At 38.7% G+C, this 215,798-nt stretch overlaps 7 protein-coding genes and 2 pseudogenes across 14 annotated transcripts; 2 read left to right on the forward strand and 7 right to left on the reverse strand.

The window, feature by feature from the left end:
* Positions 1–214: 214 nt before the first annotated feature.
* Positions 215–18,883, forward strand: LOC127448791 (uridylate-specific endoribonuclease A-like; annotated as a pseudogene).
* Positions 18,884–19,132: 249 nt separating this feature from the next.
* Positions 19,133–24,671, reverse strand: LOC127449131 (formylglycine-generating enzyme-like). 5 transcript variants are annotated; one of them, XR_007898667.1, is made up of 5 exons: positions 24,542–24,671; positions 20,723–22,119; positions 19,588–19,716; positions 19,435–19,494; positions 19,133–19,307 (listed from the first exon to the last, which is right to left on the reverse strand). XR_007898667.1 is itself a non-coding variant. In XM_051712326.1 (4 exons), exons 1-4 carry the CDS (start codon positions 20,832–20,834, stop codon positions 19,273–19,275), a joined length of 336 nt encoding a protein of 111 aa, XP_051568286.1. In that variant the 5' UTR covers positions 20,835–23,794; the 3' UTR covers positions 19,133–19,272. The 5 variants fall into 5 exon arrangements, 2 of the variants coding, with proteins under 2 accessions (XP_051568286.1, XP_051568287.1); XR_007898666.1 differs by lacking the exon at positions 24,542–24,671 and adding an exon at positions 22,327–23,794; XR_007898665.1 differs by lacking the exon at positions 24,542–24,671 and having other exon boundaries at positions 20,723–21,864; positions 21,946–23,794.
* Positions 24,672–26,196: 1,525 nt separating this feature from the next.
* LOC127448635 (inositol 1,4,5-trisphosphate receptor type 1-like) lies at positions 26,197–109,135 on the forward strand. Its single transcript, XM_051711313.1, has 60 exons — positions 26,197–26,318; positions 36,649–36,757; positions 37,319–37,389; positions 53,846–53,961; positions 54,474–54,560; positions 55,336–55,494; positions 55,825–55,923; positions 56,571–56,654; positions 57,471–57,617; positions 57,774–57,869; positions 58,737–58,891; positions 58,980–59,079; positions 59,213–59,373; positions 60,514–60,655; positions 60,794–60,952; positions 61,132–61,304; positions 61,608–61,727; positions 61,903–62,097; positions 62,447–62,698; positions 62,786–62,927; positions 68,027–68,174; positions 68,859–69,043; positions 69,558–69,684; positions 69,763–69,817; positions 69,905–70,070; positions 70,191–70,358; positions 70,470–70,547; positions 70,659–70,796; positions 74,221–74,346; positions 74,452–74,652; positions 74,798–74,913; positions 75,259–75,394; positions 75,568–75,693; positions 75,785–75,913; positions 75,996–76,116; positions 78,118–78,302; positions 78,493–78,641; positions 79,896–80,007; positions 80,518–80,553; positions 81,408–81,455; positions 81,722–81,845; positions 85,774–85,946; positions 86,162–86,345; positions 86,644–86,897; positions 87,125–87,325; positions 87,455–87,565; positions 87,839–87,934; positions 88,530–88,658; positions 88,831–88,926; positions 89,104–89,296; positions 90,107–90,229; positions 96,468–96,643; positions 96,719–96,883; positions 97,103–97,292; positions 97,400–97,489; positions 97,870–97,982; positions 99,734–99,899; positions 100,020–100,180; positions 100,882–101,043; positions 106,009–109,135. Exons 2-60 carry the CDS (start codon positions 36,666–36,668, stop codon positions 106,093–106,095), a joined length of 8,094 nt encoding a protein of 2,697 aa, XP_051567273.1. The 5' UTR covers positions 26,197–26,318; positions 36,649–36,665; the 3' UTR covers positions 106,096–109,135.
* Positions 108,397–135,557, reverse strand: LOC127448637 (6-phosphofructo-2-kinase/fructose-2,6-bisphosphatase 4). Of its 4 annotated transcripts, none has more exons than XM_051711316.1 (14): positions 135,332–135,557; positions 115,886–116,002; positions 115,699–115,795; positions 115,526–115,592; positions 115,212–115,286; positions 115,011–115,067; positions 114,502–114,623; positions 113,162–113,369; positions 112,851–112,997; positions 111,862–111,966; positions 111,631–111,760; positions 111,477–111,539; positions 109,967–110,031; positions 108,397–109,873 (listed from the first exon to the last, which is right to left on the reverse strand). In XM_051711316.1, exons 1-14 carry the CDS (start codon positions 135,381–135,383, stop codon positions 109,814–109,816), a joined length of 1,365 nt encoding a protein of 454 aa, XP_051567276.1. In that variant the 5' UTR covers positions 135,384–135,557; the 3' UTR covers positions 108,397–109,813. The 4 variants fall into 4 exon arrangements, with proteins under 4 accessions (XP_051567276.1, XP_051567275.1, XP_051567277.1 ...); XM_051711315.1 differs by lacking the exon at positions 135,332–135,557 and adding an exon at positions 121,297–122,147; XM_051711317.1 differs by lacking the exon at positions 135,332–135,557 and adding an exon at positions 120,730–120,753.
* Positions 135,558–139,589: 4,032 nt separating this feature from the next.
* LOC127448792 (zona pellucida sperm-binding protein 4-like) lies at positions 139,590–153,817 on the reverse strand (annotated as a pseudogene).
* Positions 153,818–161,610: 7,793 nt separating this feature from the next.
* Positions 161,611–171,137, reverse strand: uroc1 (urocanate hydratase 1). The gene is made up of 21 exons (XM_051711314.1): positions 170,853–171,137; positions 169,360–170,659; positions 169,139–169,269; positions 168,303–168,433; positions 168,073–168,166; positions 167,405–167,464; positions 167,179–167,307; positions 166,995–167,056; positions 166,789–166,855; positions 165,847–165,990; positions 165,539–165,627; positions 165,382–165,444; positions 165,123–165,302; positions 164,915–165,012; positions 164,264–164,336; positions 163,996–164,185; positions 163,427–163,525; positions 163,240–163,339; positions 162,688–162,769; positions 162,410–162,509; positions 161,611–162,321 (listed from the first exon to the last, which is right to left on the reverse strand). The coding sequence occupies exons 3-21, from the start codon at positions 169,262–169,264 to the stop codon at positions 162,181–162,183; spliced, it is 2,028 nt and encodes a 675-aa protein (XP_051567274.1). The 5' UTR covers positions 169,265–169,269; positions 169,360–170,659; positions 170,853–171,137; the 3' UTR covers positions 161,611–162,180.
* Positions 170,307–172,344, reverse strand: chchd4b (coiled-coil-helix-coiled-coil-helix domain containing 4b). The gene is made up of 3 exons (XM_051711632.1): positions 172,323–172,344; positions 170,853–170,951; positions 170,307–170,542 (listed from the first exon to the last, which is right to left on the reverse strand). Exons 1-3 carry the CDS (start codon positions 172,342–172,344, stop codon positions 170,307–170,309), a joined length of 357 nt encoding a protein of 118 aa, XP_051567592.1.
* Positions 172,345–173,012: 668 nt separating this feature from the next.
* LOC127448640 (protein transport protein Sec61 subunit alpha-like 1) lies at positions 173,013–184,934 on the reverse strand. The gene is made up of 12 exons (XM_051711320.1): positions 184,779–184,934; positions 183,724–183,791; positions 183,551–183,616; positions 183,348–183,426; positions 182,963–183,094; positions 175,883–175,992; positions 175,557–175,710; positions 175,274–175,434; positions 174,909–175,106; positions 174,585–174,776; positions 174,379–174,455; positions 173,013–174,289 (listed from the first exon to the last, which is right to left on the reverse strand). Exons 1-12 carry the CDS (start codon positions 184,783–184,785, stop codon positions 174,103–174,105), a joined length of 1,431 nt encoding a protein of 476 aa, XP_051567280.1. The 5' UTR covers positions 184,786–184,934; the 3' UTR covers positions 173,013–174,102.
* A 17,672-nt stretch (positions 184,935–202,606) lies between these two features.
* Positions 202,607–209,736, reverse strand: LOC127448641 (inositol hexakisphosphate kinase 2-like). The gene is made up of 5 exons (XM_051711321.1): positions 209,204–209,736; positions 205,710–205,923; positions 205,421–205,569; positions 204,883–205,058; positions 202,607–204,164 (listed from the first exon to the last, which is right to left on the reverse strand). Exons 1-5 carry the CDS (start codon positions 209,424–209,426, stop codon positions 203,628–203,630), a joined length of 1,299 nt encoding a protein of 432 aa, XP_051567281.1. The 5' UTR covers positions 209,427–209,736; the 3' UTR covers positions 202,607–203,627.
* Between the last annotated feature and the right edge of the window lie 6,062 nt (positions 209,737–215,798).

Raw genomic sequence — 215,798 nt, forward strand, 5'->3', positions numbered from 1 at the left:
CTTAACAACTTCCTCTACTTCACTACCCTCCCTTTTGCTCATGGTGAGACTGAGTCACCTGGTCTTTTATTGTCAAATATTGGGAATTGTTATTGTGACTGAATACTTTGGTGTATGGGAGGAGTTTTTATGGACTCACTGATCTGAGCAGGTATAAAAAAGCAAACTCGGTCAAAATCTGCAGCTTGTGCATCTAAATCATCTAACGTTTATGATGAAGGTCATATTCATTCTCTCTCTCACCATCTCCCTGATCTCTCAGGGCTACAGTGGTAAGTTCATATCTGCAATTTCTTTCATGAGTCCACATTCATTCATTATTAAAGTGATAGTTCAAACAAAATTGAACATTCTGTCATCATTTACCTTTAAGTTGTTCCAAACGCATATGACTTTCTTTCAATAGAGGTGTTAGGTAGAATCTTAAGGACTGACAGCCTCATTCACCATTTCATTTGCAAAGAAAGTGAATGGTGACTGGGGATGTCCCTATATTCTGCCAAACATCACCTTGACTTCCATGGAATAAAGAAATGCAGAAATGTGTGGAATAACATGAAAGTGTTATTTTCATGTATAGTTGAACAATCACTTTAATTGAAAGGAATATGACAAATGTTTATGTTTATGTATCTATTTTTATATAGCATGACAGTTATTACAATGCATACTGTCTTTCCTTCTCTCCCTCACTGTATCTTTTTCTCAGATTCTCAGGACAGTAAGTGTCATTGTGGAGAAGTGTAATACTGAATTTTACTGACTTTTGCTTTCTTAATTTTTTTGCCTTATGTCCAGACCCAGATTCTGCTGACTTTTTTCACATTTTCTGTGCTGAATTTTAGGAAAAATCTGCAGAATGCTGCGGAAGGGATTTAAACATAGCAAAATGTTTTAAATGGACCTGAGAGTACTACACACTTATTGGTAGCTAAAAGCATTATGAAATTAGCCAAAGTATTTAATAAACAAACATGTAAGTTATGAGGAATGTGTAGAACTTTTATGATTGAAATTCTGCGGTAATCTACAGAGTTTTGTGTGGAATTCTTAGTGCACAGATTCCGTCTGGGCCTGAAGTATTGACTCACAAAATCTTCTTAAGCCTTAAAGGTATAGTTCACCCAAAAATAAAATTCTGTCATCATTCACTCACCCTCAAGTTGTTCTAGACCCATTTGACAATCTCTTTTCCACCATGAGGCACAAAAGGAGACGTTAGTCGGAATGACAGTCTCAGTAACCATTCAGTTGTATGAAAAAAAAAAACACTTTTCCTTGTATGGAGGAAAGATGCTATGAAAGAGAATAGTGACTGAGGCTGTCCTCCTTTAACATTCTGTCTAACATCTCCTTTTGTGTTCCATGGAAGAAAGAAAATCCAAGAGATTTGGAACAACATGAGGGTGAATAAACGATGGCAGAGTTTTCATTTTTGTGTGAACAATCCCTTTATGCTGTGCCTTATGTATAATTGTTTTATATCCTAGTCAGTTCAGACTCATCCAAACACTAATACTAGTACATTAGTAATTTGATGTAGATGTAATAAAGTGTATTGGTTTAGTAGAGCTATTCCCTCACATGAAGTGTAGCCCAAAGAGTAGTCAAGTGAACAATTTCAGTGATGCCTTAGCTGTTTTTAGCATATGTAATATGTCTAATCTCCCTCAAGGGTCATTTTCCTGTAAAGGAAGATGTGGAAAACTCTACAGTTCCTCGAACCGTTGCCACTGTGACTTACAATGCCAGCAGTATGAGGACTGCTGCAATGACTATGAAAAGCAGTGTGGTCGTCGAGGTGAGCTTTAAAATCCATAACATTAAACATAGCAAATACTTTATGTAGTGGGTCAACATTTCAGATAAAACAAGAAAAAAATTGGACTGAAACTGGATTTAAAAAATAAGGTGTAACTTGTCAAAAGATACTCCTTGTTCAATTTAGCAAAAGGCACAAAGGAATCACAAATCAAACAAATCACTTTGCAAAGTACTGCAAACTGTAAACAAACACTGACTGTCATAGCCGTGGGAAGTATGGGTGCTGGGGGTGCTACAGAAGCCCTGTCTGTGTTACAGCACCCCCGTTAAGTGCTGTCAAACCATCATATTCTGTGATAATCTCGTTAACAAAAGTAATAACAAAAATGTTAAGAGGTATTTTTGTTATTTCTGCAGCAGTGGCCAACACTAACCCTAAACTGGTATTGGTAAGGAGCTCTGCTGTGTCCACCTGTATAGTTTCACACACCTTTTTACACATCTCAGAGTTACTCAGAATACTCTGTGTTGTGGGTTATGTAGTACAGTTAAAGGGAATTTGTAATGAAGGACTCAATATTCAGGCAAAAAAAAAAAAAACGTACGTATTTGTTTTCATAAAACAAAGTTGCAAAAAAAAAAAGGTCTGAGGTAAGTTAAATCCTTACTTTTTGGTAATTAACATTTTTTATTGATTCATATATACATCACAAATAAAAACCCAACACATATACAATGAATCAACATTTCACATTTAAACCCCACTAATATCCCTCCCCATTCACCAACCCCACCCTGACCCCCAACGAACACCCCTGTGGTCCCACATAATAACACACACACATAACATAATATATATATATATAATATAATATGATAAATATAATAAGAGGGCGCTCCATCCAACTTCTATCCCCTCAAAATTATTTACCTGCCAATCATGAGACTGGTCAGAATCCAATTTTTAATATGATTATCCCCACAATTTATGACCGACCCATCACCCAAAATACAGAGTCTGGGACAAAGTCAAATTTGAGTGTTCAAAATGTCACACATAAAACTCTGAACTTTCAACCAAAATTCTTGAATCTTAGCACACCCCCCAAAAAACATGGATTATGTCTCCATCTTCTGATTGGCATCGCCAGCAGGTGGGTGTGTCTTTAAGACCAAGCCTATATAATCTAGAGGGGGTCCAATAGAATCTATGTAAAATCTTAAATTGCATAAGGCGCCCCTTTGCATCTCTAGATGCAGACTTGACATTTTTTAGAATCCTAGCACACACTTCCTCCTCCAACACCAAGTTTAAATCTTTCTCCCATAATCTCTTGATAGAAGTTAAAGCTCCATCCACCAGACTCTGAATTAACAAGGAGTAATACACTGATGCCTCATGACATTTTCCAAAAGCAGTAATCACCACTCCCAGAGTATCTGCTGCTTTAGGGGGTGTGAGCTACTCCCAAAAATATTACAGAGCAGGTGGCACAACTGTAAATACCTATAGAACTGAGATCTGGGAATCTCAAAGTGTTGAACCAAATTTTCAAAAGATCTAAACACTCCACTCTCATATAGGTCACTGAGTGTAGCAACTCCCCTCACAATCCACTCTGACCAGCAGAAAGGGGACCTTTCAAAACATAATTTAGGGTTCAGCCATATGCTCAAGGCAAAATTTAAATAAATGTCTGAATTAAACACTCTGGACACTTTTGTCTATACTGCGTGCAAATGTGAGATAATGGGGTGTGACTTAACTACTCCAGTTAGTTTAATAGAAATGCTTTGTAATAGCAAAATAGGGGCAAGAACTTCCTGTTCAATACAAAACCAGGGAGGGGCTCTCTCAGGTGGAAGCAGGGTCAGAGTGGGATTCATATTCAGCCCTGGATGTCATGTCCAAGTCAGCCCACACCCAAAAGGGGGGTTGGAGGTGAAGATGATAACAATAAAACAAGATCACAGCAAAAATATACAATATATGCAATTACTTGAAAATTATTTAAGCTCTCCATGTCATTATACCACATACGGCATTCACTAAGATTTTTACTTTGTCATAAGACTTCACTGTATGTGTTGTAAAAATAAGTGAATGTTAAAGGGATATTTGATCATTTCCTCAACCTCATGCCATCCCAGATATGTATGACTTTCTTCTGCAGAACATGAATGAATATGTTTAGAAGAATATCTCAGCTCTGTTGGTCCAATCAATGCAAGTAAATTCACTTTTATAAGTGCTCTTCTCTCGAAAGAGTTCTTCTTCTGTTTTTGGTGATTTACATGCGCATATCACCCCCTACTGGGCAGGGAGGAGAAAAACTTAAATATTGATCTGTTTCACACCCACACCTATCATATCGCTTCTGAAGACATAGATTAAACCACTGAAGTTGTATGGATTATTTTTATGCTGCATTTATGTGATTTTTGTACACCTGATCACCATTCACTTGCATTGAAAGGACCAACAGAACTGAGAAATTCTTCTAAAAAACTTAATTTGTGTTCAGCAGAAGAAAGAAAGAAAGTCATACACATCTGAGATGGCATGAGGGTGAGTAAATGATGAGAGAAATTTAATTTTTGGGTAAACTAAGTTATTTTAAAGACTATCTAGACACATTATAACACTGTAGAACTGTAAATGTGTATAACTCTTTCAAGATGTACAGGCTCACACTTTAAATGGTCAGTGCTTTGAATTTTAGATCATTAAAATAGCAACAGATCCAGTGAAACATTGAAGGTTGAGTGATTGTTTTTACATTTTTACATGCCATTCAAAACGTGCCATTTTACAACGATAAGAGTGAAATAAAAGACAAAAATAACACATTTGTACTTTTCTTTTACTTGGAATGTAAATGTTCAGGACAAAGGCAAAATGGTTACTGTCCCTTTAAGAGGGTTTTATCGCATGATACAACATTGAAGGCACTCTGTGCAGTTTGTTTCGTTGAGTTTAGTCTTTTGAGAGCTGTAAAGTCCCATTATTTTCGTACCGTGTCGTGCTGTTGCATCTGTATTCATTTACTTTAAGTATTCTGTTATTTTATGATAAAAAATAACTTTGCTATTATCATTCTGCACTGCTAGGGAAGAGGATTTCAGATTAATTGATTGAGATTGTGAGACTGCAGTTAGTATTAAACCTGTGATGATCTTGTAGGCTACCTGAAGCACGTTCATCCATTCAGCTGTTAGTAGCCTATCTGTTCTCGATGGATCTTCCGTGATCCTTCCCGCGCTGTCAAGTGAAGCGGCGCCACATCAGCAACATCAGTTTCGTCTCTCACAGGCTACTCTCTTATTTGTTTGGGTGTGAGATGATAAAATACAGACTGCGTCCGCTATTTTATGCGCCAACCTTTGTCAATTGGCCTATGTAACTAATTAAAATGTAATCTGGGACGTTTACTATTCCAAATATAGGACTTCTATGCTATCAAATTGCTTGAAATAAGAGAGGGGGACATCTACAGGGAGAGACTGTAACAAGCAGTTATATTTTGGAATACAATTCATTTAATAACATTATCCTTCCCAATCATAGATAAATGTAATGAAGCCCACCTGCCCACATCGCTCGAAAACTTTTTAATTAAGGGGTCAAAATTAACTAACTAAATCAGACAAATTTGCTGGGAATAAAATGCCCAAATACTTAATGCCCTGTTTGGGCCATTGGAAGACGCCCGGCTGGAAAGCCGTTACTGGGCAGTATGCTGTCAGAGCCAAAGCTTCGGATTTAGACCAGCTGACTTTGTATCCTGAGAACTTGGAAAAGGAATTAATAATTCTGTGGAGGCAAGGCATAGATCTAGGGTCGGAGACAAATAACAAAATATCATCTGCGTAAAGCAGAAGCTTATGCGCCACACCTCCCGCCACCACCCCTGGAAAATCATCTTCCCTTCTTATTGTGGCTGCTAATGGTTCCAGAGCAAGACAGAACAATAATGGGTTAAATTCTTACTTAATTATTCATACTTGTGGCTGTCAACAAAAAAAAAACTACACAACACCCAGCACTGTTTGCAAGGCATGCACGTATTACTAAAACAACACAAACAATGTCCTCAAATCCAGTTAGATTAACCGTTATGGATGAAAATTACAAACAGGTTAAGACTTGAAATTGATATTGCATGTAGAGTCATGACAAAGAAATCATTGCAAAAATCATTGAAATGTTACATTTGGAAATTATATGTAGCATGACAACTAAAATGAGAGGGCACACCTCATAGTTTTTTTTTTTAACTGCCTCACAGTGCTGTTGAGTTTGTTACTGCCCCATCACTGTCACTCAATGCCTTGATAAAACAAGCATCACTTTTATTATTATCAAGCCAACATACTGATATTCCACAAACTTTGTTAGGATTTTTTTTAAATACCTAAACAAAGACCAAAATTTCAGACTGTAACTCTTCCTAGAGCTTTCAAGGTTCCTCCAGCAAACTTGGCACAGCTGATTTCGACTATTTTTGACTCGGTTGTCATATCTTTTCTAACTGATCGGACATACAGTTTTCACACAACAGACTATCAAAATAGGATGATTGATTTACTATGATGGAATGTTCTAATGGACCAAGAGAATGCTTGTTAATTTAAACTCCAACTGTCAAAAAAGAAAATGTAAATAAACCCACTAAATGCCTTTGATCTGTTTAAAGTTGCTCCAAAGTCTTTCTAGCAAGTCAGTCAACTTTCGGCCATCTTTGAAATGCTCTCGGAAGCTATTTCCAGTCATGCCAGTGCAGCTCCTATCTACTTGAATGGAGAAAGACCAAAATCTAAAAAACGGTTGGTCAAGATTACGATCAAAGAACATATTTCAAATCCGCAATAAAATATGGCAATACTAGTATCATAAATTGTGATTCTTTACCTCATATTACGCTAAAAAAAAAATTTCCCGGCTTGTATAGCTAATGCGTATGCGCATTCTAGAGTTGATTGACAGGTGATGTCTGTATCTAAAAGGTGATTAGCTCTTTTAACTGTAAGGCGGGACTTCCTTTCATTAAGTGTTCCAATTTCTCCCATTCATTTTAATAGAAGTGGCCCATCTCTGCTAAATAATATCTGGTTGCTCTCTCTCTCTCTCTCTCTCTCTCTCTCTCTCTCTCTCTCTCTCTCTCTCTCTCTCTATAATATAGTATATATATTTCTTACAGTTTATTTGATAATGTATCTAGCTAGCTGTTTATTATTCTGTAATGTCAATATAACCATCAAACTTAAAACTTTTAAAACTAGTTTAAACTTTTAGACAAGGCTTTGTCAAGCCAACATAAAAGCTTGTCTTGACAAACTTTGCCTATCTATTTACACATACTGTACTTAGGATTTGAACAAAACCTCTAACCTAAGAATTAATCTTCAACTCGTTACTCGTGCTTCACGTTTGTGCTATGGGCATGAAAGATACTCCAAATCATGCAGCTAATTGAGGAGAGATGTGCTATAGCTTTTCAAAGCAATCAGACAATTTTCACCTGGTGTCAATAAAATGGGCATAAAAGTAAATAAATAAATAAAAATCCCTTAGACTTACAGTACATTGAAGGAGAGACCTGAGCCATATCTTACCAGTATATAGAGACTTATTGGGCTAGACAACACCCACACAACCACCCAAAACACCCTAGCAACCACATAGCAATGTACTAAAACTATTCAGAACATTCAGAACCACCAAGAGCACCCTAGCATCATGAAGGCGACTTTTGCATTGGCAAGCACCACCTACATTTTCTTCAGAAAATATACAAATCTTGTAATTGTAGTAATTACTTGGTTAATTTGCTTACAATTACTAAAACAAACTTTTCCAATTCTGGAAACTCTTCCCTCCTTACTTCAATTCTATAATTTTACTGTATTCCAATCTTTCTCTCCGTCAAACACTGTTTGTGTATTTGTTCCCTAATTGCACTAATTCATTTTTTTTTTATTTTTTTTTTGCAGTGTCTCAGATTCTCTTGCGTCCTCAGTATCAGCCATTGTCACTGACAATGAGATCAATTCCCTGTCTGAGACACTGTTCAGGTTGGACTCTAACAGTGCCACAGACTCACAGCTGGTTATTGACCCTCAGGCACAGATCTCTTCCTCTGAGACCAACTCTCAGGATGACCTCTCATCACGCCCGTAAGACACACATTCTGTACATGTACTCACACACACATACATACAGATAATCACATATGCACATACTGTATATGAACACATACAGTAGCCCCAAAAATAATTTGTAAATGTAAACCACATTTAAAAATGTTTTAGTTTTATTCCATTAGAAACAGAAGAGTAAACCAGGTGACACTTCAAACAAACAAAGCTAGACCTTGTCTCCGAACCTACTTTTCTCTCTCTCTCTCTCTTTTTTTTTTTTTTTTTTTTTTACCATTTTTGCAGTTACTTTTAACCAACTGGTGGTCATTTTAGTTGTTGTATGAAGTCAGTTCCTTTAAAGTTCACACAGGTGTCCTTGATTTTGAACCAAATTATGTATATATTTTTTTCCATTTAGTATCTAATAAACTTCTTTTTGTGAGATATTGTGGTATCTTTATTTGAAAGAAATGCCACTTTGTTTGATGTTTTTTGTCTAATTCAATGCCTTTCAGGCATTTTTAAGTGTGACTTAAGTGTCCAAATACTGTTTGGGGCCACTGTACACATTCATACACTTGGGATGTTATATGCATTATAATGCTCTCTCTCTCTCTCTCTCTCTCTCTCTCTCTCTCTCTCTCTCTCTCTCTCTCTCTCTCTCTAGATTGTTCAAGTATGTGAGCGAGGATCCTTTGTTCTCCAAGCCCACGAATAAAGCTCTCCTGAGTCTGCTTGACAACTATAGAGAGGTGACAGGAGATGTTGAGGATGTCCCCTCTCAGGAGGTGCAAGAACAGGACGCTTTTCTAAGAGAGAGACAATGCTGAACACTGAGATTGGCAGGGAGCTCTACAATTTCCTCTATTCTAAAGGTACTACCTAAAAAGCTTGAAGACATTATTTAAACACAAAATGAAAATGCTGCTTTTACAATAACTCAGAATTTTCTTTTAGAAAAGAAAAAATTATGTAATACCATGAACAGAAGAATTTTGAACAAAAGGAATATCTAGAATCTGACAAGTCTGAAAACAGCTTGTTGGGCAAAGTGGAGTTATGGAGTCATTAAGTCAAGTCAAACTTTATTTATAGAGCACATTTAAAAACAACAGGAGTTGAACCAATTCAGTACAATTTAGAGACAGAGTGTTAAACTTAGCAAATAAAAGAGAAAGAAAATAATAGTAATAATAATAATAAAAATATAGAAAATAAAGCAAAATACATTATTGAATAGATGAAAACAATCAGAAGAGGCATAATCAGTTGACTTTGAGATACAGTAAAACTTCAGACAGTATCAAAAGCTAAAGAATAAAAATAGGCCTTTAAGCTAGTTTTAAAAATAGCTAACGATGACGAAGCCCTGATATGAAAAGGTAGACTGTTTCAGAGCTTCAGGGCGGCGACAGAAAAGGCTTGATCACCCTTGAACTTGCACTGTGAACGAGGGGACAGATAGATAGTTGATTACATTACCTAAGTGACCTGGGGGCAGAATAAGGCTGAAGAATATCACAGATATAATCTGGTGCCAGTCTGTGCAGGGCCTTGTGGTTGATGAGAATCTTAAAGTTAACTCTAAATTTAATTGGCAGCCAATGCACAGAGGCTAGTACAGGCAAAATGTGATCCCTTTTCTTTGTTCCTGTTACCATCTGGCTGCTGCATTTCAGACAATCTGCAAATGAGATTGAGTGGATTGAGGCAGGCTGACATACAGGGAGTTACAGTAGTCTAAATGCGATGAGTACATGAATCACAATTTCAAGGTCCTTGCGAGAAAGCAAGTGTTTTAATTTTGCAGCAGATCTTAGTTGGAAGAAACTACTTTTAATGACATTACTGTAGTGTTGTGTTCACAGTGCTATGTACAGTACACTGCAAACCCGTTTAAATTGACTCTACTCAACTGATTGAGTAAACTCGTTCCCTCAAGTGAACTGAGTATTGGCGTCTCCAAAAGTTTACTTACCTTGGTGTTCATATAGAATGGTGTTCACAGAGAATGAACTTAACTATTTAAGGTAACTAGATGCATCTGATTCTAGGTCATTCATAAAACAAACATATTTCTCCACAGAAATGCATTTATGCCTGAACTTAAGATGCACACATTAAAGGAGAAATTAAGTAGATTTAAAAGGGTCCAAACTGACCAAAGGTGATACAGATCACCCTAGTGGTGTCATCACACGAAAACTATTTGTAACAAAACAACATAAATAATAATACAAAAGAGCTAAACCCTCTATGAATTCTTTAAATGTCCCCATAATTCCCTTTGATCAAAGAAACGCAAGGCATTGTGGGTATTCCCGATAGCCTCAATTTTGTACTCAATCGTTTGTGTTATTGACACTTAAAATCTGAAGTCTATGGATTTTTAAGAAAAATAAGTTCAGGGAACTTAGATATTTGAGTTACAAGCCCAAAACTTGACATTTCAGGTAAAGTTTAATTAAAAGACAACTTAATATGGTTCAACATTTTGAGATTCCAAGGTCTCAATTTTTAGGTATTTATATCTGCGCCACCTGCTTTGAGTTCGGGAGGAAGAGTTTTAGTTTCATATAATTTGATTCCACATTTTCTGTTTTGTCTGTTTGGCTTGTTGTATGGAATCAATAAAAATTATTAATAAAAAATAAATAAATAAAAAAAAATAAAAAAAAATTAGACAACTTGATTTTTCCAGTAATGACAACATCAGGGTTTACAGTAAAGCTATTTCAAAAAGTGTGCTGCTGTATATTCAAACAAAAATAGATTATGAAGAGTAACTTGGATTTCTTTGCAATGAGACCAAATTTTGTTGTTTTTGTTGCTGTCGAAAGAAAATTAATTAAAGGATCAACCCAGTTGCATGGTGTTAGCACTGTTTCATGTGTTATGGGACAGGTATGTACTCATCACAGGAGGAGTTTATCCAGGATCTGAAGATGATGTAGTTTGGCCTTTACTCTCGATCTGATGGCAAGCTGGACTCCAGCGAGTTTGAGCACACCTTTGTAGGTCAGTCTGTGTGTGATCAAAAGTAAGGTGAGTCTGTGAGAGAGCATTCTGTACAATTTTTCTGTGTGTGTGTGTGTGTGTGTTGTAATATCTCTGAGAACAAGGTATTGTTCTCAGGTGGTAAAGTGTCTGATTTCCAAAACTGGCTGCAGTTCCATCTGAATGAGAAAGAAGGACTCCTGAATTACTACAGCCATAGTTTCAATGGCCCTGTGAGTATTTCATCTGTTAAACTACGGTAACTGTTGCAACATACATGTGTAACCAAATTGTAGAGTAATTACATAGAGTACACATTCAAGAAACAAGAGTCAGTGATGATGATTTCATGCTATACAGTAAGATTTGATCTACTAAATACTACATTTTCACTTCTCCCTCAGTGGACCACATATCCTGATGTATTGGGAATGCAGTTCAAATGGGATGGTTATTTTAAGGAGGCTGGCTCTTCCTTTATTGGCGCTAGTCCTGAATTTGACCTGGCTGTCTACAGTCTCTGCTACATCACCCGCCCTGGCAAGATGTGAGTTGTACTTATTAGTCTTACTAACCCTCAGCTTTTCATTTTAAATTCCATCTCTCCATCCATCCATCCATCCATCCATCCTATTATTTTGTTTACATCAGTAGATGTATCAGTTAATGTGACCATGTATGAGTTCATACACCCATTCAATTGTGTATACGATCCATCTATCCATCAAAATTACACAAAAAACCATTCTTCCTAAAATTAAACTTTCTTAGCAACTATTTTTCAAATAATGAACAAAACATATTATAATTTTTTGGTTACATCATCATAATGTTTTACAATAATTTATAATAATTTGATAATATAAAGTATATTAATATAATAATATTATGAAAAAATATTAGCCATATTTCTTTTCCTGATGAACATTTTTTTATGGATTCACATAGATAACAAAGAAAAGTAAAACAAATATACCCCCCATTACCCCTCCCAATCCCCAACCCCACCCTGACCCTCAACAACATCCCTGTGGTCACACATGATTATAGACACACACAAACAACAACAACAACAAAACATATAATAATCACACACATTTAAAACTAAACTTCTCCCTCCACTGCCCCTCCCCAAGAACCCTCCAAAAATGCCAAATAGCTGCCCCATTTCCCACCAAATGAATCCCAATTCCCCAGCCATCTACATGATGCTTCCTCGAAAGCCGCCACCCTCCCCATCTCCATGCACCATTATTGAAATGAGGGTGCTCCAGCTGACTTCCATCCCCTTAAAACAATTTGTTTGCCACTCATAACACTGGTTAGGACCTAATTTTTTATGTGTTTATCCCCTATATTGATGACCACTCTATCACCTAAAATACAGAGTCTGGGGCTAAATTAAATTTGAGTGCCCAATATATCATACATAAAACTCTGAACCTTCAACCAAAATTCTTGGATCTTAACACACATCCAAATCATGGGTTGTGTCTCCATCTTCTGATTGGCATCGCCAGCAGGTGGGTGTGTCTTTAAGACAAAGCCTATACAATCTAGAGGGGGTCCGACAGAATCGATGTAAAATCTTGAATTGCATAAGGCGCACCCTTGCATCTCTAGATGCAGACTTGATGTTTTTTAGAATCTTAGCCCACACTCCCTCCTCCATTACCAAGAATTCTCTTGACAGAATTTAAAGCTCCGTCCCCCAGACTCTGAATTAGCAGGGAATAATACACTGATGCCTCATGACATTTTCCAAAAGCAGTAATCACCACTCCCAGAGTATCTGACACTTTGGGTGGGGGGGGGTGCTACTCCCGAAAATAGTACAGAGCAGGTGGCGCAGCTGTAAATACCTAAAGAATTGAGACCTGGGAATCCCAAAATGTTGAACAAAATTTTCAAAGGATCTCAACACTCCATTCTCATATAAGTCACCGAGTGTAGTAACCTCCCTCACAATCCACTCTGACCAGCAGACAGAGGACTTATTAATACATAATTTTGGGTTCAGCCATATGCTCGAAGCAACATTTAAATAAGTGTCCAATTTAAACAATCTGGACACTTTAGTCCATACTGAGTGCAAATGCGAGATAACTGGGTGTAACTTAACTTCTCCGATTAGTTTTACAGAAAGGCTTTGCAATGGCAAAATAGGTGAAAGAACTTCCTGTTCAATATAAAACCAGGGAGGGGCTCTCTCAGTTGGAAGCAACCAATGAGCCAAATGTCTGAGCCCGAATGCATAGTAATAAAACAAAATCTTTGGTAGACCTAGCCCACCTTTGTCAATCGGCCTAACACTTACTGAAATGTAATCTGGGACATTTACCATTCTAAATGAAGGACTTTGCTATGCTATCAAATTGCTTGAAATAATAGAAGGGGACATCTATAGGAAGAGACTGTAGCAGGTAGTTGAATTTTGGAATACAATTCATTTTGATAACATTAACCTTCCCAATCATAGATAAATGTAATAAAGCCCACCTGCCCACATCGCTCGAAAACCTTTTTATTAAAGGGTCAAAATTAACTCTAAATAAATCACACAAATTTGCTGGGAATAAAATACCCAAATACTTAATGCCCTGTTTGGGCCATTGGAAGGCACCCGGCTGAAAAGCCGTTACCGGGCAGTACGCTGTCAGAGCCAAAGCTTCGGATTTAGACCAATTAACTCTGTATCCCAAGAACTTAGAAAAGGAATTAATAGTTCTGTGGAGGCAAGGCACAGATCTAGTAGGGTCAGAGACAAACAATAAAATATCCTTTGCGTAAAGGAAAAGCTTATGCGCTGCACCTCCCGCCACACCCCTGGAAAATCATTGTCCTTTTATCATGGCTGCTAATGGTTCCAGGGCAAGACAGAACAATAATGAGGAAAGAGGGCAACCCTGCCGGATGCCCCTATCCAGAGTAAAACAATCTGAAATTAATCCATTCGTTTGTACCGCTGCTACCGGGTGTCTATAAAGTAACTTAATCCAACCAATAAATGTACTCCCAAACCCATACATTTCTAAAATCTTAAAAAGATAATCCCATTCTACCATATCAAATGCCTTTTTGGCATCAAGTGAGATGGCAGTGACCGGAGTCTGATCATTCGCCACTGACCACATGATATGGATGAAACGCCTAATGTTATCAGAAGAGCTACGGCCTGAATAAACCCCACCTGATCTATATGTACAAGAGATGTCATAACTTTACTTAATCAGTTAGCCAAAATTTGTGACAATATTTTAACATCTAGCTGGATCAGGAAAATTGTATGATAACTCTTACACTCGCTTGGATCTTTGTCCCTTTTAAGAATCAGACTAATCCAGGCTTGCGTCATGGTTGGAGGAAGCTTTCCATTCTTTAATGATTCTGTATAATCTTCTAGCAAAAGTGGAGCCAATTCTGTAGCATAAGATCTAAAAAATTCAGTGGCAAAGCCTGGAGCCTCACCTGTAGGCAAGGCCTTAATTACCTCGCCAAGCTCCTCCAAGATTATCTCAGAATCAAGATAATTTTTTTGCTCAGCTGTCAGTTTAGGAATTTCTAATGATTCCACAAGGTTTCTAATATCCTCATCAGTAGATGAAGATGTGAAACTATAGAGATCAAGATAGAATTCTTTAAAAGCACTATTAATATAAATAGCTGAGGTAAATATTTCACCACAGGAAGATTTCACTGAGGGAATGCTATAAAAAGACTCTCGCTGTTTTATATATCTAGCCAGAAGTTTTCCTGCCTTGTCCCCTGACTCAAAGTGTAACTGTCTTGCCCTGAATAGCTAAAACTCCATCTTTCGTGACAAAATAGTATTATACCTGTATTTCAATCAGGTCAATTCTCTGAGGCCATCAGATGACATTTGGCGCTTCAGCTGTGCCTCGACACTTTTAATATTCCCTTTCAAATCCACGAGTTCTTGTGCTTTGGAATTTTTGGTGAATGAGGCATACTGTATGATCCGGCCCCTAAGAACCACCTTAAGTGCCTCCCACAGAGGATACTGAGAACCAGTTGGTCTCCATATAAACATTGATTTCAGCCTTTAACATTTGTTGGAATTCAGGATTTTGCAAAAGGGATACATTAAAGCACCAACTATATGATTTCCTTTTCTCCATATGTGGCAACACTTCTTAACTCACCAGGGTGTGATCTGAGACTAAAATGTTTCCATTTGAGCAATCAACAACAGATGAAATGAATAGACTAAAAAAAAATCTATTCTAGAATAAATCTTATGGACTGATGAAAAAAATGTATAGTCCCTACCAGATGGGTTCAAAAGTCTCCAAATATCTGTAAGACCAAGATAGATTTTTACACATCCTGTGAAGCATCAATGTTGCTCTAGGGGGCTTACACTTTTGCTTCACTATGATCAAGGACTGAGTCCATCAAAAGATTAAAATCTCCTCCCAATATTATATCATGAGGGGTGCCAGTGGCTTGCAACATCCCTTCAAGATCTATAAACAAGCCCTGATCATCAACATTAGGTGCATAAATATTAGCCAAAATAAGACTCTGCCCCTGAATTTCTGCTAAAACAATAATGACACTTCCTAATCGATCTTTAATCTGTTTGAGACATTTGAATTGTAAATGCTTACTTATCAGTGTAAGGACTCCCCTGCTCTTAATTGAGCCGGCACTAAAGAAAACATGTCCACCCCTTATCTTCCCAAATTTTTCAGCTTCCTGTGGGGAAAGATGCGTTTCTTAAAGAAACACTATATCATATTTCTTAGCTTAAGAAGATAAATAACCTTCCTTCTTTTTATGGGGTGCCCCAACCCATTCACATTCCACGTAGAGACACAATCCACTCATATTAACATTTGACATTTTGACATAATAGAAAAAATAGATTAGATAAAAAAAATAGATATATAAAGACCACATTCCAACATTAGTGCAACAATCAAACTTCCCCCCGAACCAAACAAACAGAAAAAAGAAAAACATGCTTATTAACCCCGCGCACGACAGCGCCAACTGGCGTCCATCCCTCTAAACTCAAACAGTCCATGTACGCCTATGAGAGCCCCCGTGACAACTTTGCTGTCGGATTGCTCAAGTCCGGTGTTTCTATACAAATTTTTTGAGACAGAATTACACAACAAAAGATAATCTATAAAACAAACTCCAGCCAACAGGCAGAATAAACACAAAGAACGTGTAGATTCATCCACATAACTGTCCCGAAGGTGTGTTCCTCCACAAAACAAACTCCAGCCCCTAGCAGAAACCAGCACAAAAAAAAAAAAAAAAGCTGCTCAGTTTCCTCAGACAGTTAAATGAATGTTCAGTGAGCCGGCCCATTTGGCTGCTATATGAGTGCAACAAATAACCTACTCACTCCAATTACTTGTAAGAAATACTTCACAAAACAAACTCCAGCAAAACCAGCACAAAAAGAAACGAAAATGGTGCTCAGTTTCCTCGGACAGTCAAGTGGATGTTCAGTGAGTTGGTCCATTCAGTGCAAAAGCGACCTTCTGTTGATGTAAGAGTTTCTTGCATTCCTTGAATCGATAACATTTCTCTCTTGTCGAATTCACAAAGTCTGGGAATAAGAAAATGCTGTGGTTCTTCCAAGAAAGCCTTCCTTTACTCCTCGCCTTGTGTAACACGAGATCTTTATCGGATGATCTCAGAAATTTGGGCAGAATTGATCGGGGCCTGTCTCCCTCAATGGATCGTCGAGCCGGAACCCTGTGAGCTCGCTCGATTTCCAGCTTATGGCCTGTTATGTCGAGCAGACTAGGAAAGAGCCCGTCCAGGAATTTCACCATATCCTGACCTTCTTTGGCATCAGGAATTCCAACAATACGGACATTATTTCGCAGGCTCCGGTTCTCCAAGTCCTACAACTTCTCCCAGAAAATATTAGCCATATTAGCCCTTAACCATTATTTAGTCATTTACCTTAAATGAAGTAGCGGGCCATGCATTTAAAGTCTAGGCCTTCAGTGTGATTCATGCCATTAAGAAAACACAGTTTCACAATGAATAAGACACCCTATGTCTTTGGGCATCATACATTGTGTCGCAGCTAACTAGTAATACCAACTGACACTTTAAAAACACGTCCACACACGAAAGCCAGAACTTGAAACAACACTTAATGCTCAAGCAAGCCTAATTTTAACTGCAGCATGACTGTTTTGTGAAATGAATGTCTCCCGAATAGACATTCAAAAATCATAATTTTTCATATGAATCTACCAAGGAGGTCTATAATACCTGGAAAAATTGATCTAATAATATTTGCGATTTAAATGTTGCTTGCAATAAATTTCATTTCGTCAGGGTACACAGTTATGCTGTGTTCCATTCAAGTTTGATGTGGGATATTCCTACTTGATATCTCTGACCATAAATGCATTCCATTCCCCAATATTCGGAACTGTAATGCTCCCGTTAGCTTAGTAGGGGTTTGAGATGTCTCCTATCATCCCAACTGATAAACAATGCTGCAGCGCTATCATTTGTGCTTCAGGTGTACGATTATCAAAAGAGATTACAATGTTTTATACACCTGTTTCTGCAAGCGTTTGTTAAACAAGCTTTAATATCACGTAATGTAGAAACAAACTTATTTATCGATATTACTTAATAAAGTGAATGTTTATCACTTACTTTGTATATCTCCCTGAGTGTCCCTGCATCTCGGCGAAATTGGAGTTGATAATTTCTGCACGAGCCTACAAGTTGTAATTCTGACTTAAAGATGCATTCCATCGCACTTTTCCTTGTAGGAAGTTGTAAAATTCGACTTTCCGAGTTGAATGGAATGCAGCACTACTTTTCAAAACTTGATACGACACTGAATGCTCCAGCAGCCTAATTTACTTTTAGAAAACTCCTGATGTTGCTATAACAATGCAAAAAGCACTTACGAATTTGCTTGAAGTGAAAATCAGTCCTATTTTCATGATTAATAAGTTAAGCAATCACACGGTCATGCAGAACATCTTAGGTTTGTAAATCCATAAGGATCTCTTTCTCAATGGCGATAGCGGCAGTAATGACTCATCTTGCACTATTCGCTTTTAAAATACGTCACTTAAAGCGTGATTGCATCACTCAAGGCCAGATAGAAGACCTCGACCGGGACATATCCTAAAGATCACACCCACCAAAAAAAATCAACAAATAAATCAATCTGATTGGCTGCTGAATCTGACAATCTGACTTTAGATGCACATTCATTTGCACTGTTGAGGGATTCTGTGGGAATTCTGAAGGCCTGAGGGGGTGGAGCTCAAACTCACACACTGCTTCGGCTAACGAGCTTGGCTTTGGGCATGTGATTTGTGAAACAGTTGTCACGCTTCGCTTGTAAGCATCAAGTAATAAATTCTGACTGGATAAACTTTTCGTTTTTCTCTATTTGTTTGTAGATTAATTAAGAGTGGAAAGTGATTAAAAATACATAGGCAAAAAGGTGATTGAGAATGAAAGGATGAAAAATATTTATTTATTTGGCATGTTAGGCCAGCAGGGAAGGCTTTGCTGGCTCTGAGAATTCGCCACTGCTTAAATGCTTGTCTGCATTCTCAGGTGTTATCTGAGTTTGGGAGGAAAGACCCAGGGCATTCAGACTTACACCTGGGATAAGAGCAGCTATGGGGACGGAAAGAAGTACATTGGCTCACCCTGATGCCATGTTATCAGACCATCACTATACGATCTATGGCTAACACACCAATCTTTAATATTCCTCAATTTGTCTTTTTGTTATTTTATAAGTCGCCGTTGGAACAAATAAATACAGGAGACCTCCCTGTCTTTGCTTTTATATGAATCTGTCTTATACACACTCAAACACTCTCACCAACTTGTATTGTCATAACTTCACATATGTTTAACTGTGTTGTTAAGCAATGACTCATAAGTTACGCAAGGAACTCAGGATGACTTGCAAGGTAAATGTTCCACATTTTTAAACAGTAGATTGAGAAACAGATTGATTATCCAATTGATAAACTATGAAAAATTATTCCACAAGTAAAGAATGCCAGTTCCATATCAGAACTGTTATCTTTACCTAAGCTACAGTAAGTAAACAAAATATATTGTCCCTTTGCTATCCCATCTACTAATTACAACAAAAAAAAAGACCCAATAAAAGAACAGTACAAATAAAACCAAATTCTTATAAGCTGTTTTATTTACATAAAAATACAGTATTTCTCTAGATTTAAAGTGATATTTCAGTCTATGGCACAACATCTTGGTCTATAACAATGAACTATGGAGGAAATAAAGATTTGAGGTTATGGTTCAGGGTCAGAGACGCATCAGAAGCCTAGGTTAGAGGCAGAACTGTCTGGGGTGTTCTGACTACGGGCCGCACACCTGTACCTGTAGCAGTATGACTACAGAGAGAAAACATTCAATAGAATAATAATTAAAAAAAATTTAAAAAAAAGCTTTAAAAACATGTTTTTTGCAGATAAAGGTTTGGTTAATATGTGAACACCCACTCCACTCGTCTGTGTGTACCTTGTGACACATATAAGAGCGTCCTTTCTTGACTCTGTCTGTTCCTGATTCTGGTCCTTTCTGTGGAAAAATTAGGACATATACTGTAGGATAAGGGCCTCATTTGAAAGAAAAATATAAAGACTGTTCTAGTATGCATGCTTGTGCATTCACCCAAATTAGCCTTAAAAGGTTGTTCTTGTTTTCTGTAGTGTGATGAACATTCCACCAGTCTGCCGTCCACTCCCACGCATTCCCTACCATGTCCTAGAGACCAAAGCCACTGGCGGGAAATTACATCACCTGTCCAAGACACCAAATACCTGACATAGATGTGATGAACATCTGTGGTCTATGTTCTTTAAAAGGATAATTGACCCAAAAATGATAATTCTCTCATCACTTACTCAGCCTCATGCTATCTCAGATGTGAATGACTTTCTTTTTCTGCAGAATGCAGACAAATATTTTTAGAAGAGCAACTCAGCTCTGCAGGTCCATACAATGCAAGTGAATGGTGGCCAGAACATGAAGGTCCAAAAAGCATATAAAGGCAGCATAAAAGTAATCCATATGACTTCAGTGGTTCAATTCCTATCTTCTGAAGCGATATGATAAGTGTGGATAAGAAACAGATCTATATTTAAGTCAGTTTTTATTATAAATATCCACTTTCACATTCTTCTTTTTCTGTTTTTGGCGATTTGCATTCTTTGTGCATATCGCCACCTACAGGGCAGGGAAGAGAATTTATGGTAAACAAGGACTTCAATATTTATCTGTTTCTCACCTACACCTATCATATCGCTTCAGAATACATGGATTAAACCACTGGAATCATATGGATTACTTTTATGCAGTCCTTTTTGGAGCATCAAAATTCTGACCACCATTCACTTGTACTGGATGGACCTACAGAGCTGAGATATTCTTCTAAAAATCTTCATTTGTGTTCTGCAGAAGAAAGAAAGTCATACACATCTAGGATGGCATGAGGATAAGTAAATGATAGAGAATTTTCATTTTTGGGTGAACTATCCCTTTAAGTTCTCCTCTTTAAACACATATACACAAACACACAGAAATCATTAACATATGACAATATACTTCCTAGTTTATCTTTCTCTCTCAACTAACTCTTTCTTTCTGTTATCGGTGATGTGTTAGCATAGCCATCCTCTGCTGTGTTGTGATTAGGGAAATCTCCTTGCCACAGATTAGCATAGTGCTGCCCCCTGGGCAGTAGTTTATTTCCTCATGGATACAGCCTAATGGACAAAAATATTGCACAACACTGACACACACATACCTATCCTGCGGGCCACCGCTACAGGCGAACTCCCACTCTGCCTCAGAGGGGAGTCTGTGCTTGGCCCAATGACAGTACGCCTGAGCGTCAGAGCAGGACACATAAAGCACATTCATCCTAGACACAGAGTGGGAATGAAGTAAATAATGTAACCTAAATGTGACCTAAAAGTGTGTTTTGTGACTTACAAGCAGAACCAAGTATCATCTGATTATATTATTTGTTTTGTATTGCAATGATAAGCTGCATTACATGAAGGTGCAGATTTAGTTTTACCTCACTGGTGACCACTAAGGTGCAGTAAGCCATCTACTGACCGTTATAATATAAAAAGAAACCTGCTATAGTGCACCATATAAATTGTTGCACAAGAAGACCATAATTATCACACTGAATGAAAAACACAACTCTGGACCATTCTTGACTCTATTTGGAGATTGCAGTCTCTAGCTCTTTGTCCTAAAACAGGAGTTTATACATGCACAGTCACACAGGCTCATTATTTAACTATATTTGCAGTTAATTTTTTACTTGTGTTTTATGATCTTAACCACTGATCTTCCTGTTCCACTCCTCCCCTCTTTTCAAGACGTGTTCTCAAGCCCCTCTTGAATTAATTTTACCGGTCATACATTTTTACACAGATATATTTGGGCAGTTAACAAATAACATAGACATTAATATTTTTTCAACCAAGATTTAAGGGTAATTTATATGACTGAATAAGGGAAAGTGTACATTTTAGATGATGTAACTGGTCATAATTTCTTTTCCACTTTAATCAGCTTTTAGATTTTTTTTGCAGTTCATTTAAATAAAAATATAAAATGTGTTTTTTGAATTAACAGGAAAACCTGAATGCATAACAAAAGCTGTACAAGAATTACAAAAATATGTTTAAAGTTTGCCATGACTGCTTGACATGTCAACTACCCATTTTTTCAGAACCGTTTTATTTTTTTTACATTATATATCATACAGTATATAGCCAACATTATAGTAAAAACCTAATTAATACAGAGATATACAATTCAAGAAAAACAGAGTATGTATAATCAAATGTTTGTGTAGATTTCTCTCGCTGCATTCACCTCCTCACTCAGAAGTCCCTCAAAAACAAAAGAGTCTCTGAAACGCTCTGCCTGCAGACACAGACAGCTGTTTTAGTCTGTGTTTGTGGCAATTATTTGAATTATGGTCCTGTAAGTGTGTGCGTGTGTTACCTCTGTAATGTAGCCTGTCTGGTTGGTGAAGTGTTGGAACTGCTGGTTTGTAACTTCATGATTTTCAGTGTAAAAAGGGTCCAGCCACACACTCCTCTGAGGTCCCTCTCCATCCTGCAGTATTCCAGGGTCATCTGAACCCATCATAAACCAAACTCCCTGCAGCAGCACCAGCTGATACAAACATATTTACTTGGCTATCTAAATTGAGCTTGACTGACTTTTGACAATGGTTTTAAATAAATGTATTTATATAAATTGTAATTACTAGACTAACCAAAAAACCACCCTTAAGAGATTTAGCTCACTATTGGGGACAGATTTGTCCCTAGTCTACGGCTAAGCATGTATGCAACTGCAAATATGTGACAATAAACTTACTTTGCTGTGTATATCATGTTTTGGCATGTGTGGATTTTATTAAGCTGTTCTGGAATACATGTTTGCACCATTGTGGTGTTTCAGTTTGTTTCCCTCACTTATGTCAACAGCAGCACCACTGCTTTTCAGTTCCTGACAACCACAATCTGTGGCCAGTGACTCCAAGGACACCGTATTCACATCAGGGTCACACTACACTGGAAAAAATAATGCTCAAGCAGAGAAACAAAACAGCAAAACTGTTAAATATTGCTGCCATAGCTATTAACTGTTTCCTTTGTGAACCACACTTCCGGAAATGATCATGTGATCGGTCAGCTGACATGTCTCTGATTCACTGCAGCTGCATTTTCTCTGGCTGTGTTTCGTTTGGAAGGCTTCGTCCTCCAGAGCTTGCCTTCTGCCACAATTTTTCCCCTCATAGGAGTATTATATGGAACAATCAGTATGTGCTGTGTGGAAAAAAATCTAGCTTTATTAAGAACTGGTTTGACAAAGGTGTAATTTTTGTTTTGGATTTGTAAAAAAATGATGGCAGCTTTTATTCCTATACTGAATTTACTGCCATTTTTGGAGTGGATACCTCACCTAGAGTTTATAACTGGGTTATTAACTGTATTTCACCTAAACTGTTGCATGTGGTCAGGTCATACTGTAGTTACAGAGTATCAGTCTGTGAAATACCCCAATTATCCATTGGAGGATTGGAGCTTTCCAATGTCAAATGTAACAATTTTTGGATTAGAAGAATCCTTATTAGGAAAATCAGCTGTCATCCCAAAGCTTTTTTCAAGTGGAAATTAAATTATCCTTCTCTTTCTAATATTAACATTTGGATTGGCATTAATAAGTTTCTGTTACCTAACAAGCTGAAAGAACTTCACTATAAAATTATTCATATTTACTATCCCTGTAACTATCCCTGTGTCTTCTTTCTAAGTTTAAGTTGGACATCTCTTCACAATATACATTCTGCAACTTTAATCTTGAAACTATACCACACTTGTGGTATGTGATTAAGCAATGGAGTTCTGGAAAGAAGTAGCCTGGCTTATTTTCTCTGCTTACAACAAACTTTTTATTTTTGAAATATTGAATGTACTCTTTTTGATTTGGGACTCCGGGTCAAAGGAGATGGATGACAGGTTAAAACAGCTAACTCTCTGTGGCCAGTTTCATCTCCATAAATGTAAAGTCACTGATTCTAAGCCCAATTTTAGGCTTTTCTGTGTCAATCTAAAGTTATTCTATGACTCTCTTTGTTCATCATTTAACAAGAAAGCCACTAAAACTGCTCTGTTGATTAAAACAATTATGGTTTCATTATAAGAGTTACCTCCTGATTTCCTGAAGGTGACAATTTTCTATTTTTGTTCTAATTTTTTATTTTTAGTAGACTATCTCTGTTTACTGTATCTTGTTTGAAAATGTACTTTATTGCCTTGCTCTACCTCAAGTTTCCTGTATTCTTAAGTGTTTTATTTATTTATTTATTTATTTATTTTTATATATGTATCCCCTGTAATCTTTGCTCAATTAAAAAAAAAAAAAAAAAAAAAAAAAAGGCTGCGTCCTCCTATTTTTTTTGGGGGGGGGGGGGGGGAATGCAAAAAAGGTTAACTATTGTATAAATGTAAGTGCATATACATAAAAGGCATTGACAATAGATCAAAAATAAGAAAAAGAAAGACAAATGCGACCTCCGGAGGACACAGCCTTCCAAACGAGACACAGCCTCTGAAGGGGCTGAGTTAAGAAGGTAACCGTCCGGATGTTAAATTCTCGCGAGAGTCTCATTTGCTGTTTTTAAGGTTAGGGTTAGAGTTAGATTTAGGGATAGTGTTAAGGTTTAGGTGTAGGGGTAGAGTTTCTGTTGGACGTCAACTAAACAAATAAAAACTGTGTATGAATGTCGCATGCAACTCTTACGAGACTTTTACCAGGCGGACGGTTACCTTGTACCCTTATGCGCCAGAGAAACTAGTGCGCAGTCATCTTGACCATTTTGTCTCGGAACTACGGTTGTAGCGGTTCTATATAGATATCTATGGTGTTGATGTCAAAATGTAATTAGCAAAGTGGATTTACAGGTTATAGAGTTGTCAAAAGCTATCATGAGTATTTTAAAGTGTTCAGGGGATATCATAACAAATAGAAGCAGAACATGGAGATTTTAAAACAAGAATACTTAATTCATAAATATACAAGATCCTACCTGTATACTGTGGACGTACTGATGTGCCTCTGTGCTCATTAAACTCCAAGAGACAACACAACGTCATAAAAATTATCTCCATATGACACCCATCCCGTTAGCAGATTTTTTTTTACCGTTAAACTAGGATGGGGGAGCAGTGCAACTATATTCACACACACACACAATATCATTGTGGGGACTCTCCATAGACTTCCATGCATTTTTTGGATTTTATACAGATCTAACGATAATTTCTATCCCCTAACCCTACCCCTAAACCTAACCCTCACAGAAACCTTTTTGCATTTTTACATTTTCAATAAAACATTGTTTAGTATGATTTTTAAGCGATTTGAATTATGGGGATACTAGAAATGTCCTCATAAATCACATTTATAGCATAATTCCCTCGTAATTACCAGTTTGTAACCTAAAAAAATGTCCTCCTAAACCACTTAAACCTGCCCCCCCCCCCCCCCCCCCCCAAAACACACGTTAAAGTGTATGTTTTATTTTATATTCCGTTTACAACAATTGTAATCACATTTAAGCCTCTAAAAAAATGTAGGGTGACAAATTAATTTTAAAAAGTACACCTGTAATTTTCTTTCATGTTGTTCTTTCATGTTGTTGCATGTGAAATAATACGATCTGTCACCGTTGGAAATTCATATCAACTACACATTTCAACACAAATTATTAACAAGTTGAAACCTAAAAATTAAGCAGAACAATTAAACGCTTGTATTATGAAAAAGTGCAGCTTATTATAGCTGTCGGAATTTAGAGTGACATTTTGACTTCTCACTACTTTTGTAACAGCATGACTGAGAGTCATCATTTCAGTTATCTCAGTTAGATGACTGAAAAGCGGAGCGCTGAATAGGGGAGGGGCTGAATAAGGTCAATAGACAAGACCCTCTTGAGTGTGCAAAATGAAGAAGACGTATGAAGTTTCCCAAACAGGCTTTATTCAGAGCAGTGCCATATTTAATTTTGACAAGAATGAAAACGAGGTTGTGAAGATATAATGTCTCTTCAGTGGTATACACTGCATAAAGCTGGATACATGTCCTATATAACATCTAATTTTCAAACCGGTGTTCTCTGTAGTTTTTGTCAACTGGAAAGTTGTTGGAAATATGGTTTTTTTTTTCCATTTTTTTTTTTCATTGTTTCGTGTGATGTCAAAACCAGTTTCAACAACGGTAGTTCTAAAACCCATTGAAGAGACCATCCCTCACAGCCATTTTTATTCCTGACAAAATACTATAGTATACCTTATAATGTCCATGAAGGATTTGTCTTGTTTGTCAATAATAGATATATATATATATATATATATATATATATATATATATATATATATATATATATATATATATATATATATATATATATATTATGTTTGATAAATCCAACTATTGTTAAATAATGAGTTTTGCGAAAATAAATTGTTGTATAGACTCAAACGAATGCAATATAATTAAATTCAGTTTCTTTACAGACTCTATTAATATTATTTTAGAAGTACAATAAAAGGGGAATTCTGGGGCTTGTAGTTCTCAAGTAGAGCAATTAACCGTAACGTGGCAAAGTTAAAACTCAATTTCCCAGCAGCCCAATATGACTGGCAGTCGACAGAGTCACTCGGCAAGCCGAAAAGAGACGAACATCGGGGTGATGGACCGCTGCTGGACTCTGTGAGGAGTCGGGATATAAACTTTCCCAAACTGAGGACGCAGCGTTTAGGAAAATACAGCGGACACTTTTCCTTCAACTTCACCCGAACGAGGTACAAACCAACATACATCGACATCTAGATGTTTTGCGAAGCAGTTGTATTTTATTAAATATTTATCTTATCTGCAGAGAGAGCATCGCGCGCCCTACGGAACCCGCCCCTAGGTTAGAAAAACTGCCATGAGAAACTTATAGAATGGAAAGATGAATAAAAGAAAAAATACAAACTTAGCGAGGAAGACTGAAGTGTGTTAGATGCCCCGTCTTGATATATTGTAACTATTTAGCACAGAACAATGTTATGATAATGTGAAGAAGTATTCATGGATCTGGTGCCGTTAGTTTAAGCGCGTTTAGGGCACGCACTGCTCTTCGTTTCATAAATGCGTTTGCTAGATACATGTGAGGATGCTTTATCAGGTTATGTCTTATTCACAATTCAGGAACAGTCTAATTTCTGTATGTCTTGGGATTGTATTTCTCTTTCACAGTGTTGATTTGGGTGGAAAACAGAATTGTTTGTTTCTGTTTTCAAAACGGACGATCTGATCATTAAACAGAGTTTTGTTTGTAAAACATAACGAGCAATTTTGTACGCTTTTGTGTACGCTCTCTCTCTCTCTCTCTCTCTCTCTTTTTTCTCTCTCTCTTTCTCTCTCTCTCTCTCTCTCTCTTTTTTCTCTCTCTCTCTTTCTCTCTCTCTCTCTCTCTCTTTGTCTCTCTCTCTCTCTCTCTCTCTCTCTCTGTCTCTCTCGCTCTCTCTCTTTCTTTCTCTCTCTCTCTTTCTCTCTCTCTCTTTGTCTCTCTCTCTCTCTTTCTCTCTCTCTTTCTCTTTCTCTCTCTCTCTTTGTCTCTCTCGCTCTCTCTCTCTTTCTCTCTCTCTCTCTCTCTCTCTCTCTCTCTCTTTCTCTCTCTCTCTCAATTCAATTCAATTCAAATGAGCTTTATTGGCATGACAAATTGTACATTGTATTGCCAAAGCATTTATATGAGCATGAAAATAAAATGAACAAAGTAGAACAAATTCTGTATTGAACAAGTGTGGAAAAACAGAAAAAATAAAATAAAGGATATATAGTTTCTGTGGTGTGTGTGTTTGCATATGTGTGTATGTGTGTGTGTACAAGAGTTTGTGAATTCACGTGTCTTTGTGTGTGTGGATGTGTGTTTGTGTGTGTGTGTCTTTGTGTGTGTGCCTGTCTGTGTGTGAATAAATGAGTGCATCACTGTTTGGTTGACTCTTCCCTCTTTTTGTGGCAGGAATTGATGTACTTTGCTACTAGTGAAATGCAGTCTCTTTGTTCACCAAGTAAATATTGAGCTTGTGCATCATTCTTCAACTTTATGAAGTTGGGACGAATAATTTCAAATTCTAATTTCATTGTAATTAGGGCAGGTGGTTAAGAAGTGCAGCTCTGTTTCTATTTCTCCTTGGCTACAGTACAGGCATAACCTGCTGTCTCTGGGCATCCAACTCTGTCTGTATCTGCCCTTCTCTATAGCCAGGCTGTGGTCGCTCAGTCTGTACCTCGTCATGTTTTTCCTCAGTTTGTGGTCTCTGAGTGTGCTCAGGTATTCTGCTGTCGTGTAATCTCTGTTTAGGGCCAAATAACATTGTAGTTTGCTTTGTTTTTGTGTTGTTTCATTCCAGTAAGTTAGGTAGTTTTCTTTTGTGCATTAATCATTTGGTTGGGCCGGATTCTGTGGATGAGGGTGTCAGTGTCCTGAGGCTGATTATTGTTTAGTTGATTAGATTCTGTTTGTGGAGCCTCAGTACCAGCTGAATGAGGGGACTCTTCTCAGCGTTCACTTCATGGATTTTAAGGGCTTTAAAATGATAAGAGTTGGGGTCACTCAATTTTAGAGGTTCCCAAAATGTAATGGCTCTTTTCTCAATGTGGATTAATAGAGGGTTTTGGCCTAATTCTGCCCTACATGCATTATTAGGTGTGTTTCTCTGTACCCTAAGAATGCTTTTACAAAACTCTGTATGCAGGGCTTCAATCGGATTTTTGTCCCATTTGTCAAATTCGTGATTTAGGAGAGGACCCCAAACTTTCCTGCCATATAGTGCAATAGGTTGTATGACTGACTGGAATATTTTGAGCCAGATTCTAATTGGTATTTCAAATTGGATAAATTCTTTAATGGCATAGAAAGCCCTTCTTGCTTTCTCTTTCAGTCATTCACGGCCAAGTTTAGGTTTCCGTTTGCACTGAATTTCAAACCAAGGTATGTGTAGTTTGTGGCATGATCAATTTTGATCATACCAAGGGTGAAACTGTATTTTTTTCCCTGACATCTGGGTCTTTTCTGGAATGTTAGAACTTTAGTTTTAGTTGGGTTAATCGTCAGGGCCCAGGTCTGATAGAACTGATACAGGATGTCCAGGTTCTGCTGTAGACCCTCTTCTGTTGGAGACAGCAGGACCAGATCATCTGCATACAGGAGGAACTTTATAGTGGAGTCATGTAGTGTGAGGCCAGGAGCTGCTGATTGTTCTAGTAGTTTCGCCAATTCATTAATGTATATATTGAAGAGGGTCAGTGATAATGGGCAGCCCTGTCTCACACCCCGCCCTTGAGTGAAGAACTCAGTTTGTTTATTGCCAATTTTGATTGCACATTTATTGTTTGAATACATCGTTACATACATCATGTTGTATGTTTTGCCCCCTATACCAATTTCTGAAAGTTTAGACAGTAGACCTTGTCTCTCTCTCTCTCTCTCTCTCTCTCTCTCTCTCTCTCAAAATTAAGTTTTAATTTTCATTAGCATGATTGTGTTTACATACAGTATTGCCAAAGCATTAATACACAAAACAGATAATGACAAGACAAATAATAATAATAAAACAGTAACAAATAAAAATAAAAATATAATTAAAATAAGGTGCCAGGTAATTAATAAAATAAAATAAAAACTATAATAACAATATACACTATACAATATAAAATAAAATAAGCATTTAACAAGACATTATGAACATAAGAAAAAAAAAATACTGTGACTGAAATACATTAAGGCAGTAATTGGTTTCTGAAGGTGTGCAGCTCAAAAATGAATTTTGCTGCAACTAATGCATGATTGTCCTCCCCCAGTAACACCTGCGTTTGATCTGTTTCTGCTGAACTGGAAAACTCTCTCTCTCTCTCTCTCTCTCTCTCTCTCTTCTCTCTCTCTCTGCATGCATATTTTCAGTTTGATTGGCTAATCATTTGTTTATCAAATCTAGTAGAGTAACAGGAAGAATCTGGGGTGGATGGTGATACTGTACAAGGTCTTAAAAACGTTATGTGTATGTGTGGGGGGGGGGTGGGGGGGGTCACGTGACGCCATGCAAGGAGCAGAAGGAGCAGTGAGCGACGAGCTCTGTGCACTTTGCTAAATTTTTAATTATTTTCATGTTATAATCTGGTGAATTTTGATACACCCAGTTACACATTTGCTCTTTGATGCAAAACATGGCAAAGAAGTCAAAATCCTCAGGCTCTGGAGACATTAAAAGACACTTACGTGTTCAGGATGAAAGCCCCGATAGGCCTACAGTCCAGGGACTCGATTTGGATGGCGTGGCGGGAGAGGTGATCCAGTAATACGTCAATCGATTACAGTGATGGAAATAAAATTCTCTGAACTAGTTAAAAGAGTGTCAGATATTGAGAGACGAATCGATTTTTTAGAATCTTCGGAGAGGGAATTAGCCGCTAATCCGGCCTGCGACAAAAGTTGATTTGGAACATCTCCTTGAAAAGCTTGAAGATCTTGAGAATACAAGCCACAGGAATAACGTTCGAATTGTTGGAATTCCTGAGCATGAGGAGGGCAGAGATATGGTGAAATTCCTAGATGAGTTTTTCCCGAGTCTGCTCGACATAACAGGCCACAAGCTGGAAATCGAGCGAGCTCACAGAATCCCAGCTCACAGATTTGCTGAGGGGGACAGGCCCCGATCGATTCTGGCCAGATTTCTGAGATCATCCGATAAAGATCTTGTGTTGCGCCAAGCGAGGAGCAAAGGGAAGCTTTCTTGGAAGAACCATAATATTTTCTTTTTCCCGGACTTTGCGAGTTCGACAAGAGAGAAACGTGATCGGTTCAAGAAATGTAAGAAACTCTTACATCGGCGAAAGATCACTTTTGCTCTGATGTTTCCAGCCAAACTGAGAATAGAAACGAAGGTCGGTTGCAAAGTATTTACATGTCCCAATCAGGCAATGTCTTTTATTGAATCAATGGCTGAGTAAACCATTGGGTGTTTCTCATGTGAGTGGGTCGACTCGCTCTACTTACTCTTGAGGAAGCTGGGTGTCATTTTGGTTTCTTTTTTCTTTTTGCGTTGGCTCTGCCGAGCGGCTGGAGCTTGTTTTGTGAATAACACTTTTCCTTAAAGAAACTTTTGCATTGACGAAAGATTACTTTTGCATTGAAGTTCCCGGCCAGTTTGAGAGTGGACACTACGGATGACCGCAAAATATCTACATGCTCACACAAAAGATGTCTTTTATAAAGTTGACGGATTGTGTAAGTCATGGTATATACTTTTATGTGGCCTCCGAGTTAATTGACTCGACCGTCCGGGGAACCGGGATGCTGGTTTTGTTCCTTTTTGCATTGGTTCCGCCTAGCGACTGGAGCTTGTTCTATTGAATAACACTCCTTTGGAACAGCTGTGGATTAATCTGTTCGTTCTTCGTGTTTATTCCTCCTGCTGGCTGTAGTTTGTTTTGTTGAGTTTTTTTTACGGGACATTGGAATGATTACGTTATCTGTTTAACTCATAACAGCTGGCTCACTGATCATTCGTTTATCTCTCCGAGGAATCTGAACGGTTTTATATCAGCTGGAATTTGTTTTGTGGAGGATCACACCTTTGAGGCAGTTCTGTGAATTAATCTGCACATTCTTTGTGTTCATTCTTCCTATTGGCGGGGTTTATTTGACAAAGTATTTTCTGTTATGTAATTTTGCCTCACAAATTTGTGAGGCAAAATTGAGCAATCCGATGGCAAAGTTGTTGTGGGGGCTCATGGGGGTTCATGGACCTTTTGAGTTTGGAGGGATTGTCGCCGGTTGACGCTTTCGTGCGCGGGGTTAATGCGTATGATTTTCTTTTTTCTGTTTGTTTTGTTCAGGGGAAAGTTCGGGGTTTGATTTTTTCACTAATGGGGAATGTGGTCTGTATAATTTTGTTTTTGACACACAATTTATTTTTTCTACTATATCAAAATGTCAAATGTTAATATGAGTGTACTATCTCTCTCCACATGGAATGTAAATGGGTTGGGACACCCCATAAAAAGAAGGAAGGTTATTACTTTTCTTAAACGTAAGAAATATGATAAAGTGTTTATTCAAGAAACACATCTCTCCCCGCAGGAAGCTGAAAAATTTGGGAAGATATGGGGTGGACATGTTTTTTTTAGTGCTGGCTCAAGTAAGAGCAAGGGAGTCATTATATTGGTAAATAAACATTTACAATTCAAATGTCTCAAACAGATTAAAGATAAATTAGGGAGAGTCATTATTGTTTTAGCAGAAATTCAAGGGCAAAGGTTGATTTTGGCTAATATTTATGCACCTAACGCTGATGATCAGCGCTTTTTTATAGATCTTGAAGGGATGTTGCAAACCGCTGGCACCCCTCATGATATAATATTGGGAGGAGACTTTAGTCTTTTGATGGACTCAGTCCTTGATCATAGTGAAGCAAAAGTGTGTAAACCCCCTAGAGCAACATTGACGCTTCACAAGATGTGTAAAAATCTTGGTCTTATGGATATTTGGAGACTTTTGAACCCATCTGGTAGGGACTATACATTTTTTTCATCAGTCCATAAGATTTATTCTAGAATAGATTTTTTTGTTGATATCCAAATCCCTCATTTCATCTGTTGTTGATTGCTCAATTGGAAATATCTTAGTCTCAGATCACGCCCTTGTGAGTTTAGAGGTGATGCCACATATAGAGAAAAAGAAATCATATAGTTGGTGCCTTAATGTGTCCCTTTTGCAAAATCCTGATTTCCAACAAATGTTAAAGACTGAAATCAATGTTTATATGGAGACCAACTGGTCCTCGGTATCCTCTGTGGGCGTGGCTTGGGAGGCACTTAAGGCGGTTCTTAGGGGTCGGATCATACAGTATGCATCATTCATCAAAACATCCAAGGCACGAGAACTCGTGGAGTTGGAAGGAAATATTAAAAGTGCAGAGGCAGAGCTGAAGTGCCGTATGTCAGCTGATGGCCCAAGAGAATTGACCCAATTGAAATATAGATATAATACTATTTTGTCGCGGAAAGTGGAGTTTTGGTTATTCAGGGCAAGACAGTCATACTTTGAGTCGGGTGACAAAGCAGGGAAGCTTTTGGCTATAAAGCAGAGAGAGTCTCTTTCTATCATTCCCTCAGTGAAATCTGCTGGTGGTGAAATTTTTACCTCAGCCATTGATATTAATAATGCCTTTAAAGAATTCTATATTGATCTTTATAGTTCCACGTCTTCGTCTACTGATGAAGATATTAGAAACTTTGTGGAACCATTAGATCTTCCTAAACTGACAACTGAGCAAAAAAGCACTCTTGATTCTGAGATAACCTTGGAGGAGCTTGATGAGGTAATTAAGTCCCTACCTACAGGCAAGGCTCTGGGGCCAGATGGTTTTGCCGCAGAATTTTTTAGATCCTATGCTACGGAACTGGCTCCACTTTTGTTAGAAGTTAATACAGAAGCATTAAAGAATGGAAAGCTTCCTCCAACCATGACACAAGCCCGGATCAGTCTGATTCTGTAAAAATATTGTCAAAAAGTTTGGCTAACCGATTAAGTAAGGTTATGACATCTCTTATACATATAGATCAGGTGGGATTTATTCGAGGCCGTAGCTCTTCTGATAACATCAGGCGTCTCATCAGTATCATGTGGTCAGTAGCGAGTGATCAGTCTCCGGTCGCTGCCATCTCACTTGACGCCGAAAATGCATTTGATATGGTAGAATGGGATTATCTTTTTAAGATTTTGGAAATGTATGGGTTCGGGAGAACATTTATTGGTTGGATTAAGTTACTTTATAGACACCCTGTAGCAGCGGTACAAACAAATGGATTAATTTCAGATTTTTACTCTGGATAGGGGTACTCGGCAGGGCTGCCCTCTTTCCCCTTTATTGTTCTGTCTTGCCCTGGAACCATTAGCAGCCGCGATAAGAAAGGGGATGATTTTCCAGGGGTGATGGCGGGCGGTATGACGCATAAGCTTCTGCTTTACGCAGATGATATTTTATTATTTGTCTCTGAACCTACTAGATCTATGCCTTGCCTCCACAGAATTATTAATTCCTTTTCCAAGTTCTCAGGATACAAAGTTAATTGGTCTAAATCCGAAGCTTTGGCTCTGACAGCGTACTGTCCAGTAACGGCTTTCCAGCCGGGCGCCTTCCAATGGCCCAAACAGGGCATTAAGTATTTGAGGATTTTATTCCCAGCAAAATTTTTTGATTTAGTTAGTGTTAATTTTGACCCTTTAATAAAAAGATTTTCGAACGATGTTGGCAGGTGGGCTTCATTACATTTATCGATGATTGGGAAGGTTAATGTTATTAAAATGAACTGTATTCCAAAATTTAACTACCTTCTACAATCTCTCCCTGTAGATGTTCCCCTCTCTTATTTCAAGCAATTTGATAACATAGCGAAGTCCTTTATTTGGAATGGTAAACATCCCAGATTACACTTCAGTAAGTTACATAGGCCGATGGACAAAGGTGGGCTAGGCCGACCCAAGATTCTTTTTTATCATGCATTCAGTCTCAGACATTTGGCTCATTGGTCACTTCCACCTGAAAGAGCCTCTCCCTGGTTCTGCATTGAACAAGAACTGCTTGCCCCTATTTTGCCATTGCAAAGCCTTTCCATCAAACTAACCAGAGAAGTTAAATCACACCCCATAATTTCACATTTGCACTCAGTATGGACAAAAGTGTCCAGAGTGTTTAACTCAGATAATTATCTAAATGTTGCCTCGAGCTTATGGCTAAAACCCAAACTATGCATTAATAAGTCCCCTTTTTGTTGGTCAGAGTGGATGGCGAGGGGGCTTTATACACTCTGTGATCTTTATGAGAGTGGTGTGATGAGATCCCCTTTTTGTTGGTCAGAGTGGATGGCGAGGGGGGTTTATACACTCTGTGATCTTTATGAGAGTGGTGTGATGAGATCCTTTGAAAATTTGGTTCAATATTTTGGAATCCCCAGATCTCAGTTTTTTAGGTATCTTCAGTTATGCCACTTGCTCTGTACTATTTTTGGGAGTAGCATACACCCCCCCAAAGCAGTAGATATTCTAGGAGAGGTGATTTCTGCTTTTGGAAAAGGTCATAAGGCATCAGTGTATTACTCCCTGTTAATTCAGAGTCTGGGGGATGGAACTTCGACTTCTCTCAAGAGATTGTGGGAGAAAGATTTGAACTTGGTATTGGAGGAGGGAGTGTGGAATAGGATTCTAAAAAACATTAAGTCTACATCTAGAGATGCAAGGGTCCGTCTGATGCAATTTAAGATTTTGCATCAATTATATTGGACCCCATCTAGAATGTATAGGCCGGGTTTAAAAGACACACCCACCTGTTGGCGTTGCCAGTTGGAAGATGGAGATTTATTACATGCCTTCTGGTCTTGTTCGAGGATTCAGGAGTTTTGGTTGAGAGTCCAGAATTTTGTTTCCGAGGTCTTGGGCACTCAGGTTCTGTTTTGTCCCAGACTTTGTGTGTTGGGCGATGGGGCGGTTATGGATATAGCTGATGGGTATTTAAAGAGGTGGGTCCTCACCGGCGTGATGATCGGGAGACAGATAATTGTGAGGGGATGGAAGTCGACGGGCGCTCTTTCTTTTTATGAATGGTGCACCGAATTGGGCAAGGTAGCGTCATTTGAAGAGATGTCATATAGACAGCTTGGCAATTCGGCTGCATATGATAAGAAATGGGGCAGGTTTTTGGCCTTTTTGGGGGGTGCTCGGTGATGGGCTGTGGAGAGAGACATTTTGTTTGGTTTGGATATATATTTGTTAAATTAGATTGTTTTTTATATATATATTTATTCTTAAGTGCTTCCTTCAAAAACATTTTTTTTTCTGTATATATATATATATATATATATATATATATATATATATATATATATATATATATATATATATATATGTTCAGAGGAAGGGACATATAATTTTATAGATTGATTCAGTGTGTGTATGCTCTGTTTGTGTTATCCTGTTTATTTTAATCAATAAAAATTGTAATAATAATAAAAAAAAAACATTATGAGGAACTGTTACAAAGGGATAGTGTTGCCTGCTCCCAAATCAGTTAAAGGTGCATCATGACCACTCACATGAGCTGAAGACTCCACTCATGTCCATAATTTTATAAAAGCTTTTTGAATCTACATGGAGAGGGTCCCCTTATGGGGGCTGCCATGTTATGATTACATGACCAGCTGAATACTACTTGCTTTATCTCAGTAACTGCTCTGTTATTGGACACTTTACTCATGAATTAAATGAATCACGGTTGACTGTGACTTATGCACTTCTATAATGGCATTGATAACTGAAAACTTTTGTGTTTGACTCTTAGTTTCAGAAGAGGCTTATTTTTTTAGTTTAAAAAAATAAGGCATTTATGTATTTTTTTCATCTATTTTTTATTCATTCACATAGTCATTCAATATTTTTGAATTTGAAATTGTGAATTTGACATGTGAATGTGTTCTTTTGCATTTTGAATAGAGGCCTTACCATCTTGTAATTTTCCATCTTTTGGTTATTGAAATTCAGATTTTAGGATGAACAGAATTTTTTTAGGATGAAGGATAACTGGGAACTATAGTTTATAAGTATCTATTTAGGAATCTTTCAGTTATTTGCTTTCTTTAAAATAAAAACAGAGAAGCTATCATTATAATATAATTATAATAGGATGAATGTCCTGCAATCAGTTTTGGAGTTTTCAAACAACAAACAAGCTTGTTTTTCTTGGTCCTACCACAGGTTTCCCATGATTTATTTTTTTTCTCAGATGACTTGTTTTTATCAGGCTCATGGAGAGAGCAACTTGTGGTTTTCTGCCAATGATGTTGTCTTTGAGGACATCACATTAGTTTTGATGTGAAAGTTCCTTCTTTGTCTGTGTGTGGAAACATTGCTTTTAAAGAGCTCTCTGATTTATTTGATCTTTTTATCATTTTGAGGCTTTGTGCTTCACACTTAATACTTAAAACATTTATTTTAAGGCTATTCAAAAATCTTTATTTATGATTAAGTCTCCTGTAAGGCTGTTACTTTTTGATAATAACCTCTAATTCTTTGACCTCTGACCTCTGCAGGTGGTGGAGTGGTTGCCATGGTGGACAAAATGTCAAGCTTCCTGCACACTGGGGACGTGTGCTCCCTGTATGCCGAAGGCTCAACCAGTGGCTTCCTAAGCACACTTGGGTGACTTCATTCACAATTATAAAATGCTTTGAAATCACTTGTTCAAAATATTTCTTGTTTTGTTGAATACTGTGCAGTGATATTTTATTCACAGAGGGTTCATGCATTTGTTTCAAAAGTAATTATAACAGGTAATAAATAATTAACTAGCTGAATAAATGACCCGCTCTTTCACTCTCTTGTTAGAACACATGTATGGGCCCCACTGATTGAACAAGACATTTTTAGGACTTTTTTCCATTACTACTTCAACATTAACCTCCCAGTGTTTTTGCTGACTAAGAGGACTGAAGGATAATATTTCGAGAAAACTGTAATTCTGCTAACTAGCTGTCAGCAGTTTAACCCTCTGTGTGTTTCTGTGTGTGTGTGTCCATATTTATGGCTGACTAGTTGTGGAATTTGGATTAGGTCCAATGAGCTCCTGCTTTGGTCTAAAAAAGGCTAAATCTAAGTGCACACATACAAATGCACACAATTATTTACTCACTCAAATACACTCAGACAAACACACATGGAGGGAGACTTTCTCACATTTACACTCTTGTTTGTTTTAAACAGGTTGGTTGATGACCGATGTGTTGTCCAACCAGACGCAGGGGATCTGAATAACCCACCAAAGAAGTTTAGGGGTAAGGAGTGTGTGCGTGTGTGTGTATGGTAAGCTGGTTTATTTTCAGTTAAGACAGGAAGTTTAGTTACTAATGCTGGAAGTCAAAGGTCATATGTACCCAAGAGAAAAGTGTTGTCATTTTCATGAAGACCATTTAATTTAGCAAGTCATTCTTTGAATTATTATACCATTGTAATGTAACGCTAGTTATTATTACTGTCAAACAAATCTTTGACCTTATAATTCCTTGGTTAGAACAGTCTGATCTAATTTATGTGGACATTTACTTTACTGCGGAAATTGTTACCAACACATATCCAGTTTAGTGTTGTCAAAAGTACCGGTAATTTGGTACCAAGTCTGTACTGAAATAAAAAAGATATAACGATACCAGTGTTTCTGCAGTACCAGTAGTACCGAGCACCGACTCAGTCCGGTACCGGCGCGCTGTATGACTGACACACGACTGCTTTAAAATGCTCATTTTGAGCACGTGCTCTGTTACTCCTTACACTGAAATGGACAGTTAATCAAATTAAAATCATGGCATGTCCTAGTGTGATTTATTTATCCCCAATTTGGAATGCCCAATTCCCAATGCACTCTAAGTCCTCGTGGTGGCATAGTGACTCGTCTCAATTCGGGTAGCGGAGGACGAATCTCAGTTGCCTCCACGTCTGAGACCGTCAATCCGCGCATCTTATCACATGGCTTGTTGAGCACATTACCGCGGAGATATAGCACACGTGGAGGCTTCACCCCATCCACCGCAGCATCCACGCACAATTCACCACGTGCCCCACCGAGAGCAAACCACATTATAGCAACCATGAGGAGGTTACCCCATGTGACTCTACCTTCCCTAGCAACTGGGCCAATTTGGTTGCTTAGGAGACCTGGCTGGAGTCACTCAGCACGCCCTGGGATTCGAACTCGCAAACTTCAGGGGTGGTAGTCAGCGTCTTTACTCGCTGAGCTACCCAGGCCCCCCTAGTGTGATTTATTAAACCACTAAAGGCTGCAATCTTAGTGTGGAAGAGATGCGTACTTTGAATAAATGCATAAGTCTGACTGCTCATACTCTGGAAACTCCACAGACATTGAGAATAATTCACGTTGTATCAGATGAGATTAGAGCAATAATCTACTGTGAATCACGCAGCACATGTAAACTAAAAAGGGATTTTCTCCCTTTTTCTCCCCAGTTTGGAATGCCCAATTCCCTATGTGCTCTAGGTCCTCGTGGTTGCGTAGTGACTCAGCTCAACTTTATTTATATTGCATTTAAAACAACAGAGTTGACCAAAGTGCTTCATAGTAATACAATTTAAAACATAACATTTAAAAATTACCACATACACAAACACCAGTAATCTACACTCCAAAACTGTGTCCTACATTTCATTTGTCAGACTCAAAGGCCAGTGTAAAGAGATAAGATTTCAGACGTGATTTAAAGTATAGCAAACTGTTTACAGGGGTCGACAATAAGACTGCCCGATGGCCCGGGGCCATTGTGAGAAAGATTCGGGCCAGTTGCTAGAACTGTCACTTGCACCGATCGGGCCAGTGCTGCATTTATAACATTAGTGCAAGCAAACAACAAGCAAGAGAGCACAAAAATTACACGGAGTGAACGAAGTCTTCTAACCGAGGAGCGAGTGTGAGTATATTTATCTCGCAAAGATGCATGAGAGCATAATATACTGGACGCACCAAGGCACAGTCACGTGCAGACACAGAGTGCACTCTCCTAGCACTGTCCTCGTTCTTTTCCAAGAGTCTTAGCAGTAGCTATTACCAATGTGTAGAAATTAGCAGGAAAAAAATGACTTAATGAATTTCGTAGCAGGATTGCACATCTTGCACCACATTTTAAGTATCCCCGCACATTCCGTGTTCACAGTGCGCGAAATCCCACATTTTTCGTTTTTACATGTTGGTGAAAATTAGTAATCCACACATTGGAACACAAGAAATCAACAGTTTCTTTCTATAGGACTGAAAATCCATCATCATCTCGTTTAACATGCATGTGCTCTCGTAAAGGGACAGAGCGCTAGTTTTATTCCCACTGTAAAAAAAACAAACACATTTTCTCATTAATTCGCCTTTAGAAATGAAGCGCCGAATGAGATGTAATAAAATTTGTTAAACCCCAGTTATACACTTGTCTGGAAATCACGAGCTGCTCAATATCCAAAATGTAAGTATACATTTAAGTAGATAATGTTTCAAAACGTAAACGTTAATACGACATGATAATGCCGTTTGATATGAAAAGAAGCAAGATCACTATGGCTATTAGGCTATTACTATCAGAGCTGTTCAGCTGCAGGGTGAAGATGAATATTTGAAACAGTCTACTTCATATCATCCTCATAAAACACCTGTTACATGTCTCATTTCTGGACCATACAGGTATATACACCATTTTGTTTTTGTTCTTTGTATATCAGTCAGTGTTGGTCTTGTTTGGGTTGTCTGATTTCATGTTATATACACATTGTTAATTCACAGATTAGGCCTAATATCTCCCTAATGTATATTACACATCACAACCGATTTAGTAGCAAGTCTGTTCTCTCAGCCAATAATCAAATCTTTAACTCAGTGAATAATCTTTGATCCTGCTTGTGAAAACACTACACATGGGCAAAAGTTGCATGGCAGCATGACTAAACAGGTGACCGAAAACCCATCATCTCCTCCACAGAACTCTTGGCTTAAAAGCACACGTGTAAATGGCAGGACGGCTGAGGTTAATATGATGTATTTATGAATTTATATCTGTAAAGCGCAAATATGGGATTACATAAAACATAAATCATATCTTGCAAATTATAAATGTGATTCAATTTTGGGGGACATTATATTTTTTTCCTCCCCTTTTCTCCCCAATTTGGAATGCCCAATTCCCAATGTGCTCTAAGTCCTCATGGTGGCATAGTGACGTGCCTCAATCTGGGTAGTGGAGGACAAATCTCAGTTGCCTCTGTGTCTGAGACCGTCAATCCACGCATCTTATCACGTGGCTTGTTGAGCACATTACTGCGGAGACGTAGCGCTTGTGGAGGCTTCATGCTATTCTCCGCGGCATCCACGCACAACTCACCATGTGCCCCACCGAGAGCGAGAACCACATTATAGCGACCATGAGGGGGTTATCCCATGTGACTCTACCCTCCCTAGCAACCGGGCCAATTTGGTTGCTTAGGAGACCTGACTGGAGTCACTCAGCACACCCTGGATTCGAACTCGCAACTCCAGGTGTGGTAGTCAGCGTCTTTACTCTCTGAGCTACACAGGCCCCTGGGGGGCATTGTATTAAAAACATAAGATATGTAAAAAAAATATATTTATCTTTGGACATATTTTTTAAAGCCATGCTGGTAAAAACAGCTATTTGTCATTTTTGTGTTGGGGCCAGTGAAAATTTTGGCATCTGATCTGCCAAAATCTGATCTGAATCACTGGCCCAACCGGTCCAGTAGAAAAAATCCTTAGCGTTGAGCCCTGTGTTTATCTGGAAAGTGAAGATTCAGGCAAAAATCACACGTCATAATAAAAGCACATTTCAAAATATAAGCTAGAGCCCTGAAATTGAAGAAATTGTGACAGAAATATATTACAACTGTATAGTAAAATGTAATATTCACTGTAATGATAATAATAATAAATGATAATAATAATAATTAAGCAATATATCAAAAAGCAAGACTGCTGTTGAATAAAAGTTTTGCAAAAAAATGCAATGACATGTTGAAAAGTTCTATTTTCAATTGTGGTTTATTTATTTATTTATTTTTCTCCACTTTTCTCCCCAATTTGGAATGCCCAATTCCCAATGCGCTCTAGGTTCCCGTGGTGGCGTAGTGACTCGCCTCAATCTGGGTGGCGGAGGACGAATCTCAGTTGCCTCTGCGTCTGAGACCGTTAATCCACGCTCTTATCAAGAGGCTTGTTGAGCGCATTACCGCGGAGACCTAGCACATGTGGAGGCTTCACCCTATTCTCCGCGGCATCCACTCACAACTCACAACGCGCCCCACTGAGAGTGAGAACCACATTATGGCGACCACAAGGAGGTTAACCCAATGTGACTCTACCCACCCTAGCAACCGGGGCAATTGGTTGCTTAGGAAGCACGCCCTGGATTGCGACTAATCTAGTGACTAGGTGTAGTAGTCAATGTCTTTACTTGCTGAGCTACCCAGGCCCCCCTTATTTTCACTTGTTAAATTTTTAAGAATTAATTGATTAGACACCATTTTGATGATTAAATAAATTAAACTCTAAAACATGGAGTTCTGGAAAATAATAATAATAATAAAAAGAAAAACATGATTTGGTAAAGAATAAAACAGATTTCAGTAGGGTGCTACTTAAAAACACTTTAATCCTTGATTGAAAAACACTTTTAATTTATTATTTACATTGAAATGTAACTTTTTAAATAGGCTAAACGGGTGTGTTCAAAAGCACATTGTCATATTAGCATATTTATGCTGTGGTACCGAAACTGATGTCGAGAACTGTGAAATTTTACTGGTATCGGTACCGACTACTGAAATTTTGGTACCGTGACAACACTAATTTAGTTAGTAAAGGAATTTGATTAAGGATCACACTTCAAAAACTGAACAAGATTTTGTATGGTTGAGGCTAACTGGCCTGTAAACTCCCCACATCACTCACAATGCATCTGCTGGTGACACTGAAAAGCTAGGTCAAGTGTAGGAGTGTGTGTGTCTGTATATGTGTATGTGTGTGTGAGAGAGAGAAAGAGAGTGAGAGAGTGTGTGAGTGCAGTCATACATCTATGCCTATGTTCAGACTGTCAGTCCAAATCTGATTTTTTTGTGTATCCGATTGGAATCCGATCTTCATGATTGACTGTTCACACTGTGTATCGCCACTGATCAGATCTGATTTGTGTGTCCTGTGGCTATCTTCATTTTCATTATCTGCATTGGTTGCTTTAGCAATGACGTAGGGCAGTATGTAAATATTGCGATATCCGATTACATCGTCAACCCCCTGCAGAGGGTCAGTGATTTTCTTTTACTTTATTGATTTCGCTTTAAAATTCATTAATTTACTGAAACACGAAAAATATAAACAAAAGACATTTCTAAATTCAAATTGCAATTTAAACTAAATGAAAAAAGCAATAAAACAACAAAATGATAAAAAATCTTATTTAACCACCTCCCCAAATCCAAACATTTACCGTCTCCAATGGCTCCATTTGCAACACGGAATCTGCAATATATGCCAACTGTGAGGAAATAAAGCGAATTAAACTCACAGCAACTCCCGAGATGATTGGAGATAATTTTCAACATTCTCATAGACAACATTATTCTTACAAACAGTTTTCTGATGAATGAAAACTGAGTGAAAACACTTAACATGAGCTTGTTCCACATGACAGGCTTGTGCTGCATACCTCTGAACAAACAGCGAATCAGACACAAGCATTGACGGCTTTTCTTTTGTCTGTTGTCAAAAATATAATAAATTGTGTTTCTTCAAGCGCATGTCTTTGTGACTAACAGCATTTCTTGTCACGTGTCACTCCGAGACAGGTTGCCCGCCTGTTGCGGGTAGATGAGCAAAATTACTTATACATGAAATACATTTGTAATGTGGGTGTCTTGGAGAGGAAGAGAGGAGACACAGGAGTATATTCCTTCATATAATTAATCTTTTAATTATAAATGTTGGAGTAGGACAATCGCAGGAGGGGAACAATCGCTGGAACAAACACTAAATCTTTAACATTCAAACTAAGCTCAACATAGCACCTCATAACGAAACACTTCAAAGACTGACAAAGACTTAACAAAACTAGAGGGTATTTATACACTGAGAAACTAATGAGGGAATAGAAGTCAGGTGCAGATGATGAAGAACTGATAGAAGGGGGGGGGACTTCAAAATAAGAGTCCTTGAAGAAGAATGAGGGAGACAGACTGTGACAACATTTGGATGAGGAGCTTGCGGACTGGATTCAACCTCGTCACATTTGGCGGGTGGCGGGTGCTAGGTTCACACCCGGGCCACTGTTTAATATATTTGGCAACTTCCTGGATCCATGGTTTTGCCATTTCCCGATATTGTCGATCATCATTTGTTCGCAGTTGGCATCGGGATCTTTGTAAGACATCGTCGATATCCGATTATATCGTCCTATCACCCAGCCCTACAATGACATTGCATCAGTACACAAAAAACAACACTGAGGGTAATGGAATAGAGATTTTAGCTTATAACATGGCAATGTGTAGCTGTGGTGCTGGACTACGCCTTATGAGGCAGTGGCAAAGATGGATGAGGCTGGCATGTGCCACTTTATTTTTCATGCTTCCATCTACTCCGGTATGATAGTTCAAAGCAGTGTGTGGTCCAGACAGTCTAGCGGTGACTGATGGACTCATGTCGTAGCCACCTTTGATGAAACAATGTGACTGTCGAACTTCAGAATATGCGCAGGAAGATTCCATTAATAAAATTCTAAGCTAGACCTACACTCCGCCACCACACAGCTTATTTCAGCCACCATTGCCAGCATGTTTCCTGGAACAATTTGTGACTTATAATGTGTCTTTACGTAACATGAAAAAGTGACATATGGCAAAAAGCCTCTTAAGATCTGATCAGAGCGGTCAGACTGAAACGGATTTCCAGAAATGTGATTTGAATAGGATTTCAAACCACATATGAATGTAGCTTGAAACAAGTCTGTACAAATCGTATTTCATGTGATTTGTTTGCCGTTCAGACTTGCTAAATATGATGGGATTCCAATCGGATATCTGAGGTGGTCACAAGAGTGGCGGATGTTGAAAAACGGATTGACTATCTGGAGTCATCGGAGAGGGAATTAGCTACTAATCTGCTAGCGACCAAGGTGCTCCAAGACTTGGTATAGATATAGAGAATCATAGCAGACGGAATAAGGTCTGAATTGTTGGAATTCCTGAGCGAGCAGAGGGTCTGAATATGGTGGAATTTCAGGACGGGCTCTTTCCGAGTTGGAAATTGAGCAAGCTCATAGAGTTCCGGCCCGGCGATCCGCTGAGAGAGCCAGGCCCCGATCCATTCTGGCCAAATTTCTGAGATCAACCAATAAAGATCTTGTGTTACGTGAAGCGAGGAGTAAAGGAAGGCTTTCTTGGAAGAACTACAACATTTCCTTGTTCCCAGACTTTGCAAATTCTACAAGAGAGAAATGTGATCAATTCAAGGAATGCAAGAAACTCTTACATCAGCGGAAGGTCGCTTTTGCACTGATGTTCCCGGCCAAATTGAAAATAGATGCTAAGGATGGCCGCAAAGTATTTACATGCCCACAACAAGCATTGTCCTTCATAAAGTCAATGGAGTAAGTCATTGTGTGATTCTCACATTGCAGCCGAGTAGGCCTGATTCACTGAACATTCACTTGACCGTCCGAGGAAACTGGATGTCTTTTTTGTTTCTTTTGGTGCTGGTTCTGCCTAGTGGCTGGAGTTTGTTTTTTGTAGTAACACTCTGTCCAATTGGGCTAATCAGCCGAGGAGAGGGATAAAGCCAAGCCAGATGCAGCAGTTCGAGAGAGAGAGAGCCACACGCAGCTGCTGTGTGTGTTTATGTGTGTGTCTTTTAAGTTTTCATTAAACATTATTTTGACTGTTCAGCCGGTTCCCGCCTCCTCCTTGCCCGTTTTAACCTTGTTACATTGAAGGAGGAGGGATACACTGTTGTGGAGTCCTCACCACTGCCGTCCGCCGAAAGGAGCAGCCGCAGCCATCCGCCGGGGGACGGAGGAGTCACTGCCTACCACCTAGACGCAGAGGAATGGCCGCCGTCCGTGAGGGGAGGAGGAGCTCGCTTCCGGCCTCCTGGATCCGTGGAGCCGCTGCCAGGGGTGGAGGGGCTCCCTACCGGCCGCCAGAATGCGGAGGGACATTCCATCCACCTGGGGAGGAGCGGCTGTCGTCCACCAGAAGTAGTAGTGGTCGAGGCGTGTGCCCCCCCCCTCGGAAAGCGGGGGGGGGGGGTATGTCATGCTCGCAAAATTGTGCAATCCGATGGCAAAGTTGTCATGGGTGCTCGTGGGTGTTCATGGACCTTTTGAGTTTAGAGGGATTGTCGTGCGTGGGATTAATGTGCACGTTTTTTTGTTTGTTTTTTTTTCTGTTTGTTTTGTTCGGGGAGAAGTTCGGGGTTTGATTGTTTCACTAATGGGGAATGTGGTCTGTATAATTTTGTTTTTGACACACAATTTATTTTTTCTCCACATGGAATGTAAACGGGTTGGGGCACCCCATAAAAAAAGGAAGGTTATTACTTTTCTTAAACGTAAGAAATATGATATAGTGTTTCTTCAAGAAACACATCTCTCCCCGCAGGAAGCTGAAAAATTTGGGAAGATATGGGGTGGACATGTTTTTTTTAGTGCTGCCTCAAGTAAGAGCAAGGGAGTCATTATATTGATTAATAAACATCTACAATTCAAACGTCTCAAACAAACTAAAGATAAATTAGGGAGAGTCATTATTGTTTTAGCAGAAATTCAAGGGCAAAGGTTGATTTTGGCTAATATTTACGCACCTAACGCTGATGATCAGGGCTTTTTTATAGATCTTAAAGGGATGTTGCAAACCGCTGGCACCTCTCATGATATAATATTGGGAGGAAACTTTAATCTTTTGATGGATTCCTTGATCACAGTGAATCAAAAGTGTGTAAGCCCCCTAGAGCAACATTGATGCTTCACAGAATGTGTACAAATTTTGGCCTTACAGATATTTAGAGATTTTGAACCCATCTGGTAGGGACTATACATTTTATTCATCAGTCCATAAGATTTATTCTAGAATAGATTTTTTTTTTTATTATATCCAAATCCCTCATTTCATCTGTTGTGGATTGCTCAATTGGAAACATTTTAGTCTCAGATCATGCCCTGGTGAGTTTAGAGGTGATGCCTCATATAGAGAAAAAGAAATCATATAGTTGGCACCTTAATGTATCCCTTTTGCAAAATCCTGATTTCCAACAAATGTTAAAGACTGAAATCAATGTTTATATGGAGACCAACTGGTCCTCGGTATCCTCTGTGGGCGTGGCTTGGGAGGCACTTAAGGCAGTTCTTAGGGGCCAGATCATACAGTATGCCTCGTTCATCAAAAAATCCAAAGCACGAGAACTCTTGGAGCTGGAAGGAAATATTAAAAGTGCAGAGGCAGAGCTGAAGCGCTGTATGTCAGCTGATGGCCTCAGAGAATTGACCCGGTTGAAACATAGATATAATACTATTTTGTCGCGGAAAGTGGAGTTTTGGTTATTCAGGGCAAGACAGTCATACTTTGAGTCGGGTGACAAAGCAGGGAAGCTTTTGGCTAGATATATAAAGCAGAGAGAGTCTCTTTCTATCATTCCCTCAGTGAAATCTGCTGGTGGTGAAATTTTTACCTCAGCCATTGATATTAATAATGCCTTTAAAAATTCTATATTGATCTTTATAGTTCCACGTCTTCGTCTACTGATGAAGATATTAGAAACTTTGTGGAACCATTAGATCTTCCTAAACTGACGATTGAGCAAAAAAACTCTCTTGATTCTGAGATAACCTTGGAGGAGCTTGATGAGGTAATTAAGTCCCTACCTACTGGCAAGGCTCTGGGGACAGCTAGACATAAAAATATTGTCAAAAATGTTGGCTAACCGATTAAGTGACATCTCTTATACATATAGATCAGGTGGGGTTTATTCGGGGTCACAGCTCTTCTGGTAACATTAGGTGTTTCATCAATATCATGTAGTCAGTGGTGAATGATCAAACTGCGGTCACTGCCATCTCACTTGATGCCGAAAAGGCATTTGGTATGGTAGAATGGGATTATCTTTTTAAGATTTTGGAAATATATGGGTTCGGGATTACTTTTATTGGATGGATTAAGTTACTTTATAGACACCCAGTAGCGGCAGTACTAACAAATGGATTAATTTCAGATTATTTGACTCTGGATAGGGGCACCCGGCAGGGTTGTCCTCTTTCCCCATCATTGTTCTGTCTTGCCCTGGAATCATTAGCAGCCGTGATAAGAAAGGAAGATGATTTTCCAGGGGTGGTGGCGGGAGGTATGGCGCATAAGCTTTTTCTTTACGCAGATGATATTTTATTATTCATCTCCGACCCCACTAGATCTATGCCTTGCCTCCACAAAATTATTAATTCCTTTTTTAAGTTCTCAGGATACAGAGTCAATTGGTCTAAATTGGTCGTCTTCCAGTGGCCCAAGCAGGGCATTAAGTATTTGGGCATTTTATTACCAGCAAATTTTTGTGATTTAGTTAGAGTTAATTTTGACCCATTAATAAAAAGGTTTTCGAGCGATGAGGGCAGGTGTGCTTTATTACATTTATCTATGATTGAGAAGGTTAATGATATTAAAATTAATTGTATTCCAAAATTCAACTACCTGCTACAGTCTCTCCCTGTAGATGTCCCCCTCTCTTATTTCAAGCAATTTGATAGCATTGCGAAGTCTTTCATTTGGAATGGTAAACGTCCCAGATTACATTTCAATAAGTTACATAGGCCGATTGACAAAGGTGGGCTAGGCCGACCCAAGATTTGTTTTATTATTATGCATTCGGTCTCAGACATTTGGCTCATTGGTTGCTTCCACCTGAGAGAACCCCTCCCTGGTTTTATATTGAACAGGAAGTTCTTGCCCCTATTTTGCCATTGCAAAGCCTTTCTATCAAACTAATTAGAGAAGTTAAGTTACACCCCGTTATCTCGCATTTGCACTCGGTATGGACAAAAGTGTCCAGAGTGTTTAATTCTGACATTTATTTAAATGTTGCCTTAAGCATATGGCTGAACCCAAAATTATGTATTAATAAGTCCCCTTTATGCTGGTCAGAGTGGATTGTGAGGGAGGTTAATACGCTCGGTGACCTATATGAGAGTGGAGTGTTGCAATCCTTTGAAAATTTGGTTCAACATTTTGGGATTCCCAGATCTCAGTTCTTTAGGTATTTACAGCTGCGCCATCTGCTCTGTACTATTTTTGGGAGTAACATACACCCCTTAAAATGGCAGATATTCTGGAAGTGGTGATTACTGCTTTTGGAAAAGGTCATGAAGCATCAGTGTTTTACTCCCTGCTAATTCAGAGTCTGGGGGATGGAGCTTTAACTTCTATCAAGAGATTATGGGGGAAAGATTTAAACTTGGTATTGGAGGAGGGAGTGTGGGCTAGGATTCTAAAAAACATCAAGTCTGTATCTAGAGATGCAAGGGTGCACCTTATGCAATTCAAGATTTTACATAGATGCAATTGGACCACCTCTAGATTGTATAGGCTTGGTCTTAAAGACACACCCACCTGCTGGTGATGCCAATTGGAGGATGGAGACATGGCCCATGTTTTTTGGTGGTGTGTTCAGATCCAGGTATTTTGGTTGAAGGTTCAGAGTTTTGTGTGTGACGTGCTGGGCACTCGGGTTTCGTTTTGCCCCAGAATCTGTGTTTTGGGCGATGGGGCGGTCATCGATGGGGGGGATAAACACATAAGTAGTCGGCTTTTGACCAGTGTTATGATAGGCAGACAGCTTACCTTAAGGGGATGGAGGTTGGCTGGGGCGCCCTCATTTCAGGAGTGGTGCGCGGAGATGGGGAGGGTGGCAGCTTTCGAGGAGGTGTTGTGTAGAAGGCTGTGGATCTGGGATTCATTTGATGGGAAATGGGGCAGTTATTTGGCGTTTTCAGGGGACTCTCAGGGAGGGGCTGTGGAGGGAGAGGAGTAGTTTTAGATATGTATGATTGTTACATGTTTTGTTGTTTTGTTTTTTATTTATTTTTATTTATTTATTTTTTATTTTTTGTGTGTGTGTACTTATGTGTTGCCAAGGGGATGTTTGTTGGGGGTCGGGGTGGGGTTGTTGATTGTGGAGGGGGAGGGGTAGTAGTGGGAGTTAAATGTTGATTCATTGTACATATGTTTTGTTTTTTGTCACCTTTATAAATCAATAAAAATGTTAATCGAAAAAAAAAAATACAAAATAAGTAAATACAGAAGTACTCTCACTGTGAAATAAAGCGGAGCCTGCACTGCCGTTCTGCTTAAGCAAAACTTGTGTATCTAGCGTCTTTAAAGGAAACACACCGGCGTTATATCTTTAATGCATCGTTTATTTAAGTGAAGTGTCCCGATCTAAAGGGGAGAGATTGAAACTGCATCCCGGCTGATGCACAATCTGTCGCGTGGTAGCTTGTCCCTCGTGCGCATGCTTGCTGCAGATAGAATATAATGTGATTGCTCGTGACTTATTGAATCATAATATATGTGTCACTGTACGTTTCTTTTCGTGAAGAAAATCGCCAATACGCAGCTTTATTAATAAGAGACAGTTTTTTGTGTGTGTGTGTATGTGAGTTAAAGATGGATTGAAGTGAAAAAAGGTAGATACGTTTTTTATTTGTTTTTGTTTTGGCTTGTTTTCCAATATAAATATCTAAAACTCCTTTAAAACAATGTACATTTAGTTTAGGAGCTATACTGCAGAAGAAAAAATTGTTATCTGAAAATGTTGAATATAATATTAAAAATTCTAATATTTTAAAATATCTAAAAATCCTTAAAAAAAAAAAGCAGCATATAAGATATTTAGACTTGCTTCTAGAGAATAGATCTTAAATATAAGTATATTTTGTTTTTACTGCACTCGCAGAAGTATAACCAAGTAAAAAAATCAACAACCCCACCCCGACCCCCAACGAACATCCCCTTGGCAACACATAAGTACACACCATGTCATTTAGAGGTATTTTAAAAGATGATTTTGTCCTCTTTATGGTTAGTAAGCACATTTAATACAACCTATTATCTAGGGGCACAAGCTTAATAATCGTTTAAATGTTAATGATTAATCGTTGCAATTATCGCCCAAATAGGCGAATAAATGTTCTAATAATCGTAAGATTAGACGATTAGCAAAATAATCATTAGTTGCAGCCCTAATATGCACAACAATCGGATTTGGTTTGACAGTTGTGTATGTTTCATCACTAGTCTCAGTCACTGAATGTTAAAGGGATAGTTATCCCAAAATATAAACTTCTGTCATCATTTGCTTACTCTCATGTTGATGCAAACATGTGGCACACAAAAGGAGTGATTTTAAAGAATGTTAACACTGCTCTTTTCCATGCAACGAAAGAACAAAAAAGGTAATAATGACAGAAGTTATTTTATTTATTTACATAGTCATTTTTTGAAATGACTATTCCTTTAATCTAATGTATTGTTATCTATCCTCTCTTTTTAAGCCATATTTATCTCCGTAATTCAATCCTTCAGTCAATAAACGTGCAGAAAAATGTTATTCCGCAAAGTGTGTCCGTGTGTATGTGATAAAGGGAATGAGGGAGGGAGAGATAATTGTCTGATGGTCAGTGGGGCCCAGTAGAGAGGAATGCGTACTATTTCCTTCAAATATAAACACACGCCATAGCAAAAGGGAAGGATGTAATTGTCCTTTTTCTGTTATTGTTTTTTTAATTTGTTTGTTTGTGTATGTGTGTATATGTCAAAAATATGTTCAACAATTCCTCCAAAAAAAAAAAAAAAAACTAATAGCCCTACTACTTGATTGTTACATGTATAATTTCTGAGGAGTGAAAGAACAAGAGAATATTAAAAAAATTAGTAGTGGGGGCCTGGGTAGCTCAGCGAGCATTGACGCTGACTACCACCCCTGGAGTCGCGAGTTCGAATCCAAGGTGTGCTGAGTGACTCCAGCCAGGTCTCCTAAGCAACAAAATTGGCCCAGTTGCTAGGGAGGGTAGAGTCACATGGGGTAACCTCCTCGTGATCACGATTAGTGGTTCTCGCTCTCAATGGGGTGCATGGTAAGTTCTTCATGGATCGCAGAGAGAAGCATGAGCCTCCACATGCAGAGTCTTCGCGGTGTCATGCACGACAAGCCATGTGAAAAGATGCGCGGATTGACGGTCTCAGAAGCGGATGCAACTGAGACTTGTCCTTCGCCACCCGGATTGAGGTGAGTAACTGCGCCACCACGAGGACCTACTAAGTAGTGGGAAATGGGTATTCCAAATTGGGAGAAAAGGGGATAAATAAAAATAATTATTAATTAATTATTAATTAATTAATTATTAATGGTACTTGTTATGACAAGCATCACTACAACTATTGCTCATACTTGAGAAATTTGAACAAATTCCTAACATGAATGACACCTCAAATCGTGCAACTTGTTGTAGAGAGGTGTGCTAACATGATGAGACTTAAAATATTCATCTGGCGGGTTATAAAATGGGGGAATCCCATATACTTTAATTGAAGGAGGGTCTCAAGAAATAGAGACCAGAATATCATAAAGACTTTGGGATGGGTTATCTTTTACTTGGGCCAGTAAACCACCCTGAACATCTTAGCAACCACCTACAGTAGCAATGCCCTAGCAAATACCCAGAACACTCTAACAACCAATTAACAACTTGCTTAAAACCACTCAGAACTGCATAGCAACACCCTGGCATCCACCCACAACACCTTAAAATTGTGGTGGCATCTTTGCACAGGCATACATGACTTGCATTTCTTCAGAAAATATAAAAATCTCATTCTATTTATAACCTATTTTATAATTGTAACACACGCTCTTAATTATAACACTCCTCTTAACTCTGATTTGTCCATCAGATAATCAGATGGCATGTGAAAGCATGTGTTTAAGTGTGTGTGTGTCCTACATTCCTCTAGTGACCCCAAAGCTTTTTGGTGTTTTAACAGCCCAATCTCCAGAAACTAGAAACAGAGAACAGACCACCCCCCCCACCCCCGTTTTTTTTTTTGTTGTCTGTTTCTCTCTTTTTTTGACTTCCCCTCTCTCCTTATTTGGTAAGGCTGGAGTTCTGCTGGAAAGAAGTACATTTTCACTTTCCTCTCTTAATGCTTTTATTATCAGTTTTGACTAGAAAATCTTTGTGTGTATGTCATTTGGTTGCATTTGATTTTACTCCCATATTTATATTTAGGCAGAGGCTATTTGCATTAAGTGTAAAAAGCACAAAAAAAAAAACAAAATAAAAAAACTTCTCTTTGCACTAAGTGCAAATAGCATTAGATACTATTTGCACTCTAGTGCAAATAGTGGCAGATACCATTACACCTCTGTTTAAATACTTACAGTATAGGGGCATCACTGCAGCATTTTGATAGTGTTTATTTGGAGACCCACAAACCCCTACCCTTAAACCTAACCATACCTTGGTATGGTACAAAAATTAACCATGGTTTACTACAGTAACCATAGGATCACCATGGTATTTTTCTAGTAAAATCCTAGTAACCACAAAATTAAAAAACATGGTTACTATATTAACAACATATTACTGTAGTAACACCATTGTTAACTGCATCAAAACTATAGTTTCCACAAAAAACATAGTTACTATAATATTACTACAGTAAAACAATGGTTAATTTTATTTGGATCAAACCTCTCTCAACTACCCAACCTTCACTGTAACCAAATCACTGCAAGGAATCACTTTTATTTATTATTATAATTAGTATTATAGGAAATATTAAGAGTGGAGACAAGGGAAAAAGGATGACAAAAGGCGGGATTCGAACCTGGATCGTCAGCATGAAAAAACACATTCACACCATAGTAACACCATGAGCCACTACAGTGGCCCTTTGTTTCCACCAGACTATTGGAGTGTAAATAGTCACTTAGTTCTTGGTTCTCTTAACCCACTAAACGTCTAAAACGTTAACCAATTCACCTGTAGCCTCTGCCAACAAGATGGGATATTTGCACTTAATATAAATAGACACTCCGTTATATTTATTGTGCATTTTTTTGGGATATTAAAATAATATTCGTATCGCAGCTTAATATGCAGAGACAACTTCAAGTAAACCATTTGTAGGTTGACACGCTATCCAAACATTGCTCTGTTTGTTTGAGCTTACCGCCGGGCCGACGCAATGGCTTGAGTTTGGGGCGGGACTATCTGTTTTGCCAAACAATGGAAAATGGGTAGGAAACCTGCTTGAAAACAATCATCATTTTAATGATGAGTTAATTATTTTAAGTGACAATATTGAGAGGCTTTTTTTTTAACAGAAAAAGTTTTATAATGGTTTTTATTGAATCTTATATGAGAGACTATGCCTAATCCCTTTTTTGTTACAGTTACTCACACTCACAGTTTACATACTGATTTTCATACTCATTTTCTTCCTTAACATTTATGATCACACTGTCATCTTGATCTTTAGCAGCTTTTGTGTGATTGTTAAACACTTGTGTGATTGTGTGTGTACGTGGTTGCAACAGTAATGATGAGTGATGCTTGTATTCTGTTTGTCTGTGCTTGGATGAAATGTCTGTTCTCTCTCTCTCGGTCTCTCTCACACTCTCTCTCTCTGTAGACTGTCTGTTCAGACTGTGTCCCATGAACAGATACTCGGCACAAAAACAGTTCTGGAAAGCTGCCAAACCTGGAGGAACCAGCACCACAGACACAGTTCTGCTCAACAAACTCCATGTAAGTGTGGGTTTGTGTGTTTGTATGTGTGTACACCACTGACTGCCCCTTACGTCCATGGATAACAGCATCTAAGCTGGTTGAAGCCGACAGGTGGTTGGACACAAACATGCACCTCGTATATACATAGAATGAAGAAAAGATACTGAAAACTCAAAAACAAACAGACATGCTCGTAAATTAAGCAGATTCTGGAGAATGCTTTGTGGGCCATCTGAACAACGTTAAAAACGTGTCATTAAGGAGAGCAAAATTTGTAGTTTGCTCATCAGATTCAGTTACCCAACAGCCTCTTGTTTGGAAGACAGTTCATTGCCTTGTATATTTATCAACCTCTTTATAGTTTGATGGGAGGCTAAAACTGTCTTTTCAAGACCTACTTTTGTGCAGCAGCCAGTGCACGTGCTCCTGCAATGTGGAGCCGTGGTGCTCACGTGGGTGATTTAGGTTCATGTCTGGTATGCAACGTGTCTTCATCCCTCTCCCTCTCTTTCTCTCATTGCTTTATTTAGCATGCTGCTGAATTAGAGAAAAAACAAAATGAATCAGAGAACAAAAAGCTTCTAGGAACAGTTATTCAGTACGGCAACGTCATCCAGGTAAATCTCTCTCAAACACATACCCAAATGTTATATTACGCATTTTAATTGTCTGTAGATATACAGAACAATTAGGTGCCCTTTAAAGGAATGTTCCAGGTTCTAAACAAGACAAGCTCAATTAATAGCATTTGTGGCATGATGTTTATTACCACTATTTATTTTTATTTTTTTAACTCATCCTTTGATTATTAAAAAAAAAGAAGCAAAAATTGCAATTGAAGTACGGCACTTACAATAGCAGTGAATGGGGCCTGTCCATAAACATTCAAATACGTACTCTTCCCAAAGTATAGCCACAAAACGTAAACATTACACATGTTATACATGATTTTAGTGTGAGAAAATCTCTTACTAATCTTATCTGTGTGAAGTTAAATCCAATATTACAGTTTAGTTGTCATGGCCAAGTAAAACACAGCAATGCCAATAAATCCCTGATTTTATCACACTAAAGTCATGTTAAGATTTACTATTTATAGCTTTTGACTTTTAAACCAGTGTGTATTTTAATGGATATGGGCCTCTTCCACTGTAAGTGCCTTACTGTAACTGTGATTTTTGCTTCTCCTTTTTTTTTTCTTTTTTTTTTTTTATCTAGGGAAATTATTTTTTGTGGTAATAAACATTATGGCAAAAATGCTTTTAATTGAGAATAAATTGTTTTGAACCTGGACATTAATTTAGAAATGCTGATTAATTAGCACTCGACTTGGGTTGAAATAAATAACACAAACTTAAAATGGTGTGTGTTTGTGTGCACACATACCTGCAGCTTCTTCATCTAAAGAGTAATAAGTATCTGACAGTGAATAAGCGTTTGCCGGCTCTTCTGGAGAAGAATGCCATGCGTGTGACTCTGGATGCTGCAGGGAATGAAGGCTCTTGGTTTTACATCCAACCTTTCTACAAGCTCCGCTCTATAGGTGACAATGTGAGTATTTCTATCACCACGCTGTGCTCTATTAAGAAGAGTGGAAATATTTACCTTTCAGTGTTCTATGACAAACAGAGTGTGGTGTGGTATAATGTGACAACATAGGACAATTTCTTCACAACATCTGATCCTTAGTTATGAACTTAATTTTATGATGTAAAGACTGTACTTAAATGCATAAAAGAGTGTTGTGGCACGTTTGGAGCTGTATTGTTTTGATTAATTTGCAGGCCTCTGCTGCTTATTTGATCCATATATCTAACCAGGATGCTGCTAGAGTTCTACTACTATGGTTTAAGTGTGTTCATGTTTGTTTGTATGTGTCAGGTGGTTATTGGAGATAAGGTTGTGTTAAACCCAGTAAACGCTGGACAGCCGCTTCACGCCAGTGGCCATCAGCTTGTGGATAATCCTGGATGCAATGAAGTAAAACGCACTCACACAAGCACAAACACAAATGCAGTGGCCTCAAAACTTACAGTATTTGGACACTTTTGCACACTTAAAAAATGTAATGTAAATGTAAAAAAAATGATTAGAGAACATAATAGCAAACTGAGCGGCATTCATTTTAAAGAAAGTTAGCACAGGCACACTTTTCAAGCTAAACATTTCACAAAAAGAAGAAATTCTAAAACAATTTATGTACTGTTAAAAATTAAGATAAAAATTATTTAACACTTTCTGGTTGTCGAAATTAGTGGAACATAGTTAATGTGAAGAAACTACACCTTGGTTACTCTGCTATGGCACCTGTATGCTGTAACTTGAGGGGAACTGACTTCATACATCCACAAAAAATAAACTTGAGACCAGTCCATTGAAGTCAGGTTAGTAAGAGTAAAGCTCTAACATCACTGGTTTACAGATTGCCATGTTTTGTTATCTATGCAATGAAATTCATGCGTTTTTAAGTGTAACTTAAGTGTCCAAATAGTTTTTGGGGTGACTAAGTATACAGTGGAAATATTGCCACATCTCTCTTTTGCTTGTCTGTTTTGGTCTCTCTCTCTCTCTCTCTCTCTCTCTCTCTCTCTCTCTCTCTGACTCTCTTTCTCTTCTGTAACTAACAGGTGAATTCAGTGAACTGCACCACCAGTTGGAAAATTGTTCTCTTCATGAAATGGAGCGACAACCAGGAGGTTGTCTTGAAAGGAGTATGTTTCATACACATAAATACACAAAGAACAGAATAAAAAAAGAATAAAATTGTTTGTGGTTACTTTTTTAAATCCCACCTCACAGCAAGGATTTTTTTTTGTGTTGAAGGAATTGTTCACTCAAAAATGAAAATTGTATTTCTCATTTACTCACCCTCATGCAATCCCAGATGTGTGTGACTTTCTTTCTTCTGCAGAACACAAAAAAAGATTTTCGAAGGAATATCTCAGCTCTGTAGGTCCGTACAATGCAAGTGAATGGTGACCAAAACTTTGAAGCTCCAAAAGCAAATAAAGGCAGCGGTCCTATCAAATGTAAATCTTGCATTGCAATCTCTAGGCACCATCATGATTTCAAGCTTGATTACACTTCCTAATGCGTGATGAATTTGCATGCACTAGATGGCGCTAGGAAGTGTTATTGAGCTTGAAATCACGATCGCCAAGGAGACGACTGATGTCAAGATTTATACTGAAAAAGAAGTTATATTTGGTCTGTTCTCCCCTAAAACCGATTGGATTGCTTCAGAAGACATGGATTAAAACAATAGAGACATATTAATTACCTTTATGCTGCCTTTATGTGCTTTTTGTAGCTTCAAAGGTTTGGTCACCATGAACTTGCATTGTGTGAACTTAAAAAGCTGAGATTTCCTTCTAAAAATCTTTGTGTTTGACAGGAGAAAGAAAGGCATTCACATCTGGGATGGCATGAGGGTGAGTAAATGATAAAAATTATTTTCATTTTTTGTATATCTAATCCTTTTGTCATAAATATTTGTGATCCTTAAACGAAAGTATGTGTGTTATCAGGGCGATGTAGTCAGACTGTTCCATGCCGAGCAAGAGAAGTTTTTAACGTGTGATGAACACAGAAAAAAGCAGTATGTGTTCTTGCGTACCACTGGGCGCCAGTCTGCAACATCTGCTACCAGCAGCAAAGCACTCTGGGAGGTAGAGGTAAGGGTAGGACTGTGATGTAATAACTTTGTGAAATTTAACAGAGGTTTGCTTATGAGAGCAAGAGAGACAGAAAATGTTGCTTTGAGAAACACGTGAAGGTGAGTCTGATTATATCAGTTTGGGAACCTAAACAGATGTTTGTGTGCTTTGCAGGTAGTTCAGCATGATCCGTGCAGAGGTGGGGCAGGCTATTGGAACAGCCTCTTTAGATTCAAACATTTGGCGACTGGCCATTACCTTGCTGCAGAGGTTAGACTGATATGTTACCCAGAATAAGAGTTTGCAAACTTACATAAACACACTTGCACATTTAAAAATAGTTGTATTGTATATCTATGTATTTAGAGAGTGTGATGTTAGCAAGAGTAGAAAACAGGCAACATTTTTATCTAATTTTTCTCACCTTATTGTGATCAGGTAAATCCAGACTATGAAAAAGAATGCCTGGAGTCACGTTCCTCTGTGAGTGTGTGCTTGAGAGACTGTGTGTGCCCAAAGTAAAGCAAAATCACCCAAATCTCTTCAAAACTCACTATTTTTCCATTTGGACAGCAATGAGATTCAATAATAGAGCAAATGGATGCTTTTGCAGAAGTATTATGCTTTTCAGGGTTTCTCCCAATAAAAAGACCCCAGCAATCTCTGATGTCTTCTCTAGAGTTTCAGAAGAGATCTCGATAGTTTCTCAACAATCACGACACCAAAGCCTGCAATCAAATGTCGGAGGTTTCAATATGAGCTCAACTATTTCTCATTTAACTATTACCATGTTATCTGGGCTATATCAGAAGCCTATATTTTTAATAGAAACATCTAAGGCATAGTTGATATTTAAATTAAACAACTGAGAACTAGACTAAGTCTCTAAGCTGAGCTATAAAAGAGCAACCTTTGAGTAGTAACAGTGTTCTTTGTGTGTGTGTGTGTGTGGGCTTGTTTGCATGTGTGTCTGTGTTTTTCCCTCATCCAAGCTTCTTAATTCATAGCGTGAGCAAATTTAGGGTCTCTTTTGAACTCACATCAGTTACACCAAAACAGGCTATTATACCTTTTTTAAAGAGATGGCAGACTGAGCAGTGTTGTCATTGGTGATTAATTGTTTTACTTGCACCTCAGCTGGACTCCGAGCATGAAGTGACGCGGGCACGTGCACGGAACCCTAAGGATAAGGTTATTTACACACTAGTGTCTGTTCCTGACGGCAATGACATCTCGTCTATTTTTGAGCTCGACCCCACCACACTGAGAGGGGGAGACTCACTTGTGCCTAGGTACAGCAAGATTACAACATATTTGCTCCATATAACATCTTCTATTTAAGTACACTAATTTTGAATTTGTGTTTTATTTTTACCTCAGGAACTCATATGTGAGGCTCAGACATCTCTGCACCAATACCTGGGTCCACAGCACCAACCAGCCAATAGACAAAGATGAAGAGAAACCAGTCATGCTAAGAGTGAGTTTTTGTTTGTGTGTGACTAATTGTGTGTGGGGTTTAGAGAAATAATAAAAAGCACATATTTATGGATTAATATATTAAGTTTATTTTCTCAGATCTTTGATTTCTCCTCACTATTTCTCTTTTTCAGATAGGAACATCTCCTCTAAAAGAAGATAAAGAGGCCTTTGCCATTGTGCCTGTGTCTCCAGCTGAGGTCAGGGATCTGGATTTTGCTAATGATGCCAGTAAAGTGTTAGCTTCCATTGCAGCTAAACTTGAAAAGGGCACCATTACGCAGAATGAGAGGAGGTAGAGAATGAATCCATCCATCCATCAATCCACATGTCAATAATTCTTGTCTGTCCACCTTTCCATCCAACTGTCCATCCACCATTCCTTCCATCCATCCATCCGTCCAGCTGTCAGTCATCCCTTCCATCCATCCACCTGCCAATCATCCATCCATTCTCCTTCCCATCCACCCATCATCCATCCATTCATCTGTCCTTCCATCTGTCTGTCCATCCATCCATCTGTCCTTCCATCCATCCACCTGTTAATCATCCATCCATCCATCATCCACCTGTCGATAATCTGTCTGTTCACCTTTCCATTTATCTGTCTGTTCATCATTCCGTCCATCCATCCTGCTATTCATCCATCCCTCCATCCACCTGTCAATCATCCACCCATCCACCTGCCAATCATCCATTCATCCATCCACCTACCAGTCATCCATCCATCTGTCCTTCTATCTGTCTGTCCATCCATCCATCCATCCACCTGTCAATCATCCATCATCCATCAATTCACATAATTCTTCTGTCTGTCCACCTTGCCATCCATCCACCATTCCTTCCATCCATCATCCATCCCTCCATCCAGCTGTCAATCATCCCTTCCATCCATCCACCTGCCAATCATCCATTCATTCTCCTTCCTATCATCCATCCATCCATCTATCTGTCCTTCCATCCATCTGTCCATCCATCCATTCACCCATCCACCTGTCACTCATCCATCCATCCATCCATCCCACTGTCAATCATCCATCCATCCATCCATCATCCACCTGTCGATAAAACATCTGTCTGTTCACTTTTCCCTCTATCTGTCTGTCCATCATTGCTTCCATCCATCCTGCCAGCCATCCATCCCTCTATCCACCTGTCAGTCATCCCCCCATCCACCTCCCAATCATCTATTCATCATCCACCTTCCAATCTGTCCATCCATCCGTCCTTCCATCTGTCTATCTCTCCATCCATCCATCCATCCATCCATCCAGTTTCAGATAAGATAATGTCTACAGTGTTAGTGCCTACGTATAATATTTGTGTTCTAGGACAGATATTGCAGATAGCTTTTTGTTTTAACCCTTTTTATGCAATTTATTTTTTACTTACACCTACATAAACACACTGTCTCCCCTTACTCTCACATACACAGATCAGTGACGAAGCTGCTGGAGGATCTGGTTTATTTTGTAGTGGACATTCCTAGCAGTGCTCAGGATGTGCTGGAGATCACAGTCAACAAACCCAACAGAGAGCGGCAGAAACTCATGAGAGAGCAGAACATCCTCAAACAGGCACATTTATTCTCACTTGCTCATCATTCACTCTTTCTCCCTTTCTAAAGTTTAATAGGTTCTAGTTTCAAAAACATCTCTCTGACATTTCTTCTGAATGAACCGTTAATCCATATTCCCTTTGCTTTGATTGGCCAGATCTTTAAGCTGTTGCAGGCCCCGTTCACTGACAGTGGAGACGGCCCTATGCTGCGATTGGAGGAGCTTGCAGATCAACGCCACGCCCCCTTTCGTCACATTTGTCGGCTCTGCTACAGAGTCCTGCGTCATTCACAGCAAGATTATAGGAAAAATCAGGTGTGGCTATGATAAATGCAAATTAAACTAGAGAACAGTCACACCACCTTAGACAACAAGTACATTGTACAATATTCAGACTCATTAAAAGGGTTTACATAACATCTCCCCTTTAAAACTCCCATCTTACGTGCATTGTCTCTTTTTCTGTCTTTCTTTTGCCCTCACTTTCTTTGTAGGAGTACATAGCAAAGCAGTTCCGCTTTATGCAGAAACAGATAGGATATGATGTTCTTGCTGAAGACACCATCACAGCTCTGCTGCACAACAACAGAAAGCTCTTAGAGAAACACATCACTGCTGCTGAGATAGACACATTCGTCAGTCTAGTGCGCAAGAACAGAGAGCCCAGGTGTGTCTGTGTTGTATGTGGAAATATCTGCATAAATAGTCTTCATTGTTCTTGGTAATTTACATTTAGATGTATTAATTTAGTCGATGCTTTAATCCATAGCGACTTTGTAGTTGCTTTTATCCAAAGCAACATACAAATAAGGAATGCTACAACACGAGTGATGCATCCTAAGGAGAGTATAACATATTAGGAAGTTACAATATTGCCTAGAAAAGAACAAGCTAGGACAGATATGTAGATTCAGTGAAGGTGAATTACCTAGTTTGTTTACTGACCACTCCTTCATCTGTGTTTCTCTAGATTTCTGGACTACTTGTCAGATCTATGTGTTTCGATGAATAAGTCCATTCCTGTCACTCAAGAGCTCATCTGTAATGCTGTGCTGGACCCAACCAATGCAGACATCCTCATCGAAACCAAGTACAGCCCCTGTTGCATAGACTAATTTTTTTATGCTTTTGCGTCCTTTTTAAAGCTTAAAAAGGTAAATTAGTCACTGTATTAAAAAGATGGACCATGACATTATTATATATTATACCAATATAGCATTATATAATAAACTGATTTATAGTGTGTGTGTGTGTTTTTGTGTCAGGCTTGTGTTGTCACGGTTCGAGGTGACAGGAACAGTGCTAGGAGAGAGCGCAGAGGAGGAAGAGGAGGATGAAGAAGAGGTGTGGTTGTTCTGGAAGGACAGTAGAGGAGAGGTGAAGAGCAAGAGCATCAGAGAACTTGCTCAGGATGCCAAAGAGGGACATACAGAGGACCAGGAAGTTATCAATTATTACAGGTATATACACACATACATCATCAGTTTTTTGTCTTGTTTTCTAGTAAAAAATATCTAAAAATCTTTAAAACAAAATACATTTACCTGAGGAAGCAAAATTACTAAAAAAAAAAAATAAATAAAAAATAAAAAATCAGTTTTGTGAGGTTTATGCTTAAAACAAAAACAATAATAAAACAAATTATCTTACCCAATGGGGTAAGGAAAATAAATGTAATACAAAGGGAAAATATTTTTTTCTTACCATGTTGGCAAATAGTTTTTCTTGTTTTATGCATAAACATGGCAAATACACAGATTTTTTGCACTGCAAAACATTATTTCATTAATTTTTATTTTTCTCTATCAGGTATCAACTGAATTTATTTGCACGAATGTGTCTGGATCGTCAGTACTTGGCCATTAACAAGATATCAGCACAACTGGATGTGGACCTGATTTTGCGCTGCATGTCAGATGAAGATTTGCCCTTTGATCTTAGGGCCTCATTCTGCCGCATGATGCTGCACATGCACGTGGACCGTGACCCTCAGGAGCAGGTCACGCCTGTCAAATATGCTCGACTGTGGTCTGAAATCCCTTCACAAATTGCCATTGACGAGTAAGTGTAACTCTAGTTAATAGTGAAATAAAGCCATGTTAGTGAGCGGCATGTTCATTAGCCAATCGGTTTTCTGTCTCTGAGCAGTTATGATAATGACGGGACATCACGTGATGAAGTGAAGGAGTGCTTCTCTCAGACAATGGAGTTTGTGGAGAATTACCTGCGGGATGTTGTGTGCCAGAATTTCCTGTTCTCTGACAAGGAGAAAAACAAGCTCACTTTTGAGGTGTGTCACCTCATTGTTGAATTTTGAAAAATGAAAGGTGAAGTGACTACATTATAAATAAGCTATTTGTAGGTTGAGGTCCCAGAAACAGTAAAAAACCATAACCCAAAACAGCAACATTCAGTGGCATCAATGGCAAAAGCTTGGGACATGGAGAAGAGGAATCCAGCAACACTTGCAGTGATAAACTTTATTGGACTTTAAAATAAATAACACAAATCAACGCATTTCAGCACGTAGGCCTTCATCAGGGTTGAGATTAAAAAAACAAAACAAGACATACACATTTAAAACAACTTTGTCCAGTGAAAGCACACTTAAACAACCAATCATATTGGGCTTGGAACTGAATCCAGCTGATGCATCCCTACTAATTTTAAAGGTTATTAGGGATGTGCATTATCTCAATCATTCAATCAGTCAGAGACTCAACTAATTAAAGTATCAGAATGGTGTTTCAAACCACACTTCATTAGCACACCTCACAAAGGACAATATTACAAATATACACTATATTGCCAAAAGTATTCACTGACCCATCCAAATAGTTGAATTCAGGTGTTCCAATCACTTCCATGGCCACAGGTGTATAAAACGAAGCACCTAGGCATGCAGACAGCTTCTACAAACATTTGTGAAAGAATGGGCCGCTCTCAGGAGCTCAGTGAATTCCAGCGTGGTACTGTGATAGGATGCCACCTGTGCAACAAGTCCAGTCGTGAAATTTCCTCGCTACTAAATATTCCACAGTCAACTGTCAGTGGTATTATAACAAAGTGGAAGCGATTGGGAATGACAGCAACTCAGCCACGAAGTGGTAGGCCACGTAAAATGACAGAGCGGGATCAGCGGATGCTGAGGCGCATAGTGCGCAGAGGTCGCCAACTTTCTGCAGAGTCAATCGCTACAGACCTCCAAAGTTCATGTGGCCTTCAGATTAGCTCAAGAACAGTGCGTAGAAAGCTTCATGGAATGGGTTTCCATGGCCAAGCAGCTGCATCCAAGCCATACATCACCAAGTGCAATGCAAAGCATCAGATGCAGTGGTGTAAAGCACGCCGCCACTGGACTCTAGAGCAGTGGAGACGCGTTCTCTGGAGTGACGAATCACGCTTCTCCATCTGGCAACCTGATGGACGAGTCTGGGTTTGGCAGTTGCCAGGAGAACGGTACTTGTCTGACTGCATTGTGCCAACTGTGAAGTTTGGTGGAGGGGGGATTATGGTGTGGGGTTGTTTTTCAGGAGCTGGGCTTGGCCCTTTAGTTCCAGTGAAAGGAACTCTGAATGCTTCAGCATACCAAGAGATTTTGGACAGTTCCATGCTCCCAACTTTGTGGGAACAGTTTGGGGATGGCCCCTTCCTGTTCCAACATGACTGCGCACCAGTGCACAAATCAAGGTCCATAAAGACATGGATGAGCGAGTTTGGTGTGGAAGAACTTGACTGGCCTGCACAGAGTCCTGACCTCAACCCGATAGAGCACCTTTGGGATGAATTAGAGCGAAGACTGCAAGCCAGGCCTTCTCGTCCAACATCAGTGTCTGACCTCACAAATGCGCTTCTGGAAGAATGGTCAAAAATTCCCATAAACACACTCCTAAACCTTGTGGAAAGCCTTCCCAGAAGAGTTGAAGCTGTTATAGCTGCAAAGGGTGGGCCAACGTCATATTAAACCCTATGGATTAAGAATGGGATGTCACTTAAGTTCATATGCGTCTAAAGGCAGATGAGCGAATACTTTTGGCAATATAGTGTATATATAAATCTTAACACAATTTTTCAACAAACATAAAATCCTAAAAATTCATCAACATAAGAACCATCATAATTACAAAAATTATTACAAAAACTCCTTCCAAGAAAAATCCTCATTTATCCCCCTTGGAAATACACTTTTAAAGTAAAAAATCCAAACAACTTTTCTCTTTGGGACATTAAAGGGATAGTTCACCCAAAAATGTAAATTCTCTCATTATTTACTCACCCTCTGATATCCCAGGTTTGTATGAATTTCTTTCTTCAGCAGAACAGATTTGAAGAAAAGTAGAAAAATATCTTAGCTCAGTAGGTTCTTAAAATACAAGTGGATGGTGATTTCACTTTTGAAGCTCCAAAAATCACAGACAGTCAGCATAAACGTCATCAAGACGACTCCAGCGGTTAAATTAATGTCCTCTATCACCTTTGGTGCGAAAAAAGATAAATATTTAAATACTTTTTAACTATAAACCATTGCTTCCTTTAAGGGCCGTTTCAGACAATTCTGGCACCTTAGGCAAGATCCCTAATGGCACCCCTATCGGGGGTGGGGTTGAGAGGGGTGTTTGGGGTTGCGTGGCGGCGGCCTCTTCTTTGGTGTCCCCCCAGTTGGTGGCGCCCTAGGCAATGCCTAGTTCGCCTATGCCTAGAAATGTCTCTGCTTCCGGTAAGCTTCACGAGAGGGTGGAGTTCAAGCGGTCTCTCGTGTGACGTATTCGTGTAGCCATGATAAAGACTTCTCCACTAGGTTGAGACATCCAGGACAAGTGCACAAATGCACCATTGTGAGTAAAGAAATAGATAAATAAAGATCTAAACCAAAACCAACCAAGCTACTGTACAGCGTTCCTCCTCACTTGTAAACAGCACTGCTCTTCCGGCTGTGACACGCTTGCCTCAGTTCTCGCATGTTTCAAGTGCCAATACGATTACATCACATGTGCTTACTGCTGCTGACCGGTAGCGGTAGCTGATTTAGAGTTTAAAAAAGTACTTACATTTGTATCTTTATTGCACCAAATGCGATCGTGTCACTTTAGAAGGCATTCATTTAACAGCTGGTGTCATATGGATGACGTTTATGCTGAATGTCTGTGATTTTTGGAGCTTCAAAAGTGAAATCACCATCCACTTGCATTTTAAGAACCTACTGAGCTAAGATATTTTTTAATTTTTCTTCAAATTTGTTCTGGTGAAGAAAGAAAGTCATACACACCTGGGATAGCATGAGGGTGAGTAAATAATGTGAGAATGTGAACTATCCCTCTACAACCCCAATTCCGAAAAAGTTGAGACAGTATGAAAAATGCTAATAAAACAAAAAGGATTGATTTGTAAATTATAGTCACCCTTTGCTATATTGAAAGCACTACAACTACATATTATATGATGTTTTTCCTTGTGAATTTAATTGTTTTTTGAAAATGTACAGTAATTTCAAATCAGATGATTGTAACACTCCAAAAAATGTTGAGACGGGGCAGTTTAAGACTAATAACAATTTGACAAGTTAAAATAACAAGGCAATGTGAAACAGGAGATGTTAAACTGGTGAGGCAATTGTGTCATAGTTTATAGGGAGCCTCCAAAAACAGCCTAGTCCTTCAAGAGCAAGGATCATTCAAGACTTGTCGATTTGCCAACAGATGCTTCAGCAAATAATCCAGCACTTTGAGAACAATGTTCCTCAAAAACAAATGGGAAGGATTTTGGGCATTTCACCCTCTACAGTGCACAATATTTAAAAGATTCAAGGAATCTGGTCAAATCTCTGTGCGTAAAGGGTAAGACGAAAACCATTTCTGAATGCGCATGATTTCTAATCCTCCGACGTCACTGTATTAAAAACGGCATTCATCTGTAATGGATATCATGAACATGGGCTTGGGATAACTTTAGTAAACCTTTGTTAGTCAACACCAGTCGCCGCTGCATCCACAGACTTAAGTTAAGACTTTACTAAAAGCAGAAGCCCTACATCAACACTGTCCAGAAGCGCTGCCGACTTCTCTGGGCTCGGTCTCATCTTAGATTGAAAGTAGAACAGTGGAGCTGTGTTTTGTGGTCTGAAGAGTCCACATTTCAAAAAGTTTTTGAAAAACAAAGCCGTCTTGTTATCCGGGCCAAAGAGGAAAAGGGCCATCCACGCTGTTATTAGCGTCAGGTCCAAAAGCCAGTGTCTGTATGGGCCAGGGGTGTGTCAGTACCCATGGCATGGGTAACTCGCACATCTGTGAGAACACCATGAATACAGACAGATATGTAAAATGTTTGGAGCAACATATACTGCCATCCAGCACCGTCTTTTCCAGTGACTTCCCTGCATTTTCCAGAAGGACAACTTCAAACAAAATACTGCCTGGATTACAAGTGCATGGCTGTGTAAGCAGAGAGTGTGGGAGCTAGATTGAACTTCCTGCAGTCCTGACCTGTCTCCAATTGAGAATGTGTGGCGCATTATGAAGCACACCATACGGTGACAAAGACCCCATACAGTTGTGCAGCTAAAGCACTGCACATAAATAAGTAATATTGGCATTATATTCATGATGTTAGCTAGAGGGGAACTGGCCTCCACAGTGAGCCTGGTTTCTCCCAAGGTTATTTTTCTCCATCAACCAACATCTTATGGAGCTTTGTGTTCCTTGCCTCAGTCGCCTTCGGCTTGCTTACTGAATACAATTCTAAATTCTAAATACAATTATTATTTAGTTACATATTTTTATACACACTTCATAATCGTACTTAATCAAACGACACAATGATGACTCTAAGACTTTATAGATATTACGGTTTAATTTTCTGTTAATGCATGATTTTCTGTAAAGCTGCTTTGAAACGATGTGCGTTGTGAAAGGTGCTATACAAATAAAAATGACTTGACCTACAGACCTGAAGACCTATATAATGGATGATTGGGGGAAAATTCCACTTTCTAAACTTAACAAACTTGTGTCTTCAGTGCCAAAATGCTTAATAAGTGTTATTAGAAGAAATGGTGATGTTTAATAGTGGTAAACACTCGATTGTCCCAAATGTTTTGGAGCATCTTGCAATCATCTGATTTGAAATTACTGTACATTTTCCATAACAATTAAATTCACAAGTAAAAACATCATATAATGTGTAGTTTTAGTGCTTTCAATATAGCAAAGGGTGAATATAATTTACAAATGACTCCTTTTTGTTTTTATTAGCATTTTTCATACTGTCCCAACTTTTTCGTAATTGATGTTGTAATTACACACTTCAGCTTTAAGATTTACTTTCATTTTTTTTCTTAATTTCAAGATTATACCACTTATTTTCCAATACGCTTTTCCACTGTCTCTGCTATAGGTGGTGAACCTGGCGAGAAACCTGATCTATTTTGGCTTCTACAACTTCAGTGACCTGTTGAGGTTGACCAAAATCTTGCTGGCCATCCTGGACTGTGTTCATATCATCACCCCCTTCACCATCAAGCCGGACAGAGAGCCTGGAAAAGGTCAGAAACTCCACACTCTTTTTTTTTTTTACCCAATTTGGAATGCCCAATTCCCAATGCGCTTTTAAGTCCTCGTGATGGCATAGCGAGTCGCCTCAATCCAGGTGGCGGAGGATGAATCCCAGTTGCCTCCGCGTCTGAGACCATCAACCCACACATCTTATTACGTGGCTTGTTGAGCAGGTTGCCACAGAGACATAGCGCGTGTGGAGGCTTCACGCTATCCACCGCAGCAACCACGCTCAACTCACCACGCGCCCCACCGAGAATGAACCACATTATAGCAATCACGAGGAGGTTACCCCATGTGACTCTACCCTCCCTAACAACCGGGCCAATTTGGTTACTTAGGAGACCTGGCTGGAGTCACTCAGCACACCCTGGGATTCAAACTAGCAAACTCCAGGGGTGGTAGACAGCATCTTTTACCACTGAGCAACCCAGGCCTGAAACTCCACACTCTTATGCTAAATGAGGCTCTCAGAGGTCGACTTAGTATATATTTAAATTTCTAGTTTTAAGTCATGAACACATGTTTGAGATTGAGATGATTGCTAAATTTGAACATAAATTTGAATTAGACCAAGCAAATGAAACTTTGTTGTCAAGTGGAAAACAAATGTCTCTACCAAAAGCTCTACTCTTAAAGCACCCTGACAGTCATTTTTGTGTTTGTATTTATAGGAAGTGTGATGCGGTCCATACATGGGGTGGGAGAGCTGATGACACAGGTGGTGTTTTCGGCTGGATTTCTGCCAGCTACAGCCCACAACCCACCTGACAGAGATGAAGTTAAAGCCCAAACTGAACCTCAGAAACAAGACATACTGGTGATGGACACCAAACTGAAGATCATTGAGATCCTACAGGTGTTAAAACAGTCCATATCTGAAATATGATGCCCCATAAAATTGAGTTCGAGTAATTTTTTCACAGTACACATCATTTCAAGCAGCTTTACAGAAAATTATGCTGTAACAGAAAATTAAGCTGTAATGTCTGTAATTTCTTAAGGTCATCATTGTGTGGTTTGATAAAAACGGAATTGTTGATTATGTCTTAAGAAATGTATTTTTACAGTATATACAGAACATATGTTATTTGTCTTTAGACCACCAGTGAGCAAGCCAAAGGCAACTGTGGCAAGGAACACAAAACTTCATAAGATGTAGATATATAACATTGGGGGAAACCAGGCTCAGCTGGGGGAGCCAGTTTGCCTCTGGCTAAATAGCATGAATATAATGCCAGTATTAGTTATGTGTAGTACAAGTCATGGTTTAAGTAAACTGAGTAGATGTTAGATGTTGGTTCTTCAGTAGTTAATGCTCTTAAAAAATGTAAGTATTACAAACATGCATTCTCTCTTTCGTCCTTGTGTAGTTCATTCTGAATGTGCGGTTGGACTACAGGATCTCCTGCCTGCTCTGTATCTTTAAGACAGAGTTTGATGAGAGCACTTCTCAGACAGAGCCATCTGTAAACCAGGACTCTCCTGCCAGTGTTCAAGGTGGGATGAGTGATTGTGTGTTTGTGTCATTATCAGCTGTTATGTGTAAAATGTGTGAATAACCCCTGTGTTTATTAGGTGCGCTGGATTTTGAGCACATTGAAGAGCAGGCAGAAGGGATTTTTGGAGGAAGGTAAAAGTAGAATGATGTGCTTATTAATAGTTTGTCTGACGTTTTTGTGTTTGTGTACATACATTATGTGTGTGTTTGCGTATGTAGTGAAGAGAACACTCCATTGGATCTTGATGATCATGGTGGCCGGACATTTTTGAGGGTTCTGTTGCACCTGACCATGCACGAGTATCCTCCGCTGGTGTCAAGAGCCCTACACCTGCTTTTCCGACACTTCAGCCAAAGGCAGGAGGTCTTACAGGCCTTCAAACAGGTATTTATACATCCGTTTATTTATCTGGAAATAAACACATTCATATTCACATAGCCCACCATGGCACGTTGCTTTAAATTACTGTTTTAAAAAAGTTAATTTTGTGTTTTATCTCTCCAGGTTCAGCTCTTGGTGACCAGTCAGGATGTGGAGAATTACAAACAGATCAAGTCAGATCTGGACCAGCTGAGGTCTATAGTAGAGAAATCAGAGCTGTGGGTGTATAAGAGACAGGGGTCAGACTCAGGGCTCAACACAGTAGAGGTCAATGCTGAAACTCACCACAAGGTCAAGACCATATAGAACAACATTAATGTGTGCACAAAATTAACCAAGACATATTTGTAATCTTTCAAACTAAAAGATATGATGGATAAACAACATCTTTTGCTCTGACAGGGAGACAAAAACTCAAATAGATCTTACAAACCTAAAGTGGAGAGCACCAGCAGCTCAAACTACAGAGTTGTGAAGGAGGTGGAGTGTGTTTTTCTATTATTAAGTTTGTTGGTTTTGACAAGCAAGTTGAATGTTCTGTGGAGTCAGGCCTATGTTTAAGTATGTGTATGTGTATGTTTGTGTACGTAGATCTTGCTAAGGCTGAGTAAATTGTGTGTTTTGGAGGGCATCTCTGGCAAGAAGAATAAGAAACAGCAACAACGGCTCCTCAGGAACATGGGAGCTCACAGTGTGGTGCTGGAACTCCTGCAGATCCCATATGAGAAGGTGTGTGTGAGCATATTTAACCTAAACTGAAGGGTTTTCTGCTCAGAACAAGGGATTCACTGATCCAATACCTTGATTGGATCTGCTCCAATACTTACATTTTTAGACGGATCGGGTATCGGTCCGACGTGCCAATCCAAATCCGATGCTGTGTGTTTTTTTTATGTTCGTTACTGTCAAGCTCCAAAACTGAGAGAAAAGAACCATAAAAGCCCCATTTAAGTAGCCCATATGACTTGTGCATTTTATTCAAAGCCACTTAAAGACATGCGATAGAATTGCAAAAGGCTGTGCTTAATAAGTAAATATACAGTATGCATGTACATTATTTTAGTTAGTGTATGGCTTGGCTCTGTTGACACACATACATAGCACATGCAGAGCCGCGCACATTATGTAAGCGATCCACACAAACAACATCTCAGACAGGGGCGGTTCAAGGCATAAGTGAATTAGGGAGGCCGCCGGCACGCAAATACACCCCAGCTCTCGGATGAGGGTGCCAATAGGGATCTCGCTTAGATCTCGCTTAGGGTGCCAAAATGGTCAGAAATGGCCCTGATCTTAGATGTAGATGCTCAATTGTTTGGTTGGCACAGAATGGCACTGGAGGACAATTTCTCCAGATTTTGAATAAGAGGCTAATTAGACTACTTTGAACTAGCCTAAAAACAGACACTTACAGGACTTCATGGAGTGTTCTGACTGTCAAAATAAAAGCCAGAAGGTTTTAAAGTTAAAGGTGCATGAAATATATTACTCTTGTATTATAAAATTCTAAAAGTCAGTAATTATAATAATGATAATAATCATTATCATTATTATTTGTTTACAAATTACAACAATATTTAAGTTGACTGGCTGCCAAAAAATAACTTCGAATGAAAAGTGGACTGATATCTTACAACTGAAGTGGACAAAAAAAAAAAAAGAGATCTGATTCTTTGAAGTCCAGATACAAGTTAAAAATTTTTTGCAAAAAACTGGCATCTTTTCTGCTCAAGACTTTCACTAGAATTACTGTTAATTTTGCTGCTACATTTTCCAGTAGGTTAGTTAACAAAGTTTTTCTTAATAGGCTGTACTTTTATATTGAAATAATGTGTAGTTAAAGGATTGAGTTTACATATAAATTCATACCCACAATTAGTATCACACAGTGAAGATTATGAAAAAACAACAACACAGGTATCGGGTCGGGATTGGTATCGGGTGAAACTGAGATTTTAGGTATCGGATTGGAAGAGAAAAAGTTTTATCGGTGCATCCCTATTCAGAACAGTAAAAAAACAAAACAAAAAAAACTCAGAACACTAAAGATCATGCTTTGTGTGTGTACATATTTAGCTTTTTTTGGGGGTCAAGATTATCCCCAAAAGGGAGCTAAATCTGAGAAAATATCCCTTTGGTGAAATTTGGTGATGTCTTTAATTCAGAAATAGATTTATAAATAAACTCAGCAAAAAAAGAAACGTCCTCTCACTTTCAACTACTTTTATTTTCAGCAAACTTAACTATTTGTATGAACATAAAAAGATTCAACAACTAAAACATAAACTAAACAAGTTTCACAGACATGTGACTAACAGAAATGGAATAATGTGTCCCTGAACAAAGGGGGGTCAAAATCAAAAGTAACAGACAGTATCTGGTGTGGCCACCAGCTGCATGAAGTACTTCAGTGCATCTCCTCCTTATGGACTGCACCAGATTTGCCAGTTCTTGCTGTGAGATGTTACCCCACTCTTCCACCAAGGCACTTGCAAGTTCCCGGACATTTCTGGGGGGGAATGGCCCTAGCCCTCACCCTCCAATCCAACAGGTCCCAGATGTGTTCAATGGGATTGAGATCCAGGCTCTTCGCTGGCCATGGCAGAACACTGACATTCCTATCTTGCAGGAAATCACACACAGAACGAGCAGTATGGCTGATGGCATTGTCATGCCGAAGGGTCATGTCAGGATGAGCCTGCAGGAAGGGTACCACATGAGGGAGGAGGATGTCTTCCGTGTAACACACAGCATTGAGATTGCCTGCAATGACAACAAGCTCAGTCCGATGATGCTGTGAAACTCCACCCCAGACCATGACGGACCCTCCGCCTCCAAATCGATCCTGCTCTAGAGTACAGGCCTCGGTGTAACGCTCATTCCTTTGACGATAAATGCGAGTCCGACCATCACCCCTGGTGAGACAAAACCACGACTCGTCAGTGAAGAGCACTTTTTGCCAGTCCTGTCTGGTCCAGCGAAGGTGGGTTTGTGCCCAAAGGTGATGTTGTTGCCGGTGATGTCTGGTAAGGACCTGCCTTACAACAGGACTACAAGCCCACAATCTCTCAGCCTATTGCGGATAGTCTGAGCACTGATGGAGAGATTGTGCGTTCCTGGTGTAACTCAGGGCAGTTGTTGTTTCCATCCTGTACCTGTCCCGCAGGTGTGATATTCGGATGTACCGATCCTGTGTAGGTGTTGTTACACGTGGTCTGCCACTGCAAGGATGATCAGCTGTCCTTCCTGTCTCCCTGTAGCGCTGTCTTAGGCATCTCACAGTATGGACATTGCAATTTATTGCCCTGGCCACATCGGCAGTCTTCATGCCTCCACATAGCATGCCAAAGGCATGTTCACACAGATGAGCAGGGACCCTAGGCACCCTTGGTGTTTTTCAGAGTCAGTAGAAAGGTCTCTTTAGTGTCCTAAGTATTTATATCCGTGACCTTAACAGCCTAAGCTGTTAGTGTCTTAACGACCGTTCCACAGGTGCATGTTCATTAATTGTTTATGGTTCATTGAACAAGCATGGAAAACATTGTTTAAACCCTTTAAAATAAAGATCTGTAAAGTTATTTGGATTTTTACAAAATTATCTTTAAAATACAGTGTCCTGAAAAAGGGATGTTTCTTTTTGCTGAGTTTTATATCAACTACTGTTTTTCAAAACAAAACAAAAAATGCAAAATGTTTTCTTTTAGGGTTAGGGTTAATCTATAGATGTTATAATTAGCTTTATATAGAACAAAAAAAGTATATGGAATGTCCTCATTTTGAAAGCTAAGTAAATGTGTATGTTAGTGTTTACAGATTAGGCTATACTTATGAGGTTCAAATTTTCAAAAATTTTCTAAAACCTACTTGTGAAGACATTTGAAGTGATCCTCACGATTTGAAATGCTCATAAATGTTTTAAGTTAAAAGGTAGAGAATAGTAAATATCATTGTCTTAGTATGAAAAAACCATTGTGTCTATGATATGACATCACTAATACAGCTTCAAAAGTCTGTGTGTGAGAATGTAGCAAGCTCCTAGGTTGCTCCTAGGATGATTGTTCCTGCAGTATATGTACTGTAAGTGATTTTGGTTCAAAGCATCTGCTAAATGACTACTGTCTTTTCTTACATATGTATTTTTTCGATGTTGTAGGGGGTGGATGTTCAGATGCAGGAGATAATGACTTTAGCCCATCAATTCCTGCAGAACTTCTGTGCTGGAAACCAACAGAACCAGGCACTCCTACACAAACACATTAACCTGTTCCACAACCCGGGGGTAAGACATTTGAAAACACCAAAAGGGCATAGTTCCACTTGTTGAATTCCAGGTGTTCCAACATCCATTGCTCATCTTTCCTTCTCTTTCTTTCTCTGTGTGTAGATTCTGGAGGCGGTGACCATGCAACATATCTTTATGAATAATTTCCAGTTGTGCAGTGAGATTAACGAGCGAGTTGTGCAGCACTTTATGCACTGCATCGAGACACATGGCCGCAGTGTGCACTACCTCAAATTCCTGCAGACGATCGTCAAGGCTGAGAACAAGTTTATCAAGAAATGCCAAGACATTGTCATGGCTGAGGTCTGTGCAAAAACTTATTGCAAAAAGTGTACCACTCATGTACTCTGGCCTGCTATTAGCAACAAATCTGCTATTTGTTGTGTTTGACTAGGCAGTCATGTTCTTAGCTAAATGAGTGTATGTTGGTTTGTGTGTATTTGTGTAGCTGGTGACAGCAGGTGAGGATGTGCTGGTGTTCTATAATGACAGAGCATCTTTTCAATCATTGGTCCAAATGATGCGTCTTGAGAGGGAACGGCAAGATGAGAACAGTGCACTCAGGTGCTTTTGTGCATGTTTAATTTTGTGTGTTCTGTACTTGCTCCAGCACTTGGAGCATGTGTATTGGTATTTTTGCAAAGGCAACCTGAGTTTGAATCAGGCTTGTGATATTTTCCGATAAATAAACAGTAAAAAGCTAAAAGCTTGAAAATAAAAAAAATAAAACAAAAGCAAATACTATGTAATACTACTCTATAGTCTCTCCATATATGTATATACAGCTATGTATATAATATGATGTACATATCGTGTTCAGTATTTGCCATCATAATATATTACATGATATTATATTTGTTTTACTCTGTGTGATGGTGTGTATGTGTGTTTGAAATCTGATTATTTCAGGTATCATGTCCACTTGGTGGAGTTGCTGGCTGTGTGCACTGAAGGGAAGAATGTCTACACTGAGATCAAGTGTAACTCACTGCTCCCCCTCGATGATATTGTACGTGTGGTCACGCATGAGGACTGCATCCCTGAGGTGTGTTGGTGAGGTGGGAGTCAAGGGCAGAGGTGTTTGGCTTTATGCATGTACTGAAAGAGTTGTGCATGTGTCGTTAAAAATGAAGCTGTTTTTTGTTTGATTTTAAATCATCCCATTACTTGTACGATCTGTGAAGATATTACTTCATATGTTGGTGTGTATAAATCCAGGTGAAGATAGCCTATGTGAACTTCCTGAATCACTGCTATGTGGACACAGAAGTTGAGATGAAGGAGATTTACACCAGTAATCACATGTGGAAACTGTTCGACGATTTCCTGGTGGACATCTGCAGAGTAAGACTCAAACACATACAGTATGCACACAAGGTACTCGCATATTCGCTTAAGGATATTAATGACCCCTTCCCCCCTTGGCGTCCTGCAGGTATGCAATAACACAAGTGACCGAAAGCATGCTGACACAGTTCTGGAACACTATGTCACAGACACCATCATGAGCATCATCACCACCTTTTTCAGCTCACCATTCTCAGACCAAAGCACTAGCCTGCAGGTAACACAGAGCACTAACCAGTAATCCATTACTTCTCCGCATCATCTGGACATCTCTCTAACTCTCTCTCTCTGTGTCTCAGACCCGACAGCCAGTGTTTGTGCAGCTGCTGCAGGGAGTTTTCCGTGTGTATCACTGCAACTGGCTGCTCCCAAGTCAGAAGGGCAATGTTGAGGCATGCATTAAAGTGCTGAGTGATGTGGGTAAGAACTGCATTTCCATCAGCTTACATTTACAGTCTTCACTGTGATCATGATTCAGAGATTTATTTCATTTCTAGAAAGTTGTTAAAAGGTGAAGTGTGTAATTTCTTCTCAAAACATAATTGCATAAATAAATAGCAACGGAAATGACCTGTTTCCAAACAAGTTTTCTAAACACTCATACCGCCCCTTCCGCTCTGCTCCCTTTCTTTCATTGTTCAGAAAACAGATAGTCCCACTCCAAACTCATGCCATAAGTCGAGCCAATGTGGCTGTGTCAGGCTGATTAGCATGCTAAAAAAAAAACAGAGCAATGTGTTTAAACTTTTTGGGAAATTAACCTAAGAATAGCTTACTTATAGTTTTCTCTTCACATTAAACTGAGATAGGAGTAAGTATTTTAATTTTTTCAGCAATTTAAAGGGATAGTTCACTCAAAAATGAAAGTTATCTCATCATTTACTCAACCTCATGCCATCCCAGATGTGTAAGACTTTCTTTCTTCAGCAGAACAAAAAAACAAAGATTTTTAAAAGAATATCTCAGCTCTGTAGATCCATAGAATGCAAGTGAATGGTGATCAGAACTTTGTAGCTCTTTATTATTATTATTATTATTATTGTCATTATTATTTGTTGTTTTTACTGTTGTTATATCTGTTATACATTTCTAGATGTTCTTTTGTTTATATGCTTCCACCCCAACACCCAGATACACTTACACACACACACACACACACACACACAAATATATATATATATATACATACAGGAGATAGACTTGTCATGTTGGCCATTGGTATGTATGTTTGTTTGCCTTGGTTATTTTGTATTTGTTACATGTAAATACTGTCACATTCTTTGTTTGCATAATAAAAAATAAAAAATATCTTTGTAGCTCTAAAAATCGCATAAAGGAAACAGAAGTAATCCATAAGACTCCAGTGGTTAAATCCATATCTTTAAAAGCAATATAATAGATGTGGGTGAGAAACAGATCAAAATTTAAGTCCTTTTTTTACTCTAAATCTTCACTTTCACTTTTACATCTGAAAGTCACATGTGGTGCCTGTTTAGTTTCACTTTCACATCTATAAGTGAAATTTAAGGGGGAGATTTAGAGTAAAAAAGGACTTAAATATTGTTCTGTTTCTCACCAACACCTATTATATCCCTTATTTAAAAAAAAAAAAAAATTATTATCCCCTTTTCTCCCCAATTTTGGAATGCCCAATTCCCACTACTTACTAGGTCCTCGTGGTGGCACGGTTACTCACCTCAACCTGGGTGGCAGAGGACAAGTCTCAGTTGCCTCCGCTTCTGAGACCGTCAGTCCATGCATCTTATCACGTGGCTTGCTGTGCTTGACACCACGGAGACTCACAGCATGTGGAGGCTCATGCTACTCTCCGCGATCCATGCACAACTTACCACTCGCCCCATTGAGAGTGAGAACCACTTAATCATGACCACGCGGAGATTACCCCATGTGACTCTACCCTCCCTAGCAACCGGGCCAATTTGGTTGCTTAGGAGACCTGGCTGGAGTCACTCAGCACACCCTGGATTCGAACTCGTGACTCCAGGGGTGGTTATCAGCGTCAGTACTTGCTGAGCTACCCAGGCCCCCATATTATATCCCTTCTGAAGATATGGATTTAACCACTAGTCATATGGATTACTTCTATGTTTTCTTTATGTGATTTTTGAAGCTACAAAGGTCTGGTCATCATTCACTTGCATTGTATGGACCTACAGAGCTGAGATACTTTTCTAAAAATCTTCATTTGTGTTCTGCTGAAGAAAGAAAGTCATACACATCTGGAAAGGCATGCAGGTGAGTAAATGATGAGAGAATTTAGATTTTTGGGTGAACTATCCCTTTAACATTGGAAAATTACCCATCACATTTAAATGTAACCAGAAACCAATGTTGTTTGTTTGGTCTGCATACTGCCAGTGTATAACCATGAAATATGTGCATCTGCTTTGTGTTGGACAGCTAAAGGCAGAGCCATAGCTATTCCAGTGGATCTGGACTGTCAAGTGAACAATCTATTCATGAAGTCCAACAGCATTGTTCAGAAAACAGCCCTCAGCTGGAGACTGTCCGTCCGCAACGCTACACTCAGAGATTCCGTTCTGACCACCTCCAGAGACTACCGCAACATCATTGAAAGGCTCCAGGTGAATGATTGTTTTTATGTGTCACTTTGTCTTGCCGAGAATAACGTATGTCTCTCCAATAATTCTATTTAAGAGCAGCTGAGTTTAACCTGCATTCAATGATTTTGCCTCAGTGCCTTACTTTCTTAAAGTGCGTGGTACAGTATGTTTATGTGTGAATGCGTGCATTTGTGTGCATGTGTGTCTGTAGGATATAGTGTCTGCTTTGGAGGAGCGGTTGAGGCCTTTGGTTCAGGCTGAGCTGTCTGTATTGGTGGATGTTCTGCATCGGCCAGAACTGCTATTCCCAGAACACACTGAAGCTCATCGCAAGTGTGAGAGTGGAGGATTCATCTGCAAGTATGATGAATTCCTATCTGAAAAATAATCCCTCAATATTGTTATTACAATACTATATTACTACATTACTTCTATATTAGATTACCTTGAAAAACACTATCCCCCTCAAGCACTTTTCATATGGAGCAAACTTCACTGGAAAATATGTAGGTAATGCATAACCACAATAAGTTCATCCACTTCTAGTCCCAATTCAACAGTACGATTTTACAGCTTGAATATCAAACATTTTTCCTCAAGAATTCTGCTAAATGCTTGAACAAAAATACAAGCTTCCCATTTCTGCTGTTAAACTACTCTCTAGTACTCTTGCCCCGTAGGCTTCCATTGTACAGTTACTGTACTGTGCATGAGTTTTCCCCTTGTTTTTACAAACAGTGTGACGTGTCATAATTTGTAGTGTAGTTGTTGACAGCATGTCACAGATGCTCTCATTAGAACTTAACTTGTATTTAACATGGAACATTACTTTAAAGAAATAGTTCACCCAAAATTAAAAATTCTCTCATCATTTACTCACATTTATCTCACCAGATGTGTATGACTTTCTTTCATCTGCTGAACTCAAATTGAGATTTTAGAAGAATTCTCAGTTCTTTTGATTCATACAATGCAAGTGAATGATGGCCAAAATTTTGAGGCTCCAAAAATCACATAAGTCAGCATAAAAGTCATCCATAAGACTCCATTGGATAAATCAATGTCTTCAGAAGTGATATGATAGGTGTGGGTGAGAAACAGATCAATATATAAGTCCTTTTTTTACTATAAATTCTCCTCCCTGCTCAGTCAATCTCCAATTTAACTTTCACTTTCACATTCTTCTTCTTGTGTTTTTGGTGATTCACATTCTTCCTGCATATCGTCCCCCCCCTACTGGGCTTGGAGAAGAATTTCTAGCAAATAATTACTTAAATATTGATCTGTTTCTCACCCATATCTGTCATATCACTTCTTATGATATGGAATAAAACACTGGAGTCGTAGGGATTAGTTTTATGACTGATTTTTGGAGCGTCAGCATTTTGGCACCCATTCACTTGCATTGTATGGACCTACAGAGCTGAATCTTAATTTGTGTTCTGCAGAAGAAAGAAAGTCATACACATCTGGGATGGCATGAGGGTGAGTAAAGGATGGGAGAATTTTAATTTTTGGGTGAACTGTTCTTTTAATGCCCTCATATGATCCTTCATAGTCATTGCTAATGTGCGTCAAATATGTTAATTATATTGGTTCACTCTTTCTGTACAGGTTAATAAAACATACCAAGCAACTTCTGGAGGAAAATGAGGAGAGGCTTTGTATCAAAGTCCTGCAGACACTCAGAGAGATGATGACCAAAGACAGAGGATATGGGGAGAAGGTATTTACCACAAAATAAGAACAGTCAAAAAGGACTATTAGAACTGTATATACCTATGCTACACTAAAAATATGCTTAATGTGGTAACGTCTAAATTAACTGGTTTGATTCAAGTCAAAAATATTATTTAACACCACTGAATCAACCTGAGTACTTCAGGTTAGACCAACAAATATAATTTCAAGGGTTAGATCAAGTAAAAATAGCTCTTTTAGAAAACAATTGCAAGTTACCACTTTTTACAGTGTATTTAGATAAAACAACATCTTAAAATGTTTTCCATACATCACAAGTGTTGGCAGAAGTTAATAATTGTCCTATACACATACTATGGCCTCTTGCATGCCTGAAAAAGCATGTTTACTTGCGTTTAAGATGATGAAGATCAAATGTTTGTTCACCCTTGTTATGCACTGGCTTTCTGTTAACCACCAGTTCACTAATAGCCTCTGGCTTCATTTGACATATGTCCACTCTTTCATTAAACTGTCCCTCACTCCTCTTTTTCAGCTCATGGGATTTGATGATGAGATGGATGCCACTGAGGTTGTCCTCTTTTTGTCATTCATCACATCTTTCATCTTTCCCTTGTTCATTTCTCTTCCTTATTTGATCTTTCTTCTTTCTTCGTTAAGAGCTTCAATAGGACATTTGTTCTAATTGCATACTGTATATACTTTTATGCTTGTATGGATGTGGATTTGTTGTGATTTTATGCAACTTACTGTTGTAGTGTTATAGTATTTAAGGCTTATTGTGCTGTGTTGTACAGTTCTTGGGTCACTTTTATTTAGCCTCTGTATATGTTGCAAATGTGACTGTATTATTGCTCTATATAATATAATTTTTAGGTCAATACATTAGGGTCTTAAAAAAAGAGTTTTGTGGCTCTCTGGACTAAATATTATTCCACCAAAAAGGATATCTTGTAGCAAAAATACACAGTTTAAATCTTCTGGGAAAATGAACCAAACATTTTGACCACTTATGGTCTTTGCTGGGGCATGTACTGTACATGTGATAGTATTGTTAAGAATATCTTTGTCAGCATAGTTTAATATGTAATTACTGCTTTAACCTGATCTTAACACTCTTATCTTACCTTGTACTCAATCTCTCTACTGGTGGCTGTATTTTGTATTTTGTTTCTATGATCATGTTCTGTTTAAGCCTAATTTAACTAATTTAACTTATAAACGGCTTACATAGCATTACTAACTAAGAAATGCATCCAAAATATAACTGTCTATACTAAAACTGCCACTGTCCAGATCCATTTGATAATTATGATCACTGATGTTATAAAGTCAAGCATGCTGCTAGGGTAGAGTTGGAGAGTGCTGCATGATGATACTAACTCTGTGTTAGTGTTGTTTTGTCCAATGTGCTCACTTACTCAGGTAGTGGATGTCAGTCTGCCACCCAAACAGCTGGAGGAACAGAGGAGGGTACGTCACAGTTGATTCCTGATCACTAACATCACCTAACCTGTTGCCTAACCAAACACCAATAATACTGTGTGTGTACTTCACAGAGGTTTGTTTCAGAATTACAATTGAAAACTAAAAAATGACAATGGAAAACTGCTAACAATGGATATCTACAAAGAAATGTGCCTTAGATCAAAGTGAGCAAACCAAAGGCAACAAGTGAAAAAAAAAAAAAGAAACTGCCTAAGATTTATTCGTAATGAAACACTCATCAATTATCATAGGGGGAGGCTCTGCGGCAGCTGCTTGTCAATAGGTACTATGGCTTCAGGAGTGGTGGGCGGAGAGAGAGTCTGACCTTCAGTAACTCCACCCTGACACCTGTTGGACCAATCAAGAGCCAGTCGGGTGGGTTCCATTTACATTCGATCTCATTTTTCTTCTTCTGGAAACAGCAGTTAAGTGTACAGTATAACTTAAAGGTGATGAGTGTAATTGTTCCGATGTTAAAATACTTTCTCCTATTCAAACTTAACCCATTTAATCCCACATTTTTTCCATTTGAGTGGGCACATTTATTTAACTCCATTGATAGCCCAAAAGAAAGAAACTGTATGCCTTGTCCTATTATGCCTTGACTCACTTTCTGTCTTCAAAAACGGCTAAAAACACATCTTTTCCATGAGCACTTAACCAGTCACAAAAAAAAATAAAAAATAAAAATCTTCTTGCACTTTTTCCCAGTTGCTCAATAGTACCGAATATAAAATTGCAAACAATAAAGTATATATAAATTTTTTTTTACTAAAAGGCAATTGTGGTGAACAAGGAAATTATAAACCAAGAATATTTGCATATTTAATTTATTGTAACAATACTCTGCTGTTTTCTAATGGGTGTGAATCAGTCGCCTATTCAAAAATGAGACTGTTTTCCCACTTAGCAATTCAGACATCTTACATTGCTTTAATTGTCCTGTCAACATGATTTATATGAGCCAGAGCAATCTTATGAATAAATCAATAAAAGATCCTTTAAACATTATATGTGCAAAATTTAGTAGTTTTATGTGTATTATGATGGTTTTTATTAAGTTTTGACAGAGACACAGGGCCCTATTTTAAGAGCACTAGCACTAAACGCAATGCTATGCTATAAGTGCAAAGTCACTGGGGCATGACCATGAAGTTTTGGTATTTTCGTGCAAGCTAGGTGCAAGTGGGTTTGGCAAAATCACGTGCACAACGCACTGATGGGCTGGGTCAAGTGCAATTTCATTCGGAGGTTCTTCTCCAGTCATTGCAGGGTCTGCGTCCTATTAAGTAGTCCATTTTCTCAAGCACCAGCGATATAAACAAAAACAGCACATTCATAAGGAGTTTGTAGTGTAAATGGACTGTATGCAATTAATTTAAATAATAGAAATATGGACACACTCCTTTTATATGCTTTGAAAATGTTACTGTCTTCAGGATTTGGATGTACGCTCCGTTAAATGATAGGGAATGTAAGTATTATTAATAATTTTCCTCTACTGACACACAAATCATGGCTACTATTATCAGTGATTGTATCGGCACGCACTTCACTTCTACATGTCGATTTTGATTTTGAACAAATAAATTAATTTATTGAAACATGAAAAAATTAAACCAAAAATGTTTCTAAATTCAAATTACACTTTGTGGGGGCGAGGGCATGGCCAAGCATTCGTCTGGGGAGAGAGAGGAAGCGGTGAGTGTTTTCACCTGAGATTAATTGCTGCTAATTGTGATTTCTATGTTCACAGTGAGAGGCGGGGAGATAAAAGGCTGCCCAAAACCCCAGAGAGAGAGAGAGAACCCAGCTGACAGCGTGTTGGTCGCTGTCGGCTGTTTTGTAAGCTTTACAGTCATGCTTGGGCGGACGTGTTTAATTTTTTTGAATAAAAGTGACATACCTGATTTGAATCGCCGTTTCCCGCTTCCTCATTTCATTGAACCATTACACACTTCAAACTAAATTAAAATATAATCAAATTAATGAACTTCTTCCACCGGCCCCTTTTGCAGTGACTTAAAAATCACTCTACGACAACAGGTGGAAATATCCCATTACAAATTAAATCATAATGACAGTTGTAAATATAAGCATAATAATAATAATTGAAAAAATAAACTATGACCTATAGATAGTTTAACACAAATCTCATAAATTTTTGTTTCATAAGATGGCTACAACTGTACAACAGGGACATAATTTGATTTTCCACTATATGTTCAGAACTTTATTACCACCTGCTGGTGGAATCTCCAAACTGCAATCGTAGGAACTGAATTTAGACTTTGCTCTGAAAACAGTACTGCTTTTGAATCGTCTTAGCTTTGAGCCACTTCATTTACATTACAATACACCCACAGTTTACGCGCATAAACCCACAGTTAGCTCAAACACTCCCAACCACGGCCACTTGCGCTTTGCACTGGCAAGAATATTGCACATAGAATAAGTGCTCTCTTGAAAATTGGAAAACTGTCGTTGCATGTAGCGCTGTGCTTTCTGCACTCATGAAAACAGAGCCCATCATCTTTCAGAGTGGCACAGTAGAATTAAATAGCTCTGATCATGTGACTGTTTGCACCACCCATGTAAAAATTTTCTCATGAAATCAAGGCAGTCTGCACTGTCATTTATAACTGACAACTCAGTTTACAATTCATCAACCCTTTAATTTTCAAACAAAATTTTTGTCACAGTTGTAAACAGTGGGATTAAACAGGCTAATATGCAGAGAAAATTATAGTTTTGGCAAGTCGTTTAGTATATCTACTTAGTGCATGACACAAGTAATTTTTCCAACAATTGTTTACAATTGTTTCACTTTTAATTGACTATATCACAATTCCAGTGGGTCAGAAGTTAAATGTGCCTTTAAGCAGCTTGGAAAATTCCAGAAAATTATGTCAAGCCTTTAGGCAATTAGCCAGTTAGCTTCTGATAAGAGGTGTACTGAATTGGAGATGTACCTGTGGATTTATTTTAAGGCCTACCTTCAAACTCAGTGCCTCTTTGCTTGACATTATGGGAAAATCAAAAGAAATCAGCCAAGACCTCAGAAAAAAGTCTGGTTCATCCTTGGGATCAACTTCCAAATGCCTGAAGGTACCATGTTCATCTGTACAAACAATAGTACGCAAGTATAAACACCATGGGACCACGCAGCTATCATACCACTCGGGAAGGAGATGCATTCTGTCTCCTAGAGATGAAAGTAGTTTGGTGCAAAAAGCAAAGGACCTTTTGAAGATGCTGGAGGAAACAGGTAGACAAGTATCTATATCCACAGTAAAACGAGTCCTATATCGACATAACCTGAAAGGTTGCTCAGCAAGGAAGAAGCCACTGCTCCAAAACCACCATATAAAAGCAAGACTACGGTTTGCAAGTGCACATGGGGACAAAGATCTTACTTTTTGGAGAAATGTCCTCTGGTCTAATGAAACAAAAATCATGTTGTGGGGGTGCTTTGCTGCAGGACGGACTGGTGCGCTTCACAAAATAGATGGCATCATGAGGAAGGAAAATTATGTGGATATATTAAAGCAACTTCTGAAGACATAAGCCAGGAAGTTGAAGCTTGGTCGCAAATGGGTCTTCCAAATGGACAGTGACTACAGGCATACCTCCAGAGTTGTGGCTAAATGGATTAAGGACAACAAAGTCAAGGTATTGGAGTGGCTATCACAAAGCCCTGACCTCAGTCCGATAGAAAATTTGTGGGCAGAACTGAAAAAGCATGTGCGAGCAAGGACGCCTACAAACCTGACTCAGTTACACCAGTTCTGTCTGGAGGAATGGGCCAAAATTCTAGCAGCTTATTGTGAGAAGCTTGTGGAAAGCTACCCAAAACATTTGACCTAAGTTAAACAATTTAAAGGCAATGCTACCAAATACTAACAAAGTGAATGTAAACTTCTGACCCATTGGGAATGTGATGAAAGTAGTAAAAGCTGAAATAAATAATTCTCTCTACTATTATTCTGATATTTCACATTCTTAAAATAAAGTAGTGATCCTAACTGACCTAAGACAGGGAATTTTTTCTACGATTAAATGTCAAGAAGTGTGAAAAACTTTTTAATGTTTAAATGTATTTGGCTAAGGTGTATTTAAACTTCTAACTTCAACTGTATCAACACTGTGGCAGGACTATCTGTTTATAGAACCAATGAAAGACTGGGGGAGTGTTCTTGAAACCTATTTAATAACAGTCATTATTTTTGCAATTCCTAGTGATGCAGAAAGTACACACCACCTTTGTTTGTGTCACAATTTGATTGTGTTTGTTTGGCTTCAGGGGGTTTGAGCAGAGCCGAGATGTCACTAATGGAGGTACAGTGTCATCTGGACCGTGAGGGGGCTTCTGACCTGGTCATCGATCTCATCATGAATACTACCAGCGACCATGTCTTCCATGAGAGCATTCTATTGGCCATTGCACTGCTGGAGGGCGGGAACACCATCATACAGGTCAGATAGGCCTGTCACTCTGATAAAGGGTGATGATGTCATAGAAATGGAGTGTTATGATATTAAGTTATCTGATATTAAGTTTTCTGATATGTAAATGTTCACATTTGTTTGTGTTCACTGGTAAGTTCTAGAAATAATTAGTTTTTGTCTACAATTCAAAGCACAAAACTTTTATTATATTTGATTATATTTGTATTTTTATCTTGTTGCAGCATTCCTTCTTCAAACGTTTAACAGAAGACAAGAATTCTGAAAAGTTTTTCCGAGTTTTTTATGATAGAATGAAGGCAGCACAGCTGGAGATCAAAGCCACAGTTTCCGTCAACACCAGCGACCTGGGAAACAAGCGGTGTGATGACAACGCTCCAGACAAAGATAGCCCACAACGGTGGCGAGGTCAGACTGCTTACACAATTGACCAAAACAAAGACTGGTTACACAATTTGTTCATCATTAGAACATGTACTAACCTTGCCATGTCATCAGAAGTTCAAATTATCTAATAATTTTAAAAGACTTACTGATTTGACTCACAGTAGTGACGGTCATAAATTAAAAACATGTTCCTCATCGAAGAGGTGTTTATATGGGGTCACTATATAGTCTATATGAATTGCATTTTTTATATATATATATAATTTGATAAATTGGTACACAAAAAAGTGACACATGTATGATGTCCTTTCATCTCTAGGAAAGGATTCAGGTATCATAGTGACAGATGATGCTCGTGAGCAGCTGTTAGAGGCATCTTCTGTGACCAAGAAAGCCTTTGGTTCATATCGGCGAGATGCTGATCCTGAAGAAGTTTACGGCACTGCAGATGGAGACAAGGGGGGCGGAGATAAAGGGACAGAGCAGGGAGAAATGAGCCCTGTCATTCTCATCATGCAACCAATCCTGCGCTTCTTACAGCTGCTATGTGAGAACCACAATCGAGACCTGCAGGTGTGTTTGTGATTGCCTACCTGTCCATCTGTCACATTTATCTCTTTTTTTTTATTTTCGGTCGGTCTTAAACTTTGACAGTACCAGTCAGGTCGGGTCACAGAACCTTGTTTATGCTCCTGGTATGAGCTGTAACTTAATGACCTCTAGGCAGTTGTATATTTGGACTAGTTTGGTCAGGTTAGACATACCATGTGTGATTCTTAACTTCCTTTTCTGTTCTACAGAATTTTCTGCGCTGTCAAAACAACAAGAACAACTATAACCTGGTGTGTGAGACCCTGCAGTTTCTGGACTGTATCTGTGGCAGCACAACAGGAGGTTTGGGGCTGTTGGGCCTCTATATCAATCAGCATAATGTGGCTCTAATTAATCAGACTGTAGAGAGCCTCACTGAATACTGTCAAGGACCCTGCCATGATAACCAGGCATGTAAACAAACATGAACACAATCATACTTGGCTCTCTCTTTTGCACACATAGCCTCGTCTTTATTCATATACATACATTCCTATATTGAATCCATGTTAACTGTGTTTGCATGTCTTTTTTTGCAGAATTGTATCGCCACTCATGAGTCAAATGGCATTGATATCATCATTGCTTTGATTTTGAATGATATTAATCCACTGGGCAGGAAGAGAATGGACCTAGTTCTGGAGCTAAAGGTACTGTACAGGGCTTTGCACTCAAATTCCAAGAAAGAAACATCTCTTGTTTTCAATTGGGCTTTTCAAGCTTGACATTGTCATTTTTAATCCTGGGTTAATGTAACACTTGGCTAGCATATTTCACATTGTTCATACTTTACATTAAATGTGGTGCTAACCTCGTTTCTTAATTACAAAAGTGATTTTTCTTTCTTTCTTCTAACTGGCAACAAGTGTGCAAGTAGTAGGTATTACTTTAGACAGTATGTAACATTTGTCCTCTACTTTCAGAATAATGCATCTAAGCTACTGCTGGCCATCATGGAGAGTCGTCATGACAGTGAGAATGCAGAAAGAATCCTCTACAACATGAGACCAAAAGAGCTGGTATGTTAAAGATATAGTTCACCCAAAAATTTAAATTCTCTCATCATATACTCACCCTCATGCCATCTCCAAATCTCCACTTTCACTTTTACATTTGAAAGTCACATGTGGTGCCTGTTTAGTTTCACTTTCACATCTGAAAGTGAAAGTTAAAGTGGAGATGTAGGGTAAAAAAAGGACTTAAATATTGTTCTGTTTCTCACCCACACCTATTATATCTCTTCTGAAGATATGGATTTAACCACTGGAGTCTTATGGATTACTTTTATGTTTCCTTCATGTGATTTTTGGAGCTACAAAGGTCTGATCACCATTCACTTGCATTGTATGGACCTACAGAGCTGAGATACTTTTCTAAAAATCTTTGTTTGTGTTCGGCTGAAGAAAGAAAGTCATACACATCTGGGATGAACATTTTTGGGGTGAACTATCCCTTTAATTCTTATTGTAGTTTATCCTAGGTCACTCATTCCTTGCATTCAGTTTTTCTTCTTCATGAAGTCTACATAGACAGACAATAAACTACAATCATTAACATTCTTCAGATACAACATGCATGACTTCAAGTGCCTTTGTGTGTGTGTTCTCGTTGTAGGTGGAGGTGATGAAAATGGCCTACCAACAGGGGGAGACAGAGTTTGAGGATGAGAAACAGGAGACCGGAGAGGACCATGCTGCCTCACCTTGCAATGTTGGACACAACATCTATATACTTGCACATCAGGTACATACATTTACACACCAAACACACAAACCTCCATGCACATGTAAACATTAAATACATTTAATCATCCTGTGACCATTTTTAACAGTAAACCATTACCATTTAGCATCTATCTTCATTTAAGCAAAGCGCAGTTCAGTATTGTGATTTGATTTAAACTCTGCCATTTCAGCTATCCCGTCACAATAAGGAGTTGCAAATACTACTGAAACCAGGTGGAGAGGACCAGGCCCTGGAGTATTACACTAAACACACCGCACAGATTGAGGTAACATACACAAACACACACAAATGTTACAAATATTTATACAGTTGCTGTTTCAAATCATGCACAATATTAGAGACACTGCGGAGTTAATCTTGATTTGTGTATGCTGTTTATTCTTTTTAAAGCAACTGTGCATTTTTGCATGCGTTTCGTGTGTGTGTGTGTGCATGCATACAGATAGTCCGTCAGGATCGCACTATGGAGCAGATTGTGTTTCCTGTACCAAACATCTGCTCTTTTCTGACAAACGAGTCCAAACTGCGTGTGTATTACGGCACAGAGAGAGACGAACAGGGCAGTAAGATAAATGACTTCTTCCTGCACGCAGACGACCTCATCACTGAGATGAGGTGGCAGAAAATACTAAGAGGTATATCATTGACTGTGTGATTTTTGTCAGCGCGTTCCCTCTCTAGTGTGTAAGACAGAAAGCATTGTTTAATTAAAATCTATGTTTCTTTATATGGGTAGATGTGACAAAAATATCCTACAGTGTGACATGCTGAACTTCATCTAAAACGAAAAAAAAAAAGTTTTTTTTTGTTTTTTTTTTTAAATTAAAAGCAATTTTAATCACCTTCTTTTACTTGATATATACTACATGGAATATTTGTATTTTTTTTTTTAAATCAGTGGTTACACTTTACAATAAGGTTCTATTCATTAACATTAGTAAGTTATGCATTAGGTATCATGACTATGAATTAACAATGACCAATAATCTTTTTACGGTATTTATAATCTTGGTTAATGTTAATGTCATCAGTATATTATTTGTCATTTTTAATGTTAGTTCAGATGACATTAACTAATGTTAAATTATATAAAACTTAATCAAAGCATCAAAAATGGATTAGTATACGTAAAAAGTTAAAAAATTGCCCAATAATAAATGCTGTAATGGTATTGTTCATTGTTAGTTCATGTTAATGTTAACAAATCCAACATTATTGTCACACTGCAGGACTATTTATATGAACTGGAAAAATTGTGAAAAGCTTAAAAGTAATGGTGACCCATTACAGCATATGTTACCTTCAGTTCCTTTACCTTAGATAAAAAAATGTATCCTAACATTGTGATGAAAAATCATAAAAAAAATAATGTACATGTTATTTGTCAGTTACCCAGATACCTATTTCTTATATTCATCTATCTCACTATCTATCTTTGTTTTTAGCACAGCCAGTTCTGTACTGGTGTAGTCGGAACATGTCTTTCTGGAGTAATGTATCTTTTAACCTGGCTGTTCTCATTAATCTGCTGGTAGCGTTCTTCTACCCTCTGGATGGAGTAAGCGACAGTGAGTGCCTCTCTTGAATGCCTTTACTGTTCAACTCTCATAAGCACAATATCACTGACCAGTGTATATACAGTATATATGTACGTATATCCTCATGTGACCCCACATACACATGCATGGATGTTGTGTTTTGCTTCGCTATACACAATGCATAATTTAAATTCATTTAAACCGACTGATCTCAGTTCTTAAGATTCTGGGGTGTCAGTAAAGGGTTAAACTTTTGACGTACTGAGTCATGTGACAAAACAACATGATGCCGAACACAGCAGAGTTTGTCTTTGGGAGAAACACCAACAAAACTACATCTGGTAAGAAACCTAATTAAGTTTTACATTGAAACCTGCTTGAGTCAAAAGATTAGAGTCTTTAGTTTCATCCGATATGCCAGTTTTTTAATTTGAGTAATTTATCGCAAAATGCAATGCTGCTAAACACAGTGTACACAATAGTGTACAATAGCGCTATTTTTCCTTAGAAATCCTATATTCACTGTGGATTATCACATTGCGAATCAATTGGTTCATACAAAAGCTGAAAAATGGTGCTTTCAGAGGCTTTATATGGAGTTAGGGAGAAAATAAGGTTCATTTTCGAACTGTTCTGAGACCAGTGCAGTAAGACAGCACACTGGAGGTTAAGTCATTCACTAAATAGGGAGCATCCTATAGCTTCCCTATGCATCTAAGTGCTTTCACTCCTGAAATCTGACCAAAAGTTCAGTTTTAGGCCACAGATGAAGTTTGGACCACTCAACATATTTGGCAGACATGGGACAATGATAATCAGTATATACATTTAGTATTTATAATGTATAATTTTATTTTAACATGGTTGGCATTTATTTGACGATGCTGGCCATTACTTGTATCAGAATTGTTAATTTCTGATTGGTAAAAAAGCTTCAGCACTGGCTATCACTTGTTTGTTTTACAGTGCAAAGAGAAAACATTTTGTTGCCAAAGTAGAAAAAAAAACATTGTAACATAAAAGTAAAAAACAAAATTTGTTTATATATATATATGTATATATATATATATATATATATATATATATATATATATATATACAGGTGCATCTCAATAAATTAGAATGTCGTGGAAAAGTGCATTTATTTCAGTAATTCAACTCAAATTGTGAAACTCGTGTATTAAATAAATTCAATGCACACAGACTGAAGTAGTTTAAGTCTTTGGTTCTTTTAATTGTGATGATTTTGGCTCACATTTAACAAAAACCCACCAATTCACTATCTCAAAAAATTAGAATATGGTGACATGCCAATCAGCTAATCAACTCAAAACACCTGCAAAGGTTTCCTGAGCCTTCAAAATGGTCTCTCAGTTTGGTTCACTAGGCTACAAAATCATGGGGAAGACTGAGGGTAAGCCACAAACATTCATTGCCAAAGAAGCTGGCTGTTCACAGAGTGCTGTATCCAAGCATGTTAACAGAAAGTTGAGTGGAAGGAAAAAGTGTTGAAGAAAAAGATGCACAACCAACCGAGAGAACCGCAGCCTTATGATTGTCCAGCAAAATCGATTCAAGAATTTGGGTGAACTTCACAAGGAATGGACTGAGGCTGGGGTCAAGGCATCAAGAGCCACCACACACAGACGTGTCAAGGAATTTGGCTACAGTTGTCGTATTCCTCTTGTTAAGCCACTCCTGAACCACAGACAACGTCAGAGGCGTCTTACCTGGGCTAAGGAGAAGAAGAACTGGACTGTTGCCCAGTGGTCCAAAGTCCTCTTTTCAGATGAGAGCAAGTTTTGTATTTCATTTGGAAACCAAGGTCCTAGAGTCTGGAGGAAGGGTGGAGAAGCTCATAGCCCAAGTTGCTGGAAGTCCAGTGTTAAGTTTCCACAGTCTGTGATGATTTGGGGTGCAATGTCATCTGCTGGTGTTGGTCCATTGTGTTTTTTGAAAACCAAAGTCACTGCACCCGTTTACCAAGAAATTTTAGAGCACTTAATGCTTCCTTCTGCTGACCAGCTTTTTAAAGATGCTGATTTCATTTTCCAGCAGGATTTGGCACCTGCCCACACTGCCAAAAGCACCAAAAGTTGGTTAAATGACCATGGTGTTGGTGTGCTTGACTGGCCAGCAAACTCACCAGACCTGAACCCCATAGAGAATCTATGGGGTATTGTCAAGAGGAAAATGAGAAACAAGAGACCAAAAAAGGCAGATGAGCTGAAGGCCACTGTCAAAGAAACCTGGGCTTCCATACCACCTCAGCAGTGCCACAAACTGATCACCTCCATGCCACGCCGAATTGAGGCAGTAATTAAAGCAAAAAGAGCCCCTACCAAGTATTGAGTACATATACAGTAAATGAACATACTTTCCAGAAGGCCAACAATTCACTAAAAATGTTTTTTTAATTGGTCTTATGATGTATTCTAATTTTTTGAGATAGTGAATTGGTGGGTTTTTGTTAAATGTGAGCCAAAATCATCACAATTAAAAGAACCAAAGACTTAAACTTCTTCAGTCTGTGTGCATTGAATTTATTTAATACACGAGTTTCACAATTTGAGTTGAATTACTGAAATAAATGCACTTTTCCACGACATTCTAATTTATTGAGATGCACCTGTATATATATATATATACACACACACACACACACACTGGTGCCCAAAAAATTTGGAATAATGTACAGATTTTGCTGTTTCGGAAGGAAATTGGTACTTTAATTCGCCAAAGTGGCATTCAACTGATCACAAAGTAAAATCAGGACATTACTGATGTAAAAAACAGCACCAACACTATTTGAAAAAAGTAATTTTTGATCAAATCTAGACAGGCCCCATTTCCAGCAGCCATCACTCCAACACGTTATCCTTGAGTAAACATGCTAAATTGCTAATTTGGTACTAGAAAATCACTTGCCATTATATCAAACACAGCTGAAATCTAAACTCGGCCAAAAAAAAAACATCACTTTTTCAGGACACTGTATTTTAAAGATCATTTTGTAAAAATCCAAATAACTTTACAGATCTTTATTGTAAAAGGTTTAAACAATGTTTTCCATGCTTGTTCAATGAACCATAAACAATTAATGAACATGCACCTGTGGAAAGGTCGTTAAGACACTAACAGCTTACAGACGGTAGGCAATTATGGTCACAGTTATAAAAACTTAGGACACTAAAGAGACCTTTCTACTGACTCTGAAAAACACCAAAAGAAAGATACCCAGGGTCCCTGCTCATCTGTGTGAACGTGCCTTAGGCATGCTGCATGGAGGCATGAGGACTGCAGATGTGGCCAGGGCAATAAATTGCAATGTCCGTACTGTGAGACGACTAAGACAGCACTACAGGGAGACAGGAAGGACAGCTGATCATCCTCGCAGTGGCAGACCACGTGTAGCAACACCTACACAGGATCGGTACGTCCAAATATCACACCTGAGGGACAGGGACAGGATGAATTACACCAGGAACACACAATCTCTCCATCAGTGCTCAGACTGCCACAATAGGCTGAGAGAGGCTGGACTGAGGGCTTGTAGGCCTGTTGTAAGGCAGGTCCTTACCAGACATCATCGGCAACAACGTCACCTATAGGCACAAACCCACCTTCGCTGGACCAGACAGGACTGATAAAAAGTGCTCTTCACTGACGAGTCGCAGTTTTGTCTCACCAGGGGTGATGGTTGGACTCGCATTTATCGTCAAAGTAATGAGCATTACACTGAAGCCTGTACTCTAGAGCAGGATCGATTTGGAGGTGGAGGGTCCATCATGGTCTGGGGCGGTGTGTCACAGCATCATCGGACTGAGCTTGTTGTCATTGCAGGCAATCTCAATGCTGTGCGTTACACGGAAGACATCCTCCTCCCTCATGTGGTACCCTTCCTGCAGGCTCACCCTGACATGACCCTCCAGCATGACAATGCCACCAGCCATACTGCTTGTTTTGTGCTTGATTTCCTGCAAGACAGGAATGTCAGTGTTCTGCCATGGCCAGAGAAGAGCCCGGATCTCAATCCCATTGAGCACGTCTGGGACCTGTTGGATCGGAGGGTGAGGGCTAGGGCCATTCCCCCCAGAAATGTCCGGGAACTTGCAAATGCCTTGGTGGAAGAGTGGGGTAACATCTCACAGCAAGAACTGGCAAATCTGGTGCAGTCCATAAGGAGGAGATGCACTGCAGTACTTAATGGAGCTGATGGCCACACCAGATACTGACTGTTACTTTTGATTTTGACCCCCTCTTTGTTCAGGGACACATTATTCCATTTCTGTTAGTCACATGTCTGTGAAACTTGTTCAGTTTATGTCTTAGTTGTTGAATCTTTTTATGTTCATACAAATATTTACACATGTTAAGTTTGCTGAAAATAAAAGCAGTTGAAAGTGAGAGGACGTTTCTTTTTTTGCTGAGTTTATTTGGTTCGTTAAATGAAGCTTAACATTGTCTTTATGTTTGTTTTTGAGTTGCCACAGTATGCATGTCTTAAGGTCAATATTAGGTCAAAAATGGCAAAAAAGAAACGGCTTTCTCTAGAAACTCGTCAGTAAATGATTGTTTTGAGGAATGAAGGCTACACAATGCTTGAAATTGCCAAAAAACTGAAGATTTCATGCAAAAGTGTACACTACAGTCTTCAAAGACAAAGGACAACTGGTTCTAACAAGGACAGAAAGAGATGTGGAAGGCCAGATGTACAACCAAAACAAGAGGATAAGTACATCAGAGTCTAGTTTGAGAAATAGACACCTCACATATCCTCAGCTGACAGCTTCATTGAATTCTACCCGCTCAACACTAGTTTCTTGTACAACATTAAAGAGAAGACTCAGGGGTGCAGGCCTTATGGGAAGAATTGCAAAGAAAAAGCCACTTTTGAAATAGAAAAAACAAAAAGAAAAGGTTAGAGTGGGCAAAGAAACACACAGTGTTCCACAGAACACTGGATAACAGATAATTGGAAAAGAGTGTTATGGATCTTAACCCCATTGAGCCTTTGTGGGATCAGCTAGACTGTAGGGTGCATATACACTACTGGTCAAAAGTTTTGAAACACTTATTTATTATAAATTTTTTTTCTTCACATTTTAGAATTATAGTAAAGTCATCAAAACTATGGAATAACATGCATGGAACAATGGGAAATATGTTGTCACTAAACAACATCCAAAATAAATCAAAACTGTGTTATATTTTAGCATCTTCAAAGTAGTCACCCTTCGCCTAGAATTTGCAGACATGTACTCTTGACATTTTCTCAACCAACTTCTTGAAGTATCACCCTGGGATGCTTTTTAAACAGTATTGAAGGAGTTCCCATCTATGTTGGGCACTTATTGGCTGCTTTTCTTTATTATTTGGTCCAAGTCATCAATTTAAAAAACTTTTTTTATAAAATTTTAGTTTTATAATTAAATAAATTAATATGGTGGCACAATTATATTTTTGTCTACAAAACTAATTTCAAACATTTAAGCATACGCCTTCAGATCAAAAGATTTCTAAGATCATGAGAAACATTTCAGTCAAGTGTTTCAAAAATTTTGACCGGTAGTGTATATATATATGTATAGTTTTTTATTTGTGCCTTTCCCAATACACATTGTTCCCAAGCAGATTTACCCAGTTTTAGTCCCACTGTACACATATGTGGACATCAGTTTTTAGGAAAACTCTGCTCTATTTATTTATTTATTTATTTGCATGTTTATTAGGTGCTACTAGTTAAAGATCAAAAAGGGAAATGGAAGGGGGCCTGGGTAGCTCAGCGAGTAAAGATGCTAACTACCACCCCTGGAGTTGCGAGTTCGAATCCAGGGCGTGCTGAGTGACTCCAGCCAGGTCTCCTAAGCAACCAAATTGGCCTGGTTGCTAGAGAGGGTAGAGTCACATGGGGTAACCTCCTCGTGGTCGCTATAATGTGGTTCACTCTCGGTGGGGCACGTGGTGAGTCGTGTGTGGATGCCGCGGAGAGTAACGTGAAGCCTCCACATGTGCTATGTCTCCGCGGTAACGCGCTCAACAAGCCATGTGATAAGATGCGTGGATTAACAGTCTCAGATGCAGAGGCAACTGAGATTCGTCCTCCGCCACCCGGATTGAGGCGAGCCACTACGCCACCATGAGGACTTAGAGAACTGGGCATTCCAAATTGAAAAAAAAAGAAAAAAGGAAATGGCAAATGCACACAACAGTCACGCTCGGGTCTCAGGAGGATGTATATACCTCACCTGTGGTGTGTGTGTTTCAGGTCCACTGGATCCCTCTCTTTCTCTCTTGCTTTGGGTGAGTCTGTTGGGCTCATTGGGGTTTGTGTTGATGTCACCGAGGCCGAACGCAGTTAGAGTTCTGGTCATCTCCACTGTTCTGCAGCTGGGCTTCTCAGTGGGGCTGCAACATATGCTTACACTGCTGGGAGCTTTTAATGTAAGAATACACATGCAGCACACACATATAGATGAAGGCTTGACTTGACTCTATCCCCATTCTATGTCTGTGCAGGTGTGCAATAAGATAGTGTTCATGCTGAGTTTTGTGGGTAACCGGGGGACATTCACTCGTGGTTACCGGGTGATGGTGTTGGACAGAGAGTTCCTGTTTCATCTGCTTTATCTTCTCATCTGCACTTTGGGCCTTTTTGGACACGTCTTCTTTTACAGTCTACTGGTCTGTCTGAAAATATGATATTAACCATTCACTATTAAAACAGTGTTACATTTACATATGTCAAAAATGAAGATAGAAATACACGCCAAAAATATGCATATGTGTTTTATATTAAATAGGGGTATAAATATACATTTACAATGAAACTTCAATGTTTCTATTGCTGAATTTTTGATTACAATTACAAGAGTCATTTTACTTCTGTCTGTGTGTGTGTAGTTGTTTGACCTGGTGAACAGGGAGGAGACTCTTTTGAATGTAATCAAGAGTGTGACACGAAACGGTCGCTCTATCGTGCTGACAGCTGTACTGGGTCTCATCCTGGTCTACCTCTTCTCCATTGTGGGATATATGTTCTTTAAAGATGATTTTATCCTGGAGGTGAACCACATCCACAACAACACTCTGGGTAACACACATACATATATCAAAACAATTCACAAGGTTCATTTTGTTTAACTTTGTCACTTCTTGGTTAAAATTATTTTCTGTGGTGTTTGTATATGTGTGCCATAGAGGAGGGAGTTAACCTGGCCTCAGGTTTCCTTTCTGAGGGGGTCAGCAGAGTGAAAAATGGGTCATGTCTGTCTGTGGATGATGAAGAGGGTGAGCAGTGCAACTCATCTAAGCATTTAGATATTATACTGTATGATCTATTATATGATCCCTGCAAAGATTCATTGCACTACTCTGTGTTTTTGTCTTGTTTTCCAGTATAAATATCTAAACATACTTAAAACAAGATATGGCAAAATATAACACAATTCATTGAGGTTTATGCTTACCTAAACATTATATTTAAACATTATCTAAACATTATTTCAGCATTTTTATATATTTTCCTGGAAAACAAGACAAAAATACTAAGAAAGTTTTTTTTCAGCATTACGCATCAGTCATACACTAGTCCTCAGACAGTTCTTGCATTAAATATTACAATGATAAATGACTGAAAATGTTCAGAGTGTATGTGTGTGTTTGTATAGATGATGTTGAGCGAGCATGTGATTCACTATGGATGTGTATGATTACTGTACTGAGCCACGGTCTCAGGAGTGGTGGTGGAGTTGGAGATGTTCTGCGCAAGCCGTCTAAAGAGGTACACACATTTTATTGGTCAGAAGTCATCAAGATATCTGGTCTATTTTGCCATTACAAAATATTATAGTGCGTCACATTTAGTACTGCAACAGCTTATCAATAAAATCGATAATATATTTTATAATGTATACATGTTATGAATGCATATTTCCATTTCGCAAAACTGTTTGTCTTTACCACAAGCGAGTCTCCGTTTAACTTCAGTGAGCAAGCGAGCCCATGCATCCACGTCAGTCAAACTGGTCGCAATGTGTAAAGGGAGCGCCATCATTTTGATTAAACAGTGCTTTGCGGTTTAGTAATCGTGCAACATTATATCTCGATTTCAGCTTCAGTGTAATCAATTGGGCAGCTCTCATGGATATTGCATCAATGTCTCAGAGGTCAAAGTGTGCCAGTTTTTAAAGTTTCCCCTCATCATGTAAGTGCATGTAATACAATGAGGATGTGATTTTTCAGCGCTAGAATGAATCTTCTGCAATGTGTTTACAGATTATTGTACTATATTAAACTCAATATGATGCTGAATATAATGTATAATAATGCTAGTCCTGAAAATGCCAAATGTAATATCTCATTTCACCAGTAGATTTATACGATGGCAAATATTATTTTACTGGATAAGCATACTCTACCATAAAAAAATTATTTTTGAAAAGAATAGTTTAGAGACATGTAATTAGTGACAATACTATTTTAAAACATACTATATTAATTTAAAATACTTAAAATGTATGTAATCAGTGACAGTGTACAAACATATGTATCTATTTATGTATTTTTCAACTGGGTAGAATTATTAATATTTCCATTCTGGTGTCTCCATTGCCCTCCGCTGGGCTGATTTTTACTCTCACTCCATCCCCGATGGATCATTTTACACTTAAATAAACAGTACTTTTTGTTAAGTTTTACAAGTAAAGAAAAGGAACAGTTTTGCATATGTCCTAAAAGTAATAATTATATTTAAAAAATTCCAACTTTTCATGATTCAGGCATTGTTTAAAGTTTTGTGAGAGTATCGAAGCATGAATTTAGTAACGTAAGTTGAACCAAATCCTCAAACCATCACATTTTAATAAAATACAGACATTATCTACCACCCCTGGAGTTCGCTAGCTCGCTAGTTCAAATCCCAGGGCGTGCTGAGTGACTCCAGCCAGGTCTCCTAAGCAACCAAATTGGCCCGGTTGCTAGGGATTGTAGAATCACATGGGGTAAACTCCTCGGGGTCGCTATAATGTGGTTCGTTTTCGGTGGGGCGCGTGGTGAGTTGAGCATGGTTGCCGCGGTGGGTGGCGTGAAGCCTCCACACGCGCTATGTCTCAGCGGCAACGCGCTCAACAAGCCACGTGATAAGATGCGTGGGTTGAGGGTCTCAGACGTGGAGGCAACTGGGATTCGTCCTCCGCCACCCGGACTGAGGTGAATCACTACGTGACCACGAGGACTTAAAAGCACATTGGGAATTGGGCATTCCAAATTGGGAGAAAAAGGGGAAAAATACCCCCCCAAAAAACTAAACAAAAAAATTGTTGTTTCTGATTAGTAGTAGCCCTAGTCGTTCAGTATTAGCTATGTTGCTGATATTAAATATTATAACTATATTGCTAACTAGGTTACTTTTGTCAACTTTGAGAAGTACTCTAGCATATAGATGGCCTCAATACCAATAGACAGTTTTAAAACCACAAAAAGTCAAGCAAAACCTGTGTGTGTGTGTGTGTGTGTGTGTGTGTGTGAACATAGGAGCATCTGTTTGCTGCACGGGTCGTTTATGACCTGCTGTTCTTCTTCCTGGTGATCATCATTGTGTTGAATCTAATCTTTGGTGTCATCATTGACACATTTGCTGACTTGAGAAGTGAGAAGCAGAGGAAAGAGGAGATCTTAAAGACCACATGCTTCATCTGCGGTAAGAAAGAGAGCACACTCTCTATGAAAATATGTTTCTCTGCAAATAAATGATCTGCAGGCAAATCAACTATAATACACATACACTTGTAATTTAGGTCATTTGTTTCTGTTTACCCAGGTCTGGAGAGAGATAAATTTGATAATAAAACAGTAACGTTTGAGGAGCACATTAAAGAAGAGCACAACTTGTGGCACTATCTGTTCTTTATTGTACTGGTGCGGGTCAAAGACTCCACTGAATACACGGGCCCTGAGAGCTACGTTGCTCAGATGATCAAGGTGAGGATCTATGGTGCCCACTGTCTACATTATATTTCTCATGAGCCTTTAACAGGAGCAGATTTAGGTTATTTGTTACTTTTATGGTGCAGTCTGTTTGTCATCGAGCCAAAACTCACTGCAGTTTGTGTTTTTACATCTTGGCAGATATTAAATGGTTAGAAAGAATATAGTGGATGAATTTCACAAAGCCTGACAAGAACATGTCTGAGAGAAATTATATCTGTAAACATTACAATACTCACTATTTCAAAAGTAAATCTACAAGTCAGAATACAATATGCGTGCTAACTTGATTTTAGTGTGATGTAATCGCTTAACCTTTTCTGTGTAATGTCACATTTTACAACTTTGTTGCCATGATGACATAAGCTGTAAACACCATAACTCTAAAATGACTGTAAAACCGATGATATAAACAACTTTACAGCTCAGTTAATACACAATTTTTATAAGAAGAATTTATGTTAGTGCTTTTCTAAAATTATAAGCTTCAAATTTCTGCCTTTAAACCCTCCACAAATTGGCCCCATTCACTTCCATTGTAAGTGTCTCACTGTAACCTCGATCTTTGCTTTTTAAAGAAAAGGAGGGACAAGTGGAAATAATTTTTTTAACATTATGCCACAAATGTTGTCAATTGAGCTTAACTTGTTTTGAACCTGGAATATTCCTTTTAGACATATCTCACCCCTATTTAGGAGCACAATCTAGACTGGTTTCCACGTATGAGGGCCATGTCACTGGTCAGCAGTGATGGAGAGGGTGAGCAGAATGAACTGCGCAGTCTGCAGGAGAAACTAGAGTCCACAATGAGGCTGGTCTCCAACCTGACCAATCAGCTCACAGAGCTCAAAGAGCAGGTGCGTGTTTATTTGTGACACAATTAAAGAGACAATGAGAGAACAAGAATGTCATGAGACAGTGTTTGCTGGACATGTTTGGAAAAGTCTGAGGACAGTGACTAAGAATTTTTAAAAGCAAAAAAAAAGTCTGTACTACATCAAAATTCTGATACGTCATAACTATGTGAGTCAAGTACATCAAATTACATTGTGTAGTTGAGATGGTATTTTTAAACTCCCTGGGCCTCATTCATGAAAATGTCGTAAATATAAAAAAAAATTGGGAGTAATTTATGCATAAAATGGAGCTTCCCGAAAACTTTCCGCCGGATTCACGAACGCTTCCTATTCCACAGATGTTTAGTAAAACGTGTGTATGTTAGTGAATTCCATATGTTCTAAATAGAGCGCGCATGCACGTTCATTCACAATTATCATAATCCACGCCCATGAAAATGTCATATAAGGAAGGCTTCTGTCTAGGGATGGGCGATACCACTTATTTTCTTTTCGATCTGATAGCAAGTACTTTTTGGTCAATATCGTCGATATAGATACCAATACCTCTAATAAATTTAATTTTTACGAATTCTCATAAAATGAGTAACTTAAATTATTACTTAATTTTCTTATATATTTATAGGCCTAAACAGAAAATTATTAGGCTGCTTTGTTTACCCTTTAAAAATTTGCAAGTATAAGCCACATACAGAACTGTGCAAAAGTTTTAGGCACTTCTGAAAAACTTTCAAAGTGAGGATTTCTTAAAAAAATTATGACATAAATAGTTTTCATTAATCAGTTAACGTCATATATAACATCTTTGCAAAAGGAATGTTTGGGAGTATAACATTTATATTTCCGATTGACACACTAAAGTAGTAGATATAAATAATGATCTAAAGACAAATGTTTTTGTGAAATATCTTATGTGCCTAAGACTTTTGCACAGTACTGTATAAAACCACAAAACTAACCATAGATATTATTATATGGTTACTATTACTAAAACCAAGTTACCATATGGATACTACAGTAATGCTGTAGTAAAACATCTTCGGTTACTGTTGTAACCTTAGTTCCCTGAAATTAAAGGAAAGAGACATTGCTGAATGCTTTGGGGAATTCCTTTTCCACGACCTAGTTGAAGCCTTTGTATCATAACGCCAGTCTTATTATTGGCAATGGTGTTTGAGCCCCACCCTTTTAGGTGGGCATTTGCCCTATATAAACAGGCTCACACACCATTTCTTCATAATTTTCTGACTAAGGACAAGAACGCATCACTCGCACCTCAAAACTCTGAAGTAGTAGTGAGGCTCAGGGAACTGAGGTTACAAGAGTAACCGGAGACGTTCCCTATTGATTCAGTTCACGAGACATTGCTGAACGCTTTGGGGAACGGAGTCCCATCACGCTGCTCTAAGTAATGTAACACCCTTGGATGCACCAGGGTATAGAACAGGGTATACAAGAATATGTATATAAGGTCACAGGCCCGTCAGGCAGTGACTTAGTATATCTCTTTAGTGTGCATGAAAATGTATAACCCCACATGGTGAAAACCAGGAAAGTTAATCATAGTCTGAGGATGTGTATGAGTCATATAATACACACAGTATAATTTAACCCCTTCGTACCAGAGATAGGAGGAAGGTTTTATTATTTCTATTGGAAGTGCTTTTGACTTCTAAGTGAGAGTAAATTGGGTAGCGGCCTACAGGCGACTGTATAAAAATATAACAGGTAGCCCACCCGTGATAAGGGGCTCGGGCTCACCCGCCGGGTGTTGGAATAGTAAGTTCTCTAGACAGATTGGACTCGTGAAGCGATGGACTCCACGTCTAGGTTATAAAACCTCACGAGCATGTTTTGCTTAGACCATCCTGCTGCAAAGCATATATCCTGCAGGGATATACCATTTGTCCATGCCCATGAAGAGGCCATGCCTCTAGTTGAATGCATGTTCACGCCAATAGGGCATTTCTCGCCCTGCGATTCATAAGCGAGGGCAATCGCATCAACAATCCAGTGAGATAGCCTTTGTTTGGAGACGGACATGCCTTTTGTGCGTCCTCCATAACAAACAAAGAGCTGAACTGACAGTCTAAACTGGCCAGTGCACTCCACATGCGTGTGCAATGCCTGCAAAGGGCATAATATATGTGCTTACTGCTCCTCATCCGAATTAAGACAGTGGAGAAGAGAAAGCATGTAGGTGCACTATCTGAGCTCTAAAGGGTGTGGAAAGCACCTTAGGCACATAGACTTTTTTGGGTTTGATTGTGGCTTTTGAAAGCCCGGGACCGAATTCCAGACATGAACTGTCAACAGACAGCACCTGTATATCGCCAACCTGTTTCACTGAGGCCAGAGCCAACAGCAGTGCCGTCTTTTAAGAGAGTACACGTAACTCAGCGGATTCCAAAGGTTCGAACAGGGGCTCGTGAGCGCCCTAAGCACCAGATTCAAGTCCCATGTCAGAACCGTAGCAGGGCGAGGGGGTTTCAAGCACCTCGCTCCCCTAAGGAACTTTATGATTAGGTGCCTGTCTATAGAGGAGCCAGCCTCTGGGGCGTGATATGCCGAGATGGTCACTACAAAAACCTTAAGTGTTGAAGGAATAAGACCTGCGTCCAACTGCTTTTGAAGGAATGTAAGGATCTCCATTATGGGGCAATTCAGCACCAATCCGCAAACACAAGCCATTTTAGTGCATAGAGGTGTCACGTAGACGGCACTCTTGCATGCAAAATGGTGTTTATTACAGACTGAGCCAATTCTGGCTTGTTTGTTGTGCTCCATTCAGGGGCCATACGTGTAGGTTCCACAGCTCCGGCTGGGGATGCCAAATCGTGCCCAAATCGTGCCTTGATAGAGCAGATCCCTCCTTAGCGGTATTTCCCATGGAGGGCCGCCTAATATCTCCATTTCCAGAAGCCATGGTTGGTTGGGCCATTTCGGCGCAACCAACAGAACTGTTTCCTTGTCCTCTCAGACTTTGCTGATGAGCGTGGAGGAGACGTATTGGGGGAAATGCATATTTGTGTGTCATCAGCCACTTGTGGTCCAAGGCGTCCACTCCCAGCAGGGATTGGGACATGGAGTACCAAAGAGGGCAGTGGGCTGTCTCTGCGGAGGCAAATAGGTCGACTTCCGCTTTGCCAAACCCAAATCCTCATAACCATTTGAGGATGAAGTCTCCATTCCCCTGCCATTAGCCCCTGGCATGACAGCATGTCCATTCCGGAGTTCAAAAAGAGGAGATGGTGCGCCCTCCACACGAGGAGGCGTTGCGCCAGGCTCAACATTGGTAGCGATCGAGTGCCGCTCTGGCAGTTTATGTGCGCTACCACTGACATACTGTCTGAACGAATCAGAACATGATTATTCACTATGTCAGAATGGAAAGCTTACAGCGCTAAGAAGACGGCTAGCATTTCCAAGCAGTTGAAGTGCCACACATTTTGCACCTGTCCAAGTGCCGAAAGCCAGGCGTCCATCGCACAGTGCGCCCCAACCCATATTGGACACATCTGTGGTCACCACTTTTCATCTGAAAACCTGACCCTGCTGATAAAGGTTTGGAGCTGTCCATGGTGCTAGAGCAGCCAGGCAGCGGCGAGTCACGGTGACACGCATGCTCCCCTGACGCCAGGCGTGACTTGGTACATGGTGTTTGAGCCAGCACTGGAGAGTTCTCATGTGTAAAAGACCTAATAGAACGATGGCGGATACTGCCACCAGAAAACCCAGCATTTTCTGAAAAGTCTTTAGTGCAAATGTTTTTTCCAGTTTGAACTGAGACAGAAACTGGTGAATGGTCTGGACGCACTCACTCTTGATGTGCGCACGCATGCTCATGGAGTCGAGTCGAACCCCCAAAAAGGAGATTTGTTGGCTGGGGGAAGGGTGCTTTTCACCCAGTTGACATTGATACCCAGGCTGTTTAAATGGTGAAGTATAATGTCCCTGTGCTCACATAGCAGAGCCTCTGATCGGGCCAGTAATAGCCAATCAGACTAACAGCGCTATTTGTGTCACAATACAAAGAAGCTGAAATATGCCTAAGGACGGCAGCCCTCCGATCTGGGCACGCGCCAGGTCTCAGTAAGCTCCGTGTGAACCTCAGGGAAGAACAACACTGCTTTCCGAACCATGGTCTTTTGACGGCGTGCAGGAATCATTCATTCAGACGAGAATTTTCCAGCTCGACAGGAGGCAACCACTCAAGGCTGAGCTCCTCAACCGCCCACGCAATGACGCAGAGTAACGGCGGAGGGGCTGCAGCATCTTCCATGGATCATTCTTCTGATGCTGTGAGGGACACGCATCATAATCATCGTCAGACCCGCCAAATACGACAACACCATGCTCATTCATAAAGGGCCAGGAGTTCGATATGTGCATACTGCACTGGCGAAGATGCTGCGTGGGAATATATATATGTATGTATGAAAGCATACAGCTCCTGCTTGGATGCTGCGGGTAGATGTCTCGCTAAGTGAAGAACCCGATCCAGCGGCGAGGCGGAGAGACTTCTTCACCGGAACACTAGAGGGGGCGGGTGATCCTCGCTGCAGGTGCTGAGAGTCAGGCGAAGAACGTCCTGATGCGTCTGCAGGGAATCCCGTCCACGGCGAAGAGAGGGCTGATCCAGGTGCGTAGTCAAGACGAGATGATGTCGGTCTTAAAGGAAAAAGTTAATTTCACACATTTAATTATTAGTTATTTTTTAATTACTTGTTTAACTTCTATCAAAATGTAGTTATAGCAGTTTTTCTAAAAGAACACAACACGTTTGGATGTCGATTTACACATGGTCGGGAGCAGATGTACATTTATTTCGTACCGACTAACGTTTTGAAAATACGAAAACTTTCATGAATCCGAAAATTTACGTCAGACCGGCTTTACGAACGATTTACACAGAAATTCGTTCTGCTCGTGTTTCATGAATGAGGGCCATTATGTGTTTTCCAGATGACTGAACAGAGAAAACACAAGCAGCGGATTGGTCTGCTGGGAAACCCCGCCCACCTCAACATGAACCCACAGCAGCCGGCATGAGAGGTGGAACCAGAGGACAGACTGGGGCATCATTAAAGCAAGCATTTGCTCATGGACGGCAGCACATTCAGTGTATAATTTACGGCAGTGGTTCTCAAACTTTTTGACTCCAAGGCCCCACATTGTCAGAGGAAATATTTGAAGGCACCCCCCACCCCCCATGTAGGCTATTAGATATTTATATTATAAGATATATCTTGTAAGATATTTCCTTAAAACTTGTGATTCCAGAGTTATTACATTTTTAGCATTTTCAGTAAGTTGAATTATAATAATTATATAATAATAATAACCTATCATATTTTAAATAATATTAAGAGATCTTGGAGGCCCCCCTGGAAGTGTGCTGAGGCCCCCAGTGGGTCCCGACTCCCTGGTTGAGAACCACTGATTTACGGTACGCATAAACACAAGTTACTTACCCATCAGTGTGCACTCACTTGAGGACAATTGAAAATAAAATTTTAAGTGCAAAATTATTTTTTTTTTAGCACTGACATTATCACTTCAAAAGAACCTTTTAACTGTATGAAAAATTATTATAGGATGCTTTCACATCTGTGTAATAATGTTGAGTATTTCTCAGAAATACAGTTGAAGTCAGAAGTTTACATACACTTAGGTTGAAGTCATTGAAACTCATTTTTTAACCACTCCACAGGTTTCATATTAGCAAACTATAGTTTTGGCAAGCCGTTTAGGACATCTACTTTGTGCATGACACAAGTAATTTTTCCAACAATTGTTTACAAACAGATTGTTTCACTTTTAATTGACTATCACAATTCCAGTGGGTCAGTTTACATACACTAAGATGACTGTGCCTTTAAGCAGCTTGGAAAATTCCAGAAAATGATGTCAAGCCTTCAGACAATTAGCTTCTGATAGGAGGTGTACTGAATTGGAGGTGTACCTGTGGATGTATTTTAAGTCCAACCTTCAAACTCAGTGCCTCTTTGCTTGGCATGGGAAAATCAAAAGAAATCAGCCAAGACCTCGGAAAAAAAATTGTGGACCTCCACAAGTCTGGTTCATGCTTGGGAGCAATTTCCAAAAGCCTTAAGGTACTGTGTTCATCTGTACAAACAATAGTACGCAAGTATATACACCATGGGACCACGCAGCCATCATACCGCTCAGGAAAGAGACGCGTTCTGTCTCCTAGAGATGAATGTAGTTTGGTGCTAAAAATGCAAATCAATCGCAAAACAACAGCAAAGGACCTTGTTAAGATGCTGGAGGAAACAGGTTGACAAGTATCTATATCCACAGTAAAACGGGTCCTATATTGACATAACCTGAAAGGCTGCTCAGCAAGGAAGAAGCCACTGCTCCAAAACCACCATAAAAAATGCCAGACAACAGTTTGCAAGTGCACATGGGGACAAATATCTTACTTTTTGGAGAAATGTCCTCTGGTCTGATGAAACAAAAATTGAACTGTTTGGCCATAATGACCATCGTTATGTTTGGAGGAAAAAGGTTGAGGCTTGGAAGCCGAAGAACACCATCCCAACCATGAAGCATGGGGGTGGCAGCATCATGTTGTGGGGGTGCTTTGCTGCAGGAGGGACTGGTGCACTTCACAAAATAGATGGCATCATGAGGAAGGAAAAATATGTGGATATATTGAAGCAACATCTCAAGACATCAGCCAGGAAGTTAAAGCTCCGTCACAAATGCAACCACAAGCATACCTCCAAAGTTGTGGCAAAATGGCTTAAGCACAATAAAGTCAAGGTATTTGAGTGGTCATCACAAAACCCTGACCTCAGTCCGATAGAAGATTTGAGGGCAGAACTGAAATGTGTGTGCGAGCAAGGAGGCCTACAAACCTGACACAGTTACACCAGTTCTGTCTGGAGGAATGGGCCAAAATTCCAGCAGCTTATTGTGAGAAGCGTGTGGAAGGCTACCCAAAATGTTTGACCCAAGTTAAACAATTTAAAAGGCAATGCTACCAAATACTAACAAAGTGTATGTAAACTTCTGACCCACTGGGAATGTGATGAAAGAAATAAAAGCTGAAATAAATAATTCTCTCTACTATTATTCTGACATTTCACATTCTTAAAATAAAGTAGTGATCCTGACTGACCTAAAACAGGGAATGTTTTCTACAATTAAATGTCAGGAATTGTGAAAAACTGATTTTTTTTTATTTTTTATTTTTTTATTTGGAATGCCCAATTCCCTATGTGTCCCAAACACCTGTGCAAAACAGTTTTTAAACAGTCTCTTTTTGGGAATATGTCTGCCATAAGGCTGCATAAACATAAATAAATCACTTAGAGCCAGTGCTAGTTGACTTTTAGAATGATTTAATGTCCGAACTCCCAAAACATATCACATTGTGTGTCTAATTTGAGAACAATAAGCTTTCAAACATTAGCATAGTCAGCTGAACTCAGACTGACAAGACCCTCAAAACAGATTAATTACAAATTCACAGAGCCCTTTTCACTTGGTTCTCAGAAGTGCTCTTCAAATAATAGAAAAACATAAAAAAAGTCCAGTTATTGAACATAATGATCATAATAGAGATGAAAACATTTCACTCTATCTCTATAAACATTGTAGACTGTAGAGTAAACCAAAGATAAACTTTAAGCACATATCAATCGATTTCAAAAGTACAATAAAGTATATGCTATTGTGCAAAAAAAAAGAAAAAATAAATTAGCCTGCTGTTGTAACAAGGCTTTAAAAATGTAAACATTGTTTTTGGCTTTTGCAGGAAATGTATTGGAGGTAATATATTTTAAGCTCCATGGCAACACTTAGTGCTTCCTAAACAGACTTTTCTGGACACTTTCAATTGTTCAGCAAAGCACACAGCGTCTCAATCTCTACATCATGGATCACAATTCAGATAGAATCACCAGCCATTAGTTTGCGCCTTTATAAATTAAATGGTTCCTCCAACAATCAAATGCTTTTGATGAACTGCAATATTTAGCTGATTTCAGAAACACTGTACAAAGTAAAGTTCAAGTGCACTGATAAATTCGCAGTCGTTTTATAATTCAATAAATGTATTCCAAGATGGTTTCTATGAGCAACATTTAGTGGTAAATGACAGCCAAAGCCCTCTGTCTAGCCCACAACCTTTCTCTGAATGATTAAAAGGATAGTTTTCCCAAAAAATGAAAATTCTGTTGTCATTTTCTCACCCTCATGTCTTTCCCAACCTGTATGACCTTCTTTCTTGTGTAAAGATTAAAGATGATGTTAGGCAGAATGTTAGGGACTGACAGCCTTAGTCAGCATTCACTTTCATATTTTTTTTTTCTCCATACAATGAAAGTGAATGGTAACTGAATCTGTCTGGGAAGTAAGTGCTATTTGTATTTCGAACGAAATGCGGGTGAGTAAATGAGAACAGAATTTTCATTTTTGGGTGAACTAACCCTTTAAGATGTAAAATACTGTCCAAGGAAAGGTAAAAAAAAAAAAAAAAAAGAATGAACATGTATGAACAACCACACACTCACACCCCAACACTAGGGTTAATAGTCATTAACTGGATTCCAGTTACCTATCTGGTAATCAAGAGAGGAGAAAATACAAATACGAGCCCTAAAGTTGCTCATCTTCAGGACTCATAACTGAAATTCTGACCAATGTTCCTCAGCGCACAGAAACCAATGAGAGGAGTGACAAAGGATGGAATAGCCTAATGGGAGTGTTGCTGATGTATGCGATGTGATGTCATAGGTCAATAGTGGGCTGGAACAGTGAGAAGGGCCTCTTCTGCCAGACGGGAGATGTCCACATTCTGCCGGAGTCAAAGAATGTACTTAGCAAAACAAATTATAATAATTTAGTATGTAAAATGACTTGCTTTGATTGGATTGTTTGGGGTGCATACCTCAGGTTTGTCTCTGTGAGTGTTCACTGCCTCCACTTTTAAATAGATCGACTCTACTTTACAGCCTAGTACAGGAGAGAATCTAGGTTACACTTCCAGCAGAGTAAATAATGGTTAAGTTCAAAGTAAAACTTCAAGAGGTCATATTTCCAGGTAATTACTCAGATCTTAACTGAATCAAAAACTGAGAAATGCTCCCTCAAGGATTTTAGCAAGGAAAAATCTCCATTATTAATTTTTTTCAAATGAAAAGCTGGCACTACCTGTTGTGTCCTTAGTGCTGAATAGCACAATATATTTTACCTTTAGTTCTGTTGATTCATTCTTAGCAGGACAGTTCAGAAATTCTTTTCATCTCTCATGTGACTTAAACTGTTCACTCAGTAACATTTCTCACACAGAGCTATCTTATGGTGTCAGAAGACTTGGAATAAAGAAAATTAATAATATGTACTATATTTATAGTTTCATTTATTTATTAATTTTGTGTTTTTGGACAATCCTTGCCCCAATCCACTTCCATTGTGTGGAAAAGAGCAGAGGGATTTGAATATGAGAACTTGGACACTAAATATTTGTATGAGTAATGTGAAATTGGTAAAACTGGTAAAATAAAATTTTGAAGTTGAATGTTTCAATTTGCAATTCCCTCTGTGTTCCATGGAAGGAAAAAAGGGTTTTGAACAACTTGAAAATTATGAGAATTTTTAAGAATTATGAGAACTAGAGTATAGAGGTAAAACGATATATCGGTTTTACCGATTAATTGGTGCTTTCTAGAACTATCAGTCATCGACAAAAATCTATGCCGACAGTATATATATTTTTTCATTCCTCTGTGGCTTCCACAGTTTGAACGGCTTTGTTCTGTAGTATAGCAGCAGCCTCAAGAGGTGAAATAAAACATTGCATATGGATTTGTATCTAAATCAGATTTGTATCTGTATCTAAATCTTTCATCATTGGCAATATTCATCCATATATTTATCCTCACTTCAATGCATATTTTGTTATTTTGATTAGAAAATCAAGTGTTCGAAATTGAAGCAAAGGCTTGCAAAGATGTGCCCTGTCAACACACACTGTATCTCCAACTTCATATCTTGAGAATAATAAAAAACCTTATTTCTTATTAAATCTCATCTGGTGAAATAGGTATAGACAAAACCCTTCATTTGGTGCATATATAGGTTATAAATTGCTTAATTTGGGAAATACTTAAATATAGAGCATTGTAACAGAGCAAAGTCTCAGTCATTGGAAAATAAAGAGTTTCCGGTTCGTTTTGGGCTTGTTTATAGTTAAAAGTCCCGCATTATGCACCAAATCTTTAAAAACTATTGCCTGATTAATCAGTTATCTGCCTTTCCACCACCTTAGTTATCAGTTTCTGCGAAATCCACTATCGGTCAACCTCTAAATGAGTATATACTGTACAAATATGGGATGGAACAGACAGAAATATTGAAGGTAAACATCTATGTGTGTGAAAGAGAGGTGATTTTCTTACCATAGGCCACAGGGGTGAGCTTCAGAACTGTGTGTAGGGGGCATTTCAGGTATGGCAGCTCTTCTAGAATAGGGAAAAAAAGTGGGTAAAAGATTACTAAGATCACCAATATTACATTGACCATGGTAAATTTATGTAGGCCCCATCTACATACCTGCACTCTTGTCCAGGAAATAAGCAAGTAAACAGCGCATCACAGCCTGATGGCAAATAACCAAAACATTCTCTTGTCGCTCCAGCTCCATAATGACAGGCTCCAATCGTTGGACCAGATCCTCATATGACTGCAAAGAGAAAAAGAATATGTTACCTTTTCTATGGAAGTTATGAGATGTGGCTCTTGTTTGGTTGAGTACGTGTATAAGATGGGAGCATTTTGACACACCTCTCCTTTAGGGTAACGGTAACGATATTTGTCCTGGTCCCTTAGGGCAAACTCCAGAGGATAATGTTCCTGAATTTCCTCGTACATCATCTCCTCACATACGCCCTGCAGAGCACATGCATATGCAGAGATTCAGAGTACCACTCACATACCACTTTTTAATTAGAACACAGGAATGGTTCAACCAAAAAATTGTATTTAATCATAATTCTGTCATTTACTCACCCTCATGTAAATTCAGCAAACATCCTCTCAATTTCAACTGCTTTTATTTTCAGCAAACTTAACGTGTAAATATTTGTATGAACATAAAAAGATTCAACAACTAAGACATAAACTGAACAAGTTTCACAGACATGTGACTAACAGAAATGGAATAATGTGTGGGGGGGGGGGGTCAGGGGCACAAAAGTAAGCTGTCCTTCCTGTCTCCCTGTAGCGCTGTCTTAGGCGTCTCACAGTTCGGAAATTGCAATTTATTGCCCTGGCCACATCTGCAGTCCTCATGCCTCCACGCAGCATGCCTAAGGTACGTTCACACAGATGAGCAGGGACCCTGGGCATCTTTTTTTTTTTGGTGTTTTTCAGAGTCAGTAGAAAGGTCTCTTTAGTGTCCTAGTTTTTATAACTGTGACCTTAACTGCCTACTATCTGTAAGCTGTTAGTGTCTTAACGACCGTTCCAAAGGTGCATGTTCATTAATTGTTTATGGTTCATTGAACAAACATGGAAAACATTGTTTAAACCCTTTAAAATAAAGATCTGTAAAGTTATTACAAAATTATCTTTAAAATACAGTGTCATGAAAAAGGGACGTTTCTTTTTTTGCTGAGTTTAGTAGTCGATATCTACCTTATCTATCTATACACAAATAAATGTATACAGGTTTAAAACAACATTGGTTCTGAACGATGACAGAATTTCGATTTTTGGGTGAACAGTCCATTTAAATGCATTAACGAGAGAATTGCACATAAACAAAAACTTACAGCATCAATCTCATTGAGTGCTTTCCACTGTTCATATGGTACACCCAATGCCTCAGCAGTCTGAATAGTCCTCTTCATCTGACTGGTCCACACCTTGAGATCCTTTATATTCTGATCCTGAATAAACTGGCCCAAACACTGAGCAAACTGAGAAATAAGAAAAAGAAAGAGAGATGGTGAACTCCAGTGGCCAAAAACATGTGCACACCCCGACTTCCCAATCAACTCCTAATGTTTTTTTGTTTAGACTTTTGCTCACAAAACCAATAACTGTTTGGAATGCATATACTGTTACACACACACACACCTACCTCTTTCCCACGGGTTGACAGGCCTGAATCCCCACCAATGCAACCTCTGATGTTAAGGTCACTCTCTCCATGACGACAAAGGTAGATGGAGCGTGGTGTGATGTGAATGTTCATCAGATAATAAACGATTCTGCTTTGAATGTGGTCGAGCACACGGTTCACCAAATACCGCTGGCCCACATCCATTATTTTAATGTATGATAATTCTCTGCAAGACAAAATACACAACATTTAAGCACCTACACAAAAAACACACAACAGGCTTTCCAAATGTTTTGACCAATCAATTTCCATGCCTTGATAAAAAAAGTATATATATATTTTCTAGAAATTGTCCTTTCAAAAAACATTCTCACTGATTAAATATTTTAGCTGATCATAATGAGAAAAATGTTTTATTCACTACAAAAATGTCCATGACTTTTACAGCATTAAATCACCATTTTAAACTTCCCTGATATTACCAGGTTTTCTATGACATAGGAATACACTTACTTAGCAATGTTCACATCTGGTGGAACATGTCGTAAGCTTTGATCAAACTTCTTACCAAAGATGGTTTTGTCTTTCATTCAGAGTTGAAAGATTTAAATTCTGATATAAACATTAGGCCATTTCCCACTGCAGGAACTATAGCCCATTTTAGGTACTTTTACTCTGAACTACTACTATTAGTCACTTTCACACATGAGGAACTATAGTTTCTCCTAGCCGTTTAGAGGGATTTTAGAGGTACTTTTTAGCTCCTACTTTATGGTAGGTACTTCTTGGGAGAAGAGAGACTGGGAGATGTTGCAAACTGTTATTCATCAAACACATACGGTGCACAAACCAACGAGATATGCAAAGAGTCGGCAGAAGCAATGACTAACCTAACTTGTAGCTGCTAGCCTGCTACTCAGACGACTGCACCAATCTTCCAATTCCCTTAACAGAAATATAATATAAACAACAAAGTGTTCAAAGAGTATCGCCTGTTGTACAGCCCAGTGTAATGACTGTAACATGAAGACAGTTTGTGTAAAACAGCCATATTGAAAGTGTAGCTCTGATCCAGGCTTCCTCCATCAGTGTTGTTGATTTTGATGTTGTTGCTATTTAATCACGTGTGCAACCAACAATAGAAGAAAAATGGTTGATGGAGATGACGTCACTGCAGGGGTTCTTTTGTGTGTGTGAATGCAAGAGGGAAAATTATCCTCAGGTGTGCAGTTCCTCTTAAGAGTTTTCATCTAGGAAGTTACTTAGGGAGAAAGTACTGGGACTGTGTGTGGGAAAGGGGCTAATATTGGGAAATACCTCAGTCTTTTTAGAGAGACACAGATTAAATGATTTCTGACCTGTCTAGATTTTCATCCAGTGGTTGGTAACTGTTCTCATAGCAGTTGATCCTCTTCATAAAGTCCTGGATGGCTTCTTCAGTGTTACAGTCAATGTAGTCTGGACTGCCCAACTTCACCTGCTGCTCTCCGACACACAGCAAGAGAAGAAATTAATGCTGGGATCATTTAAACAGCATGACTATCAATGTCTTGCGGAAACCCTCCAGCATGTTAATGTCTCAATGAAACCCTCCTGCATTTTAGACCATAAACTGATAAAAATTAACCGATAACAGATCAGAACCCTAAACAGTATACATTTATACAATCTATCATTAATTTGTAATTGATCTATAATTTCTATAACAAAATCTGGAACTAATTTCTATAATAAAATCTGGACAATCTGGAACTAATAAGAGAATGAATGTCCATATGAACATCAGACAGCAATGATACATCAAAGACGAGACAGTATAGCATATCTGAAATTTTAATAATTTGTCAATATTTAATAACTGGCTTACCACAATGTTCTCTGCAATAACCTTGGGATCTTCACACAAAGACTCCACAAAAAACACCTAAGAAAAATAATAGATAACAGATAGAAGTGTTGATGTGAGATTCCGAACGACTGTTTTATATACATTATGTACACTGTTGTTTTACATAAAGCCAATGGCGTATAAAGGCCATTTAACTGTGGAATGGGAGTATTTGTTTACCTTATATCCATTTTGGTCAACAAATCTCATGATTGTGCTCCTCCTTTCTCTGGTTGTGTTTGTGGCATCAAATACCTGACAAATAAACATGTTCACTATAACCATTACGACAAAGCAAAGCAATGCCACAAATCTCTAATATTTTGACAAGCCTTTTATTCTTCTTTACCATCTTTGATCATAGAGAAAACATTCATGGCTATGCAATTCAATACTGTATCAATGCCAAAAACAACAAATCACACTCATAAGCTGTGGCACAATTATAGCAACTGAATTAAAAGCGAACAGAACTTTTGTGAAACTACACTCACAGCAACTTGGCCACCCTCAACACTGAGGTACTGCCTGACATCATTGAGTGCTGTCAAAGCACACTGCCTGAAAACAGAAATAATAAATAAATCATATGATAACCCACTATTACAAAAACACCAGCAAAATAAGCATTCGTAAACAAGATCCTCAAACACATGCAGAATCTTACTTCCTTATCTTCAGCCCTTCCTCATTATCAGGGCAGAAAAATTCAAAGCTCTTGTAGGTTTTCACACATTCCCTCCGATACTCTCCCACGTTGAATTCTGCAGACGCACACAGTTTCGTTGGCTGCGTTCTTATATGTGGAAGTGTTTATGGGTGCATGCGTGTATTTGTATGCATTATTGCAGTACCTTTTGTTGGTACACCAATCCAGTTGAGGTAGCGTGTGAGTTTTTTAGAGATGTATGTTTTTCCTCTAGCTGGCAAGCCCACGGTCACAATGAGGGTGGGACAGTTGGTCATGCAAACTGCCAAGAGAGAGACAGACAGATAGAGGTTCAATAAAATGTGTCCATGAATACAGGCTGTTCTGTGTACAGGATCAAATGTGAGAGGAGAAGAGAGTGAATACTCTCATTGTTTTAATTTCAGTCAGTATGAAAAATCGGAAAGAGCCAACCATGCAGACAGAGATAATTGTTGGTCGGTGGAACAGACGTGCAGTGGCATTCCTCTGCAGTCTTTAATTTTGATTGACTTATGATTTACTGATACTTCTGGTTAATTAAGAAATTAATGGAAATATTAAGAAATGTACAATCAGATGCATATGAATCTTCTGTGTTAGCAGGTGTTAACTTGTTCTTCAAGGATCCAACTGACACTAGAGATCATACGTTAAATATCCTCTATTTGTACCTTCTGAAGCATCACATTTCCTGTTTGTGTCTGGAAAAAATTAAATTCATTTTATTGTAAGAATGCAAATGATTTGTCAGCCATAGCATGATGATGTCGCACTGGGTATTCATAGGTTGTTTAAAACTTATGTTTTGTTTTTGTTTTTTTGGGGTGGGTTTAAATGCTATTAAATGCTATGTTTTATACACTTCCTTACTTGATGCCGATATACTGGTCAGTTCTTCATCAAATAACTACTATTAATTATTAAATAAATCACTTGTTGTTCTCAGACACTTTTCAATGTCTGCTAATTCTTCATGAATTTGGTTCCAATGCGGTCAATTCTCTGCTGACAAATCAAATGGTGTCCATCATTTTCTGCTGAATGTAGGACTCAGTCAACTTCAGGTTCATGCAGTTCAGATCAAATCTGCCCAACGTAACCTTGGTCAATTATCATAGATTTTGAGGAATGCTCTAACTCAGTAAACCTGCTCTTTAATAGGCAATAAACTTTTCTCTTAAAATCCTGTAAGAATGCAGCTCACATGGACCCACAGTGATCTTGCAAAAAACTCAACTGCTGCACACAGTTACTTTTTGCCCATTTAATGCAACACCCTAAGGAATTTAAAGGATAACCCTAAACTCAAATTGGAACTAGAGCACAACAAGAGCTTTGTTGGCCGTGGCTCTCTGATTGGTGGATCATTCTTTCTCTGCTGGACCATGGGTAGTGTAGTTGTTCACCAGGAATTCCGCTAATAAACATGATTTTAAACAATGAAGTTCAATTAATGTGAACTGATGGCTTCAACAGAGACCTTATTCACGCTAGAGCCATCTTTGATTTTTAATGGGAATGACAACAAGGCTGTGAGGGATAGACTTACAGTCTTTTCAATGGGCTGTACTGCAGTTTAAAATGTTTTTGGATCGTTCTGCAGACAAAACATTCATAAAATATCAGTCCAAGAACATTCAGTATGCAAAGAACTCCAGACAACGTGAGTTGTGGAATATCAGATGTGATCTAGGAGCTTTATACAGCTTTATACCGTTTGTGCCATTGAAGAGATGGTACACTATATTGCCAAAAGTATTCGCTCATCTGCCTTTAGACACATATGAACTTAAGTGACATCCCATTCTTAATCCATAGGGTTTAATATGACGTTGCCCTACCCTTTGCAGCTATAACAGCTTCAACTCTTCTGGGAAGGCTTTCCACAAGGTTTAGGAGTGTGTTTATGGGAATTTTTGACCATTCTTCCAGAAGCGCATTTGTGAGGTCAGACACTGATGTTGGACGAGAAGGCCTGGCTCGCAGTCTTCGCTCTAATTCATCCCAAAGGTGCTCTATCGGGTTGAGGTCAGGACTCTGTGCAGGCCAGTCAAGTTCTTCCACACCAAACTCGCTCATCCATGTCTTTATGGACCTTACTTTGTGCACTGGTGCGCAGTCATGTTGGAACAGGAAGGGGCCATCCCCAAACTGTTCCCACAAAGTTGGGAGCATGGAATTGTCCAAAATCTCTTGGTATGCTGAAGCATTCAGAGTTCCTTTCACTGGAACTAAGGGGCCAAACCCAGCTCCTGAAAATCAACCCCACACCATAATTCCCCCCCAACAAACTTCACAGTTGGCACAATGCAGTCAGACAAGTACCGTTCTCCTGGCAACCGCAAAACCCAGACTCGGCCATCAGATTGCCAGATGGAGAAGCGTGATTCGTCACTCCAGAGAACGCGTCTCCACTGCTCTAGAGTCCAGTGGCGGCGTGCTTTACACCACTGCATCCGACACTTTGCATTGCACTTGGTGATGTATGGCTTGGATGCAGCTGCTCGGCCATGGAAACCCATTCCATGAAGCTCTCTACGCACTGTTCTTGAGCTAATCTGAAGGCCACATGAACTTTGGAGGTCTGTAGCGATTGACTCTGCAGAAAGTTGGCGACCTCTGCGCACTATGCGCCTCAGCATACGCTGACCCCGCTCTGTCATTTTATGTGGCCTACCACTTCGTGGCTGAGTTGCTGTCATTCCCAATCGCTTCCACTTTGTTATAATACCACTGACAGTTGACTGTGGAATATTTAATAGTGAGAAAATTTCACGACTGGACTTGTTGCACAGGTGGCATCCTATCACAGTACCACGCTGGAATTCACTGAGCTCCTGAGAGCGGCCCATTCTTTCACAAATGTTTGTAGAAGCAGTCTGCATGCCTAGGTGCTTCATTTTATACACCTGTGGCCATGGAAGTGATTGGAACACCTGAATTCAATTATTTGGATGGGTGAGCGAATACTTTTGGCAATATAGTGTATGTCTATCCCTCACAGCCTTGTTGTCATTCCCATTAAACATCAAAGATGGCGCTTAGCGTGAATAATGTCTATACCACAAATAAACAAATTTGGAGCTCAAAGTAGGTCTGTCTTTACAAGGTAATAAGTATAAGTATCACTTAAAAATCAACTCGCCTATGGAACAAATTAATGTAGACTGTTGCGCTTTATTCCGCTGGTCATTGTGTTCCTAACTAGAGATTTACACAAGTAATCGAGTACTCGTTCTGCAGCATCTACTCAAGTATTAAAAACACTACTCATTTTTGGGGCCTGGGTAGCTCAGCGAGTATTGACACTGACTACCACCCCTGGAGTCGTGAGTTTGAATCCAGGGTGTGCTGAGTCACTCAAGCCAGGTCTCCTAAGCAACCAAATTGGCCCGGTTGCTAGGGAGGGTAGAATCACATGGGGTAACCTCCTCGTGGTCGCAATTATTGGTTCTCACTCTCAATGGGGCACGTGGTAAGTTGTGCGTGGATCGGTGAGAGTAGCATGAGCCTCCACATGCCGAGAGTCTCTGCGGTGTCATGCACAAGAGCCACATGATAAGATGCGTGGACTGACTGTCTCAGAAGCGGAGGCAACTGAGACTTGTCCTCCACCACATGGATTGAGGTAAGTAACCGCGCCACCACGAGGACCTACTAAGTAGTGGGAATAGGGCATTCCAAATTGGGGACAAAAGGGGATAAAATAAATAATAAAAACTACTCGAATATCGCAAATTCATTTTCCTTTCTGCATTTCCCTGCCGTGAGCAGCGCTGAATTACACTGTTTTCCCTCTTTAATCTCTCACCAAATCTCGTAGTTACAATTGAGTCCACTGGGGCACGCTGTGGATACGAGATGATATATCATGGCATCTTCTAAAGCAAAGCCAAGTTATATTACAAGGCAATACTTACAGCATAATATTTTGTTCCTTGTTGAATTATACTCTTTGTATTCGGTTGTTATTAGAGTCATGCAAACCAACAGACGAGGATCTGCTTTTATGGTGGAAAAAATGCAACGCGAACTCGGAAGCTGATCAAACCAGTATGCGTGAATGTGTGTGTGAAATCTCTTAACAGAGAGCAGAGCACATTTGATAAAAAACCAACTTTCACCACCTGTTTTTCTGAACAATAGCACGTGAAATGACAAAAATATGATAGCTTATTGGTAACTGTATCTGGAGATAACTGGTAACATTTGCAAATAAAAGATAGTAAAAGTTTCACATACGTGTCATACGTGTTTTTTTTTTTACGTGCATTTTAATTTATGAGTAATCTAGTACTTGTTTTTTGTGGGTTAGAGTACTCGACTAAAAAAATTAATCGAAAATGCCCATCCCTAATCCTAACGTGTCTGCCCCCATGAGCACCCTCTCCATGTACAATACAACAGCTTTTATAAGGTTGCTGATATGGCTGGAGTCTTCATCTTAATCTTAAAAATTAAAATAAATAAATAAATAAATGATGAAAAAAATACTAAGTGCACCTAATGCAATGCAGCAATACAGAGCGTCACTTTCTGTGTCATGTTTATCATTAGTGGGACAATGAGTTGATGAGCTATCTGAAAAACAAAGACGTGCTGCCGTTCACAAGCACCACTGGACTGCGAATGTTGGTGTGGCATGCACCAATCAGAGACCCTAGTCTGTCAGGAGTCAACCAACAGAAAACCAGCGACGCAACACAATACATACAGCAACAGCAAAGGGGAACACTAACCAGGGAAACAGACTCCGACACAACACCTGTGCTGGGAATGCGCGAGCTGTGCTTACACTTCGCAGTTCATACATATTCTGCTGATATCAACGTGTTCCGGATGCAAAAATGATGTTACTGATATGAGAAGTAAATACGCCAATAGAGTGGGAGGTTGGGGTGGTAATGGTGATGATACAGCACTTTTCAGCTTGTTGTGATGCACTGCCTGTACACGTTCAAACACAATATTAGCATTCAATATTTACTCTTGCCATTGTTTCCTCACCGATGCCTCGCTCAGCATCAGGGAGACTTGCCAGAGAAAGAGTCCTCCTAAATCCTACACAGCATGTTAGATAAGCGCTTCAGGTCAGTTTACTGTGCTGTTTCTAGCCGGTGTCTGAGCAGGTTACGGTGCAACCGGGTTGCATCAGTCTGAGGCAGCGAGCATGTCCTGCCTTATGCCGCGCCTGGAGTTCATTATCCAAGGTAAGCACAAGGTTTAGTCGCAATGCTTCAGTTACATGCCACATCTGTCTAACAAAGTGCTATAGGTTATATTTCTGGTATAAATCATCGAGACACAACGCAAACACAGATGGCGACAATTTGCTGAATACATACTAGACTTCCGCACTCATTTAAATTACATTTACTCCATGCAATTACTTAAACATTTACCCCACAAACACAAAATATACATAATAAATCACTAATATTACATGCGTGCAAATAAAACCTCTGCGCGAAGTGCAATTTCTCCGTAACGCTGAGTACCACTAAATTTCGCAGGAATAAAACAAACCTAAAGATGCTTCACAGAGTAGCATCAAAGCGTTGCGAGCAAACGTACCTCTCTTTTGAGAAATGTGTTTTTCTGGCAAGCCGTTCTTGCATGGCATCCATATCTTCCGCAGTGGGTTTTGTGTGAGTTCTCGGGGAATCGCCATTATAATGTCTTCGGTAGAGCTCATCCCGGCTGTGTTATCATGGTTCGGTTCTAGAGAACTGAAAATTGCGATTACGCTTGAGCGGAATGAACTGCTTACGGTGGTCTGTATGTCATATCGGCTGAGCATTATCAAATACCGACTGTACCGTATTACTGCCAAACATCGCGCATGTAAAAAAAAACAGCACCCCTCCCTACCAAAATAAATAGGAACAATATATTTCATTACAACTTTGAAAGATTCATTACTTGTTAATGACTTAATACTTGCAGTCTATGACTAAAACAGTGGGTTATTTTAAGTCAAATACGTAGGTTTTGTCATTAGACAGAAAATTAGGATTTAAAATGACGTTGTCTGACAAGCTTATGACATGGCTAGTGGTTCTAATGAATATGAAATGAATGATCCACAATGCAAACACATCTACACTTTCGCCGTTTCTTTAACTGATAAACAACATGCGGTGCATTTCATATGCAAATGTGTTTAAAACTTTGAGTATGTTAAAAACGTTTAAGTTGTCTTTATTATACAATTTGCATTGAGTTAGAGGGCACCCATGCTCTGCAAATAATATATACAATGTACACTTGAAATACCACAATGCTACCCAAAAAAATAGACACATAGCCTGCCAAAAACGTCCTCAAAATCTACCGTAAAACTTTTCAATGACAAGACCAAACTCTGAAGAAAACAAATGAATGAGGAGGGAAGGCACACAAGAAGTTCTCAAGTGATCGCAGAAGTTTGAGAAAAACAAAGTTCTGCTGCTGTTCACATGAAGCGCACATGGGTTGTGAATGTTGATGTATCTTTGTCCAATCAAAGCCCCCCGGCAGTAAGGGGACAACCAATAGAACAGCAGAAACGGCGCACGTGGAGGCGTGTGCTGCGAGGGGCACTGAAAGGTAAATAGGATTTGGACATTCTGTTCCTTTTCATCAAACTCGTAAATATTACCAAGAAATGTGCTCTATTAATACAGACACAGAGATTACACACATTCAAATGTATCATGGAATTAGGATGTTGAGGTTTTAACAAATAATGTTTAAAGTAATCTTTCACTTCATGGGTGTTGAAATGTCTGCACGTCATTCATGGGAATTTTTTATGCTTGAAGGGATCATTTACTCACCCTTGTGTTGTTCCAAACCCATATGAATTTCTTTTCTTCTTCTTTTTATTTATTTATTTATTTATTTATTTTGTGGAACAAAAAGACCCTGTTCACAGAGCTCGCAAGATCGTGATGGGGAAAAGGTGCCCCGGTTTGTCCCTGACAGGCTACTAAGCCTTAAAGGCTCTATATGGTTAAGAATATAAATGTTCATTATGTATTCTTACATTCTGAACAAACAAAAGATAATCATAATCAACAGTATTTTATATATATATATATATATATATATATATATATATATATATATATATATATATATATATTATACCTGTCTGGCATATATATTATACATGTATATGTGTATATACATACACACACACACACACACACACACACACACACACACACACACGTCCACTTCTATATTCATTGTCTAGTTATTTTTATTTAAAGGGATAGTTTACCCAAAAATGAAAATTCTCTCATCATTTACTCACCCTCATGCCATTCCAGAAACATGGCTTTCTTTCTTTTGCAGAATACAAATGAATATTTTTAGAAGAATATTTCAGCTCTGTAGGTCCATAAAATGCAAGTGAATGTTGACCAGAGCTTTGAAGCTCAAAAAAGCACATAAAGGCAGCATAAAAGTAATCCATAAGACTCCAGTGGTTAAATCTGTCTTAAGAAGCGACATGATAGATGTGGGTGAGAAACAGATCAATATTTAAGTCCCTTTATACTCTAAATATTCACTTACACTTTCAGACATGAAAGTGAAACTAAACAGGCATCAAATGTGATTTTCAGATGTGAAAGTGGAGATTTAGAGTATAAAAGGACTTAAATATTGATCTGTGTCTCATGTTGTTGTTGTTGATATTAAGGGGGGCACCACGTCAGATCTCGCCTAGGGCACCAAGTAAGCCAGAACCACCACTGCTGTTTATACTTGGTATTAAGATGCGTTTTGGGTGATCTGATCACATGTGGTCAGCGCTAAATACAGGTCTAAACAGGAATCAGATCACAAAAAAAACATACAAAGGTAGTCAAAAACATGTTACCACACGAGCCCGGATCAGTCTGATTCTTAAAAAGGACAAAGATCCAAGCGGTTGTAAGAGTGTCCGTCCAATTTCCCTGATCCAGCTAGACGTAAAAATATTGTCAAAAATTCTGGCTAACCGATTAAGTTATGACATCTCTTATATATATATATAGATCAGGTGGGGTTTATTTGGCGCTGCCATCTCACTTGATGCCGAAAAGGTATATGATATGGTAGAATGGATTATCTTTTTAAGATTTTGGAAATATACGGGTTTGGGAATACTTTTATTGGATGGATTAAGTTACTTTATAGACACCCGGTAGTGGCGGTACAAACAAATGGATTAATTGACTCTGGATAGGGGCACCTGGCAGGATTGCCCTCTTTCCCCATTATTGTTCTGTCTTGCCCTGGAACCATTAGCAGCCGCGATAAGAAGGGAAGATGATTTTCCAGGGGTGGTGGCGAGAGGTATGGCGCATAAGCTTTTTCTTTACACAGATGATATTTTATTATTCATCTCTGACCCCACTAGATCTATGCCTTGCCTCCACAGAATTATTAATTCCTTTTCTAAATTCTCAGGATACACAGTCAATTGGTCTAAATCCAAAGCATTGACTCCAACAGCGTACTGCCCAGCGACGGCTTTTCAGCTGGGCGTCTTCCAGTGACCCAAACAGGGCATTAAGTATTTGGGCATTTTATTCCCAGCAAATTTGTGTGATTTAGTTAGTTAATTTAAATCACCCCTTAATAAAAAGTTTTCGAGCGATGTGGGCAGGTGGGCTTCATTACATTTATCTATGATTAACCTTCCCAATGTAATTAAAATTAATTGTTATCCAAAATTCAACTACCTGCTACAATCTCTCCCTGTAGATGTCCCCCTCTCTTATTTCAAGCAATTATGATAGCATAGCGAAGTCCTTCATTTGGAATGGTAATTGTCCCAGATTACATTTCAGTAAGTTACATAGGCAGATTGACAAAGGTGGGCTAGGCCTACCCAAGATTTTGTTTTATTATTATGCAGTCTCAGACATTTGGCTCATTGGTCTCTTCTACCTGAGAGAGCCCCTCTCTGGTTTTGTATTGAACAGGAAGTTCTTGCCCCTATTTTGCCATTGCAAAGCCTTTCTATCAAACTAATTGGAGAAGTTAAGTTACACCCCGTTATCTTGCATTTGCATTCAGAGTGTTTAATTCAGACATTTATTTCAGTGTTCCCTTGAGCATAAGGCTGAACCCAAAATTATGTATTAATGAGTCCCCTTTCTGCTGGTCAGAGTACATTGTGAGGGAGGTTAATACGCTTGGTGACCTATATGAGAGTGGAGTGTTGAGATCCTTTGAAAATTTGGTTCAACGTTTTGGGATTCCCAGATCATAGTTCTTTAGGTATTTACAGCTGCACCATCTGCTCTGTACTATTTTTGGGAGTAGTATACACCCCACTAAAGCGGCAGATACTCTGAGAGAGGTGATTACTGCTTTTGGAAAAGGTCATGAGGCATCAGTGTATTACTCCCTGCTAATTCAGAGTCTGGTGGACGGAGCTTTATCTTCTATCAAGAGATTATGGGAGAAAGATTTAAACTTGGTATTGGAGGGAGTGTGGGCTAGGATTCTAAAAAACATCAAGTCTGTATCTAGAAATGCAATGGTGCGCCTTATGCAATTCAAGATTTTTCATAGATTCTATTGGACCCCCCTCTAGATTGTATAGGCTTGGTCTTAAAGACACACCCACCTGTGGAGGATGGAGACATGGCCCATGTTTTTTGGTGATGTGCTGAGATCCAGGAATTTTGGTTGAAGGTTCAGCGATTTGTGTGTACGTGTTGGATACTCGGGTTTTGTTTTGCCCCAGACTCTGTGTTTTGGGCAATGGGGCAGTCATCAATATAGGGGATAAACACATAATAAATTGGGTTCTGACCAGTGTTATGATAGGCAGACGGTTTATCTTAAGGGGATGGAAGACAGCTGCACGTGGTGTGTGGAGATGGGGAGGGTGGCAGCTTTCGAGGAGGTGTCACGTAGAAGGCTGGGGATCTGGGATTCATTTGATGGGAAATGGGGCAGTTATTTGGCATTTTTGAGGGACTCTCAGGGAGGGGCTGTGGAGGGAGAGGTGTAGATTTAAATGTGTATGATTATTTTATATATATATATATATATATATATATATATATATATATATATATATATATATATATATATTGCCAAAGCCATGGGGACCACCTACCTCCACGGTTTTAAGAGGTTGAGGTGGTAAATCTGATAACCTCATAATCGACTTCCCTGACTCACCGTGTGACCTCAAAGGGCCCTTGCCACTTTGAGCAATTTAGAGCTTGGTGTGGATAGTAATAGATATTACTGCTTCCAGATATCACATTGTGTAGTCCACCAGAACCAACACAAAGCGATGCTCGCGTGCCGTCCGCTCTAATGGCCCGACGAGGTCCATACCAATTCTATCGAAGCGGACTTCGATCAAAGGAAGAGGGCGCAAAGGTGCTCTTGGGGTGGCCGGCGGATCCCCAGCTGACATTCACAGCATGCCGCACACCATCTGCGAACATCCCTGCGAATGCCCGGCCAATAGGAAAGGGCCATTAGTGTCTTTTCCTGCCCTAAGTAACCCGCCATCGGATTATAATGAGCCGTCTGGAATAACATTTCCCAACAGTTCTTCGGTATCAATAACTGGGTTGTATCTTCCTTTGTCTGAGCATCCTGCATCACACAATATAACCTGTCATTTATAATAGAAAAGTACAGATAGGCGAGTGCAATGTCTGGCTGAAGACGGTGACCATCAATCACTCTCACTTGGTCGAAGGTGTGTCTAAGTGTCTCGTCTCACGTCTGCGAGAAATCCTCTAAGGGCTGGGGAAGCCGAGACTTACCCCTCCCTTACATCATCCTGATGCAAAACTGACGTAGATGGCCCCGGCTCTACCTCCCCAGCCACCGCATCACAAATCCCACACCAAAAAGCTCTGCGGATGGGTCTGTACCACAAATTTCCCTTAATAACGTGGAAAACACTGGCCAATTCATGCCCAAAATTAGCAGATGGGTGAGGCGCGAACTAACCGCAGCCTCGACACAATGCTTTTGTCCCTGAAATTGAATCGTCACGGTCACTACAGGATAATCATGGATATCCCCATGCACAACCTTACCTTCACCTTGTGACTAACACCCAAAGCCTCGTCTTGAACCAGGCATTGATGGATGGAGGTTTTGCTGTAACCTGAATCCACCAAGGCCTGTATGTACCTCCCTTAATACTCATTGATATGAGGTATATCCCAGCTCGATCAGCGGCGGCCTGCGGCACGTTGGATCCCCACCTCCATCACCGGGCATTGGTCCCTGAAATGCCTGGGCTCCCTGCAGCTCCAACAGACCGGCCCAGGCTCCATGCCCGCGCCCGTGACAGTGGGTCCACCACCCTGGGAGTGAGAGCGGAGAGAGGTAGGGTAAACTGTCAGGTAGTGCAACCCCCGGAGCCGAGGAGCCGGTTTGGGAGGGGCTCCTCCCCATTTCCGGGGAAGAGCAACAGGATGGAAAGCAGGGGGAGGAGGGGAGACAGAGAATGAGAGCGAGAGAGAGGGATCTCTGAATATGCCGCCATGTGGTTCTCTGCCAGATGGATGGCCATTTGAAGCGACGTCGAGCGATAAACTGCTCCAGTACCACCAGATCGATGACAGCTCCAATGTCGCATTGCTCAGCCAGCAACCACCTCAGGCAGGCGTCCTGGAGCTGTTGGGCGAAGGCGAACGGGCGGCCGTGCTCCCCAATGGTCATGGAGCGGAAGTGCTGGCGCTGTTGCTCGGGTGTGCGGCCAACCCATTGCAGGATGGCTTGTCTCAAGTCGGCGTACACCAGGAGGTTCTCAGCTTGTAACTGCTGCACCGCGAGTTGGGCTTCTCCAGACAGCAGTGAAATTAACCGGACCGTCCACTGGGTGCTCGGCCCACTGGGTGCTCCAAGAAGGCCTCCGGATAGTCTTGGAGGCCCATCTTACCTAGCAGAACCTGGGGTGGAGCGGTCCCGGGGTCACAGCGGCAGCACCCTCCTGGTGCAGCAAGCTCCGGAACATCTGCCGGTCCTCCGCTTGGCCCTGGAGGTACGCAATGAATTGCTGTTTGTGTTTGGTGCGCAGCTCGAGGAGGGCCTGATGTTGTGTCTGGTGGATGCTGGCGAGGGTCTTGACAACATCCTAAAGAGGTGAGCGGTCCATGGTGGCGTTCTTCCTTAATCCCAGGTTTTGGAACCAGTGTAACAATGTTCACAGTTAGGGGAAATGAGGAAGTGGGAGACGGCAAATCCAACTCAAATGGTATGTTTATTTTAAAGAGCACCTATTATGGTTTTTAAATGTGCCTAATTTTGTTTTAAGGTCTCATACAATAGATTTACATGCATCCAAGGTCAAAAAACACTTTAATTTGCTCATAATTTAAATTGCAGCATTACCCTTTATTCCCAGTGTCAAAAACGACTTGTTCAATGATCGTTCTAAAGGATTCATTCTAAACTCCTCCTTTCCGAGAGCCTACTCTGCTCTGATTGGTCAGATGTCCCAGTCTGTTGTGATTGGTCTACCTATTAGTGTAGTGTTTGAGGGTGGGACAAAGCTGTTCGCGAGCAGCCAATGAAGACCAGAGGTGGGTTTTTTGTTACCAAACTACGTAGGTTAGTACAGGAAGTAAGTGTGGAATAACTAACAACTCATTTCAGGTGTTCAGAATCGGTTCATTCTTTTGGGAGTCAATAATCCATTTGTCGTGCACTTTGATTTTTGAAACTTTGCAGACTTTTTTACATTCACAAACAGCTATATAACACACTATATGAAAAAACATAATAGGTACTCTTTAAAGTCAAAATTGACACTTTTCAGGGGACACACTCAAAAAACATGCTTTTCAGCGGACACAGATCAGTACAGTCTCATCGCCTTGTGTCTCATAACTCTCTCTCCCCTCACTGGCTCTTAAAGCCGTTTCCCCTCTCACTGCAATGACAAACAGCTGTTAGAGACAATCATTGCCAGGTGATGATCCTTACCATTCTTATCTCCTGATCTCGATCTCCATTCACAAGCTGGCGCTCAACCATGACCCCACCACCACACAGACTTTTCATTTTTGGGTAAACTATCCATTTAAAAATAATTACACTTTTCTTTATTTATTAGCTCAATTTAATAATGTTGCAGGAAATGTTTTTTCACTAAAGCTAAGTGCAAATATGGGAAACCAATGTGAAACCACTACAAACTGGTAACTTTTTACATTGGTGATCACACACACACACACACACACACACACACACACGTTCTTTGCACAAACATGCTCACAAGTAACATGTATTTATTTTTTCTACTTATTCTATTTATTTAGGATATCCACAACAACAGTAAACGGTTTACGGAGAGCAGGTATATAGTGCCATCTTGTGGAATGATGTATCAAATTTGTGTAAAAGTTCTTTGTATACAAGACTTAAAGGATTTTGTAAAATACATTTGATTCATCTTAAAAAAAATTATTTAAAACTTTAAAATCACCACAGTTATTTTAAATCCTAGATGGCAAGACACAAAATAGGTGATAAAGGGTCGGAGAGAGATTGTTAGTCCAGTCACTCAGCGGGTCAGGAGGACTAATCTCCTTAGCCAGGTGGGACAAAAAGCTGCTCAGGTACTATACTTTCCACTGGAGAACTCTGTTGTCATAATATACTATTTCTTAGAATTAAGTGGTAAACAGACCTCAGGTGCTAATAAATATATGTAAATATAATTAACGTTCATTCATATAGTTATAAATGCCATGAACAGTATTTGTGCATATTGTATATGATTTCATTTTTGGATGTTCAAGAACTACTGATCTGTTAAACTTTTTTATTTTATAATGTTTTATAATTTTATAATAATGTTTGTTAATTAATGTTAATTAATGAGTTTCCCCTTACTCTTAGTACATTTACCATCAACAATGATATAGTAATTCTAAGTTACTGTATTACTATAATCAAGTCTGTTGTAGATTTATGTGAATGATTGTTTGTAATGTTACGAATTCCCAATAACAGGTAGTTTAAAAAAAAACAAAAAAACTTTGAGTCAGCCTTTATTTTTACCATGCGAGAGATATCATGATCAAGTTCAGAAGGAACGAGTACAGGAAAAGAATTAACAACATCCTTTGGGAAATAATGAGAACATAAATAGTTGAACTTTTTTTTTGTATTTGAATTGTTCTTGTATTGTTTTAATTGTTTTAAAGATTAAAAGCTTGTGTAATTTTTTTTATTGATACACTTAAAAAAGAAAAAAGAAAAAAAAAGAAAGAAATGGTATGGAAAAGATGTCCTGAAGAAATGTTTTTTTTAATTACAGTTTGATTGGTCAAAAGCCAAACTTACTGTCTAGTTTGACTAAATCAATGTTATATGTTTCCTTTAGAAAAAAAAAAAAAACAGGTTAATGTAATTTTTTATAGACAATATATTTTGAAAAAATTAAATAAAAATTGGTTTAAATTCACAAAGGGTTCAAATATCATTATCAGTTATCATTGCTTTTTACAGTAATTACTAGCATGAACTAATTTTTTGTTTTTCAAAAACAGATTTTGTTCCTTTCATGCCTAGATGGAACCACCCTCAGAAAACCAATGAGCCTGCTCTGTCTATGCATATGTGAGTGAATCGAAACAACATATGCAGCTAGTGTTTCATTACAAATCGCACATATAATATCTAAAATTAATAGACACGGCATAAAACATACACACATATACACTTAAACCCATATGCTTGCAGACAGATGCAAGACAGAGCTGGAGCTGGACCTGAATCCTTAAATGGGATTGGCGGAATGGAGTTGAACTTTCACACAGATAACGAGAGAGAGAGAGAGAGAGAGAGAGAGAGAGAGAGAGAGAGAGAGAGAGAGAGAGAGAGAGAGAGAGAGAGAGAGAGAGAGAGAGAGAGAGAGAGAGAGAGAGAGAGAGAGAGAGAGAGAGAGAGAGAGAGAGAGAGAGAGAGAGAGTGCCGCACATGCGCAAGAAATAAGCAACATAAAAGGGGAAGATGATGTGAAAGTGAAGGAAGAACTACTCTGTGTGAACATACAGCACAAAAAAGTAAAGTATAGAAGGAAGTAGATGTCACAGTCCGCATAAAGAGAAGAAAGATAAATAGACAAAAAGAACTGAATAATACAGAATGGGTCACAGGGAGCAAGCCAGAAAAAGTTTTATTAGCCCTTACACAGAGGCCAGAAATATTTCGCCAAGGTTTGTTAACCCCCACCCATTGCTGACACACCCTAATCAGATCGGCTCTGAAAACCCCCTTCCACCAAAGTATTAGCTACAATTTAGAAGTTAGCCTACTGTTCTCTGAATTCTTCGTGCTTTAAGAGACATTCATTTTCCATGAAAGGATGTTACTTTGTGTGTAGCGTGTTTTTTATGGAAACAGTGTATTCACAACGCAAGTTACGTTACGCAAATAACGATTATTCTGACTAGCGCATCATTTAATCCAAGTTCACATGTTCATTAGTTTCGTTGTGCAGATGTAAATTGTTCTATAAATGTTGTGGATATATTGATGAATCTCATGTATAAATAGGATGCATTTGAATGAGGTATTTACCCCGTCTTAAAGCGGTTCATTTTGCTGGTGTTAGCAAGTTCAACTCACGCAGCTCAAGTGGAGAAATGCCCAACACACTGGATTAATGGATTAAATGAATCCAAGGGCGTAGATTTGGCTTGAACTTTGGGGGGTTGCAACGTGAAGCATTTACATGTTTCCATTGATCATGGTGTAAATATTGGGGGGGATCCATATCTAATATCTTCTTCTATTTACAGATTATTATTAAGAGGTTTCTTCTATTTATATCTTGCATTTTTAATATCTTGCAGTATAATTTTTATCGTCATATTTTTGTCAGCAGTATGCTTTAATAAAATAATTTCATCTTCACGATGCGCCTTTTTCGTCTTGTCTTCGTTATCGTTGACGAAATCAAAAAACCTTTCGTCAACAAAGGTTTTCATCATTTATTTCATTGACAAGATTAATAATGTAAAAATAATGAACTCGAATCAGCAGTATCACGAGTTTCACCTCTTAAATCGATAATACAATACAAACATTAATAGTAGATAAAACACTTGAAAAATCATATTATATTTGTAACTGGTGTTGATTCAGGAGAGTCCTCTGTTCTTTATGTAAAAGTGCTTTGAGTGTCTAATCGTATAACATATTTATATATACATGAAAATAGCACGTTATGACTCCAGCTCTGAATATCTTCCAGTCATGATCACACACAGGCGATGTCCAGGTAACCTCCAATCATGAGATTCAACTGCCAGAGCAGCAGTGTCCAGACACGATGGACGTAATGTATTCTTCCGCAAAATGCTTGCAATTTTAAATTTCAACCACAGATGTCACTAGAGAGCACAAAGTTACGTAATGCAGCTTTAAAGGTGCTATATGTAATATTTTTACTGTACTAAATCATAAAATCACCATAATATGTCATTAGAGAATTAGGAAACATGCTAAGTTGAAATACTGTCTTCTCCGATAACAATGCTACAGCCACAACTTTGAAGTTTCCATTCCGGGCCGGAATTTCTGTTTGTGTTTTGGCCTGTGTGATCCCGCCCACTGCCCACTCACCAATAGTATTTCAACACCACCGGGTTGCCAGATTTGAACAAGTTTGCAAGCAAACAACACTGTGTGCTGCAGCCATGGAAGCCAGCAAACAAACTTGATCAGAGATAACAGATTCCACCCGACCTAAAAAGCTTCGCCATCTGTCTAAAAACCACCATGATCAGAGGCGTAGTAAAACAAGGATAAATATTAGAGATGCCTTTGGAAGATGGAGACAGCTTAAAGCCCAGAAATCCTTTAAAACGGATGCTGAGTTGGCTAATTTGCGTGTCAACATTCTGGCAACCCACATGAGCTTCGAGTCTGGGGCGGGGAAGACAACACTCCAATATTTTGAATTTGGACTGCAGTACCCATTTCAAATGCATGTTGTCAATCTTACATATAGCACCTTTAAGGAAAGTCATTTGTCATAAAAAAAATTAAAAAAATTACAAACCACCAAAGTAACACGTCAGTGTCATGGTTTGTTTTATTTTGGCCATGATGCAGCCTGCACCAAGGAGGCATAACATTCAGTTTGATCTGAGAAAGTGAAAACACTTAGCTTAAAAATAGAAAGATAAATAGATTCCTGAAATTTCTCCAGCTGTCAGTCACTACAAAGTTATTCTGTACACACCAACACTAACATCCATCACTGTGACTATTAATGTCTTGCATAGTCATACCAGCTGTCTTATACCATAGTAAGACATTTCATCATTCCAAATTCTGATATAACCTATACAGTTAAAAAAAAGTTTTTTTTTTTTTTTATGTTTTAAAAACCTAAAAACATCTGAAAATAAGCCAGTTTGTTCACTTCAGTTTTACATAAACAGAAAATATATGTGCAATGATTCTGTTCCCCTTTCTTGCCTCAGCATGTGAATAATATTGAGTTTGTTTATTTAGGCCAGAGTTTATGCCCGCCCCATGAATTCCCACACACCAATAAAGTATATAGTAGAATTACAATGGATTTACATGCATATGCTGCACATAGTGCTTGTTCACAAAACCATTTATTTTTCACAGACCTAATCTTATTTTTTGATGTTAACAACAAATCATCAACAAAATCTTGCTTCTGCATTATACAGTGGCACCTTCCTCTAAAAAAACAAAACAAACATCCACTCCACCAGCATAACATCTAACATTACCAATCACTTTGACCTAATATGGATTATGCATGCTATACAAAGATGTATTCGGTTGTTTAAGTTGCATGTTTATTGATTAATGAATGCACACATTATTTATAATTGTTGCAGCTAATCGGATGGATGGATGGATGGATGGATAAGAAACAAAGATAGATGGATGGATGGGAAATAAACAAAGATGGATGGATAAAAGATATGTAAAAAAAAAAAAGAAAAAGAAAATAGAGGGTCAAGATCACAAGTAGGACTACAAAGAACAACTGGTGCTGTAAAAAATGAGCATAACTCCATACAGTATATCGGTAGGCTACAATTTGACTAGTTCGTCAGTTAATTTAGTAAATTAAATTCAGCAGTTCTTGCATTAAGGTATATCTGAGATAGAGCTGACCACAGAACTGTGCAATGTAACGCATGCTTGGTTTTATAACATTGTGACAGGATGAGGAACACCTCTTGTATGCTGTCTGATTATATTTCCACCTTTACAGTTGAAGTCAGAAGTTTACATACACCTTAGCCAAATACATTTAAACTCGGTTTTTCACAATTCCTGACATTTAATCATAGAAAACATTCCCTGTCTTAGGTCAGTTTGAATCACTACTTTATTTTAAGAATGTGCAACTGAGCTTTAACTTCCTGGCTGATTTCTTGAGATGTTGCTTTAATATATCCACATAAAATTCCTTCCTCATGATGCCATCTATTTTGTGAAGTGCAACAGTCCCTCCTGCAACAAAGCACCCACACAACATGATGCCGCCACCACCATGCTTCACGGTTGAGATGGTGTTCTTCGGCTTGCAAGCCTCACCCTTTTTCCTCCAAACATAGCAACGGTCATTATGGCCAAACAGTTAAATTTTTGTTTCATCAGACCAGAGGACATTTCTCCAAAAAGTAAGATCTTTGTCCCCATGTGCACTTGCAAACTGTAGTCTGTTTTTTTTATGGCTGTTTTGGAGCAGTGGTTTCTTCCTGGCTGAGCAGCCTTTCAGGTTATGTCGATATAGGTCTCATTTTAACTGTGGATATAAATACTTGTCTACCTGTCTCCTCCAGCATCTTCACAAGGTTCTTCACTGTTGTTCTGGGATTGATTTGCACTTTTCGCTAGAAGACAGAATGCATCTCCTTTCTGAGCGGTATGATGGCTGCGTGGTCCTATGGTGTTTATACTTGCGTACTATTGTTTGTACAGATGAACGTGGTACCTTCAGGCGTTTGGAAATTGCTCCCAAGGATGAACCAGACTTGTGGAGGTCCACAATTTTTTTTCTGAGGTCTTGGCTGATTTCTTTTGATTTTCCCATGACGTCAAGCAAAGAGGCATGGAGTTTGAAGGTAGGCCTTAAATTACATCCACAGGTACACCTCCAATTCAGTACACCTCCTATCAGAAGCTAATTGGCTAATTGTCTAAAGGTTTGACATCATTTTCTGGAATTTTCCAAGCTGATTCAAGGCACAGTTAACTTAGTGTATGTAAACTTGTGACCCACTGGAATTAATATATAGATATAGTCAATAAAAGTGCAACAATCTGTTTGCACAAAGTATTGTCCTAAACGACTTGCCAAAATTATAGTTTGCTAATATGAAATCTGTGGAGTGGTTAACATTTTTTTTAATTTTTTTTTATGACTTCAACCTACGTGTAAACTTCTGACTTAAACTGTATATGCTTGAAAATCCAGAGAACTTTTATATCATCCGCAATATGTAAGGATTTGTTTACTTCACACGTTCAGCACGCATACAGTGTTCCAACACTTTAATATTGTGCTTTTGAGAGAGAAAACGAACGGAACAGACACGCTCACAGCTGCAGGAAGGCTGATAGAGTACCTTACCTGCCCCGTCTTGGTTTTGTCCGTCTCGGGAGCGTCTGTAATTCCTCATCATCCTGGTTTTAAGCCGAGAGTGGTTGACGTGCTCAGGCACGGGCTGTGTGGAAGAGCGTGTATTTGTTCCCGTTGGGTACACCGGTACACGGGGAGTTTATATCCAGGATTTGTACGCGCGTTTAGACAGCAGGCGCGCGTCTGAAAACAGCAACACGGGAGTCCCAGACTTAAGGGAAACAGATCGAGGACAGAGTACCGCCTATGATTACACACATACCTATTATGTAATGCTGAATCGCCTTTCAACGGTAGATTCATTCAAATGATTTGTGGTTAAAGGGGAGAATTTATGCCACTACAAAATGTCTGTTCTCTCCCTGTCACACCCACGCATAGAGAAACACCTTGTTTATCTTATATCTTCAAACACACAAGTACATTTTAGTACATTAGCAGTAATGCACACATGCTTTGTGGATCTTTTGAAAAAAAAAAAAAAAAAAAGCAGTTCATTGATATCTTTTAAAATAAGTCAACAAAGATTCAAGATCCCAAGTGCAGAATTTGATAACAGCGCAGTGATTCATATTATCATCCATTAGAAGGTGCAAAAATCTGTAAGCAGTTGATTAAAAGTTACTATCTAGCTAAATATGCTACATTTTATGCAGGATGTTATCAAATTGATTGTACCCACTTATATTAAATAAAGTCGCTATGCACTGATAAACACATTTTAAACTACTGGTAAGATTAAGATAATCTTTAAAGAACATTATTAAGTTATTACAAGTGTGCATTTATTTTTGTATTTAGACAAAATTCCCACTCATACAGTGGTCCCAAAAAGTATTTGGGTTCTTAAGACTGACTTAAAAATTCAGGAATGTAATTGCATTATATAAAAATATCAAACCATGTGGCATTTATTTTAAAGAAATATGTGCACAAACACACTATATGCAAAACATTTTTACAAAAAAGTTTGTAAGGTTGTAAATTCTAAAATAACACATCTTCAAAATTAAGACAAAAAGGATTTGGACTTTCTGTTTGTCAAACTTAGTGGAACACATGTATACACAATGTACTATTAGTTTTGATTTCATCGTAACATAAGAACAGTGGCCCAAAAAGTAGCTGGACACTTATGCTGGCCTTAAAAATTTATGAATTTCATTGCATTAGTCCCAAAATGTCCAAACACATTATGCTAGAGCTTTTCTCAGAATTTTTTTTTTTTTTTTGCAGTTACTTTAAACCAAGGATTTAAAGATAAGAAATGTATACATTTTTAAGTGTGGCTGTAGTGTCCAAATACTTTTTGGGCCACTGTAGAATTGTACGTATTTATTTTTTATTCCATAATAGGTTCTGCAAAGTAAATCAATTTAAAATAAAAAAAAAGTAACAAGTGGAGTCAAGATAGATTCCATCCACATTATGAAAAAGACATTGATTTAGTGACATTTACATTAAGTCATTTAGCAGATGCTTTTCCCTAAAGCGACCTACAAATTAGCAATTTTTCATTACAAAAGCCAACAAGATCTGCAATATTACACTGCCAAGTTCTAAGAATAGTTACATTACATTTGTTATTGTTCAGCTTTGGTCACATCTGTGTCGTAAACTCAGATAAATATCCTAAAATAAGCAAATAAACATGTTCCTGTGCATTATTAAAACAGAACTCCAGTTTATAGATAATAATAATATATTTCAATATAAAATATTTTAATTTGTAACTTTTAGTGTGGGGTGACTTGTGTTGTCGAGTCTTAAAGTGCCATAGTCATGGAGAGGAAGGTTAAATTGGTATTTATAAAGGTAATTATCAAAACCAGATTCATCCTCATTGACAGCTGCAAATACAGAAGCATGTCAGTAGGATAATCAGTAGAACTTCACTGTGCACTCAGTAAGGTTTTGTTTATGCTGTGCTGACACCTAGCGGTAGATGTAGCATCATGGAACGCAAAAGATTTCAGTTACCAATGGGTTATAGAAATGCGCTGTTTGCAGTCAGCCACGATTTATTTATTCCGCAAGTAAAAGTGTTCAAATACAGGGTTATTACTGAGATAAAGAGACAAATATTTGACTTGGTCATGTGATCTCAACATGGTGGCACTCATGAATATGCACCCAGCATATTGCAGAAAAATGTTTTTATTTATTTTTATTTTTATTTTTTATATATTTTCATTCCTTTATGTGTAAAACTTTCTGAGTGCAACTTTAAGGAGAAAACTGCTTTTAAAAAGAACGGATTTAGTTTGTGTATGTGGGAAGAAGTGTTACTGTTAAAATGAAAGCTTCACTCCAGCTGGGGAGGAATCTTTAACCTGCATTAAACACAGTCAGACATATTCACATATGATATACACACACATGCATTTGCAAACATTTCTAAATGTCATATTTGATGAGAACATACTGAATACATTGTTACTCACAGGCACAAAGCTTGCACTTTTCTTTACTGCAACTGAACTTGGCGGTGATTTGGGTGCCGGGTATGATGGAGGAGATGGCACACATGATGGAATGGGAATGGTGGAGTCAGAGATATCCTCGCTACCACTGTGGATTAGTGTCATTGTGGCTGCTTTGGCATAAGGAGGAATAGGTGGGAGGGGCCCCTTTCTTTGGGCAAGCGAGATAGAGTCTTCATTAGGACTACAGGGAGTTTGCGGTGAGTCACACAACTGGCTGGACATTGTGCTAGCAACCAGGGCTGTAGCAAGGTATTCTGGGCCCCCTGACTGCATGTTGATCTGGGCCCCTTTCCTATTAAAAAATAAAGTTTAGAATTTATTGTTGGGCTAGCCCTGCTAGCAACTGTGTGACTGCTCTTTGGAAATGCTGCAACTGAATTACCCCAGTGCAGGATTTTGGATGTACTCCTAACAGAAAGCCTACGATAATGACAATTACAACAAGCACTGAAAAACACATATAATCAGGGCTGGAAATGGTAGGGACGGCGTTTCATTGCCCCTTTACCCTCCTATGCTGAGGTGCACCTCTGGAGAAAGTATCTTCATTTGCATAAATTCCATGAACCTTCATATATGAATATGAGCTTAAAGGAATGTTCCGGGTTCACTACAAGTTAAGCTCAATCGACAGCCTTTGTGGCATAGTATTGATTACAACAAAAATACATTTTGACTTACCCCTCCTTTTCTTAAAAAAAGCAGCAAAAATGTAGGTTACAGTGAGGCACTTACAATGGAAGTGAATGGAGGCCAATACTCACTTTATTCACACAGTGTTAAAATACTCTTTTTTTTCTTCTTCTTCTTTTCTCAATTATAGCCAAAGACATAAACAATATGCATGTAAACATGATTTTAGTGTGATAAATTCACTTACTAACCTTTTCTGTGTAAAGTTATAGATAATTTTACAACTTCGTTGCCATGACGATGTAATGTCAACAAACCCTAAAATGACTGAAAAAATGAAGATTTGGACAAATTTACAGCTCAAATAATACCTGAGTTTAGACAGAATATTTAATGTAAGTGCATTTATAAAATTATAACCTTCACATTTCTGCATTTAAACCCTCCAAAAATTGGCCACATTGACTTCCATTGTAAGTGCCTCACTGTAACCTCGATTTTTGCTTTTTATAAAGAAAAGGAGGGACGAGGTGAAATACATTTTTGTGGTAATCAACATTATGCCACAAATGCTATTGATTGAGCTAAACTTGCACTAAACCCGGAATATTCCTTTAAGTGTCTCTGAATGTGTGTGTGTATTGCTTCCCACCTCTTGTTCCTTCCATTCAGAAACTGACCCCATACTGTAACTCCATGTAAACACTGAGTGAGCTGCTGGAGAAGTGAGAAACAGCACATGTCATTGAGGCACATGGTTTTAATGGGATAGTTTGCCCAAAAATTTAAATTCTCTCTTTAAATTCTCATACCATTTTTTTAATAGTAAATAATACTTAAATATTGATCTGTTTCTCACCTACACCTATTATATTGCTTCAAAAGACAAAGATTTAACCACTGGAGTTGTATGGATTACATTTATGCTGCCTTTGTGTTTTTTGGAGATTCAAAGTTCTGGCCACCATTAACTTGCATTGAATGGAACTACAGAGCTGAAATATTCTTTAAAAAAATGTTCGTTTGTGTTGTGCAGAAGAAAGAGTCATGCACATCTGGGATGGCATGAGGGTGTGTAAATGAAGAGAGAATTTTCATTTTGGGGTGAACTGTCCCTTTAATGTGATTTACTAAAACAAGTGTTCTGTGTAGATGTGCAGACCTGTGTTGTCACTAATCTGCTTCTGCACAGCTATGTAGAACTGCTTGGCCTCCTCCTTGTCAGCAAAGTTCAGCCCTGTACAATACTCCTATAGATGCACACACAGGTAAAAAAAAATTCACATGAACAAACGTAAATAAATACACATATAGACGCAAATGAAAAAAGCATTGTTGGAGTTAGAAGCAGAATTTAAAAGCAGTGGGCATGTCACTCACAGCACCAGGGAAGGTTTGAAAGTAAGGACAAGCACACAGCTCCTGTTCCCATACCACTTTGGACTTCTGCAGAGACAGAGACATACCATTAACATCATCACCACAGGAAACTTCCACATGACTCTATGAATGTGAGGCCCTGTGTCGTCCAATCACAAATCAAGAATTCCGTTTTAAATACTACAGAATAGAACAACATATTTCATATATTTGTATTGAATTTATACAGAAATAATTTTTTATTATTCAGTATTAATCTGCTTTTTTTGAACTACAGACATGACTGAGTGGGCAAATGTCTGTATACATTTTGTTTAAAGTCTGTTTCCTCACCTTCAGACAATAGAGCCTCATGAATGTTGAATGCAGGGTTTTATCTTGTACCAGACAAACAATTCCAAAACGGTGACTTTTCCACTCTTTTTTCTGTTGAGGGTTTGCAATTACCAGCTGGACAATACCACATGCTAATGTCTGTAATATACACATATATAGTGTGTCTGACTGTGAATGTCTACTTTGTGTGTGTATATACTGTATATATTCACAGACAAGCAATAACACATTTTTAACCACTTCTCATTCAAGTACAAGTGCAATAGAAATATAATAGATTATGCAGTGTGTAGCGCAGTTGTGGCTGTTCATATTGTGTACTATGTATCTAAAAGCAGCCAAGGAGGAAGAGGGTGTACGCAACAAAAACTTACCACAAACAAATCAGTCTGAAAATACTGTGCTCTGACAAAGAGGCTCAACCAAATAACATTGTATGAATTACAAATCTTATCATTTGTAATAATTTATTTTTGTCATTTATTATTGGAAAACTGAAACTCAACATTAAAAGTTCTGTTAGATTTACATACATTTGCATTTCTGCATTTACCAGATGCTTCTGCAAAGTGCCGTACAAATAAGAAAAAGCACAAGCAATGTTCATAAAAAATCTTTGCAATGCAACTATAAATTTCAATGGTAAACAAGAACACAGCTTGAGCAGGAGTCGCAGAAAATCTGATACTTTGCGTTAGAAATAATTTTTTAAACAATTACATTTTAAACAAACAATAAATATACAGTATGTATATACAGTTGTGCTCAAAAGCTTGCATACCCTGGCAGAAATTGTGAAATTTTGGCATTGATTTTGAAAATATGACTGATCATGCAAAAAACTGTCTTTATTTAAGAATAGTGATCATATGAAGCCATTTATTATCACATAGTTATTTGGCTCCTCCTTAAATCATGATGATAACAGAAATCACCCAAATAGCCCTGATCAAAAGTTTACATACCCTTGAATGTTTGGCCTTGTTACAGACACACAAGGTGACACACACAGGTTTAAATGGCAATTAAAGGTTAATTTCCCACACCCGTGGCTTTTTAAATTGCAATTAGTGTCTGTGTATAAATAGTCAATGAGTTTGTTAGCTCTCATGTAGATGCACTGAGCAGGCTAGATACTGAGCCATGGGGAGCAGAAAAGAACTGTCAAAAGACCTGCGTAACAAGGTAGTGGAACTTTATAAAGATGGAAAAGGACATAAAAAGATATCCAAAGCCTTGAAAATGCCAGTCAGTACTGTTCAATCACTTATTAAGAAGTGGAAAATTCAGGGATCTCTTGATACCAAGCCAAGGTCAGGTTGACCAAGAAAGATTTCAGCCACAACTGCCAGAAGAATTGTTCGGGATACAAAGAAAAACCCACAGGTAACCTCAGGAGAAATACAGGCTGCTCTGGAAAAAGACGGTGTGGTTGTTTCAAGGAGCACAATACTTGTTGACCCCTCTCCAAACATAGCGCTTATCGTGACCATAAAGCTCTATTTTGGTCTCATCATTCCAAATTACAGTGTGCCAGATGCTGTGAGGCGTGTCAAGGTGTTGTCGGGCATATTGTAACTGGACTTTTTTGTGGCATTGGCTTCTTTCTGGCAACTTGACCATGCAGCTCATTTTTGTTCAAGTATCGTCATATTGTGCTCATTGTATTGTATTTTTCCTTACTTCTTATGTTGCTATATAAACTAAACTACAAGTAAAACTAAACATGATTCACATGATAGTAATTAGAAAATCAAACATGGCTGTAGTTTTCGCTATAGAAGAAGAGAGATTGTGGTTAATATACAGTGAATGTGAAATGTTTCTGTATAGATTTGATATTATGTTTTTAACTTCATAAGATCCTGTTAGGTCAGTGACAAGACAAAGAACCGTGTAGCTAAAAATAGCAGTACATCTTACATAAAAATGTTTTATATCACAAATTGAATAATGAAAACTTTAGAAGAAAACAATGACACATATTTGTGATGGATTTGCACTGGATTCAGCAACATTTTCGATCCTGCCAAGATTGTTAGATCAAGCTTACTTTGTTTATAGATCTCTCTATCCATCAGGAAGTAGCAAATTTCATCTGATATTCAAAGTCAGTCAAGTCCTGCAATTTGGGTTGGATGTGCACACATATCTATAATTTCCTCATAGAAGAGACTTGACAACAATGCAATAAGCGTGGGAAAAACAATGTAAATGTTCGCGCACTGATATTTTAGCTCCAAAATTGAATTTTACAAATGAAACATCTACATCGGACAAAAAGCAAGTTAAATCTTTTACCAACCAAGAGGCAAATGCAGAAGAAGGGAAAGAGCAGAAGTTTTTTTTTTTTTGTTTTGTTTTTTGTTTTTTGTAATTAACATTTTTGTATTAAATCATACAATAACTATAAACTGTATAACATATATAAAATCAACATTTAAACCCCACAACCCCCTCTCCCCGACCCCACCCCCCAAAAAAACAACCCTGCCAAAATAAGTAAATATATAGAAATAAAAATCAAACAGACACACACGTGTGTGTGTGTGTGTGTATATATATATATATATGTATGTATATATATATATATATATATATATATATATATATATATATATATATATATATATATACACACACACACACAAGCATAAATACATACACATATATATACACATACATACATACACACACATAATAATCATACTAACTATATTACACTACTCTCTCCACACCCCACCCAAGAGCCCTCCAAAAATTCCAAATACCTGCCCCATTTCCGTATAAAAATATCCATGCCACCCCGTCTTCCCGATGACACCACCTCATTAGCCTCCACCCTCCCCACTTCCGTGCACCACTCCAAATATGGGGGCACACCAGCTGACCTCCAACCCCTCAAAATAACCTGCCTGGCGATCATCACACAGGTCAGAACCCAGTTCTCTATATGGCCATCCCCCACATCTTTGACCACCCCATCGCCCAGCACACAAAGTCTGGGGCAAAACGAAACCCGAGGGCCCACCACGTTGCACACAAAATTCTGAACCTTCGACCAGAATTTCTGGATCTCGACACACCACCAAAAGGGGGGGTGCTACTCCCAAAAATAGTACAAAGCAGGTGGCGCAGTTGTAAATACCTATAAAACTGAGGTCTGGGGATCCCAAAATGTTGGACCAAGTTTTCAAAGGATCTCAACACTCCACTTTCATATAGGTCACCGAGTGTAGCAACCCCCCTCACAATCCACTGTGGCCAGCAGAAAGGGGACTTGCCAATACACAATCTTGGGTTCAGCCATATGCTCGAGGCAACATTTAAATAAGTGTCCAATTTAAACAATCTGGACACTTTAGTCCATACCGAGTGTAAATGCGAAATAACGGAGTGTAACTTAACTTTTCCGATTAGTTTGATAGAGATGCTTTGTAATGGCGAAATAGGGGCAAGAACTGCCTGTTCAATAACAAACCAGGGAGGGGCTCTCTCAGGTGGAAGTAACCAATGAGCCAAATGTCTGAGACTGAACGCATAGTAATAAAACAAAATATTGGGTAGGCCTTGCCCTCCTTTGTCAGTCGGCCTATGTAACTTATTATAATGCAATCTGGGATGTTTACCATTCCAAATGAAGGACTTCGCTATGCTATCAAATTGCTTGAAATAAGAGAGGGGGACATCTACAGGGAGAGATTGTAGCAGGTAGTTACATTTTGGAATACAATTCATTTCAATAACATTAACCTTCCCAATCATCGATAAATGTAATGAAGCCCACCTGCACCCATCCCTCGAAAATCTTTTTATTAAAGGGTCAAAATTAACACTAACTAAATCAGACAAATTTGCTGGGAATAAAATCCCCAAATACTTAATGCCCTGTTTGGGCCATTGGACAGTACGCTGTCAGAGCCAAAGCTTCGGATTTAGACCAATTGACTTTGTATCCTGAGAACTTGGAAAAGGAATTAATAATTCTGTGGAGGCAAGGCATAGATCTAGTACGTTCAGAGACAAATAATAAAATATCATCTGCGTAAAGCAGAAGCTTATGCGCCACACCTCCCGCAACCACCCCTGGAAAATCATCCTCCTTTCTTATCGCAGCTGCTAATGGTTCCAGGGCAAGACAGAACAATAATGGGGAAAGAAGGCAGCCCTGCCGAGTGCCCCTATTCAGAGTAAAATAATCTGAAATTAATCCATTTGTTAGTACCGCTGCTACAGGATGTCTATAAAGTAACTTAATCCAACCAATAAATGTACTCCCGAACCCATACATTTCCAAAATCTTAAAAAAGATAATCCCATTGTACCATATCAAACGCCTTTTCAGCGTCAAGTGAGATGGCAGCGACCGGAGACTGATCATTCGCTACTGACCACATGATATTGATGAGACGCCTAATGTTATCAGAAGAGCTACGGCCCCGAATAAACCCCACCTGATCTATATGTATAAGAGATGCCATAACTTTACTTAATCGATTAGCCAAAATTTTTTACAACATTTTTACATCTAGTTGGATCAGGGAGATTGGATGGTAACTTTTACACTCGCTTGGATCTTTGTCCTTTTTAAGAATCAAACTGATCCGGGCTTGTGTCATGGTTGGAGGAAGCTTTCCATTCTTTAATGATTCAGTATAAACTTCTAACAAAAGTGGAGCCAGTTCTGTAGCATAGGATCTAAAAAATTCTGCAGCAAAACCATCTGGCCCCGGAGCTTTGCCAGTAGGTAGGGACTTAATTAACTTGTCAATCTCCTCCAAGGTTATCTCAGAGTCAAGAGAGTTTTTTTGCTCAATTGTCAGTTTAGGATGATCTAATGGTTCCACAAAGTTTCTAATATCTTCATCAGTATACGAAGACGTGGAACTATAAAGATCAAGATAAAACTCTTTAAAGGCATTATTAATATCAATGGCTGAGGGAATGATAGAAAGAGACTCTCTCTGCTTTATATATCTAGCCAAAAGCTTCCCTGCTTTGTCACCCGACTCAAAGTATGGCTGTCTTGCCCTGAATAACCAAAACTCCACCTTCTGCGACAAAATAGTATTATATCTATATTTCAATTGGGTCAATTCTCTGAGGCCATCAGATGACATACGTCGCTTCAGCTCTGCCTCTGCACTTTTAATATTTCCTTCCAACTCGACGAGTTCTCGTGCTTTGGATTTTTTGATGAATGAGGCATACTGTATGATCCGACCCCTAAGAACCGCCTTAAGTGCCTCCCAAGCCACGGATAATGAGCAGGATAATGAGGACCAGTTGGTCTCCATATAAACATTGATTTCAGTCTTTAACATTTGTTGGAAATCAAAATTTTGCAAAAGGGACAAATTAAGGTGCCAACTATATGATTTTTTTTCTCTGTATATGGCAACATCTCTAAACTCACCAGGGTGTGACCTGAGACTAAGATGTTTCCAATTGAACAATCAACAACAGATGAAATGAGGAATTTGGATATTAAAAAAAATCTATTCTAGAATAAATCTTATGGACTGATGAAAAATATGTATAGTCCCTACCAGATGGGTTCAAAAGTCTCCAAATATCCGTAAGACCAAGATTTTTACACATCCTGTGAAGCGTCATTGTTGCTCTAGGGGGTTTACACACTTTTGCTTCACTATGATCAAGGACTGAGTCCATCAAAATATTAAAGTCTCCTCCCAATATTATATCATGAGGGGTGCCAGTGGTTTGCAGCATCCCTACAAGATAGATGTAGATGTTTATTAATCAATATAATGACTCCCTTGCTCTTACTTGAGCCAGCACTAAAAAAACATGTCCACCCCATATCTTCCCAAATTTTTCAGCTTCCTGCGGGGAGAGATGTGTTTCTTGAAGAAACACTATATCATATTTCTTACATTTAAGAAAAGTAATAACCTTCCTTCTTTTTATGGGGTGTCCCAACCCATTTACATTCCATGTGGAGAGAGATAGTACACTCATATTAACATTTGACATTTTGATATAGTAGAAAAAATAAATTGTGTGTCAAAAACAAAATTATACAGACCACGTTCCCCATTAGTGAAACAATCAAACCCCGAACTTCCCTCCGAACAAAACAAACAGAAAAAAGAAAAACGTGCGCATTAACCCTGTGCACGACAGCGCCAACCGGCGACAATCCTTCTAAACCCAAAAGGTCCATGAACCCCCATGAGCCCCCACAACAACTTTGCAATACTTTGTCAAATAAACCCCGCCAATAGGAAGAATGAACACAAAGAATGTGTAGATTCATTCACAGAACTGTCTCAAAGGTGTGATCCTCCACAAAACAAATTCCAGCTGATATAAAACCATTCAGGTATGTTCAGTGAGCTGGCTGTTATGAGTTCAACGGATGACGTAATCATTCCAATGTCCTGTAAAAAATACTCCACAAAACAAACTACAGCCAGCAGGAGGAATAAGCACGAAGAACGAACAGATTAATCCACAGCTGTTCCAAAGGAGTGTTATTCAATAGAAAAGCTCCAGCCGCTAGGCGGAACCGATACAAAAAGAAACAAAACCGGCATCTCTCAAACTGGCCGAGAACTTCAATGCAAAAGTAATCTTTCGTCAATGCAAAAGTTTCTTTAAGGAAAAGTGTTATTCACAAAACAAGCTCCAGCTGCTCGGCGGAGCCAACACAAAAAGCAAAAAGAAACCAAAATGACGCCCAGCTTCCTCAAAAGCCGGAGTAAGTACAGCGAGTCGAGCCACTCACATGAGAAACATCCAATGGTTTACTCACCCATTGATTCAATAAAAGACATTGCCTGATTGGGACATGTAAATACTTTGCGACCGTCCTTCGTTTCTATTCTCAGTTTGGCTGGAAACATCAGAGCAAAAGTGATCTTTCGCTGATGTAAGAGTTTCTTACATTCCTTGAACCAATCGCGTTTCTCTCTTGTGGAACTCGCAAAGTCCGGGAACAAGAAAATATTATGGTTCTTCCAAGAAAGCTTCCCTTTGCTCGTCGCCTGGTGCAACACAAGATCTTTATCGGATGATCTCAGAAATCTGGCCAGAATCGATCGGGGCCTGTCCCCCTCAGCAAATCTGTGAGCTGGGATTCTGTGAGCTCGCTCGATTTCCAGCTTGTGGCCTGTTATGTCGAGCAGACTCGGGAAAAGCTCGACTAGGAATTTCACCATATCTCTGCCCTCCTCATGCTCAGGAATTCCAACAATTCGAACATTATTCCTGCGGCTTCTATTCTCAAGATCTTCAAGCTTTTCAAGGAGATGTTCCAAATCAACTTTGGTCACGGGCGGATTAGCAGTTAATTCCCTCTCCGAAGATTCCAGAAAATCGATTCGTCTCTCAACATCAGTCACTCTTGTAACTATCTCAGAGAATTTTATTTCCATCGCCATAATCGATCGACGTATTACAGCGTGATCCTCCAAGTTAGCAAAAACCTTCGTCAACATCACCGACATGCTGAACAACTGACGCTGGATCTCTTCTCCCGCCACACCATCCAAATCGAGTCCCCGGTCTGTAGGCCTGTCAGGGCTTTCATCCTGAACACGTAAGTGTCTTTTAATGTCTCCAGAGCCCGAGGATTTTGACTTCTTGCCATATTTTGCCTCAAAGAGCAAATGTGTAACTGGGTGTATCAAATTTCACCAGATTATAACATAAAAATAAAACAAATTGAGCAAAGTGCGCAGAGCTTTCTCATGTCATGTGACCCCCCAAGAGCAGAAGTGTTAAGAAATTAGCTTTTTTTTTATAAATATACAAATGTACAAGGCAATGGAAAGTTACTGCTTTGTTAACAGTCACAAATACAAAATTAACATAAAAATAATATAAAGAATATATGATAAATGTGTAAATATATATGGAAATAATATAAAAGAAAAAAAAAACGCACCATATAATCCAAGTGCAATACAGTTGCCACAGGTTAGTCTTAGATTCTTAAATGCAAATTTGCTTCACATGTAAATTCTCTTGTGAAAACTTCTTTTAAAAATTGAAAACGAATTGCCGAAGAACAACAACAAAAAACTGTACAACTGCTGGGAAGTTAAAATCATGAAAAAAATCATATGCTTTCAAAGTAACTGATTAAGTGCACATAGGTGCTTTACCAGTTTACATGTTCAATGTCTTGGCCTGGTGCAGATTTTTGGCAAGAAACACAAGCATATCAGCATGCTGTGATGTCAGCGTTGTATGGTGTGGAGTACATATATTACCTGAAGTACAAAACCTGCATGTGGCAGAGAGACAAAGATACTGTCTTGCACACATTGACAGGACTGGCATGCTGTCCTGATGTTCTCTCCACCAGTTGAGTATGTAATTTTTTGCTGTGAATAAAATATGTAGCAGTTACATAAAGTAGGACTAATTAAGCGAACAGTTATGTAAAACATTACTGCAATTGCAAAAAAAAAAAAAAAAAAAAAAAAAAAAAAAATTATATATATATATTTTCTACAATTTATGCAGACATCCATAATGAAGGGAGTGCACAATACAGGGCTCCCACATTTTTTGACCAATGAATTTCCATGAATTTTCAAGGACCTATTCAGTCATTTGTGATTAGTGGATGATTTTTAAAAATCAATCAAATTCATACTGATTCTCTAATGAATCCAGCATGATCACATGGGAAGTCAGCATGTACCCTAGGATTGGTCACATTATGCTGACTCACTGGCAAGCGGCATCTCCTATATCTGATATTTTCTCTCTAACATTACATTTGTACTCCATGTGGTTAAATGTCTATAAGCTGAATTTCTTTCTTCAGCCTGTATTTCATTTCTGTAATTGCATATCATTGAGAATGATGCGATTCTGATGCATTTTATTGTTTCCTTCTGATAAAACCACATTTAATCCACTTTAGAAACCTTTGAAATTCATATTTAATGCACATTTGAATCCACATTTGGATCATATATGAAGCATCTGAATAAAGTATCTATTCCACCTTTAATTTATGTCTGTGCCATGTATTTTTGTGTCCCATAAAAGAAAAGGAAGATCTGCTCTCTTACAAATGTCTTACAAAAAATATAGGTTCTATATTGTCTAAAACCAGCAGCAGGGGAATAAAAACAGACATTTCGGCCCAAGGCCTTCTTCAATGTGTCCCATGAAATAATCCCCCCCCCCCCCCCCCAAAAAAAAATTCAACTGGCTTAGCCATGTGACATTAAAAAGTTATGTTATGTTATATTCTATTCTATTTTTTTATTCTATTCTGTTTTATTCTATTTCTTACAATGAGATGTTCAGCCAAAGAAATATTGAAAAAAAATTATTTCAAAAATGAAAAAGACCTGTACAGCCCAAATGTATAGTTCACCCAGAAATGAAAATTCTATTATCATTTACTCACCATCAGGCCATCCCAGATGTGTGACTTTTTCTTCTGCAGAACTTAAAGATTTTTGGAAAAATATTTCAGCTCTGTAGGTCCATAATTAAATGGTGGCCAGAACGTTGAAGCTCCACAAAGCACATAAAGGCACCATAAAAGTAATCCATACATCTCCAGTGGTTAAATCCATGAGTCCAGAATTGATATGTAGGTGAGAAAAATATCAATATTTATATCCTTTTTACTATAAATGTCCACTTTTACCTACTGGTCAAAGGTGGAGATTTATAGTAAAAAAGGACTTAAATATTGATATGTTTCTCACCTACATATAAATTCTGGACACATAGATTTAACCACTGGAGACATATGGATTACTTTTATGCTGCCTTTATATGCTTCTTGGAGCTTCAAAATTCTGGCAACTATTCACCTGCATAAGGACCTACAGAGCTTAGATATTCTTCTAAAAATCTTAATTTGTGTTTTGCAGAAGAAAAAGTCATACACATCTGGGATGGCATGAGGGTGAGTAAATGATGATCGAATTATAATTTTTGGGGGAACGATTCCTTTAAGACAGTACAACCCAGGCCCAGCTCCACAGGGGGGCCTGGGCGGGCCTGGCCCACCCAATCATGAACTTGGCCCACCTTGAGAACTACACCTACACCCACCCCTCCAACTGATCGGCCCACCCGGCAGGTCCTATGGCCACCTCACATCTTAGAGCTGGAGCCAGGCCTGCTAACCAATTAAGTATGCCAATCAGAAGATGGAGACACAACCAATGTTTTTTTTTTGGGGGGGGAATTTTGGTTGAAGGTTCAGAGTTTTATATGTGACATTTTAAGCACTTAAATTTCATTCTACCCCATACTCTGTATTTTGGGCGATGGGCCGGTCATAAATTTGGGGGATAAATGCATAAATTGGGTTCTGACCAGTATTATGAATGGAAGGCAAATTATTTTAAGGAGATGGAAGTCAGATGGAGCGCCCTCATTTCCAGAGTGGTGTGCGGAGATGAGGGTGGCTGCTTTCAAGGAGATGTCAAAGCAGAAGGCTGGGGGTTCGGAATTTATTTGATAGGAAGTGGGGCAATTACTTGTTTTTGGGGGACTCTTTTATTATTGGTCTTGTTGCTGTATTGTTTGTGCACTGGAAGCTTCTGTCACCAAGACAAAATTCCTTGTATGTGTACGCATACAAGGAGCAATAAAGCTCATTCTGACTTGTGAAAATCAAATTTTGAAAATTACACTATCTGGGCATTTGTGATATATACAGTAAGTGCTGGGTCTCTAAAGACCCAAATATATAGGAGTATTTGTGAAAAATCCCAGACATTTAAGGGTTAAATAAGTCCCATTTTATTGCAATTTGCTTAACTGTACTGGCTCTTAGCAGACCTAAAGACTACACCTGAGATAAATGTTCATAATAAAACCCTCAGAACAAGTCCACTAGAAATTAAACTCATTTCTGGCAAGAAAAAGTGACAAATAGGGTGGCAACTTATTGTCAGAGAACATACACACTAGGGAAGGCTTTGACTAATAGGAAATGAAGCAAGAGTGTATTCAAACTTGCTTAACACCATTGTTCCTCTGTCTCTCTCAGGGGATGTCCAAAACAGTCAAGTGAATTTGTTTGCCTCTATGGCTCATGCAAGATTAACTAGTTAAAAATAGATAATGTACAGATTCAGTTATTCAGCCCCTGCATAGCACCTTTAAATTCATGGAGTCTTTCCATGAAAGACCATTTAGGTACATGGAGCTGTTAGATCACTTTTCTCAACTTTAGTGACTGACTAGTTTCTTTTCAGTTTAGTAGCCAATCACTTTTGAATTTATTAGTGCATAAGGGTGGTTCTGGCATCAGTGGAAGTCCAGAGTTCTTGATTTAGAGCAACACCGCAAGATGAGCTGTTTTAAAATAAGTGTACACCTTAAACGGTCAAAGCTTTACGCAAACACTTGGAAAAGGTACCACTAAGGACACCCCCCAAAGTCAAATTTTGCTCATCACCATGGTTTAAGCAATGTGGCAACTCTTACCCTCTCAGCTTTTCATGGTTGAGAACAGTGGAGACCCCCCCCAAAAATAATTCCATGTACACTTAATCCTGAGGAAATCTTGAATAGTTTACAGTAACTCCTCGGTTTGAGGATGTCCCTTCTGTACTTAGCTGCACATTGAGCAAATTCAAACACAGGAGACAATAAGCATTTGTTATAAATTGCATAACCTTCTGTACTAATTGGCATATTTATAATGGTCATGGCATTACTCGCAGCCTCAGTGATCTTTTCAGTTACACCCCACCGCATTAAAACAGTTTAGACAGTTTAAGTGTCTGGCAACTTTAAAGAAACGCCTCCACTGGAAACGACAGCCTTCAACACGTTCACAAACATCCCTTTCTGGAATACAAGAGAAGGCAGAGGTTAAAGCAGTGTAAAAGCTAAAGAGGACAAACCACAGCAAAGTAATACACCTACTTTGCCTGGTGCAGCTCTGCTCACAGGAGCCAGTGGAAGAGGGATGGCACACTGATGTACTACAGCGGATGAAGACCTGAGCAAGAAGGGGATTAACCATAGCATTCATAAGAACCATTAAGGGTTTAGGGGGTGTTGAAGGTTGGATGGTAAAATCATACCATTCCCTGCAGAGGAGCCAGTGATACTGGATCCACAAATGTGAACATCTTCACAAAGCGCTTGTAGTGGGTTGGGAACTGAAGACCAGAGGAGCCATCCACAGGTATCAGTGTGGTGAGGTAACGATCATCCTGGTAAGGACATCTGGAAGGCACAGTAACAGTCAGGACTACCTCAAAAACAGACAAATGACAAATGCTGGGGTTATGCTCACCCATTAACTAGAAGGTCCCACTGAGGTAGGCTGAGGGGATCAGGGGTTGATGTCGCCCAGCAATGTCCCAGCATGAGGGCAATATTGGGGTCAGTCCTCTCCAAAAGGTGGCCCTTAACATACACCGGTTGTCGTAGGACTTTTGTGACAGGGTAATCAGCATCACTGTAGTAGGACGTATGCAGCATCCTCTGCAGGAGGACAACACTTTATAAACCTTAGTTACACATTCAAGACAGCCATATAGAGAAGCAGTACATTACCTTCTGCACATCCTTTAGTGACACATTGTCCATTTGCCAGGCAAAGCTCCACTCTGAGGGGTCCAGGAGCAGCTACAGGTGGAGGAACGGTGTTGACAACCAGAGCTTGAACAGCAGTGCCAGAATACCTACACTGGAGAAGCCTGGACAAACAGGGAGCTTGTAGCACAAGTCAAAATGAGCATTTAAGCTAAAGCATAGATCACCTACTCAAAGTGACTGTCCCTTGTGATGGAACGAAGTCATCCAATCCCAACTTCATAGGATGAAGTCATTCTGTTCTCATACACCACATATCCATTGTCCTCCTGCAAACAGCAACATGGTTAGCAGCTACTCCTTTCCAAGCAAAGTCTAAAGAGCACCAATACCCACCATCATGCTTGTGCCACAAGCAGTGACAGGGAATTGGTAAATGGCAAAGGTGTGGACCCAACTGGAGCACAAGGTGGGTCACTTCCACCCAACAGACAGACTATATCCAGACTTAGTGAAGGCAGTGTAACATCTCTAGCCACCACAACCACAAACTGGCCATCTCGAATACACTGGACAGTCACTGTTTCAAGTTAGAGCAAGTTACCTCAGAGAATCAGTTTAATATGAACAGCTTTACATGCTTACCAGCTTTCCCATAGTAACACTGCTGTCCGTTAAAGCAGCAGTTCATAGAGTCACACTCAGCAGCATGGATACCAGGTTGTCCACATTGGATCTGCTCATAATCAGCTACAGCACACTTGTCAAGAGGCTCTGCCTGTACCACTGGCTGCTTGGGTGGAAATGCTTGAGAACTGGAGTTTGCGGTTGCAGGGCCTGTTGAGCCAAAAAACGCTGATCACTTGGCTGGAACACATCTTGAGGATTCTGGGCTAAAATCCCTCGAGTTGAGGACTGAAGCTTCAGAATTCTGGCTGGACCCCACCCTTGAGTTCGCAGTTGCAGACCCTGTTGAGCCAAATACTGCTGATCACTTGATTGGAATACTAGGGCTTGAGGATTCAGAGCTGGAATTCCCCCTTGTTGTGGAGTTTGGAGGACTGAAGCCTGAGGATTCTGGGCTAAAAATCCCTCCGAGTTTGCTGGAGGATTCTGGGCTGGATTTCCCCCTTGTCATCGAGTCAGCTGTTGCAGTGCCTGTTGAGTCAAAAAACACTGATCACTTGGCTGGAATGCACTAGCCTGAAGACTCTGGGCTGGACCCCACCCTTGAGTTTGCAGTTGCAGACCCCATTGAGCCAAAAACCGCTAATCACTTGACTGGAATACAAGGGCTTGAGGATTCAGAGCTGGAAATCCCCCTTGTTGTGGAGTCTGCTGTTGCAGAGCCTGAGGAGTCAACGTAAGGAGTTACTTGGCTGAAACGCAAGAGCTTGACGACTCCGGGCTGGAATCCCTCCTTGTTGTTCACTTTGCTGGAAAACTGAAACTTGAGGCACCTGGGGCAGATTACACCACTGTGGAACAGCATGACAAAAAAAACCACACACAAAGTGCCAAAAGGTGAAATATACCCATACTTTCTACCATTACTCCACAACTAAACTCATCAGTCAAGTGGATCCCTTTTTGAATCCTGCAAAGTGCAGCTCATTAACGATGTCACTCCCTGTTCAATTAACAGTCTTCATTCATCAGACTGGGTGTTTACAAATAAGGTGATTCTAATTGATTCTAAAAAGTTAACCTAAAGATTTTGAGTAGTCACATTTAGTCTAATTAACATGCTAATCTTCACACAACTTAATTAAAACAATTCACAACAAATGATGAAATGCACAGAAGCCAATATGTACACCAAAGCATATGTAAATCAGTAAAAGTTTGACTAAAGTATTTTTTATTTAGTTTACATGTCACCTCTTATTTAAATATTATATTTAGTATAATTTGGCAGACATATTTACCCACTTAAAGTACTTTTAGTAGTAAGAATGTCCCCTGTAGTATTTTCTCACATTGATGGCAAAGGAAGGCGTGGAACCAACAGGACCATCAAGTAGTTAGACTGTATCTAGGCAATAATCAAAATTATCTGATTATTTTTTTTGCTTTTGATGTCAAAATGTAAGCGGGTTTCTCCCAGGGCACCATACAAGCTAAAACAGCTACTGTTAAAAACAGAAATAACACATTTTAAATCTTTACAACCTAACAACATTCCTAATTTTTTTTTTTTTTTAAGTTCTAAGTTTTAATTTCTAATTTTCTAGAAGCCCCTGAGTTTAACGGGATAGTTCACCTAAAAATGAAAATTCTGCCATCCCGAATGTGTATAACTTTCTTTCTTCTCCAGAATACAAATGAAGGTTTTTAGAGGAATATCTCAGCTCTGTAGGTCCATACAATGCAAGTGAATGGTGATCAGAACTCAGAAGGTCAAAAAGCACATACGATCATAGTAAAAGTTATCCATTCGACTTCAGTGGTTAAATGAATATCTTCTAAAGCGATACAATTGCTTTGGGTGAGAAACAGATCAATATTTAAGCAGTGAAAATAGTTTAAAAAAAGCATGAATTCTGATTTCTGAAAGTGTGAAAGAACTGTTTGAATGTGCCACTTCTCTGTTCTTAAGGAAAATTTGGTTAAAAACATTTTTAATTTCCTGGCTACGCACTTGTATTTCAGTCCTTTTCACAATAATTGTTTACTTCCGGTCGTGTACAAATACATATTATACATGTTTTTTTTAGGGTGGCACTGATGTTTCAGTGATTGACATTGCTATTTTATGTAACAACATAAAAGTAAACTTGTGGAGGTGAGAGCATGGTCAAGCGCCCATCTGGGGAGAGGGAGAGCGGTAAGGACATCCACTTGAGATGAATTGTGACTAATTACCATTTCCATGTTCATAGTAAGAGTCGGGGGAGATAAAAGACGGCCCAGTCCACCGAAAGGCAGAGAGAGCTGAGAAGCTGTTTGTGTGGTTGAATTGAAGCTTCACCTCGCTTTAAGCGAGTGTGTTTATTTTCTGTTAATAAAAAGTGACATTCCTGAGTTGGAATTGCTGTGTCCCGCTTCCTCCTTTTGACCCAAATTTGAATTTCTGCTACAAAACTATAGCAAGTTTAACACATGAACAGTATGATATGACTATTGTCATTTGGGTGTATTAGTGAAATTATGTTGGGCATCTATTTAGACTCAATAAGTGGCTGAGAAAATATATACAGTATGTGTAATCTATGTGTAACTTATGTGTAGATCATGTGTATCTTGTTTTATGCATAGCTCAATATGTTTTTGACAGCCAGTTGTGTCTCATGAAATTTCAGTGTGAAAGTAATGAATCCTGTTATAGATTTGTTGCATTATCTCTTTGACCCCACTCACCCAGCCCACTACCTTTTTGAACGGTTGCCTTCTGCCAGGCGGTACTGAGCACCAGAACCATCAGGCACAGGAGCAGCTTTTTCCCTCAGGCTATCCATCTCACGAACAGTTAAAACTGCCCCATTGGGAGTCGCGTGGTGCCACGCGAGGTTCGGACGCGTTAACGGCGAGCTCTGCGCACTTTGCTAGTTTTAATACTTTTTGTGTCATAAACTGGTGAGAAACTGGTGTCAAAGAATTCAAAATCCTCGGGCTCTGGAAAAATTAAAAGACACTTACGTGCTCAAGCTGATACCCCTGACAAGGCCACAGACCAGGGACTCAATTTGGTCATTGAGGTGAAAGAGATTCAGCGTCAAATGTTGAACATGATGGCAATGCTGACGAAGGTCATTGCTGACTTGGAGGATCTTGCTGTAATACGTCGATCGATCACTGCCATGGAGATGAAATTCACGGTGTTGGTTACAAGAATGGGGGACGTCGAGAAACGGATCAGTTATCTGGAGTCATCGGAGAGGGAGTTAGCTGTTAACCCGCTAGTGACCAAGACAGACTTGGAGTGCATCTGGGAAAAGTTGGAAGACCTTGAGAATCGTAACCGGCAAAACAACGTCTGAATTGTTAGAATTCCTGATGTCAAAGAAGGCCAGATATGGTGAAATTCCTAGACGAGCTATTCCTGAGTCTGCTAGACATAACAGGCCATAAGCTGGAAATCGAGCGAGATCACAGAGTTCTGGCTCTGAGATCCGCTGAGGGAGAGAGGCCCCAATCAATTCTGGCCAAATTTCTGAGATTATCCGATAAAGATCTTGTGTTACGTGAGGCGAGGAGTAAAGGAAGGCTTTCTTGTTCCCAGACTTTGCGAATTCGACAAGAGGGAAACGTGATCAATTCAAGGATTGCAAGAAACTCTTACATCAACGGAAGGTCGCTTTTGCACTGATGTTCCCGGCAAAATTGAGAATAGATGCTAAGGATGACCGTAAAATATTTACACGCCCACAGCAAATGATGTCCTTCATAAAGTCAATGGAATGAGTGGGTCATTGTGTGATGCTCTCAATGCAGCCGAATGGGCCTGACTCACTGAACATTCTCTTGACTCTCCGAGGAAGCTGAGCGCCTTTTTTGTTTCTTTTTGTGTTGGTTCCACCTAGCAGCTGGAGTTTGTTTTGTGGAATAACACTCCTTCGGGACAGTTTGTGGATGAATCTGCACATTCTTTGTGCTTATGCCTCCTATTGGATGGAGTTTGTTTTGTGGAATATTTCTTGCAAATCATTAGAGTGATTAGGGAATTTGTTACACTCAGGTAACAGCCGAATGGGCTGGCTCACTGAACAGTCATTTGACTGCCTGAGGAATCCAAACGCCTTTTTTGTTTCTTTTTTTGCTGGTTCCACTAGCGGCTGGAGCTTGTTTTGTGGAGGAACACACCTTCGGGACAGTTATGTGGATGAATCTACACGTTCTTTGTGCTTATTCCACCTATTGGCTGGAGTTTGTTTTATAGATTATTTTCTGTTGTGTAATTCTGTTTCCAAAAATTTGTATAGAAGCACCAGACTTGAGCAATCCAACGGCAAAGTTGTCGCAGGGACTCTCGTAGGTGTACATGGACTGTTTGAGTTCAGAAGGATGGATGCCGATTGGCGCTGTCATGCACAGGGTTAATGCACACGTTTTTTATTTATTTTTTTATTTTTTATTTTATTTTTTTCTGGGGGGATGTTCGGGGGTTTATTGTTGTCCAATGTTGGAATGTGGTCTTTATAATTTTATTTTTGACACACAATCTATTTTTCTCATATGTCAAAATGGCAAATGTTAATATGAGCGGACTGTCTCTCTCCATGTGGAATGTGAATGGGTTGGGGTTATTTCTTTTCTTAAAAGTAAGAAATATGATATAGTGTTTCTTCAAGAAATGCATCTTTCCCTGCATGAAGCTGAAAAATTTGGGAAGATATGGGGTTTTCTTTAGTGCTGGCTTAAGTAAGAGCAGGAGAGTCATTACACTGATAAGTAAATATCTACAATTCAAATGTCTCAAACAGATTAAAGATAAATTAGGAAGAGTCATTATTGTTTTAGCAGAAATTCAGGGGCAAATGTTGATTTTGGCTAATATTTACGCACCTAACAACTTATGATCATGGCTTTTTTTATAGATCTTGAAGGGATGTTGCAAGCTGCTGGCACCCCTCCTGATATAATATTGGGAGGAGACTTTAATCTTTTGATAGATTCAGTCCTTGATCATAGTGAAGCAAAAGTGTGTAAGCCCCCTAGAGCAACATTGACCCTTCGCAGGATGTGAGACTTTTGAACCCATCTAGTAGGGACTATAATTTTTTGCATCAGTCCATAAGATTTATTCTAGAATAGATTTTTTTTTATATATATCTAAGTCCCTCATTTCATGTGTTGTGGATTGCTCAATTGGAAACATCTTAGTCTCAGATCACACCCTGGTGTGAAAAAGAAATCATATAGTTGACATCAATGTTTATATGGAGATCAACTGGTCCTCAGTATCCTCTGTGGGCATGGCTTGGGAGGCACTTAAAGCGGTTCTTAGGGGTCGGATCATGCAGTATGTCTCATTCATCAAAAAATTCAAAGCACAAGAACTCGTGGAGTTGGAAGGGAATATTAAAAGCGCTGAAGCAGAGCTGAAGCACCGAATGTCGTCTGATGGCCATAGAGAATTGACTCAATTGAAATACAGATATAATACTATTTTGTCACGGAAGGTGGAGTTTTCACTATTCAGGGCAAAACAGTCATACTTTGAGTCGGGGGACAAAGCAACATTCCCTCAGTGAAATCTGCTGTTTGTGAAATATTTACCCCAGCCATTGATTTTAATAATGCTTTAAAGAATTCCATCTTGATCTTTATAGCTCCACGTCTTCATCTACTGATGAAGATTTTAGAAAATTTACTAAACTGATGACTGAGCAAAAAAAAATTCTCTTGATTCTGAGATAAACTTGGAGGAGCTTAGCGAGGTAATTAAGACCTTGCCTACAGGCAAGGCTCCGGGGCCAGACAGCTTTGCCGCTGAATTTTTTAGAGCTTATGCTACAGAACTGGCTCCACTTTTGTTAGAAGTTTATACAGAATCATTAATGAATGGAAAGCTTCCGCCAACCATGACGCAAGCCCGGATCAATTTGATTCTTAAAAAAGGACAAAGCTCTAAGTGAGTGTAAGAATTACCATCCAATTTCTTTGATCCAGCTAGACGTAAAAATATTGTCAAAAATTCTGGCTAAACAACCTATTGATAAAACTGCACTTGTATCCCTCACAAGCTTGTTTTTCATTTGCAACAAATTGCTGAAATCTCTGGAATTAGTGCCCTTGGAGTAAAAATAAGGTGAAGCCTGATTGTTCAACACAGTGAAGGGGGGGATTTTTTATAAAGGTAGCAGATTGCAGCATGTTTGGCAATTTGAGAAAGGCCTTTATGGGATGTTTGGGTCAAAAACTAACAGAAAGATCTAGAGTGTGTAAATATTATGTGCTTCTATATCTCCAGAAGTTGAGTATCCTATATGATTTATAGGCCAGTTTCCAGGACTTGGTGCAGCAGTACGTTTAATGTCTGAAACAAAACCATTGCAGGAGACTGTGTCATCACTGGCAGGTACAAGCGCACATGATCTTCCCGCCCAGGCCAGAAAGCATTTGGATCTGCCCAACAAATTGATTGCTTCTTCCTACAATACATATACAGACACAAACAAATATCACAAACATAAAAAAAACTGAAGACAGGCCTACATGTTACAATAAGAAATGTATGTATTGTTTTTTGTTTTTTTTTAATTTCTGCTTATGTTTTTCCAATTAGAATTTAACTAAAAATGATCTAACTAAAAAAGGTAATGACATAAACATGTCTCCATATGAACTTGTTGAGAGGATATGCAAAACGAATGTACACTACACAGTTTCTTTCATATTCTCATTGTCCTTGAGTAGTGGATGGATAAATAATTTACAGTATCATAGAGAGACCAACCGGTACATCTCATTGTGACATTTCCTTGGTACACCTTTCTCGTATTCCACTTGATACATTTTGGGTGTACTGAGACATGCCAGGCCCCATTCTTATCCTCCTCCACCTGGGAAGAGATCTTTGCCTCCCAATTTAGAGCAGCTAGACATGTCACCAGGGTGCAACAGAACTTGTAGAAAGGGACAATGTGAGGTTACATTACATTTTCATCTATGTTCACTTTGTATTTGTTAATGTATTGGTCATTAGATTATATATAAAATGTAGCTACCTCTCCGTAGGGTGGCTTGGCTCATATTGAGACCCCTTTGTTGCGATTGCCAGTGATTTCTGGTATTCTCTAAAACAAAGTCTCCTGTAACGATCCACTTCTCTAAAGTCAAGTCAAGTCATTTTTATTTGAATAGTGCTTTTCACATTACACAGTTTCAAGCAGCTTTACAGAAAATCATGCTTTAACAGAAAATGAAACTAATATCTATAAAGTCTTGGAGTCATCATTGTGTAGTTTGATAAATATGATTGTAAATTGTGTATAAAAATAAATAAATAATTAAATAGTTAAATAATAATTGTATTTAGAACCCCAGTGAGCAAGCTGAAGGTGACTGTGGCAAGGAACACAAAACTCCATAAGATGTTGGTTAATGGAGAAAAATAACCTTGGGAGAAACCAGGCTCACTGCGGGGGCCAGTTCCTCTCTGGCTAAACAGCATGAATATAATGCCAATATTACTTATGTGCAGTACTAGTCATGGTTTAAACTATGTAAGTGTATTAACACATCCCAATAAAAATTCCCCAAAACTGTGCAAAAGCAATTTTTTCCCTAGCTAAGTGTTTTTGTATAACCAACAGGAGACCACTGATGTGTGAAGTGATTTTGGTGACTCTACACTGCATAAGAGTAAAGTATTGAATATTTTTCCCAATAAAAATTCCCCCAAATTATGCAAAAGCAAATTTTTCCAAACTAAGTGTTGGAGTATAACCAACAGGAGACCACTGATGTGTGAAGTGATTTTGGAGACACTACACTGCATAAGATTAAAGTTATTGAATATTTTCCCCAATACAAATTCCCCAAAATTATGCAAAAGCCTTTTTCCCTATCTAAGTGTTGTAGTATAACCAACAGGAGACCACTGATGTGTGAACTGAATTTGATGGTACTACACGGTATAAGAGTAAAGTTATTCAATATTTTCCCCAATAAAAATTTCCCAAAATTATGCAAAAGCATTTTTTCCCGAGCTAAGTGTTGTAGTATAACCAACAGGAGACCACTGATGTGTGAAGTGATTTTGGTGACTCTACATTTTATAAGAGTAAAGTATTGAATATTTTTCTTAATTCAAATTCCCCAAAATTATGCAAAAGCCTTTTTTTCCTAGCTAAGTATTGTAGTATAACCAACAGGAGACCACTGATGTGTGAAGTGTTTTTGATGACACTTCACTTCACTTTGGTCATTCTCGGTTTAGTTCAGTTTTAAGACCACACATCACATTTAAGAAACAGAAGATCAAAGTTCGAGCAACAAATGTAATCAGTTGTTTTTATAGACAATGACAGAGTGAAACAACCAATTTACAGTTTGAATGAGGACACACTAACAAAAAATTGCATAGTAGAACTATGGTTCTCTGGACCTATCTTTAAAAGTTTGAACTTACATATTTTTTAAAAATAAGTTAATGGTAAATATCTTTATAATAATACCATGTTTTTTGTACATTAATTCTTTAAAGTACCTTGTAATATGTAAATGTATTTAAATACATGAATGTGGTAATCATTCAGTACAATGATATATATCAAAGTAACATTGTATTACCTTCTGATGCCATAAGTATGCCAGGGTACTCCCACAGTACATTTTTGTAAGGGCTCTCTTTTACTTTAATGAATTTGACTAGGTAGATTTGTGTACAGTCTGGTATGAGCATTCCATTGTATCACTTTCCTCATTGAATAGCAGCACTCTACTGATTGTGTTACTTTGTGTTTTAGTGTGAACTGGTAGAAATGATGAAGGTGAGTTCATAGTAATTCTATTGAATTTTAATACATAATGTTATATTTTAGTGTAGAGTTTAGTCTAGCCCTGCAGTGCACGGTCCAGAATGTGTTCGTCTTGTACTGGGTAAGGCATGGTGACTCTCAGCTGACCCTGGTCCTCCATGGTACGTTGAATCGTCTCGTAAGCATTTGAGTTGCCAGACCAACATCTCCGTGCCACCTAGTGACATACACACATCAGTATATAGGGGAAAGAAGAAAAAAAAAACATAACACATGCTCTCTCTCACACACAAACACATACTCACCCCGTTAGAGACATCCCAGTTCAGCATTAGTCTAGCTCGCTGCGCTGCTTCTTCAGAACCATCTAGAAACAATCCAAAACCCCCATTTATCACCTCCCCCCTACAGAAATTCAATAATGAGTCAATAATGAATGCATTCACAATGCTTATGTTGTATCAATTATTTATTTTTTAACAATATTACATAATGATAAGAAAGACTTTGTAATATACATAACTAGAACTAGAAGTACAATTTTACAATTTATGTAAAACATTTAGAACAAATTTCTCCTCACCATCCAACTCCACCTCCATTGTGCAAGGCAACCCATGTGGCACCACGAAATGCATCACCAACAAAGTTTTGCACTGCCATGTCTATAACAAAAGTACAGTTATAAATCTTTTAAAGTAATATATTACAGCTCTCTGGAATACATCATTCTGATTTTGTTAATCATGGTCAAATATTTTTGTGTAATGACTTCTAAACTGTATGACTGACTGCAGGCATCCAATTTCCTACATAGCTGTGCAAGTTCCAAGTCTCCTATCACACTGCAGACTCTTCTCACATAATAAAATAATTTAAATTCAAACCAATACAGTATTTCATGCTCTTTTATTTATTAATTTGGGATTTAACCATGAAATAAGCGGGATAATGTTCATTCAACCAGATAATCGCAAAATAAACCCCTTCAGGATGATACAAAGTCTTCTCCACTTCATGTCAGGGACCTTTTCAAACTATCAGGGTTTATTTTGCGATAATCTACAGTTGACTGTACATTATACCTTAAATAGTATAGTTAACTGTTAGTATAGGGAGCGAGTAAGCAACGTACCTGCACAAAACGCAGAGCCATCATAAACATTAGAGGTCTCCCTGAATGGGCTGTCTGTCCCACTTACATCATGGTGATCTCTACTGATGACTACTGGAGCCTGAAGGGGTGAGAATGACATGTGCACTGGTGTTCAGAATTATTCATGTTTGACATGAGTGCTATGCACAGTGTTAAACAGCTTTACCGAGACTCTGCCCTTTGCAATGGCTTGGTTTATTGCCAATGCGATGGACACTCTTCCCTTCTGGTCCGAATAGAGAATCCGGGCCTGTGAACCCACAACCTAAACACAGAACTCAACCTTATTATGCAAACAGCAAGTAAAGCAAAAGCACAAAACCTTAACACAAAAACTGTCCGCTCATATAACAGACTTAAAGGGCGGTCACACTAAATTTTAAGCATATAAAACGAATATGAGCAACAGGATTTTCCAGAACTTCTGTTCTGATTATATAATAATAAATTCATAATTTACATCTACTCTAGTTTCCTTCATGTTATATTTTCAGCCAAGAAGGTTGATCCTCTATTAGTTCAATTTTTTTTTTTGCTATACAAATTTGCTGGTCAAAGTTCATCAAACTTGAACTTGACGCAGTGAAATATGAAACTTCAACTCATATGCATGCAGCTGAATGAACGTGAGTGAAACACAAAGTCTAGTGTGACACCTTCTAAAGAAGTCTGAATTTTTCTCATTTTTATTTATTTAGGGTTGCATAATAGCGTGTGAGTGTCTGTGACTCATACCATCTTGTGTTTCCCAGCCTCACGGATCCAGCGGATGTTGTCATTGTATTGCTGACGTACACATTCAGTTACTGTTGAGCTTATCTCTTCTAATACAGCAGTGGCGATTGCATCAGTCTCAGCCAGGTCAGCAGGGTCACCAGAGGTACAAACCCAGCGGAACGGTCCAAAACCCAGTGAAAAAATATCTCTACAGAAAGAGGTAAAGATCAAAACTAGTTTGTGAGGGAGTATGCGTATCTTTTTTGGCTTTTGGGATGTCATTTACCCCATTATGTGTTGGACATATGAGGGATATTTAAACTCAGTAGCTCCTCCCCCTCTCTTTTCGACCTCCGCACCTTAGAGAAAACAAAACATATTCTTTTATTGACACACACTCAATTAGTTTTGAACTCTTCTACATACTGAATGTGTGAAGATACTGTATATTGGTTTTTGCAATGTGACATTATTTTCATGAGAGTTAAGCACACCTCTCCCCAAATTCTCATTGCTGTAATGTAAAAAATTCATTCTTATTACTGTAACGTGAACATGTATTCAAATATACTGTATATTATTTAAATTGTAAATTATTTAAATCATGCCAATATTTGTTGTATTGCCTTTAATTGTATGTTGATTTAAATGAAAAAACAAAACAAAACATTGTATATAACAAATACTGTATTAAATACTGTAAAATTATTTAAATAATGCCAATATTTGTTGTACCGCCTTTAATTTTATGTTGATTTAACTGAAAAAATACTGTGAAAAAGAAAAGAGCTGTGATTTTTTAATGCAAAATGTAATTTTTAATTTTTATTATTTTTTGAAGTGCAATGTGACCTTGACTGTTTTAATGAGATACAACCATCTATTCATACTTTGGTGTACAGTAGTGTGCATGCATTAATGTGTGTTTTCTACTAGCCTGCTCTCTTGGCTTCTAATAGAAAAGCGTTGCCATAGTCCCAGAAGAACATCCCTGCATCAGTCAAATTATTGATGGCTTCCACCTGCCTACGAAGGCTACACAGAAGAGTTTGAAGCTTACGAAGTATAAAATACAGTGAATAGCATTCACCTTTAGTTAGGCATGCTTCTTTTTGAAACATTTCAGATTACAGTATTTTGTATACCTCTCCTGTACTAAGGTTCTAAAGTGCTGAGGATCTGTGTTCATGCGTTCGTTAGCTTGTCTGAAGGTGAGTTGCACTGGATAATATCCTCCACTGAATGGGTTATGAAGTGATGTCTGATCAGAGCCCAAATCCACCAACAACTCTCCTGTCTGCTCGTACTCCTGGTAGAGACGCTCCCTGAAATATGTTGTACTGACCATTTACGAAAAACAAACTCACAAGCAATAGCAAGTAGAATGCATAGTAGAGGACTAACCAAAGATCCACAATGTTGCCATGGTAGCCTAAACTGAGGGCCATCTCTGCCTTTCTGGCGTCCCTAAATAAATGAAGTTGAAAAGATAAAGATATTTCTTTCTGTTGCTCTTTTATCAGCAAGTGCCACATTTTATGTGTAATATTGTGTATTTAACCTGATGCGTTGGATACAGTGGTTCAAGTCACTAGTGACCTCCATCAGCCAGCCCTGTTCGTGCCTTTTCTTTAGGGGAGCTTCATCAACCTGTAGATGCCAGATATATATTACATTTACGTAAGTGACACAGAACAGGCATATTGGTTTACTCTGTGATTTCATCTGAGTAGTTGCACATTGATTGGCCCATGCCAATTTGGCATTGTTCTTTCTCAACATGATTTGTTTTTGATGAAAAACAGAATGTCCAGAAAGACTAGATGTACTGTGCAAAAAGATGAGCATGAAGTCTAATCATTGTCTGACCTCAGCAATGACCCCGACACAGCCAGCAATGACTGCAGCCTTCGCTTGTGCTCCACTCATTCCACCTAGACCAGAGGTCACAAACACACGACCTCTGAGGTCACCTGAGCCCAAGTATCTTCGACCTGCATTCAGCACTGTCAACTAAACATACAAAACAATATTCTTTAAATGTTAAGGGGTTTTCATCATTTGATAGAGCAGCTTGTTTTTACTTAAAGGAATTACAGGTTTAATACAAATTAAGCTCAATCGACAGCATTTGTGGCATAATACTGATTACCACAAAAATTAATTTTGACTTGTCTCTCCTTTTCTTTAAAAAAAGCAAAAAAGCAGTGAGACACTTACAATGGAAGTAAATGGGGACAATCCGTAAACTTTAAAATACTCACTGTTATATAGTCGTGTAAACATGATTTTAGTGTGATAAAATCACATACTAACCTTTTCTGTGTAAAGTTATAGCCAGTTTTTTATGGAATACCTGCCCAGGGACTACAGTTGAAAATTAGCTGTAATAGCTAAACTGCCGCATATACAGAATTTTTTATTGATGTGCACTGTCCCTGAAAATCTAAATTGAATAAATAAATAAATAAACTTTTACAACTTCATTGCCATGAAGATGTAATGTCAACAAACCCTAAAATGACTGTAAAAACGACGATTTAAACAACTTTACAGCTGAAATAATACATGAGTTTTACCAGAAGAATTAATGTAAGCTTCACATTTCTACCTTGAAACCCTCCAAAAACTGGCCCCATTCACTTCCATTGTAAGTGCCTCACTGTAACCTCGATTTTTGCTTCTTTTTTTTTTTGTTTTAAAGAAAAGAGTCAAAATAAATTTTTGTGGTAATCAACATTAGGCCACAAATGCTGTCGATTGAGCTCAACTTGTATTGAACCCAGAATATTCCTTTAAAGTTCTTGTTACCATGGTGCCATGGACGATGCCCTGGGGACCGATGTAACAGTAACTCCCTGCTGTCATCTGCCCATACCTGGCCATACACAGAGAAACAAACTAAAACAGTTAATACACTGGCTGAAATGTACTAACATACATAGTAACATCTGAGCATTTTCAAATTTTCTAGATGAGACTGGTTAGATTGTTATTGAGGATTGGTGAAATCTCACATGGTAATACCCATAGCAAACATCTTCTCATATTCCTCTCTAGAAGAATAGTTTGGAATGACCTGAAACCAAATGAGAGGAAAAATACATTCAGTTAAATTACATATGGGTAGAATAAGAAACAAAATATCGAGAAATATGCACATTGAGCCAATAATTAAATTCATCTATGTGTGTATCTTACCATTCCGTTAGTGATAACACAGCGTGGGGAAGAAGGGAGGCTGGGAAAAAGACCCAGTGGATGGCCACTGTACATCACAAGGGTCTGCTCTTCAGTCATGGTGCTCAGATAGTGAAATACCAGCCAGAACTGCATATACATACACATTCATGAGTGCATACATGCGCGTATGATAAGTTATTTGACACTGTAATACAAAAATCTTCCCTTTTTCCCACACAAATACCTGAGCCCAGTTGCTGAACACCTGTCCGTTTCCACCATATGTGACAAGCTCTTGTGGGAACTGAGAAAGTGTGAAAACATGAAAGAAGAGTGTAAAAAAGAGGGACAATTCTTTAGATACAACATTTGCACAACAAAACACAAAAAGATTCAAGTTTACTGACACCCTAAAATTGAACATTGCCGCATACCGCATTGAACTTCTGAATAATAAGGACATTCTTAATAAGATACATGTACGTAAGAAACAATCTGAAGAAATAATGCATATGCGTGGTTGTAATGCAACTATGTAAAATTAATCAACACGCTTGGAACATGTCAATGAATCAAAATCACAAATTCAACAATGCCATGGAAAGAAAGCCTTTATTATTGTCACACATTATAAATTTTTGCATATATATATATAGAGTGAAATTCTTTTTTTCACATATCCCAGCTAAGCTAGGGTCAGAGTGCGGGGTCAGCCATGATATGGCGCCCCTGGAGCAGATAGGGTCAAGGGCCTTGCTCGAGGGCCCAACAGTGGCATCTTGGTGGTGCTGGAGCTTGAACCCCTGACCTTCTGGTCAGTAACCCAGAGCCTTAACTGCTGAGCCACCACTGGTTTATTAAATAATGCTGTTTATTAAATATTCGGTTGAATAAACAAATGTAAAAAGTTACCTGCGCTACTGCAGGATCCAGATTATTCATGATCATAAGCATGATTGCAGCAGCTTGTCTTGTTCTGCATGGGTACTGATTAATGGGATAGGCTCTATAACACAACACACACAGTCATAGATATGGTGTGATCTGCCATAGTCAAATTTGTTCATGTATGCTATTGGCTTGTGTGTAATTCAGGTCAGCAGTAAGTTATTCATGGTGTTTGTGTGTGATTGTTATTGTACCTTATGCGGAGTGCAGGACAGAAGCGGTACATGTATATGTGTCCATACTCTCTGAGCTCCTGTGCAAACTCTGCAGCCAGAGTCGCATGTAGTGCAGGAGGAAAGTATCTCATAGCATTCCTCAAAGCCAGCTAGAGAGAGAGAAAGATATCCAAAATGAGACAAGATAAAGAAAGACTGGAGAGATTTTGGACCACCCACTCATTGAATGGTCATGATGCAATCAGGTTACAAAATGTTTGGTCTCTGTCCCTCAGCCCCTCTTTCACTGAGCATTGCTCCCTTTCTCCCATCAAAACTCACACTCTTATCTTCTCTAATAATTGACAGGACTGTCAGTGTGGAAAGCTTCGAGAGGATTCTGTCATTTTTTAAGAAATGTCTGTTGCTGACCATCGAGTGGACCTGAAGCATTTAAAACATTCTAAATCTAGTACTTGACCACAGAATACTTCAATACAATGGAAGATGTGGATATTTATATATTTGCAAAATACAACTAGATATTTAGGCATTTTATTACACTTTTTGGGTATAGTCAGCCCTGCTTTTCAGTGCATGATTATGTAATCTAATTTGGAAACAGTGACGAATATAATTACTGAATTGAAATGTATGTTTCAATATACAATTTTACCAGGATTTACTTCATTTTAGTCATATTTGTAGACCAATACCACCTCAATTTAATGTTGGCTAACTGACAATATACTGTATCTAATGAAAGAGAACAATCAGTTTTCATAGGTGTAGAGATATTCCTAAAACAAAAACAAAAAAACATCAACAACAACAACAAAACTGTGTATGGGTGTGAGAGAGATGTGGTGACCCACCCGTTCTTCTTCCGAAGTAAGGTTTGGAGTACGAACAGGGGCATGAGGTATGCTGGGGTCTCTTCCATGATTTGGGGGAAGAGGATCAAGGGGCAATCCCGCACAGATCTCCGTTAGGCTGGACATTGTTCCTATGTTCAAAGTAGAGATTTAAATAAATGAAAGCAGCAGACAAAAATCTATATATACATCAGAATTGAGGAGTCTAGACTTATACTTACAGGTTCTCTATGGATTAAAGTTGTATGTGCTTGTGCTCAGGTGCAATCACTGGAGGTTTTTCATACAACTACTGCCCTGCTGACCCTGTAACCTCCTCCCCATCAACCCATTGGTCAATTTACTTATTTCTCCCTCTAGCGGCATCCAATAAGAAACTGTAAATATCTCTTGTCAGGTAATCATTGAACGAGTGAGGCATTATGTAGCACTCTCCAAAAAAAAAAAAAAAAAAAAAAAAAAAAACCCATAGCCAAAGCACTATTGAGATTTAAATTGGTTATACAAAAATCACACACACACACACACACACAGAGAGAGAGAGAGAGAGAGAGAGAGAGGAATCACGAGTATTCCTATAAACACATACTGTACACAGAACATGTGTCATGTTAAATAACTGATCAGTGGTCATTGTTCTGACATTCGATGATTGATACAAATCTGAAAGCAGCTTCATCAGGGATCCTGTTCAATTCTATGAAACTTCACAATGTTATTCCATAATAAATTGTATTATAATTTGACATTCTCTATTATGTGAAATATTGGCTTTCAACAAAGCCAAGCTTGACTTTCAGTCAAGTATAATTTTTGACACAGGCGAAGGAGACTTAAACATACACACACACGTTCATACACATAATGCATGTCAATATGTAACAAAGTTACAAAAATGTCCAAAATCACTGTTACTGTATAAAAAGGGAAAAAGAAATGATTGACAATCACTAAAGGTGTAAGAAGTCATTATATGGTGGGCTATGGAAAAAAAAATAGATTATTTGCATGCCTTCTCTACACATCTTGCCATCTATATCGTGTTAAATATTAAGACATTAAATTTATCCCATTCATAAAAGATTTTGTCAAAGAAAAAGTCTAAATATTTTTATTTTCATATAAATAGATTGTCGTAAAAAATAATAATAATGAGGAATCTCTGATTTTAACTAGCTATGGGCAACTGTGAAGGCATCACATCAGTCTCAGTTGGTATTGTGTCAGACTCTTTGGTTGGAGTGAAGTCAGATATGGAGGCAGAGTCTTTCTGCTGTGAGTTTGGCTCAGGGTTTGCAGTATGAGGATCAGGGTCCTTCTCATCAGGATAAAGTTCAGGGTGTTGACGGAGACACTCCTGCATGCTCATAAACTGTTCCAGGCAGTCTGAGCCCTTCACTTCTTCTTGACTGAAATGGAAGCAGGTAAATGCAGCTTAAAACTGCTCTCCACATGGTCCACTTGCCATCCCCCCTAAACAGGGACAGTCCCAATTTATCTCACCCCTCGACAAGATAAGACCTGAAGATGTGGATTCAAAATTATTAGGTTATACGGTTCAAATCAGACTCTCAGAGATCAATGAAGTATTTCTTTCATCTGTGTAATGTAAAATACAGACTATCAAACACTGGTCAATCACTTCTGTTGTTATATCTACAGTATGTAATCAAAGTTGTTATGCTTTCCATGCTCATATCATCTCTTCCCTCACCTTTTTCTTCATGGTCCTCATTCGCATCCTCTTTAATGAGCTTTACGGTGCTAGGGATCTCATGTTTCTCCTTGGTAACAAAAATGACTTGGTCCTTCCCTGTAAAGAGTGAATTAGTGACTGTGCGCAAGTTCTTCACTCAGTTAAAAGAGAATTTATTTGTAACTATTTTCCATTCTTAAAATTTATGAGAAATAAGCAAGCCGGCAAATTTGCCAAGATTATAAAAGTACTTTAAGGAATAGTTCACCCAAAAATAATAGTTCTCTCATCATTTACTCATCCTTATGTTGTCTCAAACTCATATGACTGCGGAACACTAATGAAGACATTTTAATGGAAATATGATGTCTGTTTGTTCATACAATGCAAGTGAATGGTGACCCAATTTTCAAGCTCTAAAAGCACATAAAGGCAGCATAAATGTAATCCATATGACTCCGGTGGTTTAAACCATGTCTTTTGAAGTGATCCATTCAGTTCTGTGTGAACACGGATTAAAATGTAACTTTTTCACTGTACATTTTACAATTGCAGTCTCTAGGCACAAACATGATTTCAGGCTCGATTACACTTCCTAGTGCTTGACGCATACACAGAGCTCTAAATGGTGCTAGGAAGTGTAATCGAGCCTGAAATCATGATTTCCAAGGAGACTATTAATGTAAAAATCAAAAAAGGAGTTATATTTTGGTCTGTTCTCACCCAAAATTAATTGGATCACAACAGAAGACATGGATTAAACCACTGGAGTCTTATGGATTACCTTTATGTCCATTTTGGAACTTGAAAATTTGATCACCATTCACTTGCATTGTATGGACAAACAGACACCATATCTCCATTACAATGTCTTTGTTTTTGTTCCATGGAAGATAGAAAGCCAAACAAGTTTGAAACAAAAAAAGTTAAGAAAATGAGAGAATTATCATTTTTGGGTGAACTATACCTTTAATTTGTTAAAATATAAATAAAAAGACCCCTCTTTGTTTTTGTTTTATATTTCATTTTGTTAATAACTTAGTATTGAGGTAGCAATGTTGGTACTATATGTATTCATGCATGTGCCTTGCTTGACTGTTTATTCAGTTGCATTTTAACTGTCGTTAAAAAAAAAGTTCTTCACTCAGCTTTCAAACTCACAACACTAACTGTGTATTGGCTTCATCGCTTGGTTCATCCTGTTATGGATGCCAGTGCATGTGTAATGCATGATATATGTATAGAAGATTACAGAGCATTAGTTATAAATCTCAAACTATGTCTATTCTTGCTTCCGGTTTCCAGTCCATATTTGATATTGGGATGACAAGGCAACCAGTGTTTCGTTGACTCCAAGGTCATTGCACTCTTATGGCTATAATCATGTTTTACTGACATAAAATGCTGATGAGTTATCATACCAATTAAATTAAGTTTTATTCAATATTGAAATGAAGCATTTTACTGGAAATTTACTGGCTGTAGTACCTTCCTTGTTGAGTGCAGTCATGTCTATTTAAATATTCTAAGGAAATTTAGCATAAGCATTGTAGATTTAGTGCTTTCGCTGCTTTTCTTGTCCTATGTTATTTAAGTACTGCGGTATCAATTGTACAACTGCACAGTTCACAAGCAATCGCGACCAACCTGCGCTCCTGTCAATACCATTTAACATGCTTTCAAAACAGTTATAGGTTCAAACATCGTGACGTCATAAACAGTCGACACACCCACGTGTTTCCCCTCAGATTACCCGTAAAACTTTACGGTTAGGTCTGCACGATCAGTTTTAGGGCAGAATGATAATAAAAATTCTTACAATTACAATTCAGCACTTTGTGCTTGAACCCCTAATAAAACTAATCGTTTGAGTGTACGATTTAAAATAGTATTTTATTGTAAATGTATTGAGACTCGTAGAAAGCCTGGAAATGGACTAGAAATTAGTTATTGTAAGAATTCAAGTATAACAGAGAAACCACACCAATAAAAGAGCACCTTCATACGAATGTCCAACCAGTTTCCTGATCATTACTTGACAACTCAACGCTAATTTCCTTTTTTTTTTGTGCCCATATTTATTTTGGGAGGCTAAAAACGGTAAACACAATTCAGATTTCAAGTTTTGTTTTCTAGTCTGTTATTGACGGTCCAGTTCGTAATTCTCAAAAAAAAAACTTTTCACTCAAAAATCTTTTTATTGAGAATAATCCATCTTTGCTGAATCTTTGTTCGTAACATTTCTTTTTACATAGTCCAAAAAAAGAAAATAATTTTTTTTTTTTACATGGTTGCACTGAATTAAATGTCATATCTACAGACACCCAATCACACAGTAATAAGGGCTTAAAGATGAGAAGTAAATGGACTGTCGGTGTAACCAATTCAAATATTTCTGTCAGAAAAGCTTTTCCTAAACACAAAGCACTTTCAAATAAAGAAAATCCTTGCTGCCTACAGTGTAAGACCTATTTTGTACAAAAGGATTCCAGCATGTACACATCACAAAGAGAGAGAGAGAAGAGAAAAAAAAAGAAAAAAAAAAAAAAAGAAAAACACCAATAAGGGAATGCTGCCACACTGAGCATGGCATTTCCTCTATTGTAATCTTGTTTTGTTTAGAACTGACACTATTCTGCTGCTGACTTGTAACCAAGCATTTCTGTTTGGTCCACAGGTCTTCAGCCATAACTAAAACACGATTTTTGTGATTAAATATGTAATTAGCAGGAGTAAGAAGGAGCCTTGCACTAGCCACCAGCCATTATGGATGAAAAAGCTGTCTGTCAGCCACAGATACAAGACTGATATGACTGATCAGCCAGACAGAATTGGCAGTGTTGAGTAATCAATCACCCAACATTAGCAATACTTTCTGAAAACCTTTTAGCAGGCTTCTACTAGAAAGAAAAGGGAAAATGAGGGAATTCAGTAACACATGGAGACAGAGGAAGGACAGACCAGGAAGGGAAAGTTCCTCAATATTCTTAGAGCTCACGGAGTCTATCTTTACTGTCCCATCACTGAAGTTCAGCTTAATCACTGAATTTAAGTAACGTTTTGCCACTTCTGATGAATGGGAGAATATACTTTGCCTAAACTAGCAACTGACAACACATTCTCCCCAGACAGCACTGGTGACAGACCATTTTGAATGCTTAAACTGCACCTAAATAAAAAATAAAACAACAATAACAACCATAAAAATAATAAAAGTGTTTTATAAGGTGTCAGAAAGCATGCGTGTAGGATTTGCGAGTGTCCATTTTTAGAAGAGTAGCGCTCCCATGCTGCCGACTTCACTCTGTTCCTTCACAAATATCTCAAAGTACTGGTAGATGATGGTAACTGCCAATAGAATCCCTGTTCCTGAGCCGATAGCACCCAGGAAGTCAGCCATGACTGAAAGGCCCCCAATACACAGCCCACCAAATGCAGCCGCTGTGGGGATGTACCTGCATATACCAGATAACCCCAGAGGTTAATAAAAGTTCTGATAAAGACATAAGACTGAGCTCATAATGAAGGTGTTCTTGTGATTCACCTGTTGAGTTCATGAACCATGGAGGTCTCTCTGTGTCCCCTCATCACCATCTGTTGCTCTTTCAGCTGCTTTGCCACCTGAAACACATTTTGCTTAATTCTGAATATGCACACATTTCAAACAGGAAAAACAGTACTAGACTACTTGCTCGACTTTCTTTTAAGGTTCAGTTAGTCATACATTCACAAACACAACTAGAGCCTTACATCTTTGGCAGATGATCCAGAAACTTCGATCCAGGTCTTGGAAAAGAAGGCACAGGATCCCAGCATGAAGGCAATATAGATAACTGCATGGACTGGGTTGTCAAGCACTGAACCAAATGACTCCGGAGGGGACAGATAATAACACAGACCACCTACAGGGTAGGCACGGGCTGGACCACCAGATGAGGTGTCCTACAAATAAATTATCACCACAAGCCATTAGTGATGGCGTATCTCATATTTACCTAATTTTACATGGTGTTTATACAATTTATTGAAAGACCAAAGCAGCTTTGTATGCTTATTATGTCAGATGTCACTTACAGACCAAGTCCCCAGAAGGTTGACAAGGAAGTTTCCACTGAAGCGGGTGGAGAGCATTTGAGAGATGACGTACAGGTTAGACACCAGAGCAGACTGCAGGATGATGGGAATGTTGGAGGTGTAGAACAGCTTGATTGGATACGTGTTGTACTGGCCACGATAACGTGCAGACTTGATAGGCAGGTCAACTCTGAAGCCCTATGATGAGAAAAACAAAACAAAAAAAAAAAAAAGACATCTTTGTTTACTCACCTTTACATTGTATTTGTAAAGGTTAAAAGCTATTTATATTGCTTGCATATACAAAGTAATTACATTAAATTAGTTTTAACTGCTTTGCAACAATTTTTTTAAATAAAACTGACCTGGAAGTATATGACCACAGCAAAGACAAAGACTGTAGAAATGAGGTTCATGAGGTTGGGTAGGTTCTGCCTGTAGAAGGCCTCTCTCAGAGCTCGCACTTTATCAGTACGAGTGGCCAGCAGGTGGAACAAAGCAATGATGGCTCCTTCAAACTCAGTACCTGAATGTGCGAAAACACGCACGCACACACACACACACACACACACACACAAGATTTAAATCAACACCACTCAAACTTGACAGCAAAGAATGGTCCCATACAACATCCTTCAGAATACTTACCTCTGCCTGTGTTGACTGTGGTTGGGCTGAATGCCTTCCATACGATGGTCTCACAGATGTTGGTGGCGATGAAAAGTGAGATACCAGAGCCCAACCCGTAACCCTTCTGCAACAACTCATCCAGCAGCAACACAATCAGACCTGCCACAAACAACTAGAGAGAGCACACCACTTCAATTAATGTCCATATATATATATATATATCACAAAACAACACACATGCAAAGTCAGAGATAATTTACAAAACTGCATATGGATTATCTGTCCCAAGAAAAGCCACTCAATAACTAATACATGCACAAATATGTATGTCCATGCTTTCTCACCTGAATGATGATTAGCAGACAGATGCCAGCACCCATCTCTGAAGGGTCTCCATACATTCCAGTCATGACATACACAATAGCCTGGCCAATGGTGATGATCATACCAAATACTGAAAAACAAAAGTGTTTACCATCATTTTGTTGGCTTAAAAGTTTTTTTCAAAATCCCTAAACAGAGACCAAAATTTATAACACCAATTCCTAAAATTTTCAAGCTACATCCACCAAACTCTGCACAGACCTTCAGACTAGGGGTCGACCGATTAACAGCCTGGCCGATAATCGGATCCGATATTTTGTCCGATCTGACTGCCTATACATTTTAAAATGCGCTCCCTTGGCTCTGATGCCACCGCCTCTCTCTGAAAGGTTACTGCTTGTGGTCTGCAAGATATGCAGATACTGAAGTTGCAATAAACATCACAATCCTCTATGCCAGAGGTCACCAATTAGCAGACCGTGTCCAGACCCCAGATGTGTTCCATCCGGACAGCAAGACATCATGACAACGGCACTTTCTACACTTTAGGTAAGCAGCGCTAAAAAACAACAGAGTTGTGTACACCGCAAGCACTCCGGGGCTTTATATTACAGGCCGGCAATACAAGTCGTCATATTATCATTCATTATGATTTTCATAAACTCATTGGTTTTGAGTGCATATAGTTTTACCGTATAATCGCATTTTGCCATCGTTGTATCATACTGTTGCACTGGCAGAATGAATGAAATCAGGCGCTGACAGGACAGTCCTCCGCGCCGTCTGACACACCTCCACAAAATGTACACAACCAGCAGAGAGCAGAAAACCACTGGGCAAATGCTGCTTTAACTTTCTTTGCACCAAAACTGCATCTTGTCTCATCTTGGCAAATTAATAAATGCATTTTTCTCTTCGTTCTTGTCAGAGAGCATTCTCTCTTTCTTAGCAGTGTATAGTAAACTGACATGCAGATCTCACATTCAGCATGGCTTATAAAACATCGCCTTTGGAAATAAATAAACAAAGGCATCATTGGAGGTTATGCAGGTACATATGAACAGAGGTTTACATGAAGACAAGAAACACTGCATCGTCACGATCTCGGTAAAGAAGCAGATTTTATTACCGTCTCTTCAATACAACACACAGCAACAAGTGAATGATTTACTTTTTTACAATAAATGTTAGAAAATTATCCGATATTAGGCCATCATTCTGCTGTGGTTTTGTGATAGTTTATAAAATCAATGATTGACTGATGAGTTTCTAGAGAAAGCTGTTTCTTTTTTGCCATTTTTGACCTAATATTGACCTTAAGACATGCCAGTCGATTGTATACTGTGGAAACTCAAAAACAAACACAAAGACCAGGGCTGTGTCTCGTTTGGAAGGCTGCATGCTAGGTAGGAAGCATCCTTTGAAGGCTGCGGTATACTGAGTGTCCTCCTTTAAACAAGTCTCGTTTAAACGAGACGGCCTTCGTAGGACAAACGGAAATGGAACGTAACATGGTTGCTATGACAGCACGCCACTCTTTAACAAGCGCGAGCGCTTTGAGTGAGAAGGGAACAAATTTCCTTTGGAAGGGAATGTATGAGATAAAATTAAGGAGCGTTATAATGTAGACAGAAAAGAAAATAGATTTTACAGGTGTAGTTTTAGTCTAATACTTTATTTTAATTATATATATTAATATAATTATACTACTGAGGTACTTCAACTTAGGAATTAACATTACTTGCGTTTGAACATCATATTTACGGGCAAATTAGTGTCATTTTTTTTTTAGATATTTCCGTTGAAGCAAAGAATTGTGGGTTGTGAGTGCCCATGAAGGATACACCTCATACATCCTCCGAATTCCCATAAAAGGTCGCATTCGAAGGCTGCATTCGAAGTGTCCTACTCGCTTTTCTGAAACGAGACAGCCTCAATGACGTATGTGGCCGACAAATGCGACCTCCTGAGGACACAGCCTTCCAAACGAAACACAGCCAATGTTAAGCTTCATTTAATGAACCAAATAGCTTTCAGCAGTATTTGATATAATGGCAAGTGATTTTCTATACCAAATTAGCAATTTAGCATGATTACTCAAGGATAAGGTTGGAAGTTGGAGTGAATGCCACTTTGGTGAATTAAAGTACCAATTTCCTTCCAAAACAGCAAAATCTGTACATTATTCCAAACTTCTGGCTGCCAGTATATACAGTTGTGCTCAAAAGTTTGCATACCCTGGCAGAAATTGTGAAATTTTGGCATTGATTTTGAAAATATGACTGATCATGCAAAAAACTGTCTTTTATTTAAGGATAGTGATCATATGAAGCCATTTATCATCACATAGTTGTTTGGCTCCTTTTTAAATCATAATGATAACAGAAATCACCCAAATGGCCCTGATCAAAAGTTTACATACCCTTGAATGTTTGGCCTTGTTACAGACACACAAGGTGACACACAGGTTTAAATGGCAATTAAAGGTTAATTTCCCACACCTGTAGCTTTTTAAATTGCAATTAGTGCCCGTGTATAAATAGTCAATGAGTTTTAGCTCTCACGTGGATGCACTGAGCAGGCTAGATACTGAGCCATGGGGAGCAGAAAAGAACTGTCGAAAGACCTGCGTAACAAGGTAATGGAACTTTATAAAGATGGAAAAGGATATAAAAAGATATCCAAAGCCTTGAAAATGCCAGTCAGTACTGTTCAATCACTTATTAAGAAGTGGAAATTTTGGGGATCTCTTGATACCAAGCCAAGGTCAGGTAGACCAAGAAAGATTTCAGCCACAACTGCCAGAAGAATTGTTCGGGATACAAAGAAAAACCCACAGGTAACCTCAGGAGAAATACAGGCTGCTCTGGAAAAAGACGGTGTGGTTGTTTCAAGGAGCACAATACGACGATACTTGAACAAAAATGAGCTGCATGGTCGAGTTGCCAGAAAGAAGCCTTTGCTGCGCCAATGCTACAAAAAAGCCCTGTTACAATATGCCCGACAACACCTTGACACGCCTCACAGCTTCTGGCACACTGTAATTTGGAGTGACGAGACCAAAATAGAGCTTTATGGTCACAACCATAAGCGTTATGTTTGGAGAGGGGTCAACAAGGCCTATAGTGAAAAGAATACCATCCCCACTGTGAAGCATGGTGGTGGCTCACTGATGTTTTGGGGGTGTGTGAGCTCTAAAGGCACAGGGAATCTTGTGAAAATTGATGGCAAGATGAATGCAGCATGTTATCAGAAAATACTGGCAGACAATTTGCATTTTTCTGCACGAAAGCTGCGCATGGGACGCTCTTGGACTTTCCAGCACGACAATGACCCTAAGCACAAGGCCAAGTTGACCCTCCAGTGGTTACAGCAGAAAAAGGTGAAGGTTCTGGAGTGGCCATCACAGTCTCCTGACCTTAATATCATCGAGCCAGTCTGGGGAGATCTCAAACGTGCAGTTCATGCAAGACGACCAAAGACTTTGCATGACCTGGAGGCAATTTGCCAAGACGAATGGGCAGCTATACCACCTGCAAGAATTTGGGGCCTCATAGACAACTATTACAAAAGACTGCATGCTCTCATTGATGCTAAAGGGGGCAATACACAGTATTAAGAACTAAGGGTATGCAGACTTTTGAACAGAGGTCATTTCATTTTTTTCTTTGTTGCCATGTTTTGTTTTATGATTGTGCCATTCTGTTATAACCTACAGTTGAATATGAATCCCCTAAGAAATAAAAGAAATGGGTTTTGCCTGCTCACTCATGTTTTCTTTAAAAATGGAACATATATTACCAATTCTCCAAGGGTATGCAAACTTTTGAGCACAACTGTATATATCTATATATGAATAATAATAATAATAATAATGATAATATTGATATTTTGTTTTCTAGTATTCTTCAAAAGATAATATTTTAATGTTCTGTTTTGCCATATTTCATGATTTGTATTTCAAATTTGGACACTAAAATGTAAATTTTTACTGCAAATGCATATTGGCCCCAAATATTGGTTATCGGTCTCCTTGATTACCAATAATCATTATCGTATCAGCCCTGAAGACCCATGTCGGTTGACCCCTAATGGGATAGTGTGGCATGTTTTTCTAACTGATCAGATTTAAGCCGGTCGCACACCGGACAAGAAGCGCCACATCACGTTGTGGTACAGGTATCGCACACAGGACGCATCGATGCGGTGCAGGTGGCAGTCCAAAATTGTGAATCTAGTCACCATACAGACAGAATATATGAAGGTTTTTGTATTTCTTTAAGAATGAATGAAGTAAAGTTGATGAGTTTGCAGGTTAGTGCCGTGTTTTCCAACCTTTTTTTTTTTTGTGCTTCTTTTCTAATTTGTAGATTTGTTCTTGCAAATTAAGTATTGCAATGCCACAGCAAATTACAGGGATGCAAACTCATGAGGGGCAAAAAAGGTGAGACAATCACTGGTCCATGAACGTTTTCTCCGGGAATATTTTTTTTTTTTAAAGAATAAGCTAAAAGCACCAATTCCAGTGATTATTATGATTCAAATATAGCAAATTAACTGCACAATTGTGCACAATCAGCAGCAAAAATAAAGGGTATTTTGGTGTGGCTTGCTTCTGTCACAAATTTGTTTAATTTTATTAACTGTTCAGTTCAGTTACCACTTCTGGATATGTCTCTAGGTGGCGACAAATGAGCGTCTTGTGTGCTATGAGCGAGTCATTGAAACATTTTGAGTTGTTCATGACCGAAATCTACTGAGACTTTAGTGTTTAAGCATTAAAAGAACAAAGTAGATCTATAGTTTTCCTTCATTTTGAGCATGATTTCTCATCCAAAAAGACAACAATAATAGTGAGTTTTAATAACATCCTTACCTTTTCCTACATTAAAACTTGCATGACTACAAATCTACTGACTTCAGTAGAATGTTTAAGCATTATAAGAACAAAGTAGATCTACGGTATCAGTTTCCTACAGTATTTAAAAACTGCTGGGCATGACTTATCAGAAAAGATGACAATAATAGCTTAATAATAATAATTCTGAGATTTAATAATGTTCTTTCATCATTGTAAAGCGCATTTTACATGAGTTGAGGTATCAACGCTCCATTCAACGCTAGCGTCAAGCGCTGCATTGCCCTCCACGTAACAAGCTATGCAGAAAGCATCACGGAGGGGCAATTTTGCGAGTTTGCCATGCAAGAAAGTGGGAGATGTGAACAATAAACCTTGAAAACATTTATTTGGAAGAGAGAAAAAAAAAGAAAAAAAAACAGTTGCTTTGATAGCAGAAAGTAACAAAGGACTTGTTTATGTTTAGGTCTTAGCTTTTTCTTGGTGAATTTAAATTAGTTCAATAACTGAATAGGCTTCATTCAGGCTATCAAACCATAAAAAGACATACTTGTAACTGAAACTACATTGATTAGGCTATATGAAATATACAAATACACAATGTAGCATCTAATGATGGCTAGAATAAATAATCTATGTCCTTTGACTATCATTTGGGTTGAATTTAATAGAAAACTATGCGAGTTGCACTCTGTGGCGCTACAAAAATTTGAGCAGCCTCTGGAGTTGTAGCTGGGCGCTGTCAGCTGACACAGACCGGAGGCAGCAATGTGTGCATCTTTGTTAAAAACAATAGTTTAGAATATTTAAATGCACTGTGTTGTCCACAAGAAACATCAAGTGTGTGACTCCCTTTATGGTTTTCGCACAACAGACGATCAAAAAGTGGGGGGAAAATCCCATAGACTTTCATCGACGGAATGTTCAAATAAGCCAATGGAAAGCATGTTAATTCAAATTCCTTCTGTCAAACAATATCACAAAAGGCCTTTAATCTGCTTTAAGGTATCTATCTATCTATCTTAGTTGACTGTTTGCCTTTAATGTCTGTATAACAATCAAACTTTCAGACAAGGCTTTGTAAAACCAACATCAACATTTGTCCTGACAAACTTTTCTAATGATCAGTAGCTGGGTTTCCATCCACGTATTCTTATGCACATTTTTGGAAAATCGCATAAAAACATATACGCTTGCTTGAGGAGAATACATTTTTTATTCGATAAGAAGAAAAGCACATAAACCATAATGAATACACATTTACCAAATAAACTCCTATTGAATTTATTAAGAATAAAATATGCACACCAAAAAAGTCATGTGACTGAATAACTCGTTCATAACTGGACTAAAAAGCGAACTAATTATCAAATGAATGTTGCTCTGCTCATCCTGAAATAACGGTGTATAGAAAATCCAAAGCCTGCACAGAGTTTGCAGAGCAAATAAGTCGAATACAAACTTGAAATGTATCAAAGAGCAGGTTTATTGACACTTTTAAAAAATATATTATAGATCCGCATGGCAAAAACATAAGGAAGAAGGAACGCACACACATAGCGCTCCCAGAACTGCGTGACGCGCTGTTGCTCCCAGACATGAGACAAGTTCTTAAAGGCCCGGGTACACTTAGTTTTTCTGCATTCCAGATCAGATCGCACCCTGCCGACCGAGTTGACATTCTGAGTATACTCTTCTTACCACGAGCGAATACGAACGCGTTCGACGCATGCCCAATACAGCTGCTTTGTGATACTCTTTTAGTACAGTCAATGGCCGGTGCATGCGGCGATGATACGCACAGACGAGGACCACATCCGTGGGTTGAGAAAATCTGGGCCGCGCGCGGTCACGCCTCATGGACTGCACTGATGACTAAATTACGTCACGCATACTGAGCGTGGAGTGATCAGCAACATGGACAACCGGAGTATACTCAGGCATTGAGTGTTTTTTCTGTGTGCTCTAAACCGCGAGTATTTATTAATAAGAGTCATAGAGGCTACACTTTCTCCTGAAGCGATGATTTTGTTTTTTTGAACACGTAGGATGGAAAACGGCTTTATTTGCACATCGTTTTTGCGATTATTATGTTTTTTCAAATAAATTAAATTTGCAACTTGGATGGAAACATGCCTAGTGTCACCTATAACCCATCTAACTACATTTGTATGTGAAAAAATGTAGCATATTCAAAATATGATCTTAGCCCATTATACATCAAAACTCTAAAGAGACTTACGTTTCTGAGCTCCATTGAAGAGCGCTCTGTCTTTAGGTGTGTCTCCGACCTCAATGATTTTAGCTCCAGCCAGCAGCTGCATGATTAGACCAGAGGTCACAATGGGAGAGATACCCAACTCCATCAGAGTACCTAAAAAAATACACACATTACTTAACTTCACTACACCACAATCCCCACCTTGAGAACACTACACACCCTAGACAACTCAAAATATCCTTCTCATTAACAAAATGATGGGTCATGGCTGAGTTTAGATGACCATCAGGGAAATATATTAAGTAGGCTGCTCTCAAAACAATGTTATATTCACCAAGCTTGAATTAGCTAGCTATGAACATAACTTGTGTAAAATATGATTTAACATGTACAGAAACACATGTACCTCTGTTGGAGGCCAGGATTACTCTCATCCAGTAGAATGGATCTGCGGAGTCTGAAGACATGATCCCAAACAGAGGGATCTGATGTGAAGTGAAAGAGAGGCAGAGAAAAGCAGTCACTACAGTGACCATAACTGTTCATGACATGATTCAAACAAACAAAATGCTTGTTTGTTTTTTTCATACATGGAGAAATAAAATGTACCTGGCAGCAAACAAGAAAGATGAACAATGTGATGGCTGTCCATAGCACCTTTTCTCTAAACTGGATCTGAAATACAAGCACAAGCATGGTTTAAAATTCAGGCATTTATAGGAGTTTAATTCAAGTCGAGAAAGAAGCAAAATACATATCATATGTTGTGTACACTGGTATACCTTTCGTTCTGGTTTCTGAATTTCCGGCAAAACAGCACAAAACGGTTTTATAACCTCCAAAAACTTAACTGGAAATTAAAGAACAGGAAAAATGTTAGAAAATCAAACATCCAAAACATGACTGTTTATTTGCCTAGTTTAATATTCTAAATCCATTCAAATAGGCTGCACAAAATAAAACATGACAATTTCACTAAATGCAGAACAACATCAACTGAACTTCTCGCTTTTCATGCCATCACCTCAAAAACATACCAAATGTAGACAACCTTAACTATATACGCTATAAGAGCCGCAGTTGGAGATTTATACGGAAATTAATGACCAACTAAAGAACATTCTTCCCAAATTCAGTGTTATGTTACATCTGTCAACAGTAGGAAGATGCTGAGCATCAAAGCGTCGTCATCAAGATTTGACTTACTACGAATACTACTACTTACTAAAAATACTACGTCTGTCAGAAGTATGTTTTTCACCACTGAACAGACCTAACAATAAACTGACTTCTCTGATAGTGCATCATGAGTCATCAGGAATTGACAAGGAATGATCAAATAATGGACACAATTAGCTTCCAATAACTAGCTAGCTTACTTTACTAGCCTAAACATTTGTCAACTTCCCTTTGGTCTGTCAAGCCAACAAATGCATAAATCAGTTTATCTTCCGTTAATAACTGTTAAATGTCTTACCATAAATATTTGAAGGAATCGTTTACGACTTAAGAAAAAGAAACAGGTAGACACAGACAAACGCAGGAAGCTGTCAGCGGCCATTCAATCTTTAGCTATCAGGAAAGCATTGCAAATGAAAAATCACTCATGAATAACAACTCAGATGACAAACAGACAATCTTAAGAGGCAAAATTTATGTATTTTACTCGTACAGAAGGAACCGGGGTAAATAAATCTACATCACAAGTCCAAATCAAAGAAAGCTGTTCGGCTAGCGTGCTAATGGTGCTAACAAAACTGAACTGTGGTACAAACGCAAAAGTACGTTGGATTACTTTATTAAACACGCTAGAAACGCTTCAAAACACTCTACTCACTCCCCATGGTGTGATCACCCGAAGTCACGGTCACTATCTAAAGTCCCAAAGAGTTGACGGATAGTCCAGCCCTGCCGGTGCGCACCGCCGCCCGGGAGAAAGAAAAAGAGAGAGAGCTGAAAGGAAACAGCTGAAGGGAGGAGAGCGCTTAAAGACACGTCAACACTACACCGACTCTACTACACGTCAGATCAACCGCGAGCCGCGATTGATCTTCTGTTTCACGTCCAGTGATTTAATCATCTCGAGGCGCTCTAGAATGTGTTCCAAATGTTTTCAAACTTGCCACGTCGATTTGTTTAATTTACTGTTATTTGCAGAATAAAGAAGGTTCAAAGCTAACTCAGCTGACCGTTAAATTAGTTAAATGAGTACCACGTTCTCATTTAAAACACTGGCGGCCAAAAGTTTGGAATAATGTACAGATTTTGCTCTTATGGAAAGAAATAGGTATTTTTATTCACCAATGTGGCATTCAACTGATCACAATGTATAGTCAGGACATTAATAATGTGAAAAATTACTATTATTACAATTTGAATTTTTTAATTCCTGTAGCTCTTGCCATAGATGGTGGCTGTCTTGTCGGGCACTTCTCACACACCTTACAGTCTAGCTGATCCCACAAAAGTTCAATGGGGTTAAGATCCATAACACTCTTTTCCAATGATCTGTTGTCCAATGTCTGTGTTTCTTTGCCCACTCTAACCTTTTCTTTTTGTTTTTTCTATTTCAAAAGTGGCTTTTTCTTTGCAATTCTTCCCATAAGGCCTGCACCACAGAGTTTTCTCTTTACTGTTGTACATGAAACTGGTGTTGAGCAGGTAGAATTCAATGAAGCTGTCAGCTGAGGACATGTGAGGCATCTATTTCTCAAACTAGAGACTCTGATGTACTTATCCTCTTGTTTAGTTGTACATCTGGCCTTCCACATCTCTTTCTGTCCTTGTTAGAGTCAGTTGTCCTTTGTCTTTGAAGACTGTAGTGTACACCATTGTATGAAATCTTCAGTTTTTTGGCAATTTCAAGCATTGTATAGCCTTCATTCCTCAAAACAATGATTGGCTGACGAGTTTCTAGAGAAAGCTGTTTCTTTTTTTTGCCATTTTTGACCTAATATTGACCTTAAGACATGCCAGTCTATTGCATACTGTGGCAACTCAAAAACAAACACAAAGACAATGTTAAGCTTCATTTAACAAACCAAATAGCTTTCAACTGTATTTGATATAATGGCAAGTGATTTTCTAGGTGTTGGAGTGATGGCTGCTGGAAATGGGGCCTGTCTAGATTTGATCAAAAATGACTTTTTTCAAATAGTGATGGTTCCGTTTTTTACATCAGTTGAATGCCACTTTGGTGAATTAAAGTACCAATTTCCTTCTGAAACAGCAAAATCTGTACATTATTCCAAACTTCTGGACACCAGTGTGTATATATAAACTTCATTTTCAGAGAATCACAGGTAAGGCCTTCTTTTTTTAATTTAATTTAATTTAATTTAATTTTTCCACCAGTGGGTGCCGTTGAATCATTAGAAAACAGAGTTGTTACCACATATTTTCTCTCTAACCAATAGAGGGCACCATGTAGGCTACTCAGCATAATTGTAAATCTAACGCTGTCTTGAATTGATGTCTGTCTGGTATTTTGTGTCATTGATCAGGTGAAATCCGTCGAGGTTTACAGTGGATTTGCTCTCACTGAGCATCACATTACACATTAGATACAGTATGACAAGACTCATAATCATAATGCTGTCTTTTCAAAAACAGAACCTGTTATGGATATTACACGCCTTTACTGATATACAAACTTTGTTGTCGTGTTAGTGTGTGATTGGTGAAGGTGTTCTGGTGAACTGGTGAACAAGGGCAGTGTTTGTTCATGGTGGTTACATAACTATATTTGCCCTTAGAGGAGAACACCGTCATTCCTGTATCCACTACTTATCCCACATCCATCAATTTCTTCTCTCTTTCAAGAATCAGACTGACACATTCATTAATTGTCACATTCAGACACACACTCATTAAATACAAATTTCATTAATTTGTCAATGTCAGAAACATTATTTGTTTAGCCTTACTGTTTTAAAATGCCAAAGTTGACTGATACATAATGCTGTCATCAATGGGACCTCAACATGCACTTCTCCTTGGTGAACATCTCATCCGTGGTGGCCTATACTTGTCTATATTTTCTCTAACTCTGTATATAAACATATGCACTTGTGTGTGTATGTGTGAGTGTGAGTCAATGTGTGTGAATGTCTTTTTCTAAAGGGGAGAGGCCACACGGTGCCAAAATATTAAAAAAGGAAACAAACAGCTGGGAGATAAGATGAGTGCTAAAAGATAAGATTTGTGTTTATCACATTCAAATGGCATGGCTTGTGTTTGGAGGCAAAATTAATAATGACAAATTTTGCAAACCATTGACTGAAGCCACATAATATTTTTCAGCCAATTTGTGATATTCCTGAAGGCAATTCATAAAATATTTTACAGTGTCAAATGGAGAAATTAGTTAAGGATTTGAGAACAAGAGAAAGAGGAAGTAGGCAGGTACAGAATTTGATTTATATCCTTTTCTCCCCAATTTGGAATGGCCAATTCCCAATGCACTCTAAGTCCTTGTGGTGGTGTAGTGACTCGCATCAATCCGGGTGGCGGAGGACGAATCTCAGTTGCCTCCACATCTGAGACCGTCAATCCGTGCATTTTATCACGTGGCTTGTTGAGCGCGTTACCGTGGAGACGTAGTGCGTGTGGAGGCTTCACGCTATTCTCCACAGCATCCACGCACAACTCACCATGCACCCCACCGAGAGCGAGAACCTCGACCACGAAGAGGTTACCCCATGTGACTCTACCCTCCCTAGCAACCGGGCAAATGTGGTTGCTTAGGAGACCTGGCTGGAGTCACTCAGCACGCCCTGGATTCGAACTCGTAACTCCAGGGGTGGTAGTCAGTGTCAATACTCGCTGAGCTACCAGGCCCCCCGACTTTATATCATTAAAGGAATACTCCAGGTTCAATATAACTTAATCTTAATCGACAGCATTTGTGGCATAATATTGATTACCACACAAATTTATTTAGACTTGTCCCTTTTCTTTAAAAAAAGCAAAAATCTGGGTTATATTGAGGCACTTTCAATGGAAGAGTATGGGGCCAAACTGTAAACATTAAAATAATCACTGTTTCAAAAATATAGCCACAAGACATAAACAATATGCATGTTAAAATGATGTTAATGTGATAAAATCACTTACTAACCTTTTCTGTGTAAAGTTAAAGCCAATTTTACAACTTAGTTGTATGACGATGCAATGTCAACAATCCCCAAAACCCTAAAACGACTGTAAAAATTACTATTTAAACAATATACAGCTCAAATAATACAGTAGTTTTAAAATAATTAAAACTGACGTATGTCATTTCTGCACCAAATGGAATTGCAAAAATAATCTTTTTTTTTCAAAACAGCTTTCTGAATAAAACCTTATTGTAAAGTTTTACCAGTTTCACTTGTATTGAACCTGGAATATTCCTTTAAGGAATGTTGTGGGGAAGGGTGCCTGTAAAACATACACAATTAGGAGAAGAAAAGGGTGTGACCACCACACGTCACATGCCAACACAACCATGTTATTATCAGAACAAGATTTCCAGCTATACTAGGAGTGGAGTCTTCCCTGAGATGAGCTGGCTGGTTGTGATGTCATGGGAGTTGTGATGTCATGGAAGTCATGTGTTTAGCAACAAAGATGGCATCAGTATCATGTGAGTATTACTCAAAAGATCAGATCTCAAGAAACAGTCACAGGATCCTTTACACTGACCCACATACCAACACATTTATACATGTATGCACTCAATCCTATGCCCTTATTACTCTTTCTTCTTTAGGAGCCTGAACAATTCTATTCTACAATGGAAAATGCTGATACTTCATAGCAATTCAGACACAAATAATTGAAAACTGTTCTAAATAGGGCTGTGTGCTCAGCTTGTGCAGAGATCAAGGCAGAAACCGTGAATGTCTTTCACCACCAATTTTACAGGGAACATCGGTCAGAGTAAATAGACTCGGATTATACCAGATTATTCCAGATTATGGGTCACCACTGCCTCTGCTATCTGTTTCATAAAGACACAGGCACACAAACAATCAACTCGCTGCATCTCTGACTTGGTCAGCCTTAAAAAGTTATTTATTAGCATGTATGGTTCCATGAAAAAAACTTTTTCATAATATTTCAGGTTCAATACAAGTTAAAGGAATAATCTGGGTTCAATACAAATTAGGCTCAATCGATCACATTTGTGGCATAATATTAATTACCACAAAAATAATTTTGACCTGCCCCTCCTTTTCTTTAAAGAAGCTAAAATCTGGGTTACAGTGAGGCACTTATAATGGAAGTGAATTGGGGCTAAGTTTTGAATGTTAAATACTCAGTTTTTCAAAAGTATAGCCATAAGATATAAACAGTATGTGTATAAACATCATTTTAGTGTGATATAATCACTCACTTTTCAGTGTCAAGCTATAGCCAATTTTACAACTTCATTGCCATGACAATGTAATGTCAACAAACCCTAAAATGACTGTAAAAATGACAATTTAAACAACTTTACAGCTCAAATCATACATGAGTTTTAACAGAAGAATTAATTTAAGTGCTTCTATAAAATTATATACTTCACATTTCCGCTTTAAAACCTTCAAAAATTGGCCACATTCACTTTCATTGTAAGTGCCTCACTGTAAGCTAAATTTTTGCTTCTTCCTCTTCTTTTTTTTTTTTTTTTTAAGAAAATGAGGGATGGGATTAATTTATTTTTTTGTGGTAATCAACATAATGCCACAAATGCTGTTGATTGAGTTTAACTTGTATTGAACCCAGAATATATCCTTAAACTCAATCAACAGCATTTGTGGTATAATGTTGATTTCCGCAAAATTTATTTGGACTTGTCCCTCCTTTTCTTTCTAAAAAAAAGAAAAAAAAAAGAAAAGAAAACAACCTGGTTAACAGTGAGACACTTACAATGGAAGTGAATGGGGACAGTCCCTGCCCTTACAAAAAAAAAAAAACCTACAGGAATTCCGCAGGAATATTCTGCAGGTACCCTACAGGATTTTCGGCTCATTTTCCTGTAGCAATCCTGCAGGAATATTATGAAGTAATTGAACGAATTTTCTGCAAGAATTTTGTTTTACAGGAATTATCTTACAGGTCATGAAAACCACCTTTATTTCCTGCAGGACTATTATTTCAAATCCTGCAGGACATGGCAAGTGTTAACATTGTGCATGAGTTTTGTACAGGAAATATTTAGGTAGTTAACCTGCAGGATTAGTTTTTCTTCCTGAAGAAATAAACTGGCAAACAGAACAAAGTCCATATTTACAAATGAATAATTTTATTTATGGAAATACTGTCATAAAGAATGACATAATCTTTTCAGTTCCCAAGCAGCTGAGCCAGTCAGCTTAGAAAACAGAGAATTAAACAAGCTAAGAAACAGGTATTACAATGTTGCTGACAACTTTTCACACATCCAGTTTAGAACGCAGAAGTAAAACAATAGTTGGGTAAACTTGTGTAGACAACAGCAAATATTATTTTTGCTTACCCCATTGTGTACAACAGCAAAGAAAAACTCAACAAAAAAAAAAAATCGAGAGCGGTGGATTACGGCAGTCAGATGAGAAAAATGAGCCAAATTTACTGTCACTCCCTCAGCAGCTGGAATAGAAAACTGTGGTAACGAGTTTTTTGTTTTTTTAAACACATTTTATAGTAATATAAAACAATGTATAATGTTGTATATTTGCACTAGATATTTTAAAAATTGCAAATATTAAAAAGTTTGCTGGATTTACGCTGTAAAATAAAGTGGAAACGTGTCATAACAGGTCTGTGAAAGAGGTCCATAGATCAGAACAATGGTGTGAGATGAAAACTTAGCAGTGTAAAATATATAAGGGTGTAGTTTTTAAATTCACATGTGTATGCATTAGATAATTTTAACCAAACAATGTATCTGTTTTAATCTCTATATTGGAGTGGTATCAATTATTATTTATTTTTTTTAACATTTGAAACACACACACACACACACACACACACACACACACACACACACACACACACACATGTTGGTGCAGCTATCATTATGAGGACTTTACATAGACATAATGATTTTTATACTGTATGAAATATAGATTCTATCCCCTAAACCTAACCCTCACAAAAAACTTTCTGCATTTTTACATTTTCAAAAAACATAGTTTAGTATGTTTTTTAAGCGTTTTGAATTATGAGGACACTAGAAATGTCCTCATAAACCACATTTATAGCATAATACCCTTGTAATTACCAGTTCGTAACCGAACAAAATGTCCTCGTAAACCACCAAAAAATAGTAGGCTACTTCATCGCAGTGCATTGAAAATGTATTATTTGTTTATTCAACAGAAACACAAATTATTTTGTTAAAAATCGTGATAACAAATCAAGTACATATTTTTTTTATTTTCATGTAGTAATGTTTAGATAATGTTTCACTTATGAATAATGTTGATAACATTTTGAGAATGTCCACCAAAGACATTGAAAGCACACCATTAATTTGCATTGAGCTAACTTTTCACCAGTTTAAAAAAATATTCACTTGAGATTACTCAGTGTGAAGAACCTTTTGGCAGTACAAAGAACCTTTTGTGGAATGGAAAGGTTCCACAAATGGTAAAGTTCTTCATGGAACCACACAAAGAACCCTTGAAGAACCTTTATTTTTAAGAGTGTACGCATTGTAGATTGTTTAATGGTCGTAATTGGCCTAAAGACTTATTTATTTGCTTTGGCCTTTAAATAAGTTTGAACTATGTGAGTGCTATTTATTATGGTGTATGAGGCAAATTTGTATCTTTGCACTTGCTTTTATTTCCCAAGTTTTTATTTGTATGTCTTTGTATAAGTATTTTAGTTGTCATGGTATGTATTGTGTTTGATGTTGAAAAGGGAATCTTTGTACAGCACTTTGGTCCATTCTTGTGGTTTTGAAAGTGCTCTATAAATAAAAGTTGAGTTGAGTTGAGTTATTGATGTTAAAATACTTTTGATTACATAAGCAAATGCTGAAAGAGCACAAGATAATCTACAGAGGATCATTGAAGTCAGAAAAAAACTGAGAGCTAAATTTAAACAAGTATTTGTTTCATTTATTTTGAAATATGAACATTAATTGTGTTAGCTAACTGTTCGAAATAATTAGTTTCCATTGTAAGGTAAAAATAAAGTAGAAATAGTGAGGGAGGTGAAGCTTTATAGCGTGATCTGTACCATTACCGTGTCGCGTGTTTTGGATGCATCACCAGACCCCTGTGTTCTCTTCCATTCCATTGTGCTCTGTATTTGACTTTGAATATGAATACATCCTGTATACTCCGTTTTAATGAACCAGACTACACAGAGCTTCATCTCTAGACCACTTCGTACATCATTCTCACCTCTTATCCTGTTAGATTTGTGTTGTGCTGTGTTGTAATGTCATATGCCTTTGATTTCAGTAGGTGTGCCACACCATGGACAAGATGGCAGATTGTGAATCTCATGGAAAAATGTTCACCCAAAAATGAAAATTTGCTGATAATTTACTCACCCTCAGGCCATCCAAGATGTATCTGAGTTTCTTTCTTCATCAAAACAGAATTTAAGACTTTAAGGATTTCATTTCAGGCCTTCTCCTCTAAACAATGCAAGTGAATATCCTCCATTTTTTGATGGTCCAAAATGCATATTTAGGGTGCATCAAAATAATCCACACGACTCCAGTTGGCAAATAAAGGCCTTCTGAACCCAAACAATTGATTATTTTGAGAAACAAAACAATACTTATATACTTACATCTCTGTGACGTGCGCTCATGAGAGGGATGACGTAAGCTCGCGCGTCACGTGGAAGAGGAGTCAGGAAGCGCGTCATTGTTTACATTTTTTTTCATTATTATTTGGAAATGATATTTTCTTTTATTTTATATTGTTTTGAAATTGTTTTGGACTGTTTTGGTTTGTGAACTGCGCTTGGTCTTTGCTCTGTGCAAGTTTCTATTGTAAACAATGACGCACTTCCTGCCTCCTCCTCCTAGTGATGCGACCTTACCAACCAAATGTAATTTTATAATAGACGTGCATTAGAAATACAACAGTTTAACATATGATTAATGTTAGCATATGATGACATAAATATATTTAAGAAATTCACAACTCTATGCTTTTTGTTGTTTTCAGCCAGAGCAGCACTGAACATGTCTAAGAACACTCCTGTACTGCTGAAAGGTACCCTCCATTTCTGATGAGGGATGACCCACAGCTACTAAAAAAAATTCAAAAACTCATTAATTCAAGCCCTATGAACCACCTCACCCAGATAACAAGGCAAGTCTACCTTTTTGATAGCTTTTTGCTACCTTTTTTGCTAATTGTTATACATCTACAATAATTCAAGATTAGTATTTTTGTCTTGTTTTCCAGAAAAAAAAAAAATCTAAACATTCTTAAACTGGCATAAGATTTTAAGTCTTGTTTTGAGAGAAACCTAACCAAATTTGGTGAGATTTATGCTTAAACAGGATTCCTGCAGATCCTTAAAAAGTCTTCAAATGTCTTAAATTCAGTTTTCAAAAATGTAAGGTCATAAAAAGTCTTAAATATCTTAAATTATACAACAAAAGTCTTAAAAGCTTAAAAAACTTAAAGAGGTCTTACATTTGTGAGCGGGTGGACAGGAATCGTGATATGATATGATATATAAAGTGGTTATCAATCTTCAAAAGAATACGATTTAATTAAATAAATGCATGTGCTGCGTCCTTCAAAGTGAAAACATGGCACTGTTGGATTTTCTCCAAGCAAGTTTGGGCTTGTGAGTGATTTCAGCTGTTGCAGAGCAGTTCACAATCATTAAGCCATATTGGAAATTTATGGCAAACTATCACTAAAGATCAACTGTTGATGATGATGATATAGTGTTGATGAAATATGACAATGTTTACTTTTAATTGTTTATATTGTAATACATTGTAGATTATTGTAGGAGTGCACATTTTGGCATTTTTGCGCCCTTGAAGTGCACTTCGGGAAGGGGATGCCACTCAAAGGGTCGTTCCAAACAAAAGTAGGAAAGTTTATTTTTTCACAAAGGGCCCTTTTACAAGACTTTTAGTGAAGGGCACATTCAAACTTTAATGCCATGCTTTCTTTAGAGAGCCCACATCAAGAGCTTTGTCCTTCGTAGTGAGTGGGGCATAGTGATGATCACTTTCGATTGGAATTCACCCTTTATTTCCCTTATCTGTTTGAATGAGCAGCTGGAGCAGTGAAGTGCAAACATTTCAAAATAAGAGTGGCTTGGCGTATTTCAGCCTTTAAAGTTAAAAGTTCAGTGCTATGAATCAGATCTTTTTTTCCTTCTTTTTTTCCCCCTTGGTTATTGGTATTTTGGTTGCATCATAATCTGCATCTGGAATTTAATTCAATTTGGACTCTTGTAGCCTCTTGTCTGGCCCTCCTCATCACAGGAAGGAATGACTAAGAGCATTTAATATAGGTGACCAATTTTAAAAACTATTGGCAGATTAATTGCCTTCCTACACATTATCATATCAGCAACCATCGATAACGGTCAACATCTAATTTGTATTTATTTTTATAATGGTACACAATTTTAATGTGATATATATGTTGAAAACATGTCTTGAGTATTTTAAACTTATCTTAACTTATATCTTACTGTTTTACTGATAAGCATTGTTAAGGCCATGTTGAATGTGTTCCCCTGTCTGTTTAAGTAGAGTCTGTGATACATGATTTATTTTGAGATCATGTGGGGTTGTTTTGGTATGGGGATACAGTATAAATGTAATTTGTTCAGGTCTTGAAAAAGGTCTTAAAAAGTCTAACATTTGATTTTAAAATATCAGCAGCAACCCTGTTAAAACCAGAAAAAACTGTTAGCCAACGAGGGTAAGAAAAATAAACTTAAATCGAAGGATAAACAAGATTATTTTGAGATTTCTTTTAAAACAAGACCTAATATCTTATGCCATTTTGCTTGACAAGTAAATAAATAATGTTTTAAGAATGTTTAGATAATTTTATAGGAAAACCAGTCAAAAAATCTTTTTTTGCAGTGTACAATAAAACCACTGATGTATGTGTAGAAACATAACCCAACCCCCCCCCCCCCCAAGCTCATTACATTTGTCAACATACAGTAAAGTAAGTGTTTTGTCTGTTACATTGGCGCATTGTAAGTGATCTTGGTTTTAAAAAGACACACTTTTAAGATGTTTATTGTCATGGTGTCGTGCTCCACCAGACTAAGTTCATGATTAAACAAGAAGGTATATTGCCTGAGTGTAAAAATGCTGACCTTTCTATGAATCATCCACATTATGATTGTACAATTAACATTCCTAACCAATGAGTTATAATGACTCATGATCATTTTTTATCATCTTCTAGACTAGTCGCACAAATATTTCAACACAGACCTTAGCAGGGACATGGGCAGAAGGATAAAGGGCAATGATTTTTTTTTTTTTTTAATGAGTAGTAATTATAAATAAATTTCTTTGCTTTTTGAATATTTAACCATTTTCTTGTATATACAGTATATACTGTACATAATTGTTTACATTTTTCCTTAATCACAAATAATAGCCTATTCTGTTATATTTCTCACAGAAAGCACCATGGTAATACACTTGTTTATTTATTTATTTTCAGACATGGTCTGTGATAACCCCATGTTTATGATATGTGTCATAGTAAAACCATGATGTTGGAGTACCATGACAGTATCATGAAATATGAACACGATCAATCATTCAGTACCATGGCATTACCCTGGTAACATGGTGCACGGTGTGAAGGTGCGATGAGAAAGTGCAAGCAAATGCTACAGGGTCCTTGAATAATGTATAACATGTGAGTAAGGGCAGCCGGTTGAGTTTCTGGTGCCCCCCTAGCACTGATGTGCACAGAACGGGGGCTACAGGGGCGGAAGCCCCTGCCCCTTTCTTTCACAGATCTAAAGGTTCCTTTTAAGCAGAGGTGCCTTTAAGAGTGTGGAGATTTAAGTTGTCTTTACTACAGCACAATTTTACAACTTAGTTGTAATGACTATGTAATGTCAACAATCCCCTTTGTTGCCACGACAACATAATGCCGTGAACCCAAAAAACCTAAAACAACCGTCAAAATGATGACACAAACAACTTTACAGCTCAAATAATACACAAGTTTTAACAGAAAATAATGTAAGTGCTTTTACAAAATAATGAGCTTCACATTTCTGCCTTTAAACCCTCCAAAAATTGGCCCCATTCACTTACAATGTAGGTGCCTCACTATAATAAGTTTCTTTGGGTTCTTCTACGGCATCGCTGTGAAAAACAAAAACCCTTTTTGGAACCTTTATTTGTGAATGACTGATGAGTCATTAGCAAGATGTCTGAATGTAATGATGAGATCATAAGTGATGTTTCAGTGATGTTGCTTCACAAACAGCCCCAACTGTACTATTTCAGAGAAGACAATTGGAGTCATTAGTTTTAAAATTTAAAATGAATGGTATACTGTATGTGGTTAGCCGAAATTGAAGATGCTTGCATCATTTGATTAATTAATCCAGTTGAACTGATAACTGTAATATTCAGATGGTTTACGAGCCATCTGAGCCTTTGAACAAATGATGCCAGTGTTACTATAGTAAGGGGAAATAATGTGCAAATTTGTGCAAATGTTATGTAATATTTAGTATGGGTGTCAAAGGCTTGCTGAACACAAAGTTGTTACAGTGGCCATTTGAATTAGAAAATGTATTAGTGTGTGTATTTGTGGAGAACTTTAATTTATGACCAAGCACAAAATATTTCCCGCAGATTACCACAGAACTGGTACGGCAGACTGTGACCCACAAAGTCTGACTCATCCCCTGTCCCTTGCATATTTGTTTCTTAAATATTATGACTAATTTGCTTGATTTGTGCTTTCAGTTACCAATAAGTGTGTATATCTCAGCTCCATTTAACACAGTTGTCTACTATATATTTGAATCCATTCCACAAAATTCCACAGATTTTCCCTAAAATCAACACAGAAAATGTGAAAAAAATCTTCAGATTCTGTCTGGGCCTGGGCCTACTTATGACATCTGTGTTACATTGCAGTAGCATTGCTTCCTGGACCTTCATCACATCAATGGAAATCACAATTTAAAACAAAAATTGGTGCTCGCACTCCTCTAGCGTCAGTGGGTTGCCCTGTTGATGATATTCTATACTTTGCCCATCCTATCTGTCAGCAGTTTAGTGAACTTTGCCCAGTAGGACTGTATGTTCATCACAAACAAGTTTAAAAACTCTCTTTCTCTACTCTCTACTCTCTCTCTTCATTTTCCACTTTCATGCTATCATTCCATCTTTATAACTTTATGTTTCTTATTTCATTTTCATTTCAGTGGAATAGATTTAGGCAATAAACATGTCTGCTGTTCTGTATTCTGTATCATCAACCACAATCACTTCACACCCGTGTGTGTGTGTGCCAGCCAAATATACTGCAAATAAAGTGCATTAACATTCTTACACTCCCAAAATGACCACATATAAGGACAAAGTTTAAAATACAATTAAAATACAATTAAAACTGTATTGTAAAATACAATTTTAACAAAGTGTAACCCTTATTTGTGGAGAGCTTAATGCTTAATGCTGAATAGTAAATTCACTATTGCTATGGCACTGTTCATCAGGAGGGTCAAAGCTGAACTAATGAATTGGATAGGATAATGTACATATTGTGCAAGCATTGCGATAAAAATAATTATTGTAAGAGTGTACGGCTGAATGCCTGACTTCACGTACATCCATGTATAATCAGATTGATGATATCAGAGTAATTTATGATGTCACTTAAGGTAAAGGGTTAGATGCAAGATTTGGAAGACATTTGGGTGCCATCCTAAAGTTTGCCATTCACCAAATTACATTTCTCAAGGGAACAGCAAAATCTATGTGCAAAGACATTAGATTAGATTAGATTAGATTAAACATAATTGTCATTGTGCAGAGTACAAGTCAATGAAATACAATTTGCATCAAGTCAGATGTGCAAATATAGAATTATGATAAAGTGCAGAGGATATGTTTTCTAGCTTTTAGTCTCTTTGTACTTCTTTCAGCTTATGCTCCACAAAGAAATCTGGGTTTTTGGGCCGACCACCAACCACCAACCATCTAGCTAAAAATACAGACATACAGTTCCCATTGTAATCCATCATTATTACAAAAAGTATGTTCATAGCAAAAGATGAGCAAAGGGAATGTCATGGCAGCGGTAAAATGATGATATTAATGCTTACAGCTCAATACAGATGGCTTGTATAGAAATTTCTAGCAAGACTGGAGCTTCTCATTCAGCAAAGACAGATCATGGATTAGAGCTGGATTATTATTTCTGAATGGGAGCGATTATTAATATTTAGCAAATTCATCTTCGGATGCTCTTTTTCTCTATGCTTTAAAGTATTTCTGTGGAGAAAAAAAAACCTAAATGGATATGCATAGTTATGGGAAAAACTGTTTAAGGGGTCAATGCATGACACTCTTGTTATGTCTGTATTTATTGATAAAAACATTTCAAATGCAATTAATGCTGACATATGAATTTTTCAAATTTATTTTAATATTTTGGGACATAAAGTTATAAAGGCAATATAACTGTCCTGAGATTTAAAAAAGAAAAAAGCCTCATTGAAAGGCTGAAATGTTTTGAAATTTTTACAAATAATAATAATATATTTTTTTATCAATTATCAATTTTGCATAATAATATTATTATTATTATTATTAATAATAATAATCATAATAATAATAATATATATATATATATATATATATATATATATATATATATATATATATACACATATACTGGCAGCCATAAGTTTGGAATAATGTACAGATTTTGCTCTTATGGAAAGAAATTGGTACTATTCACCAAAGTGTCATGTAGCTGATCACAATGTATAGTCAGGACATTAATAACGTGAAAAATTACTATTACAATTTGAAAAAAAAAAAATTTCAGAACTTCTTAAACTAATTCAAAGAGTTCTCATCAAAAAATCCTCCTGCAGTTTGCCCAGATACTCAGGTGACATTTCACCCCACGCTTCCCGTAGCTCTTGCCATAGACGTGGCTGTCTTGTCGGGCAATTCTCACACACCTTACAGTCTAGCTGATCCCACAAAAGCTCAATGGGGTTAAGATCCATAACACTCTTTTCCAATGATGTTTTGTCCAATGTCTGTGTTTATTTGCCCGCTCTAACCTTTTCTTTTTGTTTTTCTGTTTCAAAAGTGGCTTTTCTTTTCAATTCTTCCCATAAGGCCTGCACCACTGAGTCTCCTTTACTGTTGTACATTAAACTGGTGTTGAGCGGGTAGAATTCAATGAAGCTGTTAGTTTAGGACATGTGAGACGTCTATTTCTCAAACTAGAAACTCTGATGTACTTCTCTTGTTGAGTAGTACATCTGGCCTGCAACATCTCTTTCTGTCCTTGTTAGAGCCAGATGTCCTTTGTCTTTGAAGACTGTAGTGTACACCTTTGTATGAAATCTTCGGTGTTTTACCAATTTCAAGCATTGTATAGCCTTCATTCCTCAAAACAATGATTGACTGACAGTTTCTAGAGAAAGCGGCTTCTTTTTTGCCATTTTTTACTTAATATTGATTTTAAGACATGCCAGTCTATTGCATACTGTGGCAACTCAAAAACAAACACAAAGTGATTGGGGGGGGGAGGGGTGGTAGAGGGGGTTAAATGTTGATTCTGTGTATATATGTTTTGCTTTTCTTTGTTTGATGAGTGAATCAATAAAAAATGTAATCACAAAAAAAAACAAAAAAAACAAAAAAAAAAAAACCACAATGTTAAGCTTCATTTAACGAATCAAATAGCTTTCATCTGTGTTTGATATAATGGCAAGTGATTTTCTAGTACCAAATTAGCAATTTAGCATGATCACTCAAGGATAAAGTGTTGAAGTGATGGCTGCTGGAAATGGGGCCTGTCTAGATTTGATCAAAAATTACTTTTTCGGGGGGGGGGGGGTAGCTCAGCAAGCAAAGACGCTGACCACCACCCCTGGAGTCACGAGTTCAAATCCAGGATGTGCTGAGTGACTCCAGCCAGGTCTCCTAAGCAAATCTGTCACATCATTGTGGTGTAACTAACATGCAGGAGTCCATTATGTTGTCATGTGGTAAGAAACACATAAAAGAGTAAATTATATTACACAGACTATTGGACTGTTGTTGATTAAATTAAAACACATAACCAACATAAATAATAAGATTACATTTCTAAGAAATAGACTTGTTTAGATTAGATTTGTGAAAATATTTTTCTTTTCATCCTCTTGGATATTCGTATTTGTCAATGACCCTTAAAGGGAACACTATTCAATACTGTAAAGTTTCCTGTCTTGAGGGAAATTACAGCAATTAAATAACGTTGCAACTACTTGGTTTATTCCGTCCTTTCTCTGTTTGGGTGACTGTCTTGTACAGCATTCCATGCATATTTTCTATTTGAGTTGTTTTTTTTACCTGGCAGCCTTTTTACATGTAAAACAAATTACTCTCAAAACCAGAGATCTTTCACTTATTGACCTGATTCAGCATGTGGAAATGGCATTTCCCATTTGCGAGCAGCTTTCCAGGATTTTGTATGTAATCCAGAGCTTTACTTGGGAATGCAAGTGCTAGAACAGCCGAGATAGTCACAGAGTGCGCAAAGGCCACAAGAGGGCAAAGATATATGGTGAAAAATCCAATAGCGCCATATCTACTAACGTATTATTTCACAAACATACACTCATACACACACTCATATACACCTACACAACCTTCTAACTCGAGAGGTGACACGAGGAAATACACACACACTCAAGCTGTTACACACCAACCATTAGAGTCTATATGTACACAGACATCAAACATAAAATCCAGTTCAAATATCCCCCGTACACTCGTGCGCAAGTACACCCACAAAGAACAGGCTTAGAGAGTGCTTGTGGAAAACTTTTAGTGAAAGGTCTTGCAAATCCTTAATATGCCTGCTGGAGCTCAGCCAAAGCAATGGTAAATGACAGGGGTTGTACTGCTGCAGTTTAAATCCACTTTACAGAAAACCTCTGTCAAATGAGAACATTGGTTTTTTTTTAGAAAGGTTTTAGATTAGATTTAGATTACAACTTCCTATCTGCATCATATCTTCTATCAACAGCACATGGCCTACAGTTTAACCATATATGTGGACCATAAGTTGAACCTACTGTACAATAGTACATTACTGTTTACTTGTAATGTCATAAAATATCGATACATCGGTTATTGATCGGCACGTGATTGTCTCGATACATTTTTGAGGCATCGATACATTAGTCAACATTTAAATTAGAAGCCTAATTTGTGTGCTTTGCAATTCACTGTCAGCTGGCCTTCCGTTTATGTAGTCTGGCTTTGGGAGACCACAAGTGGGTGATATTAAATAACATTTATGCACTTCATACTGAAGCCGGTCGCACACTGAACGAGAAGTGCTTCGTCGCGGGTAGGACAAGGCACAGGTATCACACACAGGATGCGTCAATGCACTGCAGGTGGCAGTTCCAAGTTGTGAATCTAGACACCATACACAAAAGTTAAGAAGATTTTTGTACTTCTTCAAGACTGAACAAAGTGACGTTGATGAGTTTGCAGGTTAGAGTATGAAACTGGTTTAATATGCAACTTATCTGTATGTAGTCTTGAATAGATTTGATTCAAGCTGTTAAACCACAAAAAGACTTGTAACAAAAAATACATTGTGTAGGCTATATAAGACACATAACTGTTTATGCTGTATATAATATGTATATATATTTTATATATCACATAATTGTTTCTTTAATGCACATTCTATTCAAATTCTATGATCATTTAAGAATTATGATTTAAGGAAAATATGTTACGTATAGGACAGCAGCCATTTTTAGTATTTTGTTATTTTGTTGCATTTATGAGCAAGTATGTGACTTTTTTACATCATATATTTTTATGTAGGCCTACTTATTTTATATCATATGTTGTGATAAATCAGATTTCCAATTTTTATGGGTTTACCCTGAAAGCTATGTAAATGTCACCAGAAAATAATATAGGAATTTACATTGAAAAACAAAACAAAAAACAACAACAACAACAAAAAAACACAAACCCTGAGATGACACTTGCCTCTACCTCAAAAGTCCACCACAAGCCACTGATACTTTACCAAAGTTGTGTTGAGAAATATGTAAACATAGTGTAAACAGTAGACTATTGTTCAATGAGTAGCCCTATTTATATCTGGGGGAAAAAATGCAGATATAGATCGATGATCATCTGGAAAAATTTCTGATTATCAATGTGTAAAAAAGGCATCAGTCGCAAGCCTACAATTTACACAATGTTTACACATTAATAATATCAGCCACAGACTTTGACCGAATTTAATCTGCCTGTTGAAGCCTTGGTGCATATCTACTTGTTGGCCAGAAAGCTATACCAGGTGGCTTTTGGTACAGCGTAGTTCCTTGATTGTGTCTAATGTGCAATGTGCAAGAGCAAGGACATGCTGTGCTGATGCTGTAATCTAATTTTCTTTAGTACTAAAAACACACATACACGCACAGAAACAAAAGGCCTCCAAAATGTACCACAAAAAAACAGAATTGTCTTTATTTTGTTTCATTGTGTCAAACACAGAGAAAACCAGGACATTCAAATCTTTCTCTACCAATATTACTTACATTATATTGTATAACTAAGGGATGGAATGTCACATTTCCTTTCAAAGTAATTTTGTTTCACATTATAGAAATATTCTTATAAATAAATAGGATTCTCTTTAAAGTCTCTGGAGTAAGGATTTTAAAACACGTGGCTATGGAATGAAGAGGATCCAAGACAATGAAACATATTCAAATGTCCATATTGTCAGCTGTCCCCAACCAAAGGTTCAACAGAAAAAGTCCATCAGTCTTTTATGGCAAGGAATGTATGGAGAGGAAGAACTGAATTCCCTCTTCCACACAACCATCTTTCCCTACAAAAAAAAGAGAAAAGGTTTCTTCCCTTGTGTCCTGCTCCTCCAGGGGCCTGCTTAGAGTTTTTAAAGCACCTTCTTATATGTTGCTTAGTTGTGAAGTATCAGTTTTTTTATTGTGCTGCCAAGTTCTACGAGAAAAAGACAAAATATCTCAGTTCTCTTGCTACAAAACCAGAAAGGTGTTTCTGAGAAAGACAATGTCTATATTATACTCAGTTTTTAAAAAAAGCTTCTTATTCGATGCAAACATCAGCTTATCTCCTTTATCTTTCATAGATGAAGAGAAAAAAATAAAGAGTCAGATGAGATCTCGCAGAAACTCATCTACCGCCCGTCTGTCATTCAGGGCGAGCAGAAGCAACAGGCGTAGCAAGAGACCACACTCCTTCTTTTAGAGATATTACAAAACAATCCTGCTTGCAAGCAGTTCAGTTCCTTCAGCTCCAGAGGGTTACTGGGAATTCAGGATTGACCCTTTCACCCTTACCTATGAAACTGCTTCTGCTAGGGCTTTTGAAAAAGCACATTAGGGCAAGCTAAGTGTGAACTCGAACCCTGCTGGCATGGTCAGGGTGCCCAAGGTAAGCCTGGCATGGCAATTGCATGTTAAGACGGCGCACAAGTGTCTAGTCGTTGCTGTGTTCCTCAAGCTGTGACAGAATGCTGATGAGATTCTGAAGACCAAAGATGTAGCCACTGTCTCCACCCTCGTGAACGATGCTGTCCTCTCCATAATCACGGCAAGTTGTGTGGGCGAAATCGATCATTCGCACATCTACCATGGGCGAAACCAGACCAGAGCTGCTGGAGAGGTCGTGGCGCCCTCCGTAGGCTCCATCTTCGTCATCCTCCTCATCTTCGTCATCGTCTTCCTCATCTTCCTCCTCTCCTCCACGAGAGGGCCGGGATCTGGATGGGGCAGATGATGGAGCACTGTCGTAGATGATGAGAAGAGAAGAGGAGAAGAAACGATAGCTCTCGCAAGCCTCCAGAACTGCCCTCATCTCTCTCAGTCTCTGCAGTACTGGGGTCAGAAGTTCTTGGCGCAGAACTCGTCCATCACTAAAGAACTGGCAAAGAGCCTCTTTAAACCCAGCCAGACTCAATTTGCGGCCTTGATACTTGTTCATAAATATTAGTTGCTCTGTAGTGTTGTGATACACCTATCAAGAGAAATACAATAAAGAGGTTTATATATTGGGGTTTACCTAACGAACTTCCACACAATATGTTTGCGTTTGAAAATGTATTGATTTAGTTACGTTTACGCCTTTCATCCACATTGAAACAGCAGTTTCCTTCACCAAAAACATAGCATTTCAAAAACCGACTCCATTACCGCATACTTTGGAAAACGATGACATTAGAAAACTGAAAACGAATACGTGTGGATATGGCCATAGTGTAGTACTAGTCACTAAATTTGAAAGTATGAAATGAATAAAGGTCTTTATTGCATGGCTCTCTGGAATACTTGATTCTGGTTAATTGCAGTATTCTGAAGCTAAACTGCATAACAGACGGATTTTGTACATAGTTGTGCTAGTTTATGTCTCTTGTATCATTCTGCAGTATCTTCTCACATAAATGAAAATGATTTTTTTATTTCATTTATTAATTTGTCCATGTATTTACTTATTTGGTCTGTAGTGACGTAATAAGCAATGTACAGTATTAATAATGTACTGATAAAGAACAGTTAGATGGTTATTATAACAAAATAAAACCTTTCATGGTGATATAAGACTGGATCACCCTGTTGGAGTTTATTTCAACATAATGACTGGCTGACTATTCATTATCCCTAACTTCTATGTATTTGTGTGCACATGTTGATTGTTGAGAATGTATGTATAAACAGAAATATAGATGGGTATATACCTGCATGCCACAGAGGCGGACTCCAATAGAGGAGGAAGTGCTTTGTTGGCATTTGCGGATTTGATTGGCTTTCTTCTCCTCTGTAGCATCATCTCCGTGCTGGCGTGTACCCATCTTCAGATCAAGAACGCATGGAACCCGATAACGCCATGTTAGGTTCTCCAGCAGAATGAATTCTTAGAAGGATCATGGGTCAAGGAGGAAATCCTACAAGGTTGAAGATCTGGTCTCTACTAAACATGTTACATTTGTGCGTGCAGGGTTTACTTAGATGTACTTCTGGGATAAAACTCTAGCTAAATTGGACAAAACCTCACTCATTTGGAAAAATTATCATAAAGCAAATAAAATTTTATTAAAATTCTAAAAAATGTAATTGTATAATTTAATTAGGTTAGGAGTTAGGGTGTAGGTTCATCTAAAGTAATTATAATTAGCTTTAAATCAACATATCAATAGTAAATCAATACAGTATATCAGTCGACATATCAATTGAAGTCTATGGCATGTCCCCATAAAGATCAGTAATAAAGGATACTGTGCTGGTTTCGGTGCTTGGAGTTCTCTTTCATCCTCTGTAGGTGTTGCTGGTGGCACTGCAAACTCCAAGGGTTGTGCTTGATTTGAGGAACCACTTTACCTTTCTCCAGACTGTAGTACAAAACCTCGGCCTTATCATCCCATTTACTGCAAAGATCAATGGAGAAAGGGTTAACAAAACCCTCTTCATTTGCACTTTTTGTGCAAATGTGTGTTTGATAAAAATCGTATTACACAATATGGATGTACATCACATGGACACCTATGTATCACATGTCCTTCCTCACCTTTTGCCCTTCTCCTCTTTGCGGCCCTGTCTGGCTCTCTCGTTTTCCGGGAGCAGGGCCGATGGCTTCTTCCCCCACTTGACAAGCTTATTCTTGGGCTCGCCATCAGCAGAGGGCTCCTTGTTCTCCAAATCAACAGGATCGCTGCAAAGCGGGTATGCTATCAAACACAGATTTCCCTCCTCATCTTCCTCAAAACTCACAGACACCACACCTACAAGTACAAGGAGAGAAGATATAGTAGAAGATACAGTAGTAAAAAGAGCTAATGAGTATATATCACTCTGCCATATGATTCAACATTTGACAAATCATCTGATGACTAAAAAATGAACAATTAGTTAGTTCTTACCCACTCCGGCTTAAACTGTACTTTAATACAAATAAAACATAGAAGAGAAGTGAAGAAGTAAACATTCAACACTGTCATGTAAATGTATGAGTGTGGGAGAGTGTTTTGCATGCCTTCTAGTGCCAAGCAAAGAAAGACACAAAAAACGCAGGAGGCAGGGAGGTACAATTCAATGAGCTCTTTTATTAAAACTCATTGGTCAAAATGTCTGCAACATTCCCACATTAGACATCATCAGATATCAAACACAGATGAGAAGCATATGACAACTTCAAACACAGTCTGGGTTTTACAGAAACTGCATTCAAACCATTTTACAGAAAATCAATTTTGTACAAATAGAACTGTTTGAAGGAACAAAATATACAATAATATACAAAGTATAATGACACACATACAAACACATCCTGAGGCCTAGGACATAATTTATGGTGGCAACTCATAATAACCATAGAAGGAACTAAGCATCAATGGGGACTTGGGAGTTTTTAAGGAAAGTAGGGGTACAGAATGGTGGTAGAGGTGTACATACAGTATAGAGAAAGAAAACAGCAAAACCAAAAACATTTTACCCCTTTAATTGGATAAAAAAAAGCATTAAAACAAATCATTTTTATCACATAAGAGCTACATGTAACTGAAACCTATCATGGGTGTTTGAGTGGAAGTATGCATGAGAAAACTGTAAGGCACTAGGACCCTGCAGAATCTCGCCCTCTGCAGTTATGCTGGCATGATGACATCAATAGCAGTAAGGTCACTTCATTGCACCAACACTCATATACACTTTGGCCTGTGCATGTGGTTAGTAAAACATTATGTTTTGTCATATATATAAGCCCCATAAGTCATATATAAACGCCTGAGAGATATACAAGTTAGTATTGCAAGTATGAGTGTGCATGTGATAGTGTGCGCAAATTCTTTCCAATTTGTCATATCCTATCCCTGCCTGACAGCTTTTTTTTTTTTTTAGCCCTACGTTGCTGGCCAGTCAAAGACACTGCCAAAAACATCAGTCTGTCTGTTTGTGTATGTGAGCGAGTACATTTAAATATATCAAAGAGCAAGAGAACTGAACACGATATTCCTTCTGATCCCTTGAGCATACAGTAAATCTGTGTGCCGGAGTGTGTCACAGTGTGTGAAAGTGCAAGTGTCTTTAAACTCACATTTATGACTGTGTGCAGTGGTGGATTTAGGCATGGGGCCTAAATCTTGCGGTGGGGCGGCATCTTGTGGGGTCATCAATTTTTGGGGCGTGTTGAAGCGGGTTTCGCCAAAGGCGCCATACAAGCTAGAACCGCCACTGACTGTGTGTGTGTGTCTGTGTGTGTGTGTTAAAATGTATTTTCAAATGTCTTTCTGATCCATCCATCTACCCATATTTCACACATTCTGTTTTACATCAGTCTTTTATGTGGTCTTAAATGAATGTTGTCCAAATATTCATTTCATTTTCAGTAACAGTAAACTTAAAGGTGCAGTATGTAAGATTCAGAAACCCTTGTTATTAATGACATCTGTGGCCATTAAGTAAACTGCAGCCAGCTACCTGCTGCTCGTGCTCATGCACACACTCCATAGGGATGCGAGCGAACATCGACCAAAACAATGACGTAACGATCAAAGAGGCTGAACGTGATTCACCGGCATCATGATGACAGATAAGGTAGCATAATTAAAATTACACAGTTATGATGGTTTTACTACAAACTTTGAGACTGCATATTATATTTGACTCTCCAGTGCTGGAACAGGGCTAAAACGAAGTGTGGATATAGGTCTGATTATGTGAGACTGTAGTTTGAAGTAATCAATTTTCTTTGCATGATACACTGACTGCATTTATATGACAGCCTATGTCGGCGTTAGCTAGTTAGCCAGCTAGCCAGCTTTATCAATAGCTGTTATCTAAATCTGGTGGATGATGACAGTAGCTATTTATAAAATAGATTGTACATTATAAATATGTTGACACAATTCAGTATTGATGTGATTCCATCACAACTGTCATTTTGATATATCTATGTGCTATTGTTTTATAATAATAGATTGTACATATTTTCTGGATAACCAAGTTATGTTACACTAATGATTGGAGCTTTCTGCATTATCTTGAACATTGTCTAGCATTCATTTAATGTATTATTGTAGTTTACCTTGCTGAATAATTACAGATTAACAGTGACATTAACCTGACTTTTAGCATAAAGAGAAGATCGTTGAAATTATTTGAAAGTTACGAAGCAAGGTAGCTTTCAATTTGTCAGCGTTAGCAGGCAAGATCAAGTTAGCTAAAATTACACAGATCAATCCTTATGGCACAATATTTCACATGCTTTGCAGTTATGTAAGCTTACCTGTCCAATAAGAAGAACGCCAATTCTGAATCGGTTTTGATCCCCAAAACCGAACAAAAGTACCTCCAGGAATCAAATGCCCTGCCGATGTTCACTCTAGTTTTCGCTTGACCAAGATCACGTTCCCGCTTAGCCAGACGGGATTCAGTAAATAATTTTTTTTTTTGGCTTACTCTGAGTTTGTGTAGGAGTCGGTGTTGTGCTGGGAGCCGGACGTTTGCTGTATTCCATCTCTAAGATAACGTTACTTAGTGTTGCAGACTGTCTGTTGACATTGTTGAATAGCGGAAGAGAAGCTACTGTATGAGGCAAGGCTCTCGGGAGCGCGCATAACGTCACATCCTATGGATTTTCCCGGCAAAAGCGACTCGCTCCCTTCACATGAAAATCAGTCTACAGGCTTTAATAGGCAACCTAGGAAGTCCGGGAAGGGCTATTTTTTAAGTTGCATTACAAGCCGTTCAAACATTGGCAATATATGTTACATGAAAAATGTTACATATTGCACCTTTAAGTTTCAGCATATGAGAGTGTGCATATGATGTGGCCTAGTTATAGGGGGTCACACTGAACTGGGAAGTCAGTGTCATTTACAGTATAGTCATATAAAATCTTCAAAACAATCATTTAAAGCACTCATCCATTTAATAATTATATAGAGAAAAAGTAATCAAACGTGAGAGAGACAGAGTGAAAGGAACTCTATGGCACCACAAGAGCACATAAACAAGACATGCCCGACTGGTTTTTATGGTAATGTTGTGTCTGTGTCCACTTACCTTTGTACTGTGGTGTGAATTTGCGGATCTCTGGTGGAAGGCTCTTATAAAACTGGTGTTCTCTAGGTATTAGTGGTTTGCAGATGGTCTGCTCCCCGAAGCGCAGTACACAAGAGTGGCCACCGACTTGATGAACAAACGGTTCCAACATTACTCCTCCCTTCATATCGCCTTTCCCTGGGTATCTACACCCCTCCATCAGCGCTTCTAAAGCTGGACTCATCCTCCGAACACATCCGTCTCTCTTAGGCCGATATATTGCTGTCTCTCTATCTCTCTCTTCCTGCTCTGTTGTTCTCGTTTCCTTGGTAGCAGGTCAGGCGCAAAAGGCTGAGGAAAGCTAAAGAGGACAGAGAAAAGGGGAAATACTCCTTAGTTTTCCTGTTTAAGAAAAGTGGAAGTGGTAATTTAGTCCAGAAGAAACGGTGTTATAAAAAAATTTTTTATTGGCGTAGCAGGGTTATTTAATACAGCGGACAGGCTGTGAGAGTGTGTCCCTGTCCCTCTCTCTGCTGTAACTGAGAGGTCTGCTCTAACCAGGCAGGAATAATGTCAAAACAGGTCACATGGTTCCAACCCCCTTCTAAACCTAAAGCCAATCAGAGCACGGTAGCTGTTGTCGGGTGGGAAGGGAAAGGAAACTGAACAAACAAAGGGGAAGGAAAGAGTGTTTGTGGTGTAGGCAGGGTATTAGAGACCAAAACAAAGTACACTGCTGTTCTCCTACTAGACTGAGAAGACAGAGAGATATAGAGACAGTAGAAACATGGACAATAAAAATATAACCAGAATATACCAGAGCCAAAACCACCATAGACATTGAGGGGGGTGTATTCCCTAGAATACTGAAGAGTAGTTCTCGATTTATATGGGTTTTTCCAATGACAGGTTCTAAAACCTTGTCTTTATTTGGTTACATCCTTGTAATTTACCATGTGTTAAGCACTATGAAGCTTTTCAGTCATGACGTCCATTTGTAGGCCAACCTGGAATGCTAATGCTGTGATCCATTCATAAAGTCAGATGTGGGATATTCCAAATTGATATCTCTGTCCATAAAGGCATTCCATTGCCCTATGTTTTGAACATCTGTCTCTGCAATCGTTTGCTAAATGGGTTTAATTATCATGTAATGTAGAAACTTTGACTCATTGATGGATATTATTTAAAGTGAATGTTTATCATTAACTATGTAAATATCCTAGGGTGCCGACATGTTTGAGTGATCTCATGCACTTGCATCTTGGCAAAATCTAAGTTGGAAGTTCAACTTCAAATGGCGTTCTATTGCACTTTTCCTAATAGGAAGTTGGAAATTCCAACTTTTTCTGTGATGAATGGAACGCAACATAATTCACCAATTTCTAATTGTTTTTGTAGAATAGTGGTTTTCAAGTGAAATACAGTCTGTGGTAAAAATTACTTTTAGAGACATTCCAGTTTTGTTCAACAACATAAATAACACACAGTCATACTGAAACAGTTGTGTGCTAAATAAAGTTGCTAAATAAGTTGTCTGCTTAATTCGATGTTATTCGTCAAGCATGTAAACTCACAAACGTGCTTCACGAATGATGTGTAATAAATGGGACGACCATTGTAGTCCTTATATAGCGAATCGTTAGCAACATCTTAGGTATGATTGACTGTTTAATTTATGTTGTAGAACAAAACGTGAAAGTCTCTTCAAGTAATGTTAGAGGTTTAGTTCACCCAAAAATGAAAATTCTCTTCTTATTTACTCACCCTCATGCCATCTAAGATGTATATGACTTACTTTCTTCTGCAGAAAACAAACAAAGATTTTTAGAATATCTCAGCTCTTTAAATCCATTTAATGCAAATAAATGGTGGCCAGGCATTTGAGGCTCCAAAAAGCAGATCAGGTCAGTATAAATATAATCCTTCAAACTCCAGTGGTTAAATCAATGTCTTCTAAAGTGATCCTGTTGGTTTGGAGTGAGAACAGACCAAAATAGAACATCTTTTTCACTATAAATCTTGACAGCAGGCTCCTTGGCGATTATGATTTCAAGCTTGATTACACTTCCTATAGTGTCATCTAGTGCTCTGTGCATGCGTCAAGCACTAGGAAGGGTAACTGAGCTTGAAATTATGATTGTGCCTAGAGACTGCAATGGCAAGATGTACAGTGAAAAAGGAGTCACATTTTGGTCTGTTCTCACCCAAAACCAACTGGATAACTTCAAAGACATTGATTAAACCACTGAAGCCTTATGGATTACCTTTAGGCTGATTTATCTCCTTTTTGGAGCTTTAAAGGCCCAGCCACCATTCTGTTGTATTGTATGGACCTATAGTGCTGAGATAGTCTTCTACAAATCTTAATTTGTGTTCTTCAGAAGAACGTCTTACACATCTTAGATGGCATGAGGGTGAGTAAATGATGAGAGAATTTTCATTTTTGGGTGAACTATCCCTTTAAACACAGACCTTATTTTACTCATAAATCAAAAACGTCCTGGTTACTTTCATAACCTCCATTCCCTGATGGAGGGAACGAGACATTGTGTCGATGTAGTGACACTAGGGGTCACTCTTGGGAGCCCCAAACACCTCTGATTTTGAAAAAAAGGGGCGATGGGAATTGGCGAGTGGAATTTGCATGCCACTCCCCCTGGACATACGGGTATAAAAGGAGCTGGCTCGCAACCACTCTTTCAGGTTTTGTGCTGAGGAGCCGAGACATGGTCCCGGCCATTTCAGCAGATAGGTCAGTATTGTGGCAAGAGGGACACAACGTCTCATTCCCTCCATCAGGGAACGGAGGTTACGAAAGTAACCAGGACGTTTCCTATCTGTCACTTACTCGACATTGTGTCGATGTAGTGACACTAGGGGTCCCTATATACGAAATGCCACAATAAGCTGAACTGTGTAACGTGGACTGGCGGTGCGACCGGGCAGACCGCTGTGTGCCTCGTAGCCAGCACAACAGGCCGTCACGCAACCTCCCCCAATGCTCTTATGAGCGTCGAATGGTCCTTTGGGAACAAGTCGACTTGCCCAACAAATAGGGACAGGCTAGCCTAGCCGTGGCCTCTTTTCCTCTTTTTTTCTCCCCAAAAAGAGTGGTATTTTGTTTATCGGCTGGGGGCCATAAGTATCTACGTCAGGGGGGTGTCACTCCCAAGGGGAAGACACCGTGGGGGGGGGGGGGGATTTTGAGTGGAAATACGTCACATGGTCTTACCGAATCTTGTCGGAAGTATGTCATGTGGAGGAGTCCCATGGTAGGTCCTACCCAAAGGGGGAGGAGTTCTACAAATATGGTGACTGGGGGCAGAGGAACCTCTGCCCAAGGAAGACGCAGTTTACCGACAGGGAAATGGTTTAGCGGAAGATATATCACATGGGGTCACCTATGGGGAACCAGCGCATGTGGAGCACCTACCCCAGTACAGGGCTTAGTTAGCACATGTACTAGGCCGGCAGCGAGCTTCTCCGCAAACTCGTCTGCCACAGGGTTAAGGAGGAATGTCATCCAGGGATCACACCTTGTGAACACGACTGGGAGTCAAAAGTGCACATCTTCACCTCATGGGAGGGGAAAGGCGCTATGCACAAGTGGTACACCCGGCCAGCTGTCCCAGAACTTACCTGCTCCTACCTGACAATACACGGGACGAGACCGGCTCAACCCGGAGATTATAGAACCTCGCAAAGGTGTTGGGTGTTGCCCAGCCCGCTGCTCTGCAGATGTCTGCCAAAGAGGCGCCATTGGTCAGGGCCCAGGTGGCTGCCACACTCCTAGTAGAGCGGGCTCGTAGCCCCACAGGGGGCGACACGTCCTGAGCGTGATATGCCATCACGATGGTGTCAATGACCCAGTGGGCGATCCTCTGTTTGGAGACAGCGCTCCCTTTCCGCTGTCCGCCAAAGCAGACAAAGAGCTGCTCAGAACTTCTAAAGCTCTGCGTGCAATCCAAATAGATGCGTAAAGCATGCACCGGACACAGCAACGCCAAGGCTGGGTCTGCCTCCTCCCGGGGCAGCGCTTGCAGGTTCACCACCTGATCCCTAAACGGGGTCGTGGGAACCTTGGGCACATAGCCCGGTCGGGGTCTCAGGATCACGTGAGAGTAGCCCAGACCAAACTCCAGGCACGTTTCACTGACAGAGAACACCTGCAGGTCCCCTACCCTCTTGATGGAAGTGAGCGCAGTCAGGAGGGCAGTCTTCAAAGAGAGTGCCTTAAGCTCAACTGACTCAAGGGGCTCAAAGGCCCCGTAGACCCCGAAGGACTACAGAGAGGTCCCACGAGGGGATGAGGCACGGTCTGGAGGGATTCAACCTCCTAGCGCCTTTCAGGAACCTGATGATCAAGTTGTGCTTCCCCAATACTTATCATCTACTGCATCGTGATGTGCCGAAATGGCAGCTACATGCACCTTTAAAAAGACATTCCGTGAGTGCCACTCTTTTAGTTAGAAAATATACTCTTTTTTTGAATATACTCTTTTGTTCTGCCGAAGCACCCAGTGGCATTCTCTGCACTCCACGGGTGCAGAGGGGGAGAAGCTGCTGAAATGCGCCTTAAGATCCAGCAGTTTGAGGTGAAAGTAGCGAGACTGGATTCAGTGCACTGAACGCAACCGCTCGGCTCCGAAGAGAAAATCTGAATGAGTGGTTGTGAGCCAGCTCCTTTTATACCCGTATGTCCGGGGGGAGTGGCATGCAAATTCCACTCGCCAATTCCCATTGGCCTTTTTTTCAAAATCAGAGGTGTTTGGGGCTCCCACGAGTGACCCTAGTATCACTACATCGACACAGTGTCGAGTGAGTGACAGATAGGGAACTGCTATTCTAAAACCGCTATTAGATAATATAAGATCTTAAAATAGAATAATTCATTTCTGAGTTTTAGGACTGCAAACTGAACAGTTCCATTGTAGACATGCAAACACAGCCACACAAACACGCAGTCTATACATTTCCTTAATAAAATCACTCGATAGAGCCAGCTAACAAACCTAGGCCTTGCAGTCAATATCGTTGAGCAGTACTGTAATGCAGTTTAAGATGACGCCAGCAGGCAGCAGAGATGCTCATGGTTACATAAAACACACGCACAAATGCACACACATTTTAAACTTCCAAGAGACTCTATGACAACAGGACAAGGAGACAACTATGCATTTGCACGCAAACCTCACACATATAGACACACACATAAAGTAATCTGCTTTGTGCTACTTCCCCAGACTGAGATTAGTATGAATGATCAATGAGCATTGGGTGAGAATTCAATCCTAATCCAGAGAGCCACAGACACAAATTACAATCTGATATTCTAGAGAACATCTTAGGGTAATTACAGTTAAACATAAATTTCTTAGATCTACACTCGCTAGGAAAATCTTTCAAATCACATACTTGACTATAAAGCCTACATTCAAACCCTGGCTAAAATCTACATTCACATAGTCTGTGGCATACACTAAGGGATAGAGATTAACTCTTATTATTTTTTCTATATATAACCTCACCGTAGTCTCTAATCCACACTAAAAATATATATATAGCTGTCATCATTCATTGTTTGAGATTTAAAAATAATCCTCTTTATAACTTGTTGACAATAAGACACAAAAATTCAGTTCCTTCATGGTGATAAGCTGCTTTTTAACTAAGGTTTGTTAACTGAATCGAATCCAAAGGGACTCGACAAACATTTGGGTTTTGGCTGGGTCCAGATCAGTTTATCATGTTATTTCGAGTTTGTGTAAAGTTCAGGTTTGTAGTCAATAAAAAACAGAATTATTATTATAATTATTATATGTTTTAATTGTATTTTTAATGTATCATTGCACACACACTTAATCTCTCTTTAGGGTTGGCAACTTTTCACGACGCGAATACAAGAAAGCTTTTTGCTGCTTCAATAGGGGACGTTTGCAGTCCGACAATAGGAATCCTGCACGGGACATCTTTCTTTCGTGCAAAATACTGGACATCTCGACTAATACAGGATGGTTGGCAACCCTGTCTTTGAGTCAGTGCAAAGCATTGTATAAACACACTTGTGAAAGAGGGTTCACACTGACAGTGATTTGCAGCAACTAAAAGTAATTTATTTTCAATGCGAGATGCCAATTTTCAACGACATGAGAGACAGCGACCAATGGCGATGCAACAAAGTTGAACAGAGTTCAACTCCATGCAAATGATTAGCGATCCAACCCGGCAAATAGTGATTTCAAAAGTACCGGTACTTCAGTACCAAGTTGATACTAAAATAAAAAAAGATGTCATGATACCAGTGTTTCTGCAGTAGCGGTAATACAGGGCACTGACTAAATTTGGGCTTGACTGACAGACAGCTGCTTTTATATGCTCACATGCTTATTTGAGCGTGTTCTCTGTTACTCTTTTTACACTGAAATGGACAATGAATCAAATTATAATCGTGATATGTCTTAGTGTGATTATTTAACTGTGAAAGGCTGTAATCAAAGTTTGCATGCATGAGCTGCATGCTTTAAATGAATGTGTGGAGCAAACCACTGGAAAGTCCACAGACACCGAGAAACATTCGCGTTCTATGAGATGACAAAGCATAGCAGTAATCCAC

Source organism: Myxocyprinus asiaticus, chromosome 12 (genome assembly GCF_019703515.2).
Source record: "Myxocyprinus asiaticus isolate MX2 ecotype Aquarium Trade chromosome 12, UBuf_Myxa_2, whole genome shotgun sequence".
Taxonomy (NCBI): Eukaryota; Metazoa; Chordata; class Actinopteri; order Cypriniformes; family Catostomidae; genus Myxocyprinus; species Myxocyprinus asiaticus.

What these genes read in the sequence shown, in the direction of transcription:
- LOC127449131 (XM_051712326.1), bottom strand. Translation starts at nt 20,834, where the DNA reads ATGTGCTTTATGTGTCCTGCTCTGACGCTCAGGCGTACTGTCATTGGG. An exon ending in ACCTTTTAAGGCTAATTTGG is followed by an intron (nt 19,495 to 19,587) that starts GTGAATGCACAA and finishes ATTTTTCCACAG; the next exon opens with AAAGGACCAGAATCAGGAAC. An exon ending in GCTCTTATATGTGTCACAAG is followed by an intron (nt 19,308 to 19,434) that starts GTACACACAGAC and finishes TTCTCTCTGTAG; the next exon opens with TCATACTGCTACAGGTACAG.
- LOC127448635 (XM_051711313.1), top strand. Translation starts at nt 36,666, where the DNA reads ATGGTGGACAAAATGTCAAGCTTCCTGCACACTGGGGACGTGTGCTCC. An exon ending in AGAAACCAGTCATGCTAAGA is followed by an intron (nt 59,080 to 59,212) that starts GTGAGTTTTTGT and finishes TCTCTTTTTCAG; the next exon opens with ATAGGAACATCTCCTCTAAA. An exon ending in TCTTCTTTTACAGTCTACTG is followed by an intron (nt 96,884 to 97,102) that starts GTCTGTCTGAAA and finishes GTGTGTGTGTAG; the next exon opens with TTGTTTGACCTGGTGAACAG.
- LOC127448637 (XM_051711315.1), bottom strand. Translation starts at nt 121,621, where the DNA reads ATGAAATATATTGTTCCTATTTATTTTGGTAGGGAGGGGTGCTGTTTT. An exon ending in GCTCACCCCTGTGGCCTATG is followed by an intron (nt 110,032 to 111,476) that starts GTAAGAAAATCA and finishes CTCCTGTACTAG; the next exon opens with GCTGTAAAGTAGAGTCGATC. An exon ending in CTCACAGAGACAAACCTGAG is followed by an intron (nt 109,874 to 109,966) that starts GTATGCACCCCA and finishes TGACTCCGGCAG; the next exon opens with AATGTGGACATCTCCCGTCT.
- uroc1 (XM_051711314.1), bottom strand. Translation starts at nt 169,264, where the DNA reads ATGTCCAGCCTAACGGAGATCTGTGCGGGATTGCCCCTTGATCCTCTT. An exon ending in TGTCCTGCACTCCGCATAAG is followed by an intron (nt 168,167 to 168,302) that starts GTACAATAACAA and finishes GTTGTGTTATAG; the next exon opens with AGCCTATCCCATTAATCAGT. An exon ending in TGGCTCTGCGTTTTGTGCAG is followed by an intron (nt 162,770 to 163,239) that starts GTACGTTGCTTA and finishes CTTTTGTTATAG; the next exon opens with ACATGGCAGTGCAAAACTTT.
- chchd4b (XM_051711632.1), bottom strand. Translation starts at nt 172,344, where the DNA reads ATGACTGCACTCAACAAGGAAG. An exon ending in GACTGCACTCAACAAGGAAG is followed by an intron (nt 170,952 to 172,322) that starts GTACTACAGCCA and finishes CACTCTTTACAG; the next exon opens with GGAAGGACCAAGTCATTTTT. An exon ending in TGAGGACCATGAAGAAAAAG is followed by an intron (nt 170,543 to 170,852) that starts GTGAGGGAAGAG and finishes ATTTCAGTCAAG; the next exon opens with AAGAAGTGAAGGGCTCAGAC.
- LOC127448640 (XM_051711320.1), bottom strand. An exon ending in CTTCAATGGAGCTCAGAAAC is followed by an intron (nt 175,993 to 182,962) that starts GTAAGTCTCTTT and finishes TTTGTTTTTCAG; the next exon opens with TATTTGGTATGATCATCACC. An exon ending in CTGTGGTCATATACTTCCAG is followed by an intron (nt 175,107 to 175,273) that starts GTCAGTTTTATT and finishes TTCTCATCATAG; the next exon opens with GGCTTCAGAGTTGACCTGCC.
- LOC127448641 (XM_051711321.1), bottom strand. Translation starts at nt 209,426, where the DNA reads ATGAGTCCAGCTTTAGAAGCGCTGATGGAGGGGTGTAGATACCCAGGG. An exon ending in ATTCACACCACAGTACAAAG is followed by an intron (nt 205,924 to 209,203) that starts GTAAGTGGACAC and finishes TTGTACTTGTAG; the next exon opens with GTGTGGTGTCTGTGAGTTTT. An exon ending in CAAGCACCGAAACCAGCACA is followed by an intron (nt 205,059 to 205,420) that starts GTATCCTTTATT and finishes GATCCTTCTAAG; the next exon opens with AATTCATTCTGCTGGAGAAC.